General features: G+C 40.6%; 4 protein-coding genes and 2 long non-coding RNA genes across 17 annotated transcripts; 4 read left to right on the forward strand and 2 right to left on the reverse strand.

Annotated features, from left to right (window-relative positions):
- The first annotated feature begins 93,457 nt into the window (after positions 1 to 93,457).
- On the forward strand, positions 93,458 to 128,428 carry mvb12bb (multivesicular body subunit 12Bb). Of its 6 annotated transcripts, none has more exons than XR_005694291.1 (10): positions 93,458 to 95,527; positions 96,686 to 96,787; positions 103,260 to 103,355; positions 105,169 to 105,259; positions 106,309 to 106,438; positions 106,572 to 106,682; positions 112,817 to 112,866; positions 123,888 to 123,946; positions 124,133 to 124,422; positions 127,978 to 128,029. XR_005694291.1 is itself a non-coding variant. In XM_040019613.1 (10 exons), exons 2-10 carry the CDS (start codon positions 96,695 to 96,697, stop codon positions 128,017 to 128,019), a joined length of 732 nt encoding a protein of 243 aa, XP_039875547.1. In that variant the 5' UTR covers positions 93,458 to 95,527; positions 96,686 to 96,694; the 3' UTR covers positions 128,020 to 128,428. The 6 variants fall into 6 exon arrangements, 4 of the variants coding, with proteins under 4 accessions (XP_039875547.1, XP_039875544.1, XP_039875546.1 ...); XR_005694292.1 differs by lacking the exon at positions 127,978 to 128,029 and having other exon boundaries at positions 124,133 to 124,217; positions 124,363 to 124,422; XM_040019613.1 differs by having other exon boundaries at positions 124,363 to 124,422; positions 127,978 to 128,428.
- LOC120726204 lies at positions 124,804 to 128,519 on the reverse strand. Its single transcript, XR_005694293.1, has 3 exons — positions 128,402 to 128,519; positions 127,951 to 128,060; positions 124,804 to 125,449 (listed from the first exon to the last, which is right to left on the reverse strand). It is a non-coding gene; the product is annotated as an uncharacterized LOC120726204 (long non-coding RNA).
- A 7,433-nt stretch (positions 128,520 to 135,952) lies between these two features.
- On the forward strand, positions 135,953 to 186,940 carry lmx1bb (LIM homeobox transcription factor 1, beta b). 5 transcript variants are annotated; one of them, XM_040019506.1, is made up of 11 exons: positions 135,953 to 136,101; positions 139,047 to 139,190; positions 139,950 to 140,750; positions 140,934 to 141,176; positions 141,662 to 141,848; positions 179,961 to 180,193; positions 182,528 to 182,703; positions 183,217 to 183,294; positions 183,673 to 183,739; positions 184,436 to 184,597; positions 185,748 to 186,940. In XM_040019506.1, the coding sequence occupies exons 4-11, from the start codon at positions 141,038 to 141,040 to the stop codon at positions 185,903 to 185,905; spliced, it is 1,200 nt and encodes a 399-aa protein (XP_039875440.1). In that variant the 5' UTR covers positions 135,953 to 136,101; positions 139,047 to 139,190; positions 139,950 to 140,750; positions 140,934 to 141,037; the 3' UTR covers positions 185,906 to 186,940. The 5 variants fall into 5 exon arrangements, with proteins under 5 accessions (XP_039875440.1, XP_039875444.1, XP_039875442.1 ...); XM_040019510.1 differs by having other exon boundaries at positions 139,047 to 139,154; XM_040019508.1 differs by having other exon boundaries at positions 139,127 to 139,190.
- A 6,131-nt stretch (positions 186,941 to 193,071) lies between these two features.
- On the forward strand, positions 193,072 to 202,856 carry LOC120725894. The gene is made up of 2 exons (XR_005694251.1): positions 193,072 to 193,211; positions 200,019 to 202,856. It is a non-coding gene; the product is annotated as an uncharacterized LOC120725894 (long non-coding RNA).
- Positions 202,857 to 215,523: 12,667 nt separating this feature from the next.
- zbtb34 (zinc finger and BTB domain containing 34) lies at positions 215,524 to 229,675 on the forward strand. 3 transcript variants are annotated; one of them, XM_040019414.1, is made up of 3 exons: positions 215,524 to 215,998; positions 222,364 to 222,421; positions 223,497 to 229,675. In XM_040019414.1, the coding sequence occupies exons 2-3, from the start codon at positions 222,419 to 222,421 to the stop codon at positions 225,057 to 225,059; spliced, it is 1,566 nt and encodes a 521-aa protein (XP_039875348.1). In that variant the 5' UTR covers positions 215,524 to 215,998; positions 222,364 to 222,418; the 3' UTR covers positions 225,060 to 229,675. The 3 variants fall into 3 exon arrangements, with proteins under 3 accessions (XP_039875348.1, XP_039875346.1, XP_039875347.1); XM_040019413.1 differs by having other exon boundaries at positions 215,525 to 215,998; positions 222,359 to 222,421; XM_040019412.1 differs by lacking the exon at positions 222,364 to 222,421.
- Positions 229,676 to 243,787: 14,112 nt separating this feature from the next.
- On the reverse strand, positions 243,788 to 253,879 carry angptl2b (angiopoietin-like 2b). The gene is made up of 5 exons (XM_040019530.1): positions 253,371 to 253,879; positions 248,063 to 248,967; positions 246,183 to 246,376; positions 244,936 to 245,206; positions 243,788 to 244,835 (listed from the first exon to the last, which is right to left on the reverse strand). The coding sequence occupies exons 2-5, from the start codon at positions 248,949 to 248,951 to the stop codon at positions 244,636 to 244,638; spliced, it is 1,554 nt and encodes a 517-aa protein (XP_039875464.1). The 5' UTR covers positions 248,952 to 248,967; positions 253,371 to 253,879; the 3' UTR covers positions 243,788 to 244,635.
- Between the last annotated feature and the right edge of the window lie 30,381 nt (positions 253,880 to 284,260).

The following is a 284,260-nucleotide window of genomic DNA, read 5'->3' on the forward strand; positions in this document are numbered from 1 at the left end:
CATGGAAAAATGTATTTGTTATTCTGAACATAGAGCCATAATTAAGAAATACTGTTTTAGTTATTTTAATAGGATATTTAAATATGTAATTAAACTATATTTCTTTCTTTCTTTCTTTTAAAAGCACACACGGTCCAGTAACCTACATGTAAACACTGAAGACATGGTGCCGTAGCTCTTATTTAGCACAGAATGTTTGGATGAGAAGGGTCTGGCTAACTCGCTAATCGCCACCCTTGGACAATAATTTTGATAGACTTTGCTTTGGAAGATGCTCATAAAGAGAGCAGTGTAGCCTGAGAGTAGTGTGCAGGAGTTTGATTCACTGAGCAGATGTATAATGGACCATAGCCTGCCTGCACTGATCTCTTCAGCCGCAGTGACTTATATTAAGAGATGAGTCCTGAGTGGCCTTTGAGCTTAAAACAGTGGAGTTAATTAACATTTGATCTGGCTTCTCTTTACATCTTTAGAAGTTCATTTTCAATTTCATTTCAACCCATTCAGCCATTTTGGTGCTGAAAGATTACTTTAAGATGGCACGTAATCTCTCCTCTGAACTGAAGGTGGCTTATCATAGCTGCTTGGACAAAAGCATATATGTGAAGGCTATGACAGGAGACAGATGTTTGCCCTGCCTCTTAGCAGACGCGTGTGGGTAACAAAGTGCTGCCTCCGTGCTGCTCAAATACACTCACACCATGTCACAAAAAACCCCCAAACAATCATACAAACAAGAAAAAAACAAACAAAAGAGATTCATATTTATTTTTATTTTATATTTATGTTTTTTGACTCCCTCATACTTACAAGTAAGAAATAAATGTATTGCATTAAAAGCACAAAGAATGTTTTAGAGGTATAAATATTATATTATATTATATAAAAAAACAATGCTGCTTGAAAACATCCCACAGTAGTCTGTTCATGTTTCAATTTTATGTTCTGTAAGAGCGGTACAGATGTTTCCATGTGTATAAAGGCTCAGTGGCTACTTTGTTACTGTAGGTGCACCTGTTCACGCCTTCCTTAATGCAAATATCTAATCAGCCAATCACAGGCCAGAAACTCAATGCATGGGGGAAAATATGCTGATTTGATATGTGTATTTCAGAAACTGATGATTTACTAGGAATTTCCCACACAGCCACGTGTAGGGTTTACAAAGAAAATCGAGTTCGCCACAGATCTCTAAGCAAAAATATCTTGTTGATGGCAGAGGAGAGTGCTTTGACCTGATAGGATGGCAAAACTAACTCAAATAACCTCAACCAAAGTATGCAGAAGAGCATCTCTGAATGCACGGATCGAACTTTTAGGCAGCAGAAGACCCCACTGGGTGTCACTCCTGTCTGCTGTCAGCTTGGCTTAGATCATGGGACACTTGAAGACTTGGAAACAAAAAAATATATATATTAAAGACATATTTTAATCGTATCTAGTAACTTCATAATTTTTGGGCATCAAGGGGCTCAGAGTTATAGCATGTAAATATTCCATATTTTCAGGCTTTGTCTCCTTTCTTGTCTCTGTTTGCCTTCTTTGCTTCAACATATACCCTGACATGCAAAAACAAACAAGCCTGTTGTCAACTTCTGAAAAAAAGATAACGCAACGGAACCAATTTCTTTTTATTATTATTTTTTAATTTAAGATTAGGAAAGTGGGTCACTGAATAAATATACCAGACAACAGACTAAATTCATTTGCAAGCTTTAAAAAAGGTAAGAAGTGACAAGTCTACCTAAAGTGACAAGGTGTTTGTGATAGATTCCTTTGATGTTTTTCTCCTAATACATTAAATGGTCTGTTAAATATCGTTCGCTACGTTTTCATGTGGTGGAGGTGAGACGATTTAAAAGAAGGATGGCACCATTCTGAGAAAGATTATCAAAAGCTTCTTCAAATATTCAGAATCCCGTCACGCTGCTAAAGAAGCTCTGCAGTCAGGGTTACGTGTGAGGTTTCCAACCTGGATGAACCTTATTGTGTTCGCCCTTTGTTCCTGCAAAAACAGGCGTTAACCCCCCCCCTCCCGGCAACATGTTTATCTACAAAGACAGAGTGGCACCCATTTAAGTGCAATAAGACTGAAATCATCTGCACCAAAATCACTTTTTGCACTTCTTCTCACCTGCACATATTAAAAAAAACTGCTTCATTAGATGCATGTGATTGCTTCCTGTGTTCTTTTTGTGAACCACCTGCTGGTTCACTTGGAGATGCTTTGGGAAGCCATGTTTTATAATAGATGCATTTTGGAAAATCTTTTATTTTGTTTCTTTGCAAGGTTTTTCACACCAATGACTACTAGTTAGTTAGTTAAACTTGGCATAAGGATTAGACAGAGAGAGAGAAACAGCTATCCTGGCTATTTCTGAAACATAAAGTTGTTGTTTAATGCTCATGTGCTGAAGTTCCCTCAATTTTCGGTCTTTATGCTAAGCTATGCTAAGCTGCCTGCTGACTTTATTATTCTACTTTGTGTGTCAACGCTTTAATGAGATGTATTTGTGTTAATTATAATCATTTAGAGAATGCGCCGCTACTCTATAAAAAAATACATACACCATATTGCATTTTATAATAAACTGGCAAAATGTTCATTTTAGTGAAATCGATTCAAACCTAAAATCCTCCAGCTAGCGACTTTGATTCTGGTAATTACTTGGAATAACAGCTAGTCTTTACAGCACATTTTCCATCCTCCATTCGCTATGTATTGCAGTGTGGCTATAGGCTACATTGTGTAATGGGAAGTCATTAGCTTTTGGTCTGATGCAGTTTGTTCTCAGTCCCTCGCTGCTACATTTATATTTCATATCTTATGTTTCACACTGTATTAACAGCTGTGGCTTGTTTTTGCCATCTGCAGACAATTACTTTAGTTTACTTGGCTTTGTAATAATAGCATGTTTTCTTCTTGCAACTCTCTCAATAGACAACATACTGCAAATTCTTGACAGGTGCTGAGGCATTTGCTCGGGAGACATGGTGAGGAGGATTATTACTGCATTATTTAGTTCTCCTGAAATAAACAAACAGATTCCCTTCCTGGCATCGTGCGCGACTAGCGAGTCAGCATTGTGTTTTGCATCGCTCCAGCTCTGAGCAGCCAATTATGATGTACGTTGAGTAGCGAGAACCTCGGTGCCCCTTTTCACCTCCGACAAGACCCGCTCAGTGTCGAATATTTTTCCCTTCCATCCCCTCTCATTTGCTCAGTATTTTCTCCTTTTATGACCTTTTTACATTCACCTTGCCTTGTTTCACCTACTTGCTATCACCACAGTGGCTCAGGTTCTGCTCCACAGTCTAGTTTAAGTATAATAACTTGACACTTCACATTGCATTAGTCTTAGTCCCGACAACAAGGTTATGTGACCTATAGTGTCAGAGAGCATACACCATACTTGCCTGGAGTAGCTATTTATCAAGACAGCTTTGGGCCACCTATGATTCAGAGCAGAACAAATACAGATGTGAGGCGGTTATACCGGGGACATATTTGTCCAGAAACCGTGGCAAACACCATCGCACAGTTTTCTCTCACAGACACTTCAGTGGGATTTTCGAAACCTTTACACCACCTTCGTTACAGGTTAACATGAAAAAATATTCATAGCTGATCATTTTAATTCTCTTTAAAATTCACAGCCTGCCATGCAATCATTTGACTGAATTAAATAATGTGTTTGTTATCTTGTTGCTTCATAATGTGATCACATCTAAGGGCACTTTCCAGTTCTTTTGACTCTGAATTGCAACATACTTTACATTCTGCAACTATCTTCAACTATTGATTAAAAAGCACGAGAGGAGCGGCTGTAGCCGAGTAGGCTGGTTCCGAACCCCGAGGAAATCATTAGGAGACCAGTGACCTCACTGGTGCAACGCACAGAAAAAGTTGCCCATTGGCATAATGTCATATTTAACATGCAATCAGTCATCCCGTTACCCCTGGCAGTCAAATCTGAAGCAATAGACATGGAAGATTGTCTTGAAGAACTGTTACTCGTGAATCACAGATTTTTTTTTACCCCTTAAAAAAGTGATGTCAGCCATACAATTATTGTCCACTCCATTCTGGCCCTGTTTCCAATTTCTAATAGGAAACAAAGTTGCTGATTTTACTCACAATGGTGTAGCATGGTGTAGCATTTTACTGGACATGTAAACCCCCATCAGTCTTTTACACCACTGCTGCTTTAGTGAATGTGTTTATCTTGTTTATCCCCCGCTCTCTCTCTCTCTCTCTCTGGGTCTCTGGGCTCAAAGTGGCCCCTGTCTGCTTCCTGGTAGTGTCTGGGAGCCCAGGTCTATGAGGCACCAGGATCATTTTCCCTCTGTAGCTGTTGTCACTAGCATGGACCCAGCTAATTCATCTTGCTAATGGCAGGTGGGTCAGTTGAGCGCCGTAATTGTGATTTCTGTTTTTTCTCCCCGCTTTCATCTGATTTGGTCGCAGTAGTTATTTTATAGTATAGAATAGTAGATTTACTTTCCATTGTCAAGGAAGCGATACACTATAACTGGTGTTTTATATACAATATAATTGATTTTAAAAAAGAAGAAGCAAATAATCACTCCTTTTTCACCGACCTATGTTGCTACATTTAGATTATTGTCATGAGATGAATTGTGAAGGACAGTTTTCTGGATTAATATAATGAGCTCTATGCTTTAAAAAAAAAAAAGTTAACAGATTTTCTTTCAGAGTTACTAGAATGAAGCCAGCAGTCAGTTGGAGCCACTGGGGCATGAATCTCCAGAGAGCGGTGGACATGCAATGAGCCCGGGCTGATTTCAGGCAGGAGGAAGGTCGTCACCACACAAATGAAAAACATGAGAAGGGGTTCAAGGTCTAATCAAGTCCTCAGACTGCACTCACTGGGAGCAATTAAGTTCCTCCCTCTCCCTCAACATAGGTAACCAGATCCTCCTATTGACATCCTCAATAAAAGGTCATTTACTGTATGGATAAAATGATCAGCCTGCCTTGTCTGAGAGCCCTATAGCATAAAATGAACTTGAAAATTGTGGTCAGAGCTATGACCAAAAATAGCAAGTTATCCACCAAATTGACAAGGACACATAATCGAAAAAATGATTCACATTAAAAGAACAACAGGAATACATTTAAGATGCGGTTCAACAATAAATGATTGCACCGCATATTTGGAATCTACATGCAAGATCTTCGCTGCATGAATTTTCAAGACCTTGGCACTGAGTCCAACCCAACCACAGGAATTCATTACAATCATTGCTAGTCTGACACAAATTAAGTCCTGGTACTTTCTGTCTTGCCTCTCAGACCACAATACTTCATCATAAGTCATCCTTAATTTGTATGGTTGTCACAGGCTCTTGTTGTCAAGTCTGTTAACTTGCAGCTCCCTTTGTCAAAGCCTGTCAGGACTGCACAGACTGGCAAGGAGAAAGCATGGCAATTTCCAGACTCTGATCCTACCTAGAATGTCTTTAAAAAACAAAAAACAAAAAACGAAAAACAAAAAATGATGTTTGCTTTTGAACTAGAAAGTAAGTTATGGTCCTCTCGAGTGCTGATTGTCTGACTGCCTTTTTACAGGGGGCTGACATCATACTATATATTATACAACAAGAGATAAAATGCTATACCAGACTGCAAGATGATGCTGTTTCTGTTTAGAAAAAAAAATTAAAAACACAAATGTACCGGTGGTGAAAAGACATTTAATTTTTCCATCTCTCATTCCCAGGAGGAAACAACGTGTCTCTGTTTCATCTCAGAGCATCTGGCTTTTACAACGCATCTTAGTTCAAATTAAATTTCATTTTGACGCTGCCAAGTAAAATTGAATAAGGGCTGCAGACGTAAAATGATACTACAGTATAAGAATTGTGATTAGTAATTCAGCTACTCTGTTGACTCAGCCTCTGAGGGAAACGGACCTTTTTTTTGGGTGCTATCGGTGTAGCCAGCAGATATCTGGGTGAAAATTTCAATTTGCACTTTTATTTATGAACGCAAATAAATGTTAAAGCGATAGTGACGATAGCTAACAGTCATGGGATAGATTTCTGCAAATGCCAGCATTATTTTTAAAAGTTTCCATTGGGACTATTAATCGCCATGCGATCAAAAGCCATTAATTAGTAGGACTCGACTACAAGCAGACTACAAACGGGACACGGCTCCGGACATATTAGTCACAGAAAGACACAGGTTTGAGAGTGACTTATGAGTCTGACTTTCCCAGGGCAATAATGAGCACAAATAAAGTCCTAAGAAGTCTCAAGAATGTTTAGATTAGCATACGGTAGCACAGACGATGGCTTTTCTTTTGGCAAGCCTTTAGGGAAGGTGTCAGTCGGTGCTGTAGGTAATAGAAATAAAAGAGTTGCATTGACCATAAAATACTCGTCTCCCCAGGACAACATTCAGCAGGAGCCACAAAAATGAGCAACAGAGAAGAAAAATGTAAATGTATGATAGTGAGGAGTGAGCTGTCATTTCATTTGGAATTCCTTTGCTGTACCCCTCCATCTCTGTTAATTACTTCCACAGCAATGCATAAATTCCCCTGGGCTGTTAACCGAAAAGCAATAAACATCGTTTCACACCGACTCACCCACTGGTAAACAATTGCAAAAGAAACTAGTATAAAAGTAACCAGTTCAACAGAAAATCCATTTGCCATTATTGGTAACATTCTTTTTGTTTGTTTGTTTTTATTTTCTGATAACTTTCAACCTCGAGTTAAATAAATGTTAAGTTTCAGTCAATTTTCCTTCCCATTTTCACGAGAAGTCGGACACTACCGCATTTCCAAAAACAAACCTAACCCAAAGAAAGGAACATGTGAAAATTGTTGCAAATCTATTAAAGTTTACAAACTGTTTTTATTTTCTTTTTGATGAAAAAGAAATACTCTTAATCTTTCAGCACCAAAATGGTTAATAAAGTTAGGACATCAGCATGTTTATTAAGATGTTGCATCATCAGCTCCTCAACAAATAAGGACTTTTTAAAAATTTCATATTGCCTCAAATGTGTTCAATGTGTGATAGGTCTGGACTGCAGGCAGGCCAGCTAAGCAAACAGGCTTACTGTTTTCAGCCTCACTCCATTAGTGGATGAAGTAAGTGGATTATGTCCCACTTATTTTGCTTTTATCAACACAACATCAGCTGAAAACATTGCCATTTAACAATGTATGGTAAACTATTCTAAATATTAGAACCTTAAGATTCTTGGTGACAGAGGTGCAGTTATCTATCTTGACTGGTTGAAGAGAGAGGAGAGCAAAGAGAGAAACAGCAGCAGCACAGAGACACAGCAAACAACATCACATCAAATGCTCAGCAGGTTGGTGGTGTTGGTACCTGAGCATCAGGAACATATGGCTCTGAAGGAGGAGGCATTTGCAGTAAGGTACAGGGAGAGAGAGGCAAAAGTACAAAAAACAGCAGAGGGAAGATACAAAGTTAATGACATGCGGTAGTGTGGAGTGAAACAGAGGAGAGTCGAGGAGGCGTGCTCAGTGCAGAATGGAGCAGTGTTTCTGGTTCTGCTTTATAAAGGTTTCTTCTTTGCAAGGTTGAATTTAAACTTGGTGGATGCAGAAGCAAACTATGTTCACTGACAATGGTTTTTGTAAATGTTTCCGAGGCTGTGCAGTGACATCCACCACAGAATCACATCTGTTTTTAAAGCAGTGCCACCCGAGGCCCTGCAGATCGCAGCCTCTTAATATTGGATTCCAGCCCTGTCCCTTGTAAGCGGCGATTTCCCCAGACTGCAAAACGTTTTAATTATATCATATACCATACAGGATGAAATCCTCAATATTTTAACAATTTTACAGTGAGATGCATTATTCTTAAATTGCTGAACTCTTTGCTGCAGTCTTTCAGGGAGCAGCAAACACTCCCTGAGCTTCCCTGGGACGCTCTTTTTACACCCATTTACATTTACTAATTTACAATTGACCTAATCAGCTGTGAAATCTTCCAGCATTACATAAGTTTTTCAGTTTTGTAATGTTTTTAAACTTCATGCACGTTAATTAAAATTCATTAACTGAAATCCATCATGTTAATATGCCAGATTAAAGCTGATTTTCATCTGTTGTGCCTGACTGGTTGATGTCATTTATAACAAGTAATGTGTTCTTATTACAACGTTAGAGCATGTTTATTAAATATCTACCAGTAGAAGAAATGAATTCCCACTTTGAACAAAACCAGGCTTGATGTTTTTCTCTGTTTCCTCTCTTTGTGGTGAGCGTAGCTGCCTTGCATGAGGCATATTAACAGTATCAGTGGTGTCATCTAACCTTTAATCTCAAGAAAGCAAATAAGCAGATTTCCCGTGGAGTTTTAAGTATTTCTTCATGGCGAGCGTAACGCTTGAATTTTTTAATTCATTAGTTGCAAAACGCAGTGGTGTAACAGTATATAACAGTGCTCTCTTTTCTTACAACGTCTGTGTTCTCTTTGCACAAGAGCTTTGTAATCTGAAGCTTCTTACTTAAAGCATGAAACCAAATCTAAATTGTGTAGAGGACAATTAATCAGGATTTCTGTAAAGACTTCAACCTCTCAACCTCTGTTTTTTTTCTCCTTTTTGGTTTCTTTTTTCAAGTTTATACAGTTTCTTTGTGGTTGCTTTTATTAGATTTAGGTAATTGAGTGCAGAGACAATAGAGAATGAGAAATGAGATTCATTTTTTACAGAGCACTACACATTTTGGCACTCTCAATCTACAAAATCTTACAAAAACATTTATTACTTTGGGTAAAATAATTTGTGGAGCAATAAATTCAGTGTTACATGTAGTAACTTGGTTCAGTGGTGACATTATTGTTTTACATTATTTGATAAATAGCGCATCGTTTGGTAATTTCTTTATTTCACAAAACTGTTTGAGAAGACTTGTTGTGAAATGACAAGACAGTGGGCTGAACAATGGCAGCAGGTAAATGGCAGATTTACACTAAATATTACCAGAGGCCTAGTTATACTCACAGGGAAAACACTGTATACTTATGGCATCTAAATTTAACGCTTTTTGTTTACTAGTTCACATGGTGAAGGAAATTTTAGCTCCATTGTGCAATTTCAATTGTTAAATTCATTTAAAATATTAGTCTGTGTTTTCCTGAAGAACATTTTTAGTTATAACTTTATTTTGTTTAGATTATCCTGACAAAATTCAGTGCACAAACTGAACAAAACCAGAAGAAGAGCAAATTTCTCCTGTGCCAGAACAGGCTTGTACAAACCTGCATTCTGGCAACATCTGGAAGTAGGAATCACATCCACTTGTCCCGTCTTCCCGTCGGCCTTTACCTCAGCCACTGAGTTGATCAATAGAGCATCTTAGTTGGTTGCTGGAGGACAGAGTGGAAGATTGTTGCCTATCGGGGCATACATCGGTGGACCAACAACTGCACTAAAGGGAGATAGAAGATGATGCTAAAAAGCACGTATTATCATTTGTTGCCCAGCTGCCAGCATCATGCTTACTGGGATATTATCCATATCAGAAGTAGCAGAGCAGACAAAGGTGGTGCCCCAGCACAAGAACACTGTAGGTCAAGTGAAGTTAAGGAAGAAGGGTCTTGGCCTTGAGGAAGTTTCTCTTTTTGACCTGCCGACCTTACGTTGATTATGAAACTCCAAGAACCTCGAAATGAGTTTGAGGAAGGTGCTGGAGTGGGCATATTTCTTCATATTTTTAGACAGAGCCAGCCTGTTTCCTGTTCCAGTCTTTGTCATAATGAGTTACTGGGTATGGATTTATATTTAGCTGCCTTGCAGACATGACAGTTTTCCAATAATATTCCTCTAATGTTATATTTGATCTGGAATTTTCTTATGCTTCACCAAAGATTTTTTTACACGTTACAACTTAACTGAAGTTGACTTGTAAGTATCAATTTCCCACGATATCGGTGATATTCAAAACAGGAGTCAATGCAGCAGAGTTTTGAATAGGTAAAGAGGCAGCACTGCAAACACGTTCCTGCTGGCACTATCAGCAATGACTCATGGATGTGGTGAAGGACTGTATTTATCTGAGAACAGGACAGGGACAGGGGAGGGTTATCAACAGTTTCACACATCCACCGCTTCCCTCTGAAGTGAGATGCACCATATAGGTGTAAGAACGGGAACAGCGATAGCAAGAAATGTTGGCAATATCAGCTGCCTGTGGCCTAATTATTTCTGGAATAAAGCATTTCAAATAATTACTGAGGTGCTCTTAGAAAACAAGACCGACTGAGAGGATGTTAAACTTTTTTAAAATCATTATTGTGTTTGTTCTGGCTTCAATTGAAAAGCACATTTCAGCAAAAGGTGTCACACCCGTGCATCTTGTTATGTCTCCATAGTGCTTACTTGCAAAGTGACATTCTTATTCATCTCTGAGTGGGCATATGCCGCACAAAGGACACCTCACAGAGAATGGATTCAAGTCATTGTGGGCATACAGACTAAGTAGAGGTAAAGTAGTTGTACTGATGCATTGACATGACATCAAAGCAAACCTCAACATTACACATAGCTGGCTATCTTTGGAAAGTGATGATGATCTTCTCTGTACTTCTCATCAACAGATGCAGATTGCAATGTACAGCCGTCAGCGCGCTACATCCCATTTGACATGTTGACACAGCGGGTCCTTAAAAGTGCATGTGTCAGGAACTCGGAACTAATAGTGCAATGTCTAACTTCAGAAGATTAGCCAAGCAATGACATAAGCTGTGGCTGCTCTGGTGTTTAGACGGCGTTTTTGAAAAATGTGTGTGGCACTCGTACGTGAGGAGAGAGAAATGAAGGCGATGGGAAAGGAACTGCGAGAGTGGAAAATAAGTGAAATGTAAGTCATAGGTAGCAATATTTTGATAAAGTAATCATGCTTCAGGAGCAAACCTCGGACTCTGATATCAGCCGTTGGTGATTCTGCGAAGCTCCTGCGAACATGGCAGCATCAGATTTACAAATTGAAAATCATTAATAATTCTAACCAGGATGTGATAAATCTGGAATCACTCCCGATGAACCTGGACACACTTTCATAAATCAAAAAGATTACTTGGAAATTTTTTAAAATCTGACGTCAAAGTGTCAGGCTTACTAATGGTTTTTGTAGATCCCTTACCGTGATATATCATTAATCTGAGATACATTTGAAGTGTGTCACCGGGGGAATATGGCATTCCTCTAATATTAGGAATATGCTGGTCCGTGTCAATACTGGAGATAGAAGGGATAAAAGCAGGTGGAGGTGCTGGGGGAGAAACTTCCCCAGCGGTTACATTTTGATAAGGTGGTTCAATGAATATTTAAAATGACCATACACAGCAGAAACTGAATACCCTTATATTTGAATGTAACACTTATTCTGGTTGTGGAAGTTATTAGAGCCTGACTGATATACTGGCCGGACGATATTATTATAAGCATATAGCTAACTGGCCAGTATTACGGCCCAGCCGTTTAGCTATTTGTCGACGAATTAGTGTCTACAAATAATTTTTATTTAAAGGCAAAAAAGATGGAAAATACTCCTGAACATGTTACATTGCACAGTGAAACATCCCTGTTTGAAACACAACAACCAGCAGATACAAACAGAGTTTGGGAGAGACCAAGTGACCCGTCTCTGTCCTCTCAACCCCAGTCGCTCACAGCAGATGGCTGCCCCTCTCTGCTGCTGAAGGTTCCTTCTTCTTAAAAGGGAGTTTTTTCTTCCCACTGTCGTCAAGTGATTCCTCACAGAAGGTAATCTAATTGTCGGGGTTTACTCTCCATTGCTGTAGAGTCTTTAGTTTCAAATAAAAAGCACCTTGAGGTGACTGTTGTTGTGATTTGGTGCTACATAAATAAAACCAAAAAGAACAGAACTGAATAAAGAAGTAAAGGAAGTTATTTTTAACACGAACTGTCGTATCTTTGTATAAATTCATGAGTAACTATACAGATGACAGGGAAATCTGTTATTTGATATCAGAAAGAAAAAAAAATATCAGCCCATGTATCAGATTATTAAATCTCAATCTTATAATTTATTTATCTAGCAGGGATGATAACGATGTTTGAACACTGCAGTCTAAACAGATAATATGCTGTCTCTTATGCTTTAATGCAGCGTCAGTGTTTGCCTCCTAAATCTGGAGAATATCCATACAGAAAACTCTGCATCCCCAAAATCCACATCACTGCTGAAATGTGTTCTTTATTCTGAGAGCAGTGTTGCTGAGACTTAGGAGTGCTATTGTGTAGAAGGAGGTATTGACCGTGATGGTGAACAGGGCACCTCTGTAATCTAAATGTCATTCACTGAAAAGCATCTCCCACACAGCCAATGGCTTTCATCTGAATGTGCCTCCAAAAGATTCAATTACTTTTTCTCTCCTTCTATTTCTTTCACCCTCTGATCTCCACCCTTCCCATGCACTAGTTGCTTATCTGCTGTGATTATAGTCATTATGAAGCAGCCGTGTCTGTAGTGCGATTTCATCAGGGGCAGACATACTCTGCCAGCTGCCTCTGCAACCAGGTCCCGTTTAGTAAAGGAGCTGTACAAAGAGCTAGCTGCAGATGTAATACTAGATATTTCTGCTACTACTTGGCCTTCCGTGGATTGTTGTAGTCGTCACTTAACTGGAGAGGAAATTATAAATAATTACACATTCTGCGCCATATATTCTGTAAACATCACATTAACGCGAGCAGCGGTGTCTAAAACCTTAAAGGTTATGTACTCCCCAGCTCTTACTATTTCCTATTCTGGTGAGGCAAAGGGAGAAGTATGGCAGCCCGAGGATAGAGGGCTGTATCAGTCAACACAGCTGCTCTTTTCATGTTCAAAATCTGTTTCTCGCACGTCTCCGTCAAGGTTTCAGCGGAGGGGGTGGAGTTTAAATGCGATGGAACAAAACTCATTTTTTGACAATGACATCAAAGGAGATGGCTGCTTTTGTGTTTGAAGTGGAGCATGTTTGAAGTGTTCAGAAGACAGTGGAGTGGTAGGGCAAGTTCATTGTTGCTTCGCTCTGGGGATGATTATCAGCTGCTATCGGCACGAATCTCTGAAACAACTGTCAGCATGACATGTGAATAATGATCTCCCTTTTTTACCTGCTGATGCCAAACCAACTCTGACACCTAAATACCTACAGTACTACTTGAGTTCAGGCATTCATTTCCTTTCTTCTTTCTGTCTTTGGCTACAGTTTCACACAATTCGAGGAAATTATTAGGAGCACATTGTTTTAGCACACCCTCCCACTTTGCTCTTGTGAGCACTAAAGAATTAAATCGTTTCCTTCATATTCTTTTTCCAATTATCAATAGGGTACGAGTAAAGAAATATGCTCAAGGTTGAAGTATTTTCTTCTTATTATGATATAATAATAAATAGCTGTGTGATTAATTATTGTTAAACCCCCTAGAGTTAAGTTCAGTCATCTCTATTGTTTGGTGGCTTAAAATCAGAATGATCAAAAAGTGTCACTGTCCAAATATTTATATTTATATATATATATATAGAGAGAGAGATCTGTATCATTTGTACACATACTGTTTTCCTTTTTTCCCTCCATGATGCTGGGAGTCATAGAGTAATGGCTGACAATGCCCTTGAATATAAACCTTTCATTCATATTAGCTACTATCATATAAATGTGTGCTCCTAATGGTTACATTAACCTAGTAAAATAAACAAGTCAACACGCCTACTAATATGTGTAGTGAGCTCTAGATTTAGTTGGGCCTCTAAAATCCTCCTCTGCTAACTATTATTGTACATGGGTTGGCAGTCTATAGTCCAGCCTGTAAAATCTTTCAGGAAGGGTCATTAAGGATATTTCATTATCTCCATATTGCCAAGGTCAGGTTGCCCATATATCCACTTTACGGCTGCTAGGGGAATATGCTGCGACTGTAGTATAATAGACCAGAAAATGTCCACACCAGGAATGATGGGAAATCAATATCGGGCCCAGCTCATCAATACAAACCCCATTTTCACAAGCAGGAAGAAGGTACTCCTGAAAAAAACGTCGAGGGAAATAGATTGAATCAGAGCGAGAAAATGAAATAAAACAATGTTTTATTGTTAATAAAATGTTTGTTTTTTGCTGTACAATATGCAGCGAGACTCGTCAGGGAAGAGGTTTAAACTGGTTTGGGTTGATTTTGCTTTAATCTGCCAGCACTGGATCAGGCAGTCCATAAATGTCCCAGCACAGTCATGTAACCACGTTAAAGGAGAAAGAAACATGGGTTGTGACAATGATTTGCCCCATTTGTTACAGCAGTGGCAGCCAGGAGCTTCAATCTGCCTTTGGTTAGTTAGAAGAATGTTGATGCTCTCGGTTTATTGCAGGGTAATGGCAAGAAGAAATGTAGGGATGCCGACAAACGAAAGAATGTTTGTATCATTGCAACTTGGGGAGGATGTGCAGTGCAGACCGTTCGATCATTCCTAAAACAATTCTGCTGTCATGGCGAGCTGTTATTTTTGTGCTAACCGTCTTTAATTAATTAATTACTCAAACCCTGAACAGAAACTGTAAACAAGGTGGTTTTTGAGATGCAAAGCGTAAATATTCCGAGGTGAAATTGTCAGTACATGTCGGCTATTTGTTAAATAAACATAGATGAGCGTGTTGTGGTCCAACAAGGAATTTACAATGTGCTATGGTAGAGAAAAGAGAAAACAGCCCCTGGTTGTTTAACCAGCCAGTGGTAGCCTTGGGCGTTGTTTGTTTATGCAGCACAGCTTCCAACAAATGAATATCACTCTGGCAAACTGATGTTGGGGGGAAAAAAAGGACTGCATACAAAAAGCTTCTCCCATGCCGAACGACCAATAGCATCCAAACCCTCCAAAATACTTCAAAAGATGCTCGCTAGTTCTATCTCTCCGTATCTTAACTGTATTTTATTTCCCCTCCCTTCAGTTATTTTACGGCACAAACAGTGATTCGCTAGTCTTACTGTACAGTAGATACATTGTCTTTGTATGAACATTACACATTGTCTGCTGCATGTTAATGGCTTATTGACCATGTATGGTGTAATGAGACCTTGGGTGCAGGGGCAGCCATGATATATGAGGGTGAAAATTGGCCTCTACTGCACTGATGACCTAATTTCAATATTCAGGGACTTGGGGATGGAAATGACACTTTTCACATTTAAATGCTTTGTATTAGCCCCTGGCTTACTGTACCTCTGCCTAATCCCAGTTCGCAGACAGAAATGCACAGAGAGCGACTGGGAGCTGGCTTCCTGAATTGCAACCATTCATTGCAAACACAGCAAGGTGTACACCCTACAACCGCCAGGCAGGGTGCACAAAGAGAGAGCGTTTGACTCGTTCCAGGAGTCACCTTCATCTTTTTCTTTTCAGCCGACTTGATGCATGCATTCAAGAAAATAAAGCAGAAGCAGATTCCAAAAGGGCTCTGTCTTCAGAGATAACCTTGAGGATGTATGGCATTTAGCATTCCACTCAACCTCGGTCATGGCTTCCTGAAAGCGGTCATGATTTCCCTAAAGCACATATTTTGATCCTCAGCCTTACAAAGGGAAATATTACTACCTCTTCAAGCTAAATAGGAAAGTTTCCCATATTTCTTTTCTTCTTTTTTTTTCAGCTTCCTGCTTCAAATGTGAATTTAAGGACTGTCATTGCACGTTAGGGCAATAGGGGATGAAGCTCGATGACCTATTTGCATTTCTGTCTAGGAGCTGAAAAGAAAACGAGGGTGAGGTATATAGTGGAAGGTTGTGAAAACGCAGACTTATTTATCATTCATCCTTTATTTCTCTTGTATTAGTGAGTGGAGGTGTCATGTTTGGCACATCGAAACTCTGTGTTCTGCCAAAGAGATGTGACGCCAAGAAAAATAGATGTTGTTTTAACCTTGAGCCTGATTTAAGCAAACATGAATATATTAGGCGCAGTATCCCTCATCTCCCAGCTGACGTGCTCGCACTGTATTCTTGCAATGCCTCTGTATATTAAGTGCAGTCTTTACTGCAGACAAGAATATGAACTGTCAGGGTCCACACAAAGGACAGGTGAACCACAGTGTAGCAGCTTTGCTTTCTTCCTTGACAAGGGAGAAAAAAAATCCTCAAAGATGCTCTGTAAGCTATAACAAAAAGATACACTTATATTTTTCTTTCTTTACTCACCTAAGATGCCATACAAGAGTAGATGGGACAGTGTGTTGGCCACTGCTTCTTTGCGAGTTTTTGTTGTGTATGTGTGTGTATTTGTTGTGTATGTGTGTGCCATGGGGACAGCGCAGTAGCTCACGGTGCTCCGACAGGTCCACTGTGTGTGGTGTTCTGCAGCATCAGCAGCCGGACAGGGGCCAGACGGTGGATTTATGATGCTAGCGAGCGGAAATGACCTGCTTCTGTCATTGGGTGTGTGCCCCATCACGAGAGGCCCTAAACTATATTGGCACAGCACTGACAGACATGTTTGTCATCCAGTCAGTTTTGAAGATACCAAGCAAGGGGTATTACTTCTTTGACAAGCCCCTCCACTCAATCTGTCTGTGAGTGTGTGAGTGTGTGGATGGGTGGGTGGGTGTGTGTGTCTGTGCCATACCTGTCTTTTTCTACTCTGTCTGCTCTTATTATCCTGCTTCTTTTCTTTCACGTGTTTTGTTGCTCAGAGTTGCTTTTTAGTCAAATTAGATCTAATCTCATGAAGTAATGAAGAAGCAACTCAATTGTTTTTAACTGTGCTGGCAGGTACAGTGCATCTTTTATTACAGTAGTAACCTAACTAGTGTACTCTAATGTCATTAGTAAGTGCTGAATGATGTTTAAGGTGTTGGAAAATATGAATTTGTGCCACTGTAACTAACTAAATATTAAATTAATTAATTCAAATGAATGTCCATAATACATTAATTGTTGTTACCTTAACCCCAATCTAACACAAGCAGCTTTTGCAAACCACTGATGTGCTTTCATCTGTCCATTTAGTGTGGAAGTATTGCATGAACAGTGACACCTTCTGGCTTTCTGAAAAGGCCAAGTATGGCTGGGTTCACATTTTCAGTCACTGCCTGCTTCACCTAAAAAGAGTTCAGCATTAGCGTAACACTGGTATTGGCACTTCTAATATTTCTCATTTCTAATTAATTAATGATTGTCATTAAGTCACTGATATAGGTAGTTTGTGTCTTGATGTAAATGTAGTTCTTCAGTTTCATATAAGGAAATGCCATCGGCACTGAAAACATTACAAGGCAGTTAATTTAACAAATACATGTTAACTAAAAGTGACCTTTTTCTTAAAGTAAGAACATAAAAGTGAGTCTGGCAGTGCAGTCATCCTGCTGAATTGGAACTACACCTTTGTTTTGAAAGTCTGACATGCACGACAGTGGAACCACAAGTACTTATTTTTAGCAGTAAACTTTTCAATCTTTCAATCTGAGACATTAAACAAATGCACATCCGTGTCAGTAAAGAGTGAAACAGTAACTGTACGCACTCCTGAGAATTCAAAAGCTATTTGCCGGGCTTTAAAAAGTCATTAGTCATCTTTGTGTGAGTGTGTGTACGTGTGTGTGTGTCTATTTGTGCCACAATTATAAGATTAACACTGCACTGAGCCCAATTTAGTGCTGCACATACTTGTTTGGTGCTGGCTCAACAGGAATTAATTACAATTACGCAAATCAGGTTAGGGAAGTTAAGAATTACACACACTTTTAGGACATACATTAAATGGATAGCTGATGTAATTGGGAATTTGTGTTTTCACAGGAATATCAACACATGGATATAAAATTTAAAATTACAAAGAAGGCCACAACCAGAAGTGGAACCACAGAGCAGAGACTGCCAAGTGGGTAATAAAGGATTCAGCTATAATTGAATCACGATCACATCTTAAATCAATCTTTTGTCCGTACAAAACGGATGAAAGATGCTGTAACAAAAGCCATCTCACAACAGTAAATCACTTGATCAACTCATTTACTAGATGCGCACCATTTATTAAAGACTAAAAAACTGAGCGCTTAATTAAATACTCTGGAAAATATCTTTGATAAGTACGCAAACTCACAATGGATTTCTTTTTTTGGGGGGGAAGTTTTAGCATTAAATCCCTGACCTACTTGTTTGATTTACGCAGAAGACACCAAATTCAGTTTCTTTTCCTCCATCACCAAGCAACCATCTACAGAGCCTTGCCTCACCCATCCACTCCAATGAATATTTTATAAAGATGCAAAGATTTCCTCCTTCTCGGTGTGTAATCAAATGCACACTGTGCTGCAGGGATTTAAAGAAGAGATATAAAGTCACATCTTAAGGAAAAAATCCATTTTTCTCTAGCCTTGCATTCATTTAGGAATCAATGTGCCTCTTAAGAGACTGGCTATTTGAATCACACACAGTTGCACACACTTGAAAACCTTTGTTATTTTTCTGATCTTTTGAGCTTTAAATGGTTTTAGACAGCAACCATTAATGGACTGCAGGTACTTAGTTTTTACTGTAGTAATGCTGCTTCACTGAACACATGAGACATGTTAATTAGGAGAACACACAAGGTCAGAACTGTGAGTAAGACGCAGGATTTTAACCTAAAAATGTGTGTGCTTTATAAAGAAGGTCTTTCATAGTAACTGTAAACAAGTTTTTATATCCAACATTTGATACATTTTTCCCATAACTTCATGGCTTTAAGTGAATAATGTTAATAACTTTTCTCATTCTTGCTCAAAGCTGATCTTTGTGAGTGAATTTTATAATTAGTTTTCATTTTACACATGCGGTTAGTGAGGGCAACCCGAGATAAAGGGTAAATAGTTAGAAGTGATTAATTTAAAACACATATATTTTGTGTAATTATATTTTTTCTCCTTAGCTCTGTTTCCATTAGAGTGAATTCAATGCCCTTTGAATTTCTGAGACAGTCCTTTTTTTTTTTTCCTTGGAACTACTGGCACAGTGTGCAATCCATTTGGGTCCTCTTGTTATTTTTATTGTCATGTTTTGAAATGCTGTAATGCTGAACTGTTTTAATTAGTACTCTGCACTTCATGGAGATCATTGTTCACGCTTGCCTAATTATGTTTAGATGGCCCAAATCTCCATCAAAGGAAACCATTATCTTACATTGATGGTGAAGCGACGGGATTCCATCTTCACCCCCTAGACAAGGCTATTACTGCTCTGCCTTGGCTTGGACACGCTAAATAAACACATCAATTTCATAGGTCTGGAAAGTTAGAGATTGAGGGTAGATTGTAGTTATCAGCTGCATATGGTTGATGATACACACACTGTAGTGAGGATCACAAGGAGTTTTGCACAAGCTGCACTGACGTCTTAAACCTCTGTCTAACTTCAAACTGACCTTTGCTGGGAAAACTAGAAAAAAATGAAATGCTATACCATTACTTACATATTCCTTTATAGTGCCTTCCTAATGGTGGTATTTAAGATGTGTGGGGGAGGGGGGATGATTGGTGATGTAGATGTTTTTTTTCTTTTTTTCTTGCATGCATCTCTGCCTGAGAGCATAGTGAATGTGATGGTTTCAGATTTGATTAGGCAGCCCAGGGGCCTCAGCAGTCCAGCCCTGCAATGGGCCGGCAGGGGCCTAGTACAGGCGTCTCATTGCTCACCATGCCTCAGTGGTGATGTACACATCGAGTGTGACCGCCCGCTTGATTTAAACAGCAGTCCAGCCTCGATGTGGGAGTGCGCTCACTCAGTGCAATATTGTGGGCCATTCATCCAGTAACCACTGGACATTGGTCTCTGCCAAATACATCGAGCTTGCCACCACATTTGTGTTTGGAGTGAGTGAACTGATGCTGTATGAGTGCCATGAGACTTTGTGATTGTGTGCCATGTTTCCTTAACACTGCCCAGAACAAGGTTCTGCACAAATCTTGACAAGAACAGATTCTGCTCACTGCTGTCACAGTGTTAACTCTAATGAAGGAAACTTTATTTTAATATAAGCCTTCACTCTAACAGTATGCTGAATTGTCTAAAGTCTTTCTATCGGAACTATATAGCGCTAATAAAAAGCCCTGGTGTGTGACAAAGGAGTAACTCAATCTCTGTCTGTGTTACGAGTATAAAGTTAAAGTCATTAACAATGTAGCACTTTTACCTAAGTACCTGTCTTTTTCTGGCTATTTCTTTTTCTGACAGCTCAACAATATCAGTCTTTCTGCAACATATATCTAAATTGAGCTAAGGCCTCAGTCACAATGCCCTAGAGATTGCTCAGCAGCCCGCTGGCAACTTCTGGTTGCCAGTGGGCTGCTGTGCATTCCTGCAGTGTTTGGAGTGTGGTCATTGGAGGTTGCTGTCTGTTGCTGACAATAAAATGAATGCAACAGCCAGGAGTTGCTGACTGGTCTTGAGACTTGTGTAATGGAGGCATTAGCTAAGTTTACATATATGTTGCAGAAGGACTGACATTATTGAGCTCTCAGGAAATCCTACTGAAATTGGTTTGGTCAGGAAAATATTCTGCCAAACTGGTCATTTCCAAACTGTTTTGTTATGTGTTAGTTTATAATGAATATTAGAAACATTAAGTACATAATGATTTACAAAATGAATGCGCTGACCATTTACACTAATAACTTTACGAAGTAATAGCTACTTGCCCGAGAATGTGTCGTCATTTCCCCTTTAGCTCTTCTAAAAGTGCAGTACTTTAGACGACAGAATGGGGGAAAAGCCAGTAGTAAAGTGTTTTGTTTGTCTCGTACCGGATGATGTAGACTATGAAACTTTCAGTTTCTAAAGATATGATTGATATCACCCATGTGGGGGTGATATCAATCATGCTTCCAGCACAGGTTACAACACAGAAAATCTTTTACACATAACTCACGAGGAAATACACACTGAAGTTTTTTTTTTTACATTTGATTTCAAACTCTGTGCAATTCTACAGAAAACAGTGGTTCCATTAGCAATTTAGGGGCCTTGTAAACTAGCCTATCATGCCATTTCTTTATGTTAAATCACAGCGGCTTATAAGCACTTAAATTATATTTAGAGATTAAATTCTTTACTCAGACCTTCAGCCTGCAGGCCTTCGCTTTGCACAATATGTGCAGCTATTTTCATTTCCTAATGGTCACCACAGCCAAGCAGTAATGAGCAGAGCTAAGGAGAATTGTTTTTTCTTAAGGAACAAATTACAAAAAAAGAAGGAAGAAAATTCCTGAGTAGCTCCATCATTACAAAAGGAAGCCTAGAGGAGAGTTTGCAGTTCATTAGTCTACACGCTTGGTCCCTTTATTCCTACAGGGTGAGGGAATATAGGTGATAAATTGTGCATCCATTCACTTCCATGGTGCAAGTTGTCATTAAAGGCCCAACGTGGAATTGGAATATAGTGCCACCTTTGAGATCCACCTGCTGCTATAGCTGTGTTTGTATTTATTTTGTAGGGCTAGAGACTTTTATAACTCCCAGAGAGAAAGACTGAGTTTCTGAAATAAAGACTACTGGGTATGTAATACCCTCTAAATGTATTTTGAAGCCAGACTGATTTAGCGTTATTAAGTTTTTAAACACAAGAACAAACTGACCTGGATTTTTGAGCAAAGCTGTTATTTATAGTAGGACCAGATAGACTTGTTCGCACATGGAGAAACGCCATGTTTTTATGTGCTGCAGAACATGTGGACCACGTGAATACACGATGCTGATGTTGATTCAGTGCATTATTACTCACTAAAACGGTGCACTAAGTGGAGCTAAAGCATCCAGGTACGTGATGTAGTTTTCACAGTTTTCGACTCTTCATTGTGCTGCTGTGATGAAGGTTGACATGTGAAGTATGACATCATGCCAATGGGCAGCTTTTTTTGAGCTCTGCACCAGTGAGGTCACTGGTCTCCTAATGACTTCCTCAGGGTTCATAGTCTGCCCCTTTCTCTGCAGCCCATAGAACCACCCCCACCCCCACTCACAGACACAAACACACACACACACACATTTACACACGCCCACCCCCTCCACCCAACGCATGGCTCACCCAACATGGACAGCTCAACGCTTGGCTAGCCTCTCTCATTGTTCCTAATCAAGAAATGTGAGGCATAAAGATGCAGCAAGTCAGTTCATGCATGCCCAGTGGCGTCCTCTTTGTCAGACAGTCAGATGAAGCCGAGTGGAAAAAAGCGGTCTCTAATACTGTACACACACACATTCATACGCAGAGAAATTCTGAAGGGAGCGGTGGCTACCTTTGGCTGGTTCGTGAGATATGAGATGATCACATATTCAGCTTCCATGAACATAAGCTCTTGGATGTGATCTAGCATTGGGCACAACTGTTGTACATTGTGGCATTAACTGCACATCCTCAGATCATCAAAGCAATGCATTTTTAGCACACTATATATTTATTCTGCATGCAATTAATGGACCACAGGCCTAGAGTGATTTTTCTCACTACTTTTGCATCTAAAGGCAGGATGAGAGGCATGTAAATCAGGCAGCCCATGTACTTCTTTAATATTTAACATAGGTTATTAGACAGGGCAAAGATTTGACCCCCGAGCGCTTCTGCACATCACATGAATAACTAATGTTGGCTGATTATGTTAATCAGTAGTACTAGGCAGTGATGACCAGGAACGCAGCACCACTGCTGCAGGAGAGAGAGCTATAATCTAAGATGCATCACAAAAACACAGCCCGAGCCCATCATTAGCTCTGAAACACAGCCACTGCACACTGTGTGCAGCACTGGGCAATTTACACTTCATATGCTCAGCTTGAATTTTCCTTTAATATGTATTCTGGAGATAAACATGCTGCATTCGCGAAGCTACTAGCTGTGATCTCCCTTAACAGATAATCAAATATTTGCATAATGATAAGAACACTGTGGCTACACCAGTCAGCGCTGCATGTTGGCAGCTTCAAATGGCAGCGAGGGGAAACTGAAACAAACTTCAATAGCTAGAAATCATCCAGTGTTACTGCTTACATTACCCCCTACGCTTGATGCCAAATTATACCAAAGACACAACAAAAAATTTCAAGCTCTGTCATTTGTGGAAAAAAGTATATATTTCATTCAGTTGTGTATTTACAGGTTTCAGTTTATATTTGCCAGTTTATGTGGGCATATATGTGCATATAGCGGCACATATGTGCTTTAATGTTCCCAGCAGTTTAATTGAGCCAGTTCTTTGTTACATCCAGTCAGTGTTTATTTGTACTATTGATAGCTGTTTTTTTATGGAAAAGTTTGTGTGCTTTCAACAGTCATGCCAATTTTGACATTTTTATCATATGAGTGAGTGAACTTTAGGCACACTCAAAGAAGACGTCTTTTTTTTTCCCCAGAGTTGATAGCTCTGATTTTTAAAGCTTATTGCTGCATCATAAAGCAAGTGCCTGTCTTCTCTCCTGTTTGTTTTGAGCCAAAGATAAAAACATACTCTTGGAAAGCCATTTAGAAGTAGAAGCGGTTTGAGTGTGGCTATATTCCATCCCCATCACAGGAGTTCTTTGGCCTCCACCATAAAGAATTCCAACGAGACAATTTTGCGCAGTGTGGGGTGAGCTGACAGGGAGTGTTATTAAAGCGCAGGGTGCTGACCGCTCTCAAAGTTATTAAAGTGCTGTGAGATTGTGTCTGTGATAGCCCTGCCGGTCGGGATGTCCTTCACACACATACAGGTACATTACTGTGGGGATGCGGTCATTGCAGGGAGGGGGGTATGGCAGAGGTGTGTGTTTCAGGGATGGCAACTATAGATTGATCAGTGACTCCCTGTGAACTAACTAGCATCATAGATTGTAAAGATATGAAAATATTACCAAATCTAATTCTTGTGAGGAAAGAAATGAATGAAACCTGAAATATTTCCAAAGATATTTCTTTAGTTTGAGTTCTGGTTTGTTTTTTTCTGTGACCATTTCTTCAGTAGCCTACCTAGCATTGCTAGTAATGCCGTTCAGCAGTCTTCATTGCATTATTGTAATTTGATTACTTTTTTGCTTTTCAGTGATGGGAAGTGAAAACCACTGCAGTTTTTGAAAACACGTGTGTTTCGGTTGCTGATTATAATTGCTGTGATCTGCTGGGTTACAGGAATACTTGCCCATTGTACTCAAGTCTCAAGCTAGAAGCTAGCTAGCTAATGGGATGCTAAGGCTAGAATTTTAGCTAATGTTAAACAAGATACAGCATCACAACTGTACACAAAAACACAAAAATAGAATAACAGGCACATACAGGATGACTTCAATGACTTCCACTTTGGCTAAACAACAGAAACTGAGTATCAGAGGAGGACACACCTTAGAGATGCTAAGTAAACAAAATGAGAGCAAGCCCATCACTGCCAGGTTAGATACACTTCAGTGTTTGTAGTTTGGCTGGTTCTTGACTTTTCCTTATTGTTCCAGAAAATAGAATTAGTAGCTAGCTTAAGTAATCCTAAAGAAAGATAATGCAAAAGAAAAATAGAAAATAATGAATAACATATCTAATTTTGGCACAAGGTAATATAACCTTTGAGGGAGCTAAAAATGGGCCATTAAACTATGTTAGTAGAAATTCTGCAAATAATATTTTTTTCTCCTTTTTGATTTAAAAGCACAAAATAAATCTAACGATAGGCAGTGGATAACAGCTTTTCCTAATTAGACTGGTTGATCCACTGTCTGCTGTAGTCGAAGGCTGCTTGATAATACAGTACAACAGAAAATATATAAAAAAAGATTGTAAAATGCAATAAATAAAAAAATATACAAATGAAGAGTGATTTGTATTTCTTTGATTAAGCTTGTAGGTGAGTTTCACATTTCAATGTGGAGGTAGCTGCCTGTGTAAAATGATAGGCAAATGGGAGGAGGGCTAATGGGCTGATTCTGTGGATTTCAGAGGAGATGGAAGAAGCCTGGGACATCAATCTGCTGTCTGTTCCCTCTCAATCTGTTTCAGCTCCACTCTGACATGACAGCATGGGGGACTACAGCCCTCGATTCATCACCAGGTCTGGAAATAACAGGACACCTCCAGTTTGTCATACTAGATTAGTCTGTGGCCCGTAACCACTGTCCTTAATAGAGTCTCCAGCGTTTCATCTGAGGTGTCCACGAGACCACCACTGTAGACCTCAGGGGAAACACAGAGGGTGTGGAGACATCCCTGCTGACTTACATGTAGTATATTCCAGTTCTACTGTAAAACTGCAAAGAAGTCAAATGCAAATATAAATGCAAATTATATTATCGTGTCTAACATTTTTAACAAATGCTGTGGATTATCATGCAAAACCCACAAAGTAACTCTAGTGCTTCCTCTACAAGTCTCTACGGGCCATACATCTGATTTCTGCACATAAAACCAATTGAATGTAATCCATAATGTTTCTTATTTGGTGATTAGCAGAATCTTGGTGTATCACAGGTCCTGGCAGTAGAATTAGCCCCAGTCTTTAATAAGTGCTTGACCAGACAGCCGGGAAATGTAATGGACAGTGCAGGGTTAGGGCAGGACTCTGATAGCTCCTCTCTACTTCCCCTCCTGACCTTGACTGGCGGTATGGCTCTTTGAAAGTCTAAGTGCCCATCTTACCGTATGCCTGAAGCAATTTAGAAGTCCATACACATTCATATAAGTCCCACTTATTGATTCTTTTGCTGCTGTTCACACACAGTCTAGCAATGCAGAGTTTCAATCATCTCTATGTGACCTGCCATTGTCTGGGAAAAATGTGATCTATAGCCAAGGAACTTGTAAGTTTGCAGGAAAACATCTTCGATGGCATCCATATTTATGTAGAGATATTTTTGACCTTGCTGACATAATTTGAGGAAAAACGTGAAACTTCTATGAATACACATAAATAATGCCTAGGCTCCTTCGGAGTGTTAACCAAAGCAAAGCTACAAGTAAAAATAAACCTAAAACTGACAAAAGACCAATTCACAAATAAATGACAACATTGATTTTATTGACTACTGCCAGTTTTGTCTGTAAGCACATATAAGCAGCAGAGTCAGGGCTCCTGATGGAACTGCTGGGGTGGGGGCGGTTGCTTATTTAGTCTAGGATGATGTGCGCTGTCTCTGGCTCCAGAGGTTGCCCCTCTTCCTGTTTACCTGGGAGTCCTTTGGGGTGAGGTTGAGCTGAAAAGCCCAGTCCGAGCCAGTCAAAGGGAGCGTGGCGCAGTCTTGACCCTGGCGCTCCACTCATTGTGTAGTGCAGCGGTGTAATGAGGCCCTGTGTGGATATTGATATGACAGAACAAAAGGCCAAGGTGCAGTAAGGACAGCAATCCACACGTTTCACACCATTTGTTTTTCACACCGTATCCATCACATTAATGGGTCACCTTTCTGTGACAGCTCATGATTACCTGCTTACCCATGGAGAGAAAAGGGGGTGAGAGAGAGAGAGAGAGAGAGCGAGAGAGAGAGAGAAAGCTAGGTAGACGCAGAGACAGCGAGATAGGCAGGAAGATAGGGAGCGAGGTTCTCCAGTAGTGAGGGTAAAGGGTGAGTTGGGGTTGGAAGGGGGCTCAGGGAGTGGGGGGAAGGGAACCTTGTGCCATTTTTTTATTCTTTCATGAAGATTGGCTCCGACCCTGTCATCATCCCCACAGAGTGAATTTATGACAGGTCAGCTCTCCATGTAGTCACCTGATGGATGAAGAACATCCAAGTTTATTTGGGGCATAGTGGAAATGGCTGAACAATTCCCTAAAGCACTGATAGATTTTTCCCCCCTTTTTTTGTGTGTAATAACGGGGTGAATGTACCCCTTTATTGCAAAGGGGTACATTCGCCAGTAGTTACCATTAAAATTACTGTCGATTGAAAAAATAAACAGATTTTGTTTTCCACACGCCACCCCTTTTTCACTGATTTTACCTCCCTAAAGTACCTTTTTAATTGTCTTGTTTATGAGGAATTCCAAAAGCATAATATATCTGTTACCCTCTGTAAGTGAATAATTATTGGCAATAAAAAAAAACAGCAGATGTTTTTTCTCCCACTGACCGCATATCTTGATATGAAGTTGTATATTTGCCATGTTCTTTCTCCATCTCTTTGTTGATTATTGCCCATGCATGGCTCATTTGCTGTAATGTCCAGCAATTTCAATTGCTGAAACTCTTGACCTGGATATATTTTACTGCTGCAGCAATGAGTCTGCTGCTGATACTTTGAAAAGATGAGTTACAGAGAACATTATTTTTTTTTTCCTATGAAGGCTGTTCTGACATTCACACCGGCCTCACTTGGACCTTACAGACGAGTGCAGAGGTATACTTCTAAATTTTATTTCCAGAAGTTCAAGCAGTTGGCTTGAGCAGCATTTACTTCTCACAAAAGAGCTTTTGTTCTCAACCATGCACAGCATTTTAAATGTTGTTTTGCCTTGATCTGGCAAATATTTAACCTTCTGCTTAGCTCAACGGCTATTCATGCCCATTCCTTGAGCACTACTGCACGTGATATCATATGTGAAACCTTAAGTTAGTTCCCGTCATTGTAAGCTAATGGCAAGATCCTATTCGAGGACAGAACCAGACAAAATCTTAGCTCAGCATATCGCGGGAGAGGCAAGGGAGGATGAAAGTGGAAAGAGACAGAGCTCGCCGTGTCCCAAATAAAGATCAGAGTGTCATCTTTCAGTCTAATTGCTTGGAGCCATTACTTGGTACTGCAAAAAATACTGTCTGCATATGCATTTATTTTGCAGTCTATTGATGTTCTTTACTCAGGGGACAGTCTACTGGGACCAAACGGCGGCAATGCAAACTCTTTTTGTGTGAATGGATGAAAGATTGCAGCCTGTATTACATACAGACAGTTTGCCATACAGTATGTCATAGCAGCCAGCACATATTAGGTGATGGTGTCAATATATCTTGCGTCTGCCCAGTGGAGGCTTACTCTGCATTACGCTAAAACATGAATTATATGAGTGGAACAATGCTGTGTTGGGCTGTGATGTAAATCAGAAGGGAGAGAAATTGCTGACAAGTTTTGCTATTAAAAGATAATTGTAATCAAGGTGCAAGACGAGCAATGAAGTGGCGATAGCAGATAGATAGACAGCTGCAAAAGATGGATTGTTTTAATTTGCACCAATTAAATTGAAGTTCACTGGATCATCTTCCTCAATCTTCATGAATACTTGATTTTCTGGCCGCTACAAAGCTATTAAAAAGAGTGATTGGACTGTAACACTTGGTATACCATATTTTAAACTTTCATTAACCCTTTGCAATAATACTTAGTTTTAGAAGAGGGACTAAAATTCATAGTAAGCACAAGATTATTATGCACAGATTCTGTTTATTGTCTTTAAACGTGTCAACCCATGATAACAACTGATGCCTGATTGGTTGGAAAATGGTCACTGTTGGACCCTTGAGATGTTTTATATATACTTTTCTAAAAAATGCACATATATTCCCATCGTGTCTTTAATGACGTTGTAAGAAGTTATCACCACGTGTCCATTATTATGGTGAGATTTCTCAGAATTGATCTTGCTGTCAAGAATTTTCTTAAATCAAGTTAAACCAACAGTGCATGAATACGTCTATCATGCATTACCCAGTTTGGAATACTCTAAAAGACCAGAATATGTACGACACACAATATAACTTTTATTTAAATTTTCATGACTGTTGCAGCTTGTAGGTAACATCACTCAGACAGGTTAACATGGCACATTTGGAACTATAGGGACTGTTTTTTTTTATTTGTTTTGGGGGGGTTTCTATGCACATTTGACACTTTACTGACTTTGGTGACTCAGAGCACACTGCATTTCCCCAAGCGATGTATTGATTGATATTATTTTAACAACAAAATTATATGGCACATTGGAATAAAAAATAAGATAAGATGCTGTATTTAAATAGGATAATGTATAATTACCATTGGGCATTTTAGGTATTTAAGCAAATACGTGACAATTTTACAATTGTTGGAAACTGTATGTTGGTGAACTTACATGTTTACTTTTACTCTGTATATTGGAAAATGTCTCCTTTTGATAATATTTAAAGTTGTGCAAACACGTGCACGCCTATGACAAAAGTTTGAACGTATGTTTTTCAGTAAAAATTTCTTACTAATCAGCTACATTTTTATTAAACCATTCTAACAAACAGTAAGCTGGGTAAGGTGTTTTTTTCCTTCACAAATGACAGTCCTCCTACTCTGGATGAGCACATTTCCAGGGATTTCATGGTCAATTTAAGAGGAGTCTAAACAAAGACACAGCTGTGTGCATATATCCCAATCTGAAATGTTTCTGTGTTAATTGGTGCTGATTCTCTCTTGATGGCAGCGTTGCGATTTCCAAAGGTCAGGGATCTTCGTGTTTGTTTTAGTGTGATATATAAGCTTATAGTGTTCTGAATAACCTCAGAGGGCGAACACAAACCCTTTGAAGCACAAACTTTATGTATTTAAGTAAAAGTTACTTGGTATTGGCAGATGTAAATTGATGTTGTAAATCACAGTTTCATACATAGGAAAAGCAGGGAGTGCGGCTGTGAGTGTAGTGAGGCATTTCAGGGGGGCTGGGAGCAATGTTCCACAGTGTTTGCTTCTGAGCCAGACTCGCTCCAAGGCAGGGTGATTAGTGCTTGTCGGTAATTTGGCAACCTTGACCATGTAACCTTGCTAAAGCTGGATTAACATTTTACCCTGGAAAAGCCAGAGATGCCTTAAAACATGTTCCATTTTTCTGTTGCTTATTATGAAACAACAGCCTGCAGAGGCTATTGAAATAAGTGCCCATGGTGTGCTGCATGAGCACTCAAGGAGAAACTCTTATTAGATTTAAGCATGCTAAGTGTCAAAGAAATGTTGACATATCCATCTGATTGCTCCTGAAAACATCCCATGTTGTGCAAAAGTATCGAGACACCTCTCATTTCTTTGTATTTAATTAGGAAAATGGGAGATAGTCACAGTGACTTATTGAAACATGTACAGCATATAAGGCAAAAACTGAAAAAGTCAATATTTGGTATGACCACATTTGTTCTTCAACACAGCCTGAACTCTCTTAGGCAAACTTTCTTAAATAGTCTTCAGGGAAATTACCCCTAAACCCATTTTTGGGTCTTCTTTGGATGTTGGCTGCCTTTTGTTTCATTCTCTGTCAACATGATGCCGCACTGTTTCAATAATGTTCAGGTCTGGGCTCTGGGGACCATGACTGAGTGTTTGGGGTCATTGTCATACTGAAAAATGAAGACACTGCCAGTCAGACACTGAATATAATATAATCTAATTGCTTTTATTGTAGTGCAAGGTTGATCAAAATCTGCAAAGTGTGTTCTTAAGGAATTTTAGGAAACTGGATAAGTAGAGGACAAAATAAAAAGCGGTGAGCCTAAAGAAAAAAACTAACTAGAGGATGTGAACCGTATCTGAAAGTCATGTTCCTAAGAAATGGGAAAATAAATCTAGCAAAGACCTGGCACAGGACCTAAAAGATGCATCTGGTCTTTCAGCTGAGCCATATACTGCTCATCAAAGCCTCATCAGAAATGGTCTCATTAGAAGTGTGGCTGTCAAAAAGCCATTCTTAAGGAAACGGCTCGGCTGCTTTTTCACTAATGTACCCAACCGTCATCAGAGGAAGTTTGTTTGTGTGTTATGCACTTATCAAACTTTCATTACTCATAGCATTTAAAGGTAGCTCAGTCAAGGGATGAGTCATTGTTGTGTCCGCACATAGCAGACAACTCAGCAAAGAACTAATTTTAAATTGAAATAATGTGTTCCCTTTAATCGAGTTAAATATGCAAACCGAGCCAAAGATAACAGAGTTTGACAGACATGAAATAATATTTTTGCACCAACAAGCCGATTTGCCAAAAAACTTGGCGTATATATATTTGAAGCGTGTCAGTTCCCGAGGGTTAACAACCAGGGTTAATGCTCAGCTGTAATATTATTCAATAAATAGAGTTAATATTTTCTTTCATAAACTCGTACCGTAGACCTTTTCACTTTACCTTACCCCTTTTTTAATTTTGTTCTGTAGGGCCGCGCATGGTTTTATTTAGCTGTAATTTCTTCTTGTTTGCTGGATCTTCGAGGAGTAAACTAAAAGTTCCCACATTTAAATTATGATATGCTAATGATATGATATGTTCTAACAAAACTATTCAAACAGTTCATCTTGTCAACTGACATATTTTCCTTTGTTGACAAATGCCACTTTACATCGGCACTGCTAATTGTTAAGATGTAGGATGAAGTGAAGATGGATGCTGCTGGTTAGTGACAAATAATGCCTTCTCTGGATAACATTCACTCATTAACGAGCCTCTCCCTCTGCCCCAAAACGTAGCCTACCTTCCCTTAATAATTTTTATACAGTCACCAAAGAGGCCATTTTCACGTTGGCCTTTTGTATTAATTGTTCTCTGTTTTGCTTAAAGCCCTCTTTTTCATTCGAATACAAGCTTGTTTGGTAATATTTAAGTGCAGCCCCCGTGTTTTTGTGAGATTGGTGCATCTGAGGTAGGTGGTACATTGCCCCCCCACAAAAAGCTCAGGCTTATTATTGAGCCTCTTTATCTTTACTGTAGCTAAGTTGTTAATTAGCTAGACCTTGAATTAGATTATTTGCATGTCTGAACAAGGGCTAAGGTATTAATGCTCCCTTAGGACAAACTGTAATAACCTCTTCGGTGGCTCCAAGATCCCTGTGGAGGGGGCTGCGTGGACGCTAGCCCCTGGAAGGAGGGAAAGAGCCAGCCATTTCATCCAATTAGCTGTGGATTATACTGCTCCTCTCCCTTTGAATCCTATTTGCTGTGATAAGGTGTTCTCCTACAGGGACAGAGCTGAGTTTTGCTATCAGGAAAAATGATTAATTCACAACCCAATATTAAAATGCAGTGCCTTCCATTTCACACTGTCTGACATAGGAGGAAGAAACAGCTCAGAAATCAATACAGGCACTAAACAACCACACAGGAGAAGGAGAGGTTGGCCAAGTAAGAAAATACCCCGAAGAATCTCAGAAGCAAGCTGCATTTCATTCTACACATCACACTTATACAGCTCTCCATGGTATGGTATGTCCTTGAATTATTCAGAAACTGTTAAACCGTGGGAATGGCTTTAAGACTAATGTGGCACAATATCATGGTCGCTATTGTTATTGCATTGTACTGTGGAATTTTCACAAATATTTATCTCTTTCTTCCTATCTTCCCAAGGGCATGTATTTTAATTTTACAATTCCATGGTCTTTGTACCTCTTTGAATAACCAGGGTAGTCACACGTACGACGGAGTCAAAGGAACATTCCTTACAGGTGTTCATGTCTTTCCTGGCCTGCGACTGGAATAGGCGTGGAGAATCCAGAGTCCAGATTTTTATTTTCCAAGCCCTCTGACGCTGCACAAATGATGTTTAAACACCCAGCACCTAGGGTTTAATTAAGTCCCTCTAATCGTGTTCCAATCAGAAGCTTGGACTGATGGGCTGGAATTCCTGATGTGCATTTCTGTCAGTCTTAATTGGATAATTGATTGCCAATTTGAACCTGGCCACACACTGCATACACAATAAAGCGCCTGGCCATGTTCCTTGAGGATTCATTTTCCATCCGAATAAAGATGCTGCTTCGATAGGCAGAACTCCAACTATTGGTCTTGCTGAAAAATAAGCCCTGGCTGCTGGTGTAGACTGAAAGTCCACTTATGAATGCCTTTTGAATTTTTAGTGCATGAAAACAGGCTTTGATGCATTTATATTGTCTTTTGCTCTTTGCAGAGCAAATGAATGCAGCATTTCCTTTTGTTTGCGAACAGTGAGTTTTGGATAAAACATTTTATTTGTTCATATGATTATTCTATAGCTATATCTAAAAATCAAACAACCCCCAAAATTGAAATTGTTAGCTTCCTGTGTTAAATTTCAATAGCAGCCAATGGAAAACAACAGCATAAATCAACAGAGCATGCACACACTCACACACACATATATTTCATGAAATAAAATTTTAAAGTTAAGGGAGTTAAGATCACTCTTGACCTGTGCTGACCTCAGAAGGCACAGGTGCACCACATCCTGCTGTTCAAAGGAAGAAGAGATGTTCTCAGAAACATGTTTCATTGTAAAGTGTAGCCAGAGACTGCACAATAGACGTGGCAAGCAATTAAAATATTGAGAAATTCATTGCAGAACTAGTACATTGCATGGCGTTGCATCATACAGGTGTTTCTGATTTCCTGCTCAGTGCACTTTGTTAACGCAGCCATAGCTTGAAAACAATCAAAAGGTGATATGAGGAGGCTTAAAGGGGTATAAAAGACAAGTAGGATATAAATATTTATTAGATAAATTATTTGTGATGACAATGAGGTGGTTCAAATTCAAGGAGGCTCTACTTGATCTAAATTTGCTTGGGTCTATTAAACTGGAGGATATCTATATTAAATCTGTCACATTCACATTCACCTTATTTATATAATGGCCAGTCATGATTATATGTTAAAAAAAGATAAGCGTGAATATGACATATTATTGTTACTATTGTTATCTATGCTGTCTGCAGCAAATATTTGTCCCAGTAAAAGGCTGGAAAACCTGTTTTATATTTTCCAAATCCAAACATCTATATTGCACTGATAGTTGGGCTAAACATTTAGCACTGCAGACTTTCATTTTGGCAGAGACATAGATCTGTGAGGATAAACAATGTGAAATAACATATGAATAGCGTCAGAGGATGATAACCGGCTATGATAATGGTGAACAGATTTCTAAATATCTTCATGCAGTTATACAAATTTGCCTTGTCAGGCAAAATTCCTCTGGAGAATGTGAACCACAATGGTTTGATGGGAAACAGATTCGGAGAGTCAACACAGCGCCGACTGATCTCCTCTGATCTTACTCATCAGTGACCAGTTTGCTCTCTTCTGGGACAACTGTGCATTTGGTTCCATTTAACCTCCTCTGCCGAAATGAGGTCTGATGGTGTTCTTAGCTATCAAAATGTCACCAAGCTCACCCCAATGTGCTCATTTATAAGAATAACATTTTCTCAGCTTATTGCCAAGGAGGAAAATTACACAAGTTGAATGTGTTTTTTTTATGCTATGGCAAAAAAAATAAAAATACCTGTAGATCATTGTGTAGACATCCATAACTGCTGTAAAGTCTGCACTAAATCCAACATCTTTTGCAGTTTTCTCACAAGAAGTTGCTTCTTCTTTTTTTACCCTCTAAATAAGAATTTTCTACTAGTGAAACGGTAAAGAGAGAATTCCCCTATTATAAATGGCCTTTCTCAGCACTGTAACCTCACTACAAGTTTTAGCTCTAAAGTGCAACCCTTGGTGGGATTAGATATTTTGGCCACCATTTGTACAGAGTGAAGTTTCTTTGGAGTCTCCTTGAGACAAGTGACCAGTGCAGGGCAAAGTGAAGGCCTTATCAGTCACCCCACAATGGTGCCACCCCATGAATTATATTAGGGACGGATGTGGCTCTCCAAGCCACTGCATTGTGGACCATCTGGGTGACAATAAACATGTCGCCACATGGTTTCTTCCATCATTCAAGTCTAGATAGCAGATCTGGACCTTAACTATAGCTCACTATCTCCTGGATCTCGGCGTGACCTGTTAGAGAGATGGAGGTGAGGCTCAAGGATATCTCTCAGAGAGTCTGCTCCAGCACCAGGAGGTTATTATAGCCATGCTGGGGGGAGGCAGTCAGTATATCTAGTGTGCTGCTCTCACCGTCTCTCTGTATGTGTCTCTGTGTTACACAGACAAGGAGGAGCGACTGAGAGAAAAATGTTCAAGTTAAGTAGACAAGGAACATTTTTGATTAAATTCAAGGGTTTGCAGGGTCTTTGCTATGTTAGCCCTCTGTTAGATAAAATTTCATAAATATCAGTTATTAAATTGTTTCACACAATCACTATAACTAGGCATAACAACTAATTTTATGGCGGGCATTAACATTTTTATTTGGTCAAAATATTATCACATAACTTCCAATATGGTGTGGTTAGCCCTTGGCTCCAGCAGCAATAGCATTAAATAGTGCCTGTGGCAATCAGGTGAATGTTAATGATGTCTTTGCTGTGATTTTGTCTTCTGCTTACTCAAAAGCAACATTTTAGCTGGAGAGGGTTTTTAAAATAGTTTTGCTGAAGCTGCTATAGGAAAAGTAGCATGCTATGAAAGACTATGAAAGAATAGTGCATATTAATGCACTGTTATTTATTAATTCAGCTGAATATTGTAAATACTGATGACTTTAAGGGTAAAAAAAATGCCAGAAGCCTTCTGTACATTTGTACAATATAATATAGACTCGCAAGAATGGTTTCCAGTTTTTATTTAGCTAAGTTAATGTTTATTTAGTTTATTTAAGTTGTTAAAGCTTATCTAGAAATAGGCTATAATGACTACAATGTCCTGTAGTGATCCTGGGTAGCTTTTTTTCTAGCTGTTGAAATGCAGAATACAGGCATATCACCCAGAGCTTATAGTTCATAGAGTACGGGAAATTTAAAGAAAGAAATGTTGTATCATGGTTTAAAAGAGACAAGAAATTGAATGAAGAGTTTGTGGTGAGGACCATAGACTGTATATGAAAGATGGACCTAGCTACAGTGGTGTTGCCCACTGGTTTTAAGATCTCTTGAGGCCTCAGTGTTAGCATTTTAACACCATGTTAGACCATATGTGGAAAAGCATGTTATCAGCCAAGGCTAGCAATCTTGGTTAGCAACATCTTTGAACTGTAGAGGTGCAAGTCACAAACACAGATACCACATGCCTGTAGTATGAAGCAAGATTTCATCATACCGCAAGGTTAACCCTGGGTTTTCTATACTGCAGAGTTGGTTCATGTCTTACCAGAGTTGACTGCCTTCGTAATTTATGGTGCAGCTAATCTGGTGCAGAGGAGGTTCTCTTGAAAATAGCATTACAATTCCTGTAAGATCCTGTGAACATTAGTGTGTTGATAGCAAGTTTTTTTTTTTTAAACCGTCTGATCTTAATGATGTATTTGCATTAACTGTTTGTCAACTCACACAGCTGGCATGTTTTCTTTGATTCCTGGCTTCAAATAGGCCAGGGGTAACAAGCATAAGGCCCAGGGGCCAAGATCGGCCTGACTAACACTACAATCCGGTCCTTTGGACAGCTTTGGAAAACAGTGAGGGCAGAAATCTTTAAAAGTTTCACAGCGTCTCCTGGTCATAAAGAGCCCCCCCACACAAACAGGAAAATTCTTGTTACTTTACATGCAGGAATTACTATGGAAATTTCAGTTACAATGTTACAATACAGTAAAAAACAATTGAAAAGAACTGTAAATTAACAGACATAAGAAATACTGTTGGAAAGACATCTTTTTCTTATTTTATGACCTTTCAGTCAAACTTCTTCACACTGATGGGAAGGTGAGTTTCACAGGTTTGACCCACTCAGATTAAAGTGGGCTGTGTGTAACCCACCATGTAAAATTTATTCGACTTCCCTGAAATAGCCTAACTTTATTAATATAGTAGCTATTTTCTGGTGTTACTGACCAAAAACTTTAACGCACACATATTCATATAGGCTTTTAACACTAAAGTGCTTTCCTCACACACACACACTGCTTTGTCTGCAGCAGCTGGGTTGCTTTCAGTCTGTATTGTGTTTAACCTCTTCATATTTTTCTCATAGTATAGTTTTACATTGCTTTGTAAAAATCGGCCACTCTGCTGCCAGTACACTCTATGTTTGTGATCGTCACTCACTTTGTAGTACAGTATATTTTGCCTATAGTACAAACACCTGATACTAACATACCATAAAACTGCACAATCCCATAGTTATTTTTTTTTAAATACAGTAAGGAATTGTTGTAGACTACACTTAGTTACACAAGATCGTTATTCCCTGTTGTTGTTACTGATAGAGAACCACACACACGGAAAACTACCCAAAGTCAAAAGGAAAACGATTCCGTGGTTTAACAAAATGTGAGGTTCCACATATCTGACAAAAAAGGTAATTTGACTTAGCATGCAACGCTTTAGTGATGAAACCTAAAGTGAGACTCAAATGAAGTGTGCTAAAGGCAGGCAACAAGAAAACAGAGGAAGACCAATGAGCAAGTGAAAAGTGAGGCATAAACAATGGCATTTAATACAATTTCATAAAACCACTTATACCACATGACAGGAGCTCACATGTAATCACTGTAAGTAGAGACGAGGATGGGGGCTGCAGTGTCGTCGCCTCGATGCCAGAACACTCCTCCATGACACATCCCCTGCTTCTTCTCATTAATCCCCTAAGCTACATTCATTAACGGTCACTCCCTCCATTCAGCAAGCCTGCACACCCGAGTGAAGTCACACTAGCCATCACAAAAATAACCTGCTGCTGAAATGCAATAAGATAATCTGTTATAGCTTTCCGGTCTTAATACTTGCAATGTTATTAATTATCGAACACGGCTATTTTATTCACCGTGTAAGATTTAAATGGAAAGGATATGTTGCATGGATCAGATTCAAGTCCAATCAGTAAAAAAAAAAAAGTTTAAAAGAGGCTGCCAAACACAGCCGTGTTTCATCATCACGCAGTGAAATCCAGCTAATAGCAGACGCTGAAGGACAGTTGTGTAAGTATGGCAGTCAGCAATGAGAGGTACAAGAGGAGACGATAAATACGAGAGATTTACAGGTCCTGGTAGTGTCAGATGCACTGTGGAAATAGTGCTAGGTGTGCTGTTATCTAGATGGGCCAGTTAGTGGCTTTTGGAGGAACCCCTGTTCTGAATAGGGTTGTAGCGTCAGAGGGCAGCCTTTATGGCTCACCAGTGCACTGACCACAGCCCATTAACTCAAAGAGCCTCCACAGGAGCACTGGAGCAGGGAAAGGGGCCGTGACCTACCCACGACCATCTTATTACTTTAACACATTATGTCTCCCTCTGCGATCTTTTTATTTAAGTGACTTCAGCAGAACGCATCATCTCGGGCCAAGTCGGGGACAGACAGGGGTTTCTAGACAAGAGGCGAGAGGAGGGGTCCAATGATTTATTGGAAACGTCTGTGATCGGGTGTTACGGAAAGGGAGTACAAGGATGGACTTTGAGCAAAAGAGTCGGGGGGAAACAGTTAGTGATGAACCTCACTGCGACAGGAGCTGTTTATGATGTGGAGAGGCCGAGCTGACCCCAGAACAGCTCCTGGGAGGATTCTCAAGTTCTCACTGATGAGCTTTTGCTGCTCTCTGATGGCCACATGGCCCAGACAGTAAGGGAGGGGCGTAAGGAATAGCAGGGTCCGGGGGGCTGGGCGAATGATTTATTTTACTACTATGTCAGTCTTTATTGGCCACACTACGAGAGATGGCCTCAAATGTTACTGTCCTCAGGAGGAAGCTCAGCACACTTTGCCTAAGTGTTACAACAGCTTAGAGAGACTTATATGCCTTTTGCGCGCTTTCATGGCTTCTGTCTGCATGTTTACATTGGCCAGAGTCAAAGGTCAAAGGTTACATTGCCACAGTGCATCGAAATCTATAGATCTTTAATTTTTGTCCTAATATTTATCCAAGATAAAATTTATTTAACCTGCGTGTTTAAAACGGATACATTTTCTACCTTGTCACTAAGCTCTAGTGGTCGTCTAATCTCCAGAACTAAAGCAGTTATGTGCTGCTTTATTTGTTTACTGTACGAGTGATCTCAATGTGGAAGCCAAAGCTCCCATTCTTCTCAAGAGATGATTTTGTTTGCAGTAACTATTAACTTTTCCTGACCACGTTTTGTAGTTGTTACCATAAGCTAAATCTGTAGACTCAATCCCCAGTACTTTGTTGTATATTTCAGTGACACAACTGGAAGTGCTGGCCATTGAAAACAAGGGTAACTATTGGAAATTACTGCCAAATAATATTCCAGGGATCAGCTAATTCACTAATCATCCAAGCTCTACCACACTATACAGATATAAACCCAAAATACATGCAGTACACAGCCCACAAGTGCAGGAAATATTTCCCTTTTCTTGTTCAGAATCTTACAAGGACCCTTTGCTTCATGGCATGGGTTATGGACATTCCAGGATGGCTGATTTATTTCAACCCATTAGGATTACAGAGACAAATCTGAAATCGTCCCCATTTTCCGAGGCCGTCCCCTCTTTTTCACTCAGCCACAGCTGACAACCCACACATCAAAACTATCATTACGTTCTTGTTAGTTCACACTGTCGATTAGAGAAGGGCAACATAGATTCATGCCAAGGGCTAAATGTGTTTGTACTAATTCCTCCCCCCTCTCTACTTTGTCAGAGACAGACATCCACAAACACAGAACATCTGAACGACTCCAGCAGCTCACATCAGAAGGACTCAATCCTTCAGGAAGTGGAAGTAACCGATTAGATTATGTCATTGCCACAATCTGTTACGAAAAATAAACACTGGGCCTTTTCATTAACCTAATGAAGACGAAGCACGCTGATGAGCTCTTAAGTCAATTAACGATATTTAAAAACAGGCGGTGCAGCCCCAAGGTAAATTAGCATGCAGAGAGTGAGGAGGACCCAGGTTCAAACAAATTGTGCGTGGAACCCTCTGGTTCAAGCCGCTTGACTCTCTCTCCCCTAATGTACACCCTCCTCTTCTGCTCAAACAAGCTTTCATTAGCCATAATTAACTGCATGCTTTCCGTCTTTGCAGTGCCAAGAGAGTTCAAGTTAAAGATGTGGCTGAGGATGTGGAGAAGGAATGTAAATATGTGCGCTTAGCTACTTTTATATTGACCTATTGAAGCCTTTAGCTTTTGTACGGTTTGATGCGAGGATGATGTAATTTATCCGATTATGAAGAGAGCACAATATGGCTGAAATAATGCACTCGGAGCATCTGGAAGTCTGCTTGGTTTGTTTTCACGGTGTTCTCCTCTCCCCTGTCTCGTTTTTCTGTGTCTGTAAACTTATTTGAAATCCTCCTGGGTTTTAAAGCTCTCTCTCTCTTTCTTTCTTGCTTTCTTCCTCGCACACTCACTTGGTCTCTTGGCTGCAACAAGGTCTGAAAAGATTGCAGTTCATTTCGACCCGCAGTGGATGGAGGCCTCATTTAGTGGCTGCTGGCAACTCAATCAGCCTGCCTCACACTGATGAGTGAGTGACTACTTTCAGAGCACCAGTCAATATGTGTCTGCTGTGATAGAAAGTCAGCACCCATGCCCTGTGTTCTCCTGACCCAATGTTATGGCTTTTTTATTTTGTCTAATCAATGATATATGAAACAACACAGACACATTTCAACAATAGATCTCTTTTTTTTTACCCCCCTCCACACATACCCCACAATGCTTGGTATGATCTCTGTTCATGCAGCTGCTGTGATGTTTAGGATTAAATAAGTAGGCGATTATTTATTTTTTTATTTTTTTCCCGGCTGTCTGGAAGCAGGGAGAATTCAATATAGATGGAAAACAAGCAATAAACAGTGTACCTGGAGTGATCCAAACACATGAAACCTTTCCCTACTTTCAGTGGACTTCCTTCAGGATTATTGGCTCTGAAACCAGTGCCTTCCCCTGCACGTTCTTAGCTAAGTTTGAAAAAATGAACACCGCAGTAATATAATGATAAGTATTTTCTCGATGCTTCAGTGTCAGTGCTGTGTTGTCAGTGTGTAGGTACCTTTTCCCCCTCGTGTTTGTTTATTCTGTTCCTTCTGCTGCGAGTAAAGAACAGCCTATATTTTGAAGCTGCTCAGATGAGCCGATCTCACTGTCCCTTGTGTCCTTTATTTCACACAGCCCACTGCACATGCTCTGCAGTCTGCCGACCTCTTGACCCGCCTGTCACTGTGATGGCCTCTGTTATCTGGAAGTAGTTATTTCATATAGATGGTCTCCTGCACTGCTGGTCTTTTATTGAAAATAATCATTAGAAAAATTACCTTAGAAGGAGTTGGAGCAATAAACCTCAGAGCAATATTTTACCCAAGACCTGGTGTTTTATATTTACCATACACCCTTATTTTATAGTCTACGAAGCAGATTGAAATCCCTAACCATTGCCAATGACTCATTAAAAAATTAGCTTTTATTTGCGTATCTATACCAGACTGAGCACTTTCCAGCTATTTCAAATTCAACTAATGTAATGAGCTCATGTGCAAAATCGCTATAGAAGGTTCTTACTAACTTAGTGTGCAGGGTTTTTATATTACAACTAATACTTGAGATGTACCCTGTTTATTGACATGCATTTTTGCATCTACCAAAGTAATTAAAAAAGAACTAAAAATATTTGATTGTGCAACATTTTAGATTTCAGGCTTTTTGCCTGCCTCAATATCAGGATGCCAGTGCATTTGTTTAATCAAAGCTACTTTCAGCTACTCCCTTGCCAAAAGAGGTGCTCCAACAGGTTTGATATGGCAGAGGTTTATACTGAATGCCCTTCCCGGTGCAACTCCAAAGGGGATTTGTGTCTCTAGGGGCGGGGGCGGCTCATTTTGCCTTAAGAACCAACTTAATCCTTCACAGCAGGGATTCAACAAGTTGTTGGAAACATTTTGATCCATATTGACAAGACAGCCTCGCATAGTTGGTGCAGATTTATTGGCTGCACATCCATAATGCAAGTTTCACATTGGACTGAGATGCTCTGTTGGACTGAGATCTGGTGACTGTTTAAGTACAGCGAACTCATCTTGAAACTAAAATGTTTTAGAAACCAGGTTTGTGACATTGTGTGTTGTGGCATGGTGCTGTCATAGTCTTAGTCAGAGGTCTTATGGTATGATCAGAGCCACAGCATCTTGTAATTGCACATCAAATCTTTTGTGAACTAAGATTTAAAGTTTGATTATCCTGTATAGCTTCAGTGTGGTGCAACATAAAATAGTCATAAAACCTGTATTGTAGTCATGTTTGCAACATTTTAGGAAATACAGACATTTCTTCTAGTCGTAGGTTTTAAATTGTAGCAAATATTACTGTGAAATGTAGTACAGACATGTAAGTTTACATTTAATCGTGGTTATTGCACATAAACTACCGCACATGTCTCCATGTAATCGTCACCCTTCTTGGATTTTGATTTAATAGGTTATTAATATGAAGGTACATAGCAAACAGTAGTTTTGCATTTTGTAACCATACACTCACCCGACAGAATATTTATACTGTTACCTTCAAACAAAGACCAATGGTGTGTCCAGCATTATAATAAGGCAGAAGTTAATTATAATATGTTAAAACATCAACTAGCATTACTTTATTATTATGAGGTCACTACCATAAGTCAACACATAGAAATTCAAATGCCCAGATGTTAGCATTTTTATTTTGGGGCGACCGTGGCTCAGGGGGGTGGGAAGCGTATCTGTAACCGGAAGGTTGCCGGTTCAATCCCTGGGCTCTCTGTCCTGGTCGTTGTGTCCTTGGGCAAGACACTTTACCCTACCGCCTACTGGTGTTGGCCAGAGGGGCCGATGGCGCGATATGGCAGCCTCGCTTCTGTCAGTCTGTCCCAGGGCAGCTGTGGCTACAACTGTAGCTTACCTCCACCAGTGTATGAATGTGAGAGTGAATGAATAGTGGCATTGTAAAGCGCTTTGGGTGCCTTGAAAAGCGCTATATAAATCCAATCCATTATTATTGCTAGCATGTTATCACATTTTTACAAAAATATGACTTTGTTGGTACTAATGTGTTTTGGCTCATATTTCTGTTACTCACAATTTCTGACCCTTTACTACACAGTTACATAAACTCAAGTGTAATATTAGCTATAACAATGGGTGATGCAAAAATATTTGTTTGGATTTAACTTTGGTAATTAAGTGAAAATAACTTGGCATTGCCATGTTATTATCTTCTCTATGCTACAAGAAGACAAAATGTTTCAGGGAGCTGCTGGTATAGCTATATTTCATTTTTACTTAGTTGCAAAAGGCTGTCAGTCAAATTAGACAATTCATATATCATATTGCTATTTAAGTTGAGAAGCTAGAAAAAACTAAGATAAGAATAAAAACTAAAATAAGCCATTTTTATTAGTAAAAAATTGCTGTGATATTTTTTTTCCAGTTTTTAATAATGTCAGAACAAATACACCAGTATAATACACATTTTCATGGTAGTGTGTATTTTTAATGTAAGCTTGGTTTTTATTTATTGGCCAGTGCACTTTGATATCTCAGCTGTTAACGAAATCCAGATTTTGCTGTGGGATACTGTGGCCACCTAAGGCTGGTTCCAAAAGTCAAACATAACTAAATGAAAATTAAATGAAAGGTTTGGTCTTTAGCTAATTTACCCCTTTCTAACAATCAACACATCTGCTAAATGCCAACTCATCTTTTGAAGCATTTTTAATGTGGTAATAAAATAACTCACAGCACAGGTACTTGCACTAAGTTTTGGTGAGTGAAATACTAATATTTTAGTACGTTTTCTTACCACAAATTAATAGATATCTGTATTTGTTTTGTATGGTGGGCCTGACTGTGAAACTACTAATCAATATTTTCATCATCAAAAATATATCCATCCAACCATCCGTCCATTCATTTTCTTCCACTTAGAAAATTAGGCACAAATTAAACTGCTACAGTCCTAAAATGAGAAATAAATGAAACATATTGAAATCCCCAGAGGATAAGGGAAAATCTGATCTCTGTCAAAATGATCAGGTTACAACTACGTGCATGGAAAATGTACTGTTGATACTTGACGTCTTTCCCGAATTGAATTTTTACGTTACTGTAAAATGGTAAAATGTCATGTAAAGCAAATATACAGTAATTGTGTGCATGTGTGTTTGCATGCTGGTTATTAAAATCTTCTGTGGGGAGGGGCAGGGCGGGGTGGGGGCACTAATACTAAGTAAATCAATCAACTTCCAAAGTCTTCCAAGGCTTTTTAATGGCTGTCCCTCTTTGCCTGTCTCCTTCAGTGTGTCTATCGCAGATGCATTCAGCAGAGATTTTCAATTTATTTCTAATCAAGCTTTATCTAATATTCTCCCGACAGGCAATTAAAAATTCAAACTACCCTGAAAAGCCATTGCTCACTTTTCATTCTCTCCCTCTGTTCATTTAAGGATGTTATTTCATTAAAAGCTCTTGTTGATGAGTTTGAGGTAATTTGCAAGCACATTTGATTACCATGCTCTGCATTGCCATTGCCTTGTTCTATATGTAATGGTGATTTTTGTGTATGTCTGGACGTGCATGGATGTAAGAAAACGTTTTGTATCATCTTACTAAACACTTGCAGCACATAGAAGCTTAAATAATCTGTGCAGCACTTCGAAATATGTACAGTGTGAAAACATTAAAGACTTCCTACATAAGACCTTTTATTTGTCAGCAGTATTGCTCTGAGAAGGTATATCACTACCCTGCCTTGTGCACTACCTCACCAGGTTTATGGCCAACCATGCAAAAACCGAATCCTCTTCCCACAAGATAGAGCTTTGAAATGGCAGCAAATAATTGCAAAGGGTGAATTTGTCATTACGAATCATAATGAGATTCTCCTGGTGAGAGGCTTTGTTTGGTCGGCTGAAAAGCCGCTCTGTTTTAAAGCCTCATAAACAAAATGCCACATTGTGCTTTTCTCCTCCTAAAGGATCAGCTGCACACTCTTTTATTCTATACATCATTCCCAGTTGTTTATTTAGAAAAATAATTGTGTCCTTGTTTAGTGTCTAAAATTATGTGACTGCAATTAAATTAGCAGTCATTCCGGTTTGGTTGGTTTGGATTTGTCTGAAGTAATAATTTGATGCTAGACTCAGTTAAACCTTAATCTCTGCTTTGTTTTGTTTTTTTGTCCTTTGATTTAATTTAGATAGATAGATAGATAGATAGATAGATAGATAGATAGATAGATAGATAGATAGATAGATAGATAGATAGATAGATAGATAGATATCGGTTTCAATACGACTGAGAATAACTGAGAGATGACTCTTGGCACAAGTAGTGTGATGTCTGTGATAAATTCTCCGTGGGTGACAGTGAGGGGAGGAGGACATTGAATATTTGGGTGATGTTCCCATCAATTCAGGGTGTATCGGTTCATATAAGAATAATGTATTAATATTTGTTTATAAAAGATAGATGACTTTGATTTTCATGCACTGCTCCATTCAGCTGTGATGTTGATGGGTACCAGGGACATGAAGTGCCTACAGCTAATGTGAGATAAATGCCTAGAAGGGCCTTGATCAGTATGTGCTGGAGGTGCTTGAAAGAAGAAGGGGGAAAAAAAGAACACATGGAAAACAAACCACCCTTGAGTGTTGCACGCTCTTCGCCTATTTAGGGCAGCCATGTCCAGCAGTAGATTTGAATATGCATGACTATCCCAGCTACCCTTGCAGCACAAGTCCGTGTCTAGGCACCAGCCTCTTTTCAGAGACAGAATACGCATGCATCTCATTTAAATGTGTTACAGGCCCTGTCATACACAATAAATACAATATTTATTGGGTAAACAATGGAGAAATAACCCAAAAGTACAACACATGACAAGATGCTACTCTAAGCACAGTTGAGGATGACTGCCATTATTAATAATTAGCTAAATAACGATTAAATAAGTACTCTCACATTTCAGTGGAAAGTTTATATGTAAGAATAATAGTGGTCTTATGTTGGAATAGTATTTATGAAGCTACAAAACTCAACAGGTTATCTCATGTGAAGCTATAGCTTGCCATTCTTTCAACATACAATAAAAAACATCACAATAACTTTAATATAAAATGACTTTGCTCAAATGTGTCATACCAATAAAGGTTTTGCCAGCCTTGCCAGTTTTGTGCTGCGATCATTTCTGGTTTATTAAGGTCATGCCTTGATGAGTATGTCAGCATAGCAATTGACCCAACTCCCACTTGAGCGCTAAGCGATGATGCCTCTGCATGCAAGCGATGAGCTGATTTGAACGAAGCCAAGCCTGCACCTCGGAGCTGCAGTGCTTCTGCAGAGAGTCTGACTCCATTCCAAGCAACAAGTACTCGTGTAATATACTTCTTGTAAGCTGGGGAGCAGGAGACCTCCAGTTTACATCTTGGAGACTTGGTGCCACCATAGTGGATGTGAAGCTATCTCGCTTGCTCCCTGTGCTAGACTGGCTAATTAAATACTAAGGAAGGAATAAAATCTTAATGAGAAACACAAGCTTGCTGTGGTGTTTGGCACTGACCAGCTCCCTCTTATTAGGTGTACTTGCCCATATGTGCTTGGGTGAAGTGCCCATTAGAGCCTTCCCTAATGGATCTTCATCCGTGGCACTGAGATGCTAGTGGAATGTACATTTCGGCAATTTCCAAACTTGGCATACGAGCAGGTCTCGTTATGAAATTTCTTAGCCACAATAAATATTTTATGCAAATTAAAATTAAATTCTTTGCTTAGTTTAGGCAATTTCTCTTGTAAGTAGTGTATCTGTGAAGGAGATTACAACATTTGCTGGTTTGTTTATAATTTAATTTTTTATGTTGTGGCTGGCGGTGGGGAAAGACAGAACACCTGTGAGTGTTTATAATGTCCCATCTCCCTCACAGCTGCTCCTTTTCAAAACACCTCACTGGTGCAATAATTTCATAAAATTTCATGATTTACCATCTGGTAGACTGAGCTATAAGCACATGCAATAAGCATTTGTATGGCGCCGGTCCCAGAAAGGTACAATAACTGTATATTTTAACTTAATGGCTTTTCGGGGCATGCAAATTTCCACGGAGCAGATTGCAGAGATGCTACAATGTAAGTCTGGTCCCGTCTGTCTGCTTCTGTCTCTCCCTCCCGCTCTCTTCCACAATCCCTCCTATACAGTAGGCTACACGATCCCCCTATCAAGTGCTATAAAACATCCACACGCAGCAGCCCTCTATTGCCTCTGCCTTTGACTGTGAAGCAGCCCATGTCAAAATCTAGATATCAAACTCGGGAGAATGAGAGACACAGTAGGAGGTACAAGCAGATTATTTTCCTTTTAGCATCTAATGTCTGTGCATTTGGGTAATTAAAATGATTACTACAACAATTACACCAAGTAATTAGAAACTAATTACACTGGCATTTTTTGTGATTACAGGAGCAGATGAAAATAGTGTTCAAAATTAAATTCATTGCATATTCATGGAAATGAAATTAAATAGTGTTGGGTGGATGAGATAATAGAAGCCCGGAGAATGGTTTTCTAAGGGCTTTGGAGAACTCTCTGTGCCTAATGCTCTGAACAGGCAGTTTAAATCAGTGATAATCTTTTAATGGCCTTAAAAGAAGTTCATATTTAGAGTACTGTCAAACGCACCGAGGGATGTGATGTTTTTACTTCTTTACTTTTTTCTCTCCCCTCTTCCTCTTTGGCTCTGGGAATGATTAAACCTTTCAGATGTACAGCACAATAGAAAACATTTAATCATGATCTTCTCAAATGAAGGAAGAAGCAAGACCCTTTATGGCTCCTTTATGTTGCTTCATGCACAATGATTAAATTAAATATCCACTCCTGAATTCATTTTTTCTCTCTCTTTGCACCATCTTCTTTCGCTGCGAGCCCTTCTTTTCTCTCTCTCTCACTCCCCCTCCTACCTCCCATCTATCGACAATAGTCAGGGCTTTAGCTGCTGCCATGATCATGTAATGAGATTCTTCAGATTAAATAGATTTCCTGTTAAACTTGGGGCTTGGTAGATAGGGTGTCAGGAATGAATGGTTATTAACATTTAAATATATCACAGAATAAGAGAGAGCAGGATAGGAGTGAGTGAGAGGAGGGTGGAGGGAGAGAAAGAGAGACAGAGAGGGATGTGGGGGGGATAAAAACAACAATATGAATTTTTCATTGTTATCGAGTATGGATTTTCCTCCGCACCAGATTTCTGTAGGACCTGATGAAACCAAAGTAATTAGAGAGACACAAGCAGGGCACCTAACAGCCATTACAGGAACGAGACCTCATTGTTTATGGAGTAAAGCCAATACAGCTTCACTGGTTAGAAAAGTGGAGAAAAAAAAGCCCATTCTTGTTTTTCCTGATCTCCTGTGTCAGTGCTGTAGAGTATTGCACAATATTACCAAGTGAAATGTCTCTGACTGGCCTTCCTGTGAAGGGACCTGTGATGAAATTGATGGTCTTGTGATTTATCTTGTCGTGCCACTTTTTTTTTTTTTTTCCTATTTCAATATTCCTCAAAGACGGGATGAACCTGTAAAAGTTAGCCATTGCGCTTGAGTTTCAAAGGGCGACAATGATGGACAATGACAGCATTTGTCTTTTTTAATACCTTAGCAGATCGCTAGTAGATGTTATTACAGCTATACGGAGCATGGGTAAAATTGAGCGGCGCCGCAGAGGTCGCAGGTCATTATGCGTTAATCACAAGTACTGTGGTGGCTGACTAAGTGAGAGAATGCTGAAGATTGAGTAGTGCTGGCAATATGTTTCTTGACAACAGTTAAAAAAAGGAAAAAAGAAAAGCATACTCCTTTATATTCACTTGACTTACCAAGAGATGAAAAATGATGAGAAGCGGATTGAGGATCAGAATGTATTTTTTTGTGTTTGGATGGTTGTTTATTATCCTTTTCCCAGTGTAGCTGTGTCTTTTTGATTAGTTGTAAGTATTTAGTGCTTAGATTAATTATCGCCACAGCATTTTAAGACTCATGCCTCCCATTTCGGTGAAATTAAAGCACTTTTATTCAAAAATTAAGTGGTAACACTTAATAGAAATTTTTAATTCTGCTCATTGATAAGGTTTAAAGGACCACACTGATGCTATCTACAGTACTGTGTCTTTGTATTTTTGTTTTTCAAATGAAATATCAGCTTTAGCCCATTTCCCAATCTGTCATCTTCACACAGCCCCTTGTGAAATATTCTCACAGATGGTACAAAATGCTATGCTTATACAATATTTCTATCCTAAAGGACAGATTTTTCCATAAGCCGGGCACATCAACGACAGGACAGGTGTGCTATTTACATAACACTGTGACTTGTCACCAAGCAGCCTCTGTAAGTAAATGTCACATATCCACTTTCACTTGAAGTCGAGTCCCAACTGACATCCATCAAAATTTAGTTTGGTCCAGGGTGTGCCTGCTACCACTGACACTTCATGCTTAGTAATTAGCAGGTTCAGTCTTTGATCCAGGGTGGTCGAAATTAAATGTTTTCTCTCATCTGTCATCGCCTGGATCTCTTGAATCCATTTTAGCTATGCAGCGAGAGAGGGAGACAGAATACAGTGCAGAGCCAAAGCCCTGCTGAATGTGTGAAAGTAACAATAACAGTTGGAAAATCAGGCCATTCGTCTGACCCAGTGTGTTGTAAAAATGCAGAACTGGTAACCCTTCCCTGGTAACATCCAGATAAGACAATACATAATTGTTCTTCCTAGCAAACAAAGACATATGGTGAGGCTTATATAAAACAAGAAATATATATGTTATGTCAGTGACAGCATGTAAATATTACCTGCTTTGTTTTGGGACTTAACTTACTGGTAGGTGAATACTAACTGGGGATGTGTGAGTTTCATCAACATCATTTCTTTGTTGCAAAGCATAGAAATCCTAGTTACAGTAGGATGTCTATTAAAGGTAATGCATTGTTTTCTGTAACAGATATTTGATTTTCTGGGTTGTATTTGCAGTTCCTGTGTATTTCCTCCTTTGTGTTCTTTAGTGTTAGGTTTTTGCCAGTGTCCACTTTGCTTCTTCACTGTTTCTCGATTGTTTTGTGATTTATATCTGCGATTCCTCTTTTTGGTTACTTGCTGTTTTATTCTAAACTTACTAATCTTGTGTGTCTTTGTGTCCTCCCTTTTTGCTTGTCCCTCGCTGGTTTCCCACCAATGTCCTGTTTTCCAGCTAGTTTTCTGTGTATTTATAGTTTTGTCCCTCCTGCTTTAGTTATTAGTTTATCTTTGTTCCCAGCCTCTATTCACCCAACTGTAGTTTTTCCTCTTACCCTGCTTATCTCTTTTCATTTCTATGCAGTTCTCTAACTTTTGGTTATGCTCTTTTTTTTTAATTCACTTATTGTATTTTCCTTAATGGGATTATTTACTGGTGGGTTTCATTGAAACTCACTTTTACTTCTTACCAGCATGTGGGTTTAAATCTTTTAATAAATACACATAACAGAGATCACTTTAAAATTAATGTTTTGTTATTGTTATTATTATTTTTAGATATTTTTATAGTATAATATTGTTAATGGATGGAGGATTACTCCCCTTTGATATATTTGTACTGAATCCTGAGGTAAAAAAATCTGATATTTAGACAAAACTAACATGAGCAATGGCACTAAATCTAAACTACATATTAATTATTTTGTAGGCATCAATATTTCTTGTTTAAGTTTTCTGATGGGAGTCATAACGACAAAGCTGCAGAATTAAGCCATTTTTGCTGTTCTGAGCTATGGACTGTTGTCAGAAACTCTTGAATTATCAAACAAACAAGACAAGAGGGCTGGCTTGCTTTCCCTGGAGTTCACCGGACTACAAGTCATCCTTCATGCTGGACCAGCCTGACTCTGTGAATGTGGAAGCAGGTGTGGTGGCAGGACAGTGGAAATCCCCTCTCCGGCTTTGCCTTCACCGTTGCCCACTTGTTAATGACTGGGCTGTGGGAAGCTAGTCCTTTGTGTATGCTGTTATAAAGCACTCAAAGCCTCCAGGATGGCAGCAAGCTCACTCCTTGGCCCCGAGGCACTCTGTGGAGAATAAGACACACCTCATGCTTTGTTTTCCTGCTCAATGGGATCCCACACCAGAGGAAAGCCAGACTATAAAAGGAGCAGTGTCTCAGTTCCTTTCCACAAATGTGTACCTCTGTTTACATCTTAAAGGTAAAGAAACTTATTTCTCTATGCACTCACATGAAATAAATATAGGACAAAAAAGTTACTTAAAACTTTAAAATTAATTCTTTCTTCCTTCTTTCTGTATCTTTAGAATGGTCCTAACAAGAAACAATATTACAATAGATCTGCAGTTGTTAAGGTTTTTCACAGAAATCCAAGAAAGGCAGGGGCTATGGACTGCAGTCTCATCATGCACACAATATACATTCATTTTAAGATCTGTCCATCAATCTGTATATCTGTTTATGCTGCTTATCCAGGTCCAGGTCACAGGCTATGCATACCAGACCTCCCTCTCCCAGCAACCTCCTAGCTATTCTGGTGCGACAGGCAGTCCCAACCAGCCAAAAATTATAATCTCTCCAGCGTATTCTGGGTCTCTCCCAGGGTCTCCACTCAGCAGCAGTAACCCAAAACATCTTACTTACAAATGCCACGATACCAACACGTTAACAGTCAGTATCAATACCAACAGGATTACATGATTCTGGATACCCAATTTGATACCAACTTGATAAGAAAAAAAAGATGAACCCATGTACTTTAAACATAAATTATTTATTAAATAAATTACTGTCTTGTGAACATTTATTTAAAAATATTAGCATTATATTCTGTTGACAGGATGTTAGAAGGTTGCTGATTATCTTACAGATTTACTATGAGGTATAACATTAGTTATAGCACATTAGCTTAAGCATTTATTTATTATTAGCCATTGCAAATATTTTAGCCTATGAAACATGCCAACAGCAATGCCAGCTAACGTAACGTGTTTCAGGATAGCAATCCAAAGTAATCTCTTACTGCCTTTTTGGAAGTAATAAAAAATAAAATTAAAAAATAAATAAGTTTTCTGAATTTTGGTTTTAAAAAAACATCGTAAGTATTGGTTTGGTTGGAATTCATACCTACAGTAGAATCACTGGGAGGCATTTTTAAGCTGGTGGAACTCCTCATCCTACTCCAAGGTAAGATTTTTTTCTAGCTAAATGGCGTCAAGTTGCTTATCCAGCATCATGTAACTCTACTGTTATTGGTACAGACTACTAAATTCCTGGTATGTTGAGATTCCCGCTCCTAGGTAAGATGGGTACTCTTGGCATCCGTACTTAGGAGAGGCGGAGGAGGCATCTTAAATGCTCAAGCCACCTCAACCATTGAACTCCCCACCCATATCTCAGGGAGAACCCAGACGCCCTCTGGAGAAAGCACATTTATGCTACTTGATGGCTCATGGCCATAGCATGACAGATCGATCACTAAATCAGCAGCTAAGTTCTATTTTTATCTTTGGGAAATATCTGCATCAAATAATGATGTAAAAACTTAATATGAAGCTACTACCACCAATCATCTATGCTAGCATAGCACAGAAACGAGAAACAGTTAGCTTGTCCCAAATCCAACTATCAGCACAGTTAAAGAAAATAAAGTTCTATTTTGTGCGATTACACACAAAAAAGTGGGCAAAACAATCTGTTTAAGGGGCACTATGCTGCTGTTTGCCTCTCTACATTAAACTGTAGTTTATACATTAAACTACATTATTGTAATTGTAGGTGACCACTGGACAGAAAGCAGATGCTGAAGACATAAAGCAGCTTAGTTTTGCATACAAACTGAAAATAAGAAACGCCAGTTAAGTGTTACACTTTTTTCTGGGTTGTGCCTCATATACTCAAAAAGTTTTTGCCTGTCTAAAGGGAAGCTTATTACTTGCTTATTAGCACTGTTTGCTCACTGGGGGGGATGTGAGCAAGTTATTATATTTGGAAAACTTATCTTTAGATATCATCACTCGCCAATACAAAATAAGTCAAATTAGAGCTAGGCTTGGAACCCAATAACAAAAATGTACAATATAATGCTCACTGATGTTTACATTGTTTGGCACAGATTCATATAAAGTGTGATATCATAGGATTTTCAATCAGTGTGTCCCTTTCGAGCGTTCTCATTTTTTGCAGATCAATAGCAGCTTCTGTTCAACTTCAGCTCTGCCTTGCTTTGAAACCCTCCTGTTTTTCCATCATATGCAATCATTCCAGAGTTTATTCAATTTATATTTAGGTTCTCAGAATTACAGCCATACATTCATTTGACATTGTTATCAATATTTATCACATTTAGTGTGCAAACGTACAGGATTTCACTGGTCAGTTACAGAGACAATAAGACTGCAGACCTAGAACTCATAATATTTTGGTTCCAATTACTATTGATTTTACAATTGGTTTGCAGCAGGATGTTGTTTTATTACTAATATATTTAATGTGCAAATCAATATGAACACTTGCTCGGCTCATTCTTAGGAAGGATATACAATCAAAGATACGGACTTCAAACAGCTGCGGACACTTTCTGATCCTTCCAGTAAACGACTGCAGCAGACAGTTAGATGCTGTTGCATTGAGTAAAAATACAAGCGTTTAACCGTTGCCTTATATATTAAAGAAAAAAAAACACTTCAGCAAACCATTAACCTCACACTATACACAAAGAAGGTAAAAGGTTGGTAAGTTGTCACATTTTTAAAAGCATTGTGACTCTATTGGCTCGGAGCAGGGGCTAACAGAGAGCCAGCGGTGGGGTTTATCTCAACAAAAGACCGTCAAATGTAAGTGCAATTACTGCCAGAAGCAATAAAACAGGCTCTGCATTCCAGAACCACAGCGAGAGGGCACCTACGATCCTGAGAGCTCCCCCCAGCCTTCCCGTGTGGGCCTCAGATTGAGTGATGATAGCACAACATGATAGAGTAAGGCATAGAGAACCAGACCGTGTGGAGTACATTTATAATTTGTAATTGATAATGTAATAAAGGCTGCAAATAGGCTCAGAGTGTAGTTTCGCCGTTTGCAGCGACTGGCAACATGGGTTCATTCTGCCAAAATTACTAGCATTTCTCTCTCTATTTCACTGCTTTCTGTCAGTTCGCTCTTTATCACAGACCACGTCTACCTCTTTTTTCGCTCCGCGGACTGTGTGACATGGAATTGACATGTAGGTTCGCAGGCAACATGATGCTATTGAGCTGTGATGTAAAGGTAGCTACCAGGCTTCCTAAATACATCCATGCTAGAGTGGGCATGGAGCAGGGGGAGCAGGCAGGCAGGCCTCACCGCTGGGTTTAGCTCAGCTGTAGGCCTGTTAGATCAAATGAACCGCTCCATGCTTCTACACCAGCAAGGTCAGGCTGGGGATCTGTAGTGGATGAGGTCATGTGACCGTGTGGGATTTGAGGCTGCTGAGATGGAAGTCAACATTTATGAAAGCTGACAATGATTAACCACGTAGGGATGTTTTCACATAAAACTGAAAATATGGACTTTCAAAGGGTCCACGGGAGTGACACAACGCAGGGCGCTGTTATGTAATTGGAGGCGTTCGGATAAGATGCCTGGGACATATAAATGATCGTCAGAAAAAGAGCAGCTGGGTGAGTGAGTGGCATACATGCCTGTGGACTCTACAGAGGCTGCTTGCTACTTGACAGTGTGTCTCACTAAACTGTTGAGGGTGGGGGTGCTGTTTGCAGGGCTCTAAAGTGAGACGGAGGTGCACACTGGTCAAAATGAAGGTAAAGTGGTAGCTTTGGCTGCACTCCTTCCCTAATGCCCTACGGCACCTCCACCATTAGCATTCCCCACTGCGACTTGAGTTCATAAGACTAATGGAGTTGCTACCTGGGGACATTAATTGTGCGTGACACCACTTGGGGGCTTTTGTGCACTCACACTAATATCACCGCGCCTGCCTGACAAAGCGCCCGAAAAGATTACAAACAAACCCCAAATAACTGCCAGTGTTTTGTTGCCGTTTGACAGGAGAGTATGTGTGATTTTGGTACGTGTGTGTACGTGCGGCGGGTCTGGGGGGTCGAGGAGGCTCGGGTTCACCTGCAGGATTGCCGTACGACCTGAAGAGTCAAGCGATACGTGTCTCACCCCGGTGTATGGATGACTTCATCACTGCAGGACGACTCCCAGCGACAGTGTTTCGCCTCACGTCAAATTTTTGACACATGCATGACATCATCCAATAAAAATGCAGTCCCGGTCCCCAAGAGTATCCTCAATCCACAGGGAACAACAGGCTGGGCTGTAATGGAGGAGATGTGAGAGGATGTACTTCTCTGCCTGTAAAAGTTAAAGCATATAAATGTACACTGAGCTATCACTTCATTAATGCGATCCATTATAGCAATGCTGTAATAAATCCTACTGCACCGCTCCAAAGCGACAAAGGTAAAGGTAATAGCCATGCTTAATTTTGGTTGACGCAGCATAAAGACATGTTTTGCTTTTGGCATTAGTTGGGTGTTTTTTCTGTAGTTTTAGACGGCATTGAAAGGTCACAACTTTGTCCATCTCTGTTTACACCGAGAACAAAGCATTTAAAAAACCCAGCTGCTGCAATGATCACATTAGATTACAGAGTTCTATTGTCATTGAGTGTCTACATGTAAAACTGAAATGTTGCAGATTTGCAGTATTCAGGACAGATTTTTTTTTGATTTTCGTTAAAACACAGGGCACAACAGGCTGTGTGTTAGCCCTGCGACAGACTGGAGACCTGTCCAGGGTGTACCCGGCCTCTTGCCCTAAGACAGCTGGGATAGGCTGCGTGACCCTGAAAAATGAGAGGGAGAGAATGGATGGATGGATGGCTTTAAAAACACTGGATATGAACAAGGTGTAAATTCTATATATGCAGAAAGACTGACAGGCATTGCAAACACTCAAATAGATAAAAGTTGGCTACATTAGCTCTTTTTCCTCCAAGAATGCAATTCTTTATTTAACATTGCAATTTATGTGTTTTTAACATCTAAAACTATTGAACTCTCAGTGTTGTATACAGTTGTTGAGTTTATGACACTTTGTTGTACTGTAAATCTAACTTCTGATAAACTCAAGTGTTGCCACGTCGCAGTTTTGTGTTTTTCTGTAGTTGGTTTGGGACTAAAAGGCAAACTAAAGGCAGCTGAAATTGAACAAACTCACGGCGCATAAAAACAGAGTAGCAGGATAATTCACAGTAGTATTTACATGTAAGGCATTATTGGAAATGACTGTAACGCTGTTTATTAATTCTTCTTTACATATAGAAAAGCGTGAATGCAGCTGTCTGTAAACATCTGTTATCAAAGCTAAAACATAGAAGAGTGAGTTTATTTTTTTATCTTTACCTGACTTGCAGTTTTTTGAAACAAACATGAAGCAAGAGATCTGAAGACTCCAAGTTATTAAGATATTCTTTCTAAGAAGTGTGACACATTCGTCGAATTGATTGTGAAGAAAGGGGTAAAGGGTGGTGGCCTCTCTCCAGAGAGTCAAACCAATTTACACTTCTATAATTACATTTGTATTTACACTAAGACAGTGAAAGTTTGATTTGTCGTTTCAGATCTATTTTCCTCACTGTCCGTTGTCTTCATAGAAAGCTGGAAAATCATTATCCGCTTTTGTCATAGCATGTACTAGCCAGCTACGATAAAGGAAGAGTCGTGTAATGAATGTCAAAGCTATTTCCATCAGATATTGTGAAATATGGGTTCAGAAGACCCATTCAAAGAGATAATATGATAATTTGATTTCTCAGATAGGCTGAACGGAAATGCCGTGTCTGGACATTTTGAAAAGCAGAATCCATTACTTGTTCTTAATTCACCCTGGCATAAATTAAAGGATTTCTGCAGGCCATTAACTCATCCATTAATACCCGGGGTCAAGATTATTGAAGCCCAGGTTAAGGCAATATGAAGGGCTATTTCTTGGAGATGTGTCACACAATGATTACAGTAGGGTTTTGAATTCTCTGCCATTAATTGTAAAATTATTCCCTCCTTTTGCTCCAGATAAACAGCAGGGAAAAAGATAATAGTCACACGGGTAGATAATCCTGTTGCAAAAAATTAATTTCCATTTCATTTGTTTTGTTATGTTTCAGGCAATTTCAGGGCAGCGGTTGATTGTTTCGGAGGATATGAAGTGTAAGAACAGGGGAAACTACTGAAAGGAGGTGTAAAATGAGGTTTGTGTCAGCACAAAATTGAAACCCGCTGAGCTATTTTTAATTTGGAGTGTTGGAGTGTATGATGAAGGTGGCCACAAACGCAGGGGAGTATGAACAGACAAAACCGGGGTGCGTGTGCGCAAATTGCCGTCCCGCATGTCACCACAGACATAATATATACCCGTCCTAATTTGTTTCACGTGTCCCTGCAGTGAAATGCAATAGTGACACAGTGTGCCTCTTACTCCAGTTTACCAAGAGCGGTTTTTTTTTTCGTCTTCTGTTCATTCTAGTCCGTATAGCGAGCAGAGCTCTGTAGGAATAAGCTCTGTGCTCAGGTGTTCAGCAGCTCTCTACCAGTTTGGGACCTGTGTAAAAGAAGATGAAATTAAGGCAAATAAAAATCATATTAAAGAATATTACAGCCTAACAGCCATTAGTCTACAGCTTCCTGTCAGCTTTTGATGGATTCCTCACTTAGTTCAATGAGTGGTCTAATGACATTGATAAAATCACTTGCAAACAAAAAGAAAGCCAGAGCGTTCATCTAATGCACATATGACGCCGCAAACAAATTCACTTAAGACGTTTGCAGTTGTTTATGCTTTTTGAGTTTTTTTAATGCATTATTTACATGTGGAGAGATTATATTGCAAACAACCCCCACAGAAGTAGAAATCTTGCGCATTAAAGCAGCTTATATTTCCCCACTAACTCCCAGGGTCCTGAGCCACACTCTGACATACTAAGGGGAATTAATTTTACAAGCAGGGAGTTCCTCCTTATTGCTTCCTGCTAGTGCTAAGGCGTCTGGCTTCAAAAGTGATCCTGACATACACATGCACAATAGATGAGCTGTACGGATGCTCACAGCCCAGGAATACAAAGGCGGACCGGCAGCCAGTAGAGTCGAGTGGACTGGAAATACTTCAGTATTCACTGACCTCTTTGCTATTTCATCCTCTCTAAACTATTTTTCTAGTTTGGGGAAAACACTTTCTATCACTGTCAGGTTGGGCGAGGATAAAAACTCTCTACTAGCGGATTAGCTGTCTGGTTGCTCTTGCCGCCGTACCGCAGCAATAAAACACAGGCTTGCACAGCTCCCTTACCTTTAGTTTGAAAGCTGAAATGGGAATTGGATTTATTTTGTTTCATAATTTTAGCAGACAGTGACTCCCACTGTGATAGAATATCAAATTGTGACCATATGGATTTACAGTGGTAGTTTAACAAAAAAATGATTGTCCAAAAGTAGGGAAAAGATCGTAACCTCGCCTCCCTTTTCCAGTAGACACATTCATGTGACGTGAACCTTGTTTGTCTTAAATAGTTGAAACGCGCAAACACGATGGCATATTTCACCGCACCCTGCACTGTGACAGTGTAAAAAGATATGAAACCATTCAATCTATTTAATTAAGACAGCTTAGTAGTGGCACCCAGTTGCAGGGTGTTTAAGCTAATTACAGTATTAATTACAACATTAATTAAATGACATAATTGCCTTTCAAAACAATGACTCCTGTATCCCCGGTAAGGTAAAGGGTTAATTTACTGTGGAAGCAGGCATGCATTATTTACATGCTTGGTTGAATAATACATTTAAGAAGTGGGCTTATAAATTTACTAGCACAAAGAAAAGCAAAGCTTAGCAGCTAAGCAAGGCTGATTTAAATATCTGTCTTAAATGAATATTTCTTTGAGTTATGGTCACACCACAGAGGGGTAAATCTCTTCAGCTGGTATCTGTGGAGACTCACGGGAATAAACTTCACTGTGTAAAGAAATCAAATGTGTAATTTCATTATTCGCAGCACTGTATGCAGATGTTGGATGATAAATTTAAATATTTGCAAATGTAAACACAGATATAACTTCTGTCAGTTTTCTCAGTGCATTCAGATCCATATCTGGATTCTCTGTCAAGAATTTCCACCCAGCAAATCGCAGCAATGGTGTTTAATAGACTTTAACATGAAAGCTATTTATGCATTTTATATTTGGGATTTTACGTATAATGGAGAGTGGGTGTTTTTTTTACATATATGTCATTGAAAAAAGAAAGCAGGAGCAAGCTTTACAAAGAAGAAATAAACACATAGACAAAAAAACAGACTAAGGAGTAAAAGGTAGAGCTGTGAAGGTACCATGCTGAGCCAAAAACACTTTCAATTTCCATGAAGCAGACATATGAAGAAAAAAAATTACATCTCAGTCTGACGAGTGACTAATCAAGGCAAGCGAAATGGTGCTGCAATAAATTACTCCACTGTGAAATAAACCACACAAACAGACTGATGATAATAAATGTAAATTATTTCTGGGGAGAAATTTTCCTGGTACATGAGTAATATGAACCATCAGGAAGGAGTCTTCCTTAACATTAATTACAGAAAATGACAAGTGAGCTGACAAGTAGGAAGGCTCATTATCTGAAAACATATTCACAACTTCGCAATTTGCACAAGATGGACTCCAGCTAAATTAATCTCCTTTCTTTGCATGAGCCCCTTCTAATTTTCATGTTATTAACAGGTTTGCAGTATCACTCAGTGCTTGTCACCCTAATCAGGTTTTTCGGCGTGTTCGGGAAACCGTGGTGTCATTTGAAAAGGATCAGGCCTCATAATGTGCTCTCCATCACGCGTCTGAATCTACAAGGTTGCTTTTAATAAGGTTCCTTAATCATTTCTCCTTTTTTGCTCAACTTTTGGCCTGGTTGGCTTCTATTATCACTCTTTTCGTGGAGAGGCGCCATTAAAAGAAGAGCTGGCTTATCTGAGAACAAGAAGCACGGAAAAGAAATTCGTCGGGTCGTTACGTGATAGACATTTCACGTGACCTTTCAAAACCAACACGTAGGATTGCACAGTGTTTTCTTATTTTTTTTATTGTAATGACGCTAAGCTAATTTAAATGTTTAGTAAAGGTGCAACTTTAAAAGATGCAACAGCGACTGGGATAATTATTTAAAATGAGAAGCAGCAAACCAAAAACATGTTTTTAGATTTGCAAATATGGTTCTCACAATACAAAAAAAAAAAAAAAGAAAAAATTAGACCAAAATCATGAGCAGTTTGTTTCTACTGAATATTCCTTTGCAGTACTTATCAGCTGTTTAAAAAAAGATCTTGGGGGGGGGAAAGTACTTTAATAATTGAAAGCAACAATATTATCAAGGAAAACAACACGTCCAGCTGCCATTGGGAAATCCTGATTAGAAATGATGTTTGTACATTACTGATTTCCTAAAACAACTGCATGTGTTTGTTTTTCTATCTCCTTACTTAACGTGTGTGACTATATGATGTGTAGCTTGATTACATTCTGGCTTACTCTCGAATGCCAAAACCTAACCATAAAATCACTGAAGTTTGTTCAAACTATCGCTGCCAGTAACTACATTTTCCAGGAATCAGTGTTTCCATCACGCATGAGAGCTAAAAATGTCACTCAGTTTCTAGTCTGCTAGTCTTGTATACATACTGATGAGTGGTAGATAAAATGGATGTACTGTCAGTGATTATTTTTTAAAGATGAAACATAGCTAGAAAAACTAATTAATAGGCTATATGTTGTTAAAAATAACACTAACAAGCATAGGAAGTCAGTCTATAGATATTCTGCTAATTGGCACGTGACCTCATGTGACCCAGCGTTTAGTGTGTGCAGCCCTTCTTCGTCGATTGGTATTTTCTCTCTTCCTATATTGAAGTTGTCTGGATGTTGAAAAACTGTGTAGAGAGAAGTGATTTATGTATTTATGCAAAGCTGTTACAATAAGTGAAATCCACCAGTAATACAGCTGCTGTTCAGCACAAAGTAGAAACATGCAAATGGCATTAATGATGATGCTGCAGGTGAGCTTTACTAAATATATTGCATACTGATCGTGCTGCCTCCTCGAACAAGATGCAGTGTCAGTGAATTCGCTCTTAGGATTTGTATTATGAAGTGAAATCTACGTTAAAATTGTTTCTGCTATTGATATGTTCCAATCATCCATTGTTCCAAAATCAATCCTATTAATAAATCAATCAATCAATCCAATTCTAACACTGCTTATCCATCTAATTTCATTACACACGGCACACCAGCAACTGTAACGGTAAGTCATTTAAGTAATGGTGCGACTCTTGTCTTGTTTGAATGAATAAATCAAAGCAAATGTAAGGTGTTTGCGTGATCTGAAAAGTCGCTGTGTTACACACCCGGTTTAATTCACAGGTAACCTCATGATAGCTGAAGCAGAAATGCAACATGTCATGCAAAATTAGTTCAGAGAGAATAAGTTTCAGAGGGAAGCAAAATGTTATGAGGGAGTCCATAATGGCAGAGGCAGCTTTATCTGTGCTGCTCTCTCTCTCACACACACACTCTAATTACATTTCACAGATTGTACAACAATAGCTGCTGGTAACCTTTAGTGGATGGGCTTTTCAATAATGCAAAGTACACATTTTCATATCTATTTTTCCCACTGTGCTTCCCATTTATTAATTTGCTGAACACAATAAAACAAAGGCTCAACGTAATGTGCTCCTTTGCTCGAAAGGCACCCAACAAGATAAAAACACAAAGCCATCTCTCCATAATGAAGAATGGGCTTGCATGCAAACCAGCAGGGTAATGTCTTATGTTTCCAATTTAGAAGGCCATTTGGCTAGTAACCACAAAATAGGACCTTTTGTTTCTCAAACTTTTTTTTTGTGTGCGCGTTTAACCATTCAAAATAATTTATAGCCATGCCACAATTTAAATTGTAACCCCAAAATAAAACACTGCATTATTCGCAGATAACACTGGAGCAGAAATCTGAAAACAAATACCGGCTCTTGCAAATGTACAGTAACATGCATTGCTAATTATTTGCTGACATGTTCCTGGAGAGTTGAAGAGATGACTGTGTTTAACCAAACATTTACCGAAGGCAGAGTTCCCCTGGATGCAACGTTTTACCTTATGAATGAATAGAAAATAAATTATTTCCATGAAGGTACAAGTGAAAATGTTAAATGCCGGTAGACACAACTTTTATTGTTGTTCTAGGAAGCTAAGAGTCAGGTTGGAATAGGCAAATACATAAGGCGAAGCCCCTACAATATTTGGAGGAAACCCCAACAATCAGACGATCCTATATGAGGAAGTACTGGGCAAGAGTGGGAAGGGAAAACTCCCTTTTAACAGGAAAAAAAAAACCTCTGGAAGAAAGAGGCTCATAGAAGGGTGGCCATGTTATAAAACAAACTATTCTAACTGAGCACTCAAAAGGCTTCATCCACCCCAAACACATTCACACAAGCCCTTTGTTGAACATGTACACACTCACACGTCACCAGAATCAGAATCAGAATCAGAAAGGGTTTTATTGCCAAATGTTGAGCAGGTTTACAACATTAGGAAATTGCTGCGGTGCTTCAGTGCAAACATACTGTCATAAATTACGCTTAAATAGACATGAAAAAATAAAAATAAGAATAAGAATTAAAGTGCTACGTAGAAAGATATATACATGAGTGCAGGTGGTGATCAGTGCCAAACATGGAATGATGCAGTGAACACAGCGTAGGGTCATGTGTTAGTGGTGGGAACAGTCATACGGTTATTGTTCATGTGTCCAACAGCAGAGGGGAAGAAACTGTTCTTATGGCGAGAGGTTCTGGTGCGAATGGACCGGAGCCTCCTGCCTGAGGGGAGCAGGTCAAACAGACTGTGTCCAGGGTGAGAAGGGTCAGCTGAGATCCGAGCTGCACACCCCAGTGTCCTGGAGGTGTACAGGTCCTGCAGAGATGGGAGTCTGCAGCCAATCACCTTCTCGGCAGAGCACACAACACGCTGCAGTCTCTGTTTGTCCCTGATAGTGGCTCCAGCGTACCACACGGTGATGGAGGAGGTGAGGATGGACTCGATGATTGCAGTGTAGAATTGCATCATCGTCCGTGTTGGCAGGTTGAATTTCTTCAGCTGCCTCAGGAAGTACATCCTCTGCTGGGCTTTCTTAATGACGGAGGTGATGGTTGGCTCCCACTTCAGGTCCTGGGTGATGGTGGTACCCAGGAAGCAGAATGAGTCCACAGAGGTGATGGGGGTGTCAGTCAGGATGATGGGGGGGAGTGGGGCTGTGTGCTTCCTGAAGTCCACAATAATCTCCACTGTCTTCTGGGCATTCAGCACCAGGTTGTTGTGGCTGCACCAAGACACCAGACGTTCAACCTCCCTCCTGTAGGCAGACTCATCCCCGTCCAAGATGAGTCCAATAACGGTGGTGTCATCTGCAAACTTGATTAGCTTGACAGACTGGTGGGTGGAGGTGCAGCAGTTGGTGTACAGGGAGAAGAGCAGAGGAGAAAGAACACAGCCCTGAGGCGAGCCGGTGCTGATGGTCCGGGAGTCCGAGACATTCTTTCCCAGCCTCACATGCTGCTTCCTGTCCGACAGGAAGTCAGTGATCCACCGGCAGATGGGATCAGGCACATTCATCTGGGAAAGCTTGCCTTGGAGATGGTCTGGAAGGATGGTGTTGAAGGCAGAGCTGAAGTCCACAAACAGGATCCTGGCGTAGGTTCCTGGGGAGTCCAGATGCTGCAGGATGAAGTGTAGGGCCATGTTGATGGCATCATCTACAGACCTGTTGGCTCTGTATGCAAACTGCAGGGGGTCCAGGAGGGGGGCCGTGAGGGTCTTGAGATAGGAGAGAACCACCACCACCAACGGCTGCATCAGGGGCCAAATCACTGAAGAAGCATCCTTCTCCCAGCCTTGGAAAACCAACCAGCTCTACCTCCAGAGCCACAGTCAGGTCATTTGCTACAAGCAACTATGGAAGGGGAAAAAAAGAAAAAGGCAAGGATAAGGATAGAGGACAGAACACACACTATGGGAGAAAAGTGTGTGTGTTGACTCCCGTCAAAAAGCTAATACATTCAGATGAAAAGTGTGGTAATAAAAACACAAAATCCAAAAAAATGTTTTCTATAATTGAAAGATCTTCTGCCTCCAGACCCACTCTTCTTCTCCTCCACCAAGATATTTTATTTCAGAAACTGTCATTTACTTGCGTCAGATATAAGACGATCAGTTATCATAGTTCACGTAGGAAAAAAAAAAAAATAGCTGTACCTAAGGATTAATGCAAACAGTCATTCAGCTGGCGTGCGGTTACATTTATAAATCTCAGTGAAGAAAAACTGTTTTGTGGCCCTTGTTCTACCAGTTTGCCTCATAACACAAATAACATGTTCCTTTGATCCAAATCAACTATGGCAGCTGCTACAAGGGATTTTTAATTGAATGATTATTGTATTAAATAGTTGCTTTTAATGGAGCGTGCACCTCTGCAATTATTTCCGCTTTAAGAAGCTGAACCCTGGGCAGGTCTTTACTGCCACGGGCGCTTGGTTTGCTTCCAAATGAGTGGTCACTGTTGGTGTGGAGTCAGCCTTCCACCTGCAAAAGAAACATACAGAAGGCCAGACTAATAAGCCTGAGAAATGTAACCCTCTATGACAAACCATATTTTTGGTGATTACACTGTACCTTAATTAGATTTTTTCATTTATTTACTTATTTTGTAACCCAAAACATCTTAGTGTTCGGTTAAATAATGAGCAGCAGAGGGTTTGACCTTTGACCTGGGGGTGGTGCAATCCTATCTGGTGCCAAATCTGCATAAGACGCAGTGCTAGCTACAGCTAATACTAATATTATATTTGTGCCCATTTAAATTGAAAAAAGAATATTTTAAAAAATATGTGCATGTTCAAGAAAATCTGAAGAATTATTTATATAATTTGTTTGTTTAAAGAAAAATTCAGATTGAATTTGTTTACTAAAACAGCCCTTCTTGGTTTGTTGCCTCAGCGCAACATTGTGCAGTTAGATCGTGGTGCTACGTGGTAAGCAGTGGTTCTAAATTCTGGTCCTTGGGATTGCATGTTTTAAGATTTTAGATGCTTTCCCACTCCAAAACATCTGATTCAAATGATCGATCTGTTATCAGCCAGTTGCCGCACATAATACTGAGTTGGTCATTTGAGTCAGGTGTGCTGGAGCAGGGATTGGGATCACTTTTTGAGAGCACTGAGTGATGGAATTGTAAGCAATCAAATCATTCACTAAAATTAGCATTTTATGGGAGGAAAGGATTTGATTGGCCAGTTAGAGTCATAAGGTAGTAAAGGCAGTGAACTGGATGAGAGTGACAGGAAGTAAGAGAGGATCCCAGAATCTGCTCTGAGGAACAGTTAGAAGATCAGGGCTCAGTTAAGGGCTCTAGATATGTGATGTGTGTGGATAAGCAATAGTGTGCGCATTCAAATGATAATGATGATGATGATGATGTGTGTGCGTGTGTGTGTGCGTGTGTGTGTGCGTGTTTGTGGGGTTGGGGGCAGGGAGCTTTATCAATCAATCTTTATTTATAAAGCACTTTTCATACAAAAAATGTAGCACAAAGTGCTTTACATAGTTAAAAGCAGCCCACCCCACCCTCCAACTCACTCCCCACACTCTCATTAACATAAATGATGTGAATACACACATATCCCCCCCCCCCCCCCCCCCCCCCCCCCACACACACACACACACACGCACACGTACACTTAAAGAGTAAAAATTGGGCTGGGTTCACATGAGCCAAGTGAGGAAACACTATAACAGGGAGCCGTCTGCACCGGGAGCCGGTCACAGACCGCAGCCTCCAGGCTGGGCACACAGCAGGAGGGAGGCAAAGGAGCCCCCCAGCCAGGCTGAGAGGACCCCCAGAGACCCAGCAGCCATGGAGAGAAGACTTTATGAGGAGAGATGTAAGGTACCAGGATATAATTGTATTCAAAAAGTCATAAAGTTCCACACAGAGTAGTTAGACACATTCAGACACATACAAACATAACCTGTGCATCAGCACAGGCACAGATACACAAAAAACACTTAGTTATTTGTGATTTGTCACAAATATAAGCAGGTAATTAATACATTTCATATAAATCATCTACTGATTGAAAGGTTGGTGGTTCGATCCCTAGCTGCTCCAGGCTGTATCCCAAAGTAACCTTGGGCAAGATACTGAACCCTAGTTGCTCCCAGTGCATTCATCAGAGTGTGAATGCCTGTGTGAATGTCAGAAAGGAAGCACTTACATATAGAAAAGGTGCTTGTATGAATGTGTGTGTGTGGGTGAGGCATGGATGAGACATGTTGTGGAAAAACTTTGAGTGCTCAAGTAGAAAAGCGCTATAGAAAAGGCAGTGCATTTACCAGTTATGTAACACTTACATGAAAATCACTTTGATGTTTGTTAAAATAAAAATGAAAATTTTGAATGAATTTGTTGTTTTTCTCATAAATTTACAAAATGAGTATATACAAAAAACCGTGACATTGTAGTACCCTTATTGTATATTGTTCCATTGAGGTAAGGAGGGGCACTAATTTATTGATTCATATATAAAGAAGAAGCCCCCACCCCCCATAAAGTAGGGTGAAACATTTCTTTCTCTGAAAAACTAAAATTCATGCCATAGAGGGTTAACTAAATATTTAAAAATACACGTACTGTGTAAACACAGCACAAATCCTTGGCTGTGACTTGAAACTGGCAGCAAGAGATTCACAGCACAGAAGGCCCTTTGAAGTTATGTGACTGCTTTGCAAGTATAAAAAAAGAAGTCTAATAACTACTAATAGAACAAATCTGAATAATTTCCTTAATCCTGTGATATTTTTCTCTGATAGGATCAATATTTGCCAGAACAATTCCCTTATCTACACAGTGTGATGAAATATTGAATGTATGAAAGAGGTGATAATGTTAGTCATAGTCTTCTTCTAAAGCCAAGCACGATCCCAGATTATGGGATCATTTATGAAAGATTCTGCTGTTGTCTGCGAAGATATTTTCCCTGACATCAGAAAGATGGAAAGCCCACATGATCAAACACAGGAAAAATACACTACTGCAAATGCATTAAAGGAGGATTCGGTGCTAAATTCTCTTCATTTTGACTGCTAGACTGAGAAATATAAAAACCCGTGCAAATGTTTCAATTCCTCAATATGAGAAAAACAACAATTGCGGCAACATCTCAATCAAAGAAAGGAGCCTTTGAATGAAATTATCAAGTAAGAAAGCTTTTGTATATTATATGCACAATAAATCAGACTGTATAAAAGCCATTCATGTTATGTTGTCACGTTTTTTGGGTTAAAATGCTTTATCTTGTGCTCTAATCCAACAGCTGATACATTTCTCTGTCAAAATGTCCTGGCAATTTTCTTGGCATTTCGCTGCTGCCAAATCATGTGAGTGCTAAAGACATGTAAGCAGTGTTGGGAAGGTTACTTTTTAAATGTATTCCATTACAGATTGCAGAATACATGCCCCAAAATGTATTCTGTAACGTATTCCGTTACGTTACTCGATGAGAGTAACGTATTCTGAATACTTTGGATTACTTAATATATTATCATGCTGTTTACAACTACGTGAATGTACTATTGCTGTGATTTATTACTGTTACTGACGGTCCGCGGCTCCGAACCGTAGTAAAGGGACCTCTGGCTAATATGGTGGGTTCCGTGTCGGCTCGTAGCCGAAAACTAGCTTTACTTTGTTGTCTGGGTCAACTTTGTTAGCCAGAGACAGAGAGAGGCGTTGAAAGGCTGTTCCAACGGAGTTTATTGTTTCGGAGGAAAACACGAACACAGCGTACAGTCGAGTCTTAATAGCTTACTTACAACTGGGCTCGTCAGGCACTCTTCTTGGCTACAGTGGTTATTATCATATTTACATGCTTCCAGCTCCCGTTTTTGCTCGATGACAACTCGTACTTTTCCTTTTTCTCCCTCCCTCGCTCACAGACACATAACGGGTATGGCAGTCCATTCTCCCTGCAGCACGGACTACACTGCCTATGAGGCTACATTCTTTAGAGCAGTGGTCCCCAACCCCCGGGCCTCGGACCGGTACCGGTCCGTGAGTCGTTTGGTACCGGGCCGTGAGAGGTGAGGCTCAGGTGTGAAATGTATGGTTTTCAGGGTTTTTATTGGTTTTCAGCGTTATTTTGTTATCGTTTTATCGTTAACTCGGTTTTCCTGGGTCTTTTCACGTGTGTTATGAATAAATCTTCTTTTTTCCGGTACCGGTACTAGTTTTATTTTGTTGTATTTATCCGTGACATCTTAAAGGCCGGTCCGTGAAAATATTGTCGGGCATAAACCGGTCCGTGGCGTAAAAAAGGTTGGGGACCGCTGCTTTAGAGCTATACCTGTAGCATTCTGTCTATTAACTTAGCACAACAACAAAAAGGCGCTCTCTCACCCAGGAAACACGCAGAGAGAGAGAGAGCGTCACCCTGTAACCATGGCAACCGTAACGCTGCCGCCTGGAACAACAGAATATAGCTGTCAAACAAAACCTAAACAGTCCTGACCCGCCACAATATGAAACAGGAAAGTACCGCCGTGTAATCCATTTATTTCAACAAAGTAACTGTATTCTAAATACCACCTTTTTAAACGGTAACTGTAACGGAATACAGTTACTCATATTTTGTATTTTAAATATGTAACGGCGATACATGTATCCCGTTACTCCCCAACACTGCATGTAAGTAACACATTGCAGAGAAGTAACAACTACTGTGGACAATGCATTCATGACTAGATGTGCATCTAGAGTTTGAAAAGATAATGTCTTAAGAACATAGCGCATACCCCACTCATGATAGGTGGTTTTTGTATTTGTTTGCAGTTTGCATTCAGTAACTAATGTGTTTCCACTTAGTTTTCACAACTGCTTAAAAAGGAAAATATCTGAGCATACACCAAATATTCCAACTTATAGTTTGAAAATTTTAATATACAGTTTTATTAAATTAATGAATGCAAAAATATTGTTCTTTTGGAAATTCTCCTTTTTGTTGTTTTTACTTCCGCCACACTGAAGTCGTTAAAACCACAGCCGCAAGTTAAACAAAAGGGACTTGTGCAAATCAAGGAGTTTTGGGTTGACTCCATTACCCATTCTTTATACTGAGTTAAGCTAGAATTAACTGTATGACAAGGATTTTTCTAAAAACAACCTACCCTGCTGTATTGGTATGTTATGGAAGCCCGTTTCCGCCACTGAAAAAAAAAAAAAAATCCATAACTCAAAATTTCGAGTTATTTTCTCAAAATTTAGACTTATTAACTAAAAATTTTGAGAAAAGTAACTGCAATCAGTAATCTAGGTGAATGACGTCATTTCCTTGTTACCCGGAAGCTGAAGCCCTCAGCTACAAATACTACAGCTAAGCTACGAGTATTCCAGCCCGTCATGAATGCACAAATTGCTGAGTATTTTCAGCGTGGCTTCACAAATGATGAAATCCTTGTGTTATTTATTAGCTGAATCACATGACGTTACTATCAGCAAACATACTCTCGAAAGCCCCAATCTGTTGCGAACCTGTTTTGAGTGCACATTCCTCTGCACCATATCCTGTCATTCACATAGATTACTGCTTGGCAGAGCTAACTCGAAATTTCAACTTATTAACTCAAAATTTCGAGTTAATAAGTTGAAATTTCGAGAAAGATAACTCGAATTTTCGAGTTATGGATACTTTTTTTTTAGTGGCGGAAATGGGCTTCCATAGTATGTAGCTCCATAACAGCCATCATACCCTCCAAATGCAGCTATGTAAACTCTTTCATAGTAGGAATTTTTTCAGTATGATTTGTTAGCTTAGCAGAGTCAGACTTGTATATGAACACATAAATGGAAATCTGACAGTGGTGGAGAAGAAATCATTTGGAAACTACATGGATTCATGTGAACACAAAAGTGTACAAACCACATAAATGCTAAAAAAATACTCTAATGTTTACATTTTCACAATTATGGTCCTAGTATTTAAATCTCGTGTTCAAAGTGGCTGCTGGCTGTGTCTGTGGCCAGTGAAGTAGGAGCAACATTAAGTACAGACAATATTATTTCCTACCAAGTATCTTTAGGTCACACAGGACCCATTTCACATTTCACTGTCTTTGATTTAATAATGCACCCATACTCTGGAAAATGAGGAACACGAGTGATCGCTTTCTTACTTTTCTCTGAAGTTAGCTTGTCATCGCTCTCTCCTCTCTTTAACAGCCATACCCAAACTTAAGTCCACCCTATTCCCACAGTCACTCTAAAATCCATCACCACACATCTCTGTCAACTCCGGAGAGACACGGAGTCGGGTGCACTGAGTTGTCCGTGCTCACCCAAGCACCAGTGGACCTCCGATGGGGAAATGCTTGGCTGCAGAGGAACCTGCACGAAATTAAATTCTTCACTTGGCTGACTGGGGTGACTCGTCCTGGTCTGCCGGCCTGTTCCTTCATTATTCCTGGGCTGATAACTGACTGAACGGGATGTCTTGTCTGTTTAATGCCAGCTCAGCTGCTTCATGGGAGGAACGGGCTTGTCACTCTCCGCTATAACACACTGTATTACCATCTCCACTTCATTTATTTGGCTCAGATTTTGTACGGCCGTCAAGCCACCCAAGCACCCACCCCCCCCCCCCTCTACCCCAAAAGACACTTGCAATTCTCCACTGCTCAACCTTCTGCATCTTTTAGGAAACTATTCAAAATAACCTGTCTAAAATTTTCATTAAAGTGTCATTTAGATGTCAGCCCGATGACTTGGATTTGAAACAATAAAGGTGACTTTAATTGTAGTTCGTCATACCCCCATCTACTTCTCAATGAGCAGCGCTGGTCGGCAGATTCTTCTTACTACGTGCCTTTTATTAGTGGTTAAAAACACTATCTTTTAAGGATTAAAGCACAAAAACAAAGTAATAAGATTTACCCACTGACCGCAGCAAATACCCTATAAGCACACAGTTTGCTGACGCAGGGCCAGACAGGAAGCTTTGCTCCCCTGCATTTATGAGCATTGAGTTAAAGGTTTCTGCATGAGGGTACCGCATGATTGAATGTTGCGATATGGAAACACGGGCAGGCAGCCGCTGTCAAAGACACGGCTCGCACTTGACCCACCAACACTCAGCGCCTGGCCCCCACCACTTTAGAGTCTCTAGAAATGGCTTTTCTCGGCTAGCTTTGTGGCATTTGCAGAATTAAAATGAATATATCCTTTCCTAATGCACTGGTATGCAGTATACTAATCATAATTCATCGCCTTAATGTAGGCTTTTAAGTGCACATGCTAGTGTTGAGCCTTTAGTGCTCATAAAGGCAAATCAATGGCAAATACTATTGTCTTATTGGCACACAGTTGCTCAACATAGAGAATCAAACATAAGCTTGCTTCGGAGCAAAAGCATCTCAGAGAGGAGAGTAATGAGAGTTGGAAAAAAAAGAGAAACCACTATTTGGAAGTCATTAAACATCCACCGCCCACTCTTTTTGTGTAACCTCAAAGCCAATACCATTGTGGGACAAAATGCTTTCAAATGTGACAATTGATTGCTTTTTGGGTTAGTTGTTGGTTGATTTCATAATTGGTATAATTTTTCACAAGTACATGAGTGTCATGTCATGATAGGCTTTACAATCCTGGTAATGCAATGGCCTGTAGTTCAACCTTAAGATCAATAATGTATTAAAAACCAAGAGCTTATTGAAATAATAGAAGGGTTTTCGCCAGGGAAGAAAGGCAAGGAAAGAAAAATGCACCAAAGAGAAGTGTTTGATTCCGAGCCAGGCCTTCATTGTGAAGTGCATTGTTTTTATGCCAATGATTTTACTCCAAGAAATAAAGGGACAGAGAAAGTCTTAGTGATGTGAAAACTCTGGGCTCGGTGGTATTGATGCAGAGGACAATGTGCATAAAGAAGCACTTGATATTTCAGAGCCCAGAAGAACTGTAAAAGCAAAACTGTGAACACAAACTGTTCATTTTTTCTTATTTGGATAGCAGTCGGTGTGTTGATGAAGTAAACGATCCCAGACCGTTTTGCCTACACAGGTCATTATTTGCAGTACCTCATCAGTGTATAACATTTGGCAATCTGTGGTTCCCTGCTGCTATCTCTCTCTGTTGGATCTCCCTGTTTTGACAGTGTTTGAGAGAAGAACACTCTGTGAGGTGTCAGGTGAAGACTATATGTGACAGATTTGGAGGGGAAATCAAGAGAAGACAAACAGGCAGCTAAATGCCTGGGAAATATCTCAGCGCTCAGACAGAAGGCGATAAGTGCTGTTGACGTGGACATGACAAGCTAGCAACAGTAAACCTCAGGACACGCAGTCCCACCGGAGGCCTGGGAGTGGACACAGATCTCCATGACTGAATGCTGAATGCGCTTAATGGAAGAAAATTAACAAGAAGTGGGAAGCCCCCATAACCACACACACACATACACACACATCCAACGTCAAGCGCCTCTACCTTTCTACTGTAAGCTCTTTGATATTTCCCTGTTTCTCACTGACAGTCAGCTTTGGTTTTGATCAAAGTTTGATTTCTTGGGACATATCTGATACATACTATGAAAGCAACACAAGCACACATAGAGGTACAATGTATCTAAACTTTAACTGTTGCACAGCGGTATGCTGAACAGGGCAATGACAGGAATACACTAGCACTAGCAACAAATAAAAAGGTAAAACCATGCATTAGAAATCATACAGTGTGTAAAGTTTCTTCATACTGGTGTTGATTTCTTTTCAAGCTGGTTGTGGCGGGTCGGTGTCAGTGTGTGAGACTGACAGAGGAAAGGGAATACTGCGCTTTCATTTCGACTGCATCAGAAAACCTTGCTTTTCTGTCCTAAACACTGAGCAGCTTAGTACAGAATCTGTATCATGTAAAGGAAATTAAAATAAATCTATTTAGCAGACCAAATAAATATAAAAGAGACAAAAAAAATTCTAATTTTGCAGTTTGTTGTTATTTGTTGTGGTGAAAAGCAACCAATTTACTTAAATTGTGTACAGGCGTTATTAGTATTTATACATATTTTGTCTTCTCATTGGATTTTATTTTGTACTTCTACTTATTATACTAATTTTTGCTACATGGAGCAATACAAAATTCTAATGCTCTGCACATTTAAAAATGTAAGTGTGTTTCCTGTGAACATGGCTAAATTAGAATAGAATAGAATAGAATAGAATAGAATAGCTCTTTACTGTCATTGTTACAAAAACAATGAAGGGCAGTTTGGCATCTCTTCATGTGTGTGAAGTACACAATAGCATAAGTATTTACACAATAACACAGACAAATTTACATTTACATTACATGCAATAAATTGGATGTCTTTTTGTGTGTTTTGTTTTGTTTTTCAAATTACTTTAATCTTAAATTGAAGAAACCTCTGCATTGAGGTTTTACACCCCTGAAAGCAAAAATGGTTCAGCAGTACTCTGTGTCATCTTAAAGGACTGGTGTTGTTATAAAAGCTCTGAAAATAGTCTGAGAACTCAAAGTGAAGCAGCCATAATGCTTACATCATTTTATCCACAGCCCAGAGCACTTATTTGGGCTTACTTATTATCAAAGTAAAAGAGCAGATTCCTTTCTGTGAGTTTAACCTATCACAAAGTACTGAAAAAATACTCCATGCATGTACTTATTGTATGGCAGGTGATATCTTCTGCAATTGTTGAACTTCAAGGATGGATATTCTAAATTATTTTAGGATATATATTTGTGTAGCATTGAATTGCTTCATATTTAATACTTGTTTATGGCAATAACTGTGTATTATTTTTACACCAAATCAATAGAAATCTGTGAAGCTGAAAGTATGTTCACAAAGTTCATCACTAAAGTACAGGAAACATATGCAACAGTTTCAAAGTAGATGAAATGAAAAGCAAAAACAGTCTTTTCTCGATGACACTTTATGAACAGTTGGAGCAGAGGCCTGGTATCCAAATGAATTAAAAAAATACCCACAAAAACCAACACTGATGTGACTACTTTAATTAGTGCTATTATTTAAGTTGCAGGAATTATGATGGTTTATTTTTAGCACAGCTTGATAGCAAGCGAGCTAGCTAGCCAGCGAGATAGATGGAATCAAAACACTTAGCTAAACATGCTAAGCCTCTGTGCTAAGAGAAGGCTGCTCCTTTAACAATAGTAAAAAGGAAACATTCCTTATAATGATTAAAGTCAGGGGTACCTGGGATACTTTTCTCCTTTTGCTCCAACTTCAGTCATCCCGCTGTCTAAGATAAAGGAACTGCTGTATGGGTAAGGTTAGACCTAGCCTGCTTATTTTGTCAGCATTCTAGTGCCTTTTCAATAACACCGACATCACACAGCATCCACCTGAGATGACACTAGTCCAACCAAATGTATAATGCCTAAAAACTGATGCATGTCCTGGTTTGAAACGTCTGGCCAGAATTGCATCGTGAATCAAAATTGGGGTAAAACACTTGAATTACAGAGCACAACTGTGATGTTTTCCCTCCTGGACTGCCAGATCATGAATATATATTGCATTATGAAGATGTGATGACATTTAGAGCAATCACATTTAACCCTCTTCTCTTGTGCCTCTGTTTCTCCTCTCTCCACTAATGCATTTTGCAGCAAGGAATGCATCTTAAAAGATTCAGGGAGAAATGTCAGCCAAAGCAGACACTGCTTGAGAGCTAGGGTCATTTCAGACTGGTTTTCTGAATTCTGGAGAGCACACACACACGCACACACACAGATACACACACAAGGGTGCTCTATCCTTCACTATCTCGCCATCCTCACCCACCCTTTCGGGGTTTTTTTCCTGTTTCACTCTGCCTCAGCCCCCTTCCCCTCTAAATATTTCTGTTGGTTTACCCTTGCCCGTGTGGCTGTGTTGGAGGTAGCAGAAACGCACTACCACGAGAGAGAGGCTTGACCAGTTGGGCGCTGTCTCCCACCTCATTACCAGATGCAAATGAAACGGGTACACATGTTTAATATTTAGTGGCAGCAGAAATGTCAGGCTGGCACAAGATGGAATTAAACAGCACTGTCAGCGCAAGTGAACTCAAGGCTTTCTCAGCTATTTCACTTCATATTGAGTTACTGTCACAATTTATTTCACAGCGGTGGGACGACTAGTGTGAAAATGTTCTGTGATGCCTTTAAGGATGGAAGGGGAATCAAGGAAGAAGTGTGAAGGGTATTGTTCTGATGAGGCTTTGTATTTATTTCTAAGCTCTGTGACAAAGCTTTTTTGTCTTAACAAAGCACTACTATTCTTCAAGATTTTATTTCTCCCCCTTCCTTTCTTTTAGATTATCATGGTTGCATTTCCGTTTCATTGGATAATATTTAGATTCAACACAAAAGTAAGAGCCGGCAAACTCACAGTGTTGTTAAGAAAAGTATGCACACTGGACTGCTGAGCTGCAGACCTCCCAAGAGGGGAGAGTGCGGTTTAACAAATCCTGATGATCTATAATCATATCAAATATGTCATCCGGGCTACGCCATTAATTTGTGGAGGATTTAAAGCAATCTGGCTTTGACTTTTAACACGGAAGTCGCATATAGAGAAAAATATCATATGCTCAAGAACAGTGGTCGAACGTGCTGTCTACGACATGACGTCCGACTGGATTTTGCGCTCCTGTCACCACACGCAGTTGCATATTATCAGACTCGGGGCTAAAGCAAGTTAATGTTCATTCTAATCAGCATGGCAGATAACACAGGGACCCATAGGGACCTAATTAAAGATACTGTACATGAGACGTTTATCTTTGCAGCACTGGCAAAAGTCCACGCATCAATTTATTCTGCAAAAAAGAGGCACAAGCCAGATTGCAGTATATGTTTAGTTGTTATTGAATGTATAGCAAGAAATTTGGAATCTGAATTTTGTCTCATTAACAGGCCTTTGCGGGAGATGAGCAGGATGATGGCAAGTTTAGATTAAAGACAAAGAGGGACCTTGGAAAAAGAGCAAAAAGTTGTATTTTTAATTAATTAAAGCATTACCGAGCTATATTGTATGACTGAATGGGAAATGAGAAAGTTTTGCTGTGGACAGGCAGTCAATGAACTCCCACTGCCTTCTAAAAAAAAAGAAAAAAAGAGAAAAAATAGAAGCGTTTCATTATTCCAAGGTGAAGGCTTTAAAACAGCATTTTAAATGTTACCCCGCTGTTCAAGATCATGAAAACCTTTAATTTCATGCAAATGAACAGCAAGGAGCATGGAGCTTAATGTAAACGAATGCTTCTTTTGTACTGTTGTAGAAGTGAGCTGGAGAGAGAGAGAGGCCAGGAAGAAAATTCCCAAGGATTCTTTAATTGCTATCTGAAATTATGTAAATCCCTCTGCTAGGCTGAGTGCAATTATCCAGCGCCTCTCGCTGCCAGCTTTACTAATGTCTAACAAAATATCGGTGGCTGACATTTAGACGTGGTAATGCAAATGAGATTTAATTTTTCTTCCAAGACAAAGGGCAGTGGAAAGATCACACCATTTTATACAATAAAGGCTGGGAAAAAAAGTAGGGTTTGCAAGATGACAAAAAATGTTGATCAAGAAATGAGCCAAGCATTGAAGACCATTTTATATTTCGTAGCGCCAAATAAGATTATTCTTTATATTCTGGACTATTAATCTATTTCTGTTGCCACGGCGAGGTATGCTGCGAGCAGCAGACATTTATTTAGGCGCAGAATTAATTGCAGCGTGTGCCTCATTTTTAGTAATGATATGGGAAACCCTCCCAACTCCCAATTGTTAGAACACGTTCCTGCCATGGCTGTGATGTTGGACTGTTTGGGTCACGTTTTTCCATTTATTTCCCCAGGTACAAAGATGGATGTAGGCCAGGCACTGCAGCCTGGTGAGACTCCCCTGTGTGCAGCTCAGAACACCTGTCCCGCTGTGTCTTGGCACCTCCAGTCTTTACCAGGCCAAGGAGAAGCACCATGTCTTCCCCCAAGCCACCGTCTCCCGGGACCCAAAAGGAGCAAGTCGAGGTGGAACTTAGGGACCAGTGTTTACTGGGAGATCTGCCACCCAAAACTGCATTTCTTAACCAGAAATCAAATTACAAGCTGCTGACATGGAAGAAAACTGGCTATTAATATTTTAGTATGGATACTGTGTGCAAGATACCCCCAGCTGTGAGCACTCTCAGATGAAGGGGGGGAAAATACAACATTGTGATACACCAACAAGTACCTGTCTAGTGTGCTTCTACTGCACCAGCATATGACAACAAAGCTACTACTGAATGTTGTGGCAAAAAAATAAGCAGATTAATGATGCACACTTGTAGTTTGTGCAGGTAGTGTCTTGTGATGCTGCTATGGGAGAAGCCTCAGTTGTAATAAAACATGATAATATGAAGGTTTGTTCCTTTATGGGTTAAAAAACACTCATTCCTCAAGCCAAATAAGGGAGCTACAGTAAAGATTAGCTGCTTTTCTTAGCTTGCGAAAAGTTTTAGAGGTACATGGATCTCACAGGATAGCAATTTAAGCTCCTAACTAACATGATAAGAGCATTTTTTTTCTCAAAATCATTTCAATTCAATACAAAATTTTTGTTTTTGCATCTTTTAATGCCAAGAATCCGCTTTATAGAGTACTGAAAAATGTGTCAAACTTTGACATACAGATATTCTGATTTGCTAAATTGCTTTTAAATTGGCTGTTATCATCGGTCTGCGCCATATAGGGAGCAAATCATCGCAGGTCACAAGAAATAGGTTTTGAAAATTCACCACACGGGACCTTTATTTTGTTTTGGAGATGGCCTGTCCCACAGAAAGCTTCATCGCGCATGCTAATGTCCTCTCTGGATCTGCAACTACTGCTAATGTGCTGCATTTGTAGGTATTTACTATTGTATCTAACCCCCACTGCACCTCTATCACCCTCCTTCTCCTGCTCATCTCTAGGTTTCTAACCTCCATCTTCCCTGCCCCTCCACCACCCGTACATCCATCAGAGCGCTGTCATGGTAGAGGGGCTTCAATGCTCCTTCCTGATGCGGCCATCAAGGCCCTCCATCTAACACAAGCCGACACATCATAATAACAGTAAGAGGCCTTTCCTGTCCAGTGTCATGCTTGGAGAGATTAGTTCCCCTCCACAAAACCCAGGTAATTTGCTTTTGCTGAAACACATTTGTAGATCGTATTCTTTCAGGTTAACTAGTTCATGAGAAGAGATGAGACACTTGCTGCACAGTATTTGCTCCTTTATGCCATTACTCCTCTCTCACAGTCGCTTTAAGTACAAACCAAACAGCTTTTTGCTTTATAGTTTGAGTAGTTGAGTGCATGGATTCAGTCCTTCAGCAGTTAAAGGATTTTTTCTCTTTATTTTGGATACACACATATTATACTCGTGTGTTTAACTACATAGAAATGCAATCAATTTTATTAGACAAGATTTCAATTTTACTGTAGAGAAGGAGACCACACAGGCACAAATTTACAAAGTTTTTTTGTGTTCTTTTTTACAAATGTCTTTATTTTCTTCTGACACAGACAAGTTAGAATATGTCACCGGCTTCATATAAATCCTTCTGAGGCTCTGATGTAAAGGCTGTCAAATAACAATTTTAGTCTGAGCTTTTAAAGATATATATATATATATATATATATATATATATACATACTTTCAACAGAAGTTTACTTTGAATATATTCTGTGACTAGGTCTTTTGAGCAAGACTTAATTTCCTCGGTTCTAATGTCTCTTTCATTCTTTATTAATCACTTGCACTAAATCCTCGCTGTGTATGAATGGGCTGTGCTCTGTGTCTTCTCACATTTGCTGCATGATCATATTTCATAAACACTGCATTTGAATTTTTATGTACAGAGTATGCAATATCCATGATAAACTGAATATGTAAATAGGTAACCTTTATTTATGAGTCCCTGCCAGAGTCGTACTCTTAAGTATTACTTTGGATGATAAGATGGATAGGCAAAAATGTTAGTTAGGAGAATTCTTGTGTGGCCGTGGAATGATTGATAATTAACAGGTTAATCTATACAGGCTGGAGGTTATATTTCAACCTGCTTTCATATATATATATTTTAAATGTAGAATAAAATAGATGATGTGGGGTTTTAAAAAAAATTCAAATCACTGGCAAAAATACAACTTTTAATAATTCCTTTAAAAAGAGACAAAAAATATGTGTTTTTATGCTACTTACTTACTTCTATTACGATGTATAACACTGCTGTACTGAGCCTAGAATATCTACTAATTTACTTGAATGAATTACCCGGGGAAGTACCTAAAACTAGTCTGGTCTGTATCTTTTAGTCACACATTTAATCCCAATGCTACATTCCATTACATTTCCAGGCTGTAAGTGCCTTGGAATTACCCATCACATCCTGAAGGATTCCTTTTTGTTATTGTTTAGAGAGTGGTTAGCATGCCGAGGATGCTCCAAATGCGATTTTACATCCACTTATGGAAATCCATTGTTCCTTGAACATTTCCACATACAAACCAATATATGCTTTTCTGAGAGGTCTAAGACCTCAATTACATCAAAGGCAGTTTGTCCTGCTGCTGGGCTGCCTGTTAAAGGGCTTAAACAACTGTGTCAATGCTACCCCCTTGTGACCGCACTGCAGCAGAAGAATTTCTTCGCAGCAGCCTTTCAGTACAAGAAATATGGTTGAATTCAACAAAACAGGAATGCAATGAAAAAGCAATAGTTTTACTCTGTATCAAATATCTTGAAGGACTTTGGCTCTAAAATGCAAATAGTTTCTGCAACACTGCAACATTTTTGCCCATTGTCGTGCACAGATAATTCTATCTAACACACCTATGTTAAAATAGAGCCTGAGTGTATGCCTTGTTTTGAAGGGCAATTGTCTGACATCTTCATCGCTGTTTGAACTGTGAAGCAGTGAATAATAAAGATTAAAAGAAAGTGTGAGAGGTGTTATTTGCACAATAGGAATTGAAATGTGTCATCGCGTCACCCGTTGCATTTGTAGCTCCTAGATCTCTTTCATTAAAACCAAAGACGTCTAGAAAGTTGCTATGATGACGTGCAGACAGATGTGCATGTCAGAGCCATGAGAGGGAATATTTTGGAGGGCACTCCTCCCGCTATCCGAGCCCCGAGAAGAGAAAAGCATGCAGTCTTTTATTGTATGGACTTGAAAAGAAATAATTAGACACAGAGATATATAATTCTGCAAAGCTGCATGGCTCACTTGTCACATGTGGCAGAGAGAAAAAGGGGCTGAATTCTCTGAAGTGCAGTTTGCCATAGGCCGCCACTTTTATTTTCTCAAGTTTGCTCTACCTTCAAAGACACTGCGTGGGATGAGGAAGTTAGAGCGCCCGGGCTTTTTTATTCTTTGTTATCGTAAGAGAGTATTGAGAAATAGGAAAGAGGAAGGATTTTTACAAATATTAGTATTTCATCTAAAAAATGAAGCACATTACAAAGCAACATTTAATTAAAACATATTGTTCAACAAATATATTACAGAACTATGTGCTATAACAGATGTATAGTGTTTAATAGTTTGAATAATTACTAAGCAATGCCACACCAGCATGTTTTAAATTTCTATTATTCTCTCTCTCTGTAATTATGGCGGATGGTTTAAATTACAAAACAAGATTCTGATTGAAACACTGTAAAGGAAACAGAGATGACATTTTTCATCAACTTCACAGAAAAGTCAGAGGAAGTCGATCATCAGTCAGAGTGGATGTGCCAATACTAATAAGCATAGCGTACTGAGAGAGCGGTGATTTCAACACAGGCCAGGGAACAAGACAAATAAGACATACAATTGGATTTTTTTTGTTATATTTTCACACTTTCATATTATTATGTAAAGAACGATTCACATTTTATTTTTTAATCTACTCAATTTAAATGAAAGCTTATAATGTTGCTACGAAACTACAAAGCAAAAGAGATGCTTTGCCTATAATTCACTGTGAAACATGAGGCCATATTAGAGGGGGCTGCACTATGCTGACATCTCACACAGCCCCGAGGTTAGGCCGTGTCAATCACAGGACATGTGATTGCAGGAGTCCCCGCCTGCCCTCTCATCGACACCTCCCATCGACTTTCCTTCATGCAGATCAGTGAGCCTAAACCATTTCATTCAGGGTGACCCACCGTCTCCCTCCACACTGGACAGGTTGATTTGTGCCTTGCTGGCAGGCTTCAGCAGAGCTATGACTTTTATCCACTTAAGTATGTATATTTTACCTGACTGTATGGTTCCATCTCTCATTAATAGTCAGTGCACACCAGGAAGCATGGCTCCCAGCAACGTGTACAGTATGCATGCAACCAAACAATGTTCACTTTCAAAGAAGAGAAATAGTGTTTGATTTTTTTTCTCTCCCCCTGACCTTAGGTCTGTGTGTGTAAACATGTGACCTAATATCATGCTACCGCGCTGTTATTTATGTCATATAATCATTTCAACTCCCTCAGGATGCAGTCGGCACACAAACATGACCAAAATACATATTTAGATTTATTTGTCTGCAACTGTCCAATAAAACATATCCTTTGCATTTCCATCTCTGGGCTTTAGTCCCAGTGGGAGTTGCTGGCTGAGAAATGTTGTGCTTTCAAGCTTCAGGGAACAGCAATGTGAGCAATGTTCAGGGCGGGGGAATAAAAAAAAAAGTGGTACGCTGCCTAAGTGTTGTACTATAAAGAGAGAAGAAGTAGGTTTTCACATTCCAAAAGCCTCCAAGGGTTTTAGCTCTGCAGTGGAATGTGGGTGCAATCATCATACTCATCTCAGGAGAGACCAGACTATAGCAGGCTCCCAACCACTCACTCAGTCTCTTTGTCTCATTTTCCTTTTATTTCCAAGTCTCCGTCCTTTTACTTTGACCGTCTCTTAATGCTCACTAAAACCGTCCATGTTTTCTGTCAAGGCGAAGTATTTTGAAATACCCAAACGAGCCTCGGTTATGTCGCTGTCGTTCACGGAAATAAAATGTACAACTGCGTAATGAAACAAGTCGATTATAAAAGCGGAATGAAATATTTTATGATGTGCTTATGAAGAAGAAAGGAATGTCTTGATGAAAGCTGTGCCCTTCGGTGCGCTGCGGATTTCATCCTCATGCCATCCACACATGTTTTAGGGTGTTTGTGGGAGGAGAGGCATCCCCTCTGTGACCAGAGTCATAAATGAATTACTATAAAAAGGGTTACTCAAGGGCTAGATGGCTTTTACGTAATTGTGCTGTGGTGAAACGGGGTAAGGGTCTTTCCATAAAATTTCAATAAATTGTACATTTTCTCAATGACTTGTTGCCCCAGCGAGCGGCACATTGAGAACACTAGACTTGAAGAAGTGGACTGCAAATGCCAGCACAGGCAGTGTTATATTGAAATGTGAACTGTTAAAAGGGTAGCAATATGCTTCCCCCCCCCTGTAACGAACGTATTTAGGCTTATTTAAATTGTCATTGGAGGTCATGTGTGACATCTGTGTAAAAATTGACTGCTAAGTGCACCTCATATTCACAGAACATTATAGGGCTAAATGAAATTCATGATCAAGCCTGCCATTTTCCCTTGAGTAAATCTAAACCCCTTCTCATTGGATATGCCTTTAAATGCAACGCCAAGTTAACTATGTTACAATATAATACACTTGTAGCTTACATGTTCTCATTTACCTCAGGAAACTAAACCAAAGCAGTTGGCTTTAATCATTCTGGTGCTAACACGTGTAACACCCTGTTCTTGTATATAACAGTACATGTTTTGGGACTAAAGCAACAACCAAAGATAAAATAGAAAAACAGTAAATTAACAGGCTGGACTTTGTGGGTGTGGCTTAATCAGATGTGCCTGACATCATCCTTATCAGTTCATGGGACCCCAGAAATATTAAGGATGCTGGGTAAGGAAATAGGTCTGCAGGCACTTTGAAGTTGTACGTGTGTCACGTTAAATCACAATTGCGGTCATTTTCAAACTAACTGTTATTAAAACGTTCAGTCCTACCTCTTGGCTGACAGCTGCTCTCTGAGTATCTGGAATATTGGTTTCTCACACTTTCCGTAATTAGCAATGATCAAGAGGAATTATAAACAGCAGTTAACATCATTGTACTCCTCAATGACCTTGATAGATGGTCAATTATAGTGATCAGGTCACGGCGTTTATTGGATTTAAAGTGGCAGTGATGGGCCCTTTTGGCCTAGCGTGGGTAATTATCACATTTACGCATGATTTAAGACGACAGTGTATAACAAGAAAGGCTTGACTTAAATTTAATCATTTTCTTATTTATGCATTTATGCAAAAGTTGACAATGGGCAGCCATGAGTGGGAAAATTAGTGGGAGACCCACACAAAATATAGACACCATATATATATATATATATATATATATATATATATATGAATGTGATGTAATTCACTTTAATACATCAAAACTTTATTTTCAAATTGCACCTAAACTTGCTTGCTTTGCATTTTATTGGTACTTCCACAGGCAGCTGTATTTCTGAAAAAACAAACCCAAAATAAAACAAACTGCTCAGAGTAAAACATCTCATGGTCAATAGTCTTTAGCTGTGCTGGCAGTGGGAATCTGCCAATAGAGGGAGGATGCTATATACCGATCACAGCTGTCAATAAATTTTTTCTTCTTCCCCATCATCCATTATTCTGTTCCTGTTGCACTCAAAAAAAGGCATCTCGCCACTCTTGCTTAGGCAGCGGCAGACAGCTTTTTGTATCTAGACACCTGAATATGATCAACGGAAAATCTGCTGCTCAGCTCCTCTGGTAACGCAGGGAATACATCAGTGCCTTGTTTATTTACTTTTCCACATGCCAGAAAAGGTCAGAGTCAGAGTATTATACTGCACGGCCAAAGCAGAACTCAACAAAAGCCCAGCAATGAAAACAATATCATCCATATTTTAAACAGCTGGCACCAAACAGAGGGAGTCTTACACTAGGGTGCCAATTATTCTAGTTCTCAGGGTTTTGCAGCAAACCACAGTAGCCCAGGTGTACTTCTCAAATAAAACCATCATTCTTTTGTACTTTTTGAAAAATTGCCGATATGTAACCGAACGTGAGCGCTCGGTATCATTTACATTTTAATCATACGGTGCTAACTAATACTTTACACTAAGGAGAGAATTTTCTGGAGTTTAAATGCAGATGCTTTTCAGACAGCAAGCGCGGTTGTTTTTTGTAGTCTGGGTTTGTTTTCTCTCTGTGGACTTATTAAAGTCAGTGCAGCACAGTCTGTGTTCTATAATCCTGATGTATTATTAATCATTTCTTCCTGTGCAACTCCAAAAACTTCCCTTTTTGATTTTTCCACGTGAAAGTGCACTGAATTTGAAACGGAGCCAAGTCCAGGGTGACAGAATGCTTTATTTTCTTTCTGTTACAGAATGTATAAGTAAGTAAATACAATGGCAGCATTGTTCTGGAAATAGTGTTTTGGCACAGGATGGCTTGTCCATGTCCATGCGCATGGAGCACGATGCTTTGAGCAGCTGCTATTCAAAGTTCACCACTATTGTCATGCAAAAGAGCAGTGTGTGACGGCGGAGAAAGAATTTCAGAGCTTATCCCACTCATATCAGGATTTTCCAGCACTATATTAGACTGCCATGTAAACAGCAATTTGCATCCTGTTTTTACTTATCGTTGATTTAGTGAATGAATGAAATTCCTACAGTTCAAGAAAAAAATTTGGAAAGTGAGTTTATTCAGTTTCCTCAAAACAAATTAAAAACTGAAATTTTACTTGATATTAATGATGTTCTTGATCTTCTTCTACCATATGTGGTGATCAGTAGTCCCAACATACGTAAGTCTGCAACAACAAGTCACATATACCCCCTCGCCATCATCGCAGGTGCTTGTGGCATTTTTTTCTACCTTTTTTGCCTCGCTTGGGTAAGATGATAATCCAAGCCTAGTCCACTGACAGACTGCAACATGATTCACTTGGACAGTGACTGACTGCACATCCAATTTGTTTCAACTCCAGAGCAGCAGCTTATTATCTGAAATGCATGAGATGTCTGTGCATGAGAGGCGTGATCAGCTGGGGCATGCGCCGGGGCTGCTGGGAAAGTAATCAATAAGGGATTGTCTCTTGTAGTTTAGGCCGACACATTATGACAGAGCTGAAAATTAAACAGGCAGATATTAATAATAATGGAAATCAGAAGCTCATGGGTGAGAATGGGGGGAGGGGTGAAACTCAAAATACTGTATGGATCGTGTTTGGTAGAGGGTGCTTGGGCTTAGAGCTCCGAGTTGCTTTTTTTTTTCTGAAAATATGTGAAATGTAAGAGAGAAGGCAACAGTGATGGCATGGTGCATGCATCTCAAAAGTCATCTTACATAAGCAGTGCTACTGACACTTTTAATCTTAACGCTTCTTTTAACCTATTAGAAACATTTCAATTACCACAGTTATCTTAACAGTTAATATCTGTGTTTATTTTATGGTGTTTCAAGTGAACCTGACGTAATTGTTTAAAGCTTATGTAAGTTTGGCATATACAGTGCTGTGCAAAAGTCTTGAGCCACTTTTTATTTTACTCAGAAAATTGGAAACCGGTGCAACATGGACAAACATACATTTAAATACAGAATACAAGGCAAAAAATTGTTGTTGTTTTTTTTTTTTTTTTAGCAATTCTAATGTGTTTAAGATCATTGTCATGCTAAAAACAGAAGCCATTGCCAGTCAGATGACCTGGTATAAGCTAGTACTAGAGGCTGAGAGTACTAGCTACATTCACAATTCCATGAATTTTGATAAGATCCCCAACACCATTGCTTAAAGTGAGCCGCCCCTACTGTTTAACAGGTGGCAGTGTTTAACACTCTTTCACATCTTTCCTGAACTCCATACTTATGATGATTTAGCAAAAGTTTACAATTTGACCTGTTGCCACTGATTTTGAGTCCAGTTCATGTGTAATTTGGGATACCACAGCCTCCCCCTGTCACTCTTTCTTCAGAATGGCTTCTTGACAGCTACACATCAATCAACAGCATTTTTAATAAACAGTAGATGACTCAGCTAAAAGGCCTTTGCTGGATTTTTCTCAGGGACATGATCTTCTCATATTGTTCATCTGCAGTAGATATATTTTGTCCTGCCACTTCTTCTTTTGTCATCCACTTGTCCAGATTCCTCAAACTTTTTAAGGACGCACTGTACACCATTCTGAGACATGCCAAGTTTTCAACTAATGTATCTTTGGGAATCACCTTGTTGGTGCAAAAACACTATTTTACGCCTGTCAAACTGTGTTATCTTTGGCATTTTTCATAGATCCACTTAACGAAATGGGAGCAAATTATGTGTTTTGTGACAGGCTGCTACTAACAAAGTGCCTAAAGAGACAATTTAAACATTTCTTCTTTGTTAAGTTGTATATTATCTGTAGACACAACACCGGCTCGTCTTGAGTTGAATTTTTTAAAGTGTTTTATGGCTGAACAAACAAAACAAAAACATTTCTCTGAAAATTGCACAGTACTATAATTGATCCATAGAACTAAGTTGAGATTGATGCTCACAGCAAGCAACAGCTAACATAACTCAAGAGAATACACTGAATGACAGAGTCTGAATCCCCTTCATGCACAAGGTCTTATTTCATATAAATCTTGCCTACTCCATGAACAGTTCTACTGAAGGAAAAATGGATATGACACAGATAATGACCATGCAGATGTGATTAAAAACTTTGATTATTGAAACGACAAAACAAAGAAGTACCTCACTGCATGATGTAAAAGGGGTCATGGGCAATAAACACAGAAATAAACTGAGGCGTATAAAGAGAGATTCCCCTGCCTTGTCAATTAGGCATGGCAATCTATTTCTATTGTTTAAGCAACAAACGTGCCATCCTGGATGGGGGGGGGGGGGGGGGGGGGGGTTAACAAACAGCATTACAGGCCATTACAGATGCAGTGTCATTGATTATTTATACCCTTATAAAATGCCTGGCTCCCTAGTGGACCAGACTTGCTTGGCTAGCTTTGATAAAATGTTCCCTCTAAATCACCACACCAGGGCAAACAACACATTCAAATACATAAGAGAGTTGAGCGACAAAGTCCTGCGTGTGTAATAGATATGAAGATCACTGTATAGAGAACAGGAAATATTGTGAGAGCTAAAGCCTACTACATCTTATTAAACTAATAATTCTTTGTGGGTTTTGTTCTCCAGCTCTTGTCTGTTATATGTGTGATTTGTTTAATTTTAGGTCGCATAACCTCTCTCTTGTTGAAAAAAAAATACACAAAGGACAGTAGATCACATTCCTTCTGGAGATTTGGTGACACTGGATGTTTTGCATTAGTTAGCAGTGGAACAGATGGCTGCTGCTAGCTGAGCTCACGAGGAAGTCAGCACTTTTTTGAACTTTCATGTTGTAGGTGTCTGCATTGGAGCAGGACCTTCTTCAACCAGTCACCTCGCCATGGGAATAGTCCCTCTAAGATATTAATGGTCGCCCTTGCAGAGACGACCACCTCAGCACAAAGCCCACCGGGATGCAGCATCGCAAATGGCACACCTTGCAAAGCCACGCTCCTTAATGACACCAGTCTGACATTGTGGAGCCTTCAGAAACTAACTGGATAACATATATCAACCTCTTACTCGACTAAATCACCTGTGTAGCAATTTGACACAATGTCCTCTAAGTAGTTGCTGTTAGTGGCCGTATTCAGACACTCATGAATATCCTTTATTCGTAAAGGTTAAAGGTCAAAATGCCAGATGTCCTACAGCACGGCGCATAGGAAAACATGCAAGAAATACACAGCAGTCTCATAGTGACAAACATGTGCCAAATGAATTGCAAACAGGCAAAGTAAGTCCATATTGGACACACTTCCCAGAGCATGGAAAGTATGAAAGAGAGGACAACATCTTGTATCATCTATCTTCCTTAAATGCTGAAGCCGTGACAAAGTGGATAGAGAAATTATGATAAATGATAAGACACATTTAGTCAATATCTGTAATTCTCTTTCTTCACTCTGCTTTGTTTTTATCCTCACATAGTGTCGTTAGAAAGACACCTCTTCATTCAAATTGCACTTTGAAGGCCAGATTGTGATCAAATTGAAATGGACACACGTGTTAATATCAATATTGCCATCTAGGAGATAGATTGTTGAGGGCTCTTTTTGTGAATTTATATCTTATTTACACTGCGAGGGAGATGCAAACTGTAATGTAGGGGTCTGTCGTCAAGAGCAAAGCAGAAAATCTCTGCTTCAATTCAAGTACAGGAAACTACGCCGCACCCATTAGCCATTTCTAACACAATCACTGGAGCTCTAATCAACCATGGAAAATCTTGGTCAAATAAAATCATACCTACTCTTTAACCAGTCATTAACTAAATCTACCATATAATATGTACACTGTACATGAGTGCAGCATATTCATGTAAACCCAAATGGACATAGACATTTAGACATATGACAAAAGGTTTGATGCATATTGCATGATTTTATGTGGTTATGTGATAAGGAAATGGTAACGACACAGCTGACCTGCATCAACCTGTTTATATTTGTATGATTTCTAAAAGTAGAACTACTTTATATCACATATAACACAAGGACTGATATAATGGCCTGTGAACCTCTGAGCATCCAACTTGGTCTCAGTGTAGCTGCTACTAGTTATGCAGTATGTATGGATTCTCCTCTTGCGTTGAGAGATGAGCATCAACAGTTTCTGTGGTGTGTGGTGGCTGTGCTGTGTTTGCACTGGGTCAGTGCCTTGTCATGTGTGATGCTAGGCTCCACTTTGGCTTGCATGATGCAGATTGCACATAACTTACATATACGGTCATAACTTGACACAGGTTGTAAGGCACTGGCCTTTTGACTTGCACATTTCTGCTACACATCCTCAACCCTCCTCTTTTCAAATATCTAGTTTCTTTTGCGACAACAAAGGTTTTTGTCACCAACTAGGTCAGTTTTGAGTCGGTGTGTGTCAGGCGGCGGTTTCTATCTTGCATTATTTTATCAGGGGTGGGCATCCAGAACACTTTGTAACACAGCTGAGTTGGCCTAAGATCAACGTGTTTGGTATCTGGGTGTCATCCGTTCTAACCACATGTCCATCTCAGCAAAAGTGGGCTTTCATAGTCATCCCCTCAGCGCCAGTGATCCCACATATTGCAAGCACGTCAATGTTTGGAATCTTATCCTGCCATTTGATCTTACACAATCATCTCAGGGAGCACAGATGAAAGGCTTCTGGCTGTTTTATGTGTCTTTGATAAAGGGTCCAAGTCTCACAGACATAAAGGAGAGATGGCAGAACTACTGCTTCATATATATTGCAATATGCCAATTCTGATGTATTGACAATCAAAGCCTCAAGTGTTGAATCCAAAAACGGTTGTAGCCCCCAGTGCATATAGTAAAAAATCAGTCATTGTGCAGTTATTTACAGAGGCTTACATATTCTTAAACAGTCATGTTGCTAAGATCAACATTTTTTTTATGGTTATAAACAAAAAGGTTAGATGTGCTGATAAGTCCCTAGAAGAGTTTTCAGCTCTCTCATGGAGGGGACTGGTAGCCAGAGAAGTTTATGAAGGATGGGAGTATTATCGTGATGGTGCCACACTGTCATTATCCTAATGACAGTGTGGCACTGCTCTGAATATACCGGAATTTCTAAACTCTTGGCAGGAGGCGCAAAACCAAGTATTGCAGCAGTAAAGCCATGGCCATTTACCTCAGAAAAAACGTCAACCGTTATATTTGCATTTTTTAAACAGTATTTGGATCAGAAGACTAAATACAGTATGTGGTTTTAAAGTTTGTACTGGAGATACAGATACAGCGAAAGCTTTAACATGTCATACTAGAAAAAAAACACAGATCTATCAATAACAACACTAGTAATGTTTTAATGAAATGTTACATTGCACTTATTAGCTTGCCAGTAAAATCGGTTTTCAGTACCTGTAATTTCACAGCTTAGTGACCACTCTGCTGGTTGTCCTGTGTAGCCTATGGCCAAGAGAGCTTAATGCTGGCAATAAACTGAGTGAGATATGCATCAGTGTGAACAGCTAAGAGCATGACAGGAAGATGAGTGAAAAGTACAACACAACGTGACATTCCCTCTGAGGTGAAAGACGTGACAGTAGCTCATAATGTATGATGTCTTGTTAAGCTACACACAAGCTACACACACATACACCTAACGCAACTAGTCAAAAATTCATAAATAATTTCAATTTCTACACAAGATACCTGAGGAACATCTAATTATGTAACTGAGAAATGAATGAAGGGTGTCGTAATGGGGTGGACTGCGATGCACTGAAACACCTTGTTGCAAACTGGATGGTTTCCTGCATTATATCCGTCAAACTGCTGCAGGGATGCACAAAAGCACCAGGTACCAGACTGTCTAAGATGCCTAGCCTCGCTGCGTGCTTTCACAAAGTGAGAGAATCAGAAGGAAAAGGACAACGGCGGGGCTGAGAGCAAAGGACGACGGGATCGTACTGCCCAAAAAATATTTGCAGACTGGATACTGAACACCGTTGTTGAGGTTACTATTTATCTCATGCCAGCCAAGTTGGCACGCACATCTGGCGCTGGGTACTTAGTGCAATTATTTATGATTTCCTCCAAGATTTAAAAGCTCTTCGCCCGGCCTTGTAATGCAGTAACTGATTGCACTGCTAATGTAATTAAGGGGAGATTATGATGTCCACGTGGCACACCAGATGGTGGCATTCACAGCGATGGGGGAAGGCACAACTGGCACACCACTGCACAAGGGCAGTGAGGCGCAGTCAGTCGGAGCAGTCCAGACTCCCCACCAGACGGAGGAAAGTGTATGTGTGTGCGCGCGTGTGTGTGTGTGTTTGTGTGTACGTATGTGTGCATGCATTAGTGGTCTGCATGCACAGATGCATGTGCGTGTATGGGTGCATTTAATGATAAGTTGAGCAATAAAGTGTAAGCTGATAGAGATAAGCAAATGTAATATACTACAGAAGCAATTACTTACAGTAGGACGGTCACATAAGATCCATGCACAAGTATAAATACACAAATGAAACTTAGAGGCCATATATAAAAACCACTGGTTGATTTTGGAAGTTGTGGACAACACCATCTCCAACAAAGTTGGAAACTGTTTAAGATGTAAATTACAGAATCTAACGATGTGTGAATTATTTAAACTCTGAAGCACGTGTTATTGAAAAAAAAAAGTGTTTCCGTCTTGAAATATATATACTGCATGCTCATTTAAAACCTGATCCCAGTAGCACAATTTGAAAAAGGAAACGTGGTATGTTAAGCTATTCTACCTTTCTATGATTATAGTTTGCCAAATGCTGCAGATTGGCCTGTTTGACTCTTTTATAGATGTATTTGGTTGTAACACCTGCAGAATGTAGGTGTTACAAGAAGACCTTATCTAAATCATAAAATATGTATATATTGTTCAGCATTAATGATGCCTACACATTTGTGTGCACTAATGCACAGCTATGCTGTCATAAATGCTGGCTTTTAACGGTATAACAATCGTTTCCTGAAATAATTTCTAGTTTTATTCAGCCAGACAGGACAGCGCGCTACTGTATTTTGCTTAATTCCAACTTAAATGAGCTCCTGATGCAGATTTAACTTGCATTTATAGCTTAAGCGATAAACTCTGCAGACTCTGGTCTGTCAAGCTGGTGCATTGATTTCCACAACAGAACTGTATCAGGTGGAGCTGGAGGTGGCAGAGTTGAAGATGTTGAAATTTTCATTGGACGTAACCAGGAGGGACGGGGTTAGAAATTATTACAGTGAGAGAGTTCAGCTTGGGCGGTTTGGAGACAAAGTTAGAGGGGCAAAGCTGGGATGGTTTGGACATTTAAGACAAGCAGTGCAACTCTTAGACAAAGGACATTAGAGATGGAGCTTCCAGGCAGGAGGAAAAGAGAAGGTCTATGGCTGTAGTGAGAGAAGACATGCAGAAGGTGTGTCTGACATGAGGAGGATACAAGGAGATAGGGTGAGATGAAGACAGCAGATCCCTAAAGAGGAAGATGAAGGAGACTGAATAAGAGCCTGAGGATCACTGCAATTTAACATTTGTTTTCAGCTTTGCCCCTGAAGTACAAGGATATCTCTGGATTCTCTGATTCTTATAATGATATTAGATTCTTAATATCATTAACATTACAATAATGTTAGCTGTAATCTTTTTCAATTTTCCTTGGACTAATGCTATTCCTAAATTGTTGGAATACGTGAAACAGTTGTTAAAAGAGTGGCGAACCCCTTCCTGTCTTTACTTGTGGAAGACTCAGCCTCTCTGTTTATACCCAGTCACGTTACAGACCTGCAGTTAATTAACCTAATTTGCAGTGAAATGTTCACCAGATGTTTGTTTTAGGATTAGATCACTTTTATGTGCTGTTAAAAAACAAAACATGTGGCAGATATTGATTTCAAACTCAAACAGTTTTGATATTAAACTTATTAAATATGCTTTCTTTGTATTTTTCGAGTTAAGACTTGAAAGGATTTCCAAATGAATGCGTTCTGTTTTTACTGAGATACAGCAAACTTTGTCGGAAATAGCGCCGCGTTATCTAGAAGCATTTTAAGAAGTCTCCTCTTTTTATGGATGATTTGTTTTAAACTGCAAACATGAAGAATTAGTGAGTGAATCTGACAGTTCATACATTTTCAACTTGTGCAATTCAGTGCTTTGGCCAAGAAAACAGATGGCATAAATGGAAAATTAAATCACATTTGGAGAAGCCATCATGTTTCGGGAGGTTTTTTTCCAGCCAGGGCAGCAATGAGACTCGACCAAACTGACCTTTAATTAGAGAGAAGCATGATATCATGGAGCCATGCGAGGCTGTATTCTATGGGGACGCTCAGGGTAGGCTTCCTAAAGCTTGTTATTATAAGCTATTCAGGAGATACGTTTTTTTTTTTTTTTAAATGTGTAGAAAAGCAAGGAGGAGGGGGTTGAGGGTTATATATAAAATGAGACCTGCAGATTTCTACATAGCCCATAATGGGCTCATGCGGGTGACGGGGACGTTGGGGCGCAGTAGATTTCCCAAGTTGAGATAGGATATTATTACTCTCGGGGTGGCAACACAGAAATCTCCATCTCTGGTCCCTAGTCTAGTGTCAGCAAATTACTGAACACAGTGAATGACCTTTACACGTGGAAAAGAAAACCTTTGCTGTTTTTTTTTTCCTTTAATCATTCAGGTGCAAAGTTATTCACCAAGGTATAATTTTAGTCCAGGGGCTCTTCTTTCATCCACTGATTACCACTCACGACTACAAGATTGTTACTAGAATGTGTGTGTGTGTGCATGATATTTTGCTCATGATAAGATGATCCAGTATTTATGGGGTCAACTTTAAAGCGAGATGTGTCATAAAGTATACATGAAACAAAGCGTGAACAGAGAAATCACAGTTTTAATGAACCTTTTCAAAATGCCAGCTGTAATGCTATGCGTCCTACACTGGCTGCTCCCCCACAGAAATCTGCCACAGCCATCATTCATCTTACCCCACAACCCTCAGCATGCAATGTGCCACACATTAAAACACTGTAAAAGCTGATGGTTTTCACAGTTAGCATGTGTTGCTGCTATCTCCAGACTCTCAATGAGTGTTTCATCACCTATTCCATAATTAGAGCATTACTTTAGCAGGTGCACCTCTTCGCAGCTGGAGCATGTGTTGTTGTTTTGGGTTTTTTTCCCCCTCCGTCTACTCTTTTCTCCCTACCAACACCTGAGATTTTATTTTATCAACTTCAGTACCACTGCAAATCTCTGCCCAAAACGAGCGCATTTCAGTAGGTTGTCAACACCTTGATGTGATAGCATGTGCTGGTGCGTGTGAGGTTGGTGGTGGTGATGATACGGGGTGTTACAGGGGCTTACTAAGTAGGAAAATCTTCTTCCACTGTGTAAACTTCCTCACCGGAATTAATTGCAGCTCCAACTGACATACAGCTAGCCACAGTTATCAGTGCTGTGTTGTATGACGTGAAGAACACTGTTTGCAACATGCCAGGATCTTTACACTTGTTTTATTCTGTCAGCCACAGGCTATGCAAGACAAACTATTCTCCCCATTACAAACTCAAATGATGACTTAAAGGAGTAAAATCTGATAATCAGATATATTTGGAGGATCATGAAAGATGTTATGCAAATTATTCGAATTGTCATCGCACTGCATCGACAGTAAGATTTGAAATAAAATGTAAAAGGCAAACATTTTATTTTCTCTAGGTCTTTTATGTTCATTAAATGTTAATATACTGGATAGTGAGACAATCAACATCAGAAAAGATTTTTTTTAAAAAACGGTTATAAAGGCAAGCGGTAATATTTTTGTCTGCATCCTTGGTAAAATCAACCACATGAATGGAAGTGTTAAAATGTTTTTTTGTTACATGGGGTGTCACTTTCCTCTGAAAGTCACCCCCTCTTCATAAATTTCAGAAGGAAAACCAATCGCCAATAAATACATCTCACTGCGTGTGACATTCGGCCAGCATATGGCACCATGTCATAGAGCAGAGCAACAAGTCTTTGATTTGAATACAGTACATTAGGATAATAGTCGCAGAATGAAATAATTTATTTGATTGGTATGGTGGGGGCAGAAATAATAAACTCGATGATGGGAAAGCATCTGCCGCCTGCTGGTGTTTTGGACAGTCTACAAAGAGGCTTTCAAGTTTTGCACTCAGAGAGACATGAACATCCTAATGTTACAGCTAAGTCAATACACTGGGCTTGGTCTTACTTTCATCTGATTACAGAAACGACATGTGACTATTAGAGAGACAACCAACTGCCAGGAGGCGTGACCTGTAGATATAGCCATGTAATGATAGCCATTTAGTGAAGCACAACCTAATTTAGTTACAACAAGTAAATTGGATCACGTAGGTTATTGCTAAAAAATACACCCTGGCATTGCAGGCCTTGAAATTCTTTGCATGCTTTGTTCTTAATGTAAGTTTTTTTTTGTTTGTTTTAAGCAACTGATATCTAAGCCGTTTGCTGAATAAAATGTCCCTTTTTTATCGTTTAATTAATTAATTTATTAATAAAACAATAAATCACAGGAAAAAAAATATTCTTGGAAGACCAAATATTGGACTGTAGTTAATAATTTCTTCCTTTGAACACCAGGAAGTATTTCCTTGCTACATGTTGGCATGTAAAGGCCAAAGTTCACAAAGTGGTAGTGATAACGGGGGGAGACGTTTTAGCAGGTAAAAACACAAAGGACTCTGGGTTTAGCTTCTGTGTCAGCTCACCGTTGAGTTTGTGGTGGGTTTCAAGTCTCCAGGTAATTTGTAAGACTGCTATATGACAGGCGTTAGCGTTTTATAACACAAGATGCATGTTGGACGTTAACTAGAGCTGTGTTTGCGTCACACCCCTCTCGGTAAAGCAGTTGTAACTGGGCACTTGTAAATAAGCACTTTCCAGATGGATACAGGATAAAGCTAAAACTATTTAAACCCTAAAACCAGTAAGTATGCTAGCTAAACAGAAAGTTGTTTTTTTTTAGCCAAAGAACTGCTCTTAGCTAGTAAATATGACTGTCAGATACAGCATAAACCGCATTAGCGTCTTAATTTTATGAGCATAGTTTCTAAATATGGTTCTTAACATAAGAATTATTGAAGTTTGTCACCTGTGACCTGACAAGTTAGCAATATGCAAAATGTTCGCAGGTACATGTTTAAATAATTTGTAAGATTATTATTATAATATTATAATATTATAATTCTCCATATAACTTACAACCACAAACTGGCTCTTCAGTACTATTTAAGACTGTATACTATCTTGGATTTCATGGTGATTTTTGTCTTTGGAAATGCAATATGCTTGCAATGGTTTCTCTTTTTTTTAGTTAATCTGCCTGGATAAGTTCTCCAGGCCTTGTTTTTGTGCTGGAAAAACAAAGCTCATTTTAAACAAATGAATGTTGCAAAGAGATTCTTCAATCTATTAGCTAATTTGCTATCCTGTTTCATTTGAATAAGTACAGCTATCTAGCATTTGTTAAAGAGACAGCTGTTTTCTGGAGTAAAACCCCTAATTTGATCAGCTTAATTGCAATAGATTTTCTAAATATCAAGATTGAATGCAGCAACTTTGTCAGTTAGTACAAGAATGTTTTAAACCTAATCTAATAAAATTGCGCAAGGGAACCTTTTGTAAAGCCACTTACCCTGTAAGAGGCTTGCATACCCATTAGAAAAAAATTCCCTTAGACAGGAATAGATAGCAATTGATTGGGACTTCCTTGAAAATATGTGATCACTCCCCCTAATTTGTGATTTGGTGAAGTCATTGGGTAGTCTCCAAATGCTGTTTTGTCACTGGTCTCACTTGTCATTTGATCCTGGATTAGGCGGACACTTTTTCTTCTAGATCCTAATAAGCCTCATCAAGAAGTCAATATTGTGGCCATTTTAGCCAAGAAAGTCTGTGTGCATCCTCTGTGTAATGACTGCCAGAGGTGAAACACACACGCGCGCGTGCACACATACACACACACACACACACATATATATATGTGTGTGTGTGTGTGTGTGTATGTGTGTGTTTCACCTCTGCAGAAAGAACCGTTGATACCAATTGTACCAATTGTAATGGTACTCTTCTGCTTTTCTAACAGAGCTTCGACATGTCTGAAGTCAGCAGCAAGTTTCCCATAGACCCCATCACTGCAGTTGGAGTAGTGTCTTCACCCAGCAAGGCCCCTGATGGCTACTATGTTGTGAGTACAAACATCCCGAGTATAGGTTTTATATATAAAAGACTGACGTACACCATGAAATCACCAATTGCATTCTGAAGGTTCAGTGTTAGCATTTTGCCTGCCACCATGATGTAAACCATACATTGATGAGAGGGTGGATCGTTATCACCTTATGCTGGCAAGCCTGGTTATTAAGCTGTATCCATAGTTTTCAGATGTCCAGATATTCACTAATTAGTTCCAAGTAAAGAAGTCATTCACCAAAAACGGACTATTTTTATGGCTGTTCATATAATTAACATACACAAAACCAGTTAATTAAAATTATCCAAAAGGCGCCAACGATGAAAATACAGTAGATAGATCCAGTTCTGAGTCAAATTAGCAGAGGTGACACCTAGCCACTTTTATGTCAGTGGTAACCCCATATAGTTATTATGATTGGTATAATTACTTACAGTAACTGTAACTGTTTTTTGTACCACACCCGTTAAGGTTCTGATGATTTTTACCCCATGAAAGGCTGATGGGGTATCGTCATTATCATGCTGGGTAGGTGGGTGGGTGGCCAGGTGAAGTGGACACCTAAATTTGTGAACATAATAACTCGAGAGCAAGGTGACTCATATTTCATATTTCATTACATCGACCCCAAGGTCAAAATATCCCATTTGTAATTTTTTGAACTATAGGCACCTGCATGTGCGTTTGCTAAAACAGGCTGAGAGCAAGTCGGCACTTTATTTTATTTCTTTTAAAAATCACAGGTTCAGTAAAAAAGCACTTTTTTGTCCTGATGATGCATTTAACATTTTAAAGTGTTTTTGTGATAGGACCAGAATCCAAATTGTTAATCAGTGATTGTTGTCATAATTGGAGATCTAATAAGATTTATTTTGCTTTCTGTACTGAGTTGCACATGTAACAGTTGAAAATGATTGTGTAGCATAATGCACACCCAGGCTGTTGGCACCCTTTCAAGGTGTTTTTGTAAGATCTGCTAGATGACTTATTCATAAAGTTTACTTTGATGATTAGACGGATTGCCATCGTTGGTTGCCACCAGTGTTGTAGACACACCAGAGGCAAAGGTTTAATGATGTTAGGTTTATCCCCATATAATTTAACTTTGTCCTCATGTTTTCTTTATGTTCAAGTCTCACAGCATCTTCACCATTAACAGAAATGTGAAGTAGTGCAGGGTAGGCTGCTTAATTAGATTTTTTTTGTAACTTAGTTTAAAGGGTAAAAAAAGAGAAGATAGTGCGCAAGTTTATCAAAGCACGAAACAAGCTCAAGGGCAGATCTCTCTTCCTCTTCCCTTCTTCCTATTCAAGCTTCTTTTGTTTTCATTAGGCCCCCAAAGCCTCCCTCTTCCCCCTGTTTTTATCTCTTCCTGCTCCACCCAACACACTCAGCTTGTTCCTATCGAGCAGATGACGGTGGGTTGGCATCAGAAAGGAGCCATCGGCACGGAAACTGCGTACACGCAACACAGTCACAAACACAGGGAAATCAGATTTCATTCTCTACCAGTCCACTGCACCTTACGCTGTGTGCGCAAACACTGTGTATGTTCCAGAGGGTGGTAGACGAGAAGTGCAAAATTAAAAACGAATTTTTAAAATAAATATAAATCTGATTTCACTCTGTTTTTGCAGGAAATACTGTTACTGCATGAAAACATGCTAGTAGAACTAATTGACCAAACTTAGTAGGTTACTACTTTAGTTTCAAATGGTAATGTTAGCATCTGAGCTACTTTGGGCTGCTCCCTTGTCACAAAGGGTCACCATAGTGTGTAATTCTGCATGTTGGATTTGGCAGGCTTTTATACCAGATGCCTTTCGCTTACCAAGCAAATGTGTGAATCGCTACACTTGGAGCCATAGCTTAATGCTATTGATCTGTTGCAAGGGTATCATAATAAATAAATCTTAATCACAATGTGTATGCTCCAATCAGCCTCAGCTGCACTTTGCGTTGAAATGGTCAGCTGCCAGAATGAACTAAGATGGTGTTTAGCAACATGGCAGTTGCTAAATATGAGAAATTTGATATTGTTAACCTTAAATGCACTGTTGTAAGCTTGTTAGCATGCTGTTATTAGGATGTAGTTTATGTAAAGTATTGTGCCTATGTACAGCCTTCCCAATGTGCCAGAGGTTGGCTGTCAACTCCTAGTTCTGTCAAGTTATCAGTGCTTAGTTGCAGGGATGTTGCTAGTAGATTATTTTAAACTACCTCATAGCTGCGCTTTGTGACCTGCGTTGGTCACTAAACTGGCTGTGGTTGGTTTTATGCGTTAGTGTGTTGTTAGTGGATCACCCACAAACTTTGGCTGCCTAATAAATCTGATGACTTCCTCTATTTGAGATGGTAGCTTCTGATAGAGTAAGATACTTGTTTGTAGAAAAGAAGGACTGCAGTACAACCTTTAAGAGGGTTTTATTGTCAAATTTTTAAGTCAATTTTAAAAAGTTATGATTCAAGATTAGAGCATAAAGAATAAAAAGTTAAGTGCAAGTCATCCTCCAAGATAAGATTTAAGGTCTTTCAGGCTCATAGGATCTATTTCAAATGCGTTTGTCCCATCTTCAAGAATATCTTTTCGAACATCACTATGTGGTCTTTCATCTGCAGACTTGAAATACAAACAAAAATATCTGCAGTTGGTATCAGTGTACTAATGCACCACTGAGGAGGGAAAGTCTCAGGATATTAGCTGTATTGATTTTTTTTCTCCTTTCATATAAGAAATCTTTTCAAATACCTCCTTAATACGGACTGTTCACCATGCTTTCCATATACTTTATAAAGCAGATCAAAGAGCTGATTAACTCTTTTGCTCTCTGATACCGTACGCTCACATCTCTGAACTTGAGCAGGTTGTTCCAACACGAGAGAGCGCAGGCCCAGATCAAACACTGTTCCACTGGGATCAGGAGCTTTGCTAAAGCACCAGCAGCCACCTAACATCAAACGCACTGAGTAGACTCTTGCTCACTCATGCTCTGTTCATGGGTTGCAAAGGAGCTATGGCAGCTAGCTTCTTCCGCTCTGCTTTCAGCTAAACTAATTGCTCGCACGCTTTAGCACCCACTTTAGCACACACGCTGAATCTCAACAAGAAAGTCAAGTAGATTTCAAAGTGACTTTAGTTCTTTAAAGTACACATATTAAGCTTTTTGGGTTTCACCTCTTTTTCTGTCATAAACTATTTTTGTGCTTGTCAAACACCTGCAAAGTTCAAAGGTCATCCAGAAAAGTTATTCTCTGTCCAAAATGTCTTGTTAGGAAAACAGGGTTTCTTGCATGGCTTGTCTACATCCCTGCACATTTGCATAATGGCCACCTAGTGGCTAGTTGAACACAGCCTCAAGCAAACAATATGCAGCTGCCCCACATCATTATTATGTACTTGTTAATGCTCCTCCTCTCTCTGTAAATTATTTCAACCATGAACAAAACATTTAGGCATTGTAAGAAAGAGTGAATACGTCTTATCCATCCTCTTATCCTTATCAAGGTGATGGGGGGCTGGAGCCTATCCCAGCTGTCACAGGGCGACTCTATTGCAGGGCTAACACTTAGAGACAGACAACCATTCACACTCACATTCACACCTATGGGCAATTTTAGAATAATCAATTAACCTAACCCCACTAACTGCATGTCTTTGGATTGTGGGAGGAAGCTGGAGTACTGGCTACTAACAACTTGTTACTGACAAGCCAGTAGCCAATGGGTGGCTTCATAGTCAGACCCGCCCCCTTCACAACTTCCAGTTTGTTGCATTGCACCTGAAAGTTGTATCTCAAAGCTTCAAAATGGGGTTAAGAAACAAATGGATCATGTCACTGTAGTTTTACTTTGCTTTATGCTTTAGTGTCCCCAAAGAGAAAATTTGTTGTTGTGTCCAAGCTCAAGCTGCCAGCAGTACAGCCACTATAACTACCATGTAGATACAGCTAAATCTATCTGTCTGTGGCGTATGCTCACAGAGCAATGTCAGAACTGGAATACTGGAGGACAATAAGGATAAGTGTTAAATTGTAAATGCAAACCAATAAACAAGGACTGGGTGTGGGTCATTATGTTTTCATGTCACTCAGCTGGATTTTCATTAGCCTACCCTGATATATATTATTATATTATACACACACACACACACACACACACACACACAAGGGGATTTAAGGGGCAAAAACTCTACCAAGGCAAATGCTGTATTCAGCCGTTTTGAAGAAAGTGATTTTTCTTTAAAATGGCCCAAATTTAAAGGGCACCCATGTGTACCACTTCTCAGGTTTTCTTGGTAGTTTTTTCCATGGTCCTAATGACAGGCAGACAAACAGAACAGCAAACATAGCTTATAAAGGCTTTATCAGAGGAATTAATTGTAATGATGGAAGTCATTTCGGTATTGTATGAGAGTACTGTGCAAACTCACACACATATTTTAAGTACTTGATCTACTCCTCATTTAGTCTGTCCAGCTGTCACGGGTCTGTTAATAAGGTGGGCCTCAAAGCAACAGGAACTTAATGGTTATTTTTAATCATTAAAATGTGTGCGCTTTTACGCTATTTTACAGACCCCCCAAATAGAGTTAAAAACCTGTAAATAGCCACAGTGTGTGTGTTTTTTTAATATATTGTCAGAAGCTGATTTATTTTAAAATAAGATCTGAAATACTTCTCAGCTTCTGTGTTTTTCTTTGTTTCCCTGTGCCTCGTATATTTTCTCTTCACCTGGTTTTACTCTCCAGAGAGTTTTGATTTTATGCCTTTATATCTGTATTCACAGCTGTGTCTCTCAGTGCTTCATGGCATCTTGCTGCTTATGTCTGTCTCCAGAGATGCTTCATAGGAATATTCAATACCCCCTAAAGACTTGTTTCATCGGTGGGCTTTCAGATCACTGCAAGCATAAGCTTTTAAGAAGCAGTAGTTGAATCTGACATTGCATTTTAAATCAAATGACACGACCATATTTCAATATCAGAGGTGTGATATCTCTTATCAGACAGGTGACATTCTTCTCATTGAAGTCTGTGTAATGACGGCGCCATACAGTGGCACTCGTGTATGTATTAGACAAGATCCACTACAAGTTTACACATGCTTTTGCTGCCGTGGCTCAGCGGTTGGCGTTTCAAATTCAAGCTGCGTCGCGTTCTTGCTGCCGGCGGCTGTGGCAGGATGATGCCTGAGGTGCCTCCTCAGAGGACCGTGCCCTCGTTACTCCTCAACTTGACTTTGGGTTTCACAAAGCGAGCCCTTTGTTTACGCTGACAGGATGCGCTGGCTACTGACCTGGAAAAAGGTGGCCAAGACGGGTTGTCTTGTAAGGAAGTAAGGGAGGCTGGTGATGTATTGGCTCCTTCTGGGACCTTTCATGGAACTGCTGTGGAGAGGCCCTGCAATCCCTCTCTCTGCTCATCTTCTCCTCTTTCTCTCTTCTCATCCTACTATCTGTCTCTGTTCCCCACTCTAGCCTCTGCTCTCATCCCATCTAGTCAGTGGTGGTTTTGCATGAATCTCCCCATACCATGTCCCCCCCCCCTCAACCAGTCACCGGGGTCATTCATCATTATTGTCAAGGGGGTAATGTGTGTGGGTGGGTGCAGAGATCTATGACTTCTTCATTTGAATGAACCTCATTAGATTGACTCTTCTTTGTAAAGGATCCCTTTAGAAAATAACTCTGGCAGTTATTTAGGTTATTCTCACATGATAGCCAATGGAACATGACGCTTCAGCCAAGCATGTTTGCTCGAACGATGGAAGAGTCTCTGCGATGCAGTCTGCAGGTTATATTTTGCTTTATCACTCTGCCCTGCATACCTAAATTTACATAGCAATGCAGTATAGGACCTTGAGGTTGACTTGTGGTACCCACATGCTGTCAATTTGATGCAATCTCTCTTTTTTTTACTGACTCTACTGCTTGTTTACAACTATGAATGAGCCTGTTGTACAAGGGCAAGCGGCTCGGGTCTTTGAAATCAGACTTTAAATTCTTTGTAATTTATTCTTAGAAAAAGCTGTCTCCTTAAATAAAGTAAAACTACTCGTGCTGTGTGCGCAGTGTCTCAGTCTCAGTTTACCCACGTCTTCACTCTGGATACATTACAGAAGGTTTATTTTTTTTTAAAAAGATACATTCCACATTTACCATAAATATATTCCCTGCTTTCCCACATTGAAGTTTGCCTCCCTTATTAGAGCAGATCCTTGTCAGGGCATCTTTAATCAGCCCAGTCCCAAGAGATGATATTTTTAGCCACCTTTTTGGAGGCTAAGACTTCTTTACCCACGCAGAGCACTAATGAGATGGAGCAGTAGTGTAGGCAAGCGTTAATTAAGGCTAGTATGCAAAGGAAGAGGCAAAAGCAGCACGCTCATGGCATACATACATTAACTTTATCCCACCTCCTGCATGTTTTCTCTCTCCTTGTTTTTTTTCCCCTATTTTTTCCACGTAGGTTGCACAAACAACAGATGGCTCTGACGCCGACCTGAGGAAGGACGGCTTATTCAAATCCAAGGTCACTCGCTACCTCTGTTTCACCAGGAAAACTGTAAGCGTGAATGTAAACTTCTCCCTTTTCCTATGCGCTCTGCACTAGCTCCTCATCTGCTGCACCTTCTTTTTTGATTGTTGTATGCCAATGGTCATTAGCTCACTTTTTGCTGCCAGAATATCTTAATAGGCCTTGTGTTTGTATGAGTCAAAGTCCCGCTTTAAAAAAGGCAGGACTGGTAGTGCAGTTTTAAAGTTTTCGATAAAATGGATATGCATGCATATTCTGGATGGATAATACCTGGAAGAGGTATTTTTCATGTTGGTGGCCCTCGAAGATATTATTTATGTTTATTCATGAAATAGCAATGAGCTGTATTTTAACTATTCCAATTTATCTGATCAGCAGCAGCCATGGTTACCAAAGCTTATGTACATATAACATTTGAATCAGAAAATGCCTCCTATTTATGCAAGAGAAAATGCTGTAGGATATATATATATTTACAGAGAGAGAGCTCCTGATTTGAGTAGCCACGACTCCTCTGTGGCTGAAATGATCTTTGCATTGTATTTCTCATAATGCTGTTGGGGCATTTTTTTGACTCCTCTCCTGCCTGCAGCCTACAGCTGATGTGTTTCTGCTTGGCTGTCAGCTGCTCTGTGGCCATAAATACACCTGCTTACATTGCCAGGATAATCAACCTGTCTAACCTCAGCGCATACAGCTTACTATTGGTCGTCTATTAATTAAGTTTCCGTGGGTTGCAGGTGGACGGTGCAGGCAGTAAACAAAACCTGCATTTTTGTTATTACTTTGCATCAGCTCAATTTTAGGACTTAATCGAGTCCGATTCTTTTTCGGCATCCCCCTTAAAGTCAGGCAACCTGGCAGCGGCTGCCTCGTGCTGGAGCTCAATCTGGCCCTCGGTTTAGTATATAGCATACAAATGGCCTTCCCCTAGTTCCTGTATATTATCTTAAAATGTGTGTCCACATTGTTTTGAAGACTTTGACGCAAATAAAACATGACAGAGCCATCAACAAAGGCTATTTTGTCTGCCAGTCAATGGAGCTCCCACTGTAATTGTCTATGACAAAAACAGATTCTGTAGAATTAGCCCCTGTATTATGTGGGGAGAAGTAAATAGTTTGTGATTTATCATACTCTAGGTTGAAGGTAGATAGCCCCCTTTGTCAGGTTGCGAAGGAAAAATTCTCCCCGGAAAAAAAGAAAGGGGGGGAAACACTAAAAAAAAAGGTTTCATGCATAGTAATAACATTCATCCATATTCCTCCTTACGTCAGTGTAAAAACTATGAATAAAAAATGTCTCTAATGGTAATGACTGTCGGGCAACAGTGGCAGTGGAATCCAGGCTTTTCGGACGCATCAAGTCACGCCTGGCTCGCCCCACTCTCTACTGCCGCTGTGTATTATTGCAATTTATTATGGCAAAAAATGAAAATGTAATGGGAGACAGGGAAGAGTCATGCTTGAAAATGTCAGCTACACAGTCCGTGATTATTTTTAACTAGTCCCATTCTGTTGATCAGACTGCCTGCTCTGTCTCCCATCACCCCATAGCTTCTCGCCAAAAGGTTGAGAATGATTACAAGTTCACACATGCATTCTCTCACTCCAGAAAAAGCTATTAGAGAGTAATTACGTGAGCTATTTTGTCAACCATTCTCTTTAGAGACTTCTTGAGCTTTTAGTAAATCATTGAGTCTATTATCTCTACATTTTCCTCCCTGAGCACCCAAAAAAATGACTAACCTTTTTCTCATTCTTGCTCTCTGTCCTTTCCAAAGTTGCATTTGCATATATTATTTTTAAAAGTTGCTGCCTCCGCGCTGTCGTTCGTGCAGGGGCCCGATGTTGTCGTGGACATGAAGCTGACTGATATTAAAGACGCCCTGCCAGAGTCGTTCACACCAATGCAAGAAACAATGGACACAAGTAGGTAAACAGTCAATACCGACCACAGGCTCGCTCCCTTCCTCTTGCTTGTTTTTTTCCCCCACCACTCTCCGACCAGCTTATGCCGAGGTCCTCAGGGGCAGCTTTGCTTGAGATAGTGAATGTTTTATGGGTGCAGGTTAGCTTAATTTATGGCAGGCTGTGGGAATAAAATAAACATTTTGCCCTGGAGGTACAAGAGAAGAGAATCATGAGTCATTGTTTATCTCAGCTGGAGCTGTGCTTTTCTTTATGAGGGCCTTATTTATGTATTTATTTGGGGAGAGGACGAGTGGATGGGGGTTATCTAATATTAATGAAATGCATTCCCCAATGCTTTAGTGCTTTTTGAGTGCTACGTATTTCCCCCTCACTATCCACGCTGTGGAAATGTAATAATATTTTGGTGTGGGGAGTGAGGACAGCTTGTTTATTATTTTTATTATCATTGCATTTACACTGCACTTTCTAGTGTTGCTGGGGAAATAAATGAGCAAGGCACAGATGCAATATAGGGAAAGCATGGCAATGTGTTTTTTTTTCTTTTTTCTTTTTGCCAGAATGAAGAAAAGAGATTATGTTTTGTTTGGCTATGTTGTAATTTAATGTTTTATTACTTTATGTGAATCCATGTTTAATGTATACATGTGACATTATGTATGAGTTTCTATCTAGAATATTGAGTTTAAATCCCCGTTGTGCTCTAAAGCTGATGGAGGATTCACTTAGTTCTGTCATTTTACCTACTAAAGCGATAAAAATGATAATAACACATGTGAATTTTGTGGCTTTCCAGTGTCCACTCATTTCCCCTTTGAGCACAGCAAGTCACCCACAAACTGATATTAGCTCATCTTTTATTCGGAGGATGGTAATGACTAAATAGCAAAGCATAAATGGGATTTGTGAATATATATTTTTTCCTAGAGGCTCAAACTGTCGACAGGTTTTTTTTCCCTTTTCTTTAGCCCCAAACTGTGGAGAAAACAGAACTGAATAATCAACTAACAATTTCTCTCTGACATCCTCATATGTACTTGACTCATCAGAGGAAGCTGCCATGAGGAAGAGGAGGCTCTGTGTGAAAATGAGCCCTCGTGAGGATGCGAAGACAGCTGTATGTGACATCCAGATCACGGCAAAGTCCAAGACCCATCTTGTTAACTACACCTGTGTAGGGTGAGCTATTTGACAGCGGGAATGAATGAAATCGTAAAGTTTTGTAACTTTTCCTTTCGTCGCAATCATTTTGCCATTTGCAAGTAAAACTGCTAACCAAGCTGTTGTGTGGCTTTTTTTCATTCGTACACAGCGAACTAAACAACATGGGAATATGGTATCGGTTGGGAGATGTTCACCAGCGTCAGCCGTCTAGAGTCACGTCCGGCAGGGTTGAAAGCGACGCCCAACCCAGCACAGCGAGGTAACGCCCCGCCACAATATTCAGCTGTGCATCTCGGGTTTTAACTTTTCCTCCTTGCCTTACTTTTCATTTCCTGTGCTTGTGAGCTTTTGTTACGCTCCTGTGCCTCTTGTACGCCAACAAAGACACGAGCAATTGATCACTCCCGGGCAATCTGCTGTAAAGGTTGCTGCTGGACAACAAGATAGCGAGGGTGAACTGGATAGACGGGGCTAACTAGACAGGAACCCCTGAACAAGAACAGAAGTTCAATGAGGGCTAAACTCCTGCTATTTGTGTAGTGTCCCAGGAGGCAGAGGGAGGTCGCTCCTCCGACTGCGGTGACAAGAGGGTTGTAGTTTGCAGACAAAAAAAAGAGGAGATGTAGCCCGGAGAGGGAGCGACAGCTGCAGAGGAAGGGAGAGCACCAAGATCTCCTCCACGCTGGTATTCGTGTGTCCCCGCCTCCGCTCATGCTGCTCCGGCTTCCTCTGCCTCGGGCCTCCGAGTGAACGGAGCAAACCTTTGTACTGTGTCCAGAGCAAACAGCTCAATTATTTATCGCAATGAAGAGCTGGGGATTTCCAGAGCAAATTGTAAATAAACAATCGAGACTCCTTTGGTGTGGCGGTGCTGTGGAGGGTGAAGCTTGGCACAGCGATCTGACGTCTTTGCCAGCTTGAAGTGCTACGTTCTGCCATCCTGTGCCGGGCTGAGTAAAAGCTCCAGCAGGCCAGAGCGGTGGAAGCCACCAGCAGGAGTATTCAAAACAGAGCTTCTGTTCGCCGTGGCTGTGCAGTGGGGTGAGAACCATTAAAACTGGAAGGCTGCGGATTCAAAACCCCAGGTTCAGACCGCGTGGAGTTTTGTGAATGGTCCATATTTTGGAAGCCGATGGTCAATAATCTTTGATGTGATGAAGTTAGATCGAGTGCTCGGGCCCACGTGCGCCTTCACAGCTCTCTTGACGGTAATCCTCAGTTCTTTTGAAGCCCACTTTCAAGTTGGTGAGGCACAGAGGTTGGAATAAATTGTACCTCGAAGCGACTCACACACCCACTGCCCCCCCCCTTACTCTTGATGCCTGCTGAGATCACAGGCCGCTGTTTTTGTGTTAACATTAAAATTCATTCCACAGTCAGACTCTTCTTTTGAGAGTATTTCCATCCGTAATGCACCGACGCATAAGGACGAAACTGTGGGCAATTTACACAGTGGCAGTTCTTACATGTACTTCAGACAGCCATACATAGAGCCATAAATAGTTCTGTAATTTTTTTTAAGTCACAGATAAGATAGTTTGACACAGTGATTTATAAACAGCTCCTCAACAAGCACAGATTCCCTGAAGAAGTACAGTAACACAGTGTAACTGTCTGTGCAGTGTTACCCCACTATACTTTATTCATATTCAGCAAGAGAAAATTCTCTCCTTCACGCCTCCTTCGGGCTATCTATTACAACTTTATGGCCGTTGGAGAATAGCACCTCTTAAATTTAAGTGCTCTTTACAGTCAGTGGAAAAGATGTTTTAAATACAGTCAATAATGTATAAATTTTTAATGACCCTTATAATTTTGAAAGCTGCAGTGATCCCTCTCAAATGTTACGTTGCCTCGGGCGGCGAGAGCTCGTTAGGGTTGTATACAAACGTAAACCGCAAATCAGGTTTTTTCGGCGGCAACAGAGCTGCAGTAACTGCAGAGCGTTGCATCATTACGGGACACGCGCAGTTACTGCATCGAGGCCAAGGTGTTATATTTAAATTGCTTTTGTATCGTTTTTGTCAGCTGTAAAACGCAGGGGCTGAGAAGTTTCGGTTTCGCTTTAAGAGTCCGAAATTGAATTTGCAAAAATCTTAAAACACTTTAGCTTTTCTTTCCTGGGCACTAATACTCGTTATAAGTGGTTTCTGTGTGAAATAATGAGCCTGGTGAGGGCTTTTCTTTGGCGTGACTCAGAGGTTCAGTCAGCGCCATCAGACCTATTTTAACCACTCTTACTACTGCTAAGCACAGTATAGGGAAATTTATACTAGAATTATGGCTTCAAGTAATTATTTACCTTCATGATTATTGTAATGAGTCTCTTTTATAATTAGTTTATAAAATTATCAGTATAAAGGAAACAGCCATGAAAACTTGCCTCACCCTGTGTGACTGGGGTTGCAAAACCTAAAAAAAAGACTGAGACTGAAATTATTCATTGGACTTCTGGCTTGTTTGCTGTGTCCAGGTGGCATTAAATTCATACATGTAATAAAAATTGTTATTGACTACTGTGAAGTGCTACAGATAATAAAAAAATAAATGGTTTTTCTTCATATTTCAGGTTTTATGTTAATCAGACAGGTGTTAAAATGTGATCTACTTTCTATTCAGCGTGAAGGAAAGTCCTAAACAAGTCCGATTTTTTAAATTCAACTTTCATTTAAGCATTAGGAACCTTGAGATTAAAATCTCTGTTTCTAGTGAGATCTGTCATAGAGAGGACACCATATAAATGACAACATAAGCAAACAAAGGAACTCAACAAGTAACGTAACACAAAACATAAAGTGAACAGCAGTTGCACAGTTTTTATATTGGCTCTGAATTCTCCCAGGGAGACAAAAGTATTGTGATTTAGTGAGTTTGAACTTTATTTCGTGACCCAGGTGCAAAATCAGAGGACGCTGCTCTAACAAGTTCAGAAAAAGTCCTTGGTGCCTTAAAGAAGCTCTGCTTCTAGAGGAATGCAAGACTCCAGCAGGTGCTTGTAAAACTGCAAAAAGGAATGTTGGGGATTTGTAATGCAATAATTTATTTTCCTCATGCAGTTTAGTAGTTAAAATTATGGATAAACAGTAAAGCTGAAATGGTTGTTTCTCACTGGCTCAGGCTGTTGTGCCATATTGAGCAACTAAAAGTTATAGGGAGGAGGCCCGCTGAGCCGTCTGCTGCGCAAATACGTTTAAACACTGTGTGCTTAACGTCTCTTTATCAGGTTTGTCTGAAGCGTCTCAACCCGAGACGGTGTTCTGATTCCATTCATGGCAGCAGGTTGATGTCAACCACTTCAGCTTGTTCTCTGTCAAGACTGACCGTATCAGCAAGTCCCTGACTTTATAATGTTAGGGGGGGGGAACAGCACCATCCGGCCAGCCTTTTAATGTGGCCAGTAAAGTATCTCCCTGCTTCCTCCTCCTGACCAACGCTGCCATTTGTTCTCCTGATAAAACTGTCATTGTTGAAGCTGGTATCTGACCTCTGCAGTGACTGCTAGCATAAATTAGCCTTATTCTAACATTGCAGTTTCTTTTGCCTCACTCAGAATCAAGGTTTTTGACATTTCTCTTAAAATAATGGGCCACTGTACACACGGACACTTTTTAAATCAATCTGTGCAGTGATAAAAATGTCAAGGCAAAGTCTCTTTTTCTTCCATTTCAGAGGTTTTTTTGCCTTTAACACCTGAAGGCTCGATAGTCATCAGTGTCAGAAATGGCACGCGTATCAATACATTTAGGATTGCACAGTCTTCTACCTGTGACACTCCGCGCGTTGCTGCTCCGCACGATTATTGTATCAGCTTTCATTGCACGCTGGTTAACCAAGACTTCCCACTGCACACAACTCTTGAGAGAAAGAGACACGGTGACTGTCAGCGTGTCGCATGACAGATCCCCTGTCTGAAGTGTTGAAGAACAATCCTTCCCGGCTCAATCTCACTCATTACTTTGCTACGTTTTGGAAAAAGTTGCAAAAACTAGCCGAGATCAAGCGAATGGATGCAGAGCGGTGCCAGAAATGATCGAATGATCAGCTAAGATCTGATGGGCAGAGACTACTCGGTGATTTGCCACCAAAGTCTAAGAGATTCTCTTTTCAACACCTGACACTGAACTTAAAGGAAGATAATGATGGGTGAGAAAGCAGCTCCCACAAAGCAGCACTGTTGGCACATAGAGGAAGGTGTGGAGATGTTGTCACGGCAAAGGCTGGATGTGTGTCAAAACAAGAGCTTCCAGCTCTCTGTATCGCAGCTCTGGCTCTTCAGTCAGTGATATTACTCTCATTCTCATCTTACCTACCTGCCTGTCTGTCGCCACTGTCTCTTCCACTTTCTCTTCTCCTCCTTTTTTTTTTTTTTTAAGTAGACAACTCTTTTCCGCATTTGCTATTTGTAACAACAAAAAACAAACACCACTGAATCGTAATTCATGTTGTCGAATAATCCTTTGTGCTTTGGTTTGCTTTCTTATTTTAACTGATTTTAACTCGGGCAGATTTCACGGGGAACATAATACTCTTGATCCACGTTGTAATTGTGTAAATCTATCAGGCCGCGTTCCCAGTTTTACTCTAATTTGATGAGGAACTACACTATAATTGAATATTCAAATTAGGAATATGTGTCAATATGGCTCTCCTTGCCTGAAATGAGGATTAATTGTTGTCAAAACTCCTGTGGCCAACATAACACTGCTGTTGATTAGCAAATGCACTTGCCATGTTTTTTTTTTCCTGTTTTGTTTTAAGAATTAGTTGTCTAATTGATTTGCCATATGTTACCCTCTCCAATCCACCTAAAATTGTATTTAGAAATCACCAATTTGGACTGAGACAGTTTTGAGCTTTTCAAACAGATGGGAAAAGAAACCCTGGAGGTTGCCTGTGGAACAGTATTCCACGAGCCTAGTGGGGATTTCCACGAGTACCACATTCACTTTTTAGGTTCACAGATAAATAGCCAGACTTAATGCGGAGCTCCCTGCTCTCTGCGTCTCCTCCGAGCGCTAATATAACACCACAAACTGCGATCCCTTAAAAGACATTTAAACCGTTTGCCTCCACTTTATCACTCCGAGGGACGTCTCTGTGCTTTGAGAGACGCGCACCTTTCTTCCTCAGCTCCTCAGCTGTGGAATCAACCTTTGCAGGGTAAAAGAAGTCTGCCTTGAATATGGCAATCGTTCCCACAAGATTGATGCCAACCTTTTAAAAATTCACCATTGGCCTGGATTTAACATGGCCAAATGCTGATGTAAATGAGGAGGAGAAAAAGTCGACCCTTTCATTGCAAATAAATCTGAGTTGCAGGCTTCAGCTCATAAATACCACAGCCTGTCACGAGTCTTGTTTTATTGCTCTTGATGGAAATTATTGCATTTATTTATGTCGTCCGTAGATACGAGTCTTTGCAAGTCACAACTCGCACATGTACTAATAGGATCCGGCTTTAGTCTTAATTTTTTTAAAGTTTTACACTCTCCGTCAGTGAAAAATTGATTATGTTTTTTCCCATAAACACACCAAAAACAGTACATAATACGCAGAACGCACTTTGTTATTTGCAGCTTCACACCTGCTCACTCCCAGAATCTGTCCTGTCTGCGTTATAATTCAGATTCCTTTTATAACCGACTTGTCTTGTTCGTGGTCTCGAACAACAAACTCGCGTGTGCTCTAATGAAAGCAATTCCCCCTTTTTTTATTGATATCGCCAACTGCTTTGCATTATCGTTATAAGAGCATTTGTTTTATAATGCCATCGTTGCTCCCTTTACCTACAAAGCATGTCATGTTATGCAGCTCTCTTGAAGCTGTGAATTCCCCCCACCAGCACCACCACTGCTTGCTGTGGATTTATCGATCCGTAGGGGTGAGTCACAGGGTGTAATTCATGATAGCTTGATTGATGAGGATTTCAATCTTATATGGTTTGTTAACTTCAACTCCCCGCAAAGTGCATTCTGTGCTGTTTTCTGTAATACAAGGCCATGAAAGAGGGAGAGAAGAGGGAAAAAAACAGACTTGCCTTGAATAATGGAATCTCTCAGTTCCTCCAGAATTAACAAGATCCTGCTCCAAACCCCTGCTAAAGGTCTGCTCGAGCCCCTGGGCAGCTGAGGCACAGTTTAACTTCGACCATTTCTCCTCTTCAAGTTCACCCTGTTATTTCAGTGCTCTGTTTTGCCTTTGGACATTTTAGAAAGCCCTTTGTATTTTGGAGGAGTTCTAATGCTTTTAATCCGTAAATAAATTTCCTGCTTTATTATATTTGAATTCCCGAGGGATGTCTTTGGGAGCACAGGTGTTCCAAAACACAAAGTTAACAAGCATTTTTCTTGTGTGTAACGTGACTGAATATTGTTGCTTTTTTTCTCTCTCCAGCTCGAGGATTTACTCTGAGCGTCACGGCACTGGACTCTACACCATGACAGGTAAAAGGTGTCTCACTCACACACACACACACACACACACACACACACACACACACACACACACACACACACACACACACACACAAACAGACACACACAAATATGCTTGTCAGTGCTATTTATGATGCTGTCACTATAGACAATTACATGAAGTGAATATTTGAATATTTCCCAGAATGCACTATGCTGTTAAACTGCTGTCAAAGTTGATATAATGCTTAATGCTTTCTGTGTCGTTTTTGCCGTTTGTAAAAACAACACAAATTTCTGTCTGTACTTGGAAAAGCAGCTCCGATGGCACTTGATCTACAAATGCTCTGTCTCAGATGTTCTCACTGCTGGATGCTGGACAGAGCTTTGCGCGTCTCAGAGAACGTGGCTTCCCGGAGGAGCTCGGCATTATGCTCAAGAGAACATTTAACAGCTGTCAAAGACGGTCCGTCACATGCCATACTTACATATGCACCTTTGCATGCACTGGAGGTATTCCTTTGGCTTTGTCAAGGAGAAACTCAACAACAGTTACAATGCTCCGTGACTAAAACACGCGCACACACACACATACACACACACAAAAAAGGCTAATTCATTAGGAAACAGAGCTTAGACTATGACAGCCTAAGCACCACCGAGTCAGAGCCGGCTGAGACGTTCAAGTCTAAAAGAGTGTGTGAGCCACACGAGGTGAATGAGGCAGGTTTTTATCCAGCTGGAGAGAGACACCATGTGGTGAGGAATCCTCCTGCTGCTCCAGCAGAGTCCCAGGCTATAGCCGTGCTACACCCATCTTATTAAATATATAAAAACATGATGTGACATGTGGATATGTGCAGTTCAGGATACTGATTTTATTTCAGTTTTTTTTTTTAATGTATTTATCTTTTAAGGACCCTGAATTTAAATCCAGTGATGTTCAAACAAACACAAAAAAAAGAAAAGAAATACAGAAGAGACAAAGAGCGTATCATTGACAAAATTACTGATTAATACATCATTGTGCGTGTGTGACAGTCATTTTTTTAGATGGTCAGGACAAGTAAGGCCCTGAAGGAGCAGACGTTACCACACAGCTGAACAGTTTGTGGCATTTGGTGTGGGATTCCTCCGCTGGGACGGGGTTTTGAGTGACAGCGAAGGAACCTGCACATACTGTACACGGTGCTGGCAGCAGTCACCATTTATCTCCAGAAAACTGTCCTTTGCAGGTGCACGCTCCCCTTCCTTCTCCTCTTTATGAGCTGGCGAGATTTTTAAGAAAAATTGATAATGGAGTTAGCCTGACACGCTTCTCGCTTTATTACTTGAGACTGCGTACCCGTCAGCCTCGCAGCGTCACACTGCGAGTGTGAGAGGACGCGCCTTCCCTTCATTAACAGTATGATGGCCCGCGGACCAAGTGTGAGGTCGTAGCCGACAGCCTATTTGTGTTAATTGTTAGCATGTCGGTAGCCCCGGTGTGTGTTTGTGCGCTGGTGCATGCGCGCCTGCGTGTGTGTGGGCTGACAGCTGGCCAGGTTCGAGTTGGTCTAAAACCATGTGCGCTCTGTCAGGGTTGTACAGGCGCCTTCTTTAGGATTGATGAATTGCCTGCTTTCTTGATTAAACCCTCCGTCACTTCCCAACAAAACAAAAACCCCAACACACACACACGCGCGCGCACACACACAAAAAAAGGCGAGTTGAGGGGAGGAGAGGTAACATGTCTGGGAAATCTGTCATCTGCAGTCACATCATGTACAGATGTGATGTGCAGAAGCTTTGACATTTATTACCAGAATATTAAAAACTAATTCACATTTATTTTGCAGCCCTCTTTCGCTTGACAGTTGGAGCTCATTTGAAAAGTTATCAAGTTTTCATTGCAGCTCGAACCGTTTGCTTTTCTTCCACCGCCGTTGCTTTGATCCATGCCAAGTCCCTTTGCCAATTAGGTCTTTTATTCATACCTTGGCAGAAAATCAGGATATTTTTAAAAGTAATTATACATGCATTCGAGCTATCTGTCTAAAAAGCATATGTCTGATAAAATAAATAAATAAATGTAAATGTTTTGAAAAAAACACAAAAAAGCAGCCCCAAACTCTAAAATAAAACCACGTTGCATCGCAGTCTGTCTTTATTACCTGCTGGACAATATATAGCATTCAGCAGGCATCCATCTGATAAAACGGTAAATGTAATAAAAAGTAATACATTTACATATCTATAGCATTAATCAAAAATAAATACTGACATTGGCCCTGATCTAACATAATATGGAGAGCAATTATTTCCCTATCCATTAGGGGAACTTCAATTAACATACACGAGAAGGTTCATCCTTCAGAGGAGGATGAGGGGGAGAAAAAAAATAGGGAGCTGAAAATTAACTTGGGTTTGCAAAATATCTTGGCAGGATGACAGTGATTTTTGATTTTCAGGAAACAATATTAGAATTCTTATTAAACTATGTGCATCTGCTTTTAATTTGCTGCAAATAATTGGAAAATGCAATGGAGCTTTCCAATTAAAGCTCCACTTTATGCTGTTTAATAATACCCTCATAATATTATAGCTTATGAAATGACAGGTGAGTTGGTGTATGAATAAAACATAAAGCCCTGTAATAAGAGACAGAAAAAAAAGAAGAGGAAAAAAAAAACGAGACAGTTGTTGGGGGGCTTTTAAATGCTCGACATAATTTGCATATATTAATCTCCTCTTTTCAGCCTTATCAAGTATTCCACTGTATTTGAAGTTAAAATAGTCGTGACAGGCAGGGGTACGCTTCGTTTTTCCATGGATTTATTACTTGTATAATTCTGGATCTTTAATAAGCCAATATGACTGATCCTCTGAGTTCTGTGGAATTTGGTTAATTGTTCCAGATGGTGCTCACTGATTATGCAAAATTACTTTCTTTCTCCTTTTTCCCCCCCTACCAACTACACTATTTCTTGATTGACTAACATGGAGAAAAAAGATTATTTTTGGCGCAGCACTTTCATTAAGAGGGTTCTCATCAGGTTTCAAACAAAAGTTCCATCTTATCTCCCTGTGTAGTTCTGGGCGAGGCTGTGCAGAGGGAGGAGATCAGCCGACTCTTATCTCAAACCATGATGGATCTCAACTGCTTCTGCACCGCTGGGGTTATATTTTAGAATAACACAATTCTTTAGGCTGAGGGATTAAAAAACACGACCTCTGGATAGTGACACAAAAGTTATTATTAGTGTACAGCGTTCGCTTCTTTCTCCTTTCTCTCTCCAAAGATTGATGAAATTGCTAAGCAGCTGGGTTTGTCCTCCACTTGCAGCTCGGGCTCCATCCACAATTCACTAACATTCTGTTTTGCATCAGCTAAACTGAGCTGAATGAATCATTTATGGAAGTGTTATGGGGGAGGTATGGGCAGATTTACTGCCGAGCTTTTACTTTAGATGGAATGGGATTTCTATGAAACCGATCTTGATGTCTGAAGTAATGCCAAAGCTTGCATCAAGACATGAAAGGAACGCTCTTAAAACCCACGTTTTGCTTCTTAATTCCCCTGGTCAGCAAAAGGCGAAACATACAGAGAGAGAGAGGGAAAGTTCACAGGGAGAACTGTAGTATTTACATCTAATGCCTGTACAGACATTCTCAAACTACTGCTAGCAAGTCTTGATACAAAGAAGCACCTGATTACCTCATAATAAATGAATGGCATATAGTTTAGTGCTTCTGTGCTCATATTAACCTATACGTACGTTTTCCATATTGACATGGCAGCATGTCTTGGGTGGATACTGCACGAGTGAAGCGAAGCACTGGCACAAAATGCTACGGTGCAAATCCTGTGCTAAAATATAATAACAAGAAATAATGTGTTTTGTGTTAAAAAAGAAAATTTAATCCAAATCTCTTGAAACACGAAAAAGGTTGCTTTCTCTTCACATCTCAAGCGTTGCTTCCTATTTAGAATAAAGTTCGGATGGTTTGTTATGTAGATCTTGTTGTTTTCACATTTTTTGTATTATTCCAGAAAGTGTCAGTTTCTATTTTTAAACAAATGACAGTCACAACAAGTATTTCCAGTTGTAGATATAGTCAGACGTTATGGAGTACGACTCAGTGTCAAAAAGCACATCTGGATTAAAGGCTTTCACGCCATTCAGTCACTTTTATTCAATTAGACGATCCAGGTTTAGTAGCAAAACATGATTGATCCTGGTGCGACGGTGCCATTAAGTATTTGAGGATCAATCCTGTATAAATCCTAATGGAATTTTTGACTCCAGCCTTGAGGCCCTCGGGCATTTTTTGGACCTTTATTACAGTCAAATAAGAGACTTTAAATGGCTTTGCATTTGCAGGCCAGACTGGACTCTGGAGTCTCATCCCTCATTGCTTTCTATCCATCCCTGAGATAGAAGCAGTGCTCCATTAGTTTCAGTGTCCAGACGTGGACAGGCTCAATGGATGGGCCTGTCACGGCTCCCTCATTTGCCCCATGTACAGCAGGGTTTGTTATCACACATCTAATTAGAACTTGATAAAAAATATTTCACAAAAATCCAGTCATTAAATATAGTTTAAGGAGATTTATGGTCAAATATGCCTTAAAGATCTTTTAATGGCTCTGCTGACTTGTTAAGTTTGTAATTAATGATCTTCTAATACATACTGTGGTGTGATTTAGAAAGCACAATGAGATTCTGGGAATGAAGTCGTTTTGGAAAAGGGCATCTGGGGTTCCCAGAAGCTATATTAAATGACTCTGCTCACACTGGTTTGCTTAAAACCATGAAAGTCTGCTGTGAAAAGGTTCAAACACATCCGTGTGCTTGCATAGATGGGGCCATTTTTTTGTTGAGGCGCAGGGAATATTGCATTATTATGAAATGGCTGGCTTATCGTTTTGCAATAGTCCATTAGCGTGTACAGAGAAATTCCAGGCTCAAACGTAACAGCACTTTTATTTAGGTGCTGCAAAATATCTCTTTTCAAAGTCCACTCATCCTCACACTGTAAAAGTAATAAGCAAGTGAATATGTATCAGACTGTAAATGCATTATACTAATAACAGTCTCCTGTTTCATCAGGAGAGTAATGGTGTCCTTATTAGCATAATTAATGACAAATGGCAGTGCAGCATTGGTGGATTGGTTCTAGGGGATGATAAATTGGTGGATGCCCAGGTTAGTGGCTGCCAAGGAGGCCTCTTTGGCTGTCATCCCTCCTGCTTCCGCTCTGGCACAGTTCATTACTCACTGTGTGAGATGCCACTTTACATTGCTTGGTACTGTGAGCATGGAGAACTTAATAATACCACCCACAACCACATAGGGCCTGCTGCTTTACCCACAGTCCAGAGGGCAAGTAGCTCAGCAAGGGCTAGGGGTTGTGGAGGAGCAGGGCTACATGGGAATCATCTCCTGCAGCTGCACTGATCAAAACAGATCACGCGTCAGTCGATACTTCAGGGGAGCTGGGGCCATATGACCAAGTCTCCAGTGCTGGTGAGTGTTTCTTGTTAGGATTTCTGGGGCTCACCACATCCCTCGCATCATTACGGGTTAGTTTGCCCACAGAACCGCTAATTAAGAGGGGATTTGTGTAATTGTGCCTTCTGCTGTGTCCCATCCGGCACATGCAATTTACTGTCAGCCCTCTGCCAGCTTTTACACTTGTCCAGAGAGGCGTACCCCATTTATACACACATTCTGCTGCACATTTACCAGCAGCCACAGCTAGGGATCAATGCCAATGCCATGGCAGTGTCTTAAAACACACTGTGCTGCTGATTAAAATCTGATTGTCCATTTAATTTCATGAGAGTTCAGCCCAGCCAGCAAGGAGGGTTCTCTCTGTACTTCTCTAGCATTAAGTGCTTTAGAAGAATGACTAAAACAGGTTTTAAACCAAGTGACCGAACAGCCTCGGTGCTTCACGCTAAATAGCCTGTGCTACATATACAGGCTCGGTCTTGAGAAGTTATCACACATGTACGCACCCCCTCAGAGCGCTCTGCGTTATGCAGCGGTGTTCGTGGCCAAGGCACCGTAAGTGTTGCTGGCTCTGCCCACTTTCTGGAAGACTGATGGACCAGCGCCCGACTGAGGCTGTCGGCTGGCTCCCTACCCACAACCAGATTTCAAGGACTGCTTGTCACAGATGGAAAAATAAGTGGGTCATTCTACATAAGCATGTCGTTTTGCACCCCTCTGGTAACAAAGAGCAAAATTTTAACACTGGTGAATTCAACAATAAAGCAGTTTATTCAGACTCCATTTGAGTCTGTTGCTAGTTTTGCCAGTCTGTCTCGTTACTTTTTGGTACTTGTCACGAAAATCTCAGCTGCAGCTCTGCTTACAGTTTGACTATAAAGCCAATTTCATATCTCATTCTATTTATACACTGCATTTATACACTTATTCTTCTCATACACTTATTATTATTATTCTTTTTTATACTAAGTTAATATACTGTGTTGTGTTGTTTGTTGCGTTGTGATGTGTCATATCGTGTCGTGTTGTGTTATATGTAGTGCCGACGTAGGACAGTTTTCCAATTTCATTGTACTACTGTACTATGTATGACTGTGCAATGACAATAAAGAGTTATCTTATCTTATCTTATATGTTAGGAAAGTAACTGTTTTACTTAATTTAATGGATTAAAGATCAAAATAAGCAGTCAAGTGGACAAAGAGTGAGTTTTAAAAAATGGTGCAGTTTCTCTCCACTCACTCGACGCTTTCCTTCCACGATTCCTGAACTCTGTAGCAGCCCCAGCCTGTAGCATAAATGCATTCATCCACTGGATCTTATGCGGCGAACTCTTAGTGCTTCAGAAACCTTTTAAGCTTGTTTACGTTTTTTAAGCGTTAGGACGAAATGAAATTAATATTTCAGTATAAACTAACTGACTGACTGTCGGGAGAATTGCGAGAGAAGCTCGCACACACTGCTGCCGTGAGACCGCTGCGGAAACAAACTGCACACAGCCGGCAGAAAGAAAATAAAAATAGATTATCAGAAACCCTCAACATCACTTCAGCGCGGGATCTATTTTAATATCAGCGTTTTACTCTCTTTTTTAGAATGTTAATCGACTCCCCGGTAAACATTTTAATAATTTAAAAAGTTACATTTCCGCTATTGCAAAGTTTTTTTTCACTCATCTGTCTAGAGGGGTTGAAAAAGTAGGAGGAAAAAAAAAGATAAAAGAAAAAGAATGGGTTTCATAGAGCCATAGTCATTAAAAGAATCTGAAAATAGCAACTCGCTATCATCTGTTCTCATAGCACGGGTCAGGAGCTCTGACACCTCCAAAATTCCTCCTGTCAGGGTAGGGGGCCATTTGTATTCTCTCTCATTAGGCAATTTGACTAATGACCTGCCGTGGCTGCAGAGCTACTGAGGGACCCAGAGCCTCGCGCCCTCTCTCTTGCAGCAGCCTGAACACACACCCTCTATTGGAATGGCACAGATGGCATGCCCGGGCGACAAAATAAACTACAATATGTCTCCGAGATGCTGTCAGGCCTGGGCACTATTTCTCATGTCAGACTCAGGCTAAGGGCTGTGAGTGGGCATAGGGGGTCCTCCTCCAGCTCTCTGTTCATCTACTCACCATTATCTGCAGAGGTGACAGAGAGCAGGGTCTGCAGCAGCTAGAATAGCATTTCCATGGTCTGCATAAAGAATCCAACTCAAATTGAGAGTCGCACCGACAGGGGAGGCAGTGCCATGTCTAGCTCTGGCTACACACAGAGAAAAAAGCAGCATCCAATTGTTTGGCATATGAAATGCAGCAGCCACCAGATAAAGCTTTAACCTTTTTTTTAAATTATTATTTCTATGTTCAGATTATTTTGTGACACAAAACAATAGATGGCAGCTCGATCACGAGTAAAAACTTGTAAAAGACGTTCATTTGCACTTTTCGCATAATCGCCCTGATTCCGCCTCCCCGCCCCCACCCCCTCTCCAATTCAGCTGCGAGACAGATTCACCCAAGTAATCATACTAGACAGAGATCAATGCAATTCTGCTGAATTAGTGAAGTGTAAAATAAAAGTTCATCAACATTCCTAAAGTGCGACTCTCCAGTTGTGGTTCAGGTAATATGGGGTATGCTCGATCACCCACGCATATTTTTCCATCAGTCAGTGTCGGAGCACAACTCGGTGTGGTTTATGTGTTCGTGTGTGTGTGTCTGTGGGTATGCCGCCACTTGCGTTACACGCGGCCATGTTTGTTAGAGCCCTGGAAATGCAATGTATGGCACTGCTGAAATCCTGGGTGACAGTGCATCCAACAATGGAAGAGTGAGGGATTAGTGCTCAGCCCAGCGTACGAGGGAGCCCTTCCCGCCCTGAAACAGCCATTCATCTGTGCCCAGGGGCTGGAGATGACAATGCAGCCATTGCTCATCGCACCTGACGGAGCCATTAATAAGGCGATGATCCACACGGGGCCTGTGCTGACTTCGTTCTTTACACTACAATCACTCAATCCGCAGGGTCCTCCTTACTTAACACCACCTCTGTGTTCACTGCCACCATCATCATCATCATCATCATCACCATCATCATCTTAGACGCTATGCCAAAATTCCTTCCAGATGTTTTTGTGCTGAATATACTGACAGGCTCCAAATGCCAAATAACTGCCCAGTTCCCCGCACTGCAATGCACTCATGAGTTAATGGAGTGTAGCGGGGCCATTTAAGCAGCTAGAACATGCTTCATACTGGGATTCCTGCTCAGAAGATTGGATTTACATTATTTTTGCCCTTTGCACCTTCAGATTTCTCCTCAGTACAGCATCCATTCCTTACCACCAAGTCACCACCCGTGCTTTTCCATTTGTCTGGATGTAAGATAGCCTCTCTGGTATAGATGGGGGAGGAATACAAAGTGGGATCTGGTTTTAAATGTAATCCTTGAGCAATAAAGAAACTCTCTGGCCTTCAGCACTGTCCATTCATCTGTCTGTGCCACGCAGATCCATCAGCAGCTACAATCTCCGCTTCCCATTGCTGGCTATTGATTCAGATGTATTCTCCCTGCCTACTTGTGCCTGGCGTTGGTACTCCCAGCAACAGAGTGCATGTTTATTCACTTGTAGTCCCGAGCTTGAACAAGCCATCATGCCTACCTAGTTGCCCTCTGCTTCAAATAGCAACGCATTCAAAACCGCTGCAGGGAGATGAGATCGGGCTCAATGTGTTTTTACTCCTAGCACCTATAAAACCTACTTGTGACATCGCTTGCTTGATAGTAATGTCTCTTGATTTTGAACCAGTCTGAACTATTCTAAATATTGGATTTGTTACCAGAAAATTGAATGGTGGTGCACAGAGGAGGAATAACTTTGGTGATCCACCGGCTTTCCTGAAATGCAATCATTTTGATAATGCATGAACTCTTCATCTAGTGTCAATCAGCTCAAATTTATATCATATATTGACTCACATGACTTTTTTCAACAAAGGCTTGTGACGCCTTAAGACTGCGTTTGTGTCTCCTTCGGGAATCCTGTGTTAACTGTGCCACAGAAGTGCTAGCTTTGTTAATTTGTTAATTAAGTGCTAATTAGTGTAACAATTCCAAATTAGTCTGTTATTTTTGCAATTATGTACACAGAACTTTTTTACCTTTATTTACCCGAGAGAGAGAGTTGGAATCAGCAGGAGCGCTCTGGGCTGGGATAGGCAGGGGAAACAGGGGCTCATGGAGAACAGCAGCACAGGGGAAAACGCCGCTGTGTTTAAGTACAAAACGGCTATCACGGTCGCAGAGTCTTGCTACTGCTGCACTTTTTACTACGGGAGATGATTGGAATCCGAGGAAGTGAGCGAGCTTTCCTGCGGTCACGCAGGGTGCGGGTCACGCTTTGATTACAAAGATCACATTGTGCTGCACTTGTGCGGAAAGTGCCAAACCGTGGATCTGTGTAATAACCTAGAAAAAAAAAGAAAGGGAAAGCAACTCGCATAAGTGTCAAAGTGAGGGATATTTTAGAATTTCATAATTTTCAGATATTGCTGTGTGAACAGGAAAAGGCCAAAAGGAGTTTCAGCCCCCCCATCCTTTCCACCCCCAAAACGATGACTCATGAACAGCTCTGGCTTACGTTTATGAGTTCCGTTTCCTGTGCCAGCGCCTGATGGACTGCGGGTGAAAGAACACCAGTTGGAAGCTCGGCCTCTTGATATTTGGGGCTCGCGTTGAAGTCAACTGCAGCAAGTTTTGTGCCTCCAGATTTGGGAGTTTTCTAATGAAGCCGAGCAGCTGCAGTTTTCCCTTCAGTCTGGAAACGAGAGGCTTTGTGTCTCTTGTCACCCTGTGTTAATTTGGGCCCTAATGTATTTTATAAACAAAGGGCTGCTCTCTAGCCTGACAGTCGTGACACCTTGATTCCAGTGCAGGATGCATGCAGGACGGGGTTACACCATTAATAATCAACTGGCAGCCATCACACCATTTTAACCACGATCATTATGATAAAGGGCATACACTTAATTACAGGCCTGCTTAATTATAGCTCTGTTGAAGCTCGTTTGTTTGGTCAAATGCTAATTATACCACCACGCTCTTGGCAAGTCCTCATTTCAATCCACTTTTTTTGCCAGCTGAACAGTGCGGCTTATTTTCATGCAAATTTGATATCTGGTGAATGTTTTGTCTCTCTTCTTTCCGCTTTTCTGTGCCTAGTGTGAGTGTGTCTTTGTTTCGGAGGTGAACATCTCTCAGACAAGACGGAATCGGGAATAATCAAGAGTAATTAAACTGGAAGAGGGCTGGGAAAGGGCTGGGTTGGAGGAGAGAGAGTGGAGGTGCTCAAATACAGCGGAGAATTTTAAAAAAAGCCTTTCATCTTCTCTCCGTAGACGGAAGGAAGGGAGGTGTCAGGGTGGCTGGGGATGTTGATAGCTTTGCTGTTTTTATAATCCCACGTTTAGTCTCGTGGAGATTCTTGGGATCAAGAGTGGGGAGTATTATGTTTATGTATAAAAGTCAGACTTCAACTTTGTTTTTTGTTTTTTTGCAGCTTTGGATGATGTGCCCTTTGTGATCTCGGAGAAGTTTTCGCAAAAAATCCCCAAAGAGGTAAAAAAATAAATAAATAAATAAATCAAAAGGTTTCGTGGCTCTAGTGACAAACTGCAAAATGATTTCTTATGAAGGTGCCGATGATTTTTCCTACAAATTCTCTTCAGGTGAACACTAGTTCTGTCCTTTTCTTCCTTTCTTCGCCTTTTTTTCTCCCTATTCTTTCCTTTTCCTTTCCTCCAGACTGAGTGATGAATGCGTGCAGTCAGGCAGAGCTGGCTCAATGCAGTCCATTTGGCTGGCTGGCGGTGGTTGTCACTATAGCCCCGTTTGTATTGACACAGAGAGGGAGAGGATTAAAGATTTTAAGCATGCTTACTTAGCCATGAGCCTAACCGCCATGTTTCTTGTGTGTTTTTTTTTTCTTCCCCCTTTTCCTTCTCCCTCCTCCTCTCCCCTGCTTTTGATTTCAGATGCAGCAAGTCAATTTAATGGGCATTACGATCAAATCCCTGGCAGACATCGAGGAGGAAGTGAGTAGAGGCTGCAATGCTCGGCTGCCGCTGACGCCGCTGGCCCAGAATGCAAAGCAAACGGTCTTGGGGTTGTAATTAAGTGTCTGAGACAGCGAGGCCCTGTTGGCTCCACTAAGCCCCAATTGAATAAAAGCACGGCCAAGCTAGGCAGCCATTCTTTCTTAAAAGCTTCGTATCCTGTTCCAAAACACTTGACTTATATTCCCCCAATTCTACTCTCCCCCCCACCTCTCACACAGCTCAATCAAGAATCTCGCAAGCAGCGCCGTACATCTTAAGGAGCCTTTTTCCGGTCACATAAACTTTTTAAGTTTCCAATCAGCTTTGCAGTTAAAAATAAATAAATAAAAAGTTAAGAGATCACGCCGAGTGAGTAGAAAGCGCCACAAAGCCCTCCACATTTCTGATGAAACACTGTAGCCTACAGGCATTCGTATGAAGCAGATCAGCTGTGTGCAGCAGCTCCTTCTTTGGAGCTCATGTGTTTGTGATGGCAAAGAGAAAGAGAGCCGCTATGTCTTTGTGTGAGCGAGCGTGCGCGTGCGAATGTGTGTAGGTGTGTGTGCGTGTGCTTTAAAGAGAGTGACAACCCCCCTTCTCTCTCATTAGCACGGTATCTCGGTATCAGAACTGCCAGGAAGTGACAGACCACTGTAAAAGAACAGGTGCTGTTGGGTTTGAGATGTGTTACAGAGCAAACACTCCCTCATCAAACCGGGTGTCTGTTCTGCACTCTGCCTCTGTCTTCTGTCATATACTATCCAAATCACACAGAGTCGCCATCTTGTCATATGGTCATCTGAATGAAGCTCATTGTCAGCACAGGTATTAATGGCATGTACATATATGTGTATGTGAGTGAGTGTGTGTGTGTCCGGGTTGGAGACAGCCTGACTGCTCATCCTATATGTTCTTTTTTCCCCCCCTTCTTCCTCTCCCCTCTTCTCATCCTTCCTCCTCTCCTCCTCCTCCTTCCTTTCTTCTCCGAGAGTGTGATTAGCAGGAGGACACATGGTGAGCTGAGCTGGGGAAGAGAAGGGAAGGGCATGAGAAATCATTAATTACAGCCGCGCTGGAGCTGATGAAGTAAATGTGAGATAGTGTAACACACAAGATTTAGTGAAGTGGACGACAGCACAAGATTAATGGTGGGGCCAGGCTGATGAGGATGAAGTCACAGCTTAGCTTGATAATTAGTTTCCAAGTGGAAACATCCCTCACCATTGTGTTATTTTTACTTCTCTCCTCTTATTATTACCCCACAATGATATCTGCAGGACAAAGGAGGGGGTGGGGGGTGGAAACGTAGTCTGTGATATTCTCGCAAACACGCTGGAAAACATCCTGTCTGTAAATTTTCGCCTTTTTTTTCCGGGTCTGTGCTACATTATTAATTTAATATCCACCGTGTTTTCTTTTCTTTTCTTGTCTTTCTTTTCTCCAGGCTGCTAAAGAAGCAGAACTTTATTCGTGGTTGTATAAAACAAAACAAGACAAAAAAAGGCAGCTGTTTTGGATCTAATTGTCCCTCAGCTGGAAGTAGATTTCTTCTTCTCTTGTCCAGAAGAGGTCACTGTCCGTGCCTCACTGTAGGGCTCCTTCTCTTTTTTTCCTCCCTTATTCAGAAACTGGAGGCGCTTTCTGCACAGAACCTAATTGCCTCCTTTTTAAATCCCTTTAAAATTATAGATTCATGGAAGAGATGCGCTTTCCAGAATTCTACATATGCACATGTAATTGAGGAAAACTGTTGTAATCACAGCCACAGTTGTAGATAAGACCATTTCCTAACAGGCATCACTTAAGCCATGTCTCAGATGATGTTGGTTCCAGCAATTAGGCATTCTTTTCATTTCCCAAATGACTCGCAAAACTTGCGGATATTATAATTGCTTTTAGCCACGCATATCTAATTTGTGTCTTTTTAAGTGTTAATTAGTAAGCGATTTAAAGTGACGTCTTTATGTAGTTTGCTCTGCTGAAAAATGTTGTTGGCGGCTGGCTAATGATTTTCAGAGGGAGTACGTTAGGGTGGAAAAGAAGTGTGTATCCACACATGACAAGATTTTCATTAGCACCTATGTATGATTAGTTTTCAGTGCTTGTGGGGAGTTGGGTGTGTGTGTGTGTGCGTGTGTGTGCTTCTCTTCCTGCTTATGTTTGCGTGACTGTGCGTTTCCACGTGAATGTATGGCAGGACAGTAGTGTACAGGGGGTATGTGAGAGGGAGAGCTCCAAATAGAGGTGGAATTAATGAAGACAACATGTCACATATTTTTGGCAGTGGAGCAGGGACAGGAAATGAAGCCCGGCTCGTCTGGGTGACTGCCGCCCATGTTCTAGTGTGTCACTGTCCTGTCAGCCTGTGTGTAAAACTGGCAGACATTGATACATGCTCTCCCTGATAACACCCCATTCCCCCATCCATCATCCACACTCACACACGTACACGCAGGAATATTTATTTACTGTGCCAGATGTTAGAGACTGAATTTTTGTGTGGTGTTGGTGGCGGTGAAGTGGGGGGAGGTAGAATTTCTTTTCGCAAATAACGGGCTTGTGATATGTGACAGCTTTTGGGTAAGTTGCAGATTCCCCCCTCAAGTAGATGAAAATGAGGAAAGGTGGTGCTTTGAATCCGGAGAAGCCGATTTCAGCCATTGTGGCTCTGTGGAGTCAGTTGGAGAAACTTATTTGAGTGATCATACAGCATCACCTAGTGCTGCGTTGCAGTAATAACAGCTGTCTAACTTGGTGGAGTGGGCACAGCTTTTGGTGCAAAAGTTTCCAGAAAGCGCTCACAAACAAAATCATGAAAACTTCAGTATTTCAGAGATGTCGTTTAATAATTTAGGGCCAACAGTGTTATTGTTTTTGGCTTTTTTTTTTTCAGATCACACACCACAGCCACCACAAATTTAACATGTGCACATCACCCCCAGGAGCTCTGCAGTCATTTTTTTTATGATGGTTAATCGAAGCCAGAGATTGAGTGGCTCCGAAAACTGACTGAATGAAAACGTTTAAATTTATAAACCACGCCTTCGCAGAGGTATTCATTAATGTCAGTCTGTAGCGTTTCCATATCAAGGCCAAAAACAGTCTTTGACGTTCAGTGTTGTTTTTTTAAACATGACATCACAGGTTTGTGGCACTAAAATTTTAATTCTACTCAGTTGGATTTTGATCTTTTTGGAAAAACTAATTTAAATAATAAACATGCATAAAATCTTTGAAACAAAACAAAAAAATGAAGCATTTCCTGTCGTTAACGCCACAGAAGTCAACAGTGTTTCAGGCTCTCACTTTATTTCTAGCCTTGTCCATGCCAAGCCACAAGGGGGCAGTGGTTCTGTTTAGTTTCTCAGTCTTTGGGGAAAGTAGCAAATTATTCTTTAATGTTTAATCAGTTTGTTTTTTAGTTTATAGTTATGAAAATGTTTGACTGTAACATTTGATTTTTGGTGGATTTGCTGCTTGATGTAATTGTTGGTGATGTTTTTATTCTGTTAACAGTGTGTGTACCTCTTTGTCTTCTTCTTCTCTTTGCAGTTTCAGTACAACTTCAGCACAGAGCGAAGCATTGTTCTGTAACTTGTCACCGAGCCTCGTCTCAGCTGACAGAGTCGCAGCGACTGAGAGAGTACAGACGGACAAAGGGGATTATTCAGAACAATCATGAACTATCAAATTACACCACAATTTTGAATTGTGTAATTTAAAAAAAGGGGAAAAAATAGTCCTTATGGAGATACTGGGATGATGGATTGTATTTAAATAATTCAATACTTTGAATATTTTAAATAGTTGCTACAACTGTGCACAATTAAATTTGACAAAATAATTTATTTTTCATGAAGGTTACTTTTCTAAATTTGCATTTTGTCTTATTTCACCCATCACGTTCAAAGTTAATCTTTTCTAGTTAGTATTCCTGAATAGATTCATTCATGAAAGTATGTTAGCTGTGACTCACATATTGCTCATCAGGGTAACGGGTACATGCTGACAGTAAGTAGCAGTCGGAGTGGAACAGAGAGGCAGCTTCATCACACACGAAAAGGCCAGTCTAACGTTCATTTCCCAGCAGAAGCATCTTTCCGTCAAGAGGTTTATCATGAGCAGCACGCTGCAAGAATGAGCAGAGCCTTGGGACATGGGAGCGCTTACCCCAGGCGCCCACCCACGTCAGCAGTGACTCCTCCACTGAGTCACCGAGAACAGTTTCAGATGCCATATATATTCACCCAGCTGCAGTTTGCTACAGGAAACTGGTTAGGAAAATCAATTCGAGGGTTTTATAAAGCTGATTTTCAAATATTGTAATATTTATTTGCACATTTTTTTCTTAATATTCAAAGCATTAAAAACAAACCTACATGAAATTATTTGTTTATCTTTTTTTTAAATAAACTAAACAACACCCTGCTGCCACATAGAGGTCAAATTTAGAAGCAGAATTTACACTTGAGTACTGAGACATAACTTGTCTCCTTTTTCTTCATGTGTAATTTGCAACTAATTAAATTGCAAAAGAATCCATTCTCACATTTGTGCAGGGGTAATTAGTATCAGAAAGTCGTGAATAGATAAATGTTGCTGTTGGTAATTAGAGTCTTATAGTGCTAATCATACTGCATTGTGAACTTTCGCATTCAGAATTACTGAAGACTTCTGATATTTGCAGGTGTCCAGCATAGCACACAACAGGTGATGTCTCCGTGTGAGCGTTTGCTTTGACTGCTCTTTTCAGAGGATTCCTCTGCACAGAGGACCGCTTTCTTCGTGAAGAGGTGACACTTATGTAAGCACGGTGACAGCCCCGTCCCCCGCTGCGTGTAAAGTGCACATATACAGTTCACCGTACGTTTTCAGATTCACACTTACACTGTACAAGCAAAGGTGATCATTAATGTATGTAAACAATGAAGTATTTGATTCATTTGATATTAATAGTGCTTATAATAATTAATCCCCTGCCATGTTTTTTTTAAATATTTTTTTGTTTTAACTAAATTTGGTGATAATATTATTTTTTAATTAGTAATTTAAAAAATGACAGATAGCAAATATCTTATTTCTGTGCCATGGAACATTATTATAGAAGACTTGTAAGCAAACTGATTGATTAGAATGACCGTGGGTACTGTAGTTTAAGAGTCAGTCTCATTCATACCCTTCTGCTATTCGACCAGGACATCTGTAGAGCTATTTTAACGGGTTTATAACAACCGGTCATTAAAACTGGAACCAGTTTCAGATATGTGCAAGTCTAAAAGCTTTAATCTAGAAAACATCATGCTGAGGAAAAAAATACTATGGCTAATTTAGAAATGCTGTCATCACATAGTTTGTCCAGCAGAGCGCCTCAGACTCCATTGTGGCCCAGAGCTGAATACATACATATATATATATTCACCAAAGCGCCAAGTTTGACTGGAAAAAGTCCCCAGCAAATCTCCTTTTCATCATAGGATTTTCATTAGAAGTGCTGGGAATTACAGAACTTTTGAATACTGCCAGCTTTGAAACATGCAGCTCCTAATTTGCAGAAACTGCACTTTCTCTGTTTTTCTCAGTGTTACAAGGTTTTGTTTCTGGAGATGGACAGCAGGCAGAGTGAGATGTTACTCGTGGAGGCCAGATGTGCACGTTTAGATGAAGCCTATCACTAGTTCTGCTTTCATGGTAAAAGAAGTCTTGTAGCTGAAAGCTCCAGATGGGCAAAGGCAGGGCAAAGACCAGCCTCGAGAGTGCTGTCCATCAAAAAACAGCCTCACATGTTTTCACTCCTCCTTTTGCTCGGCTTCGTGATATGAGAAATGATGAAACAACCTGCCTTTGGACCGCACTGGTTTTTAGATGAAGGTGCAGTAGTTAGGAGCTGCTGTCTCTAAGCTTTTCACACGTGACAAATCTGTTTCAAGGCACCTGAACTCCTTAGTTATCTCTGACCTACCAGACCTACTTAAGGCTTCTCAGTCAATAGCTTTGCGCTGCCTGGAGGATTTGGCTCAGCTAAAGTTGAACTGAGCTGCAGAGCAGCACATCAAAGCCCCACCCTCTGTGAGTCGACCAGATGTCCCATGGTCATTTTTAAACTCACACCCCGGTGCATGACATGGAGCAGTGAGCAAGCATGTAGACAGAGCTGGATGGGCCGCTTGGAAATTGGAAAAGGAAGCCTGTATTTATGAGGTGGTTTGAGGTGCTGTGTTAAGACAGGCTTAGACTGCCACTCTGCCTCTGACAGCTCTGTTTCCCCCTGAGCTGTGGTGACCAGAGACTGAGTGAGGTGAAGCAGTAAAGGCAGGAGGCCTGTCAAAGCACACTCAGAACCAAGATGGACCCAAAGTGGACTATCTTAAGCAGGTGACGCATCGAATCACATTACCAGAAGATGCAGAGCTCCAGCATTATCTTTGCTGACCTCATACTTTCATGATTAAAAACAAACAGGGAGCGCAGAGTTTATTCAAAAGCCAAAACCTCTGCTTTTCCTTCATGGGCAGCAAAAGCATGTAGGAAAATTAATGAGTAAGTGTAATCTAAGAAATAAAGACGCTGTACTTTTTTACTGCTTACCTCTGTCAGCCTCTTGTTTCTTTGTTCCATGGTGACATCATCAGGTTTTAGAGTGCCCCACTGAGACTGAAAGCAAGAGGTTAGACGTGTGGTCTTCTCTGTGCCGCCATCTTAACAAGCCCCCGAGCTGCACTCAGAGGGAAGCCGCACATCAAATCTGTCTTTCCGTACCTCAGCTAGAGGCAAGGTGAGTGATCTCCCAGAGCAGCTCTCCTCGCCGCTCCCTCTGCCGTGGTCGGCCAGCCCATGTGAGTCAAATTATTGTAATTGAGCAGGGGTGTAGTCGGGTGTGAGGTGATCTCTCTCTTCACCCCCTCCCGGCCTCTTTTCTCTCTCTTTTTTTTTCTCTTAGTTATTTCGGCACATGTTGTGAAATGACCAGAAAGCATCTTTTTTTCTCTCTCCCCCCTCCCTTTCCTCTAACGCTGCCTGTAACACAGAAATCAATTAGCTCTTTTCAAGTCAGATCAAAGGCTCAATACACCGTCCAGAGCTTTCCAAAACCTCCCCGGGACAATTAAGTCTCCCTTTGGACAAGGACCAGACTGGACAGATGAAGGGAGGCTGCTGCCACTGTTCGTGTCAAGTAGACATAAACGGGTGGTTCTCTGGCCCTATTTCAATGAGCTTTCCTCTAATTGACCAGTTCGTTGTGCATTATTGTGGCAGTATGATGGTTTTAATTCTTCGTGACAGAAGAAACACTTCATTTTAACATACTTGTGCTGTTTTTTGCCACGTGGCCAACACGGTACAGCCTCTTCATCCTGCATGGAGGCGAGGCACCCTGACTGGCTTTGACTGGGTCTCATTTGTAGTCGTTTTGAGACTGAAGACATTGCAAGGGATTATGATCATTATCTATCTTTTTGCATCTGTTTTGCACTTGGTTTTGTATCTGTTTGCTGCATTTTTTGGTCACTCTTTGCAGCACTTTTGAGTCGTCTTGCAGTTGCTTGCATCTCTTTGTGGTCGTCTGTTTGCCTTTCCGACAAGGAATGTTAAATCTCTGGGCCTGCATCCCCCCCACCCCTCTACCCTGCGGGCCCAGTACTCTCACTCAGTAAACCACCGGTGCTGTGATGGCACAACATGCAACATCTAACTGATTGGACAAGGCAAAGTGGATGGAGTTTTCATCCACAGACAGGTGCACTGACCCTGTCCACCCTCGAAGGTGCCACTTGCATTTTATTGGACATTTATGGCCAGCCAGCATTTTTTAACAGCCACCTGGATGCAATAAAAGGCCAGCTCCTGAGCTCTGTGGCTGCCCAGAGGATTTCCCAGCAGCTCCCGTGGGACCTCTGGCTAGTTAAGATGTTTATTAAGCTGAAAGTGGTCCAGTGGGAAAACACAGCACTTCTGAGAGATTCGGGCCAGCAGTTTTCTTGTTAGTTGGAGCGCTCCCTGGAGGATTGGGTTTCTTTTCCTTTCAAACCTCGCAGGGAGGACAGGGTCAGTTCACAGGGCACGAGGTTGACCAACTGGTAACTAGGCACATGAACCCAGGAATGGAAATATCTAGAGAGCATCAAGGTCAGCTTGGAGTGATTCCCACAGTTCCAAACACCAAGTATGTCAGCTAAAAGCATCCGTGTTGTGTTTCTAGAAAGTTCAGCGAAAATACAAAGGGCTGCATCTATCTGTAAGAGGTCTTAGCCTTATTGGCTGGATGAAGTTAAACTGCAAATGGCAAAGTGTACTGTACTTAAATATTAAAAAGAAAAAGCTTATATATGGCTTTTACAATGCACAACTAGGGTTATTGGACCAAATCCTCTTTCCAGAAGAGCACGGTGAAATTAGTTGTGCTTGCTGTTTGACAGATCTTGACCTCACTAAGCTCTGCTGGATCTCTAGTTCAAAGCCCCGGTCTTTAGCCTCAGGCACTCTGCCCTAATAACTTCATTTTGCCTCTGTTTTGCTTTTTGAAAATTTTTCAGCCACACACACACACACACACACACACAGGAGTTTATAATAACCCATACAGGAAAAGTAGTAGTTAAAATTTCTCCTTTACCACTCGCCTTGATAAATATATGTTTGGCTCTCATCTAATTTCAACTTTCTCTTCAGAGTCTCGGGTGAACACGTTGTGAACTGAGCCGCACAAGCAGGCAGTGATGGGTTTTTAGTGCTCTCTGCCTAATGTTCAAGACAGATTAGAAATGTTCGCCCGTGACAGATGCTGTCTAGATCTTCACTACCAGATCCACCCAGCTGCAAAACATCTGGCGGATTTCTACCTTTTTCTCTGAAGTGCAGCCTATTAATGACACACCCGCAATCATACATGTGCACGTGCACACACGCGCGCACAGCGAAAACATCCACCATGTTTGATTGTGACAGGGAAATAATCACACATATACAGATGTGTGATTGTAGGGAGTTTTTTATGGCTGCTGGCCTCGCCTGGAAGATTTTCTGCATATTTTGTTGCCATTGCTGTTTTTCACATTTTAGGTATCATTTCTTTGTATCTATTGTTGCTCATGCAGCAAAACATGGATGGAGTTCTCAAACTGTTGCCATTTAAAAAGGAGCCATTCATATGTAGGTCTATATCATGAGACAGTATCTTAGCCTAGTTTAGCCACAAAGTCTGCAGTTTATTTAACAGACACAGACTTTTTTAATATTCCACATGAAGTGCTATGGTTGCTGTTAATGGCACACATTCTAAAATCATGCCCAAACATTTTTACGAAGACAATTCCACTGAATAACACGATGAAAGGAGCTGCAGTTCTTGCTTGGGCTGAGACGCTTCTGCAATAAAGATGAAAACAACCACGTGACAACAAATACCATGCATCCTGCTCCACCACGACAATATAACATCTGTTGCTTATGTTTTAAAGCCAAACTTTTAAAGTGTTTTTTTAAAGTGTTCTCATTGTTTTGTTCTGGTACTGCACACACTCTGCACCTCTGCATGGGAAATTTAATGGCCCTCGTTGGACGAAGGCTTAAGATTCTTTAGGAACTCATCAACAGAGAAAGTCACAAATACATGTGTGTGTGTGTGTGTGTGTGTGTGTGTGTGTGTGTGTGTGTGTGTGTGTGTGTGTGTGTGTGTGTGTGTGTGTGTGTGTGTGTGTGTGTGCGTCAGATGGAGACATTTGGAGACCATGGTTTAATTTAGTTTGAAATTGCCATGCAGTAAGTTGTTCCTCATGTGTCTCAACAGCTTAGGCTCACATGAAGACTTTTTGGCCATCGCCTGTGTGTGAAGTTAAACAGAAAGGGAAGAGGGAGATCCCCACATCACAGAATAGAAAGATGTTGTTATTGCTGGGCTTCATAATGTTCATCTGTTGCCATCTGTGGTCCAACTTTGACCAGCCTTTTAAAATGTTTTGGAGGTAATCCGTTCGAAAATGAAAAGTAATCATTAGGCTTTCATGAAACATTTTGATATTTGTTTTTTATTATTTTGCATAACCCAGTGCAGAAGAGGCCTTATTCAATTTGCATTTTTGTAAAAGAAAAGAAGAAAAACTATGAATCTATGATGTGCAAGTGATAGTAATTATATTGATGTTGAAAGGAAACGTTTATTTTCTTCTTTACTTTGGCATCAATGCAGCCAAATTACAATAAGTTAAAAAAATATATATTAATTATATTTAGAAAAGAAAAAAATGATCACAGAAATTTTAGGGGAAATAATTCAATAACTTTATGTAAATTCATGAATTAATTACATATAGTTATATGCTCCTATTATACTCTTAACCTACTAATCATTTATTTCTATTTTATTTTTAAGTAAATTATTCTCTAAAGATTGCCATTTTTGCTTTGGTAATTAAATGCTCGGTGCAACATTAACTCGCAAGTGAGAGGTCCTTGATGTCTGCAAAAGTACACAGAAGGTGTGCATGCTTTTTGTTGTGTCTCGTGAATTGTGATTGAATAATACAAACAAAAACTCTATCAAAACAATATGTAGGATGAGGCAAAATTTGAAAAGTAATGCATAAAACACAAATAATACAATAATATGGTAATAATACAATAAGAAACATGCTTTCAGTACTTATTTATAATATATAAGTAGTAAAATAGTTTAAAAAAATTATATTTATTGTTAAAACATACAAAAAAAACAGCTGGCTTTCTTTGCTGTTATAGTTATATAGTTATAAGTTATATTTTTTTATTCAGACTGAACTGAATAATATATTTTAGATTTGTTTTTAAAATGATGAATTATATATATATATATATATATATATATATATATATATACTACAATATACATACACAAACACACACACATACACATATATATACATATGCATACATACATACATACATATATATATATATATATATATATATATATATATATATATATATATATATATATATAGATAGATAGATAGATAGATAGATAGATAGATAGATAGAAATAAAAGAAATGCAGAAATAATAATATAAGACATTGTAATTTTATTATTAGAAGTACAGACATTGAACTATACATTTAAATTTCTTTGTAAGAATTAAAGCAAGGACTTTTTAAACATTTTGGACGCCCATAATAAGTAAATAAATACATAAATAGAATAGAGTATACGGGTGAGAGTTCTTGTAGGACAAACATAAAGTTAAAAAAATAAATAAATAAATAAAAACTATATGTATATACTTCACTGAAAGCCAGACAGAGTAATAACAAAATTAGTCAAAGCAAAATTAAAACGCTGTGCTCACTTGGTTTTACAGAAAACATTACATCACATTATCTTTTATTACTGTAGTGTATTTACAGTAGATAAATAAATAATGTGTATTAACCTGTTCTTTTGCGTTCTCGTGTTAATGTACCTTTAAGAGACGATAAAACGTTGCCGTGGATGAGCAGCCACTGTTGTACTTGTTAGTTTTGTCCAGCAGGGGGTGCTGTTGTCATTGGGATAGTGTGTATTGTGGCTCTCTCTCCAGCGTCGCCTTATAGCTGTGAATTAATATGTGTCCGGACTGAGTCAGGAGACCAGGTGCATAAATCTGACTCGATCGTGGATCACTGTCATCAGATGAGCCGGTCCGTCACGAAAACCGACAGCGCTGCGTGTAAGTGCGCCTTAAAAATGACGGCGACTTATTAAAACGTTCTTAAACGATGCTTTTTGGCTAGCAACGTACTTTTCACAAGATTTGCTTCCTATTTTAGGAAATGTAGACAAATACAGATAGTAATAATCTCAACTTTGAATTACTGTTCATAAAAATACATCCAGTATATCATTAGAAGTGCTACAGGTATACGCGTGTGGCTAGAAAGTGGGACTATATTTTTTACATATTAGCTTAATTCGATTACAGCTTTAATTTGCTCACTGCGTCATAGCAAATGTAGCCTAAACGCAGGTAAACAGATTTCTACCGTAGTTTTTTGTTTTTTTGGGGGGTTTTTTAAGAAAGAAAGAAAAAAAAAAGTTGTATGTCAGCTTGCTGCCACACGGGCCTGTCAGGCCATTTGTCAGGAACTCAATAAATTTGTCAGTGGAGGAGGAAGAGGAAAAAAAGCAGAATTCAATAAATCATAACATAAACAAATCTAGCCATGAGTTGACAGTGCTGTATTATACTTTGGCTTAATCCTCGGGGAGCTGGGATTATCCTGCAGTGGGCTATCATTTTTTGGGGGTGGTGGTGATGGCGGGGCTGCCTCAATAAAATAAGAAAGGCCGTGTGGTTCAATGTGGAGTAAAAAGCGGGAAAATGTGACAGAGTGGGTAGAAAGACAGTTCAAATGACTCCTTTGTTATCCTGCATGGTAACATTTATGTAACTACACCAACGATTTGAAGAATAGTATTTAAAATAATGACATGTAAAATACAAATAAATATTTAAAAGCGAGGTAAATTTAGTAGTCCTATATCCCGGCTCTCACAGGCCGATGGGGCCCTGGGCTGTCTCACTGTTTGTTGTTACAGTGGTTCACTGACTGTTCACTGTCTGAAATCACATTATAGCTGCATGAATTTTTTTAGCCCATGAAACCAACGAAGAAGTGCAGAAAACATTCAGTATCCCAAATTAATTTACCGCTGATTGATCAGAAATTGACGCTCAAACCTTTATAATAATCCTCCCTGTTGATCCACGAGGCTCAGCCTGTCCGTTGACTTGATGGGGAGAAAAAACAACAATTTTTTTTTAAGTGATCTCCCTCTGAAACTCTGTCACAGCCACAGTAATGGCCAAAAAGACAAAAGAAGAATATGACACATTTCTTCCCCCAGTTCGCTGAATCTCCCTAGGCTCAGAAACTGCCCGCTGCTGCTCAATGTGAAGGTTTTGTAGGTGTTGAAGTGCAGATCGGCAGCAACAACAAAAAAAATAAAGGAAGTGTGTGTGTGAGCGTTTTTTTTTTTCATTCGAGTTTTTAAAAAGGGGGCATCGTGGAGAGCTTAGACTCATTAAAAGATCAAAGTGAGTTAACTATCAAAGTCTTCAAGCCCTGCAATTTAGGGAGCCATTATGGCTTTGGTTTGCTACCTCTGAGGATGTGAAATGCTCGTCCCAATTTCGCTGAGGTGTTTTATTTATTTTTCTAAAGAAAAAAAAATCTTATCGGCGAGCTTTGTTTTAGGAATAATTAATAATATCAGCGTTTTAGTATAAATGAGCCTATAATGGTAAAGAAAAGTGGGGATTAGATGAGGTGCAGCGCAGTATTACCGGCCCACACATGCGGGGTGATATGGATTATAGTTTTACGTTTTAAAGGTGATTTTCTGAGACTTTGCGTCGCTGCATTGATTGTAGCCTCCGGGTTTAAGCAGAGCAGGCCGGGCACTGCTGGAGTTATCCTCTGAGCTGGAAACTGAATGAATTGTGAGTGCCTCCCAAAAACACACCGCAGTGTAAATGTAATTAAAGCAGAACGATTGTCCGTATTTTTTGTGCCCATATTTCAGTTTTATTAAATTTAAAACGGTGTTTTAATTTGATGAAATTATCGTAATTATTTCATTCCCTTTCCTGCAGTAGGCTTTCTCTTCTCTTTTTTTAATCGGCCTACACTGATTAATTATGATACTCCTGCGAGTGGGCTGTATTTATTTCCTTTCTTCCTTATGCACTTTCCTTATATATTTTTTTAAATTCTGCCTTAATGAAATTGAAAAGTTTGACTATATAGAAGGCAAAAGTTTGCGCAAAAGCCGCAGTTTTATTTTGCTTCAAAGAAGAAAAAAAACTTTCCTTCCGCGATAATTCCAGTGTGGAATCACGTTTTTGCTACTTCCCCAATTGAAATGAAAATTATTATTAAAATTATTATTTATTTTTTTTAATGTTTTTACTTTCAGAATTATTAAGTGAAGCCTGAAACCAGAATTACAGCGAACTCCTGCAGGAACGTTAGCCTCTCTGAGGGCGCATTATAATGATCTCTTACCTTTCCGATGGACGTAACAGTTCTGCTTAGCTTAAAGTAAATTGCCTAACTTTAGGGACCATTGCTTTCTGTTCTGCACACCTGCTGCAACGTTTTTTTCCGCCCTGGAAGGCGAGGGAGGGCTTGTCATGTAGTGCCTCATTAAAACACCGCAGGCTGAAAGTCGGCGGATTGATTTATTGAATGAATGTTTGATGTCCTCATTCACGCGAGTGACCTGGCCGATAACTGCTAAATGAATGGAGGGAGGAGATGTATCACATGCTTTTCTTCCTTTCCTTTTCTTTAAATGTATTGATTATATTGTATTGGTAGTCCTCCGCTCCTAATGCTGCTTAGTGGTAAGATAATCCAATATAGTGGGCGGAGGTAATTGACCCCATGTTGATAGAAGCGCTGGAAGGAAACCAAGCAAACCGGGGGTGGATGACTTCATGAGTGGCAGGTATGTCCTCATTTTAGCAAGAACACGAGTCCTCCGATGAGAAATGCAACGAATTTAAATATTTATATTAGATTTCGGTGTGTTGTAAACATTTCTGCGATGGTTAAATCCATTTAAAACTGCCACTGTTGGTGAAATCTCCTCTCTGCGCCTGTGTTTTAGTGATCGGCAGCTGTTCTCTTGTTGAACAGCAGAGGGCAACGCCAACAATCTCTTCTCTGTTTCCCCAAACTGGGCTACAGGTCATCGCCTTGATGCTTCACAAAGGCTGTAAGAAACAACACACAGCAGGCCTTTGGACTGAAGGTAAACACTGGCTGTGGAGATGTGATATACTGACATATGATTTTTTTTTTAAGGGTCCATTTTTTTTTTCCTGAGAGGAAATATTACATTAAATTATGTAAAAAAATACCTGTTTATTTGCACAGTTTACTTAAAAATATATTGTTATTATTATTATTACGTGGAACCGTTATGACACTTTAAATAAAGTCCACAAAAAGCTATAGCTCACCCCAGTATAATATAAATATAATATTTACTATAATATAATATTTACTGTTCCCCGGCCTTCTCCATGTGTCCACTCTTTTTTTTTGCCTACCCGAAGTGTGTAGCTATAGAAGTATATTACATTGTGCCACGCAGCGTGTCACGGGACACAGTGGACGATCTCATTAGCAGTCCTGTAATTTCAGGCAGGCCTCAGTGCATTAGGGTACCCCTCCGCAGATTTTTAAACATCTTGATCGCACCTTGACGAAGGATTTTTTTTCTGATAATGTCTGATTTTTTTTCTATTTGTGAAATCTGAATTCATGGGTTTTTATTAATGTACCTTAAAAAGCACGTGGATTTTTTTTAACTGATAATTTCAAGTATTTGTAATATGGGGGTTTGTTTTGTTTTGCTGTGGGATCCTCACATTAAATAATAATATTAATAATAATAAAATTAAAATAAAGATCAGTTCTTAAATAAGAAGGTTGTATTTATTGTCAGGAAGATCGTGTCAGTTATTATTTATTTATTTATTATTTTTCCTCTCTGACCTTCCTTAAGATGAATAGCTGTGGTTGGCAGAGGCGACCTCCGTGCTGGACAGCCCGCTGTTATCGCCACTGATCGCCAGGTGCATCAGCTGAAAGGCAACAGCAGCTTCCACTGGAGACAATACACAAAAGAGCGTGGAAACACAAACACACACATACACACACTGCCTAAATTCATATGCATTTTTTTTTCACAGTATATAACAAATGTCCATTGAGTCCACGGAGGGCATTTTATGGCATCAAAAAGACGCATTATTTAATCCACCACACAGTGTAATAATACTTCAATTGTGTTATTATCTGTATTATTATTGTTGTTGTTGTTGTTATTATTGCTATGATGGCAGGTCAGGCCTCAGTAAAATATCACTTTGGGCTGTCTGCTTTAGGTTGCCTGTCTGTGTGTTGTTATTGGACTGTGTGGAGCTCACTGTACTCTGCTCCAATAGCATCCCAATAGCAGTGAATGGAGGACTGAAAAAAAAGTGTAGCCATGCATGCAGGAGTGGGAGGATCTACTCGCTTCAATCTCGATCTCAGACTTTTGCAGCGACAGGGGCACAACCAACCAACCGTCTCTGTTACTTCCAAAGAGTTACTGCCGGGACATCCTACACACACACACTCATACACACACGCACACACACACACACACACACACTATACTATCTTTGGATTTGTTCTCAACTTTTACTTCTGCGCTTTTTTCCTTGGCGAGACTGTAATCCCGTGAAGACATTTTTCCAGACTTCTCCCGTCGGCTTAGGGGCGAGAAGATAAAGCTTCCTCGGTCCTCTTATCATAACAGGTGACTGTTCAGAGTTTCCACAGTTTCTTATTAGCTTTGTCTTCCTGCACGCTTCTCTGACACATCAGGGATTTACATAGCCAGCTTTTAACTGCCTTTACCTTTTAGCCATTGCGAGCACAAAGTCGAGTTTTTCCTCCTCACAGTTTAGTTTATTTTCCCCTTTCCTCCTCCGAGCTGCAGGCTGTATCCCACACGGATCTCAGACGGCTTCCTACACAGCATTTTTCCCCCTCCGATCAGCTCTGTGTGCCCGGGATTTTCGTGTCACGTCTGACCGTATTCTTATGGATATTGCAACAGGTCTGGTGTCACTGGAGCGCCTCTCCGCGGGTGAACAGTCCGAGACGTGCATCATGCTAGACGGCATTAAAATAGAAGATCATCCCCTGCGATCGGGACAAGCCACACTCGGAGTTATGCTCGGTGAGTCTTCTTTTTCTGTTGTGTAAATTGCTCTGATCTGCGCGATCAAACGCTCGCTTGTGTTTGGATGTCATTATAATATTTCATTTTCTTTTCTCTGCATGCGCCCACACTGCTGTTTATTTCCTGATATCAGTTCAAAAGTATGCAAAATCGACGAAAGGTCGCACTCGTGTGCAAATGGATATAATAACAGATCCAGATAAAGAGAAATAGCCCCTTTAAAAATGTCTCTCTCTATATATATTACTATTATTGTTGCAGTCTGGATGATGGCGTAATTCGGGCCTTATATGAAGAGTAAATAAAATCAATTACAACCCTGTTTCCTTTATAATAATATCTTAAACCTCAGCGGATTTCTTCAAACAGACTGGCAAAATCTGAAGTGATTTGGGGGCTTTTATCAGTTATCACTTATTGCAGTCCTTGATTCAGGCCTATTTCCTTTCTTTCTGACGGGAAACTCTTGTGCCTTTTTCCAGGGACTGAATGTCATCACAGATCCGTTTGTGAAGGATGCCAGCGTCCCATCTCCGACCGCTTCTTGATGAGAGTCAACGATTCCTCGTGGCATGAAGAGTGTTTGCAGTGCACCGTGTGTCAACAGCCCCTCACCAACAGCTGTTACTTCAGAGAAAGGAAACTTTACTGCAAACACGACTACCAACAGTAAGCACAGTTTCCGGGAAGGACTTTTCACTTTCCCTCCCTCTCTGCCTCACTTTCTCTCTCTCTCTCTCTCTCTCTCTCTCTCTCTCCCTCTCTCTCTTTGTGTGCATTTATTCGCATTGTTTTGGTGATTCAGTGATTTTTTTTAAATCATTTTTTTCAAAAATGGGTACATTGGGTGGTTTCTGTTGACTTGACCCAGAGGCCTCCTGTGCGCAAAAGTGCACCTGAAACGTCATTCAGCTGTAGTATAAAATGCTATTTGAATTTTTAAAAAGATGTAACCGTGGAAATAAGGAGACTTAAACTAACCTGTTGCCATCGCTCCTTCCTCCGTTGGTTTATATTTACTTCATGTAAAATGCATATTTAAAAAAGAGAAAACGGAATTAAACCAAATGTCTTTTCGTTGTTAAGAAAAAAATATATATATTTAATATTATAAGAGTGCTCAGACTCGCACTCGGGCTGCTCGCATTAGCGGTCATATATTATTGTCGTGTACTTGGCTTTATTATTGTCACACTGGCCCACGACATTTCCACGTTTGTCTCTTCGCAGCGGATGCATTTATAGCAAAAAGATGCGATCCCACTCAGGCCCGAGAATATGCAGGCGTGGTGCAGTCTTGATTTTTATTTTTTCCGCTTATTGTCATACATTTTCACTTTACCAGCAGCCGCTTCAGAATTTTTCAAATATGGAAAACGTAGTCTGAGACTACGGCGCTCTACGATTTATTTTCCGATCAGCTCCTTCATTCTTTAAATCACTTTTTTTCATTGATGTAATCAGATTTTACTAGTTAAAATAATAATATAATAATAATATTATTATTACCGTTTTAAGTTATTCCAACTCTTCTTATTCGTATTTGGTTTATTAGAAATGCGTGGCAGGCATTTAACCGTTTATTGCAACGCAATATGCGAAAAATATTGCACAGAATTACACCAACCTGCAAAGCTGAGGTTATAATTAAAAGTTCGGCCATGTGCACAACCGCGATTCGAAGTGCATAGATAAAATTATATATACATGCATGTATAAATCTGGTGTAATCATTAAATTTTCAGCTTTTCCAAATATCTAAATAATAATGATAATAATAATAATGATTACAATAAAAAAAATTGGCTGTAAGTTAAATTGCTATACTGCGGCATTACATCAGCAGACTGAGTGCAGATTGTTCATCTGGACATTTGCTTGAGAAAATAAAACACCATAATTATTATTACAGCTAATGCTCATATATATATTTTAAAACAAAGGAGAATTGTATTTATTTTTTGTGCAATTAGACTAGTACAGTCTTAAAACTACAAGGAATTGTCCCATTGTTTTTTTAATTAAAAGCTACAATAGCTTTATGTTTTAATTCAGGCATAAGACAGAAATCATTTTAAAAAATGTAAGTTAAATTGCAGGTGTTAAATTTTTCCCATGCAAACACTTAAAGCAGGACGAGCATTCACTGTGAAGCAGAATAAATTAGTGAATTGAATCAGTAAATTCTAACAAACCAGCAGAGATGGCAGATATAGGGAAGCAAATAGTGAGCTTAAATAACACAAGTATTACAATAGTGAGGGTTGCTGTTTGGCCTATGAGGACCCTGGGGTGGCCTGTGTTTCTCATCGCATGAGCGCTTTTCATGCTTGTCACTAAATTTTCAGCTTTTTGTGTCCGGCCTTTTTAACAATTCTACTTCGATTACCGGGACATTATGGCTCTCTGTTAGATACCGTGCAAGCAACAAAGAGTTACATCTATTGCCATGCGTGCCATTCATCCAGCTCTGTGACAGGAGTGTAGTCGGCTGATAACAATGGAAAATTCATAGCAGTAACTAGGGGATACCAGAGTCACGGCGTCACGGCTCAGAGGTGCCTGGAAGTTGAGACAGTCCGGCAGGGAGCGAGAGGGAGAGCGAGAGGGAGAAGGGATCTCTTTCTCATGCCTGCTTCAGCGTTGTCCATTTGGAGAATTTCTGAAATGAATTCGGTGTGTGTAAAAAGAAGAGATAAAGACAGACGTGCCAAGACTGGCAGGCTCTGTCTGCCTGCCTCATAGTGTCTACTGCCTGGCGTTTAGTTTCTGATATGCTCTTGAGGAACCATATTTGGAATATAGCTGACCATTTCCCTCTTTTTCCCTCTCTGCCTGGTGAGCTTGTGTGGCAAAGCTGATCACTGCAGCCAAACGCAACAACCTGCTGGGCGCCGTCCTGCTCTCACACGCTATTATTCATCACGTCTTTTATTCTTCTCCCACCTCCTTTTTTGTTTGTTTGTTTGTTTGTTTGTTTTAACTCCTCCCAGGTTTGGTTTTGGTCTTTGACACCGACACAAGTATAGTCCCTGCCTTTTTTTTCTTTTTCTTTTTTTAACGTTGTTTATTCCATTTGCATTGATGGGATACTTAAAGATGTAATTGGCACCTTTTTGACTTTTATGACATCCATTTAAGATGCATTTCTCAGCCCACAAACTGCTTTGGGCTGCGAAGAGAGCTCCTAGCCATACAGAGGTCTACGTGCCTAATAACATTCCTACAGCAACTGATTCATGCCCCGTAATCAGCTCTCACTAGCTATAATAAATCAAGGAATTGGCAAGCAGTCTTTTTTCACACCTTTGGAACAGGTTTAAGTGCAGACAGGGGAAAACAATTGTGTACTGTATTATTAAAACTCCCACCAACCCAGTTCAACACAACCTGCTCCATATAGTGCAATTATATAGTAACAAGATTGGATTTTATTAGTCTTTTTCCCATATGTTGGCTTTGAGAGTGTATGCACGAGTGTGTGTAACTGACCTGTGCTTGCCATTATCTGTTTTGTTATTTCTTTTGAATGAGGAATATTTTTGATGGTATTAAGAGTCCTAAAGAGGCCGTCGACATGTGAGGTAAAAAGAAAAATTAAATGCAATGTATTTACGGTAAGAATATTTTGAGGGCAAGGGCTGTCAGTTGGACGAGAGGTGTAGTCGTGGAGGAGCAACAAGCTCAAACGAGACACGCGGTATGTGAAAGGTAGTGTGGAATCGGGCCAATCCGACCGAGTTTGTTGTGCCCTGGTGTTCGGAGGTCAATTATACATCATTAGAAAGAGAGAGATCTTTTCCCCAAGGGGGGGGGGGGGGCTTTTCTTCTAGCCGAGCAGATGCTTTGAAAGCAGCCGTGTAATAAGGCTTATCATTTGAACCCAAGTGTTGGACAACACCCCTGTAATGGACTGTCTTGTTAGAAACTGCCATAGGCTCCATCTACAAAACATAACATTAACTAACTATATTATACACCACGCCGCCTACTTTTGGGTGCCGCTGATGCATAAAAAACCTCTCATTTCATAGTGGATTTTTTTTTCCTCATGCTCTATAAACTTTTATTGTCTAGCAACATGTTATTTTAAAATGTTCCATTTGTAAGCCATCCAAATACATCAGCCTGCATATTTTTTTTAAAATCTTTTACCTCACGTGCTGGAGGCTCAATTTAATTCAGGTCACGGTAGTATGAGCAGTAGAAAAACACAGCGGTGATGAAGCCATAAAAGAAGAGCTCCCAAAACCGGTCTTACCTCCCATGTATTCCAGGACGATCCCCCGGTGTGCTGAGAGGTGCTTTTTAGAACAGTTTGGAGCGCCCTCCTGTGAAATTGTTGTTTTTTAATTAGCCGTGCTTGGGACGCAGCAGCGGCAGCAGCAGTGTGTGTGTGTGTGTGCCGGATAGATGCTGACGGCTGGGTTTCTGTGTTAGCTCACCCATTTTGTGTGCGTGTGTGTGTTTTACACTCACAAGGACACTCCCGTGTGGCCTGGCACTTGTGAACACTCACTATATGGATAGCAAACATTTAAAAAATAAAGAAATAAAAATAATTTTTTTAAAAAGCCACCGGGATGTGTTTTGTGCTGCCAGCGCAGCTGGGTAGTTTTGCAGTTAAAGACTGTCCTTGTGTATTTTAAAGTGCTTCACAGGCAGCTCTGCAGGCAGATGCGAGTGTGTATTACTGTTTTTTGTGTGTGGAAGGCTTCCTTAACTTTCTATTTCTTAATTCTGCCTAAAAAGGATAAAAATGTGTCTTTAGCTGCTGCTCTTGGGTAAATAAGAGAGGACCTCTACGGAGAGACAATTCTAATGTTAGAAACACAAAACTGGATAATATTGCTTCAGCTTGCTGGGATTTTTTAGTGCTCGGCAAGGAGCTAGCTGAAGCTGGCCCGTTCCTCTGTAAGGAAGTATTGGGTTTTATGTCAACATGGCTCGGCCTGTCCCAGCAGCATACTAGGATGCATCATCTGTCATCTCATGGTTTACTAACTGTGCACCCCACCCCGCCCCCGAAACACATTTAGACCATTAAAAAGACCTGTTAAAGTGTGTTTATTTGCATCACTACCAGCATCTGTGGGTTTTTTCTTCTTCTTTTGTTGTCCTTTCTAGTTCCCATAAAGTGTGATATTTAATTTTTCCGTGAGCTCTACATGTTAAAAAAAAGGTGTTGTACGTTTTTAAGTTACATCCATAAAGAGTTCACTGGTTTTGTCTGCCAGTGGCTTTCTGACATTATCAGTAAATATCAAGTTCAAGTATTTTGTTATCAAATCGAGTGATGTCATTGATCTTCCTGTTTCTAAAGGCATTTCCCCCCAGTGTTTTAGTCCTCCCTGGGTGCAGGGGATGAGTAGTGTGTGTGTGTGTGTGTGTGTAGCAACAGTTGGAGCACAAAGCACTTTGCAGGACGCTATGGGAAGCCACAGAGGCTCAGCCACGGTAATGCCCATCACCACTTTAGAGGCCAGACTGGTGGCAAGGGATGTGGAAAGAGGTCTCTGTGGCTTTGTGTGGGGGGGCTGTTGTGCAGGGGAGGAGAAGGATCTGCAGAGGGATCTGCCTGGTGTGCTCACATTACACTGGATGATAGCAGAGGGGTGCAGAGGAACTCAGGCGTGCAATTTGTTGGTAGCCACAATTTAACCTCATCTCCTAAAGCCAGCAGTTAGGCAGCCAGTGGGACATGTCAGTCAGTCGGGAATGCTAATCAGCGACGGTCGAGAGAAAGCCCTCGACTCGGCGATGCAGGGATTTTCATTACCGGTTCCAAGTCCTCGGGCCTTCAGGTTTATTTTCACAGTGTGACAACTCTTCATAACAAAAAGTACGACAACCACAAACCATTAAATGCAATTTACAAATTAGATTTTGGCTAAATCAGTGAAATACTGTAATGGCCTCCTTAAAGTAGCCAGCCGAAAAAATACACACGCTCAGCAAATGTTTTCAATTTTGATTTCCCAGATTACATGTTTAAATCAGGACAGCAAGCATTTTCAGTAGCCGGATTTTTGCAGCTACTATAATGACTTATTTTTAAAGGACGCATCGTTTTCCACGTGCCACTGAGAGGGTAACAGTTCCTAATTATTAGCAACACTTCTGATTACATTTCAGATCTTTTCATCTTTTGTCTGGTTTTATAGCCTGGAAATAGGCCACACTTGTTCCTTCAGGCTGGCAGGTCGAACGGGCATGAGAAATTGAGACATGGCCTCTGCTGCTGGCTCGCGATATTGCCGCTGGCCCCAACTGTGTATATGTGATCCCACTCTGGAATGTTTTTCCAACACGTAGGCTTTTCACAGATACACTAGAGAGGACTGGCATCATAGTGGCAAGTGCTGCATTCAGACTGTTGTGTGCCCAAGGCTTACTCTCACACTCACGTCACACATTCTAGCTCTACATGGGAATGGGCAGAGCAGTGTGTTTGTCTACATACACCCCACGTTTTTTTGTTTTTTTTTGTGAGGGTGTGGGCGCATGTGCATGGGCACTTGCTTCCTCTCTCTCAGCCCCTTTCTGTCTTTTGTCTTTAATCTAAGCAAGATCCACTGCCTCTCATTCACACTGCGTTGTAAAAGACACATTTCAGCACCTCGTCATGTCATGTTGGTCCTTTGAATTACAGCAGTGTAGATTTATTTATTTATTTTTATTTATTTCTTTGCACAGATGCATCATAACACATTTCATTGTCTTCTTTTTAACCCTTTTAATCTTCATCAAATGAGATTAGCCCCCAAATACCGGTATTCCTGCCCAAAGTGACTGACAGAGATTTGCACTTTTATCATTAAGTGTGACACTAAGCTGGTCGGAGCTTTGTTTTGAATGGAGGGCCTGACGGAAACGGGGGCTCCTAATCCTTTTATTTGTGTCAGGCCTAGAAAGAGGGAAGAATGGGGCCGGGGTGGGATTGGGCTACAGAATGCCGTGGCCCTTAGTCCCCTCAAGACCCGAGCTACACAGCCAAGTGAGCATGAGAGTCATCTTATGTGGTCTGTGCACTCGAGTAGACACACACTCGCACACAGGGGCACGCATTTTTGCATCTGCAGGACAGCATGTTTCAAAGTTTGCACCAGCATCTGCGCACAGTACAAACCACACGCGGGATTTTCTCCTACCTATGCACACAATCAGAGATAGATACACACAGATACGTACCTGCGTGTGTACCTATCTCTGTGAATCTGAGCAGATACACACACGGAGCGTGTACCTGCTCAGATTCACAGCAAGCATGAGTCCTGCCTACAAGTGCATAAATTCCAGTAGCAGGAGGTTCAGTCTAGGATGAGATTAATAAAGTTTGCCAGTTCCCTGGTCGAGGTCCAGTGCAAGGCTTTTGTCTGCAGCTCACATCGGGTTGTGGGGCTTCGGCTCCTTTTGTGTGTGCACCCTTGTGGTAATCCATCTCCAGCAGGAGTCCCCTGGGGCACTTTATTTACTCATTCAACTGTTTGGAAGTCTGTTAGACTGCAGATCAGATGCAGTGAGACCAATGTGATTACTTTAACCAGCACTTGCAGATTCCTGCCCAGCATCTTCTCTCACCCTGAACTGGTTTTGCTCTGCAGGTGGGAGGGAAGGTCCACACTGGCTCATCCTCCCCTGTCTGTCCTGTTTACCGGCATGGTTTTAGGGCCTGTCCAATATCCTCTGTTATGAAAATCCTGCATTAGATATTGAACCTCCTGTGCCCACACACCGTACAGCTGATAAATCCTTTATTATCTTTGTGTATCTGACTTTGCTTTTCCTTTTTTTCTCTCCCTTGCATCTCAAAAATACAACCTTTAAAAACTGATGGCTTCCTGAATTTTTTTTGCTCTCTCAGTACGTCGTAATTCAGCACCCATAGCAAGTGTGGTGTCACAGTGTAAAAACTAACATCTATGTTTTATTGCAAACAGTGAAATGGATTTGGTTATCCATCCATCAACATAAACCCAGAGCTATGTATTTGGGGCTAACCCCCATGTTAAACCACTGCAGGCTGTCAGGGCTCTCTGAATTTACTCCTCGTGTCTTCCCCTTGGCGTGGCTGGGGAATATGGTTGCGATCAGCTGCCAGCACCGGCATCTAGAGCGAGAGCTCCCTAAACTTGCTGTTTAGAACCGGCCGCTGATTGGTGATGGCTGTCTTGGCAAGAAAAATAACTCCGTATGAAAACAGTGCAGATTGGATTTCTATGCGTCTGACTCACTCCCGTCCTCTCTGACTGGCCCCCCCACGGCAAGCCAGCATGATTTGTGCATGAGGTCCCGTGACCTATAGAAGCTTCAAAAAGCAGCGAGGGGAAATATTTGGATGATCCTGATGGGGGAGTGGAGACACGGGAGGGAGGCAGAGATGATGGGGGGGCTTGGTAAGAGCAGGGTTAAGCGATGTAAGGCAAGGCAGATGTGGAGAATCTGCAGTGCAGCCGTTATGAAAAGGGAGTGTGTGTGTGTGTGTGTGGGGGGGGGGGGGGGGGGGGGGGGGATGATTCTGGGCTCTTAGCACCCATCAAAATCTCCACTGTCCTTTAGGAGAGAGCCAGTGTGTTCTGCTTAAAAAACGTGTCAAACAGGGAGGTAAAAGTGCACAGTGGGTTGGAAAGGGCTGAATAGACGAGGCGTTTTATGATCAGGTACCGTGCCGTGATACTGATCGTTTGTAACCCCCCCCCCCCCCGCTGTACACCCCCGATCTCTTCTCTTCTCCCTTTACCTTTCCTCTGCTGGTTGGATATTAATATTTCCCAGAAAGTTGCTACAATACATCTTCCTGGGAATTTCCACGTCTCCAAAACGCTGAAAAATGATCCGGTGTCTATGAAAGAGATGGATAAGGGGATACAACATTTTTTTTTTAAAAATAAGATAGTTGTCTTTGTCTTTTTTTTTGCACGTGTGATTTTCTAGTTGTGTCTGAATGGAAATTTCTATATTGCCACCTCGATAAGAAAAATGCGTTGCTGCAGGTGAAGGCCGAGTTGTTTGCTCGATTCATCTAAATTTTCCTCCTCTGGCGCGCGGTATTGTTTGATTCCACCTCTTGGCCTCATAGCACATTATTTATGCGCAGAATTTGCCTCTGGGGGCAGCTCGCTGGAAACCCCGTTGAACAGAAATAGCTGTAGTAGGCTGAGGCTCAAACCCAAACTCAGCAGTTAAAAAAGCAAATCTGTGCTCCAAGGCCGCCCCAATCAGTCTTTGGCCTCTGTGCTTGTCGCTGCCTCCTCCTGAGAGTAGGTGGGTTGACTGACCCCCCCCCCCAGGGTTTCTGTCTGCCTTAACGCTGGCCCTGCAGGCCCAGCATCACAGGGGGAGCGTTGTCCCAGCCCCCAGGCCAGATTTGTGATCTGAAACCAGAGCTCCATCGTTGTGTTGTGATCCCAGCTGGAGAGACAGCGCCGGGTCTGAGTTGGAGCCCTCTCGCAGTGTGCAGCCGGGGTCACTGGTGGCCTCTCGGCCTTCAGCACTCATCAATCCACCGTGCTTCTGCAAAGCACCAAGCGAGACTGAAATATTTATTGACCCCTCGTCTTTCAGTTATTCTAAGTTTCTGTCTCACAACAAATACTGCAGAAAAGAATTATTGATGAGGTCATGTAACTAATTGCATCTAGCTTAAGACGGACTGTGAATATTGGTAGATGAATGCTGCAAACGACTTGTAGCATCAGTAGCATCACACTGTTAAAATTCCTTCCTTTATGTCCATGTAACCGTAGCTGCTTTCACTCAAAGTCTTTATTATGGGAAGAAACCAGAAAAATCACGACTTAAGAAAAATGCCACTTTGAGTGTTTGTGGTGTGAAATGTTTATCTCATTGTATCTGATGGGTTCCAGCTCTATAGTGCATTTAGTGATGTTTCTTTGCATTCCTGTTTGAAAGTGCTTGCATGTGTGTAGCTGTACATGCGCATCCCATGCCGAGGCTGTCTGTCAGCCAATCACCGGACATGCTGTTGGCAGGCGATCCACTCTTTGGATTCTCCTTTTTGGTCGTGCAGCTCTGGAGGTGCAAAAAGTGGTGCATGCCACCCAAACCACCAGCTACTTACGCCCCCCCCCCCCAATTCTCTATCATCAGCCGAGCAGCCCTCTCTCTGCTCTCCAAGCTCTCCTTTTCCTGGGCCCCAGAATCTGGGCTGTGGCCTGTGGATGAGTGCTACATCCTGGCTGTCAGCACAGGGGTTAGCTGGGGATTGGCCTGTGGTGGAAGTGCAGTATCAGGCCCTGTCTGTCAGCTCCTCGTTCGACTTCCTCCCGCCCCTCGGCACAGGCCGCCGTCAGTGGCACAAACATACGTTGAGCTGTGACTGACTCGGATCTCAGGCTTGAAAATGAAAGCATCACCCTCAGAATAGGCATATTCATAGCCCTGCCAATGAAAAAGGGGCTGTTTAAGTGCTCGGGTGTTGTGTTTTTAAACAGACCACGAAAAGCTTTGACAGATGGTTTACCATTTCACCCAGGATTTGATTTCAGGTACTTTCAACCGTTTCTCTCCGACTTCCGAAGAATGACCGCTCACCCACGGCATGCATGCGAATACAGATGCAACTTCAATGCAACCATTTTCTTCCCAGAAAGGTCCGTTCCCTTTTGTCAGATTGATTTAAGAAAAAAATAAGTTCGCGCTGGATTTTTGTGTAAGTCCTGCGAGTTTTGTGCGTGGACTCTTAACTTCACTCTGTCTTTGCATCCCATTATCTCATACGCACACAGGTACGCGCATGCTTCCACACACATGGACACACATCTGTAGCACACATGGTCGCAGACGGGCCTACACATGTCAGAGGATTTGCGACTATAATCAGATTAATTGGTCCATCTCTCCTTGGAAACATCACATATACACTTTGAGGCCTCTGGTAGCTTTCAGCTGGATGCTGCTTACACTAACCAGAAGCCAGGCAGCATGCACAAGGTTAGAGAGGTCACAGCACACTCTCTGGCATCAACATCGCTTTATGGCTTACATGTTAGAAAAATTATTATGGCACTTACAGCCTTGTTCTGTCTGACAGAGAAGGAATTTCTATCTAATACTCTTGAGGGTTCCAGACTTTCTTTACTCTCTTTTAGTTAAATTTGACTCGGAGAAACCTTTTTTTTTTAACAACATAAACATCAAGGTTTGTGTTGCTTGGCAGAACCTTCAACCTCCACAAAGACAGTGGCAAAACATGTTTGGCCATTGGAACGAATACTATAAGTGCATTAACCATAATCCTTATTAACATTCGCCAAGCTGCATGCAGTTTCACCTCCTCAGTACACTGTGTATGTTTTTCTTGTTTCCCACAAGTATGTCTATGTGAGGGTCTATCTACACACAGCCATTCATGATTTTATTATAGGTTTTAGCTTCACCACAATTTATACATTGGAATAAGTAGTTCTCACTGTGTCTCTTTCTCCATTTCAAATTTTGCCATCTCCTCGGAACTACATAGACTTCTGCTCACGTGTATTTTAGTCGTCATTATTGTGTCTGTGGGCAACTTGGGTCATCTTTCCTGGCAAAAAAAATACTGTCATGTCATTGTGCTGTAGGGTGGTGATGTCCATCCAGTGATTAAAAAGATCCACATACTGAATCATCAATGCTTAATAGAGGTTTGATGTTAACACAAACACAAAAAAACATATCTTAAGTACGGTGGCCTCAATGTGCAAAACTGACCACAGGATACCATTTTAGAATAAGAATTTGTTTTCCTAGCAAAAGATATTTGCAAAACTACACAATGTTTGCATTGCAAGGCTATTTCACTAAACAAAAACAAAAAAACACAATAAAATTTCGGCATGCCAAAAGGCTTCATCTTTTTTATTTTCTACTTCCTTGCGTTTTCCAAAATGCCAACATTTCTAGATTAACATGTGAGAAAGCTGATTTCATTTCATTTCTGTTGTTTTTTAGCTTAAAAATATCAAAATATGTCATTTGTTTGAATCATTGCAGTCTGATGATAATGCAAATGGGTACAAATTCACTTGTAGCACTTTTGTAACTGATTAACTTTCACCTGTATCATTGGAAGAGGGCGGGGCAAATTTCCCTGCCTGGATTGGTCGAGTTGAACCACCTCCAGGCATGCATCCTTGTTAGACAGGGATGTGGGGCACAGTATATGCATCAGAAACAGTTTGTTAAACTACATATTATCAGGTATATAATTTTGTCAGATATTCCAGACAGCAAAGTTAAGACAACAAACACTGGGAATACTGGAAATTCCAGCTGTTCTAGATTGTGTCATTGGTGTTTTTGTGCTCAGCTGGGATTCTCAGTCTGTCTTTGGCAGATTTTTCCTGTGCCGAGTCACATATTTTTAAATAAAACAATGATTTTTAGTTTGATGATATTTATTTTTCTTTTTATTTATTTATTTTTATCTGTGTTTTTGTTGTGTTTTGCATCTAAGGGCTGCTGTAGGACAAATGACTAGAATCAGTGATGATGACTGGCACAAATTTCTCAAAGGTATGAATAAATCATTTTAAAGTTAGCTAAAGGTAACCATAAAATTGGTTGGAAAGCTAATGCTAATGGATGCAAAGTCGTAATGGGGAGCTAAAATGGAAAAACGGTTAAAATACTTGGTAAAAGCAGTAATTAAATTGCTGAAATGACCACATATCCAGTTTAAAGGTAATTCAAACGAACATATTTAGAATGGGGCAGGTTCATCTTGAAGTTCATCTAACAGGCTGTGTGAGTAGAACAGAAAACCAGTCATAACTGCTGCTTTTGTAGTAGAAACAGTGTTTATGCACATGCACGCTGACTTCCAGCCAAAAGTCAGAATCGTGCATGAATTTTCTTTCGTGTTATTTATATTATCCAGCCTTAAATATCAGCGGGATGAGGTTAACCAAATCACAAACACAAAGACGGTGTTAGGTAAGCCGTCAGTCACGAACAGAGTAAATTAACCTTCACATACTTCCCCGCAATTGTCCAAATTCTGCCCGTCTGCTCTGCTTTATGTGGTAAACCTAGCTCTGCTGGCACTTAAAATGAGCGAAGCAACCCATAAAAAAAGTATTTTGCAAATTCTGTTTCGCCCGGCTCTGTTTTTTTCACACATTCTGGCATTAATAAGTTCTGACACACCCTAAACAATCACCCTCTCAAAGAGTACATCTAGCCGGGAGCGGTGGTTTGGTGTCCAGGGGAAGCCTGTGGTTCTGGAGCCAGAGAAGGAGTCGTGCCCTGCCGTCCCACAGAGATGACAGGAAGATAAGAAAGAGAGGTGGCCTCTCCACACAAAAACATCCCACCAGGAACTAACCTAACCTGGGGCAGAGATGGAGGGCTTCAGGACTCATGTCAAAATCTATCCATACTGCAAGAAAAGTTGCAGGAAAAAAAAACAAAACGTTCACTTCTTTGGCAAAATCAGGATTCCTTGAAGAATGTTGACTCAGACTGTTAGTCATCCAGAAGAATCTGAATCTCCTCTAAGAGCTTCTTGCGGTATCAAAATATCTATTCTACAACAGCATGCCTCTGTATGTCACAACTTTGGCTTTGCGGTATGACTTCCCTTAACCAACAGCCACAGAACTAAAGAGGGGAGAAAAAACTAAGCACAAGCGACAGACTCTTGGCAGACACGGCCCTGCAGTTATAACTTAGAAAACTGCTTATAGTTTGCAATATTTGAGAAGGTGAAGTGAAGAGGTAGCCGTTTCTCCTAGACGATGCGTAATGAGGGAACCGTAGGGAAGGAGAAGCAGTGAGCGGTTTCTGGAAGCGGCACTAACACAGGGATCAGGAGCATTAAAAGAGATTTACACTCTCAGCTCTTAAACAGTTTTCTTTTGCTCAATGGTTTCTCTTTCACAGATATTTCAAGGAAGTAATAAACTGCACTGACAAGCATTCGAGTGTCTTTGAAACATCCCTCATGGGCAACAGAGCTCTATCACTTCCATCACAGTGACTTGGCTCTGCGTTGTTGTTTCTGTAGCAGTCAGCTTGTTTCTGTCTGTTAACAGCATTTGGCCTCTCTCGGATATTATGATCAGCTTGTTGTTGTTTATATCGAAGAAATGTTGCGACAACCAAGTATGATACGTCAAGCGCCGTGCTTTCCCCCCCGAGGGTAACCTGGTTCAACATTTATCTCATTGTGAGTGGTGCTTTTTTGCCGTGTGGTTTCAGCCTACAGACTGTTTGTCTTGACAGTTAAATTCTTTTGAAGCTGACTGCATGGTCCAGAATGAGGCCCTGCACAGTGTAAGATGTCATACTCCCACTGTGCTGACCAACATGCTCTGTGGGCCTTGATGTGCCCATAACATTTAATGGTACTTTGGCAAATGCTAATGGAAACTCTTACGTTGCAGAGTAATCACATTTCCCTTCACTCTGGTTGTGCTTTTTTTTTTACCATAATTATTTGTTTGCATCTTCGATATAGTATGAACTCATGGTGGAGAGAGAAAAGTGGGGAAAAATATAAATTATCTGCTAATTATTAAGAATAAAGGTGGGGATGAATAAACTTGCAGCAGGTACGTAGAGCCGCTGTCTTAATGTCGCTCTGGCTTTGATGCTGGGAGCCAGCGAGGCACTGTGAGGGAGGAAGAGCGGGGAAGGTCATGCCGTGGCACGTACATGTCTCAGTGTGGGATGAGGAAACATCTCGACCTCGCACAGGTTCAAGAAGAAAGAGCCTGCTTTTGATTAGTTACTCTGATCTACAGCGATAAACAATTCCTGTGGTCTCCTGCGCACAGAGACATCACTGGCAACAATTGCGTATTCACGGGTGGTTTGTGTTTTTGCATGTATGCTCAGACATGCAGGGTTCAAATGTGTGTGCTTTTGTGTTTAAAATGACCCCCCACGCCCACCCTTGCTTCAACAACGAAAAAATCTGTATCTTACCAAAAATGGCATATAATTTGGTTTTCCTAGTCAGATATGGAAGTGGAGTAATGGGATGTTCTGATGGTCTAGAACAGGGATGTCAAAGTCATTGTACAACCCACTGTGATCTTAAGTGGGCAGGGCGAGTGAAATTCCCTTCACTATCAGTGTAAAGTTTGATTACACATTTAATCCCTGGGCTAACACAAAAAGAAGAAGTGCAATTTCAACAACTGTCTTTCATTTATTTTAATACATGATAAGAAATGCTGCTTTGGGTTTAAAATGTAACAAAAAAGTAAGAAATGTGTAAAATTACAGAAAAGTTTTGTCTGTCCCGTAATTATAAAATGGAATTTTTTTGACAGTATTTTTTTTTACTGTGAACCCACAGTACAAGTCATAAAGTTCTATAGTATATAGTAAAAAACCTAGAAGCCTTCTGTTATTTAATTATATATTACTCACTGATATTGCTGTAGCATGAATGGGAGCTTTTTAACAGTAGGAAAAGCTGTAAAATGTATAAAAACACAGTTAAAATTGAAAAGTCTTCAGATATTTCAAAGCCGTCCAGTGGGCCAGATTGGAGTATTTGATGGGCAAATTTTGGCCCCCAGGCCGTGTGTTTGACACCCCTGATCTAGAAGGGCATGGGAGCTGTGATTTGCAATCCAGAGGTTTTGTGGTTATTTTGCTAAGTGTATAGATAGTCACATGTTTACATAGTGGGGTAGATTTAACAAAACAAAACAGAACAAAAACATGCAAGATGTCTTTTAACGCCAGATCTACAGTCCACAAGAATCCAAAGCTATCAGCAGAAACCAGAAGGTTTCAAACATTTCACTAAGAGAGTCTGTTGTCCTCTTTGCCCTTGCTGGTAACTGTCAAGTTTATCTGTTGCTGTACTTCCGCGCAGAGGCCTGGCATCGAGCCTCAGCGTGATAAAAACGTCTTCAGGAGGTAAGTGTTTATGGTGAGGATCCATAAGGTTAGCAGGATCAAAGCTTCGCTGTAAGAACATTAAGCGAAGAAACAAGAATAATAAACAAAACAGTCGGTTAGTCATCCAATCAGATTTATGATATGCAGAAACCATGTCAGTGAGAGGCAGATTTCTATTAGTCTCTTCTTTATTGCTGAGAAAAAAAACACACACAACAAAAACAGGCCGCTCGAGTAAATTGTAGAACAATTGTACCGTGGAGGAGAGGAAAGCATTTGAGATTTCACACCACAAATATACATGAGATCCTTTTTTGGCCATTTATATTGCTCTTGGGTTATTTTCTTTCTCTTTGCCAGGGATTGAAATGAGACACTGATTGGATGAAAACTGTGTTTGACTTTTTCAATCTCTATGAATTTCTGAGTATGCTGGGAGGGAAATGCTCACCAGCCCTCTGCCTGTCTTACGAGGAAGAGTATTTTAGCGTCAGACAAGAACCTTGTGTGTGACTCAGCGCAGGCTCCGGCTCTTTCTTTCATCGACGGGGAATGGCTGATTGGGTTGACTGTTTTAGCTGGATTTCTTCCCCTTGAATCCCCCCACCTCGGTGCACGCTTTAGTGCCAGATTATACTTAGGGTAAAGTAAAAGTAAATAAATATCACTTTTTTTTAGACCTATAGGGAGTTAAATGACAGGGTGTTTTTCTTTTTATGCTTTTTTTTTTTTTTTTACTTGCTCACATTCAAACTGGGTTTTGGAGTTTAGCTGTGTTGCGAGGACTTGCTGCAGTGGCCACGGACACGTCTTTATTTGTGTTCCCTTTGGTAGCTTCTGCCTCACTGAAACCTGTCAGACTCTCGAAGGAATGGGAGTGGTGTACCACTCGGGCCTGCCATTCTCGTCCTGCCGAGTCATTTGCTCGCGGCTAAAGCTTTAAGTGGGAATTATTACAGGGAAGATAAGTATGGAGATAAGCCGGTCCTTGCCTGCAAGATGTATGAGGTGTCTGGACATGGCGAGAGGTGCACCTGACCTGGAAATGAATGGTGCGAAGGTGCAAGTGCAGCACATGAACCTCTTTTTTCACTCAGTCCCTGTTTTGTATGTACATACCCCCAGATCATGACACAGGCACTAGGAGGTGCAGGCAGTTATATTTTGAGGGGATTATGAGACTTTATGTGGTGTTTAGGTTAAAATAATAAAGCTATAGGGACTGTAGGGAATGTATAATTATTATTAATGTGGAAAAGAAGGAGAAGGGGGTTTAAGCTTCAGAGTCATCATTTTTTTTATCGTTAATATTTTATTAGGATCCTCCCTTTGACTGAGAGTAAAACTGCAGTCCTCTCCCTGCAATATCTCCTGTTAATATCAGTACAGCTTGATTCATAAGAGCAGGTTATGAATCAAGCTGAATCAAGAATCAAGCTGAATCAAGAATATTAACTTCAGGAAACAAAGCATAGTAAGTTTGATATGATAGCATTTACCTGACGATAAATAGACTAATGTTTTGGTCAGTACTGAGTTTAATTTAGGGGACACTGGAATAAGATGTGCAGCAAGTAAAAAAAAAATACATTTACATTTCCAGTCCTGGGTGGAACTCACGTCTAAAAATGTATTTTCGCTAAACTCTGAACAAATCACACTCTCACAATTGTAGGTTTCACTCCTCTGCTCGCTCTCTTTTTTCAGAAAAAAAGTGATTAGGTTGCAGCTTCGCAGAGGTGTGTGTGTGTGGGAGAAACATTCCTCCTGCTTGGTATGATAATTCACAGCTCCGGGGTCTCTACCAGCCTTTGTGTTTTCTTTTTTTTTTCTCCCCCCAAGTTTCTATCTAGCGTTGCCTTCCCTCCGTCAGGTGAACCCGCGGCCTCTCACGATTTTTATTTATTAGACGATCCCTCACATGTAAAAAATGACAACGCTGACATGTTACAGTCGGCCGGCGCTTTCACGCATCGAGGAGAGGGCTTTGTTAAACACCCCAGCAAATTTGAGCTTTAAATTCGATGACACTTTACATGCCAGAGGAGCTCGCTCATTGGACAGCTGCCAAGACACTAAAGAGAATCCAGGCCAGATGATTATGATCAAAGCAAAGTACTCAGAGGATGATTTTATATTTACCTATCTCTATCACTTTTTTTTCTTTACAAATCCCTTCAATCCATGGTGAAACTTGTTGTGTGCAGCACTTCACTACTTGGATCATTTTCTCTTACTCATCTGCCAATATTGCCTTTTTTCTTCTTCTTCTTCTTCTCTAAATCTCTTTGCTAAGAATCATTGTCAGGTAGCCAGCTGATGTCCAGAAGTGATCACCTGCTGTTATGATTGAAGCGAGTAGTAATGGTTGGACTCGCCACACAAAGAGTTATAGGTGGTCGGTCAGCTTGTCAGTCAGGCTGGGTGGTTTTTTAATCATTTCATCTTTGCCGAGGGGCTCTCCCGAGACCCCTGCAACGTTTAGCACACTGCGGCTCAGGACCCGAGGGCTTGTCTAAGCCCTGCCTGTATCCGAGCTGCCATTATTAGCTCTGCTCTCCAGAGCACAGCGCTCATCTCTCCCCTGAGAGGGCGGCTGAGAAATGAAGCGCGCTGGCTAGGCGCGGCAGCGGAGGGCCAATAGCCCGACATGGAACAGTAATTACTCCATTGATATTCCGCACACAATAACACTGTCATCTCTCATTTGCATAACCCCGCTCAGCTCGCCACAGCAGATGAATGCATATGATCTTGTCAGGAGGCTGCAAGAGTTTAGACGCTGTGCGATTGGAGGGGTTTCTTCACATCCTTTTAGGTGCCCGTTTTGTTTCAAACACACAGGATAAACTGTTTGATTATGATTAAGTTTGCAGATTGAAAGAGGAAACCACCTTTCTATCGCTCTGTGTAAACAGAGCTTTGTGGCTCAGCTGTCTTTGTGTTACCAGAACATAAACAAACAAAACGTTTGTAACAGTGTGTACGCGGATGCCAGTCTGCCGGGGGAGAATGAGAGCGTGTCGAGGGGGTGGGGTGTCAGTGGATGTCATAGGGCCCTGTCTCAGTTCTTGGTTAATGGCCATTGGTCATAGGCTGTCTCCCCTTTATTTCTTTTGCTCTCCTGCTCTATCCTCCCAGGTCTCCCACTGGAGCAGCGCCCTCAGGCACCGCATCATTTATTGCTGTCAGGAGTCACAGTGGAGAGGAGGTGGGGGAGAGAAGCGGGGCGAGTGGAAGGGGGGTGGCGGTGGGTTGCAGGAGGAGAGGGAGACAGGGAGAAGATGTGCTGCAGAGAGAATCCAGTGGAGGCAACGGGTAGAGGCAGGCACGCTAGACTGTCAAATCTCAGCCTTTGAATATTTAATGGAGCCTGGAGTGTTTATTTAGTTAGCCTGTCGATTTTTACCGCTCTGTCAATAGCAGCTCCCGTGTAGCCTGCTGATGATCTTTAGTGTCTCTTCCCCCAGGAGAGGCCAGGCACTAAATGCAATTATGGATTTTCCTGCACCGCAATGTGTTTGATATTTTTACTGATCTAATTTGCAATCTGGTAGTTTATTGTTTGGCATTTTAGTGGCGCTCAAGTGGCGAGGCAAATTTGATTTCCCCTCATAATTCTTTATAACTTCATTAATGCTGTTAGCACATTGGCACAGATCTTAAATAAAGCTAGAGAATCATCCCATGGATGAATGCATTCCTCATTTTATTGTCTCCGTGCCCCATTCTTTTTACAGATTCGGGTCCTAATTAAAAATCATCCTAGTGGTGTACTGTCTGTGTGAAATATGAAATCATAATCGGATTTGAATGGCTCCCTTCACAGAGCCCTGCGCGTTCAACCGTGTGCCTAGATCTGTTGTGGGCAGAAGGAAACAGAATCAAAACAACTTACTTTTGGTGGCGTTCAGCATCTTCTGAGACAAATGAGGGTATTAGCCACAGAGCAACAAAACTAACCGAGGCAAAATAATGTGGGTGATTGTCTCCGAGAGACAGTGCGGCTCCGCGGCTTTTCTGTAGAGCCGTAGGATTTCTAGGCCTATGACGGATGTGTTAGTTAGAGGGGGCAGCATTAGCTGTAATGCTGTTAGCATGTAGCCGTGTGAGTGATGTGCTAGTTAGATGCCCAGCAGTAGCGCTAATGGTGTTACCGTGTTGAGCCTTCAGAGGGATGCAATCGGTTAGGCTGTGATGGATGAGTGTCGTGCTGCAGAGGCCTGCAAGCCTCCTCATTCGCCAGCCTGTCAGCTTCTTAAGTGGACGTGCACAATTAGCGCTGAAATCAGAGACTACTTAATCTGATAGCAGGCTTAACGTTCAGTAGGAGAAATTGCTCATCTAGCTCGTGAGTGAATGGTGAGTGAATGATGGGCTCTAAAGGAAAAAAAAAAAGAAGAAGACTCAAAGCAGTGTAAGCGAGAAGGGGGCTGATATGCATCTCTCTCATTCAGAATTCCTGCAAATGTACAGTAAGCTGTGCATTGCACTGAAACCCGGTCTCACCCAGGAAAACATTGATACCGGAGAGTTTAGAAGCGCTTCACTTTAGAATTTAGCAATCTGTTATCGCTGTTCTTCGTCCCTGTTGATTGACTGACAAACAGACGCCGTTAGGTGTCGTCGGAAGCACAAGACACATTCCACTTCACAGGTAATGAACAGGGCACATATTGTAGTCAAATACACTTAAGCGTGGGACACGGTCATACATCAGTGAGTTTCCAAAACAAACATGGGGAATTATCAAAGGTAGCTCTCCCCCTATCAGTCATTTTATATCAACAGAACTTGTTCTCACTTGGCCCCGTGCTGTGCACAGAAACATATAGCTGTCATTACCAGCCAGATTATTAGCTAGACTCAGCTGTTCCTGTGATTAAAGCAACCGCATATTAGATTATTATATATTTGTTATACAGTATTCGATCTCATTTCAAACAATGACGTCTCAAAAAGAAATGTGTTTGAAAATTTCTTTATTGGATTAGAAAACTGTTGTTTTTGGCCAAGCGCGGCTCTTGCCCTCTCGTCAATCTGCCCGATTTTTTTTTCTCACTTATTTACAAATGTCACATTTATATATATTTAAGTGATTTTTTTCCAGATAACATGAATGTGCTCTACCTGCTAGCTATAAATTGCTGCCAGCGTTTCCTATGATTGATAAAATCATTTGGGTGAAACTCTTAACATGTGTAACCTTTATACACCAACTTAAACATCGTTCTTGTGGAATCAGTCCAATTGCACAGACTTTTATTTTGAAAAAGAATTTACCAACCCCCCCCCCCCAGTCTCTAACTGAGAATTGTCATCAAATCTGTTGTGACTTTTGCACTTCCCCGTTTGCATCACTTGTAGTTTCAGAGGAACACAGACCCCCTCGGCCAGATCTTAATGACACAAGCACACATGAGAGATGTTTGTACTCCAGCCGTGTATAGAATTCATTGTCCTTATCAGCTCAGATGAGACAGGGAGCGAGACTAAGGAGGATTTCTCTCGGAGCAGAAAATGTCATTTCTCTGTAATAGTTTATGATTCATCCTCCACCTTTGACTAAATAATGAGGGATGACAATTAGAGCAGGCCATGGGAGTAGAAATCAAAGGGCTTAGATTCCCCTTGGCAGAGTCAGGCCTGTCTGAGTGTGCTCCGAGCAAACAGGATCCAGATGTCGGCGTCTGTGCTGCCATAGGCTGCTGCTGCTGCTGCCATAGCCACACAACGGGGTCTTTCTGCCAGCTAGCTAGTCGGCCAATCTCTCAACCTCCATGCTTGCAAACATGACAGGAGACTCTCCCAGTGAGAGCCTGGGACAGAGGCCCCCACTCCAAATAAAAGAATTCCAGCTCACAGAGCCAAGGGCTGCAAAGTATCATTTCTTCACGCTGTGATTTATCTAACCTTCAGTTTGTGTCTCTATCCCCTCTTTGTCTTCCCTTGTTCTTTAGTTTGTGTCTCTCCCTGCCTACTGTGCATCAGGGTGGAGGCAAAATAAAAAAAAAGGTCATGGACGTAAACAGGCGCATTTTAGTAGGTGCACTTTAGCTGTTGTGAACCTGCTGAAAGAGTGCCAATTTTGTGCTTTAATCCTCAGACTTTTATTTTCCCCCATTCCCTTAAAAAATAATAAAATAAAAGCAAAACAAACAGCCAAGAGATAGTAAGGTGATTTAATGTGTCTGTTTGTGGACAGGAGGGAGTGAAATCAAGGGGCAGCGTGTTGTCACTCAGCGCGGACGCTGAATCAATGGTTCGATGCGGCAGAGAAAAGGCCGGCCGAGCACTATTGATATGTTTAACAAATTAGTCCTGATGACGGCAGGTGTGATTGTGAGCGCGGTCCTGGGGTCAGCTCGTCATATGGTGGCTAACAGACACGATATTGCCGCGTGTCCTGATCTCTCCATTCCCTCACAATGGCATTAGGGGCACCCCAGGGAAATAAAGAGTCCCACTCCCCTATCCCCAGTGCTCTTCAAATTAACTCCCCAGAAGGTTAAGCTCCCTGATTCATAATTATTCAAGCCCACCACCGCCACCAACAGCCCTCTCCACAGCCACTTCACAACCCTTCTCTTTATTTCTCTCTCTCTTTCTCTCCCTGACACTTCTCCTGAGTGGCACTTGGGTTTTTTTTCTTTCTTTTTTTGTGGGAAAGCCCAGGAATTAGATTAACTAAGCCTGACCTGTGAAACGCACAGCCAGATGACGGGAGCAGGATTGGACTTGATCTCTGCCTGTCTAGCTGTCTCTCTATTCAATCTAGCTGTCTGTCTCTCATATAGTGTGTTATTGCTTGTGAGCGTCCCTATGGATGAGACATTTTCAGCCGCAGCTTTTCTGCAATTGCATATATGGCTCTCGGAGGAGCGGCCAGTGTCAAGAGTACATCTCACTTGCATGGGCTTGATTTGAATGATGTGAAGTGCGATTGGCTTTCAGCTCTCCCTTTGTGGGCTTGTGACAGTCTCGGCGCTGGTCTGCTCATTAAATAAGTGCCAGTGTAGAGAACAAAACACAGCACAGAAAGGAGGGTGTTTCCACCAACTGGAAATAGAATGGCGAAACCGCCCACTCTATTATTGCAGTTGAAGGTTCTCTGCTCTGAGAGTACTATTTTATTAATATCGGCGATCATGAGAGGAATGTTGGCAGTCAAAAGTGATACACTTCCCCACACACATGCTGATATATATCAATATACACGCAATGAAATTGCTCCATGGTTTTTGATGTATTTGCTTGTTCTGAGTTCACTTAGGCCCCAAAACCCTCAATGTTGTATAGCTAACAAATTTTGTTCCAATGATTCGCCTCACCTCTGCAATTTGATTGGCTCGACACAGCTTCTGAGGCCATGCAGATATCAACTGTTGATAGTTGCCACAGTTCTCAATCAGTGTAGATCCTCTGTGGAGGAGCTGCCTGCTTCTAAAGTCAATTGGGTTCCTGTGGAGGACGAGGTAACGTAATGAGGGACCTCTCTGACTGAGAACTTTGCTTCTTTTTTCTACAATCACGTAATTAATCTCCTGATTCTACTACTCATCATGTCACGACAGATAGGTTTGTGGCCGGTGTATAATGGTGAAGTGCTTCCTGCGTGCCTTTTGTTTTGGACAGCGGTTAGAAAAACCCATTCTTTTACAGCCTGCAGAGGGTTATGTGCAAAACAACACTCCCTTTGGGCTCTATTAGGAGACAAAAAGGAAACACACACACACTTCTCAAGCAGGTACCCTAATAATATGTTGGCAATTTAGATAATGACTGGGAGTGAGATAAACTGAAGTGTGTGTTACAGGTAATTGGATCTGTGGTGGTGGCTACCTAAATATCTATGGTGTTCTATACTGTGAGCTGGTTCTTCAGCCTACAAGTGAGCACTAGGTGATAGATTGCCAGTGATAAGTACTATAAGGTTTTCCAGCATACTGTAGGCGCTAATAATGGCTGATTTAGGATATTTTAGCTGCCCACACCTATCGTCATCATGAGAGCCTCAAGAAAATCAGAGCTGACTCTGGAAATCCGGCTCTGAGTGAGGCAGGCTCTACATCATTTCTCCTCAGATCCCCGGCTCTTGCGAGCACTTCCAGTTAGTCGGAGGATGACAAATACAACAACCGGGACTGTCAGAATGATCAAGTTGAGAGAGTTTGTTTCTCCGAGGTGAAGCCTAGAAAAGTTGGAGCCATAATGAGAGTTGTCAAGCTTGTGAGGTGAAGCGTGAGAGTATAGAAGGCGGTGGGAGCGTCACAAGGGTGCCTTTGGGGGAATGGTGGGCTGGATCTCCTTGGCCTTTAAAGAGATTACCTTGGCAGTGTAAGGAGCAAGTCTACCCAAAGGGTTTAGGGAGCGATAGGCCAACCAGCCCATTACCAATACTGCAGAGGACCCTCACAAGCTTCATTAATAATCTGATGATGAATCACTACTTTAATTGGGCATTTATAGCTGTTGCCTGATCCCCAGTCCTATCTTCTCATCTCAGTTCTTAATGGGCTGGTAGTTTGTTTTTATTTCATGCGATATTTTTTTTTTTCAATTCATTCATTAAGTTTTCTTATTTCATGCAAAGCGGGATGGCTAAATAGGAGTCATGACTAATGTGATGCCTCTTTATAGAAGCATTCTTTTAGCTCAAAATTGTTCAATTGCAACCTTTGTTTGGATACGTCCATATGGTTCAAAGTAGTGTCTGTTTTTAAGACTACACGCAGGGTCAGATTTCTCCCACTCTTAATTAGATGAGGGGATGGTGTAATTAAATCAAATTCATTATCCTCAGCTCTAGAAATCAAGAGGCTCTATTGGAAATAAGGTTAGGCTCCCCCTCATCCATCATGCCCTAACTAACCAATTTACAGGCCAGCCTTTTGCATGAGGCATTATTACCTTGTCATAAACACTTACCTTTAAAATCCTCGAATCAAGCCGTGATATGCTAAGCTTTTATCGCATTAGTTTGTGCTACTGTGTCAGCCTCTTTCTGCCTAAGATAAAGTAGGCTCCCAATAATTGTATTAGCCACATAAGGCGAAGACAGTGCAAACGACTGCTATTTAAAGCTGGCTGATAATTCCGTATAATTAAGACATAGTACAGTTCCTCACTCAGAAGAGGGACTGAGGGCTTTTCTGTGGTGAAACAATGAAAAACAGAACAGGGCTCTTTGCGAGGTGGGTTTTTTTTTTAGGTTAAAGCAAAAGAGGCTCCACCACCAGAAAAAAAAATCAGTCCAGCCTCACATTTATCTGTGAAGAATTTTACCTTTAGTCGAATCTGCTGCTTCGGTTGCATGCGGAGTCTAATATTGTTAACTTGGCCACAGCGCCTCACTCCTGCAGCTGCGAGTCGCTCCGCATCCATTGTCTAGAAAACACAAAAAGCCACCATCACGATTATTCCGATGAGCCATACATCATACGGGCCGTCTTTCATAACGCCGATGTGGAAAAATGATTAAAATGCTCTCTTTTTAATAAACTGTCGCGGCGCTGTTTCTCGGCTGATGTCTTTGCATATTCACACCAGATTAGCTCAGGTTTAGCATGTGAATGGTATCTTAAGGATGTGAGAATGCTGTTACTTAAAATTTATAACAGTCCACCATAGGGCCACAAGTCCTTTTAAATGCCACTCAGTGGTGGAGCCATATTCTGAAACACATGAGGCCTGTCCTCTGATCTGTGTTGGAAAGTGAATTAGTAAGCTCCATTCTAAAGCCGGTGATAGCAACGGGCTGAGAGCAGTGATTTGTTGGCAGCGTATATTACAGCCCACGGTCAGGGAGGGAGGGATCAGAAAAAGTGTGTGTGTGTGTGTGTGTGTGTGTGAAGGATAGGACAGGGGGCCTTATCACTCAGTGTTTACTCACAGTAAATTGAGTTGAAATAATAGTCTTTCTCTGAGGCCAAACAATGGTGCAGGCTGCAGGCCGAGGACCCAGGCTGGTGCAGAGCTGGCCCGCGCCACTTCAAAATGAAAGGCTGAGCCTGGGGCCATGGGGAGAAGAAGGGGTAGGGTGGGTGGCGGGGGGGAAGCAGGGGTGGATCTCCTTTATGTGGACAGCTACACCAGTCGCAGAGCAGGCACCCTCTGACAGGCACCTGGGTAGGACAACAGGGAGAACTGAGAGAAGCGTGGAGCTGGGAGGAGATGTGGAGGGAGGGATGCAGGAGGAAGGGGAGGGTGAAGGTGGAGTGATGAGGCCTCGGGGCTCTGTCATTAGGTCGGTGGCGGAAAGGAAGATGACTGCCCCGAGGACAGAGGAGCGACAGGTCCCGGTGGGACAGCGACCGCGACCTCCCACTCCCCTGGGTCTGTACAGGGACTGGTGGGACGTGTCAGTTCTGTTAGCCCACCCCCCAGCCTCCCCCCTTGCTTCAACACGCTCTCATAACCTCTGGCTATGGCTGAGCTCGAGAGTCTAACCTACAGAGAGAGAGAGAGTGAATGCGTGTGTGTGGGTAAGCAAGAGTGAAGTTGAGACTGAAAGAGAAAGGCGCACAGAGCATATCCATGTAGCGCACGGGTCTTCCTCCGCCATTGTTTCTGCATGCTTCAGCTGCACCTCAGCTCTGCCTCGTCCCCTTCATTTATCATTCTGCAACATAAAGTGCTGCCACAGCGTTATAGAAACAGCTGCTTTTTTCAGGCAGCCACGGAGAATGGGCTGCTCCCCAGCACACAAAGACACTCCTGGACCCAAAGAGAGTGTAAAATTGGTTGGTGAATGCAAACCTTTTTCCATGCTGAGAGGGCTGACCACGGGTGTCACTGTCGCGGGAGACATTGTCATCACTTCTGAAGACAAATAAGGATCCATATCAGCCGAATTGGGTGTACAATGAGTGGCTGGGGCACCGGTGAGATTGGCCTTGTTCGCAGCCAAATATGCATAACTACAGCTGCTGCGCATCATACTCTCTTGAGAATTCATATCAAGCTGTTTAAGCGGGCCTTATATGTATGAATCATCCGAGTCGAGGCATCTGTAGCTCTGTGCGCTACGGCACAATGCATTGTCAATTTGCCGAGTCCAGAGCCAAAGCAAAGGGAAAATAAACCATGTCAGTGCTCTATTAGGGGTCATAATGCAGTCACTAAGAGGCTGTGGTAAGGCCACTGAGTTGACTCGAGGTAAGCGCCGCGGGGCCATGCAGATACACTGCCGGTCGGTTCAGGGAGAGGACCAGATGTGCCGTGCCATGCTTTGTCATTCCGTTCCATGCCTTAGAGGCTCCACGTGAAGAAAAGGAAATTTTGTAGAACCGGTTCTCTTCCAGCTGGAGAGATGAGATTTTACACTCCACCAACCACATGACAGAGAAATGTTTGTTGTGCGTGTGTGGGTGGGTGGGTGTGTGGGAAAAAAACAGTGGAAAGTAGACAGAAAGAAGCAGTGAGGGCATCAGACAACTCCTCTGCCAGACCTCCCAGGGCAAAATGCATGCTTGAGTACTTTAAGTCATGAACAAAATAGTTTCGCAGTAACATTAGCTGCTACAATGGAGAGAGAATTTCCCTTTCAAGATTAAATACACAAACACCCACGTACACAACGCATGTTGCAGCCTGTACAGACAATTCCTATATTGTTCTTCTAGAGTTATTTGTATCTTGTGTGGAAGGTAGAGCTAAAAAAGAAAGAAAAGAAAATAGCGTAGGGACTAATACTGCAGGATTGCACGCAGGTATACATACTGATTCTCAAAGTAGCTGCTTCAATATGTTTGCTGTAAACTGGCTAATTATATGGCTGGTAGAGGAACTTAGACCCTTAGAATGACTAAAATTAATAAAATCTCTCATATTGGCATGGACAGTTACTTATGATAGTACACTGAAAAAGTTCTGTGACTGCGGTTACATATGCAGCTCGTTTGTTATTTTACTGTAGTCGGTAAAATAAAGGCTTTGTGATGTATTATACAGTGTCCTGATATGTTTTTGTATTCATAAAACATGTCTTTAAAGGTTTATTCTTAACTGTAGCTCAAATGAATTTAGTTACATTTTGTCCTTTGACACTTTTCTGGATACATTATTTTAATTTTAAGTGCACATTTCGCATGTAATATCATAAAACATCACACATTTGCATCTTGCATACAGTGAGGAATTTGGTTTCATTTATCTATTTTTTTTTTTTACATATTTTAACACACATCTCACCTACATGACTGATGAACATGAGGTGAAATATGTCACATGTGTTATGTGGATATGTGTAGCCTTATGCAGAGCAAATAAAGTCCTTTCGCGGGAGTCGTGCAGTGGGCATTTCAATCTACTTTCAGCCTATACAAATGTAAAGTCCACAGAGATTTAGAAAATATTATTAACTGCATTGCTGCTGATAGTGTAGCTCTTGAAATATAACATAAACTGTGGTAACATTACACTGCTTTATATACTGTGATATAAAGGGACATGTGTTAGGGAAAAAGGATAGCAGATTTTGTTTCAGTTCATCTTTCTGTGGAAACCAGACAAGCATGAATTCATCATTTTTCATATCTGACTCCCTTGGCTGGACCAGGCATCCTTAAATCAAACCAATTGGAAAAGAATATATTTTAAAAATATATCTAAATATATTTATATGATGATGCAAAATGACCTTTCTTTCGCTCTCGACCTGAATCTCCTGGGAATTTGTAGGTGGTCTCAATAATGTAGCCGATGGTCTTTAGTGAAACAGCAGGTTTTTGGTTTGCTCTGCGGTGTGTGTGCGCCCCTCTGTCTGTTTGACACATTCCAACACTGCAGCCTTCTCCAGGGCTCCTAACTACCAGTCAGTCGCCATGGTTACAACCATATCCATGCCAGCTCTTCACACTCAAAGACATATTTGTTTGGCTAGTGTAGCTACGTTCCTGACAAAAAAAAAAGGGAAAAAAAAACACAGCTTTTTAGCATAACACCTGCTAATCTTGGGATTTAGCTCTTTGAAGAGGATTGCTGATCAGAAATTCAAATATATTATTTGAATGCTAATCTGAATGCTAATCCGCAGCCCCCGGGTCTTAGAGCATCCTGTCTTTCAATAACAATGTTTATTTTTCATTTGCTTTTTTTTCCTTTCTTTTCTTTTTTATCTCCTCTCACCCCTGCGCCACCTCAATCCCACCGCACGTTTAGCTCTGCAGTCCATTCCCTCAAGGAATACCGCGCTCATCTTTTAAAGTATGTGACAATTTGAGAGTATCAATGATTCGGAGTCCCCTGGAGAGGAGGATTATTATCATTCGTTCTGATGAGAATTTGAGTTGACCGGTAAAGTGCTTGCTATTGATCCTGCTCTGCTGATCTATCCTGCTGCGATCGTTCAGCTGCCACTGTCTTCTGATATCAGTGAACAATGTTATACAGTAATTAAAATCCCCAACTAGCTCTTTAAAAAACAGTCTTATGAAATTATGTGAGCCATATTTTCATCCATCTTCCTTTCATTGTGTGTTTTTTGTGTGTGTCTCTTCCCCCCCCCCCCCCCCCCCCTGCATTTCTTGGCTTTTTTCCTAGATCTTATCTGCATGTCTGTGCATCTGTGAGGCCACATGATAGCACGTAAAGCAGATGAGTGGGCGTTCTTTAAATTATCTTTAAGTTCAGATAAATAAATGCAAAGGGGGAGGAAAAAAACAGAAAAGATAATGAAAGATAGACAAGCCTAAAATGTATACATCCTTATAAAAACTCTCACTGCTTATTGACCCTTCTAAGTAGTTAACATCTTTGCTATCACTGTATACGCTTGTGCAGTCAGCAGACTCATTCATGTTTGGTGTTCTTTAGACATCTGTTTCTATGGTGCTGACTTTTGTCTCGGTTGAGACGCGGACACAGAGAATCAAGGGCAGAGGGATCACAAACACATGGATCCGGATCTTGTGAACGACGTCTAATTCCCGGTTGCCTCACATTCACTCGCTCCAAAGTAATTTTGGGCTTAAGCTGAATCTCTGATAAGTAAACAGAGACCCCCTTATGCAACCATCCTCAGTCACAATGATCTCCAGATCATCTCTGCCCATTAAAACCTGGGCAAACACTTTACTCCACACCAATATACTAAAGACTGGAGGAAGAAAAGGATGGGAAGCACATAAGGGCTTTTTTTTCTAGACTTTCCCAGATTGTCTCTCTTTCTCCTTTTTCTACCTTTTAATCTAGTATCTTTGAGCCCTAGTAAACTCCTCAAGATGGACATTGCTTGGTTTAGGGTGGAAAGGGGTCAAGCTCCACTGGCCTCCGCACAGAGCTGTGGAATTTTTCATTAGTGCACAGCTGGGTCACAAGTGGCTCCAAAGCCGTCTTAATATTGTGTAGGCCCACAGATTAGGAGCCGGAGAAAAGAAGCCGAAGCGCGATGCTCTCCACCAGACCCTGTCTTTGCATATTTGCAGACTTGTGCTTTTGAACACCTCATATTACTGTTTGTTTTATTTCTTAGACCCAGAACCTCTGGGTCAATAGTAATTATAAAGCCCTCCAATCCAAATGTTGTTTTTTAACCATTCCAGCGCTGAATCTGAAAGCCGAGTCCATTTATTTTCTTATAATGAAGAAAGTAAAGTGTCTTAGACCGTGTTTCAAACCTCTTGTAATTATGCACATCATGATTTAATCTAATCTGTGTTATTTTACTGGACGTGAGATGCAAATTGTTTTCGCTGCTGCAACTTTTTCAAATTGACTGTTGCTTACGAAGAAAAAAAAAGCTAAACTGTAGTCATATAACATCTGATAGCCATTACACTCACTAGCCATCGCTCTCGCCGTTCTGCCCGCTCCCTCAGAAGCAGCAGTCGATCGCAGTCCTGCATAAGCACTATAGTCCCCTTCACCTCACGCAGATCAGCCTGGAAGGAGGACGGACAAACAGCGCTATTAAAACATATACAAAAAGGGTGCGAGTGATTTTTACGGGTGTCTCAGCAGGAGCAGTCCAGACTTGCTTCTCGTGTCTGTGTCGTAAAGCTGTCAAATCTATCAGTGATGGCTTCTTACAGGAGGCGGAATAAACCGCCTTTTAAATTACTGTCTTTTTTAAAAAAAAAATGTTTTTAAAGAATAAGTAAAAGAATAAATCTCCAAATCTCCAGTGTCATAATTTCTTCACTGACACTGTCACTCGGGGGCGTGTGACCATATTGTTTGCTCTGAGCTCTAAAAACCGTACTTAAATGCGATGTTGCACTCATTTTACATACTCAGGAAGACCAGCTGTCCAAACAGCATCGTGTGTGCTCGCCTGCTTACTCTTGTATTTAGATGTGTACTTAGCCTCCTCTGCTGCCCAATACACTGTCCTTTTCACTCCATGAGCTTTGTTCTACCTGTGTGGCAGCGGAGGATTATTTCCACGCTGTTTTCCTAGTGACTCATTAGCAGATCGGTGTAAAGGAGAGAGGCACTGGGTAAACTGATGCTGCAAGACAGAGCTTGAACACGGCATGGCACTGACTCTGTCGTATGCCATATAGCTTGATACCACACAGCAGAAACGCTCGTTTTCAACTAGAGCATAGTCGAGGAAAACTGAGACGTGGTCTGCATGTTTAGAGGCAGTCTGTTCGAACAACACGTTCTCTCTTAACTGTATTTCGGGATTTGCGTAATCTGTGAAGAGCACGGCGCATGGAATGAGATCATTTGAATAATGACTTAAGGGTTAGGATTTCTTTTTGCAGCTGTGCAGTATAGCCTCACACACAGATATGCCTGGGATGTCCGTCTAGTCTTGGGGGGGTGCGGGGGGACTCGTCTGAGGAGCCGTACATTCCAGCACATAGAGCTCATGCTGCCATAGAAATAAAGTGGCCGTATTTATTTTCACAATAGTGGACATGTGGGATAGATGATCCTGGAAACATTTGACTCCACATTCACTGTAAGATCCGCCTTTTTTTTTTTACAGATTTAGTGTAGCTCTGTTCAGCAGCTATTATCGCGCACGCTCCCTCTGAGATGCAGGGCAGGTGCATATATGCATACTCGAACACATCGAACACCTCTTCCTGCTATTATCTTTGCTATGCCAAGTGCAATCAGCTTGTCTCATTCCTCCCCTGTGAGCTCGCAGGCTGCCGGTGCTGCGCTTCGGTGCAGGAAACAAGCAGAACCCTGTGGCCAGAGCTACGTGATGAAGAAGGCACCTTTGGGCCATTAGTGGTGTACACATTTCCCGTTAATGTGTTTTACTTTTACCTGCTGGGAGTTTAATTAAAAAACAAAGAGCCTCAATTTAAAGGCCATTATTATGCTAATGTAGTAAGCACGGGATGGTGATTAAGCAGCTTTTAGAGCTGACTGGAGCTGGCCTTTGGGAGCAGAAGGATGGCACTTTTTATTTGGCTTCATTACTCTCCATGAATCTATGCTCCAAAGAGAAATGCTGATACTATGAAACAAGGTCAGCCACAGAGGTTGTTTATGCAGACGGCATCATCGCTACTACTTTTTAACACTTTACTGCTCACGCAGGCCGAAAGTTTGTTTCAGGCTCCTTTCATGGTGAAAGAATCAATGACACTTTATCTGCTTTACACACAAAAATATGGTGTGTTAATGTACAGGCTCCCCCTTATTCGAATCTGCTTTTATCATTAGGCCCCTCTGCAAGCAATCAAACACTCGTATCAGCCAAATTCAGATTATTTTTAGGCTTGTGTGTCTGCCACGTGCAGAGGTCAGCATAAATGTACATAGCAAAGTAATTTTCACAATGCTGAGACAAAGTTGAAAAGGTTTGCCGTCCTCCCTTTCACATGTAGCTAAACATCTGGGGATCAAATGTTTTCTTCTATGGCCAAAGCTCTTGATACAGTTGCTACAAAACCAATTATCCCTTATTAAGGCGTGTCTTGTGAAAAAAAAACTGAAATAGTGGCTGTTCAACAGTTTGGAAAGTCTCTGCTGTGACGGATTAGTTTGGTGCTTTTCAGACAGCAAACAGGACAGAATATAATCTGAAAACATGAAGGAGAAACAAGCTTTTTGTTTGATACACTAGCTGTTTGTCAAGATAATTCTTTGAGATCCGCGAGAAAATAAATATTAGATAAAAACAGGGCTACAGCATGTTACTGTAGCATTAGCGCATCAAAAACAGATAAGCTCTGTCCTTTTGACTCATGTTTTTTAATGGTGGATTTTTAATTTGGTTGAACCAAGCTAACCATTTCCACAGGTAACTGACTTCTCCTGCATTTAAACAGAAATCAGAGTCTGACCTACAAACCTTGGTCAGTGTAAAATGTTATTGCCATATCCATTTCATTCACTGTGATGGAAAAGTTAAGCCAGTGGAGCGGCAACTTGCAACAAACTTGCATTCTTTCTTATTGCCAGCAGGGGGCAACTCCACTGTTTTTAAATAGAAGTCTGATTCTGTGGAAGTGAGTGAGAAAAGGACTCTACTTATCACTTGATTTATGACCTAAGGAAAGACTTCCTCAATGATTTTATCACCTCAATCGCTAGTTGCAGCTGTGTTTGAATACATCACGACGTTTGTTTTTTATATTATGAGCCCCATTAGATCAAAAGACAACGAATATCATGTTTCGCTGGGAGAGGTCACAAAGGCTACTGCTATCTTTTATATATTCTCTGGTTTTATCCTGGTTTGTGCTGTAGTATTTCTGCTAATGTAGTCTGCCTGGACACTGGTTCTACTCACATATTTCGCTTTAAAGTTTAAAAAAAAAAAAAAAAAAAGACTTATAAGCAAGAATGTGAATGAGCATAACCACCAAAAAATTTAAGTGAACTAGTCTGCCTTGAAAGTAAAAAGTCCTGGAAACATGCTCATCAGCTGTGTCAGGCAGTCTGTGAAATGACTGACTTGAGCTTTAGCCAGTAAGTCATTCGCTCCATCCCGTCCGGAGGGCCCTTTCCTGACCTGCCTCACAGGCCTCATCTCTCACCTCTGCATGATTGGCATGGCCACAGGTTTCCTGCCCAAACACGAGAGCCCATCTTCAAAGTAATAGCTTACAGCTGCTGCCGGGATAATCCTCATCCCCTCTGTCTTTGAAGGGCTGTGGTGACATAATAGCTCTGGCTGTTCTTTCCTAAATTCTTCTGCTGTCTCTCAGAGTGTTGTTCAATAGCAAAAGGGGAGTTAGGTGAGACTATTGCACGTGTTGCTAAATGTAGCATGATTATCAAGCAGCATAAGCAGCTCCATACTCATCCCCTCTGCCCCCCTCCAACCTTCTCTCTTATTCTTCTGGTTTCCTTTTATCCCATCCAGTCCTCCTGATGCTTATCACTGCAGCAGAAGCATTAAATGTAATGTCTGTAGAAGGGCAATCACTGGCAACATGTGGTGAGAGCTTAAGATGTTGTCACACTTTAAGTTGCCCATAATCTGCTCAAAGGGAGCGTGGATAGTTCTCCAAAGCGCTTGCAAAAACAGAAAGGATAGAAGATGAACGACACAGAGGCTGACGTTTCTCAGCTGCACTTTACTCACTTTAAGTGTTCACTTGTTTCTGGCCTTTGCCCACTTTATAATTGTCCTTTTTGTGTGTGTGTGGAGGGGTTGGGGGGTTGGGTCCTATCTGCTGTTGTTGATGCTGCATTTTGTGCATTTTCTTGCAAGCCTTACAAGCCTCAGCAGTGTGATAATCTGTCACGGAGAGAGAGCGACAACCTTAGAAAAAGAAAAAGAACAGACAAGGGATTACAGGTATGTGGACACAGGATTAAAAAGAGGGATGTAATGATTCCTCCGGGAGTGAGGTATGTGCTGAGATGGCCTCTTCTTTTCATTTATGAGTCCCGTCCCGGGGAGGCCTGGGTAAATATTGACAGTTCTCTTGGCTTGAGATGCGGCCATTGATCCACACGGGAGGGTCTCATCACTTGATCTGTGCGCTCAGGTGTGGGAGGAGGAAAGGCGAGAGCCGGGACGCGACTGTCGTGCTGGTGGTCCCCTTTGTGGTGTCTTTTTATACTGATGCTGGTTCACCTCTGCAACACTGGGAGTCAAGTTACCGAAAGCAGCTCAACGTCCAGAAAGTGGATTTTAGGTGGATACAAGCTTTAATGTGATTGGTCACTGGGATCAGCTAGAGGGACAAAGTGGTAATTGATCACTTAAATCAGTTCAGGTCTGATTTTCAGTCGCAGCTACATCTTCTTTGATATCTTTAATATCCCTGTAGATCAGTGCAGGGAGCGGTGTCTCTTTCCTGGTGCAGTTTCCAGTTAAATACCGCCTGTTGATATGTTTTTCTCTCTATATATAAAATAATCATTTACATCTCCCTCTCTGTCTCCTGTTGGCAGCGGCCTGTTCCTCAAACCACTAATCAGGTAATGTTAGGGAGGTTGAATGGCGTGCCTCCCTCTGGTCAACCTTCACTGCTCACACAGTGGTGTTGTTTTAAAGAGCATTCTTTAGCAGCTGAACTTGGAAAGGTATTAAAGTGGGATTAGGCTCCTCCACAATCCACTGCTTGTGTCATTCAGGGAGTTTGTGTTCTCCGCTGCCACCTCCCCACTCCTCCTCTGTTTGATTGTGGCTAGCCGCAGGAGTGGGACTGACTGTGCCTTTCAAAGGAGAGGGGTAGGGTTAAATCCCTAGTCCACTGCTCCCTGCTAATTCTCCTTGTTCCTTAGAGAAGGATTTACTTCTGCTGCCAGCTTCTCAAAGGCCTTCTCTGCCCATCCGAAAAGTCGGCGTTGCCTTCCTGTGGAGGTGTGGTTGCCATAGAAGGGGCGTCATGCATGGCTTTTCCATCTGAACCCCACTGAGAATGGGGACCGGGGACTGAAAACAGGCAGAAAGTCCGGATTAGACCCGAGGACAAAGCAGGACAGGAAGATTCCAGAAGGGACGAATGGGAATTACAGCAGCAAAAATAATGCAAAGTGACAGAGAGGGGAAATAGAAAAATAATGGCTTACAAGATTAGACTCGGCAAAGGAGAAAGAAGAAAGGAAAGAGGGCTGAATGAGAATGTTTTCATCTAGATGAGAAGATTTTAGAGAGCGGTCGTAGGTGAATACGGAGTGCTGGACATATCAAAACCGCGCTAATAAGTCATTTCCTCAACTTTTTGCGCTCTCTCTGAGCCTAAGCTGGCAACCTTTAGCCAAACAGACTTAGAGCTGGGAACTTTGTCTTGACAAACTCATCGCTTCCTTAAGATGAGCCCAGCCTATAACGATCCTTCTAAAACCTAGAAACTGGCCTATTAATGCGCCGTTTGCGGGAATAAGTCAGTGTTTAAAATGTTTTCTAATGTTCTAAATGTTTCTTCTAATTTATTTTTTATAAGCCAAACTGGGTAGTTTGTTTAGAAAACCGATCCAGGTTGGCAGGTCAGTTAAACAAGATCCATGTTTGTTTGAGAAACATGCCGAAATTTCTTTTTCAGGGGATTATCCTAGAGATTTTTCCATAGTTCAATAATAATCTTCTTAACTTATTGTAATAAATGAAAGATTAAAGGATTTTATGAACCCAGAGAGTGCCTGGGCTGACATCTCTGTTGTTTTATAAAGAAAAGAAGATGCTCTGTCTAACCGTCCTTAGTTTACGGATCCAGGTTGTAATGCTCATTATGATGAATAGATGGATGGATATCTCGAAACTAGTAAAATAGGCTATTAATTGTTGTGAAGTGATTACGATGTTATAAAATGTAGCTCTCCCGATTGCGATCTGATGAGCAGCAGTGAAGCAATTATTTTAGAAAGCTGCAGAGGCAACAACAAAAACCAAACTTGCTACCAGCGTGCACACAGCTGTTCATACAAATGCATTTACATGTGTGAACACACACACGCACGCACACACCATATCACTACTCAATCAGTACCTATAACACCATTACCATAACAAAACCACCCTTTGGTTTCCCCTCTTCTCATATTTACACATTATATTCATCACTATCGCTCAACCCCGTCCCGAACCAGCAGATGATGTCAATTGCTCCTCTCACTACCTCCCTGCCTTGCACAATGAAATAGATGTTCACCACAAATAGATAGGCGGTTGCCAGCTGTCTTCCAGACCAGGGCAAACAAAGAGGCCACTAATAAATCCAGCTTTACGGCTGGACAAGATCAACCACACTCCCTGCCTCCTTGCTCCATTTAATGTGGCTTCTTCTAAACAACGGAGGGCAAATTAAATGCCACTCAGTCACCAATAAAACAATGCAAACATCTTCCTGAAAGCACATAAAAGAAGATGGAAGTGTTGTCTAGGAAATGGTGATAGAGGCAGTGTTGCGCCACAGAGGCACGATATTAGACGGTAAGATGAGATACAGACAGACCAGACCCACTAACCAGCAATGAATCATGATATGATATCTGATGCATATAGAGCATTGTGTGGATATGAAAGAAATGCATAAACTGCCAACAAAGGCTTGATTAAGATCATCAGGGTTTAGTAGTTGCTGCACTGGAGCATGATCTAGCCTGTTTTTTGTTGTTTTTTTTTGGGGGGGGGGGGGGGTTGGTCAGGCTTGTGAGGGGGTTGGGGTCAGTCCCCATGACTGAGCTCACTTGGAATGATGCAAGGCTGGGCTCAGCCTAAAATTTTAACAGATGACTAGCTGCCAAAGGAGGCACCTCTTTCGCTGCACGGCAAACACTGTAACCCTGGACAATTAGCAGATAGGCAGAGATGTAAGTTGGTAAGACCTGTTGAACATTCAGGTCCCCGAGGAAGAATAGCTTCAACTCTCATCGTGCACGTAATTACTGTCGGGTGAGAGAGGTCCCTGCAATATTTTCAGTTTCCAAATTTAAATTATGTTTGTTGAGATAACTTGAAGTGGCACATAAATACTTTCAAATAAATCTTAAGATATAAGGAACGGTGGAGGGAAACCAACGCTTAGAAATTACATTCAAATTAAAGATGATTACAGTGCAGAAAAATCTAATTAACACCGAATGCAAAAGTTAAGAAGTAGAACTTTACAATTGGCAATTAAAGTAGGCAGATATATAAAGCAGTGTCTATTTCTTTTTTATGTTGGTGTTGCCGAGGATGGATTACATTTTGTGTTTCATTGTCCTTTGCGCAGTGATTAGACAAACTATTCGTTTGATAAGATCCAATTGAGGAAGCCTGATTTTTTATGTTTGGTTTCAAGCCTTTGTTTTGGTGAGATTTATAGAAGTTCCCTGGCAGTTGAAATAACTACATCCAAAACACCAAAACGGGCTAGATGGGACTATGCTTATGGAAGTGTAAATAATAATTTGTCATAAAGCCTTCCAGGCTATTGTTAAATATTTTGTAAGGCCAAATGAGCTGGCCACTACACAGGACCAAGATACTGAAACAGTCATAATCAAACCAGATATAAGTATACAGTGATGTGAAATAGTGTTTGCCCCCTTACTGATTTCCTAGTGTTTTGCATATTTGTCACACTTTAGATGTTTCCGGTCATCCAACAAATTTTAATAATAGACAAAGGTAACCAAAACACACCAGCAAGTCCACCTCTGAATGGCTTAAAAAAAACTTTGGAGTGACCTAAGCCCTAACCTGAATCCGATTGAGTTGCTGTGGCACGACCTTAAAAAGCTGGTTAATGCTCAGAAATCCTTCAATGTGGCTGAATTACAACAATTCTGCAAAGAAGAGTGGGTCAAAATTCCTGCACAACGCTGTAAAAGATGCTTGACTGCATCCAGTTATTAGGCTTATGGGGCAATCACTTTTTAACACAGGGTCACGTAGCTTTGGATTTTCTTTCCCCCTTAACAATAAATACCTCGATTTAGAAAATGCATGTTTTTTTACTTATTTTTATCTTTTTCACAAGTGCTGCTTTGAACAGCAAAATTCGGTTTTGGTGTTCTGTTTAAATCACCACACTTCCCACCATATTCTCTTTTATTTCTTTATAGGTTGTTTGCAACCAAGTGCAGCGGCTGCATGGAGAAAATCGCCCCCACAGAGTTTGTGATGCGTGCTCTGGAGTGCGTCTACCACCTGAACTGCTTTTGCTGCTGCGTGTGTGACCGCCAGCTGAGGAAGGGCGATGAGTTTGTTCTGAAGGAGGGTCAGCTGCTTTGCAAGATTGACTACGAGAGGGAGAAAGACTTACTCAGCTCGGTCAGCCCGGATGACTCAGACTCAGGTGAGCCTTCTGCACCCTCTCACACAAGAGTGAGAACGACACTGTGGTGCGATCGTCAAATGGCACCAGGGTGTTGTATTCTGTATGCTCTGTCCCATCACAGCTGTGGCCACCTAAGACGTCCTCCATGAGGAACCTGGTTCTGAATCTTACTGGATTTAGTTTTAGTTTTGTTAATAGCAAAGGAATAAAGCAGTTCTAGATACTAGATGTATTGACATCTGACATCTGAGGTCTTGCTTACAGCCCAGGCCGTAAAAAGTCTAGCGTAGCTCCATCTGCAGCTTTTCAGTGGCTGATTTTGTAGCATTCATTCGAGCAGGGAGCGTAAGTTTATGATACAGTAGGAAGTGGAAGCAGGACAAAGCCAAGCCACCCTGTATTAATGGTGCTCCATGCGTGGGCAGGATCTGGTGCTGGAAAGAATTAAATCACTGTATCACGGTGAGTGACAGAGGGATTTGAGGCCTTTCTGCAGAAAGCCTGCACCTCCACTCTTATCAGCTCTAGTGTTCCTCTCCTATAGCCTCCATACACATTGAGGCATCTTGCCAAGCCTCGCTGTTCACTACCATCTGGCTCGCATTTAAACATGCACAAAAGCAGGGAATTTGTCAAATACATCTGTGCCTGTGTCAACTTTTGTCAACTTGTGGGAATATTTGCTCCACGTCTTCCTCGTTTGCTTGTATCCCAGTGTATCGCACAGGCATGTCTTTTGTGCATGTCTCACAATTTAAAGATGGAGAAAATGTTGACATGAATAGAGGTTAACCTCGGCATGTGGCAGATGAAATGTAGGTTTTCATTGGTTACATATCAGAACCAGATGACAGGAGACAATAAGCCATCAAGCATGCGCCTGCGCCCTGAAGTCATTGGGGTTTGTTAACAGCAATTGTAGTTTTGATTTGTAAACACTTTCTTTTAGCCTCATATGAAAAAAATATTAAATGTAATAACTGAATAATAAAAATTCTATCGTCATTTGTTTTTTGTTTTTTCATCATCTACTAGCAATCAGCTAAAGGATGTGACCAGCCCAAACCAGTTTATGTATAAAGCATTATGTGGTGTTACATTATATAATATTGCATCATGTGCAGATATTTAGCCTATTACAACTTGCAATTCAGTAAATTAGCTTTCAAACTACTGTCTTATTTGAGTTGGTCTGATACTCTGTTCAAACCATGCTTGCTGGCTTCACAGTTTAGCTTAGCTTGATGGAAATGCTTCTTTACTCAGTGGGCCTGCCTCTTTTTAAATAGCATTTAGTATAATTAACTCATAGGTTGTGGAAGCAGATTAGCAGGTCAATTGTTTTCAGTTATTAAACAAAATCAGGTCTCAGGAAACGGAAAACTCTATGAAACATTAATTATTTATATTTTGCTCAATTTTAATTACTCTAAATCCAGATAGAGCTAATGGTGTAAATAAATTAGTGATGAAATTGTTGCTATTCTTTAAAGAATTAGACAGAAAAATACAAATTCAAGTTCTGTGAAATATAGTCCTTCTTTTTGTTCCATTATGTTTACAGTTGTTCATGTTGCATTTTATTTAAATAACTGTTATATTATTATATAGTCTGTGACACCATGAGTGCAGTGGGTTGCTGCATCAGAAAGATAGGTGACTTCACTGGAACAAGTAAAAACTGTGAAGCAAAATGGACATTATCTCGCCTAAGCAATATCAGTGGGTGCTTGTCATAATATTCCCTGATAACAGTGAAAAGTGAATATGGTGGGGCTTCCCAACAGACAGCTCTGTCCCAATTTAACGTCTGAACACACATATATATATATATAAATGACAGCAATTTTACTGACCCAGATTTTAATATCCTGCCCTTGACAGTTAAAGTTTAGCAAAGTGTATAAATTCCGTCATTATTTTAAGGTTAAGTTTGAATCGAGACTATCTTACATATTGTGTTGCAGGAGATGCATTTCCCATATGTACTCATTGCCTGTTTCATGTTGCACTTGATGTAGTACTCTTATCAGAGATTGATTCTGTGTAAATCAGAGAAAGCTGAGAGTAATAATTTACTAGTGACATTGTGTCCAGTTCAGTGACAAATGTGCATATTTCACTGTGCTTTCTGTAGGTCTAATCATACATGAGGCCTTTTCCTTTTGTAATAAATTGATAATGTATCAAAAACACATGTGTCTCCTTTGATTAGGCACTTGTGGTGTGTGAATCTCTTGAAATAGGGAAGAATGAAAATATATTTATCAGCAGACTGTCATAGACAAAAAAATAAGGGTGTAGCCAGTTCAAGCTTGTGCTCATGATACAGAGAACTGATTCTCTTTACAGAGAAAAGTGACGATGAGGAGTTGGACATCAAGCCAGAGAAAGGCATAGGGAGCCAGGGGAAGGGGGATGACAGCAAGGATCCAAGGAGGCCCAAAAGACCACGAACCATTCTGACCACTCAACAGAGACGGGCCTTTAAGGCTTCTTTTGAGGTCTCTTCAAAGCCCTGCAGAAAGGTAAGACAAAGCTTTAATAACCAGCTGCAACTGAGTAAAGAAAATATGAGATTTATGTTTTTTTAGTTCCCTGGTAAGGGTTTAGATAGAAGTTGAGATGCGAACCACGAGCCCTACAGTAGTTTGACAAATAAAATTCTCAAATTAAAAAAATCTCCCCCACCTCAAAGCTGAGCTTTGAAGTGGCAAGCAGCATTCTGTTCTGTGTTAACTGAGGCAGTCTGGTGTAACGCACTCCGTCTGCACCAAATGTCACACTGAGATAGGAGAACTCCCTCCATAGCCCGGGCCCTAAAACAGGCGCTGCACTTGGTCCGAACTTTGAAGCGGCAATAACCAGTAGGTCCAAAAAGACCACTGCATTCAGTCAGCATTGACTTAAAAGCAAATCAAAGAGGCAGTGCGGCTGTTAGGAACTGTGGCAGTTATGTTAAGGCGGAACGGGATTTCAGAGGGCTGTGAAGCGTTTCGGTTTTTTGTGTGATGCTCACAGTATTTTGTTTGGATTTTCAGGTGAGGGAGACTCTGGCTGCAGAGACAGGACTCAGTGTTCGGGTGGTCCAGGTGTGGTTTCAGAACCAGAGAGCTAAGGTGAGAGCAAATACCACAAAACAAATTGCATTTTGTGTCCTTACCCTACCCACTCCCAAAAAAAGCAGCTTCGGTCCATTTTAGAGTTCAGCTAGTAAATCACCACAACTATGTGTGTTAAACTTATCACTGCATTCCTTTTGCAAATGCAAAAGAGCAAGGAGCTGCAAATCTAGCTCACTCTTGCATTAAATGTCTACGCCCTCCTCTTTTCTGATGATTATCTTGTGAAAACCTTTGATATTTGACAATGAAGTGCGCTCAGATACAGATTTTACGCAGTTCATTCAAGGGTGAAGAGCGAGGAGCATCCTTTTTAAATTAAAGAGAGCATGTTAGTTTTGGGAGTTCCTCACAACTTTGACTCCTTCGTTTCAGATGAAGAAGTTGGCAAGAAGACAGCAGCAACAACAAGAACAACAGAATTCTCAAAGACTTGGCCAAGGTACGATGCTCCACATACCCTGCAAACACAATGGAGGCCCATTGTCTCCGGCAGCCCCAAGCTTAAAGTGATATTTGTACATATCTCCAAGTAGGTCAAGAGTGTTTGTATCGCGGCAATAGTTTGTTGTTGATGTTGACATCGGAATAGGGAGAAGGTGTACCAATTGCTTAATCTCAAAACAGGAACTTTCCCTCTCTCGCTTACGCTGCGCTCTAATCAAAGCTGTATTTGCTACTGATGCTGAATTACAAATTACAAATATGTCACTGTGTAAACAAGGGCACTTCACATGAAGGGTAAAATGGAAATTCAGTTTGGAAGCCAAATGAAATGAATCATCATCATTTCACCTAACCACTATAAAGGAAAGCGAATGGGGATGGGCTCCAGTGATGAAGCCACAAGAACTTTGTGTCCCACATTCAGTTAGCCAAGAGCATTGTTTGTTGAGGGAAATGGGAGAGAAGCCACAGCGAGGACTACCGTATGTTTCCATAAAAACAACAAGGGCGAGCAATCCACATATTTGGGGTACAAATAGGAATCTATCAGGAAGTACCTACTCTGTAGTTTTCTCTTGGTCAGCGTCACCGGCTCTCTGTTTGCGTAGTGGCATTTAATATTTTGCAGACTCATCTGAAGTCTTCTTGTTGGCTGTATTAACTTTCCCCCTTTGCTTTCATTGCCTTGCAGAGGTGATGTCTAATCGAATGGAAGGGATGATGAACTCCTTCACACCGCTGGCTCCGCCGCAGCAGCAGCTGGTCGCCATGGATCAGAATGGTTACAGCACAGACCCGTTCCAACAGGGGCTCACCCCCCCACAGATGCCCGGGGACCATATGAACCCATATGGTGAGCATCTACCCCACCCCCCACCCCTCCCTTACACACACACACACACACACACTACTACACCCCCCAAAAACCCCACTGCTGCTTACAAAGCGCACACATGCCTGTCCCTTGATCAACCTCAAAGCTCCCCAGTGTGGGACATGTGCTCAGGCCACAGCCCCCTGATTTAAGTTGCTCACAGAGAAGAACGAGCAGCTTCTCCTCCCACATGAGATAACACAAGTGTTCTCATAAGCCGTTGGGTTTTGAAGTGTAATTTCAAATCTGTTTAATATGGTTTTAACTCCTTGCCCCCAGCCCCGTTACTGATGATGTTTCCGAATGTTGGTAAAAACATGTGGTCTATGTGGGCAGCTTAAGATAAAATGCACTGCAAATAATGATTGAAGACCGTGTGAGCTAATGAATCAGAATTGGAAAACAACAAGTCTCAGATTTCTGTTTGATAAAGGAAGGAATTAGAGCGCAAACAAAGGCGGGAGGGGGGAAAAGAAAAAAGAAAAAATCAGTCAATCAAGTGTTAGTCCACAGGATGTAACTGGAATAACACATTTTCGAGCGATGTCCTCAACATGTCCCAGAGGGACCATTTCCTGAAGTTCATAACTTCCTTATAATTTGCCTCCATTTAGTTCTCTTCGGTAGTAAGAACCAAATCCCCAGTCTCATCACTCTCCTTTGGTTTGGGGAAAAGAACAATATTGGCAAGGCATTAAAAGATATGTCTCAAAACACTGTCCCCATTTTGTGCAACACTATCATTAAGATCCAGAGTGTAATAAAGTTAACTATTCCCTCCAGAGAAATAACATGTTGAGGTTTTATGAAAGGCGTAAACAGTTGCTATTAACCAGATCTTTTAGGAGGATGCCCCTTGTTTACATGCTCCCTCACAGACCGCAATTGTCCCAGTGAGCGCAGCAAAAAGTGAGCTTTGATGATATCTAACAAAACAGTTCTCACATTTGTGATGACACATAACAGCAGTTTCTCAAAGGGACTATTAGTAATTATAATTTCCCAACGCTGCTATAAATCTCAAATACAAGATTACACCGATTTCGCAGCCAGAGTAGGGTGTTGTGCTCTTTGAATGACGCCTTTGCCTCTGAATCCTGACGGCTTTTTCCGTATCCGCTCTCTGCAGGTAATGACTCTGCATTCCATGACATAGACAGTGACACGTCCTTAACCAGCCTCAGTGACTGCTTCATGGCATCGTCAGAAGTCAACTCCTTGCAGGCCCGTGTGGGGAACCCCATCGACCGCCTCTACTCCATGCAGAACTCTTATTTTGCGTCATGAAAACAGAAGAGGAAGCTAACATTAGCGCAGAATAAACTGCCCATCTCAACCTGAAGAGCGATGGATGGCCAGGACCTACGCTAACATGGACATGACAGAAGAAACACCTCCTTGCAGTAGCTCCTGGTTATGTGTGGAAGCTTACTGAAAAGATAGTAAAACCACTTATTGTAGGACAGTGACGATTCCTGGGGGAAAGACTTAAATATTGTTAGAGATTATTTGGTAGGATTGCTTATTTGTCACAGGAAATATTACTCTTTTCTTTGTTCACTTAAAGGAAATAAGTAGATATTGAAGCCACTGATTACACACTCTCAAGCCAAATAACACAAAGAATTTATACAGTGCATGATCAATTGTAAACAAAAAGTTTTTGTAAGCTCCCCCCTCTCTCCCTTCCTCCCCCAGTTAAGATGTGGTGTTTGGACTGTTTCTTCTTTCACACTACATGGGATTCCATGTTCACCGTTAGCATTTTGATCACTTTCCATAGGTTTAGATATTGTGTTAATAGTAAATAGGTGCAGCATGTCTGCAAGAGTGACTGTACATTTGTGTATGTATGAGAGAAAGAACTGTTTAGCTGAGACAAAAGTGGAGAATTTGGTGGACAAGTAGGATCAGTGAAGTGTAAATACTTTCCCCAGGCAAATTGGATGTGCATGTTAAAAATGGAAAGCATTCTATTTATTTAACTATAACAGGCTCTTGAAGGTACATATTAAAACTGAAAAGCTTTATTTAAAAAGGAGAGCATTTTTGTTGAGGAATTAGTGAGTTCATGAGTATCACAGCTCATCTGTATACCTTTTTAATATGAAGATTAACCCTCTTGTTTTTGTTTTATTCAGCCAAGCTGTAAATGGGCAAAGTTGCTATTTATTTCATACAGACCATAAACCTTTTGTTGTCATTGTCCTATGTGCATTATCAAAATGTTAAAGTTGCTAATTGACCAAAGTCGACTGGTTTGATGAATAAACAATGTCTTTCTCCTGATAACGTTAAATAAATACCATCAGTGACAAGTCATCAAGTATTACCAACTTTTGGGGCTCAAAAATTAAGCCAGTGTGGGAGTGCCAAAAACTGCAGGTGCTCAAATGACAACTTGAGGCTAATTCCAAAAGAAAGTCAGTCCTTTTGATGTTTTGCAGACATGTGATTAACCCTCTGATGTTAACTTGTCTATCATTTTGGACATGTGACAGTCATGGTATGAATAAGGCCCCAATCACACCGGCCTAGAGAACTGTCTGTGACCATCTAGTAATCTTTCGTCGTGAGGGGAAAATTAGTATTGCCTGACTGGTTATGGGTAGTTGCTGGAGGTTGATGGCAGTCGCTGGCAAAATGATTGTTAAAGCCCCAGTCACGCAGGCCAACAGACCTGCCAGTGACCCCCTTTCAAACAATGGTTGCTAGCAAAAAACGTGTATTCCCCAACTGGTTGGCAAGCATACTAGCATACTGCTGCAATCGTGGTTTGAATGGAAGTGGCAGAATTGTCTACACACACTGGCCAGCTAGTCCCTGAGCTGCAGTTAAACTGTGAAAAGTTTTTCATGTTTGTCTACAAACACTTGTAAACTACTAGCTGAGCTGTAGTAAAACCTGAAAAAGTGCAACACAAACCAGAAATGGAGACCATCTGTCTTCAAAGTAAAAATTGAAACATGTTGGCTGCAGCACTGAGGCTCAACTTTTACTTTGAAGATGAACCTTCTTTCATTTCTGGTTTGTGTTACAGTTTTTCAAGTTTTTATATTGCTCAGCTAGTAGTTAACAAGTGTTTGTAGACACAGGAAAAAACTATAGGCAACTGTGGAAATAACAACCGAAGCTATCCCCAGGACCCAGAACTTATCTCTCTCAGCAACAGCCACTGTTGCCGCTGCCATCTAGTCAGGGTAAAACACATTTCCCTAGCAACCATGGTTGTAACATGTGTAATACAACTGACAACTCTTGATCAATGTGTGCAGGATGTCACTCGAGAAACTTTAATAGACTATGAATCATGGTCTTAACTTGGTTAGGCATCAAACATCTAGATCTAGAGACCAGTAAGTGAACCTCTAGAAATCTCCAATCACTAGGGAAAAATTTGGTATATTGCCCAATTCGTTGGCTGCTGCTAGTTGAAATTGGTCCCAACAAAGGTGCTGCACCAAAGCCCTTTTTGTGATTGTTTTGGTCACTAGCATTTTGCTGGGGTCACCTGTAGTTTCCATGGAGGACGTCAGCTTGTCTACAAATATCCACCATTTATTCTCCAACCTGTTCAGAAAATTGAAGAAGTGCAATGCAAACTGGAAACAGAGACTGTTCACCTTCAGAGTAAAGGTTGGGCCTCACTGCTGCAACTAACACATTTCAAAGGCCCAATTTTGACTTTGAAGATGAACAGTCTCCATTTATGGTTTCCATCATACTTTACCCAATTATACTAGAATTTGGTGAATACTTTGCCAGTGTTTGCAGACAAGTTGCTGTCTTCCTTACAAAGTGCTAGTGACCAAAGCAAGAAGGTTTTCAGTGCAGCCCCATATACCTCTCACAAATTGCACAGACTTTTCCCTAGCAATTAGTGGGGGTTACTGACTGGTCCATAGTCCTGCATGAATAAGGCCTTAGCAAGGTGAATCCATGACTGTATGAGTGCATCATGCAGACACAGATATCTCCAAGTTGGTGCAAACATAACATAGAAATACCCCCCCCCCCAAAAAATAAATAAATAATAATAATAATAATACCACAGTGGAGCAAGTATGGAGAGTTAGTGCAGTATCTGTATATTATATGTTTGTTACTTTCACTAATGTGCAGGTATCTGTGTCTCCCAAGAAAAACATCTAGCTAACCAAGCTAGCTAGCCTTAGCTTATAACTCTGTGCTACATATCCTTAGTTTTTCAGTTCTGTGAGAACAGTACTCTATATTCACACTATTCTCAGCACGTGTGAGCTACTTCAGTTAATGGCCTTTATGCACAATTCATTAAATTCATCTTTAATTTTTAGCAGCATTATCAATGGTTCTCGAAAAATAATAGACATTATTGGTCCCAAAAAGTTCAATCCTAATAAAACTGGTGGTCACTTGACTTTTCTTTTAGCACCAATACTTAATTTAAATGCTTCTGTATTTAGTAAACATTATAATGTACTAAAATTGTGAAAACAGTAAAGATAACTACTTTACATTAGCGTGTTAGAGTTTTTTTGTGAACATTTTATAACACTGGCATTAGTTAGAACTTATGTAAGTCCTTTACAACTCATTGACTACATTTACAACTCAACTGTAACCTAGCTAATTTGTCCAACATCAGTAGCAGACCTGAGTAAGCATGAAAACATTCCAGTTTATGACTTGTCTGTAAGAGAATGCGGACGTTAAGGCACAAACACCTATGTGGGCTGAGGGTGAGGTCGGAGAAAAGTTCAGGTGACATACCAGTACAGCTGCACGACTACAGCGCAAACCCCACCTATAACCTCAGGGCTGTCAGGCGGTTGCTTGGAAGTACCATCTGGGTGCTCCTTCATCTCACCGACAGTTCTCAGTGCTGCCAGGCAGTTTTCCACCCACAGTCTGTTTAGTCATGTGACCAAACAGATTAATCAACACACGCATGATCTTGTGTCTTATTGTGTCTCGGTATGCTTCGCAAAATGTAACTAGCTAGAACATAACAGAAGATGACTGCACTATCTTCTCTCCATCTACCTATATATAACATTTACTGTCGATGGCTATCTTGTCTTCAATCTGACAGCCAGGTGTTGGACTTGTTACACTGCCATTTATCTTCGCTTGTCATTCCACAAGGAGAAAACGCCCTACAGTGACATCATCTTAGTCTTAGACTGGGTACTCATTGGACGGGTGAGATTTTGGTTTTGAAACACCCCAAAAATTCGTCAAACCCAGCTGCGAATAAAAGGCACGGTCAGCTTAAGTTGCCATGCGGCAGATAAACTAAAGCATAGCAAACATGATAAACTGTCAGGCTGAACAGTGTGTGCGTCTGTTTGCGACTGTCTGCTTGACTTAGTGTGTGTCTGTTTTCAGGTTTAATGAGAACAACGAACATGTTAGCGTCAGGTTTCTAATATATATGTGGATTCAAGTGTGAAAGATGTGAAAGACTGAGTAAACAGACATGACAAAGACTTCCACTTACAGTAAACATGAATGAGGCTGTTACGCACACACTGTGTTTGCACGGGAGCCACGGTACAGTTGGTTCAAGCGCTCTCCTTTCAGGCCAGGCCAGGTGAGCTTACAGAAAGGTGTTTAGGTGTGGAGGAGGACAGAAGGTCCTGCTGCTGACATTGTAGTGGAAAAGATGAGAGTAAACCTCAAAAACCATAAATCCTACGACATATTTTGAACATTGGCTGCTTTTTCACTCATTTTCAGACCTGTGAAACATTCAAAAAGGACTTAGCTTAAGGGATGAACCAGTGTTCTGTCTAATTCTCCTTTTTGGAAAAAAACCCCAAAATCAACCATTCAACATGTTTGTCCAGAATGTCCTGAATTTTGGTTTAGAACTAGATTGGTCTTGTTGAATAACTTCTGAAAATAATCATTTAGCTAAATTGTGGTGATGTGCTTTCATCACGGCACTCTCTCCTGTCAAGATTTAGAAGGCAATATGCCTGGATGGTAAACATGTAGCTGTCGCCACTACCCTGTTAGCTTATCTTGACTGAATTTAAATTCTAATCTAGCTCAAACAAAGGAAAGGGATAGCTTCCATTTTTTATTATTTCCTATGATAAAACTCTTTCCTGTCATAAACTGTCATAATCTTTATAATATAAATATCTACTCTATCCAATCTCCTCCGGGTGTGGAGTAGACTAGACTTAAAAACAAAAACACAAGCAAATACATGTGTTTCATCAACTATCTCCCTACAGTTTTACTTTTCGTTTGCCAAAAAAGTCACGGTAATGAGCAAACATAATCCACGTCACTGCTTGTTCACTGGCACTTGGGTGTGAATTGGCCAAAAGAGACCGTCAGAGGTTGAGGTAAGCGTGGCCCCGATATAAAAACAGTCACCCTGAAACCTGAGCTGGAGACACAAACTCACCAAGAGTTAAAGAGTCAACCCTCAGTATACTGTTAACACATTTTCTCTTCTACCTTTCTGGCACCACGTAGGAAATGAGTCTAGTGACAATATTTTCATTAGATAACCAAAATCCTGAAATTTTCTACCTGAGACGTAATTGGACGTTTGTGGTTCATTTAATCTCCTTAACTGTTAGCTTTTCTTTCCCGGCCCATCAAAAACACATGGAGCTCGATTTGTTATTCGGGGTAATTTAAAGCAAGTTTCTGACCAGCTGCCCCATAAAAGCACAACGTGACCCGAGACAGTAGCTGAAGAGTGAACAACAGGGCCGCACATCCAACCCTTACTTCATCGCACTCACTCAGTCAGGGAGGGGCTCATTCAAACCATATTATTTTTTTATTTTATTTTGAAATGCCCATTGTTTAAAATTTACTGTTCTTCTAATTGGCATTCCCAGTTGTCATTTCTGAGCGTCACAGTTACATTTTCTTTCCAACCAAATCCAATTAATTGTTGCTTTGCCAGGCCAAAGACACTCAGACGTTTGTGGGTTTTAGCACTGTCTAGATTTCTTCTCATGATTTCCCAGGGTTCGCAGGAGTTCACAGCGAGTCCCCAGTTGAGACGGTTGGGGGAGGTTTTGGGGGTGTTTTTGTTGGGCATTTTCCATGGCGTGTGGTTAATTGTTCAGGGAGACTTTTAAGCAGCGTCTGACACATATTCTTTGAGCCTTGAGGGCTTGTGCATAATCAAATAAAAGGCTATAGTGTGGTTTTTTTTTACCAGAGTGAGAGGTCATAGCCAAACCTCCGAGCATGCCCTCACAGCAGTGTGTTGCCCTGTTGTGTCAGTCAGCGGCGCAAGACATTGCTGCCTCTGTATGACACATTATTTGCAAGTTACATGTCCAACATACAGTACTTCTTGGTTTCACTGTAACCAACTAGTGTACTGTAGCACCATAAACTGCGTGCCATAGATATGTGAACAGTGTTCATGGAGGTGAGCATATTTGTAGTATGTAAGACTTTAAAATAAAATACAAAAGCCACAATTCGAAGGAGGGTTCAGTGAAAATCCAGTCCTATCCTCTCACATCTAAAAAGAAATTATTGGAACCTTGCCATAAACATTTCTGGCACACGTAAACATATTGCTGCAACTGTTTTATTCACCTCCTGCCTTTGTTTTATGCTGAGAAAAAAACAGCTCGGGATTCACATCTCAGCGCCCAGGGGTGTAGATAGAGCCCTGGATAGGGCTGAGTAATCCCCACCTCTATTGGAGCCCATCTGTTTTGGTTTTCATTTTTCTGCATTATTAGTGCTTATTGGTACATGGTCTAGGAGCGTAGCCAGGGTGTTTGAAGTCAAGGAGGAAGGTGATGCCAGGGGCATTAGCCGAAGGAATGGTGACCTTAAGGTCCGACACAAGGCAGCACTCTCACCCTCCGGGAGCCTCTCCCTTGATGTTGGAATCTAAGTCCTGCACTCTCTCCAACCCCAGGCTCCAGGGACATTACAAATTTGCCACATCATCTGACAATTGGGTAATATCTTAAGCATAACATTTTATTATTTGTGCCTTAGTCATAGTGTGCAGAGTCATGCATATTGCAGTTATAATTCTATTAAAAAGTGAAAAGTGGAGCTACATAACTCCCATATGATATGCACTACATAATTAAGGCACAACAAAGTTTTGAATTAGATGTGAATGCCAGTATAGCAGTAGACATGCACACTGATGTAGTTAAAATGTCAGTTTTAGTCTATGTGATAATCTCACATGGGTACCATGTGGGTTGGCTCTAAAAGTCAACTCTTGTGTTAAAAGGATAGTTTAAAAAAAAAAGGCTTTTGATAGTTCCCAACAGTTATGGGCGTGGCCACTTTGACAGCCAATCACTGTCTGTCCGTCTGCCTCGTTCCAGTAACTGCATTGGATCTCTTCACCATGTGTGTGCTTTAGAGCATTTCTATTGGATTACCTGGTTAGCATTATAGCTTGCCCTGTGGTACAGACCATCCAAGAAGTTTGTACTTCAGTTCTGGTGAGGAACGTTCTAGTATTTTATCAGCCTGTTATTGCAGCACTAATTAGCAAACATGTGTGCCTGTACATTTCACCCACACAGTTTATTGATGCAGCTGCTAACCAAGCTGGCTAGCGTTAGCTCTCCACCCTCTCATCCGGCTTGTGGTGACTTCTGGCTCTGAAAGTCAGTATAAAAATTTTCAAGGTTGAAGCTTCAAAATGTGGGTTGTAAAACCAAGGGGTGACATCACGGTGCTTACATTCGTCTTTTACCGTGGACTGTCTATTGTCTTCGCCTGCCCACACATAAATACATGAACCTCTCAGCTTTGTTTGCGGAGCAATTTTAATGCAATTATTTAACAAATAATATGGCGGGCTGTGCGGCAGATGTGCTAACTGTGGGGAGTAAAACTCCACTAGGTTATTTGTGCGTGTGGTTATTTAGTGTAGCCAAGCAAGTTAACTTTAATCGACTTAAACTTCAACCTTCATGTCCAAATATAGTCACTTTTGGCTCCAAAGATGGCAGCCGTCACAGTGCTTGACTCATATGAGGCCTCGTTTCTCCCTTCAGATGTTTTAAGAAGTAATACTAAGCACTAATAAGGCCTTCAAAGAAATTAAAGTTCAGGCAAATATTCTAATTGTCCACAAAGTGAATTTTGCTTTTATGATCAGTGTACCAGCTCCAGGCTGTGCGGCGGTGTAATAATGCAGATTACAATCCCCATGCTGTCTTTCAACTCTAGCTGAGGATAGTTTATGCTCCCACATTACACTTGTAATTTTGGCATTCTCTTGAGGACTAAATGACAAGCTAGGTCAATCAAATTTCACTCACATGAAGAGCGATTGGTAATTAGTACTGATATGTTTTCCACATCATCACGTGCGCGGCCAGCTGATACCTGTGTTTATGATTACTCCTTGTGTTAAGTTACCTTCCGGAAAATAGACACCGGCACAGTTCAAGCAAACCTTTGTCCAACAGGGTGTGTCGTGGATGCGCTGTGCATTTGTCAAACTGGGAGCAGAGAATTAAGTTCGTCACTCTGGCAGATAAATGCAGCAATCATATTAAACACATTAGGAGGAAGAGTGTGTGCAGTGCAATACAGTTCAGGTTTCTCGGGCAATTTATTAAGAGAGCCTTAAAAAAAGAAAGAAAGACTTTTACTTGAGTTACTCCTATTCCCAAAGTACGTGTGCACATAAAAGTAATCTGAAAGCTTGTTAAAGTCTGAATTCAGAGTAACTCCTTCGCTCTTGTGTGGATGAAGTCGAAGAGGAGAGGAGGAAGTCTCCCCTGGCTGTTCACAGCAGCTCACACAAACATTACCTCTGGGTGTGGGATACGATGCAGGAAAAGGTGAGCCCAGAGCTGTATATTTAAGCCCTGGATGTTTTGACAGAACTCACCTGTGAGGCTGATAAATCACTCGCAGTGTACACTCAGAGTTGAGCGTGGACAGTAAATCTGAAAGTCAACAGCCAGTGAGGGCTAAACCAAACTGTTAGGAATTCTGTATTTGGCACACCTCCTGTCATGTATACCCTATTTATTATATACCCTTAATGACTTTCTGGAGACCGTCAGTGAGTTAAAAGACATACGCTTGCTCTCAAAATAGAGCTTGACCCACGTCCTCCACCTAACTGGTTATAAAAGATGCTTTTCTGTTTGTTTAGATAAATTAAATCCGGCTAATTGCGTAAGATGTTTTTAAAACTGTAAATCAGTATCTACTGAGTGCCATGCTAGCTATTGCACTGAGATCATCTAATGACCACTGGGCCACATTTGACTCCCACCGTTTGAACATTTGACCCACTGTAATTTAATAATTTGTGTTTTCAGAGGACAGAGGTCAGTGTGACTCTGCCCCAAACTGACCTTTTACATTGTAGCAAGAACCAGCACGATTATCACTACATCATGACAATTATAATCCATAGTGTTACATATGAATATCATTTGTCCGTCCTGTCTTTCTGTCCAATCCCCCTCCCCAGAGACAGCGCTCCTCTAATAGAGTTTTGATGTGGAGAGCATTGATTAGCCTCCTGCTCTCTTCCAGTTAACAGCAGACAATCATCCTTTGTGCGCCACCCGACCTTTTGGTGTGTTTTTATTATATGGACTAAAACGGCCCCAAATAAACTGCGGATGAACTGCCTCCTCTTGCTAGCTTTTCAAAAGGTTAGTAAATTTCACCATATGGATTTTTTGGTGTCTCCCCCAAATGTCATGGCTTAATTATTAACTGTGGGGCCATTTTGGAGAGAGATTTGCACTTTTACAATATTGTTGTGCCTGGCGAGGTTAAGTGTTGGGAGTTCAAGGAAGGCCATTGTCCTCCCACTGTTTTAATGAAGATGGATTTAGAGATGAAATGTTGTGTGTAATAAAGACAGCGTGACCTTTAAGTCCTTGCCATAGGAAGCACGCCGATAGCTTGAACGGACAAATAATTAGCTTTAAGACTGTTATAACAGGTTTCCGCTGATGAATGAGTAAAGATATTTTATCACCAGCTCTTGTAATATGCATCATGACTGATAGCTGTAATGAAATTGTTCACTGAGCGTTCCAATAGATCAGGATCTACGAGCCCTAACTCAAGATTATAACCAGCCACCAACACCAAAGGTCGCGACCTCCCTGTGTGGCCGTTATGAGTAAATATTGATTACACTAGAGTCCATCGGCTAACTAGAGCCACCCGAGCACAACACAGCCGTGTACTATAGTGTTTTTTTTTTCTCAAAGTAACATGTGATCTAATCCGAGCCTCAGCCCTGCTTTTGCCCCAGCCGGTTCTTTCTGCTGTGCGTATCAGCATGCGTGCCTTTGCTCCAGGCTCGAGTTTCTCAGAGCTCCTGCTTAGTGCAGTCAGACCTTCGCACAGCGCTGCATCGGAACGGGCTGCCCCGAATCTTGAAGTCAGGGCTTCCTCGGGGGTAGAGGCGTCCCTGCTGCTAAGGAGGCACGTCAGTTTCTGAGTTCACATGTTCCTCATCCCCACCTTTATGCATGTCATCAGACTCGCTGTGCCCGCCTCGGTGAAAGCGCTCTGCTGACTTCCTGTGCTGACAAGCGGGACGTGACGAGCTCCTTGGCGCTGAGCGCTAAGAACCTTGCAGGGCATTGAAATAAAATTAGTAAAACTTTGTTATTTAATGTGTAATGTTGCCAGGTTCGTGATACAGAATATGCAGCAGCTTTCTGTGTTAAACAGGCTCTTTTTGAGAACAGGAAGTGATGTTTGACTAATATGTGGCAGAGATCCCTATGTATTTCAGTGAGCTAGTTTTACCACTGAAAAAGGCAACAGCAGGGGTTTTCCTTAGCTACCCAACTCTCTACTTCTGTCTATCTACATATCTACATATATATATCTCGTTTGTTTCAAAATGTTGAGAACAAAAAGTTATGATTTTTCTGGTGTTAACGTTTTGAATGATTTCAGCACCATGAGGGTGCCAGGCATCGTGGACGTTGTTACCTTCAGGCTTGGCTTGTCTAACCGTTTCTCCCATTTTCCTGTCTTTCTTCCAAGCTTAACTAACCAACTGCTGGCAGTAGCTTTACAGCATGTCAGCACAGGAGGCATTTTTCGTCGCTTTTCTAAGGCCTCCATTCAATGCACATCGGAAGAAACAGATAAGTTTCTATTTTAACCAGTCCAACTGCCTAGAAAACATAGCTGCTCGTGTTTAGCACTGCCTTTAACACAGCTGCTCTGGGTCTATTTTCTATGTTTTGCATGTGTACCTGCATCTGTATTATAGGACATTGTTAACCTTGTCAGAGTATTGATGCAATTTGTTCTTTTGAGTCTTCCTTGATACATAATTAAAAAGAGCTCACAAATCCAAACACAAAGGGAGGATTTTGAGCCACTCAGCAGCAGCAGCAGCAGTGGTGTCAACTTTGCAGATTGACAGAATGGCCTCATTTTCTTCTTCGGGTGTTTGGGAACCGGAGGCTCGGGAGAAGGCAGCAAGCCCTGACAAAGAGCTGCCATTGCACAGAAACCTACCCACAAACCCTTGCCTGTGGCTTTCCCTTTGAAGGTGCATGTCTCTTCTTGACATTTCTTGTTGACTCGCCTTGGGAACGTTGAATTCCATCTTCTCGGTCCAAAGTTTGTGTTTAAACTACGTGAAACGATGCAGAAGATAAAAACCACTTTGTTGCCATTCAACTGAGGGACAAAGTCATTAATCGTCTGAGTACCCAAAACAACACGCTGGCCGCAGTTTCTAACGTGCTGCCGTGACGCCTTGAAGTGAGGAACATCTTTGCACTTCGTAGTGGAAAACACAGATTAGGTCATGCAAAGCTGAGGCTGGTTTTGAAAGATACCCCTGCCTCCTGAATAGCACATCGCTCTGCTTCCTCTGCCGCATGCACACCAGAGCTGACGGGGAACATGGCATATTTGTGTCACTCCAGCAATTGGAACAGAGCAACATTAATAGACCGTGCGGGTTGCAATGCAATTAAAACATAAATATGCAAAGCAGATGAGTTTGCCAATGCTGTGCTGTATGTGAGGAGACAGGTGCCAGCCATCTTTAGTGTTTACAACAAAGATACTCCAGCAAATGGGATCACTGTGATCAGACTGGATTAATTTGCCATGTCTGGGAGCTTGAATTTCAGTATGACTTCAGCCTAGGACAATCTAAAACAGTAAATGATCTCAGCAGGAGGAACCCAGGTCTGAAACAATAAAGTAATGTGAGGCAGATATGAAGAAACTACCCATGTTAATATATCAAAAGATCTTGTAAACTGTCAATGCGCTGTAATGAGCAGAGTTACTATTCTTTTACACTCAATGACAAACTAGGACATAGATGACTTCAATATCTCTCTTCTCAGTCATCATGTAATTCAAATTAGCTAATGATCATTGCCTGTCTATTAAATCCCTTTGATGTAAGAGGAGGTGCCCAAAACATTCGGCGTGTCTGAACAGATGACTTTGTTCGCTCCGGGGCAGCTGCAGCAGAAAGCCGGCGTGTTTCAGATAGTGAAAGCTGACAGAGTCCTGGCTGTTGAGCTGATTCTGGTTTACTGACATGCCCTGTCCTCTCGCAGGGTGCTCACATTCTCTTTCTCGCTCTCGGTGGTCTCGCGTTCATTTCGCCTGATTGAGCAGTCGGTTACAGTTGCGGCGCGGAAAATTCTACACATTTACACAAAATGTCCGTCAAGTAGTGACCGTTCAATAATATAGCCTTTACAGCCAATACCCAAGGACCCGTAGGCCATTAAAGGGACCATTACCAGTGAAATCCTTGTCTGGTCAAGTGGAGGCAAACTAATGTGTTGCTTTGAGGAAAGGTCCTCATTGTGAGAGTTGCAGAAAGAGCTGCAGGGGGAGATGGGATCAATTGCAAATTAAACTAGTAGCCATACTGTAGCTAGTGTTATTAAACAACAAAGTGTTGGTTCACCATGGTAGCTCCTTCAAAATTACATCTGAAGCCATTACAAAAAAAAGAAGAAGTTCTAATTAACTTCACGAGTCACTGGTTTGTTTGGAACGCTTCCGACATTTTCATATGTATGATGAATATGCTCGAAAAGTAAGATTTACCCAGTAGCTCATATGCACTCTAAAGTTTGGGGAACAAACACCGAGGCTTGGGTTGACAGCTGCTGACAGCCAAACTGAATTAGATCCATGTAATTGATTAAAAAAACAAACCTTGCTGAAAATTCTTGCAGATGTGTGAAAATGTGCGATCATCTAAACTGTTCCCATTCTACCCGTTTGATAAACTGGACAAGCTCCTGATTTGAATTGCTGTGTTACATGAATATGTAGCAAGTGATTCCTTGTACAATCAGCCATTCAGACAAGCCTGTAGCTGCCGATAGTTTGTGACGAGTTTAATTCTAGACTTCCACATCTGTTTTTGTTTTCCTTCGGGTTTAAACTGTCTATCACGGCGCAGTTTTCCAAAATTTGCTGGGTGTTTCTCGACGAACCCACACAAAATTTCTCCAGCTCCGGTAATAAATTTGCTTTCATATTTCATCTGTGGTTACCCATATATGCATTAGCTTTTCTTCTACTTATGTTTTCAATAAATATCTAAATGCCACTTTTGGTTTGTTTTCTTTGTTATTCGTCTACTGTATGAGCTTCTGCTCAGCTAATAATAGAGGCTTTCAAATGTAGCCTGTTTCCAAAGTGACATAATCAAAATGAGCACCGTGCACTAGAAAAAAACTCTACAAACTAAACAGCATGTAGGTGTGTTAACACTCACACTTTTGTAGAGCGAAGCAAAATTTTTTACTTGGAGGGGGAGGACCTTGTGTCTTGGATTAATTAAGATGAGGAACTCCCACTTTGCGGAGCTTAGCGTGTGCGGGGCGATGTTTTCTTCAGTCTTTTCCACAGGGATAGGTTTGCACTCATCTTTGATAGTTAACCCTATGTGACCCCTCCCTAGAGCCAGTCCCACTCCCACTTCACTGCTCCTGCTTCTCATTAGAGCCTGTCCACTAGTCTGACTCGGCCTAAGTAGGCCGACACCCAGGCCACTGACCCACTGGTTCCTCCCAAAGACATAAAAATGTATGTATGTGTGTGTGTGTGTGAGTGAGTGTGTGAGTATGCTGAGCTATGACTGCGTGGGCTCTCAAGAAGGCTTATCAGTTATTAAGTTGTCAGTTTAATTCAGACATGAAATAAAACTCAATTTACTGTCAGATTAGTATGTATGCATGAATATTTTACTGTGAAATTCCACTAACTTAACAGTTTATTTTGGCAACATTGGAGGTAATATGTTACTGCTCTGTCTGAAAAATACAGATTTGTCAAAATCAGTGAACCAAACGGAGCGGCAATGAATTGATTTAAATTCCTCCAATGCCACATTTTTGTCTGTCGCGAACGCATCAACGGATAAAAATGTTGTTTGTGTGTGCGTTCATTTCAGGTACTTTCCCCATGACGGAATCAGGCAAGATCCGAGTGTTTTGATGAACATATTTTACAGCAGAGGCGACAGAGCTGAAACTGCAGCTGAGTCATTATCCTGTATCGTTGGCTATCTCAGAGGATGATGAGACATGAATTTGTCTGACCTACACAGGGCAGCACAAAGGACTGAATTCAAAGCAGGGCACCCGGGGGCCAAGCTGGCGGCAGGCCCAGCTGAGGAGCACCAGCCAGTCACCACCTGCATACTGCTGCTCACCCAGTCCCCCCCCTCCCCGAACATCACCACCACCCTCTGTCCATCCCCTCCTCCAGCGACCAACCCCTCCTCCTCCTCCAACCCGCTCTGACAAGCCTCATCTGCATCCTGGTCATATCCTTCTCCCACTCTTAATATCTCCCCGGTCCATCTCAGCTGTCCATCAAATTCTATGTGAAGGCAACAGTGTGGCCTCAGCTGTGAACACCCTTTTCATTCTGTCGCCGTGCTGCAGTCCAGCCGATTTTTTGAGATAAAGCAGCGATCGAACGAACTTAAATGCCAAACGTGTTTGATGTCTGAAGATGAGAATTTGGTTTTGAAGGCCAATGCTGCCCTTTTGTTTCATTCTACAGTACTGTATAATTGCTGTTTGGACAAAAGGGAAGGGGGAAAAAAGAATCGACCCTGGTGATTTTACATGGTAAAACTTGGTATAGAAAGATCACAGTACTTAGAGGTGATATAATTACTGTGTCTTATCTCATCAGCGCTCCCAGAAACATACAATCTCGAACAATTATGTCACTCAAAAAGATGTAAGATGTTGTAGGACAGAAAGTCAGGTTTCCAATTTCACAGGTCAGCGAAATGATGACCGTCGTCATGTTCCAAATTGAGTTTTAGACTTCATTCAGCTGCTCAATCCATATAAATGTTTTTTTTTTTAATCCATGTCACAGAGTTATCAATAAGAGTTTGATTATTTGCCTTAAACCTTGTGTTCACCCTCAGAAGAAGTGTCTCATCTGCCTCAACAGTCACCAGTGTGGTTCTCTCTTAGTTCAATACTGCCCCCTGGAAAATAGTCTGTGTACTGCATGCAGCAAAACTGGATGAGGACGTAAAAAGATGGCAGCCCCCTGGACTTATCATTTAGTCCTCTTATCAGCCTCCAGTGAAGTTGTGGGCTTCCAAAGCTTGGCATTGGACCGCTGTGACACTGTAGGACACAGTGATGATGATAATGATGTCAGGATGTCTGTTGGACCACCTACACACACACACACACACACACACACAAACATATTAATTGCCAGGATTATTATTAATAACTGCGGTGGCGATATCATTATTATTAGCGTATCTGCTAGTAACAACAGCTCTCTTCTTCTCCTCTGTTTTTTCTGTCACAGTCGATCCCAGTTTAAATTTTCACCTTTATCGTGATCACTGTTTGCAATTCATTTCCCGTCAAACTCGGATGTCACAGCCTGGCTGACCCTTGCCCTTGAGCAAAACTAATATCAAAACAGCGAGCTGTGAGAACAACTGAGCCAGACAGGGAACACTGGGATGCCACTGCCAGACAATAGGAGGGTGAGAAGGAGGATGGTAGAAATTCTCCTCCCAGCTGTAGATCTCGTCGAACCCCGAATCTGAATTCCTGAGCTGTTCTGGAGGAGCCCCGAGGGCTGGCAGAACGGCGTGGCGCGTTATGGGAGTCTGTCCTTTCTCTGTGAGCCCAGGCAGGGGATTCGGTGAGGAAGGTGGGGGTGTTTGATAACACTGCATTTTTGACCCCCTCTCGTTCTTGCTGTCTCTTCAGCAGCGTCGGATTCACGCAGAGACACCGGCAATCCTTTAGACCTGTCTCTTAGATTCATGCCAAGACTAATTCACTGGCTCATCGTGGGCGACAGTGTTTGAAACCACGCATCGGCTTCCAAGGTAGACTAATGGGAGAGTTCACAGAAGGTTAAAGGGTTAGTGTGCTTTACTACTGCTCTGACCTTGATCACCAAAGTAATTACGAGGGAGGGAGGGACCGAGAACATGCCTGAGGCTGTGGACGTGGCAGAGCAAGCCAGCACAATGTGTAAGTGTAAATGCTCAGGTGTGTGTGGCGTGGGTGTGCGCACATATTTGCCTATTTCTCCAAATACAAGCGATTCCCAAACAAACCAAATCAATTGAAGGAAATGTCACGTTTGATTGTGTAATTCACCTGACTGCAATATTTTTATTTTAAGCAAGGAAGGAAACCAAGTCATGTGAAGTCCTGCTTCAGTAAAAACACCAAACAACTGGAAGGAACTTGCCAAACCCAGCAACTGTTCTTTTTCCGAAATGCTCAAACATACTCTTGTAATAATCCCATGAAAAAATAGAGTAATTAGAACAGCTGGTGAAGTTTTCTGGTGTAGTCAGATTCTTGAAGGAATTCGTCGATGCCAAAGAAAAGCCTCACATCGCTCCTAGCCTCTTTGATGCTGTCTTACTGCATGAAAGTTGACATGTCATATCATGTGTGTTCATCAGCGTGCCGCAGCTCCCCTCAGAGCACGAACTGCAGCTCCACGCAGGACCGGTTCGGCCTCCGAGGGGGCGGTTCTGGAAGCGATTCTTTATCAGTAATGGGTCGGGGGGGGTCACACAATGGGGACATTTTGTCAGATCTGTTGGGGATGCACTGCGGTAGGCAAAGGGGTTGCTTTGATCTTGGCGCGTATGCTCACCGGAGTGTGCCATGTCTGAAAACTGATCTGCTCTTTGACTTTGTCCTCCCAAAACCATCGAAGGAGCTATATCTTTTCTCTGGGAAAAAAAATCAGATAAATAAAAGCTAATACTTCATTTATGTCGTACATTTTGTGACGGAAAGGGCCAAAATTCCTGTCCGGTGGAACTAACAGCCGAGGCAGATAATATCTTTGTCTTTGTTATTGTCTCTCCATTGTATTGAAGATAAATGGGCTGTTAACAGTTGGTGTGTGTGTGCATGTATGCATGCAAGTGTGCATCTGTGTGTCTCAGTGAGCTTGGACAGCCGAGTGTTTGTAGTTTTTGTAGTCTTTAGGGCCCCTGGTGGGTGTGCTCACTTTAAAGGGCCCAGTGAACTGTGAGGACTTGAGACATGAGCCTGTGCTGCCCAACTGGCCCCAGGACACGGGTTCACCCAGAGAATGTGAGCTGAGCGGGGGAACTGGGCCGAGACGAGCTCCCACAAGCCTCCGCTCCATCCCACAGCCGCCCCAGCAGAGAGAGACTCTACCGTCGCCCGTCAGAGGGGAGAATCTACCTTACTGTGGTGACTCACTGGAATCTCTAACTCTACCATCTTAGTCAAAGCTTTATTCTCTTCTTTTTTAAAATTCTACATTTGTGGTACACACTTGAATTAGTTATGATCTTGTAGTTATGTTTCATCTGTGTGTAAATCACACTGAAATTAAGAAAAGAGATCACAGCAAATGTTTTTCTACACTGTTTCAGCGATCTTTTAGCAACTTGCAATAATCCATGTCATTGATTTTCCTGTTCTTACCCAGTCAAAGGTAAGACCCATCGCTAGTGACACATCCTGACACGCATGTTCACATCCTCAACAGACCAAAACCAGCAAGTAGTTGATCCTACTAAGTATTTTGTATATAGCGGCCTGACATGGCCATTGTATAATTTGAGCCAGTGACATTATCGCTCTGGCATAAAACTAACCAGCTCAATAAATTCATGTTCCTTTTACATTAATAAACAACTACATGATTAAAAATGGTAATATTTAGTTTATAAGTTTAAATTTTCAGATGGTTAAACATGACAGTGTAATCCATCTATAAACATTTATGTGGATATTAAAAAAAAACTTAAAGAGCTTCTAATTGGCAGGTGGAGTTGCCATAAATAATCAGTGATGAATGAGTTTGTCATATGACTTTTGGTTTCACTTCTTATTTACATTCATTTTCGCCTGCTTGTTGGTTGGCTTCAGGCACCAAAACTACTTTCTTAGGTATGTGCATCACAGGACTGAACAAGGAAACTTTGTACATATCTGTAGGTTCCAACAGCTTTGGTATCCACTAATTATTAATAAGACCAAACACCAAAGCCATATTTGGTGCTCATTAACAACTTCGTGCAACAGTAGTTATCATGTTTACAGATGGTGTATTATGATACCATACATAATATAGGCTATAATTCATAAAACAAATATTTATTAAACAAACTAATATTTTAAAAAAAAACTTTTTGGTTTGTTTGTTTTTGTTTTGAGGTGATAGCTATGGACCAGCGATGGCTTTAACATAGAGATAATACAGAGTTCAGAGGAAAACAAGACAAACAAGGAAGTCCAAGTTGAAATTACGTGAAGTATGGGTGTGTAAAATTCTGATTAGCTGCTGGAGGTGGGTGGATGGAGGAATGGGGAAATGCATGGAAAAATAAATGCTAACCAAAAATAAATAATAACCTTCATTGTGAGTGGAAACGGTTACACACAACTGTGCTATATAGGTCAAAGAAAAAAATTCCAACATAATTAACGATAAGTCCATGTAATTTCGTTCTTTGCTAACAGTAACTATTTACTAAAGAGTTACTTAACTATTAATTTTCTAATGATGAGCAATTATTATTACAATGTGTGACACAGTCTATATTTGGAACTGGCTTTTACAAACTGAAAACAAAAAGTACAAACTTGGAGCTGGGCGTGACATACGTGGTGGGAAACTTAAGGAAAGAAAGAACAGTTCAAAATTTGCCTTGAGATTTGATGACAATGACGAAAATGAGAACATTATTTGAATTCTAGTATACTTAGGATAAGATTAAAATTAGATGCACTCATATGATTGGAATTGACTAATTGTATCAATTCTATAACTGGAAAAAACATAAATAAGACATTGTCTCCTTCTACTGACCAAAATGTATTATTTCAACAGAAGACAAAATAAAGTTGTTTTTATTCTAGTCTTCAGTTATAGTCTCAAATGTATTGCACTGGTATAAAATGTATTTTCTAAGCTACATATCCATTGCAGCGGTTGATTCAGGGTCAGCTGACTGGCTTGCATGAGGCTGCATTCATTCAGCGAAGGCAATTGCAGTTTTGAAGATAATGTTTTTAAGTAAAACGCCTATTATCCTCTTCTCAAAAACACCTTGTACATAAACCCACCCTATCATCTGACGTCCTAATCTGAATATGTAATCTGATACAGAAAAATGTGCACATTTTCCCCAGAAAACTTGTTAAACTCCTGACACCAGCGTACCGTATATGAGGGTTTATTTTTAGCCATGAAGATAGTTTGAGGAAGCCCTTATAGACTGCACCCTCCCAAGAGAGAAAAACTGAGACTGCAGAAGCAAAGCGAACCCCAGCTGAGTGTTGATATCAGGTTATGATGTTTGCTGTTTTAACGTGAGCCTCTCTCTCTCTCTTTTTTCTTCCTTTCCTCTTGTTGTTTCTTCTCCTCTTCAAGGGTAGGCAGGCAGACAGAGCCTGGAGCTGGATCTCCCCAGCTGGGATCTTAGGTTAAGCTCCAAAGAGAAAAATACCAGTGTTATTTTTTTGGTGCATTTCCTTCTGCGTTGTTCATTTTTACATTATCCAGTGGACAAATCCCTTCACATGGCTTTGTTGTTTGAAGAATGGACTCCAAGACCCTTTAATGTAACCGTTTTTCTGACTGCGGTTCATGCTAAGGTCAGAGGTTATAAAAATACTGTCAATATACACTGCTGAGCCGTGCCCCCTTAGTGTCATTTAAAGGCATAAATCTACACCACTGAACATAAAGGGGGGTAGCTTTCTGTTGTATTCTAACATTTAAAGACAAAAATGGGGAGAAGACAAAAAAGCAACACCAGGATTTTCTTGGAGTTTGATCCGAGGTTTGACAGATGCCAATAAAGGGGCATTTAAATATTTAAGGAACAAAGTTTGCAAGTTGTCTCTTGGGTGCAGTTATAGGGTGGAGGGTGGGGGGAATTGTGTGTGTGGGGATCGGTTGATGCAGCCTCAGCTCTCCACGGAATAGCTAAATGCCAGGCAGGCAGTGTGGATAGTTGGGAGTCATCACAGCTAGGGTTACAGTGTGAATTAAAGCTGACACTAAGAAGCGCTCCTCACAATGACCTGCAGAAAAAGGCAGACAAAAGAGTCTTTTTTAAAGCGGGACAAAGGGGAGGTTAGTGGAGATACCTGAGCCCGAGCTGGCCTAGTCTGCGTGTCTGTGGAAGGACGAATGGCTGGTGCCGCGGGACCACCACAGCTAAAAGCTGGCAGGGAAGGAAAACACACTGGAAAGTGCATTCCTGCATAGCCGTAACACCAGCAGAAAGGAGTATGACACACACACACACACACGGCTGCATGCGAGAATATGCCAAATACAAGGTGTAATTTGTAAGGCATCATTTTCTGGGTATTAATATCAGTGTTGTCAGAGTCCTGGATGGTGTTGTGCTGGGTTCCTCCACTCTGACACACACTGCACATGTTTTATAACGGATCAAAACAGAGAGATTGTCATCAATTTGTTATGCTCCCAGGGGGTACTTTGAAAAATATATATCAGAAATATCAGTTTCTTTGTGGTAGGATTCATTCAATCATTGCAAAAGACATTTTGAGATTTAATTTGTGGGATTTTTTTGTTTTTATCTGGCAAAAATACTTCAGAGAAAGATCCAGCGCTCTGGTGGCAACCCCAAAAGTTTTGCTGTGAATTCCACAGGAGTTTTGGAGTTTTTCATTCGCTGTCACCGTGGTCCTCAGCATGCTTTCACCTCCACCCTAATCCCCCACTTCATCCTGAAAGGCAGGATGACAGCTCTGGCTCTAGTCCTCTCCGTGTGTGTCTGTGTTCACTCCTTTTGACTATAGCAATTTGCACCTGTTCTTTGTGCAGGCAGGTTTCCCCTAGACAGGTAGAACTAATTGTTGGCGTAATTGGGATCATCACAATCAGAACACTCCAGTTAATTATTTTCCGAATATCAAACTATCCATACCCATCTCCACTCACACTGGCTTATCTAAATAATTGATACGCTGGTTGACCTTTTTTTCAGACATTAGATCATTTGCTTCTGGCCAAGCTGACAGCAGCCTGGTTGAAGTTATTGCTTTCTGCAGACATCTCCCAGGGTGCAAAGTGTCCAGACGACAGCCACATTCTTACTCTGGCACTCTGAGGATCACAGCTCACTCTGCGGATGCAGCTCACTGGACTGTTCAGAAATCCATTTGAAATACAATCTTCATATTCACCCTTGCTTTCTCTCTGAGTGTATTCATAAAACATGTCCTGAAACACAAAGGAAAAGCTGCAGTTCTTAAGATATTGTTTTAAAAACACTGAATAGCAAATGTTATCATCCTCAAAACTTGGGTTTAGTCAGAAAACTGGCTTTCAGTCTGTGAAAATAACAAAAATGCTGAGACTGAAACAGGTAATAGAAAGGGTCCAACCAAGTTGTGTTCAGGGTTATGACACATGGCAAAAAAAAAAAATACACACAAACAACAATTTTAGGTGTACTGGAGAGCTGGATGAGAGATTACCAACATAAACACAAAATAGATCTGAAACCTTGTGAAAATGGTTCACAAAGGAAGAGCTGCAGTCTTCATGATTTGTGTTATCATAAAATCCTTTTTATCTATTAATCTATCAAAACACCACATAGGTAATAAAAGACCTTTATGTATAATTTTTTGTTTTCCTTTTGGTATGTTGCTAAATGTAATATACCAAAAAAAACCCCAAAATAATCATATATAACAGCAAATTAATGGCATCTACATTTTTAATGGTCAGTTTGTATTAACTCAAGTTTCTATATTAAATGCAAAGTCTGGTACGAGCACACATTCAGACAGAGAAGCCCCAGCAGGAAACCAGCAGCTTATATGTCTCCGGTCTCTGCTGATTAACATGGATAACTTTGACCCACGGAACGAGTGAGGATTCCTGTCTAATTAAATTACTGTCAGTCTTCCAGCCTCCAAATATTGTCTTGAACTTATACCCTGCTCTGTTGCCAGAAACTGTTTACATTATATATGTTTAGTGTTTTCCCCTTTTTCTCCTTAACTATAGATTAGTTTCAGACTTCGGAATGGAGCTTAATTGCTTCGCTTTATCTACAAGTGCAAATGGCGGTTGCGTCAAATGTTTTAACCACAAAAAGGCCCAGTAATTAAATGGATGGCTAATTGCACGAAGCCAAAATGATGGGACTGTATTTTTTTTTTAAGTGTTGTTTTGGGGAACCGATGGAACAGCAATCAAAGGAGATTTGTTTAAGATCATTCATGGTAAACCTGCTGGGTTGGCTACAAAATAACACCTCTAAAAGATTGCACGGAGTCTTTTTTTTTTTATGTGTCAAGACTTAATAAAAATAATCAAGTGATCAACAAGTCTTAAAATTAAATACTGTAAAAGCAACCTGAGGTGGACAAGAACACGTGACCTATCACACTCTGTCATTAGTTATTTAACAAAAACCAAGCCAAAGTTCAGAAACGGTGTCTGGACAAACTTCCATAGGATATAAGAGAGTAAGTAACAGCCAAGTGCTGATAATCAAATGCATGTGATTAACTAATGATTGGGAAGTGTGACCATCTCTATTGCAATGCTAAGGAGGAATGATCTTAGAGAAGCAATTTCCAAGAATTTGAGGTCCACATGTGAAAAACATTCAAAACAGTTGCCAGTCTTCCCATCAGGGGACAGTACCTGACATGCCTCAGTTAGCATGTTAAATGTTAAAGTTCAGGAAAGTACTAGATAACAGTATTAGATAAAGACTGAACAAGTAGGGCTTGTTTGGAAGGGTTGTCGGGAGAAATCCCTTTCTTTTCAAAAAAGCAAAACAAACAAAAAGAAACCCCGCTGTGGCAAATCGGACATGTTTGGGCACAGAACAACATTTAGTGAGAACTTGACACAGCATAACAGCACAACCCAACACCTCAGACCAACTAAACAGTGGTGGTGGGCTGATGATTTGGATTTGTTTTGCAGGAACTGAGGACCTTGCAGCCATTGGATCAACCGTAAACTTCCCTGTATACCAAAGTATTCTAGAGGCAAATGCAAGTTTGTGATACAGCTGTTATATAATGTGTTTCCAATTGCCTGGAAACCTCAATGTCGTCCTTCCACAATACTGAGACTGATCAAATCTACATAAAACAACTATTTCAAGGTACTTTAAGATATTGCTGGAAGATGCTTCTACAAGCTACTGATTAGTTTTTCACATGCTTAAGCGTTTTGGTTTTTGTCTTGATATATAAAACATTAGTATTGCCAGAGTTTGCATTAATTCAGTAAAGTGAAGTCATGATGGACAGACAGATTTCAGAGAGAGCTGGTTAAATTGTGTCTCACAGGTTACATCACTTATTGCATTGCTCCACTTATTGCATTGCTCTGGAATGAGGTGCAAAAACATGGCTGTTAGCTCTTTTTTCCCCCCTCGAGCCCTTCAAAAGACCTACAGGTGGGACGTATGTGCCATTTTATCTATTTTGCATTACAGGAAGACACAGAATAAAGACCGTTTGGCGATATGTCTCTCCAGCTCATAGAGAAGTTTGTGTTCACTTGTTAACATCTAGCAACAGTTCTCTTTATATGAAAAGCATTTGACTTGGCCATTCAAGACACGTCGACATGAACGTTCTATTAAATATGCATATCTCAAGTGTCCATGTCAGATTCCAAAGTGGACAGTCTAAGATATATGGCACCATTGACCCTCATTGCTTTCCTGCTTCCTCAAGAGAACCTGCCACAGGCTGCATGCCAAATGCTTTAAAATTTAAAGAGGTGATGAAGAAACTATCCAGAGAAGACAAAAACACATCAGTTCTGCCACAATAAGACTTTCCTCTAGCTTCCTTCTAGCCTCTTCTTTCCACTTGATCTGTCTACAGCTCAACTCATTATAGCAGCCTTGTTTTTATATTAGGACAGCTCCACATTCAGAGTTACGGTTGTGGTCATGGTTTTGGAAAGCATGGGAAAATCAGATGAGCCTTTCACAGCAAAAGCCCTGTGGGAATGATGAAATTACTGGCTTAGCTTCTAATAGTTTTTTTTGTAATTGCAATCATGTGTAAGTGACCAACATTATCTACATGCCAAGTTTACAAACCAAAGATCCTAAAATACTTCATCACTGTGATTGCCATGTGAACAGTGTCACAAACTGTAAGGATGAAGGAGGCTCAAGAGTGAAGGGAGAGGTTTTTCTTGTCCTTCAGGCCGTTTGCTGCCAGCAGAACACCTGCACTGCACTCAGGCTCCAAGTACTCTGAATCTGACCTCAGCTCTGTGGTATAAGGGTATGTAACTCCTTTGAAATGTCAGAATGCCACATAACTCTATTGTGCCTGACATTTCTCTTGATAGAGGCCCAGATAAAGAAATGTCTTTCTCAAAGCGGTGACTTTGACATACCTTTTTAAGTGCAATGAAGAAAACAAGAACTCCCATATTCTCACTGCAGCTCTTTGATTTTCCACACTTATTGCTAAGCAGCACGTGATATCTCCAGAGGGTCTCATAAATGCTTTTGTACTGACCTTAAAACATTTGCTGACCACAAACAGAACCATGAACACCGGGGGTATTTCTCCTGAGAGTGATATTCTCTGACAGGCACACAGGTTCACTGTCTGGTCCTGTGCACTGACCTCTCAGCAGACAGTAGCACCTTCCATTGCTCCAGGCCTTCAGCCTGAAAATCTCTCCTCTGTTGGACAGATTGAGTTCCAGGACCGTCTTCTCTCCTGGGACTGAACCAAGCCGGGGAACCCAGCGAGCTTTCGTGGGAGATCACAGGTGCTTATATACAAAATGGCAATTTTCTTCTTCCATAATTCCATGTTACTGCATTACCAGATCTTATCACAAGGCCAGTATCTCATTCCTGAGGTTTTAGACGTTAATGAAAGATGCTTTGCCTCCGGCCACTGGGGGCTAAATCAACAAGCCTAGGATTCCTGTTGGCCTTTGTAGAGGAATACCAAAGACAGAGAGCAGACTGAGCTGAGGTCGGAGACAAAGCACGCAGCTGAAGACGGAAACGCTATGCCCAAAACAAGCTTGTATGCAGCGTAGTAACCCCCCCTCCCAAAAAACTTTTGTCCAGACCAGAGGACTATGATATTAAGTCAGATACCGTTGCACTGACACCACCTGTCACGTTCCAAACATTTAAACTGGCTGTGTAAACTGTTATATAAGTTATTATTGTTATACAGTAATGCTTTGACTGCATTTTGATCGGGAGAAGCTAAACAAGCATTGAAGATCAACTGCTTACCTCTACTTTTAGCTATTCTAAACTATTTATTTATCTCTCCTGAAGCTATATTAAGCTACTTGCCCTTTAAAAATCTTACTTAACTGTTTTTTACCATCTTTAGCTGATCAATTTATCCTCAATAATGTATTCACCGCCTTTATCTCTGCACGTTATGCTATATATACCAACTTTCAGTTGTTTAAGTAGCTCTCTCGCCTTACTTTGCCATACTTTTGTCTGATTTTTGTGTTTTACGTGTGTTTAATGCTTTGTCTTTTTTTTTAAGTACTAGTTGAACTTCTTCTTCATTTTCCATGTCCTCCCTGTCTCACCTTTAAAACCTCTGGAGTACAAGTACCCCTGGCTTGGAATCACCAATCTAGTGCACTCTGGCAAGCCAAGTTAAAAAAAATATTGCCTTTCTTATTATTCCCAGGCCACACATGATAATTATCACCGACACAGTCGCGATGTACCATCACATAAACAGAAATATTAAAAAGGACGTACTTGATCTTCGTACACTATGGTATAATAACACAAAATAAATGGCGTATTTCTCTTTTCACCGGAGAATTAAGCCATTTTGATAATTACTTTTTATGCCCTTAGTGTGCGCTGGTATGAGAACAACCTCAACAATATGTGTTGAGGATATGTAATTTCAGCCACTTAGGATCATTAAAAAGAGATCATATTGAATATCACTTCTAGAAAGGGAAAGAGAAAGCGAGAAAGAAATAAAGAAGAGATTTGTTTGTCAGTCAATTCCGACCCACTCAATCTCCTTAGCCTTGTGAAAGACGTGGCGGGGGGAGAGAAAGGGTCGGGGTCAGCTTTCTGTAAATCTTCTGATGAAATGTTGACAAAACAGCCAATTTTCTGTAATTTCGCTGCAGCCCTCTTTCAGCAGCTTACTCACTCAGAACCCCTTCATTTCAAACAGCAGCGCACCGCGACCTCTGACATGTATCTCGTCCCCGACTTCTTTGGCCTGGCAGAAAGACGTAACAGTTGTGCCTTTTAGGTCAGGTGGACGCCGTTTAAGAAGCCAGCTTCATAAAGGAGGCCTTTGTCTCTCGAGCGGGCTCTCTTGGGCCCCAGTAAAAGGATAAGAAATGTAGTTAATAGCTCAGGAGTGGCCTAATCATCAGCTGCCATTACTGCTCCAATATCAGCGGAGATGACAGACTTATCAATAACAAAGGCCCAGCTGAAGCCTCCACCGCTCTGTCATTTTGATCTTTGCTCCACTAATCAGAGCTTTCATTTGAGCTAAGCACCGGGCAGCACACCTCTCATTCTCTTCATGCTGTGCCAGATATCACTCATCTTTACAAGCCACTCTGTATTCCCCCAACCCCAGGCCACCATTTCCACAAATTGGCTTAATTTCTCAGGCAAATACATGACACATCTGAGAGCTCATTATCCTCGCAGTGGACTAACTGCTAAAACTCTTCTAGCGTTTGAAGGTTTGCCTTGAATGGCTTTGGTTGGAGTCCAGCTGATCCTTAAAATGAAATAAAGATATGTCAAACTGACTATCAATGTGCTATATGAATATTTCATAAGATTATACTGTGTTTGGCTTAATAGTGACCGCTAAGCACAAGACAATTTTAATTTAGGTTGCTTCAACAGTTTGTCCAAAATAGACTAAAGTGCAGTCATTGCACACACTATCTTTTGTAAGAAGACTCGCGATTATTAAAAAGAAATGAACTATGCACAGTATAACAATTAGTGTCATTACCCTAATTTAGTAAATTACCTTTATGCACACAACTGCATATTCTAAAGTGGATAATAAATGCATTTTAATAGCAATGCACATAGTATAATGTCAATATTTACCTTGCCCAGTCTTCCACAAACAGCTCCTCCATCAAGGAGAAACCTGAGAGGGACCGAGGGGTGCTCCCGCACCTGGACGGGCTGGCCCTTTCATTTACAGTCATGGTGAGGATCAAGCACTGAATGGCTAAGACACCTGCTATTGGGAAATATGTTCTCCATCAGTGAGCTATAGACTATTTCTGGACAGGAGGACTGGGAGACCATTGTTCTCACCAGCACCGACAGCCAAGGTATTCTGGGACTCTTGGCACACATAAAGGACAATGTGTTATTCATGTTAAGCTTGAAAATTGGGCTACTTATTCAACATTAACTAACAACCTGTTTGGTGCGAAATGATCATAATTGCGAAAAATAAATAAATAAATACAATTTTCCAATTAAAAGCTCAAATTTTGATCAAATATAATCGATGAAGCAAAACCATAGATTATGAGCGAAATCGCACAAATGTCCCTCTTTCGAAAAAAGAACAGAAATACCTATCTTTAATATAAAGTAATAACCTGGTCTCAGGCTTAACATAAAACAGTGGAGCTCCTTATTTCCACAGTTTGATACATGATATGTGCTTCTTAAACAAATCATCTGCTCTGTGCTCCTATACAGTCTTACACAGGGGGCAGGCTTCGGGGATTTTGCAATGTCATCTGGGATTAAAAAGGAGCAGCACATCAGAGCCCCGGGCCACACCACCTGGAGCCCCCTATACGATCCCCTGGCGCTGCACCACTCAAAACCAGCCCCATTAGCTTACCACCAAATAATTCCCGGTCAACCAAATGACACCGAGCTAACAAAGGCCCCATTTCAGAAAAGATTACAACTCCAACAGGAAACCCTTTGATTATGAGTTTGTTTGAAATGTTATCAATACCACGATCATTCCTGCGGATCAACAAAACCATCTCTAATCACCATACCTTGGCTGCACCTTCAGTTGTGCATCAAGCTCCTGGAAAAAAAAGAGATGGGGAAAAAAAGCAAATCATGGTCGAGGATAGAGGAGTGACTTGTTTAACAAGAAGCACGTGCAATGACAAAGCGATTCCTTTCTCTACGCCGATCACCCACCTGCACACAGATTAGGTCAGATATTCACCTGAGCTGCCAACCTGTCACTCACACTTTAAAAAAGAGAGAGAGAAAGAAACACACACAGCGCACATTCATTCCTCTCCACCACAAGGAGCATAGAAAGTCTTTCTAAGAGTAGACCAAAGACAGGTGTGTTTGTCCCTTTTACCAACAGAAAAACAGACACCATATCAAGTTTGATACAAAGAGCAATAATATTAACATCTGGGGAGGTTACATTTGACATTTACACATGAATGGGTTATGAAAGATAAAATGAAATGAGCAAAGCTTTTATGCAAAAGTTAAATACATATATATATATATATATACTTGCGGAGCTTCTTTGAATACCGTTAAGTGCACATAAAACAGATTACAGCAGGGAAGAAATCAGTATTTCAGTGAGAGCCAAATTAAAATAGTGTTTACCTAAACTTCTCCTACACTGATATTCTTTTATACTATGTCATTATTGGTCAATTTATTAAATTAATTGTAGAATTACGACCAACAATGTTTATTTCTACTATGTGAGCCAACACTGGGCTTTATGAAACAGAACATTTCCTCATTCTGCTGAGTTCCAGTGTTTTCCTCACTCGTCCATGGGCATTCACCACATGGCTCAAAGCCAGAAAAACACATTTACATTTTTGCACATCACTTACATTCAGTTTAGCAATTTACTATTATTATTATTATTATTATTAACAATAATGTCATTGTTTAAATTGGATGACTCCCTTGCTATCCCAATGTACCATAACGTTTTGAAAGCTGCGCGTCACTGTGAGAGGTCGAGATTGTGTTTCATCAATTTAGTCTCTGGCGCCCCTTTGTGGTAGAAGGGAATTAATGGTTTTTAATGTATAATGCCAGATTATCGTAGATTTACCAGAAGTATTAACAAAGCACGTTGGAAAAATATAATAAAGTAAGAATATATATACATATATTATCAACTCTTATGAACGCAGAGTTGACTAAAGCTGTCGAAGCAGACGAGTCAGAGTTTTAAGACACTTGGTAATAAATGTTTTGGTAATAATCTTATGCTTCTAAACTAAACAATAAAATGTGTGTGTGTGCGTGTGTGTGTGTGTGTGTTTGTGTGTCGCTGCCTGCGTGAAAATGTGTGTGTGTGTGTGTGTGTGTGTGTGTGTGTGTGTGTGTGTGTGTGTGTGTGCGCGCATCTTGGGGGCGGAGGGGGGAGGTGGGGGTCTCTACACAGCTGGAAAGTGCCGGTATAACTTGATTCCAATAAAGCAAACGATAGTTTTACCAAATTTACAAGATTTACTTCATAGAGCTAAGCAAAAGTGAAAGCACGCGAATCTGACGTACACTGCCGCGTTATGGGCGTAGACGTATAAGAGAATGTATAGCCACGTTATCTGTAGAAAACAATCAGAGCGCGACTGTGGGTTACTTTACATTTATTTTTCCGCCTGTGCGCGTCCTCCATCACGTTCTATACTGGGAACACGATGTTACAGTATGCAACGCTGACATGAAGCAAGGGAGGGGCTGCTGCAAACCACACTGATAGAATGAATGTAAAGAGCCTAAAGAACACTTCCTGTTGATGCAAAAATTGCAGCAGCAACTGTCTGACACATCTGGACTAGAGAGGGGGGGAGGCCTGGCTGTAGCGTTAGCGAACCACTGAAGGGAATGGACAACGTTTAATGCTAATCTGCAAGACGGTGAGTTTGGTGGACTTAAGATCTGGCATGGACTGGTGACCATAAATACGCTTGTAAAGTCGGCTCTTCTGTGCTCTCGCAGTGTGAATAATGAGGAGTTATTACCCGCGACCGCTAGCAACTAATTGCTAGTTAACGTTAGCTCCTAGCTAGCACTGGTCGCTACTGAGCGGTTGCTCCTAAAGCTAGTTCTGTTAGCATAAGCTAACTAGCATGATACCGCTTTCATATGACAGCCTACATAGTTTTTGCCCGTGTTCGACGTTGTTGCCTAGTTAAATCGTGTGAGGGTGTCAAGCTTTTTTAAAGCCACAGAAAACGTGTTCAGCTCGTTAGCTTACACAGGAATAAAGTCTCTTTGAAAGTTATGTATTTTTTTCTGGAATAAAGCTCGATTCTAGGGTAGCTAATGTGGCTAGTTAGCCGCGGCTTGAGCGGTGCTTGATACTTTTGGATGTCTCGGCCCGGTGAACTGAAGCAAATTTGTAACCCACCTTAATCTAACTAGAAGATACCGCAGAACTGAGAAGCAGGGGAGATGTAAACAGAAAGCCGGTGGCTGTAAATTGTCAAGCTAGCGCTAACATTAGCTGCTTCGCAGAGTAGACCCCCCCCCCCCCAAATCAGTAACTATCAACGAAGCGTTTGCATTAAAGTTTGAGACACCCTGCATTGGCTCCGCAATGGAAAGACATGCATGTGCGGTTAGGTAGACGCTGCATGCTAATATTCTCCCATGCACATACCAGGGTGACACAGGTAAAAGGGAGCTCATAATAAGTTAACGCACCAAATTAGCTGTAACGGTACGATTTATTTTTAACCCTGTTGTTCGTTCCCAGGGTGGCATCGGTCCCCCATTTATTTTACATATCAGATAGTAGCCTGCATCTAATTTCGTTTTCATAAGGCAGGTTTTAAACATAAAGACTAAAGAACATATCAATGTAGCAGGGTTCTTTGGAAAAGTCGGTGCCTACTAACTCATAGTGATGTTACAACTGTGAAGGGCAAAGTGCAGAGACATCATGGCGAGCTGTCAGACACATTATAAGGAATACCTGGGTTCATTGTCACCAAGCACTTGTGCTTATTGCTGTTATCTTATATTTTCCATTTAAATGTGTTGATAATTTACAAAGAAACCACCAACTTGTGTTATTCGTTAATAACTATATCGGAAAACAGTAGTAATATCATATATATTATGAGTCATGTTAGATCAGAGTTGGACTAATACAGTTAGAGTTGGCAATATGGTTTAAACCCGCCCAACTGTCCGCTTTTGTTTTGTTTTGTTTTTTTTGCTTTGCTTTCTGTTTTGGAGAAGCAGCAATATTGCGTTATGAAACACAAGACAGTTAGCAGGAGAGTTAGCTGTGTACATTGTTATATGCTAAAACAGGGCTCTGTGTTGTAACCTGGTCATTTAGAAGATTATTGGGGCAATATAGTGACTGCCTGTAGTAATTTTGTCTGTTTCAGTTACATTTTTCATAATAATAATAATTTCTCCACTGTGTTTTTGTCATGATTTGTGATGTTTATCTCTCAATTCTTTATATAAATGTTACTGTGTTGATGTTCTTTTATATTATAACCTAAACTCTAATATTTTCTCATGCATTTCCTTAAATTGTCTTGTTAAATTGTACAGTATTTATAACAAAGTAAAATGTAGACATTCGATAACTGCTTTGCTACCATCAGTAGTTGTAACAGTGTAAGAACTGTAGATTTGCTCCAGGTATAAATACAGTGTAGTGAAGTGATGGCTCAGCTAATTGCTGCTGGTCATTAAAAGTGCTGTTCATATGATGTAGAAAATTTGTCAGGGAATGCGTGACAACTGATCCAGAAAAGGAAAAGTCATAAAGTATTGTTGTGTGTGTGAACTGGGTTGCCCTTTAACTAAACCTGGCACAAACAGTTTGTGCAAATTTTACTGGACAAGGTTGTGTGTGGATCAATAATTGTTGTAACACTGCAATAGCGATAAAGATTATACTGCTTGAAACCCTGTTTATTCCCCCCTAAATGATGACGCCTTTGTAAGGAAAATGCATTTGTGGGTTGAGCTGCTGAGTCAAGGATGTTGGTTGCACCCATGAAAAACTTGACAGAGTGGTTTTTATCATAGACTACCTCCAGAATTTGGGAATGGAGAGGGTTGAATGGGCTTCCTGCAGTCCTGACCCGAATCCCGTTAAACACTTGTGTGATAAACCTGGGTGTGCAGTTTGTGCCAGAGTGATCAACACAGCCCCTCTGGCTCACCCAATGCTGGTTTAAGCATGGGATGCCATCCCACAGCAATGTGTAATCAAGTTGGTCACCAGCATTAGGAGTGGGTGGCAGGCTGTTCTGGCTATGTATGGTTCTTCCAGGTGCTACTGAGACCCCAGTTTGTTGAATTAAGCCCCTTTTCCATTAGGATCGACTTGGCACAGTTTGCCATGGTTTCCAGGGTTTTCCATTAGGTCCAAGTACCTGGTACCAGGTAATTTTTTAGTACCTGCTTGGCCAGGTTTCCAGGGAATCCAAGCAGGTTCTAAAATGTCACGTCGTCAGACTGCACCGATTAGCTGGTCAGTAGTGTCACTAGGATGAGTCATGAGAGCGTCTAGTTGACGAAAATCAAAACCGCCATTTTTGTTTTCCGTGAGTCTGATGAAAAGCCACAGACCAAACACCAGGTATGTTCTTGCCTTGACATCCACCTTTGTTGTAACATTCCTGTCGCATATTAATTATGTCGCGGGACGCTCCTACACGTTGCCATGATAATGACCGCACGAATCAGGAGGCACTAAATTGTAATGGAAAACCAGTTGATCTGAGAGGAGTCGAGTCCATCCAAGTAGGTACTAATTTAGAATGGGCTTTAATGAATTGTAGAACTGCCAATAACTCTCATTTCTTCATATTTTAATTATCCAATCTAATAAACAACACCAAACAAGAGTCAATTACAGAATAAGCTGTTTGGCACTGGCAGAGAAGATTTGCCAAGTTTTTCATGGGTGCAACGCATATACTTATTTCTGCTGCTCAACCCAAAAATTCATTTTCTATAGGAACATGGCACCATTTAAGAGGAAATAAGCAAACTTACCAAAATTACAAGATGTATTGCAAAGAAGCATTGTTACAGTAAAGAATTAATCGACTAAACACAAATATCCTTACCTTTTGTGCTAAGGTTAGTTACTCATAACTAAATTCTTCAGCTGCTGCTTGTAGTGAAATGCATATGATGAAAAAGGAACGATAACATTAACCTCCTCGTATGTTATCTGGAATCTTATCTTTGGGGAGCACACTGTCACCAACAAGTCATGTGAATGCTTACATTGCTGTATGATTGTGTTAGTCAATTGTTCCTCATTAGTGGTTTATGAATGTAAGTACTTTGTGTGTGTGTGTGTGTGTGGGGGGGGGAGTGCAGTAAGATTATAGATATGGATGGTTTCTACTATAAAGTTTTCCACTGTGTTCATCTCATAAGGATGTGAGTAGGCAGAAACGAAGGATGAGCATTTTCTTGAATTCCACTTATGTACTGCAAACAAATTTAATAAGCGAAGACACCCAAAGGCTAAGCATCCAATATTTAGCTCTGCTTTCTGATATTTTACTAAGCCTTAACGTTTTTCAGAATGTGCCTTATTTTCACTCCTAAGAGTCTCACATCGTACCCTCCCCTAGGTGTATCACAATCTAGTTTACTTTCTGTATATATATATATATATATATATATATATATATATTTTTTTTTTTTTTTTTTTTTTTTTTTTAAATCTCATTAAAAATGCTCCCCGAGCCTTTTGCTTGTGAGGCACTTCTGTCCTGATGTTGAAGAAAGCATACAGTGTTTGCCTGCTGACTTAGACTTTCAGTGAAATGGCAGCATTTTAGAATCCAAACTTTGTGTGACATCTTTCCATCACTGTTACGCTGATGTTTCGGTTATGTAAAATATCCTTTTCTTTTTTTACCTGCCTACATGAAGCAGCTGTATCAGATTGGTCTATTACCAGACAAGGAACTTGAGCCACAGATGTAATTTTTGAGCTGAGTTTAAACATTTTCAGCTTTCCCATGTGAGCCAAGCATGTGACCCTCACTCAGCATGTGCATCTCAACTACTGAGCATGCATTCTTTGGCTGCCCTTCCACTTGGCTCCTTCTCACATGCATGCTGTTGGCAGCCATTGCTAGAATCTTTTTTTTTTTTTTTTTTTTTTTTTTTTTTTGGCACATGTGTATGAAGATGTTGTATTTGAATGCTGCCTATGGAGGAAGTGAAACTAATGCATGTCTGCTTTAGGGTTCTTTATGTTTTGTTACCACTTCTCCTTTCCTAAACCAGGATCACGACATATGGTTTGTTGGACAGGTGTCTTGGCACGCTTTGGCAACTAGATAAAGTGTTTATGTTCCCAAAGTGCTGACAGGGACTAAATGCACAGAAGATCATGCTGAATTGCCAGCAAGGGGGCAGGAGGGATGGAGGAGGTGCAGTGGGATAGATTATTTAAGGGCAGATGGAGTTGAGAGGGAGGAAGTCTATTCTGGAGAACTGACACACCAGTTAAGGTTTGCAAGATAAATGTATTCGCTTTTACAAACAGAAGTGTTCCCAGTGTTGTTTAACTAGTTTGTCTAGGAAGGCAAGATTTCCATTTGTTGATACTTTTTAATCCACCTTAAATCAATATATTATTGTTGAAGCTTAGTGTGCCAGTTGTCAACATTGGCCCCTCCACTTTGATGGGGGCATGAAAGTGAAACCCTGAAAGTTGTAACTTTTAGGTTGTAAACCTTTTAATTTAGCTATTGGAGGTGTGCTCATCAAGAAAGAAAAGCTCAAACAGCAAATTTAAAAGACGGCGTACTTCCTCATGCTCATGTTAGGTATGAAAAAAGGTTTTTCTTTTTAAGAACGGTTATCTTGCGCTCATCTTCCAGGCAGAACCAGATTTTCTTCTTTCTCTGCCAAACAAGGTATACACATATCTTTATGGCACGACTAACTGCCTGATATAGCACAATGCAGTCAGTGTATGCGGGACACAGGAACATAATCTCTCTATCACTTTCATTTCTTAGAGTTACTTTACTTTCAACTCCCTCTTTACTAGCAGCAGCGAGTAAGTAGTAAATGTAAGGAAGTTTAAAGACATTAAACTATAGGATAAAGCATGGGAAACTGAAATTCTCTATTCAATAATAATTGACACTTTATTATTGAATAGAATAACACTTTATTAACTTTACATGTTGCCTTCCAAGAAAATTACCAAGATATCCAGCACTCCTACTTTACACTACTATAGACTATACAGTACTTGAGCAGCTCCCTAGAAGTAAATGTAGACATTATTGCCTAATTGTCCACCAGACTCTGGTAGGCAACTTTGGTCAAAAATGGAAGCAGTTTTGAACAAAATGTTTTAAATTAACGTCAACCAGTTTTCGAGATGATTCAAAATTCATAGCTGATTCAGCAAGTTGCCCATTTCCTAAGGTATTTCCACTATTGTGTTTGAGTGTTGTTATGATGTTGTTTTCTTGAAAAGCTGTCTCTGGTCTGTGTTTGACTTTACTTTCGATATACACCTCTCCTTGTTTCACCAGAGCACATTTTTCCAGAAAGTGTGATGTTGTATTTACTGTCAGGCCTTAGTTTGCAAGGGCTGTTACTTAGCTTGCTTCCCATGCAGGTCAAGTGCATTGTGTCGCTTTATAACTGTAAATGCATGTCAGCAGAGCAGCAAGTCTGGACAAACTGGCAGCCGTTTGAGCTCACTTGTAGCCGTTTGTACTTACAGTGAAATGACTTTTTTTCAAATGACTTGAAGCTCTTCTCTGAGGTTTTTACGTAATTATTTTCTGAAGATTTTAGAGAGCTTTTGAGATCTTCCCATGATAATGCTACATTCTTCAGAGCTGAAAGAATGAAATCAGATTCCACATTGTTCATTTTCAAAGCACCTACCGTCCAGACATTACTTCAAAAACATGGTTTCATCTCATTGTCTTCTTTTGACCATATCTGTTGAAATGAATTGTTTGTTTGGTGGTTTATCTGCAACTGAGCAGTACAGTTGCAAGTGCTCTGGCCAGGACTAACTTCCCTTCATCATAATTACTGACATTTGGGATCTTTTTGGTGTCTGTCCATCTGGGTTTTAGATATACATTTACAGTAGGCTCAGGTGTTGTCAACAACTGTAGTCTCTTATCTTCTCTCTGCTTCACATGTCCTACTGCACTGATGTCCAAGAAATTGATAGAACGTTTTTAGAGGAGACGTTCCCAAATTGAAACTAAAGCGAGTTGATGTGTCATCCACAGCACAGACAGACTGGGAAAACCTGACAGAGGATTATCTAACAGTCACATCAGAAGAAATAAATGGTAAATGGACCGGTTCTTATATAGCACTTTTCTACTCAAACACTCAAAACACTCCATAAAACATGCCTCATTCATCCAGAGTTTCTTTCTACACCTAAGTGTGTTCAATCTAAAATTCACAACCATTCACACTACACTGAACAACTTGGAGAGCAACTTGGGGTTCCGTATCTTGCCCAAGGATACTTTAGCCAGCAGACTGGATTATTCAGGTTTTGAACCACCGACTTTCCGATTAGTAGGTAACCTGCTTTACCTCGTGATCCACAGCCAACCCAAAGCCATGGCTGAGAATCTGATAATTGCCTCGTTGCTGTAATTTATTGCAGGGGCACTGTTTTGGCAAAAATTTAAGTGAGCTACGTGGTTGAACCAAGCATCTTTTTTCACATTGTATTAAGCACTCAGTTTGTGCTACTTTTAAACAGCCTGTGTGTGCACATACAGGTTGAGAAATGGCTATTAAGAAATGGCTTTGGTAAGGTACCTAAGTTAAAATTTGACATGTCACAATCAGTCCAGCAACTGGCAGCGACAGTTGCATTCCTAGACAACCGTATGTGTGTGTGCATGCAGTGCAACCAAAAACCAACTGGTAGTCAATTCATCCAGTTGCCTGTAGCAGATATATTAGTCTATATATTAGTATTATATTATATTATATATTAATCACCCTAATGCATATGTAATAAACACAATTATTATTCACATATTCATGTTGGTGGTTAATGCCAATGAGAAAAGCATAAAATCTTGAATGTTTGAAGGTTGTTAGGGTAAAGAGTGAACTTGAAAGAAATTGGAATCTATCCATCCATTTTCTCCTGCTTGTCTGATAGTGGAGTTCATTTTTTGTCAAATTTTAAAAATGCTTTGAGGAGCAGTTTAAACCTACTTAACATTATAATGTTAATGAAGGTATGATTTAGTGCAGGGCTTGAATGACATGGCATTAGTTTCTGCACAAACCTGAGTGTATACATGGCCCAGTGCTTTTTTGTACCTTGAAGCTATTAAAATGTTGCAGTTTAATATGACAACATCTGATATTTTGTCTTTTTTCTTCTCCCATCAGGCTGTCAACAAACTGGAGAAACGTATACAAGAAATGGACGACGGCAGCTACATCGAGTTTGATGTGCCGGAGTTCAGCAACACTGTTCTGACCCAACTCAATGAGTTGCGGCTGCAAGGGAAGCTGTGCGACATCATTGTTCACGTTCAGGGCCAGCCCTTTCGAGCCCACAAGGCCGTGCTGGCAGCTAGTTCACCCTACTTCCGTGACCACTCAGCTTTGAGCACCATGAGTGGCCTTTCCATTTCAGTCATCAAAAGCCCTGAGGTGTTTGAACAGCTTCTTGCTTTCTGCTACACAGGTCACATGTCCCTGCAGCTCAAAGATATTATCAGTTTTCTCACCGCTGCCAGCTTTCTGCAAATGCAGGCAATCATTGACAAGTGCACCCAAATCCTGGAGAGCCTCCATTCCAAGATCAGCCTCCCAGTTAGTGTCAGCAGCCCAGAGAAAGACAGCTTGCAGACTAGCCGCAACGGGGTCAATGACAGCAACCTCTTCATAAATCCCACCCAGATCTCCCCCCCTTACTACTCCCGACAGAGTCAGGCAGGGAATGAAGTGCGCTTGGAGCTGGGAGGAAAAAGCCTTGGCCGGGTGAGACAGCAGCAAGAGGAAGGCCACTCGGATCGTGGCAGTAGTGATAGTGTGTCAGAGCACGATGCGCCCGTGGAGGGAGAAACAGAGCAAGTGGAACTGATTGGCAAAGATGGGCAAGTAACAGATGTGCATGTGAAGATAGAAAAGACCGATAGGCCCACTTACTCAGACAGTTCCTCAGCTGGTGATGATGGCTATCACACAGAGTTGGTGGATGGAGACCAGGTAGTGGCTGTCACTGTGGGCTCTTATGGTCCTGTAATCCAGCCTGCTTCCTATTCTTACTCAGGGCTGTCCTCCCCGTGCTTTGTCAACCTCAGCAACACCAGTCCTTCCCGCTCCATTCTCAGTGGCTTCAGAGGTGGCCGAGCCAGGGCAAAGCGCCCGTTGGCTATCCCCACAGGGGTGCTGAGTCATATTAAACCAGGCTCAGATGATGGCGAATCAACTGTGGGACCCACAGGGTTGGAGAACGATGTGCGAGAACGTAGCCTACGGAGCCAGTGGTACCCTTACAATGAGAGACTCATTTGCATCTACTGTGGAAAGACCTTCAATCAGAAAGGGAGCCTGGACCGCCACATGCGCCTGCACATGGGAATCACCCCATTTGTTTGTAAATTCTGTGGCAAGAAGTACACAAGGAAAGACCAGCTGGAGTACCACATCCGTGGCCACACGGACAACAAGCCCTTTCACTGTCAGATCTGTGGGAAATGCTTCCCATTTCAGGGCACCCTTAACCAGCACCTGAGGAAGAAGCACCTGGGAGCATCAGAGGGCAGCAATCACATGGACTCTCCAGAGAGGATGGAGGGAAGCTCAGGTCAGAAGGACCAAGAAGATACGTCTGAGGGGATGGCCTTTGAGGCACAATATGCAGAAGAGGCACCAGCCAATGAAATGGAGGAGAGTTCAAAGTGCAGTCCAGAGGAGGCTCAAGCATCAAGATGTGATTTTTAGGTCCTGCTTCAGGTTAAGGAAGCTTTAAGAAATGTTTATTTCAGCGCAATTTAAAGGACTCTCCTCTTTTTGAATCAGCTCCCGCTACTATGGACCTTTCTTTCATCGAGGGTTTCTGTCAGTTTTGTGAAAGTTAGATGCTAAATACAGAGAGAAAATGGGTGCTTTATAGAAATCGGATTCTTTCAAGTAAAGGGAGTAACGACTTACTATTTTTAAGGCGGTCCCAATAATCAAGACCCCCGGATTGATTTCTCTTTTTATCTTTCCATGTTTTTTAAAACATATTTACAGAGTTATATAGGCATGTTGCAATAATTGATAATGTGAAAGCTCTGGTAAGATGCTTGTCATATCACCTTTTTACCTAACCTGTTTTTGCACATGTGGCCACAGGAGGCCACTTACACACAAGGAATGATTTTTCTGCCAGTGCAAAGCTTCGTGTGACATATCCGTTCAATACCTCATGATGCAACTACATACTCATAATAGACAGTATTTTAACTTAAATGAAACTCACCAGGTTCTACCTCATAGCCAAGAACCTACCAGGCACAGATGTGTTCAACGTTTAAAATCCGTTCTAGGTTTTTTGTACAGTATCTTATTGCCAAACCCTGTAAAGAATATTCTTTCAACACAAAGCCTTGATACTTAGGGGAAATATTCCTTGCTGATTGTATGGATTAGGGACAAAGTCCTTGTCAAATGTTTCATGGTTAGCCAGGATAACATGATTAAGAAGGTGCTATGTTATGAGTAGAAAGCTTGCTGGCCTACTTGTGTGCTATTGGGCAAATATGGAGAGCAGAGTAAGAGACATTTCTCTGTTATTTTTCAAGATAAAATTTTTTTTCTTCAAAACACTTCAGGATTTTATCTCTCATCACTACTGGAGATCTCACTCTGTCAGCCTAGGCGTGGTTTTAGATGCTGCCATCCATGTAATGGATGAATCTCATCCATACAGTGAAGTAATTTGTATTCCTCTATATCCCCTGTATGAGGTTTATTCAGAACTGTTGTATATGTTTTTGTTTTTTCCTGGGGTAGGCTTCCAGTTTGATACTCAGTGTCTAACAGAGGCAGGGAGTACTCATTGTAAACTCAGCACACCAGGAACAGCTCTGGATGTGTTCACCTAAATCACTATAATATACTAGTCTGAACAATATGCAAGCAGAAAGAACAAAGGAATCTCAGCCATTGTGACATGGTTTTTCTTCCATTATTTGAAAGAGCTATGGGTTTGTTTTCCATTGTGTCCTCTACAATTGGACAGTTAATCTGTGATATTCATTTTCTGCATTGTTCAGGGTCAGGTGCAGACTTGTAACACGTTTTCCTCATTTTGTCAAGCCCACTTTATGGTATTGTCAAGGTTAAGAGGTAAATGTTTTAAGAGGTAGCTGATGATCCAAAGTATCGATGCACTTTGCAGAGTTAGCAGTTTGGGTGAGTGCTGTCCCAGTAATAAAATGTGCTAATCTGTCTTAATTGTGATGATTTTTACTCTGAGTAAAAATGTCTTGAGCTTTGATGAGACTCTGCAATCACATAAATACTTTTGGCTACAAGTCACATATATGGTAACATTGCATTTTATCTATACTATTTGAATTACGGGGATGGGGTGTTGTGGGAATATGGAGATTTATTTCCATTGTGATTTAAAAATTTATATTCACATTTAAAAGGCATTTAAAAGGCCTGGTTGATGATTAGAATTTGCTAATTTAAAGCTCAGCTGGGTGGTTCTTTTTGTGCTATTTTTGCTTTCTTACTTGCCATCCAGCTGGTTAATGCCTTTATTTTTGAAGAGCACCTACTTTATGCTTTTATTTTGTCCCAACTGGTCCATGCTGAATTTGTGTCAATGAATTGAGAATTGATTGACAATTTTATAGTTTTCATATTATTTCCTACGTTGAATCTTGTGTTTTGTTGCTTATGTCAGATTTTATATTAAGAGTGCAGTCCTTTTTATTCCTTTGAATGTGCATTCGTCGTCTTTACTCATCGACAAACCAAAATTTGGATAATTTTGCAAAATCGGTATAGCTAGCTTTTCATTGTCTTTAGTGTACGAATTTATCACAAACACTCTTAATCATCATCACCAATGTCTGTCTGTCAGCATATACAGTACTTTTTTAGATGAATGTTTTCCAAGTCAAGTATATTTTTGTCAGCGGGCGATGTGCGCAGGGTTGCCAGCTGATCTGACCTCAACAAAATCAGTTTCTGATTCATGTTAACCTCACTACGATAATTCTTGCCCTTTATTTGAAGACAAAAAAAACAACAAGCATTTCTTCTTGGAATATTGTCAGCAAGGTTTTGTGAATAGGGTACAAACTGCTAAAATATTTTTGTGCCAAAAGACAACACCAAAGACTAATAGGGGATGATTTTTTTTTCCGGTAAATTGTGGCTGGATTGTGTAATTGAATGCTCGTTAGGAAGAATAGGTTCTTAATTTAATGTAAGACTAATTCATTGCAATTTGCAAAAGAATGTATGTTTCCCAGTTTATAACAATCACTTGTGTAGAAAATAAATAAATGAACAGGCAGAAATTAAGTAGCAGAGTCATAAATAACATAACAATACTAAGCCATAAAAACAAGGTATAAAAGTTGTGCAGTAGGTAATGTAATTGTTTAAAGCCAGTGTAAAAAAGAGAGACTGCTTCACAACAAGTGGCATCTTAAACTTAGTGCCTTGCCACAAGCTTTATGTTTTAGATTCTGGCACTTGGATTTTTGTGCCTCTTTACTTTTGGAATGGAATAAATGGAGAGATTATGATGAAATATGGCTGCATCTTTTATTGTGAAGTGGAGCCAAGAATGAATAGAAATTAAGTCATGTCATTCTTGTCCATTTTGTACTAGTCTACTTAAGCTCTGCCCCTAATTTTCACTTGCTATCACTGGATTTTTATTTTATTTTATTAATCTGTGACATGATGGGCAACTGATTTTAAAGCGTAACTGATTTTGTAGCATTTGATTACAATCAGATGAGGCAAACTTGTTCCCTGCAAGCCGCTGCCCCATAGTCAGAGGCTATACTAAATCCCCTCCTCTTTAACGACCGAGGACAATCTAAGCAATGTACTGTAGTTTATGCATTTAAGTAGAGACAGGAGATGCATGAGAACAGACAGGATATTTAGCTGATAGTAAACTGAGTATTTGTGCAGAAAAATATCTTACCTACATATACTGTAGCTGAATTGCACGCTGCTCAGCCAAAAAATTGTGTACAATTGCCAATTTTTTAAAACTTTTTTTTTTCTGTCATTGATTGTGCACTTACTTTTTGTTGTTGTTTTTTGGTTAAAAGTACATACCAGTTCTATCCGATGAGTCTCCTTTATCTCTGTTACCTGTTAGGGACTCAGTTATCTTAAAGGCCTCAATCACTTCTGTAAGGACCTCTCCCCTCGAATGGTGCTTTGAAATTCAGTTTTCTGTCCTCAGCAAGCAAGTCCATGTTTTTGTTGTAGGTGAACAGGGGCGTAATTGTTTAAATGTTATTCATGTATCATAGTTATGTACGTGGCAGTACACACCTACAAAAACCAACTAAACTTGATAGACACTCGAATCAACCCTCTTCGTCAGCTTGTAGTTCCACCTCGCTGAGAGCGACAGGATATGCATTTTGGGCCACAAGTATTCAAAAAGAAGTGTTTACAAGGCTGTCAGACTACTTTGTGTTTTTTTTTTTCTTTGTTTTTTTGATAATTTTTTTTTTGCAAACTTGCAACTCGTCCTATTCCTTTTGTAAGAAACTCACTTCAGGTAGTTTACAAACACTGATACAGGCTTAGAAAAGAAATCGTAAGTCTTCCATAGCTTTTCTGTCAGTTTCTGTCCACTGTGTATTTTTTTTATTTTTTATTTTTTTGAAAAAAGAGAAGCAATAACCTTTTTGAAAGTGAAAGTGGTGTATTGGGATCATCAAACCTTTTGAAATATTGGCCTGTCATGTATCAAACAAACTGAAAGTCAGGGAGCTGTTGAATTGAAGTAGGACCAGGACAATTTGATATCGATTTATTTTTTATATATTTTCTGAAACTCTGGACAGGTTGACTTCTTGTTTTTAGAAAAAAAAAATATGAAAGTGAAAACGCGGTTGAAATGCTCAATTGAAAATCCAGTGGTAGTTGGTAAACTGCAACACGAGAACTGAGCGCGTGATTCAGTCATCAAACTCAGTGGCACTGTTCAGAGTTGCACCTCCAGCTGAGTGAAATAATGAAAGGGATTTTGGGCTATATAGCCACTGTTTGGGAGCGGGCTCTCTGTTGCTATGTTGAAGTTCAGTGGTCTCCTTTTGCTCCTCAGGCTCCGAGACAGTAGGTGCAGTTGTTCAGGATCAGAGGGGACGTTTTCAGTCTACCTGTTGTTCCTTTTCGTTTTTGAATCACCCCTAACTCTGCACTAGTATGTCTCTGGTTCGTGTGCATTTGGTGACAAGGCAAAAAACAACATAAAAAAAAAAAGTAGAACTCAGGGTATATAGCATTAAAAGTGGTCTCACTGGACATACGTTCTACCATATGTCCGTAGTATAATTGTGCACTTCTCTTCAGGTGGGGAAACAAGTCCTCAGTCAGTTGTTCCCAAACATTCTGCCTCAAGGTCTCAATGAGCCCATATTTTCCACAGAGCTGAAGCATGAGGTGCATTTGAGCCCACGAACTGAACCATGATAGCAGAAATGCCTCCGCTCCTGTTTTGTCCACTCTACACACAACCTCACAACCCAACTGTGAACCTCAGAACTCTACTGTTTTGTATAACTATGAAGTAAATGAAGCTAGCTAGAGCTGATGTTGTATCTATTGCCATTTATGAATTTATTTTATAGCATGAAATAAAATATATTTATTCAAATTATATATTTTACTCATAATCATTCAGTGCTGCTTCATTTTGGTTCTTAAGCTTGTAAATTGCTTTTTTATTATATAAAAAATGTCAATAGAATAATGCGTTTGTAAAATAAAGACGCTGATTTGGCTCTGCTTTGTCTTTTTTTGTTTTGTTTTGTTTCTCTTAACTGAACTGATCTATCAGTTATTTAATATTAACGCTTTTCTTAGAAAACGGGGAAAAGGAGAACTCTACTCACCCACCCTTTCTTTATTTATTATGTTGAACAATGTTAAAATGCACTGCAGTGATTCTTTGTTACGCATGTGCAACTTTTACCCTCAAGAGGGAGCTAGAGAATAATATAATATCAGTTATGTCAGTATCAAAAGGTTACTGATTAGTTTGGAGAGTCGTAGAAAGGAGAGTGTGTCAGATTCTTTGTGACTGAAAACAGGGAAATTTAATTTCACTTTTAAAATGTTAGAAAACTTTAAAGCAAACAATGGGAAATATGAAAATTAAGCTACTTTGAGTTAGGTAAGCATAATTTTTTTGTAGAAGTTGACAAACATATAAAACAATAAACCTGATTAGTCTCAAATATTTTGATACATTTATCAACAGTCAAAGTCTTTACCCAACTGAACTGTTTGTTCTTCCTGTCCGTACTGTGTTAAGGTCATGGGAGTAATGTATACATTAAATGATAGTGCACATGTGCGAAACCTTCACAAATGTGAGTGTCTGACATGTGTGTTGCTTTTGTGATAAAACATTGTCAGCTTCCTCTGTTGCACCTCGGTGAGCTCTGAGCGCATGTTAAACCTGTGTGGGCTCTTTCACAGAAAAGAAAAGGCCTAGGACATGTATCACAAGTTAATCTGGCAGTTACATAGGCACACGTTACACTCGTTTCCATTCAGGCGTTGCTATGCATTACACGGCGTGCTTCAACCTGTAGCCTGGATGGTTGACGTCACATTAGAAATATTAAGGATGTGTGAGACAAATGCTGACGACTAGAACGCTTTGACTTTTGCAGTGTTTCTGAACGGGTAACACATTTAACTTCCATTGCCATTTCAACAGCTGCCTCACACATGGAAAAATTGAGCCCCTTGGCTTTAAATACACTGGCAGATACCCTGAACAGTAAATAGTGAAAACCACAGATCAAAGTGATGTCTTAAAATTCCTTGTTTTGTCTTGTCCAAAATCCAGAGATATTCTCCTTATTGGCACGTGTGACAAAGACAAGGATCAAATACTATGTTGTAGGGATTATTGATTATTACACTAGCTGCATACGCACCATGTAGTTATGGGTTTTATATGTGTGTACGTACAAGCAAGAATAGGAGACCTTAATCATTCATTAATTCTGTGTGAGTTTGTGCAAGAATGCTGATTAAGCTTTCTTTTGAATTTGTTTACCACGCTGTCAGGCAGTTTGTATCAGCTTGACATAAACTTCAATTATCTTTGGTAAGTAAATAACACAATACTTGGCAGTAGGTGATGCATCACTCGTTGCTGGAGGTTTTAATAAATTGGACGAATTATTTAAATGACAGCGTTATAGGACTGCAAAGACATGTGATCCTAAAATAACACCCTAAAGTGCTCTGTTCAGTGGAATAAGAGAATAAAAAGAACCACAAAATACAAGGCCAGGAACCCAGAGGTAGTCCCGTTTCCACAAGGCGTCTTTTGCTGCATTCTGTGAGTATGATGTATTGCGGCTTCGTAACACAAACTGAGCTGGATCCGAGTAAATAGTGGGTAGCTGTTTCATTAGTGTCAATATGACAGTTTTGGAGTTAGAATCTGATTGCTGGGTGTTTGTTGGACAAGTTGTTGGCTCAGTCATGAATACTTGCCTTGTATCATCTCCACAAAGGCCACGAAGACTCAGCTACTCAGCTATGGCCTAGAGCTCACAGATACTCCTGACTTACCTCCTCACTTAATCCCAAAGTGTTATACATGAAAGATAAGTGATGGAGTCTTTTTAAAGAAAAAAAGGACTTTATTCTGTAATACAGGTCTTGTTTGAATGAATTTCTTGTTTAAAGGAACCTAACTAACAACTCAGCAAAGTTGACATCTGTCCTCCTGACTCGAAACAGTACCATAACTCTTTAGGCCCAGTAGTATGTGACTGAATAGATGTTACGAAAAATAAGCAGTCAACCACAAGGCAAGGTTACAATCTTTCTCAATATCTTCATATTACAGAAGCTATGTGAAAGTTAATTACTGTTCCTTAGAATTGTTAGTCTGCCTGCTTATCGATTCTTCTTATCATTCTACTTGCACTTGCTACAATCGTCTGATTTCAGTTTGTGTGTTGGAGGAGGAAAATAGACACAGTCTACAGCATGCATGTGTGCATGACTATTTTTATTGCACAAAAGGATGAGAGTGCGATGGTAAAATGCAAACTGTATCCAGGACAGAAACAACTGCATTATGCTGCTAACACAACTCTGGCTCTTTGCAAACATCTGTATGCTAACGGTAAGCTAGCCAAGAACCCAGAGTAACATTTCCTGAGTGAATGCTAAACACAGCCCTGGAGACAGACCCTGAGCTTCAACAGGTAACAAACAGATGAGCAGTCAGGCTGCAGCCTTCAGTTCTACCTGTTCATGTTTCTAAAGCAGAATCACTGTGGCGATTGCTTAAATGTCTCTTTGTGCTGGTTTTCATCTTTGCTTTGTGTTCATACCTAAATACTAAGACAAGGATCATACATGTATGTGTCTCCTCCTTCGGATAAGGATTTGTGTTGGTGTGTGCGACTGTAGCCTCTAGTTTAATATTGATAAATGGTAATTAGTGTGTTTCAGGTCATTTTTTACAAAGAAACGTGAAACTAATGTAGGGAGTAAGTAATATAACAAATTACCTTCTCCTGGGAGTAATTATGTAACATACTGCTTTGTCCTTAAAAAAAGTTTTCGATGTAATACATGACTTTTTTTTTACTAATGTCCCCAACACTGATCACAACAAGAGGAGAAATACCTCCAACATACAGAAACATTTACCACACAGCATGTAATTCACTTGCATGAATGTAATGTATTTGATATGCTGCTTAGAGATGGTGGTGACTCTCAAAGAGGAGCCAGGGAGAACTCAATGAGAATCGCTAAGAGAACTGACAAGAAATCTAATGGATAAGTGATATCGGTAATGGAATCAGAATCGCTAAATTCTTATCAATTCCCATCTTTACTTGTTATCCCCAAGCATTAGGAGGTCTTTTCACTAAAAGCCCAACTACTGAAAAACAACCCCACACCACAATCCCTGATTCACCAAACTTTACGATGCAGTTCACATTTAGACAAGTACCATTGTCCATCAGATTGTCAGATGGAGGAACTCTAGAGTCCAGTGGCAGCGTTCAATGCACCACTGCATCCAGTGCTTTGCATTGCACTTTGTTAGGTAAGGCTTGGATGCAGGGTACCCTCCGCCCCCTGACCCTACCAATGATTTGAATGGCTGAGTGAATAGTTTTGGAAATATAGTACACTTTATCTTCTTCTAGCTGTTGCTCTGCTCTCACCCTTTCACATTAAATCTTTGGCCATTTTTGTTAGTTGGGGAATCTCTGAACTTCTGCTTTCTTATATGTATGCCTTTGGAATATTGACATATAAAAAATGCACACTTTTAATATCAAAAATGACCTAATAAGCTTATTTTTTCACGTGTGGAGCTACAGAAAGCACAGGTGATGAGAATACTGCGTCATCCTTAAATCCATGTGTGTTTTTCCTAAAGGTGGCAAGTCAAAGGCTCTGCTGGGAACAAGAACATTTACTGTGGCACTAGAGATACAGTAATGCCATTGTCATTGCTATGAATAACACCTGCAGTCCTGCTGCTGTGGAAAAACAATCTTAAAAAAGGCCCAGAGCTAGTGAACATAACTGCAAACTGGGGACTTCTCCTCAGGAAGCAGAGAAGACTGGAAGTGATTAGAGGACAAATATAAGCTTAAAGCCTCAAAACTCTGTCAAACTTTTCAAAAAGTGTCTTTTATCTTTACATGATACAACAGAAAGTTGGAACTGGTTGAACTAATGAAGAAGTAACTGAATACATGCAGAATACATCTGTTTATGTGGATAGTGCATTTTTATGCCAACTAAAGCAAGACAGAAATGCAGTGAGATCGGCTAAAGTGAGTTTTAATGAGAAACCACTCTGATGGTTAATCATGTGTGAAATTTTGTGGTGGGGGGCGGGGTGTTTTGTTTAAATGTACCATTTGCTCGGAATGATATCATTTAAATAGATTTGTTGAGGCTCGGCTGAAAAGGTTCCAAAGCAACCTTTGTAGCATCTGTAATAGCTTTTTAAATAAACCTTTTGTAACTTGTGAGTTAGTGTCTTCGTGAGCTGGCATGAGATTAACAAAAAAAAAAAAAAATGAGAGTGAGAGGAACCTCTGTCAGATTCCCAGAAACCACTCCTTTTCCCACAGAAACCCTTTTATGTTGTTCATATTTTCCTTTATTAAAACTAAGTCAAGCTTTTTCAATGACGTTGATTCATGATCAGGTCATTTTGACTCACAGGAAACTTACGGTTTAGAGGCTGTCTTTGTGATAAGCGATTTGGCCACAACTTACAGTCATCTGCCCCTTTGTTAGGTAAATCTTGGTAGCACCAGGCCAGAGCCCGTTTTGCCTCCAGAACTGCCTTAATTGTTTGTGGCATAGATTCAAGGTATTGCAAAGATTCCTGAGGGATTTTGGTCCATATTAACACAACAGTATCACACAGTTGCTACTGATTTGTCAGTTGCACATCCATGATGTGGTTCATCTCAAACGGGCTCTGGTGACTGTCATTATAGGTCCATTTTCAAGCCGAAGAAACTATTTTCAGACGATTTGAGCTTTGTGACACGGCTCAGGATAATCATCAGCCATCAGAAAATACACACACTGGGATAGACATAGTTACACATATCATCCTAAACTGGTAGTAATAGGAGCAAAATGCATCCCCATGCTATTACACCACTAATACCAACATAAACTGTTAATACAAGGCAGGATGCATCCATGTTTTCATGTTGTTTATCTCTAATTCTGACCCTGCTATCCAAATGTCGTATCAGAAATCAAGACCCATCAGATCAGGCAGCTCTGCTGAGCTTCCTGTTAGCTGACAGTAGGGCTGGGCCATATTATACCGTTCACGGTAATACCGGTATAATGTTAGGCAACGATAGGAAAATGAAATATCGCGATAGAATATGAGTAAAACGCGCATGCGCAGTGCCTTTGTTTTCATACGCACATGGCCGATTATTGAGTGAAACAGATGAACCAGAATTGGTTTGTAAAAATGGTGCAACTTCAGTGATGTGGAACTGGTTTGGTGTTTGTCCGTCAGATACACGACAAAGCACATTTTTTTGCAGAACATGCAAGCGGCCGTCGTTATTTGTCGGACTAAGATGCTCTTAAATCTGGGAGCAGTGTTGCCAACTTAGCGACTTTGTCGCTATATTTAGCGAGTTTTCAGACCCCTTAGCGCGAAAAAAGTAGCGACTTTTTTCTAAAAAAAAGTCGCTAAAAAAAGACCTGAAAGCGCATATCGCTTTTACTCTCAACAAGCAGCGGGTGCTGTAATGCAGTCAGTTCTTCTTTTACTCTTTTACTCTTATGCTGTTTTGTGGATCACAAGGTTTAAAACTACTTATAAACACACACACACAAAGTAACTCCACCAGAGCGCCTATTTCGGGTCACTTTTGCCGGTCCAAGCCCGGGTAAAGGAGCAGGGTTGGAATTGTGACATTAAAAAAACAATAATTGCTAAAAGAAATTTAATTTGTAGTTCTAAATAAACTCTAAATGCATTTAGGACGTTTTTTACTCACTTTATGTCTCTTCCACGATGTTATTTCTCTCTCCAACAACAAAGGTTACAATTAGATTAGCATGACCGATTATGCAAATTAGGCGATGACGTCATGTAGCGATTTCTAGCGATTTTTAGGATTTTCCTTACTGAGGAGTTGGCAACACTGTCTGGGAGTAATCTGGGTCCTAAACTCCATATGATTCAGGTCAAACGAACACTGCAGCATCACTGAGAGTTAAAAACTGTCTAAATTCTTTCATCTTTAATAAAACGATCAGCATTGCTGCTTTACCAGGTGTAACTATGAAGTTTAACTTCCAGGCATCCATGAAAACAAAATTTATTACATTTAACGGAGTTAGAAGTTAGCAGGAAGCTAGCGGAAGTTAGCTCGCTAGTTTCGCTAGTTACCTAAGCATGATATTGCATGTTCTGACTGAGAGATTTCTGAAAAAATTCAAACGTACAGCTCTGCTATCACTTCCAACATAAACGAAGACAGGAAACTAAACAGCAGTGACGTTTGTAGGGTTACTGAAGTTGGGCTAGCTGGTATATAATGATGTGCTACGTGATCGCTAGCGACACAGCTATGTTAGCATAACATAAACAGTGAAGCTGGAGGACAAACACTAACACTTTTCCACTTATAAAAGTTAACGTTAAGGTTCCTGATAGTTAGAGACAAATGCAATCGCATGGCAGGATGCTGTAAACGGACCAAACTTCAGTCAGGAGAACAACTGAGATAATCCATCCACAATACGAGGTTAGTCATTAATATACTGCAACAACATGGGAATAGAGCAGCTGCCAGAGAATTCAACATTAATGAATCAATGGTACAGAAGTGGAGGAAGCAAGAAGAATGAGTTTAATAAAGTTTGATTTATCTGACTGCTTTGTTTCGCTTAATGTGCGTTATAATCCCGTGCACCTTATGGTCCGAAAAATACATACTGCACACTGCAGTTTAATGTTGCAAAGCACCTCTTTTTAACTTCAGTGGATATTATACATGGTTATGCTCAGGATATGTCAGCCCATTTCTACTGGAAATGCCTTTTGGTTAAACTTTCAGCAAGGAATTTGCATTTGCACTGTTACATTTTTATAAAGCTTTAATGTACATAAAAAACAGCTTCTTGTTTAAGTGAAAATAAATGGAAGGTTGTCTTTTTGTGCTAGTAATGTTGTGGAGTTGTATTTTGTCTCGCATCAATTATATCGTCAGTTATATCGTTATCGCAAATTTTCAAATATATATCGCGATAAATATTTTTGGCCATATCGCCCTGCTCTAGCTGACAGGAGTGGAAGCTTCAAGGTTTGACCTGTTGTGTGCTCAGAGATGCTCTTTAGTTACTGTTGGCTTTCTACATTCTCCTCTGACCTCTGGCATCAACAAGGCATTTTTTGCCCACAAAAATGCCAGGGAACTGGATATCTTTTTCTTTTTCAGACTATTCCCTGTAAACCCTTGAGATAGTTGTGCAGAAAATCCCAGTAAATCAGCAGTTTCTGAAATGCTCAGACCAGTTCATCTGGCAACAACAGCCATTCCACATTCAAAGCCATTTGAATCTTCTTTCTTTCCGACTCTGATGCTCATTTTGAACTTCAGCACGTCACCTTGACCATGTCTACGTGCCAAAATTCACTGAGTTGCTGCCATGTGATTGGCTGATTAGCTTTCTTATAGAGTAGACAATCCAAAGAAAAGTAGTAGTAAACCAAAGAAATAAGCACTTTGTTTTGTTTTTTTGAGGGTTTGGTTAAGTATTTGGCAGCAATAATCCATCAGCTTTTTACAATATTAAATTAAATTTTAATAGTTTCCAACAGACATGCGGTGGCACATGTTTTGCTTTTATATACCAATACACAAACATTTAGGATTTTGGATTCAGCTAAAAATTAATTGCTCTCCAAATTTCTTGTAAATGAGTTTATCAAACTAATGCCAGATAATAAAGAAGTTCGTATGTGGGTCTTTGTGTCCGGCATCTGTGAGCTATTATTGATTGAGGGAGCAGTGGAATAAAAATGCAGGGAGAACAGAGTTTGGCTTCTAGAGGTCACAGGTTCCACATGGGAAAAAAATTTACTGTGCACGAAACTGAAGCATCACTATCTTCAAAGATGCAATAAATTACACTGATAGAGATTTTTTGGTTTTCCATCAATAAAGATGCCATGTCTGCAGTATTTTGGGGAGGGGAGGGGAGGAGGGGGGGGGGGGGGGGGGTCTCCGCATTGTGTTGCATAACAATTTCCATTGTGCTAAGGAAAATTCTTCTTATTGACCCTTAAGAAATTTCCTCTGAAGGCCCTGCACAGAACTTGTAGACATTGTGGAAGAATATGAAACAATAGTCACGACATGTGCTCTAAAGCTAAAAGTAAATCTGCACATCTCCAAAGTTCAAACGCTGAGCCTTTGGAAAATGGGGACAATGGGAAAAACGGTGGGAGGGGGGGGGCATGTTATTAAATCTACCATAGTTAGACTGAATACGTATGATAAACAATGACGTGGCTATTCTTCCAAAGCAAAGCCTTGCTGCGTTATTATGTGTTTTTATTTTTAAGCTTCTTTAATAACTCCCATATGCATCACAATCATTTTACTTCAGCAATTAGGAAGGGGTCACATAAACAACTCGGAAAAATCTTTACTCCTTTTCCTTTTGGTACTGGGTGGCGCACAGAGTTGGCTTTTGATCTTTGACAGAGAGATGGTGACAGTGACGGACTCGAGTCGAGTCACAGTCGGGTCACTTCAGAGGAATGCTCCATTAAACAGATGTCAGCACTGATTTCAGAGACAGACTCTGAAACGATAGCATAGCATTCATACCTCAGGATACCTGACAGTCAGTAACATTAAACAAAAAGATGGCAGACCCCCCAAAAAAAGGATTAATTGATTCCACTTTCTTACCGTTAGTTTAAAATGTGTTGCAATTATGCTTTCTTTATACACACACACACACACACACACACACACACACACACACACACACACACACACACACACACACACACCAGAAAGATGCAATGATCTGGGAAACATTAAAAGCCTATATTCAAGGTTATAAAAGTACAAATACTATCTATCAAATGATGAAATTGCATTTTTATCATGGAAGCAGTATAAACAAACAATAAACTCAGTGGGAAACTTGGGATGGGAAACAACAGGTCAGTGAGTTGACTGAGTATCACAATAGCATCCAAAGAATTTTTTTTTTTGGTCCAGGAATTGTAGAATAACAAGAGAGTAATAGTAGAAATATCTTCAAGGGGCAAAACTACAACAGCATTGAAAAGCCATGATCTTCCAGCCATTGGACAGCCCTGCAATAAAACCAGGCATGGTCCTGTAGTGGAAATCACCACAAAGGCTCACATAGGAACACTTCTTACGATGAGTGAATACAGTTGTACTGCGCTTCACTGATGGATATTAAAATGCTGCCATGCAAAGAAAAAAAGACCCAGCCTTCTCTGGGCCAAAGCTCACATGAAATGGACTGAGGCAAAGCGGAAAACTTTTCTGTGGTCTATGCAATCAAAATTTGAACTTCTCTTTGGAAATCATGGAAATTGTGTCCTCTGGGTTTAAGAGGAGAGAGAGCATCAGCATAGAGTTCAGCAAAAATGCTTCAGTGCACATCTGTGAAGGCCCCATTAATACTGACCGATGATATACAGGTTTTAGAGCAACAAATGCTGCTGCTGAGATTTTTTTTTTAAATTGGGTTTTCGGGAAGGGATCTGATATGATTGCTAAATTTATCAATTTTATTCATCATTCCGAGGAAAGAACAGGGAGAGGTTCTTTAATGTGTAACATCTGGATCAGCTTAAACATAGGTGCAGCAGCCTGAACTCTCTTAGGCAAGCGTTCTTGTCATTTCTTTATGTAGTCTTCAGGAATAGTTCTTGAATTCTTGAAGGGCATTCAAAGGTCTTGTTTGCATGTTGGGTGTTTTTAGTTCCGTCCTTTGTCAAGATGATCCCACACTGGTGCAGTAATGTTGATGTCCGGGCTCTGGGGAGGCCAATCCATGACTGATACTGTTACGCTGTGTGTTTTTCTATACAGGTAATATTTTACTGCACTGGCAGTGTGTGTGGACCATGGTATTACATCGTGGTTCAAAATCTGACTGTACCTTCCTGTGTGTACAGTTTCATAAATTTCAACAAAATCCCAATAGCCACTGACTGAAATGCAGCTCCAAACCTCCAGTATATTTTACTGATGGCTGCAGCCTAGTTCTTGTGTAATTTGGCATACTTCAGCTTTTCCCTTCCTTAAGAATGGCTTCTTGACAGCGACATTTCCTCTGAGACTATTTTTAATGAGGTCAGTGACCTGTGGATGGATCAACTGAAGGTCCAGATGCATCTGAATCTTCAGGGTTTTTTTCCTGTTTCTTAAGGACATGACTTTCAGATACTTTTTATCTGCTCTAGATAGTGTTTTAGACCCACCATTTCTTCTTTTATTCTCCACTTTTCCAGTTTCCTCAGATGTTTTAAAGACACACTGCACACCATGCCAAGATATGCCAAGTTTCTGACCTAGAACTCTATGGAAATCACGTTGTTGCTGTAAAAATGCTATTCTACTTATACCTGTCAGAATGTGCTATCTTTGGCATTTTTACATAGATTCAACTAATGAAATGGTAACAAATGATGTGTTTGTGCAACAGATTGTGACAAAGTGCCTAAAGCTGCATGTTAAAATTAGTTCTTTGCTAAGTTGTCTTTTATGTGTAGACTCAACACTGGTTAATCCCTTAAAATAAGTTTCTTTTTTTATTTTTTGCTTAAATAATTCATAGGTCAGCGTTAAGTGGCTGAGCAAACAAAAAAATATTCCTCTGAAAGTGATCAGGTTCAGGGACTGAACTAAAAATTTGAAAAAAATCATTGAATAACCTTCAGAAAGCCCGGAGAACTACTGCTAAAGACCACTGAAAAATTGCACTAGTTTTGACCTTTCCCTTCTGTGAGATGTCAGAGATACAGAGAGAAGCAGACTGGTCAACTCATCTGAGTTTGCATTTAAATGAAAATAACTGAAAACTTTTGCAAGCATGCAAAGAAAAGCTGTTGGCGTGGCATCCATAACAGACTCTTTAGCTGTTGGCTTTCTCTGTATAATCGAAGTTGTTCACTGTGCTGCAAACCCTGAATAATATAGAACTGAATTCAAAAGATCAACCTGATATGTTGGCCTATTTTCACCAATACTTAGTCTAGCTTTAAGAGTCAGGATTGGATTTATCTCCAGTCCACGTATGGAATCAAAGCATCCCTATTTACTAAAGCAAGACGATACCATATCACATTCTGTACTGATGTAACAGTAGTAGAGCTTTAATAGTAAAAGAATCCAGGTGCCAAACATCATTTTAGATCCATTCACACCAATTGGCACAAAGTGAATCAGAAATATTGAGGCCCCGAACTTGTTGATCAACCTAAATCCTGTTGAGCAAAAAATTATTTAGCCCTTTGATTTCAAAACCAGAGCTGTCTGTGTCCTGAGTTACCAAATGCTTTCAGTTGTTACTGTGTTGTTAACAGAAGGCATGATGCAACACGGAGGGGAGTTTACTCCTGCCCAAACTGTTTTGAAACCTACTGCTGGCATTAAAAAATCAAAATGAGCGCATATTTTCCAGAAAACACACCAGAGCTCTCACTTTAAACAAAATACTGTGTATGCCGTCATAAATTGTATATGGAGCATTTTCAATTAAATATATAATTTATTATTTTAATTTATTGAAAAGGCTATCAGCATTCTTGATTTTATTATTCAATCTTATTTTGCAGTTATACTGGATTCTTCTTCTTCTTAAAAAAAGCGTTACCCTGACACTGGCTCACAGCCACTGGAAAATGGAAAAAGGATACAGTTGAAAAGTCACCTCCCCTTCATAGTCCTTTCATAATTCTGGATGTCAAAACATTTAACATCCTGAAAATAAGTGTTGACACTTCTGTTCAAGGATGTTTTATGCTCAGAACGTTTGTTACACAGGAGTTCTAATAGAAGAATTTCTTTAAGCCTATCATTCACCTCAATTTGTTCATCATATTTAGTTGAGCTCTAAATAATTAACAGTTAATTACAACTTATGTGCCTTGGACAGTCCCCTTGGTGGATGTGTCTGTTTTGCTCTGAGTAAAAGCATGAAATGTGCATGGTTGATTTCCTCCAGAGAGAAATTTGTTCGGTGGTTTTTATTGTTATGACTACATTAACTCCAACATTGACGTGAAACGGCTAGTGGTGGTGATGGTGGGGGGACAGGAAACAAAAAAGTTTTTCAATTGAAAACACAAGGACACTGACTTTTACAGATGTGAAACAACAATGGACGCCAAGTTTGAAGGTTCAGGTTTGAAGGTTCAGGAAATGTGGTTCTTTTTGTGCTGAGCGAGCGCTATGTCAGCTCAAGGTTTTCCATGTTGGTTGAGGAGTTGGGGCCACCCTTACTGAAGGTTTTCCATAGTGGTGAGTCCTCAGACATACCCGGCATCCAGAGAGTCTGTCGTCTGTGTTTATGGAGACGATGAAACACCATCCTGTGTTTTACCACGATTAGGTTAATTGACAAAGCAGATTTAAACTGGTTATAAGATGTAATTGCTCTAAAAAATGGTGTTAATCTAACTGGGAAGACTGGACTTGGTACAGAGTAAAATTTACTGTCCCATTCGTCTTTACTAAGTACATAGCTTATAAGCGTTTCAGTCACTGGGATGAATGCCTTCCTTTGTCCCATCCACAGCCTCTTTGTTATGAAGGAGAAAGCTTTTTAACTTTTGACTCGTAAGCCAGATATAGCAGCCAGCGTTTGTCAGTTTAATGTTGAACAAGTGTCTTGGCTGCTGTCACATATTCATATATCTTTACTTTGGCAGCCCAAAATGCTAACATGGTAAATTTTGGAGTGAGGCAATTTAAACCGCAAGTGGCAAAGATTTACTCCGTAATAATCGGTCTCAATAGACAATCTTCGATGATCTTTGAAGCTGTCAGTCAGAGGAATTTAGTTTAAATTGATTTGAAATGCTCTCCGTTCTGTCCAGACCCTTTTCAGCTACAATTTGATCTCAAATATGACATTAATGGAGTTTTGTTCATGTCAGTGTTGAGTCGTTTTTGCTTTGTTTTCCAGCTGTCTTTGGAAATCTCATTGACACATAGCGAGCTAAAGGTGGTTTCTGCTGTCAGAGTAAAGGGGCTGCTGGATGCATTAATTTTACGAGCCTGTCACATTGCATTAGTCATATTTGGTACGCTAACTCTTTGTCCTATGCAAATTCTTTCTCGACAGTGTTTGAAGCATCTTGTTTTTAAGCTTTTTAATGATGTTATGTAAGCTGCTGAGTTGTTTTGGAGCAAATTAAAGCAGAACAGAATGTGGTTATTGCAGTAAAAGACATCATAAAAGCAAATTTGTGAAAAGCACTGTATGCTGCAAGGTAGCAATTATGATGAACATAAAATACTGGCACGGTGAGCACAGGACTCAGAAGAAGTTTAAAAGAGCAATACTCCACTTATAAGTTAGTTATTGGGGTAATTTGATTAGAAACCTTTTACGTAGATGAACATTTATCCGCAGTAAAAACACAAAGTATTTTACACAGTTATTCTAATGAATATTGCTCAGATTATTAGGTTATATCTTATAAGCCACATTCTTAATGCTTCGGTATAATAAGAAACATCTGATGATTATACACTATGAGATGGTTAAGCTTTTAGAAGTGTCTTAATCATAGAAAGTTGCATTAAAAAGGAAAAAACCTTGTCTAGTTGACTGTACATTATGACTACTCAGTGCCTACTCGCTGACGTTACTGACCCACGAGGCACAAATAACAAAAACATGCACAAGCTGTACATATTTTATTGCAATTACAAGTGTCATGACAATTTTTAATACATTATTTTACAAATTTCTTATGTACAAACGCAATTTGTTGGATCTGCTGACATCAACAAACCACGAGATTTATACAGTAAATACAGTGCTTGATTTATACAAGCAAATTTTATGATACCTGCTCAAGCTATTCAAGATTTCAAAATGAATATAAAAAAACGTTGATCTTAAAAAAAGTTCCATAAAATACTGTCAATCAGGTTTTTGTACTCGCTAACAGTTTAAGGTTTAAAAAAAAAACAAGACAGAGACAGAGGGAGAAGAGGAAAAGAGGAGATGTCGCCGGGTACATGAACTGTGCAGTTTTTCAAATTGGAAAAGAAAAAAAAACTGGCCAAAAAAAATCAAGGCTCTATTACAAGTTAATAAATCTAACTGGTTCTACAAATTGCACTTTTGAAAAATGAATGAAATTTTTTATAAAAAATCACTGGATACATTTCCTGTGTCAACTCTATATATTGTAGGGTCCCTAACTTAAAGCTACTCCCTCACATCCTAAAGGGTCACCTAAGGTTCCTGTCTCTATAATAACTTCTGAGCAATGAGCACGCCTTCATTTGTCTCATATGTTACACTGAGAATGTACACACCTCAGAAAAAGCAGGGAGCAAATGTGTAAAGTTGTCATGGAGATGAGTATTGCCCTAATGTTTGATATTGCACTTTTATCTCAATTTACCTTGACCTGGTTCTAGGTCCCCCCCCCCCCTACCCCCCCCAAAAAAAGAATAATAATGGCCTGTAAATAGTTTGTTTAGGGAGGCATACAGTATAGTATATGTTCCTCGGATGCTCAGTGGAAGGTGTTGGGGTTTGGACGGATCATCATGACTACTTTCTTTAATGAGTAAGCTCCTCCTCTGAACTCTGCCCAGTAGACTCCATCTTGGTAGCGGCTGCGGTAGTGTCCTCCTCTGTACCAAACTCCATTCAGATTAGAATGGGCACAAGAGTTGTACCACCAGCCTCCCTTCTGGTAATGGGCACAATTTCCTTAAAAACGTGGAAAATAAATGAGAAACAGGCAAGCTATGCTCATAAACATGGAGAAATTATTGGAGCTAATCTGCCGGAACGTCACCCAGATTTTTACCTGTATACACATCGTGGTCTCTGTCCAGTGTTGTGAACTGTTTGCCGTTGTGCCAGGTCAGCGAGTCTCCAGCATTTCCATGGTAGCGGCCCACCCTCAGCTTGTAGAAATCAGCTTCAGACTCCACCCTGAAGCTGGCATACTCCGCAAACACCTTTCTGCCAGACCAGTCCTCCAGTGTGACCAGCAGTTTGTAGTTTCCCTGGTTAGTCAGCCAGTAGATGTTCTCTAGACCCAGCCAGTACTCGCCGTCAATATTGCCAAAACCTTGCTGTGAAGTGCAGTGTTAAGAAAAAAAAAAACATTATCAGTACAATTAGTAAATCCCTTCTGAATGTTGTTTGAAAAGCTTTGAATGGTTAGATTGGACGGCCGGGGGGGATGATTCAGGGTCGTTGCTCCTGCTCTGGTTATAATTGTGAATTTTATCTCTCTTTTCTTTTTTCTTTTTTTTTTTTGTGGTTGTTTATCGTCAAGGAACATTATCATAAATGGACCCTTTGAGTCGAATTTATAGCTTCAGTCGGTTTTCCAGATTTCCACTGTTATGTTGTTATTGAGAATGCAGCAGGATACAGTGCATTTAGTGTGAAAGCCAACATACTTGATCCTGGCGCGCCACTATTTTCTGGCTCTGGTCATATTATAAGTTGGTTTGTGGTGTTTCAAATTGTGGAAACACTTCTTTTGATGAGTGCACAAAGGCAATTTGAGATCTTGTGTGGTTTAGAGGTTTTTTTGCAAAAGTTTCTTTTGTTCCTCTGAGCTAAGATTTAATCAGGAGTCACAGCCTATAAATGTTTACCTATGAACTCCATCTTCCACTGTAAGAGGTTTCCCATTCAAGAGATAGAGGAAATTAGTTCCCCTGGGTAAGTGGTAATGTTCTCTACAGCCCTCCATAGCCATTTATCTGGTAGTTCTGGTGTAATATTCAAAAAGTATTTTTCCAGAATGTCAGTAATGATAATACAACACACTAACATGACTTCCAAATGCAATCCAATAGTTTTGTATGTGTGAATTTGTCTCAGAAGACCACTGAGACAAATACCTCATTGCTGAAATTAATGAGGTATTAGGCTGTGACGTATGCAGGGGCAATCAGACTATATTAGACACGTGGAAAGCTTAACAGTCACCTATTCATTGGTCACTGACATCTGGTTAGTGTCAAAACACCCTACATAAGTAACCAGCTTCCCTCCAGACCATGAAGTCCTTGATCTGGTGTGAAGTTGCCGCACCTTGTACGTCTCCCAGTTCCTGAAAAAGTTGACAGAGCCGTCCACCCTCCTCTGAATCACAGTCCAGCCACCTGGGTCGTGCCTCTGGTCACACCACACTTGCATAAGTCGGTTGGCATTCTCTGGCTTCACCAGGTACATGCCACTGGTTGCGTGTCCGTCTTCTAGAGCCTGCAGACAGTCTCTAAACGGGCCTAGACAGAAAGATTAAAGCATAATGTGTACACAGCATGTAAAACACACTCAGTTGCAAGTGTTTGCTCAAAGGTTGAGAGTCAGAAAAAGAGAAAAACTCAGAGTGACACAAAGAGTTACTGTACTTTACCACAGGGAATCCCAGTTTTCTGCACAGGCGCTCATTTTAACAGTAGAATTGACTTTGGCTTCTACTATCACAAGGGAAATGGCTGCTGATTGCGCAGCCAAAAGAAACACTGGCATGAGGGCAAAGGGAATCCTGACTACTGAATGATGAAACAATAGCAAAAACGTTTCAGTCATGTATAACACGTTAGAGTTTCGTGTGTGTTTATATTACCAAGATGTTAATGTTATTGCAGAGGGGAAAGAAACTGCACAGAACAGCCTGAGCAGCATCAAAACGGCATTATTTTTCAGCAGCTGTATCTACCCTAATTTGAACATGTGCCTGTATTTCTTCCAAGCATAGCAAATATGGTAAAAACACTCATCTGCAAAAATGTTAAAATGTATTTAAGTTGTCATGATTGCATGCTTGAGTGGTTTGCTAACTGGCCCGTGTTACAGTTTTTAAATGCAAAAAGAAAGACAATTATGGGCCGCACGGAGCATTGGAGTTGGAGGATGAGGTCCATCAGTGTTTTACACGAGGAAAAAAAGCAAGCATATGAAAGAAAGAAGCAAAGAACGTGTTGTTATACACATGTTTCTGGTTTCAAGAAATCACTGTGGATGATATCTGTTTCATAGTCCACTCTTAGCCACCCATTTACTCTCAGGAATGTCTGTGTTGGGCCGATACAAGCCAGAAAGTTGCCCTGCCCTGCCCTTGCTCTGTTCTGCCTGATAAAGTCTGCTTCTTCGGTGGAACATATGACTGAGTCTTGCCTGGTTCAGCTGGAACAAATGACATCATTGACTCAGGGTATCTCTTTCTGTTTGTAGTTACACCCTCCCTTTTTTGTTAGACTTCATCCTCATGTTTTCTGTTTGCCTTTCAAATCCCTGTCTTCCTCTCTTTACTTCTTCGTGGTGTGTAGCTTTCTGTTACAGTTTTGAATAACTTTTTGGGGTGTTAGTTGCATGACCGTGGGCAGGAAATTACTTGCCTCCTTTCAAAAATTCATACAAAGGCTACTGTTCACATGCAGCCTGGTGAAAAGTGGCATGCAGTGGCACGAAATGTCAACGGAAAATGCTCCCACTGGAAATGCTGGGAATAGTCCGCTGTTTTTCCACCAAAACGAAAGTCTTTTAATAAAAAGGAGTGGCGGTGTACTATTCACTGCAACTGATCCCATCAAATGCCCTTCGCATCAATTCTTAAATCTGCACGCACATGTTCAAAAGGACAATGGGCTTAGGGCCAGGTATCCATTTAGGCGCACACAGTTAGCCATGCTTGTGTTTTTATGCGGGTTAAATCGTGGCAATTTGATGATATGCATCTGAAAAGGCAGAAGACAACAGCGTTTCTGTTCTCACGGCCAGCTCTCTCCTCTAGGAATGTGTGGGACAAATTCAAATTTGCTATGACTACGAAGAATGGGTGTTAATGATTAAGAGGTTCACTCACAAACACGGTCTTTGTTTTGCGAATGCTGTTTGTCATGGCAGCTGGTTTGTTTTGGTACCAATGCATCAAATACAAATGTTTTCTGTTGGACTGTTAGACTCACCAGAGGGCTTGTCAGTGGTAGATGGACTGTGCGTACCAGTGGGCATTGTTGGAAGAACTGGTGGAAGAGACTTTTGGTCACTCTGGATTTCATTGCTGATTGGGTTGTTGATGCGTGGGATTACAGGCGGCTGGTAGGGCTTGTTAATAGGGGGTGAGGGTTGTGGTGGAGGCTGAGGCCGCGGCTGGGGCTGGGGCACGGGAACATGGCGAGGAGGAGGTCGACTCCGGCACTGCTCCTCCAACACGGCAATGAGAGCCGACTGGTTGGTGGCTAAAGAAGCCAAGTGCTGGTATTTGTGCTCGAGATCTTTGTACCGACTGGTGAGCTGTTGCATCTCAGAGGTTTGGTTGAGGATCTTGTTCTCCATCTGTGCCAGTTCTAGCGCATTGTCTCTCTTCCTGATGATCTCATGGAGCAGCTGCATGTACAGCTGAGTGACCCTGGAGTTCATGTTTCGACTCTCTTTCCTCAGAAGCTTGACCTCGTTGACGATGCCCCCATCCACCTCGACCAACTGCTGCAGGGTTTCGATCTGCCTCTTCTGCTTCTGTAGTTCCACATTAAGCAGCTCTAACTCTTGTTTGTTGACCCGGTTCTCCAGCATGGCCTCTGGCTCCTTGGAGTTGACACAGATGGCTCCAGTCACTTTTTGTTGAGGTACAATGAAAGTGTAGGAACATTTGTCCTGCTGCTGGTCAGCTGGAGCACGTTTGCTCCTTCCTGCATAGATAAAATCTCTTTCCAGAACCTCCTCGCTGCTCTCAAATTCTTGGGTACTGCCCCTGCCACGGCTGCCATCTGAGCGACTCCCCAACGTCTGCTGGACTCCACAGGCTAGTCCATAAACTAGAAGGAGCCCTAGCAGGACCACTGAAGGGGGCTCCATGAGTTAGTGTCCAACTCTAAAGAATGCAAGTAAGAAAATGGAAAACATGGAGATGTTTAGGGGGAAACTATCAACTGTTAAGCAGAAGACACAGCTATGCTCAATCTGTTACTTCTACATTTAAAAGCACAAATAGGAATAAACCAAAACCTTATTTTGATGCAATATCAAGAGAATCTTGATGTTAACATAGGTCTATTACCAGAAAAAGCTTGCTCATCAAGATACACTGGTTTTGTCTTCATTAACCACAAGAAACAAGCAGGTACAGAAGCAGCATGCATACACGTGTCAGTGTAGGCTGGGCAGAAGTTGGCAAAGATACAGTCAACTGAAAGAAAATGGCTCACTTGCCCTGCTGAGTGTCACAGATGCATTATATTCATGCGTAATCCATAAATCTGAGTGTCTCAGTGTCTTTGCTGTTCATATCACTGCTGGTGTGAGCAGACACTGTTGCTTTGCCTCTGGCTTTAAGTGTAATTTACCAAATGTGCTGAGCCTGTTTTTTTAAAATTGAAGTCCGAGCTTCAAAAGCAATACATGCACACGTGGTTTGATAGTTACTAATACACCTCATTGCCCCGAACAGTGATGTGCTGATCACTTTGGTTTATTAAGTCGCTGGTAGGAGCGTGCGCTTAGCTTAATTTGTCGTTCTGGCGTCGGCTCCGCTTGAGCGACTGCCACCGCTTGTCCCTTACGCACTCCAACATGCATCTGTTCCACTCTGCAGGCCTGGACATCTTAACTCATGGAAAATTTGAGACACCACCAGATGATGCTATTCAAAGCTCTGTTTAAAGTATTGAGCATGTTGCATCAGTTCTGTGTATATATAGCTCCTACCAAAACTGGGAAATTGGTTGCATTCAGACGATTAATCATAAGTCATGAAGGAAATTCATCTTAATTTGCAGACTTTAAACGTGTCTGTTTCTGCTTTGACCGCGAGACTGAAAGCTTACTTTAGCATTCAGCATGAATATGAATGAATAAAGGCAGCTAATATTATCCTCATCTTTGCTTGATTGAATCTGAGATAAAGTTCAGTTTAAAATCTCTTTAAAATCATATTTCCTGTGTGTAATTAAGCATTTCCTCAAGGGTTCAGGAGAATTAAAATATGAGCTATTCCCCTAGAAATTATTTATATTATTAGTAAAATAAGTTTTCAGAGTTTTTGAAGATCTGGAGGAATGTGCTACTGGTTGTTGAGGTAAATGTAACTCCTGCACAAGGATAACAAGGCCTGTAACTCCTTGGACAGCATAATTGAAAGCTGCTGCATATTGGATTACAGAGGGGTCCTGTTTAACACCTCCTTGGAGTCAAAGTGGGCCGGCCTAATCATAAAGCATTACAGAGAAACCTAAATTGGGTGTGTAACGATTGCCTGCCTTCAGGACTTCCATTTGTTATTGCTTATCTTTGTGTAAAAGACCATCTACCATATAACGGTGAGCACAAAATTGGGAAGAGAGCAGAAATGTTTTTGTCTTGTTAATCCGGGCGTGTAGCCAGCACATTAGATTGGAGACATGGAGAAGAGAAATGCAGCACTGTCCAAGATCATGACCCTTGGCACATTTGACTCTTCTGGCTTTATCTGTCTAGAATCAAATGTGTAAACACTTTCTTCCTGGGGGAAAAAAAAGTAATAGAAATGATCTTCTGCACAGTTCATGGTAGTCTTATGTAACCTGTGTTTTTGATGTCATCGTTTACTCAGCCAGAACATTTTTTTTTAAATTACAGTACAAAAGAGCACAAGGTCTCAGAGGTACTTTGGTAATACAATACTTTAAAGCACTCGTCACCTATGCAAAAAAATAAAAAAAATAAGTGCACAGTTTCTTCTTTAGATAAAGCACGAAACTCTTCTGTCTTTCAGAAAAGCTAATCCATCTGACAAAGCCCGGCTCAGTGAGGGCATCTCTGCTATTACTGATTGACGCCGAAATTGTAGTGTCAAAATATTTTTCACACTATGCAAAGAGATTCTTCTAATCAGGTCTGACAAATATAGTCTTAAAGTCTTACAGATCAAACCCTGAAGAAGTGACTAATAATAGCTTACAAGTAAGCCCGCGGCATGATAATAGAGCAGCTCAGGGCCTGTCCTGCAATGTGCTGATGACTGTATTTGTCCACGGCTCCTGCGGTTTCTCCCCCCCGGAACATGAGCTCTGTCTCAGAGAAATGCCGTGTGATTTGCCCCTGCTGTGGAGGACTCCCATTTTGGACGTAGTTAGCCTGGAATCTCCTGCTCTAGGCTTCTCTACACTTCAAAGCTGAGGGGAAAATGTTTGCAGCTTGCGGTGAAACGTGTGTTCGCAAGTGTGATGCAGTCTGTGCATGTCTATGAATGTTTTTCCCCCTGTTAATGTGTTTCTAATAACAACACTTGCTGGCATTCAGTATCCCGGGGACAATAGCCAGTCTCATCTGCCCCAGCAGAGGCAGCATGTTATTACCTTATCCATAGTCTGCCAGGGGGATCAGTGGAAAAGCCTTTACCTCCTTATTTCCTGTTAAAACCCCCGTGGACTTTATAGTCCTAAGATCAGTCCACCTAAACAAACTGCTACTGACCACCAAACGCTGCAATTATTGAGTGGTCCTTAAAAGTGCCATATCCATACATACTCTGCTCTAGGCCTGAAGGCATATGATCGAATGAAATGAGTGAGCCTTCTTGTTGCAGTATGATTGGCAGCTCCTCTTAGGTAATTTTTTCGAGTCTGCTTCACACCAACATGTTTTGGTTTCACTGTTTTCAGGTGGTAAGTCTGTGTTTACACGACTCCTCTTTCTGGATTTTACTCCGTGTTAAATTAAGTGTGATGGGTGGGTGAAGGGGGCGAGGTCACTGTGTCTCTGACCAGCGCCATGGTCATGCTCAGCACATATTAATTAGAAGGTGGGCTGCCTTGCTCCGGCTGGTCCATGCCTCTCACCCCAGCCCCTCTCATTTCAGACTGAGCATGGCATTCCAAACATTCTTCGTCACCTCATTAGAGCGAGCCATACTCACACCGAGAGTCAGTGGCAGTGGCGGAACCGAGAGCGCCCCTGTAGATGGAGGACCACTACTACGCCCCCACCCCCCACCCCTCGTCATCTACCTGTAAGATGCTCCATAGCTGCTGACCCACTTCATTCATTGTCCTACTTTCTGTGTGAATGCATCACAATCACACCATCATCATCACCCTCAACAGGAGATCACAACACGGCTACACAGCATCTCATTTGCCAGTTGCCAAAAAAGAAGCGGACACTTTGCCGCGTGGCTTTGTGCTGCATGTTCAAATTAGCGCCACCGCTGCTGAGAACTGGCAAAGTCTCCTGCATGACACCCAATAAGTGTTGGATCAGAGTCAAATTCAATCTGCTCATGGTAATCTGCACTATTGCTTTACCTTGAGGCGAACCTCATTCTTTCCTCAAGCATGTAATCCTTATGAGCGTGTAACATGTCATTTGAGGCATGATTAACCCCAGTTACCAGCTTGGCAACTGGGGTTATTTTTGTAATTTCCACTGTCTACTGAAAAGCGGAGATAAAGTTTTTTTTTTTGAATGTAGGTTTTGTTCCACTCAATGCTCTTTTTTTTTTCTCTCTTGTGATTTCAGACGGGGAGGCAGGGGGTCTTGGGAATTGTTTCGATAAGTTCCAGCATTCTACCTCAAAGCCCCCTTATCCAAACACCACCCTGGCAACAGAAACAAAGACTAGATTCAACCGCCTGCTTCCCTGTCCTCTTGAGTCCAGGGGAACATCCTGAAGCTGCAGTGTGCTTAACATAGTAAAGTTGTCCCTTTTTTTCTCCCCCCTCTTTATAAATGAGCAGTTATTTATAGATAATAAAAAGAAGTCTTGTGTCCAGCACCATCATAAAGAGCTCTTCATACATATAACACGTACAGGGCATGTCCCTTCATTTTAAACTTTAAGAGCTCTGTGTTTTGAAAACACAGAGGTTTTTTTCCTAATGAGTAATAAAGAGGCACTTCACTAAAGAGGCTCACTCACCAGCATCCCCCTGTGCTGAATTAACCTCCCCTTGGCCAAATCTGTCATAGTCAGCATCAGTCCAGTTAGTCACCATAAAGCATAATTACCTTTTGGCTACAAGCAGTGAGTCAGATGACGGATGCTACATGATGACTGCTGAATTCAGGATTAGGCAGAAATCATTAAACCAAGTACAGAAGTCTGACTTCAGCCTGCTGTTACAAAGCGAGCTTAACCACACTACTAGAACTAGTTATTGAGACCGAGTCTACTCACAACTCGCTACCTCAAGATACTAAAAACGAGTAAAGTCATTTTTGAATGAATGCAACACCCTGTTGAAATAAACCAGATCATAAGGTAACTGCAGATTCATGACAAGGTTACATCATGCTTACGAGATAATTGCACAATACTGGTGAGGCTCCTTCAGTTCCTTTGCCCTCCTGCCAGACTTGTCTGAAGTTTCTTATGGTTGAACGTCATCCCAAGGGTGAAACCTGCACCCCCGCGTAGTCCTCTCTGCGCTCTGGCTGTCTATAGTTACTCAGCCTTTTCTCACCTTAGTCCACTCCACCGGTGAAAAGGTGGCGTTTCAAAGCCTATTGTTGTAATTGTTAAAAAAAGAAAAAAGAAACTGTCAGTAGCCAAACAGAATGTCAAGTTGAAACTAATCTTCAAACATTAAGGAGATTGCTCCCAGATCCACTTTAACAAAAAAAAAAAAAAGTTGTGAAGAGAAAAAAGGGACAGCTGGTAACGTCAGCCAGGTGGCAGAGGTAGTTTCCTGATCAACAGTGAGAGTCTGAGGCAGGTTGTGTGCTGCCCACGGCCCGTTAGGAGAGGACTGTCACTTTCCTGTGGGCTGAATCCATCACTTCTGCCTCACAGCTCTAAGAGGCTGTCTCTCTCCACTGCACCTCTCTCTCTCTCACCCACCCGCTCTCTCTCTCTCTCTCCTCTCTCTCTCTTCCTCTCTCTCTCTCTCTCTTCCTCTCTCTCTCTTCCTCTCTCTCTCCTCTGTGCCTTTAAATGATGAAAAATCCTGTAGTAGTTTCAGTAGTCAGAGCCCTGCACCCCCACCCTCCACACACACACACACACACACACACACACTTAAATGAACACATTCTTTTTTTTAAAGCAAAAGCCTTCTGTCTTCTACCCCTCCCCCCATGGCACAGAAGAGATTCACAATCACGCACAACACAAGCTACACACTCACACACACTCTACTCAGATTTCCAACCCCTGCCCCCTGGCTACTGGTTCACCACCACCACTACCACCACCACCACTATTTCTGGCTTGGATTGCACGGTTCTCCTGGTGTTGGACAGCAGGGACGTCAGACTGATCACATCCTAACTGTGCGTGAATGAGCGCCCATCCTGAGAAACAGCCTGACGGATGGGAAGCAGATCCAGGTGTTTGACTAAAGCCAGATCTGCTTCACATCGTGGACATGACGTGTTTGAAGCAGGCTGGATTCCTGCATTGTGGTGCTGCTCAGAGATAGTAAAAATGAATTAACTTCAGGAGTGTATCAATCATACGGGGCTGAACAAGACGACATGAAAAACACGATGATGTGCGTGTGGAGAGCGCTGCCGGCAATCTACAAATTCCTCAATTGGTCTCATGTGGCTGATTGTCTGTTGTTCTTGTGTTGTCTTCCTGTTTTGCATTTTGCCCTGCCAGTAATGTGGGATTCCTGTCTCTACTAAGATTTTTGCCATTTCATAATTTTCTATTCAAAGCAAAGACGTATCATAGAAACACATACAGTGCCATAACAACAGAGGAATTTATCCCTCTCTTGCTGCTCTTAATCTAATTTCTTCTTCTTCTTAAAACTGTAGTCAGCTGTTTAAATTGTTTCAAACCAGCTTGCATTACAAAGACTTGCTAACTGTTAATCTGGCCAATATTCCGTTTTTTAGCATTAGATAATGTGACAGTGAGGTGATCACATCCTATCTAATGACAGGTCAGCAGCAGTCAGCAAAGCCAAAACTGACTTATAGTGATTTATGACTCACAAATTGCTGCATCTCTAAACTTGCAGATGGGCTTCATTGTCAATCATCTTCTTTTAACTGGCTTCGAGCCTTTTTTTATGCCTTAGTGAATAAAAAGATGGTATCACTACTGTAAGTATTCATTTTGTCATGCTTTGAATAATTAAATAGTATATGTGCAAACATCATTGTGTTTTTCTGACTCTGTGTTGTCTAAAGTTGTCAGTTCTGCTGCTGGGTTTGTTTTACGGGATATCTCATTCTCCCTTCTGGAACATAAACCTTAAATATGTTGCAGATGGCGACTACCTTTTATGTGCGTTAACGAACCTGTAAAAGTGTTGGGATGCATATAAAAAGGAAAGAATGGGGAAGAAATTCATGAAGTTTCTGCAACATAGCTTTAATTTGAGAGTTAAGTAGCAGAAGTAGCAGACATCTCCATTATTGGACATGTCCAAATCCACTCATGCTAAATAAAGGGGCCACAAGTGGTGTTCAAGTTAATAGCTGAGGTCTTACAGTTATATGACCACCCCCCCCCCCCCCCCCCCCCATGTATGCAGCTGTTCCAGTAATTGTGTATTCTAAAATCAGCATTTTCCATTGTGTTATTTGGTTATATAAATTCCTTTTAAGCCTGCAGATTGAATACCCCTCTGAAATCAAGGCTGTTGTACGGTTTTCATTCTCTCCGAGGAATAGGCCAATCATAAAAAAGTCATACCTCAGTTTTGGGAAATGTTTCAGTGCACTATTAAATAACTTCTAGCAAGAAAGGAAAAAAGCTATGCACATCAGGCACTGTTGAACCTTGCTCATGTTTCATGCATTTTTGAAGTTAATAAAAAGAAATTACTGCAAACGGCTGCGTGCTGAAAGTACAATGAGAAACAGAGAAAGAAATCAAGCAAAAGACAACAAATATTTGAATTTGTGTAATGGTTAACCTCATCACCACAATAAGCAGCATGGTACTGTTGATATATTCGCTTCACATTCTTCTGTCGGTTTCTTTGCACAGATCACGTGTGGTTCAGTGTTTACAGGCTGACAGATGTTGATTTCAGTTTCTTCCTAAAGTGAATAGAACAGTCTAAATGTTCCTCCTGAGGACACAGTGGGAATGTAAAACTGCGTTTGTGGAGCAAAGTTGCTGGCAAAAGATACTGGACCAGCAACATCCTGGATTAAGGCAGACTGATGGAGTAGTCACTCATTTGACAAAATAATCCCTTAAAGGGATTTGTGATCAAAGAAACTGTGATTCCACTTAGATCTCATGGATCACATGTTACACTGGCATTTTTTTTAATGCCCTCCTTGTTTTCTTCCCTGTCTTATATGACAGCTGCAGCTGAATGTGGTCAGCACATGAATGACAGTGCTTTCAGCGTTTTTGCCTGACTCATTGTTGAATCTCATCCAAAACCACCGTGTTGGTGCAGTGATTAGGTCTCTTTCCATCTCTAATCTCTAGCAGGTGGAAGGAACACTGAAGTCAGTGGGAAAATGTTGCACCCATGCTGAAATGGTGACCAATCAATGCATTTTAAAGCTGCTACCACATGGGAGAGAGTGTGGAAAGGATCTTCAGTTTGGAAATGTTTCACAGATGGCCTCCTATGTTGGTGAATGAGTTAATAATTTGAGAGCCTGGTTGCTTGCCAGTACATCGTTTGGGGTTTTGCAGGTTTTGCAGCAGGAAAGTTCCTGTTATTACTAGAAATGGAGTCGAGTTTAACAGTGTCTATTTCTTGATTTAAAGGTAAGTTTTTCTGGTTCTTTTTGCTGACATTTGGTGAATGTTGTAAATAGGTTAACAGATGTAGCAGGATGTGCATGTCAAACAAATATGCTTTCTTGCATCAGTGATGCTCAAAAGCTCAAAACCTAGATGATGTATTTATTACTTCTTTTGTCATTCTTATCAGGTTGTCCTAAAAGCTCCCTGTAAAGTCGTCATTTGATGAAAAGAGTGAAAGTGAGAGCATTTTTCTCCCATATTAATTTCTCCTCATTGGCTCCCTGTAAATCTAATTTAAAATCCTGCTCCCCACATACATGGTCTTGAATACTTAGGCCCCATCTTATTTTATTGGCCGTATAGTGTCGTATAACCCCAACAGAGCATTGTACTTACAGCGAGCAGGCTTACTTGTGGTTCCTACAGAATGTAAAAGTAAAATAGGAGGCAGCCTTCAGCTTTCAGTGGAACAAACTCCCAGGCTGCATTTGGGAGACAGACACACTGTCTGCTTTTAAATTAAGCTCAAAGCTTTCCTTTTTGACAAAGCCCCTCCCAGAGCCTGGTTGAGCTGGAGGTTTCTTTCTGCTAAAAGGGAGTTTTTCCTTCCCACTGTTGCCAATTGCTGCTGTATTATTACAGTATCTCTACTTTACAATATAAAACTCCTTGAGGTGACTGCTGTTGTGATGTGCTATATAAATAACATTGAATTGAAGCGAAATGAACTGCTTTATAGAACATTTTGGATCTGTTTAAGATAAAAAATGTAGCGTCTTCTTCTCTTTGACATATTCCTGCAGCAACTCTGAACACATGTCCACACACATAAGAGAAAATGGAAAGAAACAGCTAAAAACAGCTTTTTCATATAAGCAAACTATTCTAGTCCCCATGTGTTTCAAATATTACAACATATTGTATTTAAAAGATTTGCGTTGTCCTGACTTGAATGCTGATGTGGTTGATTATGAAAGCTTATTGAAAGAGAACTGTAGTCCCCTACTTTGATAGAAATATTACTGGCCAAAATACAAGTGCTACAGTTTTCAATAAAACAGAGCTTCAGGATTACATCAATAGACATGTTTTTCCTTTTTTTTCCATGAGCTGATGTTTCATCAACAGCGGTTTCCCTTGAGAACTGGAAGGAAAAGCATGACATCATGTTTTCCCCTCCTTTTTAGTAACTCTGAAGGCAATTAAATCTTATCGCTGCACTCATACAACATAACATGCTGTGGAATCAATTCAGACTTTAAGAGTTTAACATCAGTGGGTCAGTGAGACACTATTAAATACAAAAGTATAAAAGTACACGTTGACCAAACATGTGACCAAACAACTCCACTTTGCTCTGGTCGGTTCAGAAAACATCGCTACAGAAGCCTTTGTGCAGATGCAGCTTTGTTAACTGAGCCTGTGCTGCTATGTTCATTTTAGAGAGAATAGGCTTTCTCACAATAGCTCTTCTAAATAAGTTGTTTGGTCCTTTTCTAACTGTACTGTGATGAAATGTAACATTTCATCACTTGGTTTTCACTGTAGCTCCAGTGAAAACCAAGGTCTCTAATCAGAAGTACCTGACTCCGTGGTATAATTCTCAAACACGTAGCCTAAAGCAGATGACTCATAATCTGGAGAGGAAATGGCGTGTCACAAATTTAGAGGATCATCATTTAGCCTGGAGAAATAGTTTGCTGCTTTATAAGAAAGCCCTCCGCAAAGCCAGAACATCTTACTATTCATCACTGATTGAAGAAAATAAGAACAACCCCAGGTTTCTCTTCAGCACTGTAGCCAGGCTGACAAAAAGTCAGAGCTCTTTTGAGCCAACCATCCCTTTAACCTTAACTAGTAATGACTTCATGAACTTCTTCACAAATAAAATTTTTATCATTAGAGAAAAAATTACCAATAATCATCCCACAGATGTAATATTATCTACAGTTACTCTTATTACCACTGATGTTAAGTTAGACTCTTTTTCTCCAGTTGATCTTTCTGAGTTAACTTCAATAATTACTTCCTCCAAACCATCAACATGTCTTTTAGACCCCATTCCTACAAAACTGCTCAAAGAAGTCCTGCCATTAATTCATTCTTCGATCTTAAATATGATCAACCTATCTCTAATAATCGGCTATGTACCACAGGCCTTCAAGCTGGCTGTAGTTAAACCTTTACTCAAAAAGCCATCTCTAGACCCAGCAGTCTTAGCTAATTATAGGCCAATCTCCAACCTTCCTTTCATATCAAAAATCCTTGAAAGAGTAGTTGTCAAACAGCTAACAGATCATCTGCAGAGGAATGGTTTATTTGAAGAGTTTCAGTCAGGTTTCAGAGCTCATCACAGCACAGAAACAGCTTTAGTGAAGGTTACAAATGATCTTATGGCCTCTGACAGTGGACTCATCTCTGTGCTTGTCCTGCTAGACCTTAGTGCAGCATTCGATACTGTTGACCATAATATCCTATTAGAGCGATTAGAACATGCTGTAGGTATTACAGGTACTGCACTGCAGTGGTTTGTATCATATCTATCTAATAGACTCCAATTTGTGCATGTAAATGGAGAGTCCTCTTCACACACTGAGGTTAATTATGGAGTTCCACAGGGTTCAGTGCTAGGACCAATTCTGTTTACATTATACATGCTTCCCTTAGGCAGCATCATTAGAAGACATAGCATACATTTTCACTGCTATGCAGATGACACCCAGCTCTATCTGTCCATGAAGCCAGATAACACACACCAATTAGTTAAACTGCAGGAATGTCTTAAAGACATAAAGACCTGGATGGCCGCTAACTTTCTGCTTCTTAATTCAGATAAAACTGAGATTATTGTACTCGGCCCTGAAAAGCTTAGAAATATGGTATCTAACCAGATTCTTACTCTGGATGGCATTACCTTGGCCTCCAGTAACGCTGTGAGGAACCTTGGAGTCATTTTTGACCAGGATATGTCCTTCAATGCACATATTAAACAAATATGTAAGACTGCGTTCTTCCATTTGCACAACATCTCTAAAATTAGAAATATCCTGTCTCAGAGTGACGCTGAAAAACTCGTTCATGCTTTTATTACTTCCAGGCTGGACTACTGTAATTCATTATTATCAGGATGTCCAAAAAACTCACTGAAAAGCCTTCAGCTAATCCAAAATGCTGCAGCAAGAGTACTGACAGGGACTAGAAAGAGAGAGCATATTTTTCCTGTTTTGGCTTCCCTTCATTGGCTTCCTGTTAAATCCAGAATTGAATTCAAAATCCTGCTCCTCACATACAAGGTCTTAAATAATCAGGCCCCATCTTATCTTAATGACCTTGTAGTACCATATCACCCTATTACAGCACTTCGCTCTCGCTCTGCAGGCCTACTTGTTGTTCCTAGAGTATTTAAAAGTAGAATGGGAGGCAGAGCCTTCAGTTTTCAGGCCCCTCTTCTGTGGAACCAGCTTCCAGTTTGGATTCGGGAGACAGACATCTCTACTTTCAAGATTAGGCTTAAAACTTTCCTTTTTGCTAAAGCATATAGTTAGGGCTGGACCAGGTGACCCTGAATCCTCCCTTAGTTATGCTGCAATAGACGTAGGCTGCCAGGGGATTCCCATGATGCATTGAGTTTTTCCTTTCCAGTCACCTTTCTCACTCACTATGTATTAATAGACCTCTCTGCATTGAATCATATCTGTTATTAATCTCTGTCTCTCTTCCACAGCATGTCTTTTATCCTGTCTTCCTTCTCTCACCCCAACCGGTCGCAGCAGATGGCCGCCCCTCCCTGAGCCTGGTTCTGCCGGAGGTTTCTTCCTGTTAAAAGGGAGTTTTTCCTTCCCACTGTCGCCAAAGTGCTTGCTCATAGGGGGTCATATGATTGTTGGGTTTTTCTCTGTATCTATGAAGCGCCTTGAGGCGACTTTTGTTGTGATTTGGCACTATATAAATAAAATTGAATTGAATTGAATTGAACATTTAACTGAGGCCTGTAAAGTCTAGTAGAGGGTCATTGACACATAATGACACACTTATGATATTTTTTCTTAATTTTTCCACCGACTAATGACCAGATCATTTGTTATTACATTTTAATATATCTAAAACATTAGAACTAACAGAGTGTGTACTGTATTATTACTACTGTGTACCATTTATGTACTCTGGGTGACCTAGAATATTTCTCATGATATAGGAAAAAAATCTATGACTAACTCATTTATTTAGATTTGGGTCACACGTCACCTTTATAGCCTGTTTGTACTCAATGTCGGGTTTTGCCTCAAGTTGTGAAAGCATCCTGCACTTTACTTGGAAGTACTTTATTGGAGGTTGTTAAAGTAGTTCCGTTTTTAGGAAGCAGACGTGCTCTTGCTCTCAGACATGCCTGGGCTTGTCCCCTTGTTGCATGAACTAGGGAACATAAACGCATGGTGCGTAAAAATCCGTCTCGGCACTAATACGACAGATTGTTTTGAATTAGATATAAAAAAAAAAGGTGGTAAGGTGGCAAAGACTACATTATTAAAATCAATAAATGACCTTTTATTTCAAGGAGTATTTCATTCTGTGAAAGTAATAGTTTAAAGAAACTGTTGTGTACTTGAAGGCTTTCTTGGGGGGTATAATGCAAAGAAAGTTCAAGATTGTCAGGCTTTCTTAGTTTTAGCTTGCCTGACAACACTTAAAACCCTCGTTAGTACAATTGTGTATAATCAGTTTTCTCTGTTAAACCCTAGTTTCTGCTTCAGGCTCTGTACACGCCCACATAAAACGGGGTGTCTGATGTCTAACTGCTGGCTCAGAGACATTATCAGAGGAAGGAGAAATTAATACAAATAAGGGAAGCACATAATGTTGCAGAGGATTCATAATATTGTGAAGACAGTGTTAGGGTCATTACTCAAAAAAAGTAATGCATTACCCATTACTTGTAAGATTTGTTAAAAGTAATGCAGTATGTTACTTAATTACTTGCCGGAAACAGTAATTTGTTACACTACTCTTTACATTTCTTTCTCTTCACTCCATAAAATGACCTCAAATGTACTGCCAAGTAATTCATTAGTAATTATTAACAAAGTGATATAAATCTGAGGCTTTATTCCTTTAAGGACTTTATCCTAAAGAGTACACACATGCAATCTTTCCTTTGCTTTGAACATATAAACATTAAGCCACGCAATCAGCCCAAAGAGGCTTCAAAGCAATCGCATCAGTGATTATTTTAGAAACACGAACAGGCAGAAATGGCGGCTGCAGCCTGACTGCTCATCACTTCCTTTATTATCTGTTGACGATCAGCTCTGGCTGCTGGGTTGTGGTCGGCATGCAGTCAGCATTAAAATAGCTCTGGCTTCTTGGCTAGCTTTGTGTTAGCATGCTGTCTGTGCAGATAGTTGGATAGAGTCCAAGTTCTGTTAGCACTATAATGTGGTTGTTTATGTCCTGGATGCAGGTTTCATTTTAACATCACGCTCTTGTCTTTTTGTGGGATAAAAATGAAAGTAATGTCCATATATCACCTCCTCAGAAGACGTAGCTCACTCTGCCATTTTCCTCCTCCGCAAACTGAAATCAGCTGATCATAGTACAAAAGCACAGGAAGACAAAAGCATGTTTGTTTGTTTAGTTTAAATAATTACAAATTACTATTAAGGTCATGTATTCTTTAATATGTAGTGAAAGTGCAGATATATAACCAGAATGAATTTGATTAAACAAATTACCACAATTTGGTATTTATTTAGGAAAATACCACAAGTATGACTCTGAGCCCCATGAGGATTTGAACAAAAGACTATATTTCTACAGGAACCAGATATTTCAACTTTAATGGAGAAAATTCTTTGAGGAATTTGAAAAACTAAATGGTCTGTACCAGCTCTGCCAGGCTGCTCTGCATGAGAGGTTAGGAATTATAAATAAAGCAGAAAAGACTTACAAAGCTGTTAGGGGCATTGTATTCATGGGGAAATGCTCCTGTATCTTTTAATGGATATCAACCAGGTTGTTAAACTTATAGTTATATTGTCTTCTTGATTGTTCAGTTTCAGGGTTGCTGTTTGGTTCAAATTTTAAACCTTAGATATTAATGACCCTAAACTAAATCTTCACAGGAAGACGTTTCTAGTGCACTTTCATTAATGGATTCTGAAGTCAGCAGTTTATTAGTCAAACATAAAATGTACTTCAGGTAGTTGTCCCATTTACTTTCATCCTTGACAAAACGTTATTATGTTTTCATGTATCTGTATTTTTTTGCAAATCAGATGATTTAAGTCACTGATTTGTATCTTGGCAGTTAGTGCACGTCCGTACCAGATGTGTCTCCATAGCGACCTTTGTTTAAACGCAGTCTTGTACAGGCCAGCTTTTCTCCTTGTCTGCCTGGCATGACGGATGGGTCTGTGGTGACCTTCGTCGACCTTGTCACCCGCGGCTTGTTGCTTCTTTGTTATCAGTGTTTGATTGACAAGCCTATTAGAGCTGTGATTTCGCCTTTGGAAGCTGCTGCTGTAACAGCCTTTTTTGACACATCTCTCCGCTCTAATGAGATGGCACTCCAACAAAGCTATTAAAACATAAATATTCATATTTTCATAAATATGATGTGGTATGGAAAGAGTTTGCGTAATTATTTCATGGCCTTGCTGTGTAGGGCTTACTGTTCCCTGTGGTTGGACCTACAAGGACCATTCTGTTGGGAGGAAAACTTTGAGTTTTATGATCTGAGTGGAAAGAATGGGACTGGCTCAGGATTTTGTCGAGCTCACCCCAACTGTTGCACAAAACCGCCAAATGAGACTAGTAAATATTCAATGTGTGAGAATTCAGAGGAACAGGATTTAATTCAGACTTCATTATTCTGACGTTGAAGGAATGAGCAACCTGTGTGGCCCCGTCTGAAATTCACTCAACGTTATTCATGCAGCGATTTAACGGTGTAACGGTCTAACAATGCGTTTACTGCTAATAACATTAAGAGATCTGTCCACATGTGCAGCTTGTGACCAAACTTCAGGAATTCAGAAGTTACTAACTTTGCCTGATGTTCACCTTTTTCCCTGTTTCTAAACCCTAAATAATCTCAATAAGCTATAAATACATCTTGTCTCGTGACATTGAATTTAAAGATTGATGTTACCGTATGTATTTTTCGAGAGCGTTAAAGATTTGTTGTGTGCTTTCCAGACAAGTCTGGTCTTCCTTACATCACTTGGAAAGAATCCAAAGGAGCACTCAGGTAAAGGCTTTTGCAGGTGCTGTGCCTTGGGATCCATGGATGCAGAGCAGGACAACAAATAAAGATCTAGTTGAAAATATAATTAAGTGTGACCTAATGTACAGGTGAAAAGCAATCCCACTTGTTTTCTACGGGTGTTGTACATGGATAAGTTTTAATAGGCCATCCCGGTGGCCTGTCAAAATCTAGACATGGGAATGTGTTTCACGCATAACACATATAGCTCTGTCATTAGTGCCGGCTGGCTGTGGTGCAGTTCAGATTTCACAGCTCACAATGAAATTGGTAAGTCTCTGTGTGAATTATGTCAGCAGCATATTTGACCTAGTTTTTCAGCTTGATGACCATTATTTCCACAATTACACAGAATGTCCCCTAAAACTCACCTGGTAGAGCAAATAGTATACTACATAATCACTACATACAGTATATATATGTGTGTGTCTGTGGGTGTATTAGCAATTAAATCAGCCATTAGAGGCCTACAAGCCAGTGCACTCCTATAGTGCCGGTCCCATGCCTGGATAAATAGGGAGGGCTGTGTCAGAAAGGGCATCTGGTGAAAAATCGTGGCCAAATCAAACATGTGGATCATAAAAAATGAAATTTCCATGACCAATTGGACAGAGCCCGGGTTAACAACTACTGTCTCTACTGTTGGACAACAGGGTGCAAGTGGAAACTGTGCTACTATTGGCAAAGGAAAATGGGGAGGCATGTTGAGGTCAGGCAGAACTCTCTGTGGACTATGATGTTTGCAGACGACATTATGATATGCAGTGAGCGTAGGGAGCAGGTGGAAGAGAGCCTGGAGAGCAGGAGGTATTCTCTAAAGGGAAGAGGAATAAAAACAGTAGAAGCAAGACAAAATATGTTTGTGTGAATGAGAGCTAGACAGGTGTAACTGTGAAGCTGCCAGGAGTAAAGGTAGTGAACATGGACGAGTTTAAACACCCACGTCAGGGGTGATTGGTAAAGAATGGCAACAGTATTTAAAGGGAAAGTTTGCAATGGTTTGGAGACAGTAGCACTGATGAAAACACAGACCTGGAGATGGCAGAGTTAAAGATGTTTAGATTTTCACTGGGAGAGATGGACAAGATTAGAAACAAGTATATCTGGACTTTTGACAGTTTTTTTCCACTGTTGCATTGATCACTGTTTAAATGTTATCTTTTTGTCTCTTTCCAGTCTTACTGAACATTTATAGGACACGTTTCTTTGAATAAGCTCAATAAATCCTTGAATTATTGTCTGATTCCTTCTAGTTTCCTCTAGTTTTGCCTCCTTTATTTGTGAAAACTGTATTCTGCTGCTATATTTTTAGGTTCAGGTCCACTAGATTTAATGGCTGAAGTTCTGGATGAAAAGCAGCATGAGGAAAGATTGGAAAGGCACCCTGCCGCAGCATGGCCCATAGCTCATTTCATTACTGTTTATGGAAATACTGATGATAGTAGGGCCACCCCCAAACCCCAGGAGGCCTGGGGGTGCCTTTAAAACTCTATGCAACTATGCTATACTGCCTAACACATTAGTAGCAGCACTAGGGAGACATTATGTCAAAGAAGTCAGGAATTTATGGAGTTTATGGGCATATTCCAATGTAAGGAACTTTGTTGAAAATTTGCAGCCTCTACTCTGTCAGAGAAGTTCTTATTAATAATGTCCTTTGTGCAAAAAACGGTAGGAAGTTGTTTTTTTTAAAACCACTTCAAAATAATGCTGCTTTTATGACAAAGAGATGTTACACATCATAAAGTATGTGTTTGTCCAAATATTTGATTGTCACTCTACTTTCAGGAACAGTATCAGGCTTTCTACACCTTCGTGCTGCACAATGATGATCATCAGTTACCAGTTATTGGTGTTAGTAAGTAGATGGAAAACCAACATTTTATACTGATACTATCATTATAATGTATACTAAACTATACATTTGCAAGTCAAAATTTTGGCATCACCTTTCAAACACAGGGCAGCTCATTCACTCGAGCTGCAGATGAACTCAGTTTGTGACATAGTAGGCTTCAGGTTTGACATGCTTACATGCGATGAGTAAATAAAATATTACATTTGAATTAATGAATAACAATAAAAATATTGGTCAGGCCATTCAATTCAATTCAATTCAATTTTATTTATATAGTGCCAAATCACAACAAAAGTCGCTTCAAGGCGCTTCATAGATACAGAGAAAAACCCAACAATCATATGACCCCCTATGAGCAAGCACTTTGGCGACAGTGGGAAGGAAAAACTCCCTTTTAACAGGAAGAAACCTCCGGCAGAACCAGGCTCAGGCTGATTTAATAATTGTGTTCTCCTATTCTAAACAGGCTGGTGATAAAAGTTTTAAAAGCTAGTAGACAAGAGAGTCCAACAAAACTAAAAGAAGACATTATAAGTAGACTATTACATTTAGACAAAATTAGAGAGAAAATTAATTACAGAAACATTAAAAATTAGACCTGATATACAAATGTATTTTTTTAAAACGGGAGGAAACAGATCCAGACTTAATCATAGATGTTTGCATCAACTACACATACACATTTATTGTCATCCCACAAATCAAAGGCAGCTGTAAGCTGAATATCTTGAATTCATTTTGATCAGTTTGGTGATGATGAATATTGAACAACATTCGTCATTTGACTTTTTTTCCTAACAAAATCTGAAATAATGAACAAGCAAAGCACAAAAAATGCAGCATTATTCTTGGATTATGGCTTTTATTGTTATTTTTATTCTTCTTTGCTTTGTATCGTAAACTTCAGCCTTAATGACGAGATTTCCAAATGAAAGCCGTTGACCTGAAAGTCCCAAAGTATATGTACTCCGGTTTATGTGACTAAATTCAGTCAAGCGTGGCCTTTTCCATTCCTTCAGTAGAGTACATGTGTGTTTGTGTGATTCTCGTAAAAACGTGAACACTGCTGTGAGTATTAAGTTCTTGCTAACCTACTAAATTTAAATCTACGAGGCTAATTAGCTGTGCTACTAATGAGCTCTAAAGCACTGCTAATTAAAACTTAGTAGATGCTTTTTATGAATTATTTTATCATCAAGCCTTTTAAAGTTTGAACTTGCATAACAAATGAAAAAAGTCTCAGTAAAGCGTTCGACCACCAGCCGTCTTCAGAACAGCTGTTGCATTCAACATATGTGAAACCTTCTGAGTGCTGAAGGATAATGACCTGAATCTAAACCTGATACCCAAATAAGAAGGTCTTTAACAAAGTCTACCAGCCAGGATTAATGTCGCCATTAGTTAGCCTTGACAGCTTGTGAAATCAGGAAAGAATGTTAAATACCAGCACTAAATGTTGTAAAATGTAAATTCCAAAATGCCAACTCTTACTATAAAAATAGAGTAATTATGCATTAAACATTCAAGATAAAACAATTTACACGTAATGATAGCAAAAGTGTAATTTAGATTTCAAGTTTGTATTTGTTTTGAATAATATGTGAATAAATAGTGGATTTAATGCCTGACCTCCTCCATTTACACATTATTTAGCTTTTTTTGTAACATTAGATGCAATTTAACATCACATCTATTGCTGGACTGCCTGAATGCTAATACCTGGCAATCATATGATGGTGATATAATAATATCAGATGTAGCAGTTTGATGGGTTTGACATAAACACAGCATTAAAACATTGGCTGGCTGTGGATCTTCCATTAGAAAGAGTTGCACAGATTACAGTGACATCTGAGGGGGAAGCAACAAAAGGAAACTGTTCATTTTTAACCACATGTTGCAATCTCATTCGTTCTTCTGTTGATTAAACAATGGTCAGCACTTCCTGGCAACCTCCAGTTGCTAGGGAGAAATGTGTATTTCCTCACCAGGAGGCGGGAGGTTGATGGAAGCGGCCGATTGTCACGATCACTTGTAGTTTGTGTGAAAGATTCCTGTTTGTCTGCTAACACTTACTTTTGTAAACAGAGTACATGACACTGAAGTATCAGGTTGATGACGAAATGGACATAAGACATATTTATGGACATAAAATGGACATAAGATACATCGTCACTGTAACTATGACGATGTGCAAAGTTTTGTTCAAATTGAGCCACTCATCAAAGGGAGATAGGGTACATACACATATATACACTACAATCATTACAGTAAAATAAAGCAATGCTCAAATTTCTTTTTAATTAATTAGTTAATAAGGTTAAAACTGCACTTAATTACATTAGAAAAAAGACCATCTTTTCTTGCACATGAAATTTCGTTTATTTGTTCAATTTACTCACGCACGATAGGCATTTGTTTATAAAATGTTCAAAAACTACAGAAAGACATTTCTATCTAATAGAGTAACAGAAAATTATTGCCTTGTCTGTGTGGAGACTGGTTATGGTTTAAAGCATAGTCACCTCCCCCAAAAGTCGACTCTGAACCAGGAAAAGGTACCACAGAGAGAAACCCAACAGTTTGCCCATGAGCCAGCACTTCAATCATGAGGAAAAACATCCTTTTAAATGAAAGAAACCTTTGTAAGAACCAGATTCGGGGTGCGCCATCCACCTTGATCAGTTGGGGTTAGAGCCATGTTCCCCCACCACGAGGTAAGTAAGCATTTTCCCCCCAAATACTGACTTTTGTAGTAACAGACACCTCTCATATAGAAATGTGGCTCAAGAGGTGAAACCGAATAGTCAACTAATCAAAAGGTTGGCGGTTTGATCCCCGGGGCTCCTCCTTGTTGTTGAAGTATCCTTGGGTGAATATGGATCGTAGTGCGAAATGCTTTGAGCGGTAAAAACATGAATGGGGCAAACTATTTTACTCAAATTTCTTTAAACACTGTCAAATCATAGAACTTACACAATCGGCCTCTGTGACCCGACAGTTTTCTATACTCAGCACTTAAGAGCTTAATATGTGACTGAATTTCCCTCTGAGCAGAACTCACAGGCAAAAACCGTACAGTTATCATCCCCTGTTGTGACAGTGACTCAGATAATCAGCTGTGTGTGCAGACTTTTCTTGCACTTTTTTTGAGTGCTTTCATTGAAGCAGGTCTGCTTGCACTCTTGCAAGTTTTACTGCATCCCTTTGCTTTCAGGTTTTCATCACAAATCACCACTCTTTAATTCGATTAGGACCTTGACTGTGGCATTCAAGCATTCAAACTATTCAGTAATTATGTAAAGGCATCAAGCATAAGAGTATTTGGCTTGGCGCTGATTTGTACATATTTTCATTTCTCAGTAGCCTTACCTTTCCACGAGGTATTTTCCGCAATACAACCCAGCAGGAAGTAAAAGTGGATATGATTTTCTGTTTACTGTCCCCGTGGTGATTTTTTGTTAGACAGCGTACAAATCATTTGTTATGGTTTCCTCCGTGAAAACAGTAGTTAATCAGTAGCCGGAAAGCTTTGGCTCTCTCAATGTCAAAAACAGAAGGGAGTCATTTCGCTTTGAAGGAAGCACTACTTGCTCCACTTGTTTTGATGACTTCTCCATGTGTGAAGTGCAAGTATTCGATTGAACATGGGAAGCTTTCCACACAGGGCAATGAAACCTCATGACACGTCAGTGTCATCTATTAGGACTCTGCTGGTAGGAGGTAAAAGAGTCACCTGAAAGCACAAAGTTCAATGAACGTGTTAAATGGTCTGGGTGAGCACAATTTAGTTTAGTACTGACTAATATAACCATTACCTGAGGGTTTTTCTTTGCTGTTACTGCTTTTCTGCATAATGTGCGGGCCAATACAAAAGCCCACTTTAGAGGAAGATGGAAAAAGAGTAGCGGAGGATGGGGGCCAAGCGGTTTGCTGTGGTGAGGTAAAATTGCAGACGAAAGCATATCTCCTAATCACACAGCCCAGAGGATGGAAGAGGAGGAATCCTCTTACTGTTATTGTTTCCCATGTTCTTCCACCCCCAGTAATATTTTCCACATTAAAGCATGCTCTTTGCCCTCGCTCCAAAGACGGACCCAAATTTCACAGGAGAAAACCAAAAGAACCGCAAAAAACGACCGGGAGAACCCATGTCTGCTCAAGACTTAAATAATACTTTTATACGACAAAGTCCTACAGATGAGCTACTGGCTTAGAAACGGCCTTATTCTTCTTTAATTTATTGGATTCAACAGCTCACACTGATTTAATGTGATTTCATGCTTTATAGTTACAGTAATGAGTAGATGCCTTCGGAAAGATTTTATAAGACTCTTACACCACGGGTCTTACAGCTCGGAGAAATCTGGATACAAAATGTTTACTAGTATAACCTAAACGTGGCTCGAGTGGAACAGTGAGGCATTTCCTGGACCACATCAGAAAACGAGACAAGCTTAATTACCACACGCTTCTGAACAAACACATGTATACACTTAGTTCCCCATTCAGCACAGACTGCTTTCAGAGGCCAGTGTTGAGCTCATAATTTGGCTGAGTGTCTGCAAGCTTTTTTGTCTCGTTCCTTCAGACTACCTCATAAGAACAGTCTTCCAATCCCGCTTTGGACATGCATGTTTAGTTTGGAAGTTTAGCTTGGGAATCATTTCTGAACATGCAAAGTCAAGTCCTTTTAGCTCTGCCTCTTCGTCATTGCAGCTAGGATCAGGAAAGAGGTTTGAATTTGGTTAGTTGAACAGGCAGATGTCAGGGACAGAGTTTCATCTCTGCACTTTTCCTTTGAAAAGTTTCTGAAGTGCGAAGTGTTTACTAGTGAAATGCCACCGGCTTCCTGCACATGAATGTGCACGGTGCACACTTTACTGCGTTAAGTGTTTAATTTCCGGCGAGCGGCGGAGCTCGTTGCCATAATTACTGTCCATTTGACAGGTTGTTGTAAATGTCGCATGTCATTCCCGAGGACCTGATGCCGTGACATAAAACGCCTGCTGAAACTACTCAAAAGTTACATTCATCCAGCAACAGCAATCAAATGAAACTTTTTATTACCCGTGCTTTTCCTTCACAGCACTGGCAGTCGGTTTCACTGTGGAACAATAGGGTGCCTGTCGATCGAATTGTCTCAAAAGGAAAACTTTATAACGTTTGCTGTTCCTCCAGAGCCATGCAGCAAATTTCTTTTCCAAGAGCTCTGTTCGTATAACCTTACTTGGATGACCTTAAGGTACCGGACTGCAATGTACTCAGTCGAAAAAACTCCATGGCTTTTGTTTCAACCGTTGCTCTAGTCAGACACTTAATCAGCCCTAAACTCTCATTTGCACGCCTATTTGTAGCAGATGCTGTACTTGATTACTCCCCTATTTGTGGACTAGAAGAATAAAGTAGAGTAATTCATGGTCTGTTCATTTGCAAAAACATAGCTGGTAGCCTGCTGCATAAAGATTATTTTAAATGCGGATCATTATGCTTGTGTTATGTTACCTCTGTCTTAATACCTTAAATTGAAGGTGCTTAACCACTGTTACCTAATGTTTGTCTGTCATGGCTTCCCTGAGCCAGCCATAACAACTTAGCCAATATTTAGTCAGCTATTTCCACTGGTCAGGCCATTAAAAAGACTGGAGCCCCAGACAGACAGCATTACACCAGTGTGTCTGTTCAGGCAACATCCTCAGATTATGTAAACACTGTGCGTTATAGTGCTGAGTCTCCTGTCAGCATAGAAGTCTGCATCTGTGACAAAGACTGTTATCCACTATGTGTGCTTCGCTAAACCAGTGTCAGAGTATTTAAATTTACTTAGTGTACTTTTTACTGCCAGCTTTTCAGCAGCCTGATTTAACATTCTCAAACCCAATTTCCTTTTTAAATCTTTTAATTGTGTGCACGTGTGCATTAAACATTTAATTAAGCTGTGAATCAGCCCTCGTTATGCAATCCATCATTTGTAGTTTTAGGTAATCGCAGCTATCAGTGGTTTTTTGCCTCCTATACAACATGCGGAAGTGGTTAGAGGGAGTCAACAGGAGACAGCTGTCTGCTCATTCAGCTAAATAATTCTTTGATATTTCCTGATATTGTAGATTTTCTTATTGTTAGCTTTCCTTATTCTTCTCTGAAAGAGAGAGAGACTAAGAGTACTGTGCACAAGTCTTGAGCCACCCTTTCTTTCTGTTTAGCTTCTTGTAATTCTTAAAGTGGAAAACAATAGTTGAGCAATAGTTCTCCAGGATTTCTGATGGTCTTCTTCTTTTTTTGTACATTGGCTGCTTTCGCACTCGTTTTCAGTCCAGACTTTGTACTTGACCATTTTCAAAAAAATTGTCAAGATTTTTGTCTTAAGCCACTTTACAGTCATTTAAGCATAAAAAAGTCACCTAAGTTAAGGGATGAACCAGTGTGGTGTCTACACACAACAGGCAAATTACCAATGAAACAATCTAAAATTGCATCTTTAAGCAATTTGTTACAAGCAGCCTGTCATCAAAAGAAATAATTTTTTATCATCTCTTTGGTTAAATCTTTGAGAATTGTATGGAAGACCATTTCTGCCACAAAAAATATATCCATAACTAAGGAAAAGTAACTCAAAATTTTGACTTATTAACTCAAATTTTTGAGAAAAGTAACTCGAAATTTCAAGTTAGCGCTGCCAATGAGTAATCTTCGTGAATGACGGAATTTCTTGTTACTCGGAAGCTGAAGCCCTCAGCTACAAATGCTACAGCTAAGCTACCAGTATTACAGTCAGTCATGAATGCACAAATTGCTGAGTATTTTCAGCGTGGCTTCACAAATGATGAAATCCTTGTGTTATTAGCTGAATCACATGGCATTACTATCAGCAAACATACTCTCGAAAGCGCCAATTTGTTGCTATACATTGGTAGCTCACGATCTGGTTTTGAGTGCACATTCCTCTGCTCCATATCCTTCCGGGTAATAATAATAATAATAATAATCCGGTAATAACTCCAAATTTAAAGTTATGGATACTTTTGTTTTGATTCCCAAGAATCTATTAAAACTAGACATAACTCAGCAACTGGATAAGTGAAGGCCAAAAGACTGAGCATCAGGCTTCCAAAAATAAATAATGAGTGATGTATTTGGCCCTTCAGCTGATACATGAAGTGACCTCAGTGGAAGAGTGGCTGTCAGGAAACCTAAAGGATGGGAAACAGGGAGAAAAGACTGAGGTATACCAAATTACACAAAAACTAGAGTGAATGACTAGACTGTTTTGAACACAAGCATCAAGGAGGTTAGGAGCCGGTGGTTAAAAAATGGTTGAAATTATGAAAGCAGAAAAGCATGGTCATCCACCGAGCAAGACAATCTAGAAAGCATCTGATTGGCAACAGCTTCCTCTTTCAGCATGACAATGATCCCAAACATATGGCCAATGCAGTAAAAGCACACGTGGACAGCAAAAATGCAATTGAACACTATCAGTCATGGATCATGGATCAGTCATGGATCAAGATTATTGGAGCAGTGTGGGATCATCTTGACAGAGAACAGAACAAAAGGCAGGAACATCCAAAGAAGTGCCTTGAATATATTTCAAGATGTCTGGAGAACTATGACCGAAGACTGCTTAAAGAAATAAGAAGAAAGCATGGCAGAGTTCAGGCTGTGTTGAAAAATAAAGGTGGTCATGCCAAATACTGACTTTCAGGCTTGTTAGAATTGTTCAAAACTTTTTTTTTCCCTTATATACCGTATTTCTATGTGTGTTTGCACATGTTTGCGCAAGTCACTGTGCCTGTTTCCCAATTTCTGAGCAATTTGGGATAAAGCTAGCTGGATTGTCTTTTTTTTTCTTCCACAAGCTATTTGCCATTGCATAACAGCAAAGTAAAGATGTCCTTGTTATGGAACCTCCAGAGACACTACTGAGAGTAAAGACAGCAGCTTCTCCCTCAGCAGCAGCTCAGCCATGCTGAAATGCCAGAGTCTGGCTGTGTGGTTGGCATGCTGGTCATGCTGTAGAAAGAATTTTGGACCAATAATCATCTACTTCCTGACTGTATTGTAAGGATAATAATCTAAACGTCTAAAGTGCCTAAAACCTTTGCCCTGTACTGTATATTCTCCATGTCCTATGTTCTAGTTTAATTTAAATAATTACAGGAAGCAGTGTTTGCATGTTTTTAAATTCTTTCCTGTAGTTGAAGAAACTTGGCTTAAACGTGGCCTTTGGACATCTGAAACCCGACCTGTCCCCATGCATGTACAGCAAAACGCTGCAAACCAAAATTAAACTTTTAGCTAACTCAGGTGTAAATTTAGACTTTAGCCACTATAAAGTTGCAACAGTTTGAGACGTGGGAGTTTATCCCTCAGCAGTTTAAGTCATTACAACCTCTTTGCTACAGGTTGGAACTTTAGCCCCGAACAATGAACCTGGAGAGCTGATGGAAAAGCCATCTATACTGAGACTGGTTTTATTGCTTTCCAGGCCTGCTTTCCCCCCTATGAGGTAATTTTGGAGGAATGTCCCAGAGAGTAAAGTAAAAGTCAGGTCAGAGTACTTGACCTGTTTGTTTTGAGCCTAACTCTTGCAACTTTCCTTTTTTGGAAACAAAGCTAAGAAGCTTAAATTTCTTGACTCCCGACTTTACTAGTGCGCTAACATCGAGCTTGTAAAAGAACAGTGCTTGTGTCAGCACCCACAGTGTGTATCAAATGAATGTAAGACCTGTCTTGGGGGAAGCCTTCATTGAGGTTGTAAAATTGAGTCACTGACTTGTAGGTGAGGGTACTGTAAGCACTGGCTAAAATCGCTCAGTTTCATATTTTACACACTGACTAGGTTCATAGTAGTGTGTGATATATAACAGCTTAGCCTTGTGATAATATACCTAGAAATAAATCCTCCCCAGTTAACAATTTGGTTTAATTCCTGGTAATAAATAAAATAGAGAACATGCATCTCTAGAGTCTTAAAATAAGTCCACAGAAGAAGTGCAGACTGCTTCTGCTGATATCACAGAGAGTGGGTTTTACAGTAGTTTGGCCTGGGACGTTTTCACCAACCGTGGGCAGTTCGCAGAGTAGCTGTTTTTCATTAAATTTAAGTCGGATCGTTTGTCATATACTCAACGGCGCAACAAATTTGCAAAAAGGATGGCAAGGCATAAGGAAAAGCTGCGTTAATACTTTGTGTTGTTAACCAGATGAGATCAAAGAGGCAAACAATACATGCTGTAACAGCTTAATTCTGATAAGTCAGTCTGGTATAGGTACTGCTGTTTATTCAAAGGGGGCAATGCATATTAATTCACATAAGTACTTAAATGCATCATGTAAATGTGCCAGATTTAGCCACACAGGCTAAATTTCACATTTTCATATCTAAAATAAAAGACATACCCACATAACACTGAAAACACCTATGTTACGCACTATGACAAAAACATCAGATTTATTGAATTTTACCGTACTGTGAAGAATTATATGCCCATTTTATCTAATGTTTTAATATCCAGTTGGTGCTGCTCAAAAACCCCACTCCTCTCCAAGTGGGATCTCACCGAGGCTCGGCACTTTTTTTGGCCTCTTCAGCTTTGATTTTTCTCTCTCTGTTTACTATAAAAGCTCGTGTGATCACCGGCCGTTGGTTTATATTTACTGTGGCAACGGATAAGCTCCATCCTGACTGTCAATGTCTGAAAGTCTGAACACGATGTTGTCTCCGGTCGTTGTATGTTTTCATGTTTATGGAGAGGAGGACTGTTGTAATCACTCAGGCCAGAAGTTTTTAAAAGAAGTCAGCTGTTTATACCAAGTATTTGGATAAAGTCTGATCACTAATGACATTGACCGGTTTTGACTTTATTTACTAAATACTCCTAGAAAAATGTTGTGCCTCTACCTCAGTGCATTTCTGAAGCGAGGAGTAATGAGTTATGGAAACAAAGATCACTTCCACTTAAACTCGTGATGTCACGTGTCAAAGGATTTCAGCTTCTTATGGCCTCTGTCTTCATTTGTAGGTACAGCAGAGCTCTAAACTTACACTGCGATTCTTTGAATAGTTAAGTGATTTCCTAAACTTGGGATGTGAGATGTGGCAAAAACAAATATTAAAATTAAGCTGTTTAGTCAAATATGCCACAAAGAGTTTCTCCATTTTCAGGGGATATTGTGTGTGGCGCTTACAAGTGCTAACCGTGCTATATGAGAAGGTTGATGAAATATTTTAGGCTTTAGGTTGCTAACTTTTTTTTTTAAGAAATTGCAACATAATTACCCGAATGTGCTGATTTATTGCCCACAGCTGACTTCCATTTGTCATTCTTTTTTGGTTGTTTATCGCTCTGGTCACTCGCTGCTACGTGTCATTTGCAACAACAAAGAAACAGCAGAGCGGTTGCAGTTCGTTGCCATGGACAGGATTTCATACAACACCCATGAACGGTTATGTCTCATACTAGAGCCATGAGTCTTTGTTGGCTCTGTCCGTGTTGTAAAATGTGGAGAGGACAAGCTAAATATAAATGTGTATTGGATTTCAAGAAGCACGAAATAGACGGTGCTGAGAGGAAAGCCGGAGAGCACACCGTGGCTGGTCCCATGGCACCATCTGTGATGGATGGCTGTCAGCCCCTCCAGTGCCACCCCATTTCCTGGGGTCACACCACTGGAGGTCATGTCTCTCTGGAAGTCAGCCACCAGAACTCTCAGCCCCATGACGGGAAAAGCGCCGATACATCTTTGAAACTCATAAACTGTCGAATAGAGCCAAAGCAACAAAATGTAAATGTTGCACTAAATGGCTGCCAAGACAAACAGTGTCTTCGTGGTTTTTTCCAAGACTTCTTCTTGAAAATATACAACATTGACTGACTCTCAGATGTGGTATAGCGTGTCTTTATTGGAACCATATAAGGCCCATTCTTTTCTTATGAGGTAATTCTGTTTGCAGTTATATGGGGGGGTGTATCCAGTGATGTCACCCCGTAATTTACTCTATGCTCTCTTCACAGATTTGCTGATGGTCTATGTAGTGTCTGACTTCTCATCAGAGGCAGGAAATGACCAGTTATGGCTGCAACTATTGCTGCATAAGAAGAGTCCTTAAACACTTCATTAGTTCTTTTTAAAGCACAGCGACACATGTTCAGCTCTTACTTAACTAAATGATTTAAAAGAAGTTGGTACCGTCTAAAATATGAGAGTAGCTTTTTCAAATCATTATGCAACCGGTTGTTCAGAGTCATAACCACTTTTTCCCCATAGACGCTGAACGGAAGACTCTCGGCTTATCCTGAACCTCTTTGTTGCAAAGCTATTTATAATGTTGATATTTCCATTTCGTCCCGTTCCAGGCTGTAGATGAAATGAATGGAGCGTCGCACTCTGCCAGCTGCAGCTTGCTGGTGTTGATTGCACTGAATATGTGTAATAAAGTCAACTCTGAAATTGGAAAGCACCAAGTGTCTACAGACTGGGGACCAGATGTCAAAAACACCTAACATGAACAGCGTGACCTTTTAAAAAGTCATTTCACAAGTGTGTGATTACGGGCGTGGAGCAGAGAGGCATCTGGTTGATAACGAGGGAGTTTTTCCTCCTCACTGTCTCCAAGCGCCTGCTCACAGAGGGTCGTCTGATTGATGGGGCTTCTTTCTCATATTGTAGCATCTTTGCCTTTATGATATAAAGGTCACCAAGGCAACTGTTGTTGTGATTTGGTGCAATGTAAGTAAAACCGAATTGAACTGACCTATGCTCATATTGGTAAAGTATCTTATATATTATAGCAATATGGAATGTAGTTTGTAAAATTAACAAAACGTATGTGTTATGTCTTACTCAGGGAGCAAATCTTGATTTGCAGTCACACGTCTAAGCAACTATATTTCTGTAACCAAAACACTAAAACTTGCAATGTAGCATGTGAGTTGTTGCAGGGCTTTGGCTGAGGGGGGGTTCATCTCAGCGTTACTGCCTCTGGTTTGGGGCTGTAAAGCACTTCTTTAGTATCAGTCCTACACAGCATGGGGTGTGTCTAAAAGTCATTGCTGGAGCAAAATTGACAATTACCTATCCTGTCAGGGCTGTAGATCTAAGCAGAGTGATTAGGTAACAACTGTGGGTCTGACCTCACTAATGGTGCAGACACAAAATATCCTGAGGGAGCAAAGAGTGCTTGTGCCGCCAACTATTTAAACTGGCGGGGGTTGCAAGTAAAATAAAAGTCTTTTTATCTGGAGCTTTAAACTAGATATCTACACACAGCAGAGTCCTTTCTCTCTGCTCACTATCGAGGGGCATACCTGGCTATCTAAGTACTCGATTTATCATGACAAGAGTTCTGTTGTTAAAAAGTCTTATTGTTGCCTGCTGTTGCTGAATGTGGCATTAATGAGAGTAGTGCGGTTGAGCTGGAACAGCTGAGCTGAAAGGCTGTAGAGAATAGCACAGAGGGCTCATAATTATCACTGGATTTCTCACAGTGAGTTACAGCAGTTACATCATTTATTACTATATTGATTATAGCAGCTTTATAAGTCTCAATGTCTTTGTGTAATTCTCTATAATTATGTAGTTATAGCGGTTACTGAATTATGCGCAATTAAAACAACAAAATTCAGTTCGTGCACGTTACTACTCTTAGTGGTGTGCTGCGTTGCTTTATTTTGCTTGGACCTCTTCGTGCAAGTGGTTATATAAGAGTTTTATTCAATTGAGCCTGGAAAGTCTTTTTTCTAGGAAGAAATGTGAATGTGAGGAAGAAGAAAATCTGGCGTCTGATGTCCTGCTATAATGCCAGGACTGATGTGAATGACATTAAATGTCGAATCGAACCCAAAACAGTAGCTTTGAGACTTTTGTGTAAGAGTGTGTATGTGGTGGTCTTTATTTCTATTTCCTTCTGTAGCAAAAAAATGTTTGATTTGGTACAACGCCCCCCACTCCCGCTCCCATCTGCAGTCCCGTGGAGTAATGGAAGGAAGCGGGGCTTGGCTGGCAGATTGGGTAGCAGGATGGATGGAACTACTGTGGTGAACTCTGTGGGGATGAAGTCAGTGTCTGGCTCGCATTAAATCTCTACCAGACGCATTCAGTCAACCAACAGCTAGATTCCAGCCAACATGCTTAGAACACATGAAGGTGTTAGCCTAGATCAAGACAAGCTGATGTCTCTGTTGCATGTGTTGGAGGAGCGCTGTGGGTGGCTGGAAGAGTGTCCCAGTAATGATTTCACTGGCTATTCTACAGAGAGCCATGTGATGTCTTATACAGCGCTGTAAAAGGTAAAGACCAGTTCAAAACTTACTAATGTTCTTGGCAAGCTGTTCACTGACGTGTGCAGGAAATATTGTCAAGCTAGTTGAAAAGAATGATGTCAACGAATATGCCACACAGCATTTGTGTTTTATTGCCCCGGCGAGAGGAGAGATGGCTTTGAGGGCTTCGCTGGTGCAGATTTGTAATGCAGGTCGGTGTGAGCTTGTAGACATGTCTGACACGTCTGCCTGAGATATCAGCCTCTGATCATAGTTAGCCCTTTTTCCATGCAAAAAACAAACATATAAATAAATAAATAAACGTTTTATCCTTTTTCACAACTGCCTTAGCGAGAGAAAGTTCACTTAACACCACAAAAATTAAGCTAAAATGTGTGAGTGCTCGTGCATTATAAATAACCTCTTAAATACAAAATTACCCAAATTATTATTTATGGACCATGTCTGCATTATTCCACACTTACCTATTTTCCCCTGGCTTACTTTCATAAAGATTTTCTTTTTTTATGTATGTATGTTCAACTGCTGCTATGGCAACAAATAAATATTGCCATGTCATGCTTTTCATCTGTGCACAAGTGGTTTCCAGGAGGGCACAGGGTAATGTTATGGTTAATACTATACTGCGTATGTATGTTGATTATCACATTTATTGGCAGCACAGCTATATGGAGCAAGAAACTTAAAATGTCATCTGGAAAATAGATTTCAATTTTATAAATTGGTCTCCACACTTGAGTGCTATGCTGACAAAGTATGTGCTAACAAAATGCATTAATGGCTCTCAAGCATGTTGCCAGCATCTTTATATTCACGCAGTTACTGCAGTGTGCAGCATGATTACATTTGCATTAGTTGGGCCTTTGGTGACCCTCATCCTCTGTTTCAACTTCATGCACTGATTCGGTGCCAGACAATCTGCTCTAAACTTTACATTTTAAGATGTCTAACAATAATTATGAATATGCAAGAAATACTCAGTGTTTGGCGAATTGGCTCAGACTACACTTTTGCTCATGGACATCCTCCATTACGCTTTTACCAGTAGTTCAGTCGCCACTTCATAGTATTACTCAGTCTCTCCACAGATGCTGGTGACCATATGAATGTTGGACATTAGTCATATTCCTTACTGGTTTGGATTCCAGTTGTGTCTGATGTTAAATAAAAGGGTGTCATTGAAAAAAAGCAAAAAAAAAAAAACGTCTGGAAAACTTCTTGTACCAACTTTAATGGGTACAGGCTCTTTCAACACACACATGCTTTTCTTGCAAATTCTTGAGTTTTTCCTTCAATTACCAATGTTAAACAATTCAAAGTTACTTTAAAGGTATATTTAGCTGTTTTTTGAGGTTATTGAAAAGAAAAAATAATATCGTGCAAGGATTAAACGTATAAATGTAGAATTTTGTGGACCCCACCCCCTTACTTTAGAGTTTCCGGTCACAATGAACCAGTCAGTTTTAACAGCTCTTAAATTAACATAACAAACATTTTTAACCAACAAATTCAGTTCAATAGGTCGTTCAGTGGGTCTTTCATTTATTTGGTCATTCACTGGGCCATTCAGGGGGTCAGAGGCCAAAAGGGGTGGGGGGTGGATTCCCATTCATTTCCTATGGCGGACACTTTTGACCAGGAACACCACATATATAATAAAGTTGATTAAAGCACTCAAAATTCAATGAAAGAGGTGCTCATTACTTTTATATGTTCAAGTTCATAGTGTGGAGGATGTCATAAGGCCTTGAAGCAATCAGATGTAAAACACAATATTTATGAGTGTTTTAATTTGTAAATCAGTCAGATTTAATCCCAACACGACAGGAAGGTTTCAAGAATACACAGGAACAGATTTGTGGAAACCGAGATGTTGTCCCATCATCTTAAACACAGTGGCCGAGATGGACATGGCCGTTCCACCTAAGTGCGTATTGAGTTTGTGGCGAGGGAACGGCCACATACGCGTAACCTGAAAAAAACAAAACAAGAAAAGGAGATAACTCACAGGTAAGAAAACAGAATTCAGTTGACTGCAAGCTGTTATCTACTGCCATCTAGTGGTGAGATTTTACACGCTCTACCTTTAATTATGAATGTTAGACTATTCAAGGCTACATGAATTGCATTAAATTTAGGTTTGAATCGGGAAGCTGCTCACGGATTAAACACAAAATCATCTGAATACAAAACAGCAATTTTGCAAGTCGTTAACCTTGCTGACAAAGCCAAACATTAAGCAAGTTCAACAATATAAGACATATACTGGTAAGCCTCTTCTGTTATTCCCTGATATCATTTGTAAAACTTTTCCGAGTCTCAGTCTGCTCACAAAAGAAGGACCAAGTTGAAAAGCTGAATCTGGCAAGTTTTTATTGAGCCAAGTTTTGGTCAGAAGAAAGCAACAATTCCTTATCTGCTTTCAGTCTTAGCCAGAGAAGCTCTAATTTATTGTCCATGAAGCTAAAGCTGGCTCAGTCAGTGTACCATAAAAAGTACTTTGAGTGTAATATTTGGAGGTAAAATGGTAACATATTATTGCCTTAACTCTTCTGTTGCCATTTCTGGACAGTTGAACTAGATATAAAAACACAGCATTGACACATTATCAGCTTATAAAAAAATGTATTATGAAACCAGTGCTTGCTCGCACACCCTACACATGGTGAGAAATGTGAAATATTAAAACCACTTGTCTAATATTGTGTAGTGCTCCCTCATCCCTACAAAACAGCTCTTTTACCACCGGTGCACTGATGAGGAACCTCCTGTGTCCTGTGGTGTCTGGAGCCATTCCTCCTTTGTTTTATAGCAAAGTTTGAAAAGGAGTTTATTTTTGTGGCACACATATAAGTAACATCCACAAGAAATGCAGAGAGACTGCCCAAGACGATCAATGCTCCTTATTTCTCACGTCAGTGGTTTTAATATCTGACATTCATCCTCCTATTAACTGCGTTTTTATTCCACTGACTTCTGAGAAAATCTCTTTATCAACTAAATATCCCAGTGTGTTCACCAGATGCTAACTTTCTCAGTTGATGCTCAACAGGTAGTTTGAAATACATCTATCATTGGATTTTTTTGAATAAAACCAGCTGCCTGCATCTGGAAAAGAGAGCTTAAAGACTCAAAAGAAAAGCTCTGCAGGGAGCTTGAGAGTTGAATAATAATTCTTTCTGAGTTCATCATGAGCTAAACCCTTCATATCACACACTGTCATTTTTGTTTAAAATATGGACTACTTCAGCACTTTTTTTTGGTCTTTTTAAATATTTTTCAGGATGTGAAAGTTTTCTGAGTGATTAAACAGCGGCTGATTTGTGCGTGAAGCAGAATCTAGGACAAAGTGAAATGTTTGACAAGAGTTTGACTCGAAGAATTCTTTTGTTTGCAGGTTTAATTTGTTAATTATGGTTATGCTCCGAGCTTCATTGCTTATACCTACTAATAGGCAGCAGTGTTGTGCTCATTAGCGAGTGGAGCACAGCAAGTCCCCATTTCTCCTGACATCCTGACTGTGTAAAGCAGTAGGGGAGATGGTACTGGTAGCCATCGCTCAGCCTTAAGCATTCATTCCCACTAATACTTTGTGTTTTATAGAAAAGGGAAAACAGCCTTCAGTCTGCCTTACAGCGCTTTTTTTTTTTTTTTTTTTTTTTACATGTGTTACAGGGAATTAGTGATACTTAATGAAGGATAAGCTTCCAAGTTTGTGTGCAGTCCTGCTGTTTTTCTCTGAAAGAAATGGGAGAAGGAAATGTAATTTTTTCTCATTTTAATGCTATTTTTAATTATTTGCTACCACTGCTCGTTCTATTTACACATATCTGTTAAAAAATCCAGTGGTAGCACTGATTTAGTTATTGCCCATGCTTCAGAAATATTAAAGACGCAGCGCAGATTGTTTTAATTAGCCTGGCATGCACCATAGTCAAAAATAATTAAGTTTAATGCGTGTTTGTTTAGAAACTCAAGCAGCATGGAACATAATGGGACAGTATTCACAGACCTGCATTTATTTTAAAAAGGAAACATTTTTACCTAACAGTAATGTTAGTATTGCTACATGACAGGTTTTGGCTTTAACAGAGTGCTCCAACATTATTTCAGCAGATCAATTCTCTTGTAAATGTTGCAACAAATACTAAATCTTCACAAACGCCATCAGCTTTGTACTCACTAGTTATTCCTAACATGCAGTCACGGCTAATGAGCACATCATAGAAAACAACCTGAGGCAACTGCACACACACACAGCACTGAAGCATCAACAAACACGCTTCCCCGGTACAGCGCAGGCCAGCTTTCCTTGACCTTCTCTATTACTCATTTCGGGGAAATGAACAGCAAAGAACTGGGTTCTGTATTCCAGATGAGCACATCATAGGTTTCAGGAGAAACCGTGTGCGATGTGGGGGGGCTAATATAAACATCTCTCCTGTAAAGTTCGAGCTGCCCAGTGCGATTTGGGTTTTGTCAGTTATGACCAGCAGCTCAACATCTGAGATTAATGACGCTAAGAGAGCACCGTTACCCAGCAGCGAGGACTTCAGAGATCACCCGCGAGTGGATCGTTTTAAAAACGGGCTAAATCCTGCTCCATCTACAGAGCAGCTGAGGTATTACCTCAGGCAACGGCTATTTACTGGAGATTTCCTGTTTTCCAAAGTGAAGAATCTATGATTCATATGACTTCCTGGTTTTGATTAAAGCGCTAAAAGATTCTTGATTTAAAGCATATTTTTGTCCAGAGCAAATTTTATGTTGCAGATGGGAGACAAATTAAAAAAACAAAACAAAAAAAAGCAGGAAGTTTCTTGGTGTTGGGCTATCACGTGGTGTTAGAACAGCTTTACTGTGTTGGCATTGACTCTACTGAAGGGATGGTTGAGATCTGGCCACTGTGAAGCTGATGATCTAAATCATGACCCATCATGGCCTGTAGATGGGGATGTTGTCATTCTGGAAGAGATCACTCTTATGAGTACAGAAGTATTGTTTTGCAACAATATAATAAATAATTGTGATTAATTTTGTATTGGTCGGACTCTAATGTGTTATCCCTGTGTATATCCTGTTAGATTTGACCCCTTTCTGATTGAAATATAAAAC

The sequence above is a fragment of the Simochromis diagramma genome, unplaced genomic scaffold (genome assembly GCF_900408965.1).
Source record: "Simochromis diagramma unplaced genomic scaffold, fSimDia1.1 OVJJ01000822.1, whole genome shotgun sequence".
In the NCBI taxonomy this organism is placed as follows: Eukaryota; Metazoa; Chordata; class Actinopteri; order Cichliformes; family Cichlidae; genus Simochromis; species Simochromis diagramma.

Bases quoted from the DNA above. Each gene is read 5' to 3' on its own strand.
- lmx1bb (XM_040019506.1), top strand. From the start codon at position 141,038: ATGGATATTGCAACAGGTCTGGTGTCACTGGAGCGCCTCTCCGCGGGT. The intron at 182,704-183,216 runs GTAAGACAAAGC...TTGGATTTTCAG, and splicing joins CTTCAAAGCCCTGCAGAAAG to GTGAGGGAGACTCTGGCTGC. The intron at 183,740-184,435 runs GTACGATGCTCC...ATTGCCTTGCAG, and splicing joins TTCTCAAAGACTTGGCCAAG to AGGTGATGTCTAATCGAATG.
- angptl2b (XM_040019530.1), bottom strand. From the start codon at position 248,951: ATGGAGCCCCCTTCAGTGGTCCTGCTAGGGCTCCTTCTAGTTTATGGA. The intron at 246,377-248,062 runs GTGAGTCTAACA...CTTTCTGTCTAG, and splicing joins TACCACTGACAAGCCCTCTG to GCCCGTTTAGAGACTGTCTG. The intron at 245,207-246,182 runs GTGCGGCAACTT...TGCACTTCACAG, and splicing joins GGAACTGGGAGACGTACAAG to CAAGGTTTTGGCAATATTGA.
- mvb12bb (XM_040019610.1), top strand. From the start codon at position 96,695: ATGTCTGAAGTCAGCAGCAAGTTTCCCATAGACCCCATCACTGCAGTT. The intron at 96,788-103,259 runs GTGAGTACAAAC...TTTTCCACGTAG, and splicing joins CCCCTGATGGCTACTATGTT to GTTGCACAAACAACAGATGG. The intron at 103,356-105,168 runs GTAAGCGTGAAT...TCGTTCGTGCAG, and splicing joins TCTGTTTCACCAGGAAAACT to GGGCCCGATGTTGTCGTGGA.